This window comes from Saccopteryx leptura, chromosome 5 (assembly GCF_036850995.1).
Source record: "Saccopteryx leptura isolate mSacLep1 chromosome 5, mSacLep1_pri_phased_curated, whole genome shotgun sequence".
Taxonomy (NCBI): domain Eukaryota; kingdom Metazoa; phylum Chordata; class Mammalia; order Chiroptera; family Emballonuridae; genus Saccopteryx; species Saccopteryx leptura.
In genome coordinates this window covers 203,232,343-203,520,700 of record NC_089507.1, presented here as the reverse complement: position 1 = coordinate 203,520,700, position 288,358 = coordinate 203,232,343, and the positions used below count along the sequence as shown (strand labels likewise).

Genomic DNA, 288,358 nt, shown 5'->3' with positions numbered 1-288,358 from the left:
GGAGAGAGATGAGAAGCATCAATTCTTTGTTGTGGCACTTAAGTTGTTCATTGATTGCTTTCTCATATGTGCCTTGACTGGGGGGCTCCAGCCAAGCCAGTGACCCCTTGCTCAAGCCAGTGACCTTGGGCTTCAAGCCAGTGACCATGGGGTCATGTTTATGATCCCATGCTCAAGCTGGTGACCTTGAGGTTTTGAACCTGGGTCCTCAGCATCCCAGGCTGACACTCTATCCACTGCACCACCACTTGGTCAGGCACTATTTTTTTTTTTTATGTTTATTGTTCATTGTCTGTCTTCCCCTCTAGAGGAGTCAGGGACATTTTCCCGAAACCTCATACCCCTCTCTGGCTTACCTTCACTCCTACACCCCTGCTGTCCCCTGTTGCGCCAGGCTTGCACACATGCCAGGGCCTTTTACCCTGTGGTCCTCTCTGTATGCTGAGAACACCCTCCCTCCAGAGCTCCTGTGGCTCCTGTGCTCTCTGACTTGGTGCAGATGGGCATTCTTGTGTTGCAAACGGTGGAGCCACACAGGGGAATTCAGGAACATGGATGAGATGCTCCATTGATCAGGAATTTATGGAAGCAGCATTAAGCTTCTATTGTGCCAAACCACCAAGAGGTGGGGCTTACATATCAAGGACCCTGGTGGTACCCAAACTAATAACTGAGCTTACTCACATTCAGAGGTGAAATGTTTGTAAGGCCTCTTGTCCACACATCAGAAGCCTTGTTCTCCAATCAGCTTTATCAAGGATAACGGTGATGATTTGTTCTCCCTCTGACAGCAGCATTTGTCTTTCAGTTTATTCTAAATTTGGATGAGGCTTCGAAGAGGGAAGAGGTTGCTTTATATAAAATAATTGATTAATTAATTAATTTCAGAGAAAAAGAGAGAGAGGAAGGGAGAGAGATTCTTGCATGTGCCCTGACCGGGGATCAAACCTCCAACCTTGGCGTATCGGGATGATGCTCGAGCTACTGGGCCAGGGCAAGAGGTTGCTTATTAAGAACCCCTAAAATCCCAACAACAATTAAGGCCTGAATAATAGCACTGGTGGTATTGATGAGGAGAAGGGAGGAACAGGTTCCAAACCTATCCAAGGACATTGATGTGATCACGTGCCATTGTTTTCCAGACAAAAGAGCAAATTGAACTATTTTTTAATGTCAAGTGCTAAATAGCCTGAGGAAGAATGTAATAGATTGTAAGCAATAAGCAACAGCCCTGGACATAATGTCAATGCCTCTCAACATAACAGCGCAGAGAGTCCTGGTGTAACATTCCTGTGATATTGTGGTCTATAAGAAATGGTTGGTTATTCAGGTGACCAAACTTTATTTATCATATGTATTTGGTCTTCCTCGATGATTCCTGGCTCACAGCTCCAAGATACTTGGAACTTCTTAAGTGTTAAGAGTGAAAAAAGTATCTCTTGCTATGTTAACGAGGTGACTTGGAAAGCACCTGAGTGTGGTGGGGGCCGGTTGCCAATGAAGATACCATGTGATGAGAGGGATATAGATTTCAGTTCACACCCCACCCCACCTCCCAGGAGGAAGAGGGGCTGGAGGTTGAATCAATCACTGGCCAGCGATTCAGTCAATCATGCCTATGTAATGAAGCTTCCATAAAACCCCAAGACGACAGGGTTTAGTTAGCTTCCGGGTTGATCATTCAGAAATGTGGAGAAAGTATCCCACCTGGAGGCAGCATGAGATCTCTATTCCTTTTCTCACATATCCTTAACTTCGGCGTATAGACCAGGTCGACATTCTAACCAACTGAGCTACCCGACCTGGGCCGAGTTGAATTCTTGGATATGCTGTTGTCTGAGAATAGTTTGTTAGTTGGGGGGCAGGGGAGACCTGCCATCTGAGTGGAATTGGATCTAGGAACCCACTTTAATTTCTCACTTCTAAACTGTGACCTTCATGGAGTTCACATTCTCCTGTCTTCTTAAATAGAGTAATGGCTATGCATTTTTAGGGACTGGAGCTTCTGATTTGAAAGCCTTTCCCTAAACTTATTTTAATCTATCTTTGACTCCGAAATGCTCCAGTTACATTTCCATAGCAGCAGTGTTAATTAATGATGATGCTCAGACTTAATGAAAAGAGGGAATTAGTAAGCCAATCTCTGCCTGGTCCTTTCATCAAAAGGTAAAGTGCTACCAAGCGCTAATGGCTTGACACGGAGATCTCACCTCCTTGGGCGCTTTCAGCCTGCAGTCAAGTCCTGAAACATTGCCCAGAGGCTGCTCTAAGCAACCAGGTGTTTGATCTTTATTCTGAAACTCAGATTTCTTAAATGAATTCCTAGTAAACTGAGTCTTTAAGCTGCATGAAGCTTGGGCTCATGACTAGAAAAACTAAACCACTTTGCCCATAGACATCATAGTTGCGTTATCATGTAATATGTATTGTTGTCTTTTTTTTTTTTTTTTTTCAGAGACAGAGAGTGAGTCAGAGAGAGGGATAGACAGGGACAGACAGACAGGAACGGAGAGAGATGAGAAGCATCAATCATTAGTTTTTCATTGCGTGTTGCAACACCTTAGTTGTTCATTGATTGCTTTCTCTTACGTGCCTTGACTGCGGGCCTTCAGCAGACCGAGTAACCTCTTGCTGGAGCCAGCGACCTTGGATTCAAGCTGGTGGGATTTTGCTCAAACCAGATGAGCCCGCGCTCAAGCTGGTGACCTCGGGGTCTCAAACCTGGGTCCTCTACATCCCAGTCCGACATTCTATCCACTGCGCCACTGCCTGGTCAGGCTGTATTGTTATCTTATTACGTTATGTTACATTCTATTATTTTTATATTGTATTTTATTTATCTAACTTACAAGATAAAAACTCTCTGAGTATGAGAACACAGTAAGTGTTCACAACGTGTGTTTGGAATGAGTAAATGAGTGATCTGTTTATTATCCAAAGCCAAAGAAATTTAAAGAAAAAAATCTGGCCTGAACAGATGGTGGTATAGTGGATAGAGCACGGGCCTAGGACACTGAAGACCCAGGTTAGAAACCCCAAGGTTGCTGGCTTGAGCGTGGGCTCACCAGCTTGAGTGTGGGATCATAGACATGACCCCATGGTCACTAGCTTGAGCCCAAAGGTTACTGGCTTGAAGCCCAAGGTCTCTGGCTTCAACCCAAGGTCTTGGCTTGAGTAAGGGGTCACTGGCTCAGCTGCAGTCCTCAAGTCAAAGCACATATGAGAAAGCAATCATATGTGGCTAAGATGCCACCACTACAAGTTGATGCTTCTCATCTCTCTCCCTTCCTGTCTGTCTGTCCCTCCATCTCTCTCTTTCTCTAAAAAAGAAAGAAAGAAAGAAAGAAAGAAAGAAAGAAAGAAAGAAAGAAAGAAAGAAAGAAAGATTTCTAAATTCAAAAGTACATTGTTAGGTGAAAATTTCCCTGGCCGGTTGGCTCAGTGGTAGAGCGTCAGCCTGGTGTGTGGAAGTCCCAGGTTCAATTCCCAGCCAGGGCACACAGGAGAAGCGCCCATCTGCTTCTCCACCCCTCCCCCTCTCCTTCCTCTCAGTCTCTCTCTTCCCCTCCCGCAGCCAAGGCTCCATTGGAGCAAAGATGGCCTGGGTGCTGGGGATGGCTCTGTGGCCTCTGCCTCAGGCGCTAGAATGGCTCTGGTTGCAACAGAGCAATGCCCCAGATGGGCAGAGCATCACCCCCCTGGTGGGAATGCCAGGTGGATCCCAGTTGGGCGCATGCGGGAGTCTGTCTGACTGCCTCCCCGTTTCCAGCTTCAGAAAAATACAAAAAAAAAAAAAAAAAAAAAAAAGAAAGAAAGGTGAAAATTAACAGGGGAATGGTTATATTAGTTATGATATATCCATTTATTATTTATTTATTTTTATGAGCGAGAGAGATAGACAGAAAGGGAGAGAGATGAGAAGCATTCGGGACACATTAGTCACTGTCCCCAGATATTTTTGGCTGTCACAACTAGGGGGAGGGGACAAGTGCTACCAGCATCTAGTGAGTGAAGGCCAAGGATGCTGGTAAACGTTCCGTAATGCACAGGACAGCCCCGCCTCAGAGTTATCTAGCCTGAAATATCAGTTGTGCTTAGAATGAGGGACCCTGATTTGGAACATTTTAATTTTTGTAAAGGGGTGGAATTCAAAAATTACTTGCATAGTTAAAAATTGATTTTTAAAATCTTTTATTAAAATTTTTTTTTATTGATTGACTTTAGAGAAAGGAAGGGAGAGACAGAGAAATATCAACCTGTTGCTCCAGTTATTCATGTACTCGTGGTATGTACCCTGACCAGGGATCAAACCCACAGCCCCGGCGCATTAGGATGATGCCCCAACCAACTAAGCTACCCAGCCAGGGCAAAAACAAATTGATTTTTTTTTTTTTGTATTTTTCTGAAGCTGGAAACGGGGAGAGACAGTCAGACAGACTCCCACATGCGCCCGACCAGGATCCACCCAGCACACCCACCAGGGGGCGACGCTCTGCCCCTCCGGGACGTCGCTCTGCCGCGACCAGAGCCACTCTAGTGCCTGGGGCAGAGGCCAAGGAGCCATCCCCAGCGCCCAGGCCATCTTTGCTCCAATGGAGCCTTGGCTGCGGGAGGGGAAGAGAGAGACAGAGAGGAAGGAGGGGGGTGGAAAAGCAAATGGGCGCTTCTCCTATGTGCCCTGGCCGGGAATCGAACCCAGGTCCCCCGCACGCCAGGCCGACGCTCAACCGCTGAGCCAACCGGCCAGGGCCCAAATTGATTTTTTAAAAAAGGATGTAGTGGAAGCTGTGATATGTGGTCCACATTCCCCATTCAGGACTTGGTCACTTATTCCCCCGGCTGCTGGCAGTGTTGTCTGCCGACGACTCACACTACTGAGTAGTCCCCCTTTAGAAACTGACCTTCGCTGAGAGAAGCTGCCTTGTCCAAAAGTATGGGTCCTCTCCAAGGGCAGCCTTTATCTCTGAGAAATCTCAGCCCTCTTGACATTGTGGGCCGGTACCTCTTCGTAGTGGGAGGCTGTCCTATGCATCGTAGTACGTTTAGCAGCATCCCTGGCCTCTGTCCCCGCTAGATGCCAGTAGCACACCTCCTCCAGTTGCACCAACCTAGAAATGTCTCGACATTGCCAAGTGTTCCCTGGTGGGAAACTTGGTCGCCCTCCCTGCATTAAGAACCACTGCCTTGGCCCTGGCCGGTTGGCTCAGCGGTAGAGCGTCGGCCTGGCGTGCGGGGGACCCGGGTTCGATTCCCGGCCAGGGCACATAGGAGAAGCGCCCATTTGCTTCTCCACCCCCACCCCCTCCTTCCTCTCTGTCTCTCTCTTCCCCTCCCGCAGCCAAGGCTCCATTGGAGCAAAGATGGCCCGGGCGCTGGGGATGGCTCCTTGGCCTCTGCCCCAGGCGCTAAAGTGGCTCTGGTCGCGGCAGAGCGACCCCGGAGGGGCAGAGCATCGCCCCCTGGTGGGCAGAGCGTCGCCCCTGGTGGGCGTGCCGGGTGGATCCCGGTCGGGCGCATGCGGGAGTCTGTCTAACTGTCTCTCCCCGTTTCCAGCTTCAGAAAAAAAAAAAAAAAAAAAAAGAACCACTGCCTTATCCAGCGCCTGGTGTGCAGAGGCCTGGCCCCAGCCTCGATTTGGATCATCTCAGTGGCCGCCCCAGCTTCAGAGCTCCACATGGCCTTGGCTGAGGCATTCATTGCAATTGCATCATGATTCGATTTCTCTCTCTGCCCAGTCCTGCTACCCTAACCCCCTTTTTTGGTGTTGTTTTCAGGTGCATTCCCCAATAAACATTCTATCTGCAAATCTCCCTCCCAAACTCTGTTTCTTGGGGTGATTGATACAAAACCAAGATTATGCTCAGAGGGATTAAGTGAATTATTGAAGGTCCCACAGCAGACGACATGTAGAGCGAAGACTGTAACCTGTCTCTTTACTTCAAAAATGGTGCTTCTAAGCATTCAACCTCGTGGCCTTCTCAATATTGGGCTCTGCTGACACAACAGCTCAGTGAGCTCTGACTCTCCCACCTCCACACCTACCCCATGTGTTTCTATAATTGAAGTAGAAGAAAAATGCATAAAATGGGAAACCTAATGGCATTCACTCAATTCCTTTCTCTTTGTGGTTCCTAAGCTACATGCCTTACAGACTTGCTTGTCTGCGGACTCTTAACCAGTTGACAGGCCGCAAGTCCAAACATGGAAACATTTCAATTACAAGTACTTAACACAACTGCATAGAGGCCGTTTGTTCAGAAAACTTTTTGTTTTTCCTCCATTTTTCTGAAGCTGGAAACAGGGAGAGACAGTCAGACAGACTCCCGCATGCGCCCGACCGGGATCCACCCAGCACGCCCACCAGGGGCAACGCTCTGCCCACCAGGGGGCGATGCTCTGCCCATCCTGGGCGTCGCCATGTTGCGACCAGAGCCACTCTAGCGCCTGGGGCAGAGGCCACAGAGCCATCCCCAGCACCCGGGCCATCTTTGCTCCAGAGAAGGGGGAGAGAGAGAGAGAGAAGGGAGAGAGAAGGGAGGAGGAGCAGGAAGCATCAACTTCCATATGTGCCTTGACCAGGAAGGCTCAGGCTCAGGGTTTCGAACCGGCGACCTCAGCTTTCCAGGTCAACGCTTTATCCACTGTGTCATCACAGGTCAGGCCCAGAAAATGTTTTTGTTTGGATAAAAATATGGATGTGAGATAAAAGGACCACGTAAAGATCATGGTTGGGATGAAGTCATTCTTCAGTGTGATGGCCCCTTTCTAACAACATAGGACAATTGGGGAGGTTGGAGTGTCATGATCTGGCATGAGAGCTCTTACAATAATAACAACAACTTAAAATATTACAATTACTGTATAACATAATAATAATAAACATTAATAGAGCCATTGCTATATGCCAGGTCCTATGTGTTTTGTTTTGTTTTTTACAGAGACAGCTAGAGTCAGAGAAAGGAATAGATAGGGACAGACAGACAGACAGACAGGAACGGAGAGAGATGAGAAGCATCAATCATTAGTTTTTTGTTGTAACACCTTAGTTGTTCATTGACTTGCTTTCTCATATGTGCCTTGACTGTGGGCCCCCAGCAGACCGAGTAACCCCTCACTCGATTGAGCCAGCAACCTTGGGTCCAAGCTGGTGAGCTTTTGCTCAAACCAGATGAGCCCATGCTCAAGCTGGTGACCTCGGGGTCTCGAACCTGGGTCCTCCACATTCTAGTCCGATGCTCTATCCACTGCGCCACCACCTGGTCAGGCCCTATGTGTTTTATATACATATTTATGTATTATATATTTATATATTATATATTACTAAATATTATACTATATTGCGTTAGCATGTACTTTATATATAATATATAATAGTTATATATAATATAACATTATATATCATCTAGCTCTGAGAAGGCATTATTTTGCCCACTTACTGATGAGGTATCTTAGGCACAGAAAAGCTAAGTAACTTGCTTAAAGTCACACAGCCAATATGGCATTATCACAGCAGCCTGTATGACTGGTCTTAATTTTTAGGGGCTATGGTTCCAACTTGGTGCATATTTATTCAACTGAATCAACTCATTAGAAGAAAATTAAAAAAAAAATCTTTCTCCCTTCCTGTCAGCAGATAGTAGTTCCTCAAAAAATAATTGAATGTACGAAAGAATGAAAGATAGAAAGAAAGAAAGAAGGAAGGAAGGAAGGAAGGAAGGAAGGAAGGAAGGAAGGAAGGAAGGAAGGAAGAAAGAAAGAAAGAAAGAAAGAAAGAAAGAAAGAAAGAAAGAAAGAAAGAAAGAAAGAAAGAAAGGGTGGCTTGACTGGTGGTGACACAGTGGATAGAGTGTTGACCTGGGATGCTGAAGTTCCAGGTTCGAAACTCCGAGGTCGCTGACTTGAGCACAGGCCCACCAGCTTGAGCATTGAGTCGCTGGCTCTAGTGTGGGATCATAGAGATGACCCCATGGTTGCTGGCTTGAGCCCAAAGGTCGCTGACTTAAGCCTAAGGTTGCTAGCTTGAGCCCATAGTCACTGGCTTGAGCAAGGGGTCATTGGGCCAGCTGGAGTCCCCCAGTACATGCACGTATGAGAAGCAATCAGTGAACAATAAAAGTGACGCAATTGTGAGTTGAAGCTTCTCATCTGTCTCCCTCCTTTCCTCTCTCCCTCCTTCTCTCTCTCTCTTGCTTAAAAAAAGGGTGGTGGTGGTCTTTGTTTTAAACTAGTCTCTAAGCTGGTCAACCAGGTTCAATTAAGGAACATGTATAAATGCTGAAAATGTAATGCTGTCTATTGTATCTTAAAAGAAAAATAGAGCATGCTCTCCCTCCCCTCTCCGGAGCACGCCTGTGCCCTTCCCTCCTTCCTCTCCTCCCTTTCAGGCGTGCATCTCCTAAACTCTAAAGGACCCCAACGAGACTTGCAACCAGGGGAGCAAAGGACAACAGCAGCTCTTTCAGGGCTAACTCCCTGCACCTGTCATCAAGGCCACACGAAGAGGAGGCCGTGTGAGCTGACAGCAGCCCTGCCTCAGCTCACTGCTTTCTTTCTTTTTTCCCCCAACACTTCTTTCCCATAACATTCTAGAGGGCCCGAGCAGCCCCGCTTAGTCTCTCTTCTGTTGCTTCTTCTATCCTAGGCCCTTCCTCGTTTCACTGTCCCCAGTTTTAATAAACATACTCTAAAAATACCCCCCCCCACAATTAGCCTGACCTGTGGTGGCGCAGTGGATAAAGCCTTGACCTGGAATGCTGAGGTTGCCGGTTTGAAACCCTGGGCTTGCCTGGTCAAGGCACATATGAGAGTTAATGCTTTCTGCTTCTCCCTACCCTCTCTCTCTCTTTTTTGAAATGAATAAATAAAATTAAAAAAGACCCCACAATTATGAATTTATGATATACATATTCTCAAGCCTTGAAACTGGAAAGTCTCTTGTAACGCATAAGTACATTATTCAATGTCTAATCCCTTACGGGTCCCACTTTTTTCCCCCAGTAGAGCATTATATGCAGAAAGTGGGGGAGTTGATCAATTACTCAGTGGTTGAACCACATTCTGGATAGTCTCTCTCTGTTGAAGGAGTGTTTTGAGAACTGGAATTGACTTTGTCACTCATCTTTGTGCTAAGAAACCCTGCCGGGGTTTTGTATTGGTTTGTTTTTGCTTTACCACTGACGAGCGGGCTCTGATCAGGTTGAACTTCCTGTAGAATAATTCACAGAAAAGTTATTTATGCTTCTTAATCTTCCTGATCTGAAATTAGCAACTTAGGGTAAAGGAAGAGTGTTGAGGAAGTGGAACATAGAAAAAAAAAAAAAGAAGAAGAGAAAAAGATCAGGATGATAACCAGCCTACAAGTCTTTTGTACGAAGAAACTGTTTAAAATCATAGGCTGAAGAGTATTGTATTTGATGCCTTATATTTTAAAATCTAACAAAAAAAAAAAAGAAAGAAAAGAAAGAAAGAAACAACAACAACAGAAAGCAAAACAACATCAAAACACAAACAACTCTTGCTTCTAAGATTGAAAACTTCCTCCCTCCCTTTTAGGTTTATTCAGAAGTTTAACTGAGTGGCCTGGAGTCAGATCGCCTGGGTCCAAATTCTGTTTCTGCCACTTCCTGATTGGATATCTTTGAGCCCATTTAACTGTAAAGAGCTAATGAATGAATTAATACATGTACAGGTTTAGAAAAGTGCCTGGCTCTTAGTAAACATTTATATATGCTATATAATAATAATATTTATATAATAAGAAAAATATAATAATTTTATCTACTATTGTTTTAAAGGCTAACTTCTTTCCTTACACATTAATTTAATTCATTAAGTATTGGTTTCCTTTCTAGGTGCCCAGATTTGCTGTTGGTTGGAGGAAACTCAGTTGTGCATAACATCAGGCTACACGGTATGCTTGGGATCAAATATGCTGGAGCCGCCATTTTTATTTGAGTTGTGTGTTGGGCCAGGAGAGAAAGTAGACATGGGGGAATGGAGACTTCTAATGACCAAATGAGCCTATGATATCTAAATAGGGGTGGGTCATTTGCCATGGAAATATGGTTCCTTTGCAATGGAAAATGTGAGCAGATTCCAAATTCACTACTTTTCTGGGTTGAATAGCGTTCTTCAAAAATCCTTGTCCCCCTAGAACCTGCAAGTATGACCTTCTTTGGAAATAGGGTCTTTACAGATGTAATCAAGTTAAAATGAGGTCATACTGGATTAAGCTGGGCCCTAAATACAAGATGACCGGTGTGTTTACAAGACAGAAAAAGTTTGGGCATAAAGGCACAGACACTCGGGAAGAAAGCTATGTGACGATGGATACAAAGAGTGGAGTGATGCATCTACAAGCCAAGGAACAAGGATTACCTGCACCAACCAGAAACTAGAACTGGCAAGGAAATTTTCTTTTGTAGAGTCTTTGGAGGATGTACAGTTCTGCTGATACCTTGATTTCAGTCTCCTAGCCTTCAGAACGGTATAGGAATGAATTTCTGTTGTTTAAAGCAACTGAGTGTGTGGTAATTTGTCACTGCAGCCCTAGGAAACTCACACTCACAATGAGAGAAGTGAAGATTAAAATTACCTGGATGTATGGATGTGCCTTTTTTAACCTGCCAATTTTGGTAAAGATTAAAAAAGTCTGATAACACACTAACTCAGCAAGCGTGTTGGGCAATTTATTGCTGGTGGGAGCAGATGTCAATTGCTATAATCTCTTTGGAAATGATTAGGCAATTTCTATCAAAATTACAAGTGCACATACCTTTTAACCCAGCAACTCCACTCCTAGACTTTATCTACATATGAGAAGTGAGCATGGAAAATTACACAGGTAGGTCATGCAGCGCAGTATTATTTGTAAACACAAATATTCATCGTCTAGTGGTGGTCCAACCAAGTATAGAACGCCTATACTAGGAGTCAGCAAGCTCTTTCTGTAAAGGGTTAGATAGCAAATATTCTAGGCTTTGTTGGTCAAGAAGCCTCTGGTGAGACTATTCATCTCTACAGCTGTAGTTCAGGAGCAGTCACACACAATCTATAAACAAATGGCAGTGACTGTGTTCCAACAGAACTGTTTACAAAAACAGGCAATGGCTAGATTTGGCCTAGGGGCCCAGTTTGCCAGCCTCTGACCTACACAATGGAATACTAGGAGCTGAAAATTGAGACAGCCTTCTGCATCTTTTTTTTTTTTTTTTTGCATTTTTCTGAAGCTGGAAACAGGGAGAGACAGTCAGACAGACTCCCGCATGCGTCCCACCGGGATCCACCCGGCACGCCCACCAGGGGCGACGCTCTGCCCACCAGGGGGCAATGCTCTGCCCATCCTGGGTGACGCCATGTTGCGACCAGAGCCACTCTAGCGCCTGGGGCAGAGGCCAAGGAGCCATCCCCAGCGCCCAGGCCATCTTTGCTCCAATGGAGCCTTGGCTGCAGGAGGGGAAGAGAGAGACAGAGAAGAAGGCGCGGGGGAGGGGAAGAGAGAGACAGAGAGGAAGGCGCGGCGGAGGGGTGGAGAAGCAAATGGGCGCTTCTCCTGTGTGCCCTGGCCGGGAATTGAACCCGGGTCCTCCGCACGCTAGGCCGACGCTCTACCGCTGAGCCAACCGGCCAGGGCCTGCATCTTTTATAGAATGACTCCCAACATTAGGTGAAGAAAGCAAAGTTCAGAACAATATGGATTTGTAAGAAAAAAAAAAGTACTGTATAAAGAGAATTTCTTTATATATTCATGGACATTCTCTATAAGGTTCCACGAGAAATTGAACCCCATTGCTGGGTTCAGGGACAGGAAACTGTGACTCAAAGATGGGATTGGGGAGCCTGACCTTTGGTGGTCCAGTGGATAGCGCATCAACCTGGAATGCTGAGGTCGCTGGTTCAAAACCCTGGGCTTGCCTGGTCAAGGCACATGTGAGAAGCAATCATTGAACAATTAAAGTGAAGCAGCAATGAGTTGATACTTCTTGCTGCCCCCTCCTCTCTCTGTAACACCAATAAATAAAATCTAAAAAAAGAAAAAGATGCAGCTGGGAAGATAGTTTTCTTTTGAATTCTGAACCATGGTAAATGATCTATTCAAAAACTAAATAAAAATTTAAAAAGTGAACAAATGTCTTTCACTACCACACATATATGTGCTGTATAACCAGTCAGCTAAGGATGGTTTTTATTTTTAAATGTTTGGGGGGAAAAAATCAAAAGAATTTTTTTGACACTCAAGTTTAACACATGAAAATTATAAAAAATTCAAGTTTCTTTTTTTTTTATTGTTTTAGATTTTTATTTATTCCATTTTAGAGAGGAGAGAGGAGAGAGAGAGAGAGAGAGAGAGAGAGAGAAGAGTAGCAGGAAGCATCAACTCCCATATGTGCCTTGACTGGGCAAGCCCGGGGTTTCTAACCAGCAACCTCAGCGTTCCAGGTCGATGCTTTATCCACTGCGCCACCACAGGCCAAGCCAAATTCAAGTTTCAATGTCCAAAAATAAAGTGAATCAAAAGTCAGCCACACTCATTCATTTATGTTTTGTCTATGGCTACATTGGACATACCCTGGCAGAGCTGAGTCATTGAGGCTGAGGGTCCACAAAGCCTAAAATATTTATTCTCGGTCTCTTTACATAAACAATTTGTAGAACACTGTTCTAGATTTTAAAACAAAGCAGTCTTTTGCAAAGTTTGTAGAAATAGAAAGTTCTTATTTAATATTAAATGACCAGCCTGACCAGGCGGTGGCGCAGTGGATAGAGCGTCAGACTGGGATGCAGAGGACCCAAGTTCGAGACCCCGAGGTCGCCAGCTTGAGCGCGGGCTCATCTGGTTTGAGCAAAAGCTCACCTGCTTGGACCCAAGGTCGTTGGCTCGAGCAAGGGGTTACTCTGTCTGCTGAAGGCCCGCGGTCAAGGCACATATGAGAAAGCAATCAATGAACAACTAAGGTGTCGCAACAAAAAACTGATGATTGATGCTTCTCATCTCTCTTCGTTCCTGTCTGTCTGTCCCTGTCTGTCCCTTTCTCTGACTCTCTCTCTGTCCCTGTAAAAAAAAAAAGAAAAAAAAAGTCTTTCTCTAAATCACCATTACTGTGGAACCAGTGGGTGGTTAGAAAATTTTACTACTAACAGAGATACAAAAGTGGCGGTAGGTATAAAAAGGTTGACTACCCCTGCTCTAACCAACTGAGCTACATAGTTAGGGCCCCATGAGGTCGTTTTAAAAATTAAATGTCTAGCCTGACCAGGCAGTGGCGCAGTGGATAGAGCGTCGGACTGGGATGCAGAGGACCCGGGTTCAGGACCCCGAGGTCGCCAGCTTGAGTGCGGGCTCATCTGGTTTGAGGAAAAGCCCACCAGCTTGAACCCAAGGTCGCTGGCTCCGGCAAGGGGTTACTCGGTCTGCTGAAGGCCCGCGGTCAAGGAACATATGAGAAAGCAATCAATGAACAACTAAGGTGTTGCAATACTCAATGAAAAACTAATGATTGATGCTTCTCATCTCTCTCCGTTCCAGTCTGTCTGTCCCTGTCTGTCCCTCTCTCTGACTCACTCTCTGTTTCTGTAAAAAAAAAAAAAAAAAAAAATTAAATGTCTAGTTAGAATTCAAAAGTAAATTAGAAAACGTCTTGCTTCTTATAGAATGTTAGAAATGCCAGGGCCTCTGTAAACCGAAGTAAGACCTTCACCCCCCCAGGCTGGGGCTCCCTGTTCTCTGAGCTGGAGAAGTCACCAGAATGGAATGTATACCAACTCCTATCCTTTATTTTGCTGAAAATTCAAAATACTTGAAGTTGACAACAAAGAAAAACAAGATGACCCAGAATTTCTTTGAACATTTACTAAGACCGAATAAAAGCTTTTTGTTTGCATTGTTTTGATGGTGAGAAGAGCATCTTATCGCCAATAAAATAAGTATAAAAGGCTATCCGACCCTCTGAAAGTTTAGTTCTTGGTTTATGAGAGAAAACGAACCCATATAAAAAGTTCAGTAATGATAAGACAGTCAGTCAATAGCTGTGTTCGTTAATCTTTTGGACAATGCTCCATGGTAAAATAAATTTATACTATGACCCAGTATACACATAAGTATACATACAGAGAAATAAAAGTAATCATTTCAATATGTCATCTAATGCATTCTGATATTTTCTATTTTGTTCTGTTATTTTCTATTCCATTTTGGTATAGACTAGTTCAATTATAAATAAAATATAGGTCATAACCTAGAAAATTAATTTTACAACCTACTAATGGATTGAGATTTTTTTTTTAAAGGTTTTTTGTATTTTTTATTTTATTTATTCATTTTTAGAGAGGAGAGAGACAGAGAGGGAGAGAGAGGAGAGAGAGAGACAGAGAGAGAGAAGGGGGGAGGAGCTGGAAGCATCAACTCCCATATGTGCCTTGACCAGGCAAGCCCAGGGTTTCGAACCGGCGACCTCAGCATTTCCAGGTCGACGCTTTATTCACTGCGCCACCACAGGTCAGGCCTGGATTGAGATTTGAGGTTTGACAAACTGCAGTATACTTGCTAGGATCATGGTCAAGAAGAATGGCACAAGGAAATTGTTTAAAGTATGTACAGTATGGCTATGTAACCATGAAAATAAACGTGATTGTGCCCTGACTGGGTAAATCAGTTGGTTTGAGTGTTGTTCCTATATGCCAAGGTTGAGAGTATGATCCCAGTCAGGGCACATATAAGAATCAACCAATGAATGCACAGATAGGTGGAACAACAAAATTGATGTCTCTCTCTCTCTCTTTCTCCTCCTTCCTTTGTCTCTCTAAAATCAATCAATAAAAAAAGTTTAAAAAGAAATTCTTTAAAAAAATAAAAAGAAAAAAACAGGTAAATAGCACATGGTAGGTAGACTTTTTCGGTTGCAGGTGACCACACATACACACACAACCATTCTACCTTCTACAAAAAGAAGTTGGCTATTCTCACATCACAGGACCTTCACCTGGAGTCACTCTATAAGAATTGAAGTTGCAGCCTGACTAGGCGGTGGTGTAGTGGATAGAGTGTCGGACTGGGATGCAGAGGACCCAGGTTTGAAACCCCATAGTCACTGGCTTGAGCAAGGGGTCACTGACTCAGGCTGGAGCCTCCCAGTCAAGGCACATATGAGAAAGCAATCAATAAACAGCTAAGGTGCCACAATGAAGAATTGATACTTCTCATCTCTCTCCCTTCCTGTCTGTCTGTTTGTCCCTGTCTTTCCCTCTCCCTGTCTCTCTGCTCTCTGTCTGTCTCAATAAATATCAGAAGGGCAGGAATACCAGGAGAAATTTCACCTGTATCATTTGTGCTTTTTTTTTTTTTAACCACAAATGTCTTACTCTTAGAAACAATAAAAACAGCAAAAATATTTCCATCTAAAAAAGAAGAAGTATCTAGAAAATGTAACTCTGTAAAGGCAGAAAGTAGGCTGCCTGGGGCTGGGGGTGGGCATGAGAATTAAGGTAACTAGATGGAGGGTCGTGCGGGGATGATGAAAAAACCGCTTTATATTAAAAAATTACTAAAAATAATTGAATTGTACACTTAGAAGGGGGTGAATTTTATGGCATGTAAGTTATATCGCAATAGAACTGTCTGAAAAAAATAAAAAAGTAAAAGGGAAAGAAGAAAGAAGAGGAAGCAGGAGGGCAGGAGGACAGGAGGAGGAAGATCTAGAGGCCAACCAATCAGTCTGCAGGATTTGGGACTCAGCTTTTAAAACCCATGTACATTTTGCCCAACTCCAATCTTCCAGCCGTTCCCACTCCACGATTTCTCAAAGATTACTGACAGCATTTCCTCAATCACATCTGCAAATTATTTCAGTCCCTTGGAATGTAATTCATCAGGTTTAAAACCGTTTTGACAAGGTGAATATGGTAACCAAGCCCGAAAATTGAACATTTTCCTGGGGCCTCGTGAACCTCTCCTTCTCGTGTTTGATTCTCCTCTGATTACTTCTCCTTTAGTCTGTGTTTACATTTTGTGATTTCTTCAAAGTGAGTTCCTAGGCAACAGAAAGAGCTGGGGTAGTTGTGCACAGTGAACTAAGAATTGGGAAGCTGGGCTCCTGGTGTGGCCCTGCACAAATTCACCATATGACTGTAGTTGATGTTTGTAGTTAAAATCAACCTAGCAACTCTTCCTTCTTCTGGAAACTGCACTCCAAGTATTCTTGGGGGAATTTCCCCTCCCTCATGCTCCGTGATTCTGGTGGGACTGACCCCCACCCCCAGGCTCGGGGAAAAAGCAAGGGACTCAGATCTGCCAGGACACCAGAACAGCTCGTGTATGCCTCAGTGATTGACTCAGAGATGGGCACGTGACCCAAAGCAGTCTGGGATGTTCACTAAAAATACTAGAAAAAAGTGCGCTTTTTCTACCATGATGTCATGGGATGTAGGGTTGTGTCTGCTGTGGGCTTCCATATGGAGGAAGCCTAAATAAGAATAAAGCCAACACAGCCTGGCCTGTGGTGGTGCAGTGGATAGAGTGTCAAACTGGAATGCTGAGGTTGCCGGTTAGAAACCCCGGTCAAGGCACATGCAAGAAGTGACTACTATGAAATGATGCTTCCTGCTCTTCCCCACCTCCTTTCTGTCTCTCTCCTCTCTCTAAAAATCAATAAGTAAAATCTTAAAAAAAAAAAAAGAATAAAGTCAACACAAAAGAAATGGACCCAGCCTGACCAGGTGGTGGCGCAGTGGATAGAGCGTTGGACTGGGATGCGGAAGGACCCAGGTTCGAGACCCCGAGGTCGCCAGCTTGAGCGCGGGCTCATCTGGCTTGAGCAAAGAGCTCACCAGCTTAGACCCAAGGTCGCTGGCTCCAGCAGGGGGTTACTTGGTCTGCTGAAGGCCCGCGGTCAAGGCACATGTGAGAAAGCAATCAATGAACAACTAAGAAGTCGCAACTCGCAAGGAGAAACTGATGATTGATGCTTCTCATCTCTCTCCGTTCCTATCTGTCTGTCCCTGTCTATCCCTCTCTCTGACTCACTCTCTGTCTCTGTAAAAAAAAATAAAAAAATAAAAGAAAAAGAAATGGACCCAGACATGAAGAGGGAAGTCCTGATCTCATTGTCTGAGCCTCTGGATACAGCCATACCTAAAGCCATTACTACCTGTGACCTTTGCAATCAATCAAGTCTGTGAGTCTCTCTCTCTCTCTCTTTTTAAAATTTTTATTTGTTGATTTTTAGACAGGGGAGAGAGGGAGAAAGGTGGTGGATAGGAGAAGAAAGTATCAATTTGTAGTAGTTGCTTTGTCTATGTGCCTTGACTGGGAAAGCCCAGTGTTTCGAACCAGCAACCTCAGCATTCCAGGCTGAAGCTTTATCCACAGCACCACCACAGGTCAGGCTGTGAATTCTCTTTTTATAAGCCAATTTGATTTGGGGTTCTGTTTCTTACTGTCAAGATTCCTGATTAAGATAGTGTTCTTGGGTGAGTTATTACATTTGTTGTTGCCTCATTTTTCTTATTTGTAAAAAGGCTGATCATGAGATATGGCAAGAATGAATCAATTTACTGAAAAGAATTGGAAAGAGTCCTGGTCGGATAGCACGGTTGGTTAGAGCATTGTCCAGATACGCAGAGGTTGTTGGTTCAGTCCCCAGTTAGAACACATATAGGAACAGATTGATGTTCCTGTCTCTCTCTCCCCCTTCCTCTCTCTCTAAAGTCAATAAATAACTTTTTTTTTTTTTAAAAAAAGAAAAGAACTGTCAAGAATATAAATGTTAAGTCTCACCAGGCAGTGGCACAGTGGATAGAGTGTTGGCCTAAGATTCAGAGGACCCAGGTTGAAAACCTGAGGTTGCCAGCTTGAATGTGGGCTCATCTGGCTTGAGCGCGGGCTCACCAGCTTGAGCGCAGGCTCACCAGCTTGAGCACGGAGTCACTGGCTTGAGCCCAAAGGCCTCTGGTTTGAAGCCCAAAGTCACTGGCTTGAGCAAGGGGTCACTGGCTCTACTGGAGCTCCCCTCCCCCATCAAGGCACATATAAGAAAGCAATCAATTAACAGCTAAGGTGTGCAACAAAGAATTGATGCTTCTCATCTCTCTCCCTTCCTGTCTGTTTGTCCCTCTCTCTGTATCTCTGTCTCTGTCTCTCTCACTAAAAAAAAAAAAAAAAAGAATGTAATGGTTAAACAAATTTATACTACTGTCAAAATGTATGAGAATACCTAGTTACTTCCTTTGTTTTTTTTGCTTTCTTCATATTAACAGAATTCCAATTTCTATTCTAGTACTGTATATGCCACTTAGAGTAAAAGTTAAATTTCCCAGCTTCCCTTGCAGTTAGGTATAGTCACATGACTGAGGTCTAGCCAATGAGAGAGGTGAGTGGAAAGTAAGTGGGGCTCTCTGCTTCCTGCTGACTGGAATAGGGGTATGATAAGTGAGGGTCCAGCTATTGCTGTGAGACATGTGACTTTAAGAATAGACTGCTAGCCTGACCTTTGATGGCACAGTGGATGGAGCATTGGCCTGGAATGCTGGGGTTGCTGGTTCGAATCCCCAGGCTTGCTTGGTCAAGGCACAGGTGAGAGGCAGCTGCTGGTTGATGTTTCCTGCTTCCCCCTTTTCTCTCTCTTCTCTCTAAAATCAATAAATAAAATCTTAAAAAAAATTAAAAAAGGAATGGAGTGCTAGTATAGCAGGTTCCCGAGGGAAATGGACCCACCAAACCAGCCATGGACAGCAGACCTACAGACTTCTTATACATCATAGAAGAAATAAACATCTATCTCAAGCCACCAATTGGTCATGTCTCTGTTACTTGTACCCACCTGGGTCCAATAGACAGAGCCATTTTCCCCACACCTTCAGCAACATTTTGTATTATAAATTTTTTTTCATTTTGCCAATATGATAGTTCAAAAAAATAATGCCACTTTTTGGCTTTAAATTCATTTCTCATAAGAGTTGATCTTGGCCTGACCTGTGTTGGCACAGTGGATAAAGCGTTGACCTGGGAACACTGAGGTCGCCGGTTCAAAACCTTGCACTTTCTGGTCAAGGCACATATATGGGAGTTGGTGCTTCCTGCTCCTCCCCCCTTTCTCTCTCTCTCTCTCTCTCTCTCTCTCATTCTCTCTCTCCTCTCTAAAATGAATAAATAACAAAGAAAAAATAAATTAAAAAAAGAGTTGATTTTATTTTTATATGTTTATGAGCCATTTGTCCCTTTTTTGTCTGTGAGTTGTCTTCATTTTTTTCTCGATTCCACATTGGTTGTAAGAAGTTTGTGGTTTCTCTCCCACCTTTCAGTGATCTCAAACCCATTTTCCTGCACGACAAACAGAAGTTTAGGGACTGTCAGGAGAATGAGAAGAAAAGCCCCAGACTGGGAGAAAACATTTGCAAAAGACATGCCTGATGAAAGACTTACCCAAATCATTAAAAAAAAAAACCCAACTCTTAAAACTTAGCAATAAGAAAACTAACAACCCAGTTTCAGAAGCCAGCACAAGATCTGGAAAGATGTCTTACCAAAGAAGATATATCTGTATGATAAGGAAACATGAAAAGATGCTTTACATCATATGTCACCAGTGAAATGCAAACTAAAACCATAAGTAAATACCACTACACACCTATCAGAGTGGCTAAAATGGAAAACACTGACAACACCAAATGCTGACAAGGATGTAGAGCAACTGGAACTCTCCTTCGTTGCTGGTGGGAATGTAAAATGGTGCAGCCGCTTTGGAATAGAGTTCAGCATACTCTTACCAAACTTGGAAACAACCAAGATGTCATGCAGTAGCTGAATGGATAAGTAACTGTGGTATGTTTATACAGTGGAATACTATTCAGTGCTAAAATGAAAAAGTTACCAAAACACAGAAAAGATATGGAGAAAGTTTAAATGCATATTACTAAGTGAAAGCAGCCAAACTGGAAAAGGCTACCTACTGTATGATTCCAACCCCATGGCATACTGGGAAAGGTAAAACTATGGAGACAATAAGAAGATAGTGGTTGCCAGGGACTAGGGTGAAAGGGATGACCAGGTGGAGCCTGGGATTTTTAGGACAGTGAAACGATTCTGTATGATTCTGTAATGAAGGGTACCTGCCATCATGCATGTGTCCAATTCTACAAAATGGATGCCACCAAGAGTGAACCCTAATGTCAACTATAGACTTGGAGAATGATGTGTCAATGCGGGTTCATCAATTATAACAAATATACCATTCTGGTGGGAGATGTTTGTAGGTGAGGAAAGTGTGTGCGCGTGTGTGTGTGTGGTTTGGGAAGGGGGCTTAATATGGGAACTCTGCATTTTCCACTCAATTTTGCTGAGAATACTGCTCTAAAAAAATAGTCAAAAAAAGGGAGGGCTGGGCAGCTCTCTCTCTCTCTCTCTCTCTCTCAAGCATGCCTGGGCCTTTTCCCCTCTCTCGCTTCCAGGCACATATATGTTTATTTTCTCTCTTCTAAGCTCCAAGAGCCCTTCCTTCGCTCCTGTAACTTGTTTTCTGAGCCTGCACTGCTCAGCTTGCTCACACCTTCCACAGCTCACTTCTTCTACCCCTGTAGATAGGGTCCTGACCGGGTCAACTTGGGTCAGTTCTCTCTCTGACCCAATGATTGTAGTTAGGGGGGATTGAGCATGTTGACTGATCAGGCCCAGGGGCAGCCCCATCGCTGGGTGAGTGGAATCAGCCCTCCAAAAGCACATGGAATGGGGTGAAGAAGGAGAGAACTCCAGAAAGAAAACAAGTGCTTGTTAGAGAAGAGGAGAATGGGTATTGGGAGGTCAGATCAATAGACTGACTATTCTGGATGAAGAAGAGAGTCAAGGGCTGAGACCAGGCAGAGCAACAAGTCCAGAGGCCTGGAGGTGATCAAAGAGCTGGAGCTTGGGGACAGACCGACTGACGCATTCTCTCTTAGGTGTCTAATGTACTTTCATTCACGTCAACAGCTTTATTAATTTATTGAGCATCAAATATGGGCTTGGAGTCGAAGAGACTTTTGTGAATAATAACTCAGCGGACAAGTCCATTAATTTTCAAAGACTTCATGTTTATTCAATGAACATTTAGAAGGCCACGCAAGTTTCACCACTCCAAAATTAAATTACATATGGCCTAATTAGGATATCCATAAGTCTTTTAAATCATTGCAATTTCAGGATTCAGGAATTGGAGGATTCAGAGGAAGCCAGAGCGGTCACCTGACTTATCATGACCCCCAGGCTCCTAGGACACGTGGTAGGACTTGACCTTGACTACCCACCTAGAGTGACCACCTAAAGGGAAGAAAGTCAGCAGGAGCCGCTCATGGTTACTCTTGTGTAAGTGGACCCCACACTGTGTGCAGCAATCTGGTGAATTTGTAATTATTCAAAAGAGTGGAACACAAACCATAAACTGTTTTTTACATAACTTTCCAAAAATTATTTTTTTAACACAGCCTTCCAAAGGCAACAAAACCAATTTTTTTTTTTAATACAATGCTCAAAATGAAATACAAAACCCCTTTTCATTCTGAATTTTAGTCTCTGGACACTTTTGAAGTGGTTTTATTTAGTTTTCTAGGTTTTTCTTCAGTAAGCCAGCATGGCTCCATTCCTGTTTGTGCTAAACAGAAGTTAACATCGATTTCTCTGCTCCCTCCACCACACACTGTTCCTGTTTCTATATTAAAGAGGTACATACCTGAATTAGATACAGACATACCACATCATTAACACTTCCTGTCACTGTGCATTTATTAAACACTTAGTATGTCCCTGATATGTGGAAAACATGAAAGATGTGGACACGATAACCTGTCCACTAAGGAACCAAGACTCAGTCGTTAGCTGTGTAATCTTAAACTAGTTGCTTAACATCTCTGAGCTTCAGTTTCCTGACCTATAAAACAAGGATGAAATATTACTCTTGCGGTGGTTTTATTTACTCATTGTTCAACCAATAGAGACTGAACGTCTGCTCTGTGCCCCACACGCCCTCAGAAGGCAGGGACACAGAACTACAGTGCAGGGAGTTGTAGAGAGTTTTTGGTGGGGATAGGCACTGGTCTGCAATGAGGGAGAATTTGTATGTGAGCATTTCTGGTATATGGACTACAGAGAGCTCAGAAGAATGCGAATCTAAGGCCACTGTATTCGTTGTCTATCGCTATGTAATAAATTGCCTCCAAATTTAGCAGCTTAAAGCAATAAACATTTATCTCACAGTTTCTGTGGGTTAGGACTCCAGGAGGGTTGGGCTGGGTGGTCCTGGCTCAGGCTCTCATCAGCTTGCAGCCACGCTATCACTGGGGCTGCAGCCACCTGAAGGCTCAATTAGGGCTGGAGGATCCATTTCTGAGCTTACCCACGTGGTCGTTGGCAGGAAGTCTCTGTCCCTCACCACAGGGCCTCTCCATTGGGCTGCTCATGACAGGGCAGCTAGCTTCCCCTCTAAGCAAGAGATTTAAGAAAGAAAAAGCTAGAGAAACCAAGACAGAAGCTTCAGTCTTTTATGACAAATCTCAAAAGTGCTAATGTATCATCACTTCTGCCAAATTCTCTTGGTCATACAGATCACCCTGGTGCATGGTAGGAGGGTGCTCTGGCCGGGGAGCTCGGCTGGTTAGAACGTCATCCCGATATACCAAGGTTTCAGGTTTGATCCTGGTCAGGGCACACACAAGAATCAACCAATGAATGCATAAATAAGTGGAACAGCAAATCGATGTTTCTCTCTCTCTCTCACTCTCTCTCTCTCTCTCTCCCCTCCTTCCTCTCTGTTTCTTTAACATCAATTAATAAATCAGTATTCCCTTTTATTCTTAATTTTGTACTTATAATTTTGTACTTTTAAAGAGAAGGCTCTTCCAACTTGTATAAACTTCAGGTCCCACTAAACCTGGACTCATGTCTGGTCCTGAAACAAGACTCCTTTTCCCGACACTGATGCACAAGTGGAAGAAGCAGGACCCTGTCTCAGGGAATTCTTTGCTGAGGACCTGCCCGGCCTGGGGGAAAGTGTAGATTTCAGCTCCTCCCTTCCTGCCTTGGCTCGCTCGACATTGCTTTGGAAGTTTAAGCTCCTGGAATTAAACCAGAGGTTTTGATGAATGGCAAAGAGATAAAGTCCTGTTTGCATGTTGTAATGGTGTACTTAAACACTTTGACAATGATCGGGTGAAATCCTTCCCTGGTATTGACTCCACTCTTTCTGTAAGGGATTGTGCCTGGCAGGAGGGCCCCTGGGCCACGTGACTGGGGCGCTCACAGTGAATTGACTTCTTTGGTCTCTTTCTGCTTAAGCCAGCAAGTGAGGAAATGCAATTTTTTCTTCTTTGTTTTCTATCTTTCTTTTATTATTATTATTATTATTTTTAGACTTTTATTTATTCATTTTTTTAGACAGGAGAGAGAGAGAGAGAGAGAGAGAGAGAATGAGAGAGAGAGAGAGAAGGGGGGAGGAGCAGGAAGGATCAACTCCCATATGTGCCTTAACCAGGCAAGCCCAGGGTTTCGAACCGGTGACCTCGGAATTTCAGGTCAACGTTTTTTTTCACTGTGCCACCACAGGTCAGGTCAGGCTGTTTTCTTTCTTAAGGCACCAAGAAAAACAAAGCTGGCTTTATTTATTTATTTATTTATTTTTACAGAGAGAGTCAGAGAGAGGGACAGATAGGGACAGACAGTCAGGAACGAAGAGAGATGAGAAGCATCAATCATCAGTTTTTTGTTGCGACATCTTAGTTGTTCATTGATTGCTTTCTCATATGTGCCTTGACCGTGGGCCTTCAGCAGACCGAGTAACCCCTTGCTCGAGCCAGTGACCTTGGATCCAAGCTGGTGAGCTTTGCTCAAACCAGATAAGCCCATGCTTAATCTGGCGACCTCGGGGTCTCGAACCTGGGTCCTCCACATCCCAGTTTGATGCTCTACCCACTGCGCCATCGCCTGGTCAGGCCAAAGCTGGCTTTTAAACTCTACTGCATCTATTAACTTTTGAGGATCTTGCTATGAATGAACAAAAACAATAGAAAATAAAACCCCCCAAAACTAACTCTTCTGGTCATCGCTTGACTCTCGGTGAAGTGAGATAAATCTAGTCTACTCCCCTCACCCCCAAGGTAGACACTGAATAGTGTGTTGGAACTTGTCTAATAAAAGGAGTGGCCACCTTTTATTGAATGCCTATTTTGTCTCACAGTGTCTGCATATATGATCTCATTTACGACTTATTTAACAGAGTAAACTTGGTGATCCCATTTTGCAGGTGAGGCTCAGAGAGGCTATATGACTTGCCTAAGGTCACACAGCACAAAAACAATGAAATTAGCCTTAAATGGATGTTTGCAGGCTTAGGAACTCAGTTCTTTCTACTAGGTGGTCCTCTTTTATCCCCAGATTAGGTCAGATTCTTGTATTACATGATGTTATAGCATCCAGTAGTTTCTAGTCACATCTAGTAGCTATATACTATTTCCTAAATTTCACTATTATATTATATGGTAACAGTTACTTATTGCTATGTACCAAACTATCTCAAACCATAGTTGCTTAAAACAATCACTATTTCTTATGAGTCTTTGGGTTGGTGAGTGGTCCTTCATTAGTTGTACATACATGGGTTTGCCCAAGCAGCTGAATTCAGCTGGGATAGACAGATAGCTGGTTCTCTCTCACAGTGGTCTTTCTTTTTAAAATTTATTTGTTTGTTTGTTTGTTTATTTATTTTTGTGTGTAAGAGAGAGAGAGGAGGGGATAGAGATGAGAAGCATTGACTCGTAGTTGCATCACTTTAGTTGTTTATTGATTGCTTCTCATATGTGCCTTGATGGGATGGGGGAGCTCAAGCTGAGCCAGTGACCCCTTGCTCAAGCCAATGACCTTGGGCTTCAAGCCAGCGACCTTTAGGCTCAAGCCAGTGACCTTGGGATCATGTTGATGATCCCATGCTCAAGCTGGTGAGCCTGCACTCAAGCTGGTGAGCCCATGCTTAAGCCTGATGAGCTTGCACTCAAGCTGGCAACCTTGAGGTTTCAAACATGGGTCCTTAGCCTTTCAGGCTGACGCTCTATCCACTGTACCATCACCGGTCAGGCTAAATTTTATTTATTGATTTGAGAGAGGTGCTAAATTTTATCTACTGATTTGAGAGAGAGAGAGAGAGAAATCAATTTCTTGTTTCATCTATTTATGTATTCATTGGTTGATTCTTTATATGTGTCCTGATAGGGGATCAAACTTGTGACCTTGGCATATCAGGACAACATTCTAACGAACTGGTACCCAGCCAGTGCCTCACTGTGGTCTTGCATTCAGGGCTTTTCTGCCATGATAGATTCAGGACAGAGTTCCAAGAGAGTGACAATGGAAGCTATAAGGCCTTCTAAGGTCTTGACTCTCAACCTTGTGCTATGTCCCATCTGTCCCATTGTATTGGTCAAAGCAAGTTCCAATAAAGCTTCATATAGGTTTAAACCATGTTGGTCTTTTCATAGCCGTATCCTTACTGCCTAGAACAGAGCCTGGTACATAGAATATTTCTTGACATAAATGAGATTATAACAGTGTATTTTATTTCTAGCACAGTGGTAGTAGAAGTTCCTAAGTGGTGCTTATTTATTTTATAGCTTTGCCCAGGAAAGATGAATATAGATGATCTGTTATTTCTAGGGACACCTTAGATTGCCACAGACCAGTCTACATTGTTCTTCCCAACCTATCCCTTATCCGATACTCAATGAGTTGGCAGAGATAACATCACCAAATTAATAGAATGGCGGTTGAAAACTAGGACGAAAAATGTGGTCATGAAGTCCCAAGCCTAGCCCCACTTCTTACTAGCTGCAAGACCTTGGATGAGTCATTTAAACTCTCTGTGCTCTTTGAGTCCTTTTTTGTAAAACATAACAATAGTACACATTCCTTGAGATCAATGAAAGAATTAAATGGGCTATTAATAATTGTGTACAGTATGAGTGAGAGGAGTTAGCATGCAGTTACTGTTAGATAAGAGTTAATTTACTGTATTATAAGTAACCCACAGGGCCTGACTTTAAGTTTCCAATGAGTCACTTTCTTAAGATACCACATTGATTTTTGAGAGCTGTGTTGTTCTCTATCTCATATAACAACCTTCAGAGACTCAAGAAGCTATCGAGATGGGCTCTGAACAAGAGCAAAAGCAATCTTGCCCAGTTCATGGTTGGAAAACTTTAATTTGCCAATTTCTAATTTTATATATAGTGTTTAGATTTTTAACTGGTTTTCTGTTGGTATGAAAGAGGATCTTTTTTGATAGGGAAGTCAGCTTTGCAGGCTGAAATAGGAAAGTTATATTAACAGCACGGAGCTCTCCTTGATTGTATTATTATTTTAGTATGGAGAATTGCTAACAGTCAGAAGGAGAGAAAATAGTATAACCAGACCCTGTATCCATCATCTGGTGGTTTGTGAAAGACCACGTCAAATATATTGTGGTTTGTCTAGAGAAAGGCTTACTGCAGACTTTAGAAAGAAAAAGGTCTATTGTGATGGAAACGACCCAGAAAGTTAAGTGAAGAAAAAAAAAAAAAAAAAAGAAATTGCTCAACAGTCTACACATTATGTTTCCATTTGGTATAAAAACAATGTATTTTACTGGCACATATTTGTAACATTGTCATTTACTCTCACAGAGCCTGTTAGAACTGGCAGGGACAGCCCCTTCCCAGCAAGCAAGCAAGCAAGCAAGCAAGCTTACTGCCACACAAGCAGACACACACAGGCCGCAAAGGTGGAAAATGGTACATGGGTTTTCTCCCTGATTTGTTTTGCAGTCCCGAGGTCTGTGGTGAGTGGGGTCAGGGAAGTGGGTCCCTCTTCACTACGTTCTCTCCTGATCCCAGCTCAGGCCTGGGAGGGCCTTGCTAACTTGGGGTTCCCCAATTTTGTGGTTTGAACTGGCAACACTCTTGACTGCATTTGGAACTGTCTTAGCAGGAGGCTCCAGACTGCTGAAGTTCTCCCAGTGGAATGTGGATAAGACACATACCTGTTTTCTCTTACTAATGTTGAGTGCCCTCCTGGGCCCCACAGTCAAGGATTCTCATTCTGGACCGAGGTCGGGAGGGAAGGAGGCGTGACAAGGATGGAGAAATCCCTTTCTGCCTCCTATGGACTAGGAGACACTGGAAGTTAATGTCTTTGGAGCATTCACCTTGAACCAGACACTCTGCTTAGTGCTTTTTTAATTATTATTCAATTATTGAAGTCAGAGACTATCAGTCATTCTTTTTTCCCTTAGATTTTATTTATTTTTAGAGAGAGAGAGACAGACAGACAGACAGAGAGAAGAGGGGAGGAGCAGGAAGCACCAATTCTCTTATGTGTCTTGACCAGGCAAGCCCAGGGTTTTGAACTGGTGACCTCAGCATTCCAGGTCAATGCTTTATCCACTGTGCCACCACAGGTCAGGCTTCTGCTTAGTGCTTTATGCTTAAAAATACTTTTGTGCCTAACCTGTGGTAGCACAGTGGATAAAACATCGACCTGGAACACCTGAGGTCGCCAGTTCAAAACCCTACGCTTGCCTGGTCATGGCACATATGGGAGTTGATGTTTCCTGCTCCTCCCCCCTTCTCTCTCTCTCCCTCTCTCTCTCTCTCCCTCTCTCTCTCTCTCTCTCTCTCTCTCCTCTCTAAAATGAATAAATAAAACATTAAAAAAAAACCTCTTTGGTGTTCATAGCCATGCTGGGGGATGGTACTATTGCTATGTCCATCTTAGGGATGAGGAAGATGGAGAAGTTTCAGAGATGAGCCCTAGGTTCATAACAGCTATTTTTTTCATGATAGTCCAAACTGGAAACAAGAGGATAGGTAACTAAATTGTCGTATAATCAGACAATGGAACAGTCAACCCTAAAATGGATGAACTACTAATGCTTCCAATAGCCAGCATGACTGAATCTGAAAAACATAATTTGAGTGGAAGAAATCAGACACAAAAGAGTTCATTCTGTGTGATTCCATTTATATGAAGTCCAAGAACAGGCAAGAAAACTTAGTGGTGATAGAGATCAGAATGGTGGGTTAGCAGGGCTTGGGAAGCAGCGGAGGAAACTTTCTGCGGGATGGAAATGTTTTGTGCCCCAGGGGGACATGTGGTAAAGTCTGGAGACATTTGTGGTTGCCACAACCGGTGGAAAAGGTGAGTACTGTTGGCATCTGGTGGGTAGAGGCCAGAGATGCTGCAAAACATCCTACAGTGCTCAGGACAGCTCCACAACAAAGAATTATTTGGCCCACAGTGTCAATAGTGTCGAGACTGAGAGACTTTGCTAAAGTCTATGGTTTAAGTTGCTTAAACATGGTGTGTACATCATTTCTGCATCCTGTGGATACCTGCCACTATTATAGGCAAAATCTGAGTGGCAGAAATGGCTAGTTACCTTTAGGATAGAATTGTCACTGGAAAGCAGCTGCCCAGCCAGGGACATTTCCAAACCCCCTTTACATCTAGGTATAGCCATGTGATTCATACTTGCAAAGTGAATGTGAGCAAAAGCGATGTATATTAGCTCAGGGCAAGGCAGTTGAGCAACATACATGCTCTTTCCTGCCGCCAAGATGCAGACGATGATGGAGAGCTACCAATCAAATGGCACTGGATAGCAATGTGAGCAGGAGATGAACTTCTGTTTTACAAACCCTGCAATGTTGGGCTTTGTTTGTTACAGTGCTGGAGTCACTCTAATAGAATATTCAACAACAACAAAAAAATATATAGTCTCTGAAAGGCAGATCTTCCAAACTGATCTATTAAGGGGCAGTTCATTTCACTTGTAAATTCTCTAAAAGCAGAGATCATATGCTACACATTTTCTTAATACCCCATCATGCTAAGCACCAGGTGTCTTTTTTGCCCCCCACAAGTCATATGATGCTTGATTGAAAGAGAACTGTGTCCTTTTTGTAATCTTTCCAAGGCACTATTTATTGGACCACAAACACCAACTTGCAGGTTCACACCCCATGCGTTTTGGGGTCGGATTTACCTTAGCAGAATTGGGATCTGATTGGCTTCAATTAATCCGTGTGTTTTCCTTAGCACCAGTGTTTTGATTTGCAGACGGGCACGTAACCAAGCCAGAACCAGCAAGATAGAAGACATTAGCTGGGGCTCAAGGAAACCCATTTCTTCTCTTTTAAGAGAGAGCCCTAGCCTGACCAGGAGGTGGCGCAGTGGATAGAGCGTCAGACTGGGATGCGGAGGACCCAGGTTCGAGACCCCGAGGTCTCCAGCTTGAGCGCAGGCTCATCTGATTTGAGCAAAGCTCACCAGCTTGGACCCAAGGTTGCTGGCTTGAGCCAGGGGCTCTGCTGTAGCCCCACGGTCAAGGCACATATGAGAAAGCAATCAATGAACAACTAAGGTGTCGCAACAAAAAACTGATGATTAATGCTTCTCATCTCTCTCTGTACCTGTCTGTCTGTTCCTATCTATCCCTCTCTCTGACTCTCTCTCTGTCTCTGTAAAAAAAAAAAAAAAAAAAAAAAGAGAGAGAGAGCCCTAAATATACTTTCTCTTCTCCCAGGTGGTGGTGTAGGGTTGGGGGATTTCCAACTACTGCAGTCACTTTGCCACCAAGAGGGCAAGTGTGGAGCTGTCAAGGAGCTAACGGTTGAGATGGTTTTTTTAGGAGCTCAAACAGCATCAGGACGTAAGTTCTTTCTGCATTTCTTCTTGCCACTATCAGCATGTTAGTTTTGTTTAACTCATAGTGGCAAAATAATACCGACAATTACAGCCATTCAGATCACAGCATCATGTATCTTTGTTAATGAGGAAAACCTTGCCCGGAAACACTCGACAGATTTTTCCTCTTGTTTTGTTGCTTGAGAGGACATCACATGACAATGCCCAAACCAGTCACAGGAAAGCGTTCAGATTGCTATGACTGGCTCATATCCGTCATGATGCTTTTCTTCATGCTGAGTCAGGGACTGGGACCCATTTCCCTGGAAGTACATGGCCAACAAGAGGAAGGAAAAAACTTGGGCATGACCAGAATTCTGATTAAAAAGGGAGAGTGTTTTTTGAATAGACCAACCATAGTGTCTGCAATATATCTTGCCATTTATTAGATATATTTTTTAATATGGTAGATCAGTCAATTATAAGTAATAGAAAACAAAAAAAGGTTAGGGATAAATTTATTGGCTTGCATATCTCAAAAGTTCAGGGACAGCAGCTTCAGGAATGGCTGGATCCAGGCAACAACATCATCAATACTCGGTCTCTCTTTTCATCTCTTGCCTGCTTTCCTGATTGCTGGCTTTATTCTTAGACAGAAGCTCACTAAGTGGTAGCCCCAGAAGCTACAGGCTTACTTTCTACTTAGCAGAAATACTTAGAGGGATAAGTATTTCTTTTTCTTTTCTTTTCTTTTGTTAGCAAGAGAGAAACAGAAGAAGAGAGAGAGATGAGAAGCATCAACTCATAGTGCAGCACTTTTAGTTGTTCACTGATTGCTTCTCATATGTGTCTTCACCGGGGGGCCTTCACCAGGGGGCAGGGGCTCAAATTGAGCCAGTGACCCTTTGCTAAAACCAGTGACCTTGGGCTTCAAACCAGCGACCTTTGGCCTCAAGCTGGTAATCCGGTGTTCAAGCAGACGACCTTGGGGTTTCAAATCTGGGGCTTCAACATCCCAAGTCGATGCTCTGTCCTCTTCACCACCTCTGGTCAGGCAGGAATAAGTATTTCTTAGGCAACTGTTTCAACAGGAGTTTAAGAAATGAGTCTCAATGACTCATTGGTTTGGATCACAACTCCATCCTTGAACCAATCACCATACTCTGCAGTAATGGAAAGACCAGAAAATGAGATCATCTCCATATGTAAAAAGATTAAGAATGTGGAAAAGAAACCAGAATGTTACCAGTGAACTTTGAGTGACTGGTGATTCTGAGGGCAACTCCCAGTCCCAGCATGCTTTGCACCAAGGCAGCCTTTGAAAGTCCACCAGACTTTCTTTGGTTCCTTCACTAACTCCTACCTAGGGTTGGGACTTGTTCTCCATACTTAGTCCCTTAGGCCAGTGCTTCTCAAAGCCCATTGTGCCTGTGAGCCATTTGGGGGAAGCGTTTTAAAATGCAGATTCCGATTCAGCAGATCTGAGGTGAGGCCTGAGACCCTGCATTTCCACGGACCACACTTTGAGTAACAAGGGGTCAGAGTGCTTCCTGAATATTATCCCAGCTTTCCAGAGGAAACCACAATTGAGTTAGGAAGAAAACCAGATCAGACAAACAATCCTTTTAAAAGAACTTTAAACAATGAGTCCGGCCTGACCTGTGGTGGCGCAGTGGATAAAGCGTGGACCTGGAATGCCGAGGTGGCTGGTTTGAAACTCTGGGCTTGCCTGGTCAAGGCACATATGGGAGTTGATGCTTCCTGCTTCTCCCCCCTTCTCTCTCTCAGTCTCTTCTCTCTAAAATGAATAAATAAAATCTTAAAAAAAAAAGCTGAGTTTATTTTAAGGAAAAATATTAAATAAATATTCAATAATAACAAGGTGGTTTGTGGTTGTGGCAAGAACCCCAATGGCGTTATGTGAGTGAATGAAATGATAGTGGGCAAATTCTGGTAGAGTCACACTCTTGTGGACTTTGTTTGGCTGAACCAGGCTGGACAAAAAATTCCTTGCTTGAAAATGGGTGCTAGAGAAATCTTTTAAAAGACAGACAGTTGCACCCTGGCCAGATAGCTCATTGGTTGAAGCATCATTCCGAAGCACAGAGGTTGCCGGTTTAATCCCAGGTCAGGGCACATACAGGAAGAGATCTATGTTTCTATCTCTCTCTTGCTCTCTCCCTTCTTCTCTCTCTCAAATCAATCAATAAAAATTAAAAAAAAAAAAAAAAAAAAAGATAAAAAGACAGACAGTTGCTGCTACCTTCCCAATGGCCTGCCTATATTTGTAGCCTCCTTAAACCTGGGGGACTATTTTTTCAAAATTAGGCCTTCATTTCTGAGAGAGGAGGCATTGTATATACTAATTGCCAGTTGCAAATGGCCAGGGTGTCTGGCTTTTGAAGTCTTGCAAAACAGACTTATAAAAGTTGGCAGCTCGGCCACCCAGAATTCAAGGCCTTGAAAGATCTCAGCTTGTTTATTTACAGAAAGCTTGCCTTTGCTGACCGGGCTGCTTGAAAACCTGCTCCGTGGTGAAAAGATTATGTGTGTCTGTTTCCTCTTCTTTTACCTTGTGCAATTATAGACACCTAATGCCAAGGAACTGTGGCTCATGTCACCTTGAACTTACTTTTCATTTACCCTAAGCATTAAGTATTCACGTCAGAGGGGGTTCACAACGCAGAGAGAGTGCTGACTGTCCCCAGAGGGGAAGTTTGAGTATGTTTTTTGCCACCCTATTGGCCCCAAATCATGCCTCATTTGCATTAATTCAGTGAAAAGTGAAAACTAATAAAGAAAAAAGAAGCATGTTTTGATTGGTTAAAATAAAAGCAAACTGGCCCTGGCTGGTTGGCTCAGCGGTAGAACGTCGGCCCGGTGTGCAGGAGTCCAGGGTTCGATTCCTGGCCAGGGCACATAGGAGAAGCGCCCATCTGCTTTCCACCCCTCCCCCTCTCCTTCCTCTCTGTCTCTCTCTTCCTCTCCCGCAGCGAGGCTCCATTGGAGCAAAGATGGCCCGGGCACTGGGGATGGCTCTGTGGCCTCTGCCTCAGGTGCTAGAATGGCTCTGGATGCAACAGAGCGACGCCCCAGAGGGGCAAAGCATCGCCCCCTGGTGGGCATGCCGGGTGGATCCCGGTCGGGCGCATGTGGGAGTCTGTCTGACTGCCTCCCCGTTTCCAGCTTCGGAAAAAATAAAAATAAAAATAAACAAATAAATAAATAAAAATAAAAACAAACTTTATTTCACAACATGGCTACTAAATCTGACTAACAGTGACATATACTACATCTGGACATTGGGTAATTTTTTTTCTAGAAAATGGCCTTGCTCTGTCTTCTGTGTATAGAGAAGAAGGATTAAGAAACCTGTTTTAATCCTTTGGCTGACTGACTAAATAAATCTTTGATAGGCTGGCTTTCTTTCTCTCTTTCTCTCTCTCTCTGCTACTCTCTCTCCCTTCCTTCCTTCCTTCCTTCCTTCCTTCCTTCCTTCCTTCCTTCCTTCCTGACCATTATTGAGTACTTTCTGAGGTACTGCTTTCTCTTTGGGATATACTAAAAACCAAAACAAAAATAATTTCAGCTCAGATGGAGTTCAGTTTCTGGGCAGGAGTGGCAAACTCAAATGCGTAGCAGGAGCCAGGATGCAGTGAATACAGCTGGCTGATGTAAGACAACAGGTAATAACCAGCACTCGGCCACAATGTCTGGGAGACATTAGGGAATGGTGGGGACTCTGGGAAACTGAACAATCCATACCCCTCTGCAGGTCCTTATATAAGTCATGCAGGAAAGTAGACTCTGTTTTTTCCACACTTTCATGCACCCATTTCCAAAGAAACCAGAAATTCAGATCCTTACATGAAATCTCCCAATATTCAAATACTAATTTAGACTTCTTTTTGGGTATTTTTCTGAAGAGGGAAGCAGGGGTGGAGGCAGGCAGACAGACTCCTGCATGTGCCCAACCGGGATCCCCCTGGCGTGCCCACCAGGGGGCATTGCTCGGCTGCAATTGGAGTCATTCTAGTACCTGCGGTGGAGGCCATGGAGCCATCCTCAACGCCCGGGCCAACTTTGCTCCAATGGAGCCTTGGCTGCAAAAGGGGAAGAAAGATACAGCGAGGAAGGACAGGGGGAGGGGTGGAGAAGCAGATGGGCGCTTCTCCTGTGTGACCTGGCTGAGAATCGAACCTGGGACTTCCACATGCCAGGCTGATGCTCTACCGCTGAGTCAACCAGCCAGGGCCTAATTTAGACTTTTAAACATTGTATGGGCCAAATCTGTACTCTAGATTTGACTACGTCTAAAACAGTAGCTTTTGAACAGTTTTGACCTTGATTCACAGTAAGAAAAACATTTTATATCATAACACACACAGATACACAAACACAAACACCTGAAATGTGGGTTTCCAGAATACTATGTGTGGTGCAGTATTTTCCCTATTCTCTTTATGCTGCCCTCACCTACTCTTCAAATGATTAGATTAGAGAGATTTAATTGCGTTCAAGACCCATTAATGGATCACTGCATGAAGAATGGAAAACTGAGTCAGAACAGGAGTAGCAGTGGTTCTCAGCACTGGCTGCACCCAAAACCAATCAACTGGAGAACTTTAGAAAAATACTGCCCTGGCTGGATAGCTCAGTTGGTTAGAGCATTGTCCAGAAGTACAGAGGTTGACAGTTTGATCCCAGGTCAGGGCACATACAGGAACAGATCGATGCTTCTCTCTCTCTCTTTCTCCCTTCCTGTCTAAAACCAATAAATAAAAACAATAAATAATAAATAAATAAATACTGATGCCTGGTCTGTATCCCAATCAATCAAACCAGACTATTTGGGCCTGAGGTAGGGGCATTGGAAAGTTTCCAACATTCCTGGTGATCTAAAATGCTGCCACATTCATGGCCAGTTCTTAGAGACCTGAATTCTAATCAAGGCGTGGCATTTTTCTAGCTGTGTGTCCTTATGCAATTTGCTAGCCAGAGGCTCCCTTTCCCCAGCTGCAAAATGTAGATAATAAATAGTACTTAACTTGTTGAGTTGCTTAATGATTAAATGAGATAAGATATGTAAATAGCTTTGCACTGGAGCCTATGGTACTATCCTATATACAGCGCGGGGCAAAAGTAGGTTTACGGTTGTGCGGACGTGAAACAGTTTATTCCGGTATTATTACTTATTCTTGTATTATTTTTCCTAGGAACAACTGCAAAGCTACTTTTGCTCCCACCTTGTCTATGGTAGGTGTTCAACGAATAGGGACTGTTTTTCTGCGTGGGAAAGACAAACTTAAACAAATTAGCTGTTCAGGGCCCCAGTCGGGCCGTTTATTTAAAGACAACAGCCCCCCGTTTGCTGTTTCTACCCGCTGCCTCTGACTGCATGGGGAAGTGTCAGCTCTTTGGTTACTGCCCTGGTGTTAGTATGCAGGATGTTGGCAGAGTCTTGAGTTCATTTACATGTTGCAGCTGTGTGAGTCTTGTTAAAATAATAACAGTAGTAATTATAGTAACACTTACATGTGGAGTGATCAACTGTCCTGGTTTCCCAGGGACTGAGGGGGTTGAACTGAGTCTTATCTAAGTAAGAGTCCAACTCCTTCTATTTGCCTCCGACTTTCCCTGTTTAACACTGGAACCCATTGGCCAGATCCAGCCCACCACCAGTTGTTGTTGTTTTTTAATTAAATTTTTTTGAATTGAAATTCAACAGAAATTTTTACTGAGTTAATTGTAGATTCACTGCAGTTGAAAGCAATAATACAGAGATCTCTTGTACATTTTGCCCGTTTCTCTCAATGGCACCATTATACAGTGCCATAGTATAATATCACATTCCACTTATTGACATTAATACAATCCACCAATCTTGTTCAGATTTTCCTAGTATTACTTGTACTCCTTTGTGTGTGTGTTGGTTCTAATGCAATGTTATCACCTGTGGTTTGTGTATCTACCACCACAGTCAAGATACTGAATAGTTTTGAAACCACAGGGCTCCCTCAGTTTGTCCTTTTGTAAGCACACCCACCTCTCTCCAGATTCTGCCCCTAATCTTCATCCCTAACCCCTGGTGACCACTAAAATGTCTTCCATTTCCAAAATGTTGTCATTTCAAAAGTGTTATACAATGGGAACCATATTGTATGTAATTTTTGTAGATTTTTCCCCTTGCTCAGCATAATTCCTTGGAGATTCATCCAAATTATTGTATCAATAGTTTGTTCCTTTTTATTGCAAAGTAGTATTCCATGGTCAGGATGTGCCACAGTGTAACTATTTACCTATTGAACCACATCACATCTGGGCTAGTTCCGGTCTTTGACTTCACTTCCTGTTCTTGTATAAAGATTTATTGGAACACAGCCATACCCATTTGTGTACATATTGCCTATAACTGCTTTCCAGCCTTGAATAGTTGCAACACAGACCATATGGCCCACAGCCTAAAATATTTACTATCTGGCTCTTTACAGAAAAAGTTTGCCAACCTCTATCCTAAGCACTTAACATACATGAATCTGCTTAACTTGTGCAACAATTTGCAAAGGAAGAAATTGAGGCGCAGAGAAATTGAGTAATCTGTTTAAGGTCATAGCAGAGCTAGGGTTTAAAACCCAGGCAGTTTGGCTCTTGAGGCTGCCTCTTAACAAATCCTGCTCTCAATCAACTCAAGATAGGGGAACTCAAAACAGGAAAGGCAGGAAAGAGTCGGCAGCTGAGTTGCAAGGGTTCTCTTTGAGGGCTGAAGTGATAATAGAATTCAGCCTGTGGCCATTTTCTTTTCTTCTTCTTTTTTTAAATTTTCCATTGATTTGAGAGAGAAGTATCAATTTGCTGTTCTGCTTAGTTGTGCCATCTAGTTGTGCACTTACTGATCGCCTCTCGTTTGTGCCCAGCCCTAGGATCAAACCCGCGACCTCAATGTGCCAGAACAATGCTTTCTCCACTGAATCACCTGGCCAGGACTGTCATTTGTTTTTTTATGAGACTAATCCTTGAAACAGAGCTAAACCTTCTCACTAATTTGAACTTACTTAATATTAGGGTTTCTTACATTTCTCCAGGATTTCACTAAGGCTCAAGCCCCTGGTCCTGGTCACCTGGTTCACACAGCTACATTGGCAATTGGAAAATTAGCATAGCCATTGTTGTCTTTTGTTCATCTCCCAGGGATTTTAAAGTAAATAGGGACCTAATCCTAGAGAGACATCCTTGGACCAGGGGGTGGCTAAATGGTGGTTTTTGAATGAAATACCTTACTTCCCTCCTTTTAGTTAGGAGGACATATTATGCCAAATTGAGAAGATTTGGGTCTCCTTTAAAGGCAATCAGCTATCCTGATTTTCTCGGGATTGAGTGGGGTTTCTGGGATGCAGGTCTAGGAAAGTCCTGGGCAAATCAGGATGAGTTGGTCATCCTCGTCCCAGCCCAGGTTTGGAGGGGGAGGGTAGACTTCAGAAAACAAAGATGAGGCCCTGGCCGTTTGGCTCAGTGGTGGAGCGTCGGTCTGGCGTGAAGAAGTCCCGGGTTCGATTCCGGCCAGGGCACACAGGGGGGGCGCCCATCTGCTTCTCCACCCCTCCCTCTCTCCTTCCTCTCTGTCTCTCTCTTCTCCTCCCGCAGCGAGGCTCCATTGGAGCAGGGATGGCCCGGGCGCTGGGGATGGCTCTTTGGCCTCTGCCCCAGGCGCTGGGGTGGCTCTGGTCGCGGAAGAGCGACGCCCCGGAGGGGCAGAGCATCGCCCCCTGGTGGGCAGAGCGTCGCCCCCTGGTAGGCGTGCCGGGTGGATCCAAGTCGGGCGCATGCGGGAGTCTGTCTGACTGTCTCTCCCCGTTTCCAGCTTCGGAAAAATACAGAAAAAAAAAAACAACTATTAAAAAAAAAAAGAAAACAAAGATTTCTATTCTTTCATATGCTTTTGGTTAGTTCATTTTTTCTTAACAATCTGAGCACTCCATGCAAACTGGGGGGGAAGGAGGGGGGCGTCACCTGTAATTTACCCAGCATCTATCACCTGAGAACAAGGGCTCCATCCTATCTGATCAAATACAGTCATCATGCTCAGGAAGTCTGTTGTTAACACAAACTGTTTTCTACCATACCCTCTCATGCTCAACTTTTCCTAATTACCCCAATAGAGTTCTTTTTTCTAAAAATTATTTCATTGATTTCAGAGAGAGGAAAAGAGAAAGAGAGAGAGAGAGAGAAATATCAACTTATTGTTTCACTTATTTATGCACATGCCTTGACCGGGATTGAACCCACAACCCTGACCTATCAGGCTGATGCTCTAACCAGCTAAGCTACCTGGCTAGGCCCCAATAAAGTTCTTTATGGCTGTTGTTTTTATTTATTTATTTATTTTTAAGATTTTATTTATTCATTTTAGAGAAGGGGGGAGAAAGAGAGAGAGAGAGAGAGAGAGAGAAGGGGGGAGGAGCAGGAAGCATCAACTCCCATATGTGCCTTGACCGGGCAAGCCCAGGGTTTCGAACCGGCGACCTCAGCATTCCAAGTCGACGCTTTATCCACTGCGCCACCACAGGTCAGGCCTGTTTGTTTTTTTTTTTTTAATCAGGATACAAGAGTCACATAATACATTTGTCGTGTCTCCTTTGTGTCTCTTTTAATCTAGATGTAGAGGAGCTCCCTAGCCTTTGTCTTTCAAGACACTTTTTTTTTTTTTTTAAGAGTCTAGGCCCATTCCATAGATCGTGCCTTAATTTGGAGTAACTTGGAGTTGTCTGATTGTTTCCACTGGTTTAGTTAGATTCAAGGCAAACATTTTTGGCAAAATACTGCGAAGGTGGTGGTATGCGTGTCTTTCTCGGGGATTGACTTTTAAATTTATAGCAGCTGACACTCTAACCCTGTAGACAGTGAAAATATTGACATCACTGAAGGAGAAGTCCTTGCCCAAGGTCATCTCTACTTCTTGGTAGGTGAAGCCAGGCTCTAATCCTGGTCTCTGTGGCCCTTGGCACCAATGTAATTCGTCTGTCTTCTGTGTTCTTAGAAATGGACTTTTTCCTCTGTATAACTTGTTTCTTTTTTTGGTGAGATTTCTGCTGGAAAAAAAAACCCCTTTATTCCTCATTTTCTTTGCACACAACATGTTTCTCTCCAACAAGGCTTCAACTGCTATTGTTTGCTGCAGACTTCTTTGCATCCAGTCCTTCCTCTTTCCAAGATAAGGCCTGTTTTTTTCCCAGGGTTCAGGGGACCCCACCTACAGGAGCTGTTCCAGGCACGTAGGCATTGTTTCACTTTCTCTGATAAGGTTCCTTTGCTGAGAACACTCCCTTTGTCTTACCTGTCTCCACTGCACTCTGAGGTTCACGACTCTTTTTGTTTGATAGTGTGGCGATTTATGTATTTCTGTTAAGATGCGTAGTTCATTATCCTTGTGTTGTGTGCATTCTAGACAGCCAGTTAGCTGACCATTTCCAAAATCAGGGCGTAACCCAAAGGTTCTAAAGCTTGAACATGCATCAGAAAGAATCACCTGCAGGGTTTGTTTAACCACTGACTGCTGGGCCCCACTCTGCAGTTTCTGAGTCGGTAGCTCTGTGGAGGGCTCCAGAGTTGCATTTCTAACCAGCTCAAGGTGCTGCTGATGCTACGGGTCCGTGGGCTACACCTTGAGAATCACTGGCTTCGGCTGGCATTCACATTATATCACACTGATGATATTCAAGTATTTTAAAGTAAATTATGGACATTATAACCTGACAACCTCCTCTTCCTAGGGGGCTCAGACTGCTTCCTTCCCTTGTTTCCCACATCCGAACTGTCCGGTTTTCTCTCTTTTAGCTTCAGTACGTACCCCAAATCTGTCCTTTTCTCCTCTACCATCCTAATCCAAGCTCATGTCCCCTCTCACCTGAAACATTGCAGCCACTTTCTAGCTGTGTTCTCTCCTACACCTGTCTGCCCGCCTCCACCGCTCACCCCCGTGCAATCACCTGGGTGATCTTTGAAAAATGCAAGTCAGATCAAGTCACTCTGCTGAAAACGCATCCAGTGGCTATTGCTATTAGAATAAATTGCAAACTTTTTTTTTTTTACACAACTGACAAGAGCCTGCATGCCCCCGCCTCTGCCTCCCTGGATTATTGCTTACTTCTCCTTCTTGGCTCATCACTCTAGGTGAACGGAGTCCTCCAGGCCCTGCTCACACCAAGCTGTTTGTGTCTGTGATTGGTTGCACTGCCGCCTCTCCCCAACCCTGCGGTTGACGAAAGGCTACCTTCCCTGTCCACCTATAGAAAGAAAGGGGGAAGTGATGTCCAAGATGTGCTGTTAGGTGGGAAAAGTAAGGGGAGGAGGTGTCTATTGCATGTGTTACCATTTCAGTAAAGAACAGAGGATACGTCCCTCTCTGCTTGTGCATGATTAGGATACCTCTGAAAGAATTCACAATAAGCCGGTAACCTGGTGGCCTCTAGGGAGAGAAACTGGGCAGCTGGCGAACAGCTGGGGGAAGATTTTCACCCTAAGCTTTTTGTACCGTTTGAAATTTGAACCTCATTAATGTATTATCTAGTCAAAGTAAATAAACAAGTAAGTACAATTGAACCTCTCTAAGTAAGTAGTTCTGTGGCTAGACCATCATAATATGCTCTTTATTTCTTTCATAGCACTGATTACAATCTGTAATTATCTTGCTTGTGTATTTCTTTTATTTTCTAGATCACTAGATTACAAACTCCTTGAGAGCCTGGAGTGTCACTGTCTGTGGCTCACAGTTGTATTCCCAGGCTGCTGGAGCGTGTCAGAGTAGTACAATGTGCTACAGTCATGTCAGCTGTGTCAGGCCTTAGCTATTCTACCTGAAAAATGGGCAGAGGGAATAAAAATTGGTTTTAGTCATTCCTTTTCTATCTTTATGATTAAAAAAAAATTTATTGATTGATTTTAGAAAGGAAGGGGTAGAGAGAGAGAGAAAGAAAGAGAGAGAGAGACAGGAACACCCATTTGTTTTTGTTGTTGTTTTTTTAAATTAAGTGAGAGGCAGGGAGGCATAGACAAACTCCCGCATGCACCCTGAATGGGTTTCATCTGGCAAGCCCCCTACCAGATGATGCTCTGCCCGTCTGGGTGGCTGCTCTGTTGTTCGACAACTGAGCTATTTTAGAGCCTGAGGTGAGGCCTTGGAGCCATTCTCAGTGCTCAGGGCCAACTTTGCTAGAATCATTTGAGCCATGTCTGTGGGAGGAAAAGAGAGAGAGTGAGATAGAGGAAATGGGAGGGGAAGAAGTGAAGAAGCAGGTGGTTGCTTCTCCTGTGTGCCCTGACTGGGAATTGAACCTGCGACTTCCACACACTGGGCCAATGCTCTACCACTGAGCCAACCAGCCAGGGAGATCTGTTCTTGTATGTGCCCTGACTGGGGATCTGACCTGTAATCTCCACACATCAAGATGATGCTCCAGGCCCTGGCCGGTTGGCTCAGCGGTAGAGCGTCGGCCTGGCGTGCGGGAAACCGGTTTCGATTCCCGGCCAGGGCACATAGGAGAAGCGCCCATTTGCTTCTCCACCCCCCCCCCTCCTTCCTCTCTGTCTTTCTCTTCCCCTCCCACAGCCAAGGCTCCATTGGAGCAAAGATGGCCCGGGCGCTGGGGATGGCTCCTTGGCCTCTGCCCCAGGCGCTAGAGTGGCTCTGGTCGCGGCAGAGCAACGCCCCGGAGGGGCAGAGCATCGCCCCCTGGTGGGCAGAGCGTTGCCCCTGGTGGGTGTGCCCGGTGGATCCCGGTCGGGCGCATGCGGGAGTCTGTCTGACTGTCTCTCCCCGTTTCCAGCTTCAGAAAAATACAAAAAAAAAAAAAAAAAAAAAGATGATGCTCCAACCAACCAAGCTATTTGGCCAGGGCATTTTTGATTTTTGCCATAATCTTATATCATGTATATTATTTAGTTAGTGCTTCTCTTGAAATAAATTCACTTCCTTTTCTTTCTTTCTTTCTTTCTTTCTTTCTTTCTTTCTTTCTTTTTTTTTTTTGACAGAGAGAGAGTTAGAGAGAGGGATAGATAGGGACAGACAGACAGGAATGGAGAGAGATGAGAAGCATCAATCATCACTTTTTCGTTGCAACACCTTAGTTGTTCATTGATTGCTTTCTCATATGTGCCTTGACCATGGGCCTTCAGCAGACCAAGTAACCCCTTGCTCAAGCCAGCGACCTTGGGTCCAAGCTGGTGAGCTTTGCTCAAACCAGATGAGCCCGCGCTCAAGCTGGCGACCTCGGGGTCTTGAACCTGGGTCTTCCGCATCCCAGTCTGATGCTCTATCCACTGCGCCACTGCCTGGTCAGGCTATTTCTTTCTTTATATTTTTATTTATTGATTTTAGAGAGAGAGAGAGAGGAAGAGACAGAGAGAAACATTGATTTGTTGTTCCATTTACTTATGCATTCATTGGTTAATTCCTATGTACCCTGACCAGGGATGGAACCTGCAACCTTGGTGTATGGGGATGGCGCTCTAACCAACTGAGCTATCTGGTTACGGCCAATTCACTTATTTTTAGTTATAGAAATTTTATTTCAAAAGGAAACACTATATTAACAGGTAAGCCGAAATTCTGTATCCTTTGTCATCAGGGGGAGGTAGAGTAAAAATGAAGACGGAAATAACACAGTGTGACTACATTTTGGCTAGATACTATTGTCTCCTAGAAGCTTTAGTATTTGGGATGGCTTGTCCTTTGTTAAAACAAAACACAAAAACTAAGGCTTTCTACTTATGGCAGAAGAATTAAGAGGATGATTGGAAAAGGGGTGATGTTCTCACAGTGCTATTTAAAGTTGTCTGGATATTTTACCAAACACATCTCACTTACCTATGAGGATACAGTGCAATCAAACAGTTCATTTTACAAATGGGGAAACTGAGGCCCAGAATGAGGAATAGAGTTTCTCCAGGACACTCCTTGGCAATTTTAATTAAGTCATTTGGACTGTAAAGCTTTGGTAATAGGAGCTGCATTGGTGTGTGTGCCGGGGACATGGTCTGGCACATAGTGTCACTCAAGAAATGTGACCTAACATGATTACTAACATTTCCCTTGTAACTTATCTCTGTGGGGTAATTGACATTTGATCTTTTGGTCCATAATTGAACTTTTCATTCATTGAGGGCAGAGACTGTATCTCACCCCATGTTTTAAGTAACAGCCCCATATTTTAAGTAACAGCTTTTAGTGAGATATCGGTCACATACCAAACAATGTGCAGTTCAAATAAAAAAATACGTTTACAAAGTTAGAAAGTATACAATTCAATGGTGCAACCAATGTTACAAAATTTTCATGATTCCAAAAAGAAACCCTGTACCTCTGGGCAGTCCCTCTCCATCTCTTCCTCTCCCATTTGTTTCTACTTCCTGTTTCTATAGTTCTGCCTGTGTGGACATTTCATATAAATGGAATCATATAATATGTTGTCTTTTGTGACTGGTTTCTTTCACTTAGGATAGTGTTTCAAAGGTTCCCCCCTGAAGCATGTATCACTACCTCATGCTTTATTGTGCCTGGGTAATGATATTCCATGGGTGGCTATGCCACAGTTTGTTTATCTATTCATGACTTGATGGACATTTGGGTTATTTCCACTTTTTGGCTCTTATGAAGAATACTGCTATGAACATTCACGTACAAGTTTTTGCGTGGACATATTTTCAGTTCTCTTGGGTCTCTCTCTACCGAGAAGTGGAACTGCTGAGTCATGTGGGAAGTCTAGACTGAACCTTTCTAGGAGCTAGATTGTTTTCTTTCTTTTTTTTTTTTTTTCATTTTTCTGAAGCTGGAAACAGGGAGAGACAGTCAGACAGACTCCGCATGCGCCTGACCGGGATCCACCCGGCATGCTCACCATGGGGCGACGCTCTGCCCACCAGGGGGCGATGCTCTGCCCATCCTGGGTGTCGCCATGTTGCGACCAGAGCCACTCTAGCGCCTGAGGCAGAGGCCACAGAGCCATCCCCAGCGCCCAGGCCATCTTTGCTCCAATGGAGCCTTGGCTGCGGGAGGGGAAGAGAGAGACAGAGAGGAGGGCGCGGCGGAGGGGTGGAGAAGCAAATGGGCGCTTCTCCTGTGTGCCCTGGCCGGGAATCGAACCCGGGTCCTCCGCACGCTAGGCCGACGCTCTACCGCTGAGCCAACCGGCCAGGGCTCTGTCTTAGTTTTTTGATGGCACTGATTACTTTCTGACATTATTTCATTTATTTGTGTGTTTACTGTGAGACTGTTCGTGCTCCTTCTCATTCTCTCCGCTCTGCAGAACTTGAGCTTCGTGGGAGCGGGTCTGTATTATTCTACCCTAGAACTAGTGCCTGTGAGCATGTCACCTTCACCTGGTAAAAGGGACTTTGCAGGTGTGATGAAGTTAAAGATTTGGGGATGGAGAGAGATTACCTGGAATTAACTGCGTGGGCCCAATGTAATCGCAAGAGTCCTTGTAAGAGGGAAGTAGTTGGGTCAGAATCAGAGAAGATGTGACAGTGGAAGCAGAGTTGGAGTGATGTGAGTGCCAGCTTTGGGGAGAGAAGGGGCCACGAGCAAAGGAATGTGGGCATTCCTTTAGAAGGTCTTTAGAAGCTGTAAGGGCAAGGAAATGGATTTCCCCTAGAGCCTTCGGAAGGAACGTGGTCTTCGATTTTAGCCCCATAAGACCCCTTCCAAACTTTTGACATCCCAAACTGTAACAGTAAGTCTGTGTTGTTCTAAGTGACTGCATTGGTGGCAACAGGAAACAAATGCCGCATTCAGTATGTACCCGGCAAGAAGATGAATGAACGGAGAAGGCCTCACAGGCACCGCAAGGCCACCAGCGAGTCTGCTGGCTTTGACACGCGGTCGCAGCACCACTGCACTGCTGGCAAGGGCAGAGCTCAGTTACTTTCTCTATTTCTGGGTTTCTGTGGGTCTTGTTTCCCTTCCTGCCACCACCTAGCAGCTTCCCTCACCTGTACGCTGCTTGGTTCTAGGTCGAACTTGCTTCGTCTTTGTATATAGATGAAATATATGTTCTTTTTCCTCGTATTTTGTGTATCTGTACCCCATCCCTCCCGTACTGTTTGTCCTAACACCCTATCTGCTGAAGTTCCCCCCAGTCTCATCCCACCTTTATTTTGTCCACTGATTCCCCAGCTCAAGGAAGATTGTTCCTGTGTGTTGTCATTTCAGATGATATGGGTTCCAGGCCCGATTTCCTGTCCTTGCATTTGCATCGCAGCCCCAGACCCTCGCTTTCTGAGACCCACGGCACCTCCCTCTTCTGACAGTCACAGGATCAGTTCACTGGCTGGTTTGGTTTTTGGTTCCATTTTTCTTTCTTTTTTCTTTTTTCTTTTTGGCTGCAGGGGGTTTCCCTTACTTTCTTGTGAACATTTGAAGGAATATTCATCTTTTACCCAGAAATTTCAGATGTTTTTTTAGTGAAGGGTAGGATGTTTCAGGTTACCTAAATCTGCAATTGCTGAGAATAAACTGCCTTCTCTTTTCTTTTTTTTTTTAGTAGCTTTTCTTTATCTCTTACCTCTGAATAGTCAGTTTCTGTTCTTCATGTCCCATCCCAGGCCTTCCTATCTCATGTGTCCTGTACCCCTGCAGTTTCAAATCCATTTATTAACCAGATGATTCACTCTATAGATTTCAATTTAAATTCACCCCCAAATGGAAATCTATCAAGTCAACCTGCTTCCTGTCTGGCCCAATATGTTTGTGCCCAGCCACCTCAGAAATCACTCCCCAGCCCCTGCATTGGCTGCCCCGGAGCCCATGTCTGATCCAATCAGCTGCGGTGTAAACAAAAGTGGCCAGTGACCTAGTACCGAAGACCTCTGTTCTTTCTTCCTTTAGAAGGGCCTTAGGCTTGACCAGGTGGTGGCGCAGTGAATAGAGTGTCGGACTGGGATGCAGAAGGACCCAGGTTCGAGACCCCGAGGTCGCCAGCTTGAGCACGGGCTCATCTGGCTTGAGCCAAAAAAAGCTCACCAGCTTGGACCCAAGGTCACTGGCCTGAGCAAGGGGTTTCTCAGTCTGCTGAAGGCCTGTGGTCAAGACACATATGGGAAAGCAATCAATGAACAACTAAGGAGTCCCAACGAAAAAAACTGATGATTGATGCTTCTCATCTCTCTCCGTTCCTGTCTGTCTGTCCCTATCTATCCCTCTCTCTGACTCTCTCTCTGTCCCTGTAAAAAAAGTAATAAATAAAAAGAAGGGCCTTGGGTGGGGCAGGCATCATGATTGACGTGTTCAGAATCCTTAACAGATTCTGCAATCCAGTTGATTGATAATAGCCAGAGGGTGTTTGTTTGCATTTCTATTTTTTTTTTTAAACCTAGAATCTTGGCTGACACATTCACCCCTGGCGTAAATATTGTTTTCATGCCTCAACACATCCATTCCTCCAATGTTCCTACTCTATAATTACTAAATAATTAGAAGAGGGTTTATCCTTTTAAATAAGCTCACTGTCATCACTTTAAAAATGAACTTCATTTAAAAAAAGAAAGTATAATTCCAGGGCTGGGGTCAGCCAACTATACAAGCCCTGAGACACCATGTGATGGGATGCCATGCAGCCAGTGACACATAATGAAACTGCCCTACATGTTCTAGTATGAAAAGATCTCCCAGCTACCGGAAGTAACAAAATCAGGGGCAAAGCAGCGCATATATAGTATGTGCCATTATTCGTGTTAAAAAAATTTACGTATATGGATAGATGTGTATTTATTTGTAAATGCATCTCTTAAATAACACCTAAGAAATTGGTAATAGTGGTTGTCTTTGGGAGAGATCTTGGGTGGCCGAGGGACTGTATCTTTGTAGAATTGAAAAAGAAAGACAAAAGGGAAGAAAGAAAAAGAGGAGGAAAGGAAGAAATGTAACAAACATCTCCAAGCCAAGATGGGAAGATTTTGCTCAAGAGGAGCTAGTCTTCACATTTATCCCTCACTAGAGGAGCAGAAGTGATGATTAAATTGGTTTCTCAAAGTTGCCATCTCCTAGACCAGCGACTTCCCAATGACAGCCATGCCCACTTCTCGCTTGAATTTGTACTTGAGGAGGGGGTACTGGGTACTCAGTTCTACATACTAACCCTGCAAAAAGGTTTGAGGTTATGAAACAGAATGTGGAGGACAAACGATTCACCTTCCCTGCTCTGTGCCTTTAAGCATTTGACTATGAATCACTGTGACAAATATATTTCACATTGTGATTCAGTATTCACACCTCTATATATACTTGAGATAAAAAATTTAAGAAACAATACATACTATGTGAAATCCACTGGGCTGTCTGGTAAAATTCCATTACAGGTTTTAAAAAACAGTGGTCAAGTCCCATAACGTTGATTTCTAGACCATAGTTGGGTATTGACCCACCATCTGGAACAACAGCCTTGTCTCATGAAGCCAATGCCAGGAATCCCTTTTGGAGACACTGATTTGGCCACCTCCAAGGATGTGCTTTCACATCTGAACCAAAAAACTGCATCCAGGCTTGGTAATTTTTCCATTTCAAGACTCTGAGCTGCCTTGATCCAAAACACTGTCATTGTTAGACAACTTCTTTGTCTCCCCCATGGCCCCTCTTTTCCCATCCCTCTGCTAGTGCTGGGAAGCTCCTCAGCTTGATGACACACTGAGCTCATTTGAGAGTTCATTAAAGGGATCTCTACTTCCCTCTTTATCTTTTGTGATTACTAGTACCTATTAACACATTGCTTTTAAGAGAGAGGTACAAGGAAACTCATTTGTAACAGTCAAGATATGAACCAACCTGAATGTCTGCTAATAACATCCACAGACTTATTATAACAGTTGCTTAAAAAAGCAGGATAGTTTTCTAGGAAACTTATCATAAGGTCCTTGTGGGATAATTTCCATGATACATATATATATATATTTTTCATTTTTCTGAAGCTGGAAACAGGGAGAGACAGTCAGACAGACTCCCGCATGCGCCCGACCGGGATCCACCCGGCATGCCCACCAGGGGCGATGCTCTGCCCACCAGGGGGTGATGCTCTGCCCATCCTGGGCGTCGCCATGTTGCGACCAGAGCCACTCTAGCGCCTGAGGCAGAGGCCACAGAGCCATCCCCAGCGCCCGGGCCATCTTTGCTCCAATGGAGCCTTGGCTGCGGGAGGGGAAGGGAGAGACAGAGAGGAAAGCGTGGCGGAGGGGTGGAGAAGCAAATGAGCGCTTCTCTTGTGTGCCCTGGCCGGGAATCGAACCCGGGTCCTCTGCACGCTAGGCCGACGCTCTACCGCTGAGCCAACCGGCCAGGGCTCCATGATACATATTAAGTGATAAAACAAGGGGCAAAACATTGTGGACGGTATGCTGTTGTTTGTGTAAGAAGCAACACACATATAAGGTTGTATAGGCATAGAATATTCCTGGGAGACAAGTAAGACACTAATGGCAACGGTGTCCCTGGAAACAAGAAGATTGGAGAACAGGGGTGGGGAGAAACTTACTTTTCACTGTTAACTTTTTTTACATACCTTTTGAATTTCTACCATTGTTTTTAAAAGATTTCCTTTTCATGTCTCTGAACAAGATATGAAAATTATAATTTCACAATTGCATGAACTACAATGGGCTTTTAAAAAAATAACAGCTTTATTGAGATATGATTCACAAGCCATAAAATTCATTGTTTCAAAGTGTACACGTCAGTGTTTTTTTAGCATATCCACAGAGTCACACAGCCATCATCACAATCTAATTTCAGAATGTTTTCATCATCCCCTAGAGAAACCCTGCACACCTCTGTAAAGCCAGTAGCCACAGTCACCATCACAGCCGCCTGGCCCATGCAGGTTCACATTAGATTCAGACAGACGGTAATGAAACAACGGAGCCAAGAACTGATGGGCCATTACCTTTAATCCTAGCTTGCACCGGCGGGCAAGTAAAAACACACACTGGGCTCCAAAACCCACTCATTCAGTGTTCACAAAGCTACTGACTTATCCGAGTTTCCTAGAATCAAAGGTTTCTAGCTCACTAGCCTTATTCACCTCTGTTCCCCATCTCCTTCTCTCTGCACAAACTCTGCACAAACTGGTTTCTCCTCCAGCATTCTGCCATCTTGGCTACTTCTCCTGGCCTCCTCCACATGGCCTTTCTCTGCTCTCCTCTCTAATGCTAATCTCAGGAATTGAGAGAGAGCAAGCTCCTGGTCTGCCCCACTTTATAGTATAGAAATCAAAACCCTTAATCCAATATACAAACAAGGAAGTCTCTGATACAAAGTCACTTATCTGAGGCATAATGGGATTCCTCATGAGGGTGCACCACCCTACATCACAAAAGGTCTTAGTTTTAAGACTAAGCCTTAGGCTATAAGAATCCTACCTGTTTACAGCCTGTCCCCCCACATCCAATGCAAACTATAAGCAAGCAAATATATATATATCATATTTACAAACTTATTTGACCAACAACCCCCATAGCCAAAATTCTCAGCCCCCCATCCTCCCAGCTCTAGGCAACCACTAATCTACTGGACACTTCATATAAATAGAATTATATAATACACGACTGACTTCTTTCGCCTAGCTTTATGTTTTCAGGGTTCACCCATGTTATAGCATATATCAGTACTTTGCTCCTTTTTACTGTGTAATAATATTCCATTGTGTACCTAGACCACATTTCTTTAATCCTTCACAGTTGATCGTCATTTGGGTTGTATATGAATAATGTTGCTATGAACATTTCTGTGCAGGTTTTTAAAATTTTTTGATTGATTTTAGAGAGAGAGGAAGGGAGGGGGAGAGAGAGAGAGAGGGAGAAATATTGATTTGTTGTTCCACTTATTTATGCATTCTTTGGTTGATTCTTGTAGGTGCCCTGACTGGGGATGGAACCCACAGCTGTGGCATGTCAGGATGACACTCTCAACCAACTGAGCTACCCAGCTGGGGTGCAGGTTTTTGTTTTGACAGATATTTTAAATTCTCTTGGGTATATACCTAGGAATGAAACTTCCGGGGTCATATGGTTTAACATTTTTGAAGAGCTACCAGACTGTTTTCCAAAATGGCCACACGAATTCACAGTCTACCAGCAACGTACACGAAAGCTCCACTTTCTCCTCATCTTTGCCAACACTTTAAAAAATCTGCTTAGCCTTCCTACCATGGGTAGTACAATGGTAGTAAATTAATTTTAAGCATTTGGTAGCAAATTATTTTTTTCTTAAGGCAAATACATTTAATAAGTAAACCTCAGAAAAAAAAAAGTGAGTTGAGCTTAAGATTTGCCTAGCTGTGGAGAGTCATTTGCAGGTTGCAGGGACAGGCAAGTCTGTTGCAGCCAGCCCAGGGGCCAATTTCAGCTGGCTTGTGTACCACCTGTGGCACAAAAACCACAGGTCGCCAAAACTTGATCTAAGTTTCGAGTAAGAGGCATGAACATGGTTACTCTGGGTTGAAAGGCTCAGGCTGCTTCTCACTACCCCAACTTTGCCTTACATGTGATTCTTTGCAGAGTTATTTCCCCCTATTAATTGAAGCAACAAATAAAGCATTCAGTGCTCTAAATTTCTTCAGTCTGTCTGTGTGTCTGACACCCCGTCAGCTGTGTGTCCTACCCAGGGAATGGAATGGTTCAGAGTACAGCCTGGGGGTGGAGCCTGGACCAGTGCCAGCTCATTTTCAGATTAGGTGTTTCGAAACCGAGTTTCAGCCATGTGCAGAGTTTAGTATCCACCTGAGCAATCTATTTTCACTTGCAGGGAAATTGCAGACTGTAATAACTATAATGAGGCAAAATGGAGGAAAAAGCAGGAAATTGTAACTAACCTTTGGATATTAATCCCTGCAAACCCCCAGTTTGAAACTGCCATACATAATCATTGTTAACATTTATTGTGGGTGTACTTCGTGCTTGACACCATTCTCAGGGCTTTTAGTATTGTTTTAGTTAATCCTCATTATAGCCCTATGAAATAGTATTATTATTACTGTGGTTTCCATTTTAGGAAATGGAGGCACAGAAATTTTAAGTAACCAGCCATTATCACACAGATTTATAAGTAGCAGAACCAGCTGAGCAAGTCAGGCCGAGTGCCAAAGCCCACAGTTTTAACTACTAGGACATATTGTCACACAATAAAAGAGGGAAGAATGAAGGGGACCGTGAGAGGGACAGGGACAGAAGCAAAGCCTTTGGGCTGGACCAGACAACTGAGAAGCATTCACTCATCCACTAATGGTTGAGAGAGTAAATGCTTGGACTCCTAGATTCTCTTGCAGCTAGGGGTAACTATATAGCCCATATCTCCACTATAATGAGAAGTATGGAGACATTTGCTTTGGGGGTGGAGGATAGTGAGGAGAAAGGGAAATTTTGGGAAACAATTTTATATCTAAAAAAACAGAGAGATACAATGTCTTTCTTGAACCTATTCATTCTTTTGCTTCCTGCATTTGGACTTTTCTTTTTAAAATTGCTTTTAGAGAGAGAAGAAGGGAGAAAGGGAGAGAGAAACATTGACTTGTTGTTCCACTTATCCATGCATTCATTTGTTAATTCCTGAACGTGCCCTGACCAGAGACTGAACCCACAACCATGGTAATGACACTCTAACCAATCGAGCTACCTGGCTAGGGCTGCATTTGGACTTGATTTTAAGTTGATGTGATCATTCAGCTGTGGCAGCCATCTTGAATCCATGAGGCTAAACTAAGGACAGAAAGCCAATATGCTGAAGATGGTGGAGCAGAAGGTCCTTGATGAATAGACTCTGGAACTGCCTACTTCTAGACATGTTATGTACAACAATTAAATATCCTTATTGTTTATGTGTCTGTGCAGAGGCAGTAAAGCATAATAGTTAAGAATATGAGCTTTTGAGCCTGGGTTTATATCCTGATGCTAGCTTGGTAGCTCATACCCTTGGGCAAGTTACTTGTTCAATGCCTCCATTTACTCATCTGTCAAATGGAGGTAATAAAAGACCCACAACAGAAAATTTGCAAGACTAATGCAAGAAACACCTGTGTATCCGGAACCTAGATTTACTAATTGAAAAATGATTGCCACATTTGCTTACATGCATCTGTGTGTATTTTTGTTTTCATCTGCATTATCTGAGAGTAAATTGTAGGCAGGCTGGTTAGCATTATCGTCAGTATGGTAACCTGTTACTTGCATATATAACGTGTGACCCAAACTAGACCATTTGGACAAATTCCTTTTTTTAAATTTGAATCTTGGTATAAGGTGATGAGAAAATAAAATAATGTGATTTATCTTCTCTAGCTTTACTGCTGGTCCCAGATAAAATGTTTAGGATCTTTTTTTCATCTGGTTCCTGACGTTTCTGGGCCTGGTCCTTCAGTTTTCCTTGTGACTCTGTGAGTTCTTACATATCATCCTACTATATTCCAGAGTTTTTTGTTACTTGCAACCCAAGAACCCTAACTGGCACAGTTGCCTTTGAGGAAGTAAGCACCCGTCAGGGGAGCATGAAGCAGAGACTTTCTCAGTCAGAGATGATGTAGATAGAATCGTTTTTGGAGGGCTTTGGTTAGGAGACCTTCTAATTTCATCCTCACATAGTGTCTTCTGGGCCAAGCTCATTTTATTGGGGTAATTTCAAAATTTGACTACTCTCCCTATCAACTGAAAGTTCTCAGCCACAGTTTAACAAAAGTCCATGATTTTGTAGAGTGTTTCAGTTATCAATTGCCGATAACAAACCGCTGAAAAACTTAGTGGCTTAAAGAACAACTATTTTTTTATGTCTCATGATATTGTAGGTTGACTAAGCCCAGTGGGTAGTGGGTGGTTCTTTTGTTGTCGATGTTGGTGGTGGGGGCTGTAGTTACCTAAGGCCTCTAGGGACTGGAATGGAATATGCAAGAAGGTTGACTCACTGGAATGTTCAAGAAGGCTGGTAGTTACTACTGGCCCTTTCCTGGGATTTTCCCTGGGAATGTTGACTAGAATGCCTTAATTTTTCTCTATGTGTCATATCATGGCCGTTATCTTAAGGCATGGGCTTGAAAGTCCCACCACGTAATTCCCACCCTTTCCATTGGTGAAATAGTTACAGAGCAACACCAACTCAAGGAAGAGGCAAGAAAGTTTCCCTCTTGATGGAGGACTGGCTCATGCAAACAGGGAGGAAGGAATGATGGCAGGCAGCTTCCCAGGCTATTGATAGACAGCGGCACTCATCAGGCTTAGATTTTACATCCAGAGTAGTGTTTCCCAGTTGTCATTCAGCCTGGGACCATGTGCAGGTTTCATCAAAACACTGCTCAAGTCAGCACAGAAGTTGCTTCTTCCTGGAAGCCTTCTCTGATACTCCTGGAGTTAGAGGTCTGTCCATGGGTCTCCCACAACGTGTAAATATATATATTATTTAATTATTAATATCAGTAATGCTTTTTGTCAACATATATACAAATTAATATGATAGAATTAATAAATTGATTTTCTTTCTTTCTTCTTCCTTCCTCCCCTCATTTTTTTCTTCCTTCTTTCTTTTCTTCCACATATATTTATTAAGTGCCTACTATAGGCCAGACACTAATCTAGGTGCTGGAGACACTTTGGTGAACTAAACAAGTCTAGTGAGGGAAATAATTAAAAAAAATTCAAATACTGATAATTATTTTGAAGAAAATAAAGCAGGGTAATGTGACTCTGTGTGTGTGTGTGTGTGTGTGTGTGTGTGTGTGTAGTGTTTAGAAGATCTACCTGAGGAGGAGACATTTCAGAAGAAATCTGAATGACAACAACAGGGAGCAAGCCAGGAAGAAAAATTTAGACAGCAAAGGGAACAGCAAAATGAAAGGCCCTGAGGCAGGAGCATGAATGGTATGTTGAGGAAACATCAGGAATGTTGGCATCTGGCATGGGGTAAGAAATGAGAAAAGATATACGTATTACTTGAGATCAGTTTAGACAGCAGAGAACAAATCAGTTAGGGTCCGGGTTTTATCCCAAATGCAATGGGATGCCATTGGAACATGTTCAGGTTGGAAGTGACATAATTTATGATTTTTCTTTTTTAAAAAAATTTTTTTTTATTTTTATTTTATTTATTTATTTATTTTTGCATTTTTCTGAAGCTGGAAACAGGGAGAGACAGTCAGACAGACTCCCGCATGCGCCCGACCGGGATCCACCCGGCATGCCCACCATGGAGCGACGCTCTGCCCACCAGGGGGCGATGCTCTGCCCATCCTGGGTGTCGCCATGTTGCGACCAGAGTCACTCTAGCGCCTGGGGCAGAGGCCACAGAGCCATCCCCAGCGCCCGGGCCATCTTTGCTCCAATGGAGCCTTGGCTGTGGGAGGGGAAGAGAGAGACAGAGAGGAGGGCGCGGCGGAGGGGTGGAGAAGCAAATGTGCGCTTCTCCTGTGTGCCCTGGCCGGGAATCGAACCCGGGTCCTCCGCACGCTAGGCCGACGCTCTACCGCTGAGCCAACCGGCCAGGGCTAATTTATGATTTTTCAAAGATCCCTCTAGCTACTGTGTGGCTAGTGGCTTATACTAACACTAATGGAAGAAGCAAGGTGAGCAGCAAAGGAACAGGTGCAGCTTTTCAGGGGAAAGGTCATACAGGACCTCAGTATTTCAGCTCTGGATTCTTAACATCTAACGTAGTATTATTATCTGTTGTGTGATGGATGCCCATGCAACCTATATTGAGTGAGCTCATAGTATTGCCAACCTCTGTAGTGGGTGCTAAGACCATATCCCAGAACAAAAGAAACAAAAGCCAACCTCATGGAGCTTTCATTCTAGTGAGAAAAAGAGTAATATATACCATAAGTAAACAAAGATATATAATGTTTCCAATGATAAAAAGTGCTATGAAGAGAAATGAAACAGGAAAGAGGGGTAGGAAAAGCTAGGATTGGAATGAGTGGGAACTTAAAATGGAGACATTAGGGAAGGCCTCACTGAAGAAGTGACATTTGGACAATGACCATGGGTAGACAAGAGGGCGAGAGACTTGATTCTTCTGGAAAAAAAGTGAACAAGGCAGAGAAATAGCAAGTGCAAGGTCTCTGAGGCCAGAGTGTGCTAGGCATGCTGGAGGGACCCTAAGGAGTCTAGTGTACCTAAAATACAATAGTGAATGGACAAGAAGTGGGAGATGAGCCTAGAAAAGGGAGAGGAGGGGGAGAAACAGTTTGTGTGGGGCTTTGCTGGTAACTGCAAAGATTTTGGAGGAGAGACATTAAGAGGCTTGGTTTTTACCAGGATCCCTCTAGTTGCTATGTTGAGAACAGACTCCAGGATGCAAGGGAGGAAATGGAAGCAGGGAGCAAGGTACTGCAAAGCCCAGGTGGGAAATGGTAGTGGTGGAGCTAGTAAGTGGTTCTTTATTTCATTGTCTTCACACTCAAGACGTTTAATACGGATTCAGTATTATTATCTAATATAGAGTCCATTTTTAAAATCCCCCCAAAGTTCTTTTTGCATTAAAAAAAAAAAACAACCACCCCAAACTTGGATCCAATCAAGTTCACATAGTGCATTTGGTTTCTAACTCTTTCATATTTTGATATTTTTAAGAGTCCAAGCTAGGTGTTTTGTAGTGTGTGCCACATTCTGGATTTGACTGATTGTTTTTTCATAGTTTTATTCAGTTTAGATTTTTTTCTGTGTGTGTGACAAGAATACTGTGGGGGTGATGCCCTCACCATTGCATCTTATGGGGAGACACATGATTGGTGGTGCTAAGTGGTGGGGATTGATGACCGATCACTTGATTCAAGTGTTGTCTGCAGCTCTCTCTACAGTAAAGTAAGGTATTCATTCCCCTGTTCTAATTGATAAGTACTCTGCTTCATGATACTTTGGTACTGAATAGATAGTGAATATCCTACAGCCCGGCATGCGTTCACCCAGTGACTTTAGCATCTAATGAACAGCCCCGCGGCTCCTGACCTTGTGCCTCAGTTTGCTCCTCGGAACAATGAGGATAATAATAGTCCCTAACGGATGCTCAGGGATGATTGTTTTAAGGATTAGTGCTTGCACACAATAAACACTCAATAAGAATTAGATATTACTGGAAGAAGGCAAGTATGAAAAAAATTAAGAACGGGGTAGGGTTGCATTCCAGTTCTTCTGACCCCGCTGCAGGGCCCAGGTGGTAAGTGAGAAAACTGGCAGAGGGTCTTCGCCGCCACGCCCTCGCGCCGCGGAAGCCCGGCGGGGCAGGAGCAGGGGCAGGGGCAGGGGCACCCAGTGCCCTGGCCGCGCAAGGCCCCCTGGGACGGGTAGTGCTGGGCGTGGCCCCCGGACTACATATCCCGGCGATCCCCGCGGCGCGGCTTCAGCCGCTGGCTCCTCAGCCCCTCCACAGCGACGGCAGCAGCCGCGGCGGCTGAGTCGGTGGTGGCGGCGGCTGCGGCGGCTGCGGGCTGAGCAGCGAGTTTCCGATTTAAAGCTGAGCTGCGAGGAAAATGGCGGCGGGCGGTGAGTGGAGATAAAGGAGGAGCAGCAGCGGGAGAGGGGGTGGAGTGCGAGGCGGAGGGAAGAGGGCGAGTGCCCGGGGCTGCCTGCGAGCCGGCGGCTTGGGCTCCGCGGAGACAGCGAGGGGCGCGCCGAGCGGGGGGCGCGCTGAGCTAGTTTCGGGGTGTTGGGGCCGCGCCGCTTACCCGCAGCCGGGGGGCAGCCGGCGGCCGGAGGAGGGCAGTCAAAGCTGGGCGGCAGCCGGCTTGGGAGTCCGAGGGGTCCCCGCGGGGAGGGGTCACCCCGAGGAGTTGGGGGGGCCACGGGGGCCCACTTTCCCCTCCTGTCCTTAAAGTTTTATCTCCCTTCTGCCTCCCCAGCCCTTGAGGGCGGCTTTTGGAAGCTGCCCGCATCCCCCTCTTCCCGCGGCCGTGGCTCCTTCGAGTTACTGGGAAGAATTAGGGGGCGGGGGCAGCCGCGCAGACCCCTGCCGACCCCCACTCAGCCTCCCAGTCGTACGTACTCGGGATGGGGTCGGATTTTGTTGCCCTGTTTACTGCTGCACTCAGGCATTTTTAATATTTTAACGAGAATTATCTGCGGAATTTCCATTTTGGGCATGGGTAGGTCCTCAGCAGTTTTCTCAGTAGAAAGGCGTTTTGCTACCTCTGGTGTGATGGCTGGGAAATGGCAAGTGGGGAAGTTAGTGGATACATTTCAGATTTCGCTGTTTCTATGTACTATTTCCTCCCTCTTCTTCGTTTCTCATCCTCTTACGGACATACATGCAGTTTGTGTTTTAAATAAACTGTTGGCCTTGCATAGATCTTTATAAAGCAAAAAACAAAAATACAATCGGAGTCGTTGGAAGGCTCAGTTGCTTCCCAGGCAGCTTGAGGGCACGCAGGGTGGAAAGTTAACCGAAAGAGCAGTTGTCACAGGGAGAGATCATCGTCCCCAGATCTCACTTAGCGGCGAGTTCGGGATTCCCAAGTGGAATGACACGAAAGGTCTGCGATTCTATCGAAGTCCAGACTACCCTCTCCCCCCCCCCCCCACACACACACCCCACCGAAAGAGAAGACTTCCTTTTTGCAGTTTTTGAGCAGCGCTTCAAAGCCAAAGCTGTTTTTGTTATTAAGCCTGCTCCGTAAAGAAACAGGAAGGCGAGTACCAGCTGGCTTGCTGCAGTGGTTTTAAATGGGAGTTGAATGAGATGAGTGAGAGAGAGTGGTAGTAGTGTTGAGCGAGATTGCTGCATCTCCTTGATTTAAATGCCTGTCCTCGTAACTGGTCCCTGGCTGCGAGAAAGCTTCAGTGCTTGTTGCAGCAGGTTGTTTAGACTCTAAATAAGGGGGGGGGGGGGGCGCATAAGTCTTCAATGAATGCCGCATAAAGCAGTGTTAAATGGAAATCGGTAAGTTTGTGAACTCCTTGTTCTAATTATTGCTTGTTTTAGAATAGATTGTATAGATATGATACCCATCTGGAAAGGTACAAAAACATTGAAAAATGAGTCTTTTACTCTAAACCTCTCCACCTTTTCTCTCCTAGGGGGCAATGGCTATTACTGGTTTCTAGAGCATGCTTGGTCTTTGGGGTAATTATTTTAAGGTTTTCATTTGAAGCACACCTCTGTTGAATACCAAAAGCAGGGAAGTAAAATGAATAGAAGAAAGGGAAAACGGGTGGGAATACTTTTTTTTTTAACTGTGTTAAAAAAATGTTGACAGCTATTAGAACTTAGTGCTTATGTTGCTTTATCTACTAACACCTTTAAAGAAATAATAATCTGTGGGGCTTGAGGATGAAGAACCCTGCTGGGTTCATTGTTTGTATGTAAGACGAAGCCTCTCTAACATGTAAAATGATATTGAACACTATAGCTCCTGTCACTGGAGGTTGCTTCAGGTTCTGCATTTAAATGAGCAGCAATCTAGATTGCCTGTGATCCTAAATTATAGGAGTATTTTATGTATCGATAGAAATGACTTAATTGTTCAATCAGCATTAAAAAAAAAAAGAAAGCATATGCCAGCTTCTGGCAGATAGAAGTACATTTTGAATGTGAGGATCGTGGACTAAGTGGAAGCTGTGATGTTTCTAGAGCAGTTATAGGAAATGTTTCTACCATAAAATATTTCTTAGCTACAGAGGATTTGAAAATGCAGAATAACCTGAATGTAATTAACAGGGTTTCTATTTTTATGTTTTAGTATGGTAGTTTTGAATTTACCAACACTAACAACTCATTAGAAAATTCAATGATATTAGAGTTTAGGGTACTAAGTATTATATTAAACAATTTCACTGTTTTTGAAAGTGAGTATATTGTACATTTCCCCTCAGTATGAGAATTATTTCTATAAGTCACCTCCCATCATCTGAGCAAATAAGCTAGAATTCACACAATAGGAATAAGTGTACTGTTGAACCCTGGACCCTTTTTCTAGGAGACATAGAAATAAAAAGTAGTTCTTTAAATGGTTACTTACTAATGCTTTCTTGATTGTCTTTTGAAATAAACTTCCTTACTATGTAGGGACATACTACAGATAAGTTTTTTAAATGTAGTTCTTTGTGCATTAGCAGTATGATTTTAGAATAGTTCTTTTTAACTCAAAGACTACTTTGTTTTTGAGAAGTCTTTCAAAGGAATGATTAAAAAAATAAAAAATATTCAGTGAGAGGCAGGGAGGCAGAGACAGACTCCTGCATGTGCCAGGAGGGGGATCCACCCAGCAAGCAAGCACACTAAGGGGTGATGCTTTGCCTATCTGGGTATTGCTCTGTTGCTCAGCAACCAAGCTCTTCTTAGCACCTGAAGTGGAGGCTACAGAGCATCCTCAGTGCCCATGGCCAACTCACTTCAATCGAGCCATGGCTGCAGGAGGTGGGGGAGAGAGAGAAATGGAGAGAAGCAAGAGGGAGGGGGTGGGGTGGAGAAGTACATGGGCGCTTCTCCTGTGTGTCCTGACTGGAAATTGAACCCAAGACATCCACACGCCAGGCTGACCCTCTACCCCTGAACCAATCAGCCAGGGCCTAAAAAATTCTTATTTTAGTTTGGTCAGTAGGGTAAGATAAAAAATTACCCTAGTTTTCATTGGTATTAAGTGGTTTCAGGGTTTTTGTTTGCATTTTTTAAAGCTGTATAATTTCAAACCATGGCCAGAGGATGTAGACTTTTTGGAAGACTTTTGATTTGTTGCGCATTTGGAGTGAATATAGTCTGCAGGTGTTACTCATCTGCTCAGCAAAGGGATCACAGTTTAACACAATTGTTACTCCTTTAATCATGATTGAAGAGGTATTGCAGTTTCTCATAGGTGAAACCAGACAGAACCTGTCCCAGTTTGGTTTGAATTATTTCTTAGTGAAGAATATTTCTTTCATTCTTTCTTTTTTTTTACAGAGTCAGAGAGAGGGATAGACAGGGACAGACAGACAGGGATGGAGAGATGGAAAGCATCAATCATTAGTTTTTTGTTGCGCATTGCGACACCCTAGTTGTTCATTGATTGCTTTCTCATATGTGCCTTGACTGTGGGCCTTCAGCAGACTGTGTGACCCCTTGCTCGAGCCAGCGACCTTGGGTCCAAGCTGGTGAGCTTTGCTCAAACCAGATGAGCCCGTGCTCAACCTGGGTCCTCGGCATCCTAGTCCGATGCTCTATCCACTGTGCCACCGCCTGGTCAGGCAGAATATTTCTTATTTGTATTATTAAGTAGTTAGAGCTCTAGGAACAGAAAATGTAGTGTTGGGAATGTATGTTAATTTTTCTTTTTCCTCATAGTTCAGGTAAAAGCAATGGGTGACTGTTAGATTAGATCCTCAGGGATAGCATTGAGATTGAGTGCTGCAGTAAACTAGGCATTTTCTTCCATTGTGAGTGTTTTTGGGAGTGTGGGAAGGAATTACAAAATGAACATTTCACAATTAAAGTGGAGGAGGTGCTTTATTGTAATGAGGCTTATTTCTGCACTTTGTTAATATTTGCTAGGTAAACTCATTTGGCCCGTTTGGTTTTCTCTCTCTTTTTAAAAAGATTTTATTAATTGATTTTACACAGTATGGGGGGAAAGTAGTTGCTTCACTTGAGTTATTGGTTGCTTGTTGTATGTGCCTTGACAGGACAAACCTAGGGTTTTGAACTGGTGACCTCAGCATTCCAGTTCGACGATCTATCCACTGCACCACCACAGACCAGGCCCATGTGGTTTTCTGACAGGGTTTCTGGGAGATTATTATTCAGACTTATGGATGCAATTTATTCAGAGCCTAACCTTATTTTCAGCTCCCTAACAAATGATCTGGTTGACTTAAATTTAATCGCCTCTCCCTTTCCTACCTTCTGGTGAAGAGTTGTTAAATGAGCAGGAAAATGGCTAGAAGACACACAGCAGGAGTGGAAGGGGAGACATGCAATGGCTAGGAGGCTGGTTTATCCACAAACCGGATCATCTTCTTAGACTTCCTGCTGTCAGTTCCCAACTTTGTCAGCATTAACTCACTTTGGTAGGGTCTGCCGACCTAGGTCAGTTTACAGGGGACAGTAATAAAGGTTTATTTTAACTATCTGTAGTAAACTTTGTGGCTTAGAGGCAAAGGAAAGAAGTCTGACCCAAATGGCACACAGTCTACCTATTTCAAAGACTATTCTAAAATTATTTTTATTTATTTATTCATGTTAGAGAAGAGAGAGAGAGAGAGAGAGGAGGGGGGAGGAGCAGGAAGCATCAACTCCCATATGTGCCTTGACCGGGCAAGCCCAGGGTTTTGAACCGGCGACCTCAGTGTTCCAGGTCGACGCTTGATCCACTGCGCCACCACAGGTCAGGCCTCAAAGACTATTCTAAGAGCAAATAAACTACTACTTTTCTGTTTGCGCTTTTCCCTACTTTTCATTAGGAACATCTGCATCCTATTTTTTCTTTTCTGTTAATATTTTTTTTTTCTTTTTTTCTTTTTTAAAAGCTGGAAACAGGGAGAGACAGTCAGACAGACTCCCACATGCGCCCGACCGGGATCCACCCGGCACGCCCACCAGGGGGCAACGCTCTGCCCCTCCGGGGCGTTGCTCTGCCGCGTGACCAGAGCCACTCTAGCGCCTGGGGCAGAGGCCAAGGAGCCATCCCCAGCGCTCGGGCCATCTTTGCTCTAATGGAGCCTTGGCTGCGGGAGGGGAAGAGAGAGACAGAGAGGAAGGAAGGGGGGGGGGGTGGAGAAGCAAATGGGCGCTTCTCCTATGTGCCCTGGCCGGGAATCGAACCCGGGTCCCCCGCACGCCAGGCCGACGTTCTAACCGCTGAGCCAACCGGCCAGGGCCTCTGTTAATATTTTTTAATTGCTCAATTCTTTTTTTATTTCTTCTTTTATTTTTTAAAGATTTTATTTATTGATTTTAGAGAGAGGAGAGGGGTGGGGGAGAACAGGAAGCTTCACCTTGCAGAAGTTGCTCCTCGTATGTGCCTTGACCAGGCAAGCTTGGGGTTTCAAACCAGCGACCTCAGCGTTCTAGGTCGAAGCTGTATCCACTGAGCCACCACAGGTCAGGCTAAGTCCTTTAATGTTTAATTTCCTTGGTTAGAGGCTGTGAGGATTATGAAGCTGCACTTTTTGGAGACTTGACTGACTGGATTACTGAATTTAACTCTTTGTCATCCACATCATGATGAAAGGAAATATTGGCCTGGGTATCACATAGCAATGGATAATCTGCTCCCTGGGGCTTTGCTTTTGGTAGCTGTGGCAGCTGATTTGGAGTGGTAGATGGATAGATGGGAAGGGACTGCAGAAGTCAGCATAATCCTCAATTAGGATAAGCCTCATGGTTAATTGAATGTTGAGTGTACAGGTTAAATCCCATTATAACAAACTCCAGAGGAGTAGCTAAATTATTTTGTTGTACTGCGATTGAGTTGTATTTAATAACTGTTTAAAATAAGTTAGTCTTTTTGTTTTTGTTAAGGGATGTGGGAAAAGTTTTATTTATTGTAACAATGTGACAAGTTGTTCATGTTTTACCTTAATTTTTAATACTTTTGCCTTTAAAAAGGAAAGAACCCATATTGAGCTGGGTGGATAATTTATGTAGCCCCTCCCTCTAATCCAGGGGTTCTCAACCTGTGGGTTGCAACCCACAGGTTGAGAACCGCTGCTCTAATCGAATAGCTACATAAGGTTTATCTTAATAACCAAATCATTTTGTTAGTAAGTACTACTGCTACCATCAAAGTGTGGTTAGAGGAAATGGGAATTGTCCCAGGTTTCCAGGTGACTACTGCTGGTAATTTTCTGCCTTGACAACTTTTTAAAATAAATGAATGTACTTCATTTTAGTGTGAAGTTCCCTTTGTAAGTAATAATTAATGTAGCCCTTTCTATTCAGTCCAATGTAGTTTGTGACCTTTAGATCTCTATATGGTGTTGTTAAAAAAAATTGATGGCACTATTATAGTCTTTAAGATACTTCCATGTAGCTCTGGCCGAATGGCTCCATTGGTTAGAGCCTCGTCTCAAAACGCAGAGGTTGGCAGTTTGATCCCTGGTCAGGACACATACAGGAATAGATCTGTGTTCCTATCTCACTTTCTATCGTCCCCTTCCTCTCTTAAATCAATTAAAAAAATAGATACTTCCATATAAACGTGAAAATTTTCAGAAAGAGGATTAATATGCATGAGAAAATACTATTTCTGTGCTTGGCCAGAAATACATTCTTTCTGTTCTGTACTTTTAGATCACTTTTGCCAGATTTCCGACCTTTATATCCCACCTTTATAGCTAAGGCTGGTGTTTTTATTTTGTGTCGTGTTTTGATTGGGTGCAGCAAGACATTTTCAAAGTCGTTCTCTGAAATGTATGTTCCATGAAGGAGGGAGAATCTGAAAGAGGGAATTTCGAACAACCCAAGCAGTGTTTTGAAAGTTTTCAAGTCTTGAGAATAATAACTAGTAGGCAGGAAGCCTGCAGTTGTATTGTGGTATTGTTCCTCCATCTTATGCATTTGAGAACTTGAGTACAAAAGAGAAGGCCCTGGGGAGGGGGAGAAAGGGTTTTAACAAAAAAGGTGAGTGTGGGGGACTTTGAGAAAATATTCTTTGCTTTTCTGTTTTAAGTGAAATCTAAAACCAAATTATTTTTGCTTTGAGAGGAAATGTTTATCATAATCTAAATGTCTTAAACTGATATTTTTATAAATGATAGTTAATTGTTATTGTAATGGGTAGAGAGAACACAGTGATCATGTATTCAGTTTTAAAACAGAACTTAATAAAAAATCCACACATGAAAACCATTGAATATTATCCTCCTTTGTTACCTAGTTAACATTATTTGTTAACTTGTTGTTTTGAAAAGAATACTTACCAGTGAAGAGTTGAGAATCATTTGTGAGCTTGTACTATAAGGTTTGTGCATTCAGCCTCTTTTTTTTTAGATTTATAAAACAATGAGATGGAGTATGCTATCTTCTAAAGTTTCTGATATTAATTAGATGAGCAGAATTTTTATTAAAGTTTTTGTTAAACATTAAGTGGATTAAGCTTTTTATACCAAATGTGAAGATGCAGGTGTCTGTGCTGACTCATGAGTTTGGGGACAGGATGACTTTGAGCTTCTGACTTCACTGTAGTATATCCTATGAACTGCAAAAAAAATGTGTATGTGTGTGCGTGTGTGTATGAGAGAAAGACAGAGAGAAAGAGAAAGAATTTTCAACCTCCTCCTCCTGGTTTGAGAAAATGAAGAAATATTTTCTTTACTCTCAGTAAAGCTGTCATCAGTGAATTTATTACTGAATTTAAGTCACTCTGTAGAGAAGCTGTATCAGCTTGATTTTGTTCCCAGATTGAAATTTGGCAACTTTATTTGAAAATGTATTAAGGGTTACCCAATGTTCTCTCCTCCAAATTGTCTTTAGTCTACATGCTCTCTGTTCATCCAGCCTCATCTCTTTCCTTTTGCACCTGCCTGATGGTTGTGTTTTATAACCATACTTCTTTTTTATTTTTTAAATTTTTTTTTTATTTTTTACAGAGACGGAGAGTGAGTCAGAGAGAGGGATAGACAGGGACAGACAGACATGAACGGAGAGAGATGAGAAGTATCAGTCATTAGTTTTTCGTTGCTTGTTGCAACACCTTAGTTGTTCATTGATTGCTTTCTCACATGTGCCTTGACCGTGGGCCGTCAGCAGACTGAGTAACCCCTTGCTGGGGCCAGCGACCTTGGGTTCAAGCTGGTGGGCTTTTGCTCAAACTAGATGAGCCCGCACTCAAGCTGGTGACCACGGGGTCTTGAACCTGGGTCTTTCCGCATGCTAGTCCGACGCTGTATCCACTGCGCCACCGCCTGGTCAGGCTATAACCATACTTTTATCCCAACAAAAGTAGTTGGCTCCCTTGCTGTCAGGGCAAGTGTTTGATTGCATCTAGGAAAGTTTAACTTCACCAGTAAGAAAAATAACTCCACACGCATGCTGCTTTTATTGAAGGGTCGGTGGTATCTTCGTATCATAAGGTAGGACTTCTTACTGTATTGTTTTTTTTTTTTTATTTTTTTTTAAATTTTATTTTATTTTATTTATTCATTTTTAGAGAGGGGAGAGAGAGGAGAGAGAGACAGAGAGAGAGAAGGGGGGAGGAGCTGGAAACATCAACTCCCATATGTGCCTTGACTAGGCAAGCCCAGGGTTTCGAACCGGCGACCTCAGCGTTTTCCAGGTCGACGCTTTATCCACTGCGCCACCACAGGTCAGGCTGTATTAAGTTTTAAAAATCATTTTGAGTATCGATACAATGAATTCAGGGAGCTATTTTCAAAGTGCACAACCATATCTAGAATGGTGGAAGCCTTAGGTGTATCCATCCCAAATTAGGCAAGCCTGAAATCGTGAATTTTCATCAGTAACATTCAGTATCTCTCCCACTCCCCCATTTTCCCCAGAGTACAAAATAGCTCCCATGTGAGATTTTTTTTTTTTGGATTTTTTCTGAAGTAAGAAGCAGGGAAACAGAGAGACTCCTGCATGTGCTCAACCAGGATCCACCCGGCATGCCCACTAGGGGGCGATCCTCTGTCCATCTGGGATGTTGCTCCGTTGCAACTGGAGCCATTCTAGCGCCTGAGGTGGAGGCCATGGAGCCATCCCACTCCTCCTGGGCCAACTCTGCTTCTTGGCTGGAGCCTTGGCTGTGGGAGGGGAAGAGAGAGGGAGAGAGAAGAAAGGAGAGGGGGAGGGGTGGAGAAGCAGATGGGCGCTTCTCCTGTGTGCTCTGACTGGGAATTGAACCCAGGACATCCACACGCCGGGCTGATGCTATACCATTGGTCAGGGCTCTGAGACTTTTTTTTTTTTTTTTGGACAGAGAGAGAGAGAGAGTCAGAGTTAGATAGGGACAGACAGACAGGAAGGGAGAGAGATGAGAAGCATCAATTTTTGGTGTGGCGCTTTAGTTGTTCATTGATTGCTTTCTCATATTTGCCTTGACCGTGGTGGGGGGGCGGCTACAGCAAAGCAAGTGACCGCTTGTTCAAGCCAGCGACCTTGGGTTCAAGTTGGCAACCTCAGGGTCTCAAACTTGGGTCTCTGCATCCCACTCTGATGCTCTATCCACTGTGCCACCGCCTGGTCAGGCATCTGTGAGACTTTTTAAACTGAGTTTTCATACCACCATTCTCTTAGCTTAGTGGGACCTTAAGCTTCAGTGGTCTTTAATTTGCTACTGCTTGGCTGTTGCCCACTTCTGCATACACATGCATACTTAATATTTATTAAGCTTTTACTATAGATAAGGCACTGTGAACGTTAAAAAGGTTTTGACTTTTCAAGTGTACACAATCAAGTGCTCATGTCACTTCAGTACAAGGCAGCCTGTTTTGCTCATTAAAGATTGTGGAGAAGTTCAGAGGAGGAAAGGGACTATCTCTGGCCAGGTGATCAGGATGCAGGACCTTGAAAAGTGAGGAAGACTCTAATATGGAGAGAGCACTGTTTCTATTGGTGAGAAGCCATTAGCAACAGCACAGCTGTAAGACATTTCAAGACTTGATCATTTAAATATTCAATGAATGTTGAGTGAGTGATGGTATTGAATAAAGTGGTTTTTTTTTTGTATTTTTCTAAAGTTGGAAACGGGAGGCAGTCAGACAGACTCCCGCATGCGCCCGACCAGGATCCGCCCGACCAGGATCCACCCGGCATGCCCACCAGGGGGCGATGCTCTGCCCAGCTGGGGCGTTGCTCTGTTGCAACCAGAGCCATTCTAGTGCCTGAGGCAGAGGCCACAGAGCCATCCTTGGCGCCTGGGCCAACTTTGCTCCAGTGGAGCCTCGGCTGCGGGAGGGGAAGAGAGGGACAGAGGGGAAGGAGAGGGGGAGGGGTGGAGAAGCAGATGGGCGCTTCTCCTGTGTGCCCTGTCTGGGAATTGAACCCGGGACTCCTGCACGCCCGGCCGACGCTCTACCACTGAGCCAACCAGCCAGGGCCCAAGTGGTTTTGTTTTTGTAGAATCCTATTGATACATTTTTTCCTTAGTACTCTCTACTTTTGCCAGTTTAATCTTATTAAATATCTGATCACATTTATTTTTTTGCTTAAGAATCTTCAGTGTGCAGCCCAAATTCCTTAATCTAATATTCAGCTCTTACCACAGTGTTTTTAAAAAATCAGTCTTTCCCACTTTTGTTGCCCCTGAGTCATACTAATTTTTTTTTGCTTCTTCCTTGTTATCTAGTCATTAAGGTCCAGCTCAGAGCCTGTTTCATTTAAGTAAATTTCTCAGACCACAACTGAAAATATAATTCTTGTTGCCAGATATGAATTGTAATTATCTGTTCATTTGCATAAGAATCAGTATTTATGATTGGTAGGGCAGACCCAAAATTGTCCATTTTTTGAGGTGGGACCATTTGTTTTATAAGCTTTTTTTTTTTTGGTTTTTTTTTTTTAAATTTTTATTTTTTGTACTTTTCTGAAGTTGGAAACAGGGAGGCAGTCAGACAGACTCCCGCATGCGCCCGACCGGGATCCACCCAGCATGCCCACCAGGGGGCAATGCTCTGCCCACCTGGGGCTTCGCTCTGCTGCAACCAGAGCCATTCCAGTGCCTGAGGAAGAGGCCACAGAGCCATCCTCAGCGCCCGGGCCAACTCTGCTCCAATGGAGCCCTGGCTGCGGGAGGGGAAGCGAGATACAGAGAGGAAGGAGAGGGGGAGGGGTGGAGAAGCAGATGGGCTCTTCTCCTGTGTGCCCTGGCTGGGAATCGAACCTGGGACTTCTGCACGCAGGCCGATGCTCTACCACTGAGCCAACCGGCCAGGGCTAATGTTTTATAAGCTTTTAAAATGCTATATTATTTTTTAAATTATGTTCATATAGGTACCCAAAAATACTTGATGTTTGGTTGTGAAAGTTTTCTAGTATTCAACTCTCAGGTTAATTTTTCTTCCTGAATATTGAGTAAAATTAGAGTCTCGAGGATTTGCTTGGGACCCATGTCTCCGTCATAGAGTTGTCCCAGATAAATCATGTCTGGGCCTTAGAATACATTCATATTTCCTAATTGCCCTAGGACTGGACAGCCCTTCTATAAGTGTGCAAATGCTCTTATTCATTATTTACTGTTCTTCAAAGATTGTGCTGAGCATTGTGGACATTAGAATCCCTTTGTGATGGAGGTGCTTATAATCTAGTTGAGAAATAAGTATAATTGAAAAAACAATTGCACCAACATAAATAAGTGGTTTGGAAGTTCAGGGGAATAGAAGGTCATTTTCAACTGGGATTGTTAAGGAAGACTTAATGGAGGAAATGGGATAGATCTAAACGGAATTGCTGCTTCTGATCTTCTCTTTCCTATATCTTTTATTCTGTAGTATTTAGTTATAGTAAAAAAAGTTATAAGTTCATATTTTTTTAAATTGAAAAGAAGACATAAACTAGTAGAGTCAAAGCAGTACAAAAAGGTGTATTGTGAAAAAGTAAGGCTCCTAGTACTTTAGGTCTTTGATCTTTATAGACATCCTCCCCAAAGGCTACTACTGCTGTTAAAGGATGTCCTTTATATGATTTCTTTTTTCACATATTTCTTTTTTCCCCATTTCCCCCTCCCTCTTTATTTTTAATAAACAAATAGAAGCACAGTGGGCTCCCAGTCTTTTTTTTTTGTTTTTTTTCATTTTTAGAGAGGAGAGAGACAGAGGGAGGAGCTGGAAGCATCAACTCCCATATGTGCCTTAACCAGGCAAGCCCAGGGTTTCGAACCGGCGACCTCAGCATTTCCAGGTCGACGCTTTATCCACTGCGCCACCACAGGTCAGGCGGGCTCCCAGTCTTTTAATTTAACCAAAGAACTTGGAGGGCCTCTACACCTCATTTTAAAAAGCCTATATAATATTCCATTGTACGAATGAATTTGATAAGATTCATATAACCAATTTCTTATTGTGGTTTTCTGGTTTTTTTACTGTCTTTTAAAAATAAAAAATAATTCCCCCCCCCCCCCCAGAGTTGGAAACGGGGAGGCAGTCAGACAGACTCCCGCATGCGCCTGACCAGGATCCACCCGGCATGCCCACCAGGGGGTGATGCTCTGCCCATCTGGGGCGTTGCTCTGTTGCAACCAGAGCCATTCTAGCGCCTGAGGCAGAGGCCACAGAGCCATCCTCAGCGCCTGGGCCAACTTTGCTCCAATGGAGCCTTGGCTGCGGGAGGGGAAGAGAGAGACAGAGAGGAAGGAGAGGGGGAGGGGTAGAGAAGCAGATGGGCGCTTCTCCTGTGTGCCCTGGCCGGGAATCAAACCCGGGACTCCTGCACACCAGGCCGACACTCTACCACTGAGCCAACCAGTCAGGGCCGAAAAATAAAAAATAATTTTAAGAATTGATTTTAGAGATAGAGGAAGGAGAGAGATCAAGTTTTTGTTTTCTTATATGCATTCATCAGTTGGTTCTTTTTTTGAGAGAGAGAGAGAAATGAGATCAACTCATAGTTGCATCACTTTAGTTGTTCATTGATTGCTTTCTCATATGTGCCTCGATCAGGGGGCTACAGTCAAGCCAATGACCCCTTTGCTCAAGCCATAGATCTTTGGATTCAAGCCATCGATCTTTGGGCTCAAGCCAGCAACCTTGGGGTCATGTCTATGATCCCATGCTCAAGCGGCGACCTTGGGATTTCAAACCTGGGTCCTCAGAGTCCCAGGCTGATGCTCTATCCACTGCACCACCACCTGGACAGGCAGGTGGTACATTAATTGTTGATCAGAAAAGTCTGTACTCATGCTCAAGTTCTTGGACATATGTATATTTTGGGCAATAAGTGTTGTAAAGCTTGAAAAGTTGTGCCAACATGTATTATGCACCCCATTCCTTAATTTGTATAAATAGAAAGAAAAACTAAAATTGCTAACCTGGAACATATCAGTTCTTAAACATAGTTAATTATTTTCTGCTTTATTTAACTGTTAAAAGTCGTTTTTCATTTTTAATAGTCTGGAACTTGATTTTTTTCTCTTCAGTAAGGTGAGTCATTAAGTCTTTGTCTATTTTTGCATTTATTATTACAAATTAAGATTGAAGGCCCAATGGATAGATGACGTGCTTAGGTTGTAGGTCCAATCCCTACCCCCCATCAGGGCACATGTGAGAAGCAACCAATGAGTGCACAGCTAACAAGGGAACAACTAAGTGGAACAATGAGTTGATGCTTCTCTTTTCCTCTCCTCCTCCCTCTTTTTCTCTCTCTCCCTCTTTTTCTCTACTTCTCCTTTGTGCCCCCTCCCAAATCGATTGGGGGGAAAAGTTTGTAAACATCAGGGAATGCAGATTGGTGCAGCCACTGTGGAAAATAGTGTGGAATTACCTCAAAAAATTAAAAAATGGAACTGCCTCATGACCCAGCAGTTCCATTTCTGGCAGTATATCCAAAGAAACCCGAACCTCTAATATGAAAGAATACGTACACCCTATGTTAATTGCAGTTATTTACAATAGCCAAGATTTGGAAGAAGCCTAAGTGCCCTTGAGTAGATGACTAGATAAAAAAAGCCGGGGTTTGGTTACACAATGAAATACTACTCACCCATAAAAAAGAAGGAAATTTTAACCTCTGTGACAGCATGGTTGGACTTGGAGATTATTAGGTTCAGTGAATAAGCCAGTCAGAAAAAGACAAGTACCATATTATTTCACTTATATGTGGACTCTAATGAACAAAACTAACAAAAAAATAGAAAATAGAAACAGGCACATAGATACCGAGAACAGACTGACAGCTGTCAGAGGGGATGGAGTTTGAGGAGCTTGGTGACAAAAGTGAAGAGAATAAGCAAAGAAAAAACTTAAAGAAACTTACAGACACAGACAACAGTGTGGCAGTTGCAGGAGGGAAAGGCAGTGAGAGGGAGGCAGAGGAGGGTGGAGGGGGGATGGATGGTGATGAACGGACACTTGGCGTGGTGAGCTGTGTAGTGCAATATACAGATGATGTATTGTGGAATTGTACACCTGAAACCTGTATAATTTTTTTATTTTTTTATTTTTCTGAAGTTGGAAACGGGGAGGCAGGCAGACAGACTCCCGCATGCACCCAACAGGGATCCACCTGGCATGCCCACCAGGGGGCGATGCTCTGCCCATTTGGGGCCTTGCTCTGTTGCAACCATAGCCATTCTAGTGCCTGAGGCAGAGGCCATGGAGCCATCCTCAGCACCCGGGCCAACTTTGCTCCAATGGAGCCTTGGCTGCGGGAGGGGAAGAGAGAGACAGAGGAAGGAGAGGGGGAGGGGTGGAGAAGCAGATGGGCGCCTCTCCTGTGTGCCCTGGCCGGGAATCGAACCCAGGACTCCTGCACGCCAGGCCGGTAGACCAGGGCCCGAAACCTGTATAATTTTACTAACCAGTGTTAACCCAATAAATTCAATAAAAATAAAACGAAACAAAAGATCTAATAAAAAGATTGAAAGCGTCAATTATAGTAATCTGGTATAATCCTAATGAAAAGATGCTGAAGATCTAGCTACACACTATGAATCTTACCTGAGAAGTTTTGACATTGTTCTTCTGTCTTTAACCCTCATTGGAAAACCCAATCTTTATGGTTACTTCTATTAGTATAGAATATATTTCTTTTTTACTTAGCTATATTTTACTGTCTTCTCTTCATGGTTTCTATGCTTAACTGTTCTACTGAGTTGTGTTACCTTTTTAATGCCTCCACATTTGTGCTATTTTGACAAGTATGCTATTTGTCACATTTAGTATTTATATTAAATTATTGTAACCTTAAATTGCCTAAGCATTTCCCTGGGCACTTTTTTTTCTTGCTCAGAGAGTGTGATACCTCAATTTACTTACCAGTCCTCTCACCTAATATGAAGATACATGTTTTGATTCTGTTCTGTCTGAATTATTCTTTCTGTCATGCTGGAATTTTGTAACATTTCACAATTTACATTTAAGAAGACTAGTTTTAAAAAAAAACCAGTGGAAATTTCCAGCTTAAAAAAAAATCCAACTACTGGTCTAATAACTGCTTTGCAGGAAGAAAGAAATATGAAAAAGAACCGCAGACATTCTGGATGTCAGCCTGTGAAATTTTCCACTATTTCCCATAATAACATGCAGGCATGCTTATATTGCCAGATTCAGTGCAACTGCAGTTGCACTCTGAGTGGAATTTGAAGCTATCAATGATAAAATAGCATCTGGCTAGCTTTTAGTGAGCAGTGCATAAATTCGCATATCTAAGGTATTATATGTTTGCTTTATCTCTGCCTGAAGTGTGGCTATAACACTGAACTTGCAAAATTATTTGTCTTCTGATTGCAAAATTCCTGTTTCAAATGAATTTTGATTTTTAAATTTTAGATTATGCATCTGAGAATATAGACATGTAAAATTGTTCTTTTAGTGACAGTGCTGTATAGATACATTTTTAATAGGATTTTATACTGTCTTGAAGAATGCTCAAAAAATTAAAATGAAGTTAAAATTTTTTGATATATGTATTTTAGCAAGAGAGAAGAAAAGAGAAAGAGAGAGGACACATTGATTTGATTTGTTGTTCCACTTATGTATCTATTCATTGGTTGATTCTTGTACATGCCTTGACTGGGGATTGAACCTGCAATCCTGGAGTATGGGATGATGCTCTAATCAACTGAGCTACCGCCAGGGTTAAAATAAGATTTGCATAAGCTCACTATTGTTCGGTGTGATTTAAGAAACATTTTAACTTCTATTTCAGGTTTGTGTTAATCTTTCAAAGAGTTTATATTAAAATTGAGTTATGTTTTTGTTTGGCCATTTCAAATTTAAAGGCGAACAGTATTACACTGTTTTCCTAATAGTGGAAGTCCAGGTTGCCCAGTTCTGTAAACTGGCTAGCAGAGGATCAAAAGTAGATTACAAATACTCTGTAACCACTCACTTCTACCTTGTTTCATCTCTTTCATGGCAAATACCTAACAGTGGTATTAAGGAATGAAATTGAGGAATTCACCGATTTTATGAATTAACCTTTACACTCTTATACATTGCTACAGTGAGGAATTTGAGTGTTCATAGTGATACAACAGATGTACTACATATCTTTGTATGTTTTAACACTCATAAAGTCACTTACATTTTGGAAATAAAGGCTTATTCATGCATAAATATCTTTTCCAGGACCGTTATGTCTTAGATTTGAACAAGAACAGCATTGTGACATAACAATGGCCTCCACCCCTTCCCCTGTGATTGACTCATCCTTCCTCTTCACCTTTCCTGTATCTATAACTCTTCTGTCCTCTTCGTGCACTTCCTATTCTCAGCTCTCATTCTGTCTCCAACTATTTTATCCCTTTCCTCTCAGGCTAAATTTTCTTCGTGCTCATAGCCACCATCCCCCCATCAACTTTCCATCTTTCAAATCTCTCACTTTTTCTAGTTGTCCACTGTTAACCAAATCTCTTCTTTACCTTTGGAAGAAGGTTTCTTTGCTCCAAGTGTTCTCTATTTCTGGCAGATTGATTTTCTTTTAGTCTTTGAACCTTCAAACACATACATCGGCACACTCTCAAATCCTTTAACTTTCATTTCTGCCTCCATGTTTTTATTTATTCCACAGAGATTTATTGAGTCCTAGCCATGGGTCAGGGTATATACCAGTGACCAGAATGACTATGGGAAAAAACAGAAAACAAAAACGACTTCATAAAGGGGGCTAGAAACTGGTGTGTTTATTTGTGTGTTTGTGTGTTGTGCAGTTTACATCTTAGATGGGTAGTCATGGTAACCTTCTCTGAGAAAATAACATTTGAGCAGAGAGTACAGGAAGTAAGGCTTGTGAATTGGAGGGTGGGGAACATTCTGAGCAGAGGGAATAGCCAGTGCAAAGGCCCTTCGGTAGGGGCATTCTTAGTGTGTTTGAAGAACAGCAAGGTGGCCAGTGTGCTGGAGCATAGTGAACAAAGGAGTAAGTAGTAAGAAGAAATCTGAGAGGTAATGGTGGAGGCTTGTAGGGATTTGTAATGTCTTCAGCTTTTATTTTGAACCAAGTGGGGAGTCACTGTAGGTTTTTAAAATTTTTGGTTATTCCAAAAAGATCTTATGAGCATTGATTTTCTGCCCCTCCAACTAAAGCATTTAATTTTATTATAAAAGGAATTAATTATGTTCATTTGGAAAATACAGAAAAGTACAAAGGAGAAAATAAAGAAGTCAAAGAACAAATAAAGATTACCAGTAACCTCATTACCCATTATTGAAGATTTTGTGTGTATCTATCATATATCATCCCACTTGTTTTCCTTTGTGGTTGTATCACACCCACCCACCCACCCCTTCCTTCACTGTAGGGTTTTGGCAAACAACAAATAAACTGACTTGGTCTTTAAAGAGATCCCTCCAACTGCATAGTGAAAAGCAGCCTATAAGAGGGCAAAAAAGCAGGGAGACCTATTAGAAGGCTATTACAGGTATTCAGGTACAAGATAATATTGGCTGCCCTGGCCAGATAGCTCTGCTGGTTAGAGCAGTGATCCCCAACCTATTTTGGGCCACGGGATGGTTTAATGTCAGAAAATATTTTCATGAACCGGCCTTTATGGTGGGACGAATAAATGTATCACATGACCGAGACAAGCATCAAGAGTGAGTCTTAGACGGATGTAACAGAGGGAATTTGATCATTTAAAAAAAATAAAATATTGTTCAGACTTAAATATAAATAAAACGGAAATAATGTAAGTTATTTATTTTTTCTCTGCGGACCGGTACCGGTCCGCGGCCTGGGAATTGGGGACCACTGGTTTAGAGCATCATCCTAAAGCACAGAGGTTGCTGGTTCGATCCCTGGTCAGGGCACATAGAGGAATAGATAGATGTTCCTGTCTCTTTCTCGCTCTCTCCCTCTCTTCTTAAAATCAACAAAATAAACTTTAAAAAGATAATGTTGGCTTAGACCATGGTCCAGCAGAAGTGATAAGAAGTGGTCAGATTCTGTATATAGGTAGAGCCAACAGAATTTTATGATGGATTCAGTGGGGTTGGGTGGTTTGAAGTGGGGTAGGGCAAGAGAGAAGGGAAGAATCAAGGGTGACTCAAAACTTTTGGCTCGAGTAACTAGAAACCTTTGGTTTCATTTTTCTTTCTTGTCAACTATTTATCCAAGATTCAATTCTGGCTCTATCTTTTTTTTTAAAAATATTTTATTTATTGATTTTTAGAGATAGAGGAGAGAGAGAGAGAAGTGGGGGGAACAGGAAGCATCAACTCTCATATGTGCCTTGACCAGGCAAGCCCAAGGTTTCCAACCGGCAACCTCAGTGTTCCAGGTCGACGCTTTATCCCACTGCGCCGCCACAGGTCAGGCTCTGGCTCTATCTTTTATGATGTGTTTTCCTGTTCATTTGAACTCGTGATTATTTCTTTCACTGAGCTCCTAGTTTGTTTTGTCCAGCTTGGCACTTGGTACCCACTACAAGAGGCTTTATATACTATATAATGAATTGTTTAACTAGCATTAGTCTTAACTAAGTAGTGCATATCCTTTTATATATTTGATCATACTGGATTTACTTATCTTCTCAAGGGCTAATAACTTTCTGAGCATATTTTGGGCATTCATTAAATGTTTCATTGTACACTCATCTGGCTTGAGAATAAGGTGTGAGAAAAACTTTAAAAGTAAATGTTTACATTTACTGTGCTCACTGGCATCTTTTGAGGTTGAATTGTGATGAATTTTTTTGCATGAGAACATTTTGAGTCTAAAAATCCATTAAATACTTTTTATTTCTATAAAATGTTATGTATTATCTTGAATTCTACAGCAGTATGAAGACTTATTTTTTTAAAATAATGGATATTTATTGCTTACCTGAGACATATGAAAAGCATTGTGGGAGATACAAAGATGAGTGAGAAAAGGTCCCGTCCAGAAGGGCAGTTAATGCTTTTGTGCAGACAATGTAACATACAAATATGTCTGGTCTGTCTCCTTTGTGAACATAACGTTGTATTATGACTTAATGCAGAAAATTATTATAATGCGTTTGGCATTCTAAAGGTTGTAGAGGTGCTTTGCTTCTTTATTCAATGCTTTTGTGCTTTGGTTTCTTTTTAAAAATGTCTTTTGGGGTTCTTATTTTTTATTATTTTTTTTACAGAGACAGAGAGAGAGAGTCAGAGAGAGGGATAGATAGGGACAGACAGACAGATGGGAATGGAGAGAGATGAGAAGCATCAGTCATCAGTTTTTCGTTGTGACATCTTAGTTGTTCATTGATTGCTTTCTCATATGTTCTTTGACCGTGTGGGCCTTCAGCAGACCGAGTAACCCCTTGCTTAAGCCAGCGACCTTGGGTCCAAGCTGGTGAGCTTTTGCTCAAACCAGATGGTGACCTCGGGGTCTCGAACCTGGGTCCTCCACGTCCCAGTCCAATGCTCTATCCACTGCGCCACCGTCTGGTCAGGTGGGTTCTTATTTTTAAAAAAAGACTTGCAGACTTATCACTAGCTGTTTCTACTTGCTGATGTGAAGTGTGCTTATCCCTACCCCCACCCAACCCCTACCCCTTTGCTTTTATTTACATTATATTTCTTTGGAGCCTTATTTAACAACAGTATTCTTTTTTCTTTATTAAAACCTCCTGTGCTGCTTATACTTTTGATATCTTGTATAGGAGCACTTGCTTTCCTGATCCTTTAGCTTGGCTTTACTTTTTACCTCTTCAGTTCTTAACCTTTCTGCTTTTAAAATAATTTCTATACTACATGTAGGATTCCAGAACACACATAAGATGTTCAAGGAAATTTTCACGTAGAAACATTATTCTGCTCTTTTTTTTTTTTTTTTTTTTACATTGAGAGAGAGTCAGAGAGAGAGATAGGGACAGACAGACAGGAATGATTGATGAGAAACATCAATCATTAGTTTTTCGTTGCGACACCTTAGTTGTTCACTGATTGCTTTCTCATATGTGCCTTGACCGTGCGGCTACAGCAGACTGAGTAACCCCTTGCTCGAGCTAGTGACCTTGGGTCCAAGCTGGTGAGTTTTGCTCAAGCCAGATGAGCCCGCGCTCAAGCTGGCAACCTCAGGGTCTGGAACCTGGGTCCTCCACATCCCAGTCCGACACTCTATCTACTGCACCATTGCCTGGTCAGGCTTCTGTAGGTATTATTATCTTTATTTTAGAGATGAAGAGAATGAAAGTTTGGATTAAGTTCATAGGTTCTCAAGATAGATGGTCAAAATTGAGGTCTCCTAGATTTCAGAGGCCACACCCTTTTTACCCCCTCATTTTGGTTCAGGAGTCAGGGAAACAAAATAGTACATTGGCTTATAAACTCTGGCTTGAAGGCTCTTGGTTGGCATGGCTTTAAACATTTTCTTAATCTAGCTAGTTTTTCTCCCCTTTTTAAAAAATCAATGAAATCTTTGTATTTACTGTGTGCTACTTGGTGTTTTTATGTGTATACAAGACAATGTAAGGCCTTATCTCTTTCTCTCAAGGAATTTACAATCTTATTTGGGGAGATGAGAAGTAAATATGAAATTTATATAACCAGAGAAGATTCAAATAACATTTCAGAGAATAATGAAAGAGGTTTAACAAGGCAATGCAGGATTAATTACGAAGTAAATTGTACAAATAATTGCTTTTGGAGTTCAGAGGAAGGGGAGATTGCTTGAGGCTGGAGTAATCCAGGGAAGGATTTAAATGAATTCCTGGGAGATAGTTTCAGTTAGTGAGATTATTTGCTTACTCTAAAGTCTGATTAATGTTTGTTGCAAATGGAACTTTAAACTGTTGAACATGCAGAACTTTAATACATTTTTTTTTTCTTTCTCTCAGATCAGAGGAACTACTCACCATAGAAAAGTAAAAGAAATGATGTATCAAATAACTGGGGAAAAAGTACTCACTTTTAGAAGAAGAAAGACCTTTGGGTAAAAAACGAGGAACTCCCCCTTCCTAAATGCCTGAGTGCCGCTCATTTTTTATTTTCTATTTTTTTTCTGAAGTGAGAAGCAGGGAGGCAGAGAGAAAGACTCCCATGTGCGCCCAACCAGGATCCACTTGGCATGCCCACCAGGGGGCGATGCTCTGCCCATCTGGGACATTGCTCAGTAGCAACTGGAGCCATTCTAGCGCTTGAGGCAGAGGCTACATAGCCATCCTATGAGCTCGGGCCAACTTTGCCCCAATGGAGCCTTGGCTGCGGGAGGGGAAGAGAGATAGAGAGAAAGGAGAGGGAGAAGGGTGGAGAAACAGATGGGCATTTTTCCTATGTGCCCTGGCTGGGAATTGAACCCGGGACTTCCACACACTGGGCCGACGCTCTACTGCTGAGCCAACTGGCCAGGACTTGAGTGCCACTTTTGCCACATTTACAGTCAGTTGCACTTTTTGACCATTGCCAAGGTTACTTTCTGTGGCTCTTAAACTTTGAATGGTTGGAAGGAAACGTTTACCCCCCTTAATATTATCATTGTTTTCTCTCTTAGTTAAAGATGCGTAGCAAACAAAGATAGTCTACCCTGTTTCAGGAGGATATGACTGACAGTGTTTCAGACTACATTCCTGACTCAGACCCTCAGAACTCAATGCTGGGTTATAAGGTGTGTTACTTGTTTTACAGGCAAATCAAAAGCAAAACAGTAAAGGCTTGGGAAGCAGGAGAACTATATTGTGGACCTTATTGGATAATCTTGGGCATTTTATTTAACCTCTAGAACAGTGATTTTCAACTGTTTTTGAGCTGTGGCACATTTTTTACATTTATAAAATCCTGGGGCACACCACCTACCAAAATGACACAAAATGACACTCTGTTAGAATTTATTTAAAGTTTAAATAAATTACATTTATTAAAAACAAAGTTAAATAAAAAAGGATAACCCCCTCATATATACAGTCCCATGTAATATCCCTCATATATACAGTCCCATGTAACATCCCTCATATATACAGTCCCACGTAACATCCCCTTATAAATACAGTCCCATGTAACCTCATATATATAGTCCCATGTAACCCCTCATATATACAGTCCCATGTATCCCCTCATATATACAGTCGTGCTAATAGATACTGGAGCTTTTATCAAGGTTGTGGGTTCAAATCAATTTGGCAAATACTCTCTCTATACAGAGACTGGACAAAATCAATTTTAGAAAATGTTGGGTACTTGTGTAACACCATAAGTCCTCAGAGCATCTCTACTGTCAGATTGAGAAGTTTGCTTTCTAGGTAAGGATTCTGATAAATACTAGAGTTCTCCCTGAGGTTGTGGGTTCAAATCCCATGATCAGCTGGGTGCAGGGGCCTTGGTTCTGTCTGTTTTGATGGTGTATATAGAGATTTGAGCTCTTTAAGAAGATGACCCTTCAGGAGGCCATATACAATGTAGATAATAACATTGTGATGCGTTGTATATCACCCTCTGCGGGGGCCTCTTTTAAAAAGAAAAAGGTCAAATATCTATATACACCATCAGGATAGACATAACCAGCTGAGGCTGAGGCTTCATCTAGTTGTGGCAACATTTACCTCCAGTCTTGACCAGGATTAGAAATCGGGACCATGGGGAGGAGTAGCAGCTTCAACTACTCGCCTCGGCCACACAATGACAAGTGCACGGCAGCCCAAGTGGGGACCTTCCTGGGTGTGGATGAGAGGCGGCCTACTATTGGTTCATCGCTAGTGGTCGGATGAATCCTAGAAGGTGATTGGTCAGTGAGAGTTTCCTGAGCCTCCACTCTTCCTGTCGCTGATAGCTAGAGGGATTGTGAGGGGAATGTTTATGTTCGGATGGAGGTGGCTGGCGGCAGGCCAGATAAATAGCCTCTGCGGGCCGTAGTTTGGGGACCCATGTTTTATTTCCCCATGGCACACCTGACCATGTCTCACGGCACACTGGTTGAAAAACACTGCTCTAGAAACATCTGAGTTGGATCACACCAAAGGTTCTTTCCCTGATTTTTTTTAAAACATCTTTCTTTCTTATTAAAATAAAAAAAGGCAGTAGATATGCATGGCTAACAAAATTCAAACTTGTAGCCATCTTGGAGGCTAGCTACCACAGCAAGACTTCCTGGGTGGGTGTGGTTTATCAGGAGACTCAATGTTTGCTTCTCTTGCTCATTGTGCTTCTAGCAGCAGTTGATGATCAGTACCCTTTATGTGAGGGGTCCCCAAACTACGGCCCACGGGCCACATGCGGCCCCCTAAGGCTGTTTATCTGGCTCCCACCACACTTCCGGAAGGGGCACCTCTTTCATTGGTGGTCGGTGAGAGGAGCATAGTTCCCATTGAAATACTGGTCAGTTTGTTGATTTAAATTTACTTGTTCTTTATTTTAAATATTGTATTTGTTCCCGTTTTGTTTTTTTACTTTAAAATAAGATATGTGCAGTGTGCATAGGGATTTGTTCATAGTTTTTTTTATAGTCCGGCCCTCCAACGGTCTGAGGGACAGTGAACTGGCCCCCTGTGTAAAAAGTTTGGGGACCCCTGCTTTATGTGTTAATTTGTTAGGGGTAGCAAGTTCTCATTCTAATTCTGTTAATATCCTTTTCATTTAATAGCTGTAGGGAGACTTCTTATCAACTGGTCACCCAAGCTTTTCACATAAGAAGGTTCATCCAGGTTTCCTTAATATTAACAGCTGCATAACCATGGTACAGTGATCAAATCTAAGAAGTTAACTAAATAGATATATGTAGATACTACCATTTTTTCCAGTAATGACTTTTTTTTTTTGTTCCAGAATCTACTCTTACTCTTAAAATTTCTTCCTTTTCCTTTTTTTTTTTTTTGGGGGGGGGTGTTCATTTGTTCTTTTTATATTTTTTTGTATTGGGTATGAGTGTATGTGTGTGTTTATTTTTATTTGCCTTTTTTTGAGAGAGAGGAGAGAGAGAAAAACAAAGACAGGAAGGGAGAAAGAGAGGGAGGGAGAGAGATGAGAAACGTCATCTTATAGTTGCTTCACTTTAGTTGTTCATTGATTGCTTAAAAAATAAGTTTGTGCTTTTGCTTTGGCTGTTGCCTTTATTAAAACTTTTGTGGGCCCTGGCCAGTTGGCTCAGTGGTAGAACATTGGCCTGGGAGTGTGGAAGTCCCTGGTTCGATTCCCAGCCAGGGCACACAGGAGAAGCACCCATCTACTTCTCTCCCCCTCCCCCTCTCCTTTCTGCCTCTCTTCCTCTCCTCAGCCAAGGCTCCATTGGAGCCAAGTTGGCCTTGGCGCTGAGGATGGCTCCATGGCCTCTGCCTCAGGTGCTAGAATCGCTCAGGTTGTAATGGCCTGGATGGGTAGAGCATCACCCTCTAGTGGGCATGCCGGGTGGATTCTGGTCGGGCGCATGCAGGAGTCTGTCTCTCTGCCTTCCTGCTTCTCTCTTCAGCAAAATACAAAAAAATAAAATAAAATAAAATAAAATAAAACTTTTGTGGTCCTGGCTGGATAGCTCGGTTGGTGAGAGCATTGTCCTGAAGTGTAGTTTGCTGGTTCTATCCCTCCCTGGTCAGGACACATACAGGAGCAGATTGATGTTCCTGTCTCTTCCTCTCTTACTGTCTTCTCTTTCTCCAAAATCAATAAAATAAACATTAAAAAAAAAAAATTTGTGTGTGATGTCTGTAGTCCTTTTCATCCCTCCTTTTTTTGGTTATTTTCTGTTGGTTTCTTCAAGTACTATGTTTTTTTTTTTTTTTACAGAGACAGAGAGTCAGAGAGAGGGATAGATAGGGACAGACAGACAGGAATGGAGAGAGATGAGAAGCATCAATCATGAGTTTTTTCGTTGCGACACCTTAGTTGTTCATTGATTGCTTTCTCATATGTGCCTTGCCTGGGGGGCTACAGCAGACCAAATAACCCCTTGCTCGAGCTAGCAACCTTGGGTACAAGCTGGTGAGCTTTGCTCAAACCAGATGAGCCCGTGCTCAAGCTGGTGACCTCGGGGTCTTGAACCTGGGTCCTGTGTGTCCCAGTCCGAAGTTCTGTCCACTGTGCCGCCGCCTGGTCAGGCTCTTCAAAACTATTGAAATTACCTAATAACCTCCTCTTTCTCATCCTCAGCGTTGATTTAGACTACTACTTTTTTACTTTCAATTAATGTCTATAAGGTAGTCAGGAAGTTTATTCTAATTTTTATCTCTCTCCCCTTCCCTCATTTTTTGATAGTTATGTTTTATGCATTGTCAAAGCATTATATATTATAATGTGCCCTTACAACAATTTTTAGTTTTTTATAGATATGTTTTTTTCACTGTTTTTATGTTGATGTGGACTTTCCAGTTATTTGGGTTGTCTGAAATTCATTCTTTAATAAATTCCTCAGGAGGAGCTTATGGGAACAATATTTCTTGAGTTCCACTATGTTTAAATGTTTGCCTGCAGCTTTAACATTTGAAAGGTGGTTTGGCTCATTATAAAATTTCTTTTCTAGAGTGTTTGTCATTCCATTGTCTTCTGGCTTAGAGTATTGCTGTTATAGTCTGATGTCAGTCTGGTTTGCTTTACAAGGGACTTAGCCTTTTTGTCTTTGCCTGAATGTTCAAAGGATTTTTTTCATAGTTGCTTTATGTGTTGGTCATTCTGACTCATTTTTCCTCAGGCATGGGTAGTTAAGTCCTTTCAGTATATAGTTTCAAGTCCTCCACTCGTGCTCTTTTCCAAGTATCTGGAAGGTTTACTTGACAGATAGGGTGTGTTTTTTCTTTTTTTCTTTTAGTGGTGTGAGAGGGAGAGAGATAAGAAACATCAACTTGTAGTTGCGGTACTTTAGTTGTTCATTGATTACTTCTCATGCATGCCCTGCTGGAGAGAGGGGATACTTCAGCTAAGCCAGTGACCCCTTGCTCAAGCTAGCAATCTTTGGGCTCAAACCAGTGACGATAGGATCACATAGGTGATCCCACATTCAAGCCAGTGACCCTGTACTCAAGCTGTTGAGTCTGTGCTCAAGTCGGATGTGCCCATGCTCAAGCTGGCAATCTCAGGTTTTCGAACCTGGGACCTCAGCGTCCCAGGTTGATGCTCTATCCCAGGCGTCCCCCAACTATGGCCCAAGGGCCGCATGTGGTCCCCTGAGGCTGTTTATCCGGCCCTCTGGTGCACTTCCGGAAGGGGCACCTCTTTCATTGGTGGTCAGTGAGAGGAGCACTGTATGTGGTGGTCCTCCAGTGGTCTGAGGGACAGTGAACTGGCCCCCTGTGTAAAAGTTTGGGGACCCCTGCTCTATCCACTGCGCCACCACCAGCCAGGATGACTGGTAGTGTTTTGTCTTTGTTGTTCCATGCGCTTGGTTTTCTTCTTTGGTACATAAGTATAGTATACATATTTTGGATCTTTATATATGTATTACGTTTAGTTGAGAGATAAAACTCTTTCCTGAAAGTTTCCAGACCTGCACACCCACATGTCATCTCAGCCTATTCATTTGGATTTCTAATAGACATCTCAAAGATAACATGTCCAAAACTGAACTGATAAATCTTCCCTGCTAAATCTTCCTCAAGAAACCGTCCCTGTCTCATTTGTTGGTACCTTTCATTTCTCTTCCTCACTCTTTATCCAGTGCTAATCTTCATCTCTGTGGGCACACTCCTGCATTTGGGTCTGCCCTATGTGTGGAATGTTTTTTTTTCATTATATATCTTTTTGAATAGTTAGCTCATCTCTCTTAATGCCTCAAATCTCACCCTCTTGGTGAGGCCCATTCTGATCACTATTTAATACTGGAACCTCTCCCCTCAGCACCAATTCCCTAATACAGTCCCTCGCCATATTGCGGTTCACTTTTGCCGTCTCACTGCATCGTGGATTTTTTTTAAATTGTATATAACTAATTTTGTAGTGCAGATTTTTCGTTATATTGCAGGATTTTGCAGCATATAGGTATTTTTATATATTAATTATTTTTGTGGTAAAATAAGCAAAATAAGTGTGGGAAAGGTTAATAACAGTGTGGGAAAGGTTTATAAGAGTGTGAGGAGGGTTTATAAAGCCTTAAAATATACATAAATAATAAAATAAATATAAGGTTGCTACTTCACAGATTTTTGCCTATCGCGGGGGGTTCTGGAACTTAACCTCTGTGAAAGATGAGGAACACTATACCATATCATTTACTTTTTTGTGTTTAATTATGTTTTCCCTGATAAAATCTAAGCTGCACAAGGACAGGAGTCTTAGTCTGTCTTGCTCACTGATATATCTTAAACACTTAAAGTGTAGATAAGTACCTGGCATATGGTAGACATTCATTATTCATGTGAATGAATATACCTTATATATATTTTCCTTAAAAGGAGGATGTTCTTAAACTGTTCTCCTCCCTTTGTCTGTAAAATTAAGATGTTTTCCTAGGGCATAGCATATCTTTCATCTTAAACTCCATGGAACTGCATTAAGGAAGTTTCTGGTCTCTGTTGGTTTTATTTTGGTTCCTGGTTTATTTAGGCTGGATCTGTTTCTAGAAATGCAGCCAAGATGGAAGCTGACTCTGAAAATAAGGTATTATTAATAGGAAGAAACTGTGAGTAGTAATTAACCATTTATCATATATACGTGGGAATTCCTTTCATATTTTCTTATTCTGCCAGCCTAATAATAAAAGTTTCCTTTTTTTACTGAATTTTCAATGGCAGTTTGAGGTGAGGGGATAGATAGGTATAGGAATTAATTAACTTGCAATTGAAAATTGCTTAAATAAAAGTATATATGCATGTTGTCTTTCGGTGTTTCTGTAAATCTGTTTCAGCAAATTAGGAGAGTTGCAGTAGTCCAGAACAAAATGTGTCATGAGTTTGTGGAGTAGTCTCCCCACAAAAGGCTACTCTGTTCTGCACACTGTTGGCAGGTAGGAGATGAAAGATATAGCAGTGGGACCTGCAAGAACATGATAAAATCAGTTATAAAGGGTCTCAAAAAATACCATTCAGTGAGGTTTTAAAAAATTGTTAGTGAGCTTTTTTTTTCTTTTAAATTTCTTTTATTTTTTAATGCGCGGTGGGGTGGGGTAGACAGACAGGGACAGACAGGAAGAGAGATGAGAAGCATCAGCTCATAGTTGCGGCTCTTTAGTTGTTCATTGATTGCTTTCTCATATTTGCCTTGACCAGGGCTCCAGCCGAGCCAGTGACCCCCTTGCTCAAGGCAGCGACCTTGGGCTCAGGTCACAACCTTGGGGTTTTGAACCTGGGTCCTTAGCGTTGCAGGCTGACGGTCTATCCCTTGTGCCACCACCTGGTCAGGTGTTAGTGAGTTGTTATTATTGAGAACATTTGTTAAATATTATAAGTATTACTTTTCTCTGTTTGAATTGGATGGAATACGTAAAAAACTTCAAAAGTGTTGAGAATTTTTTTTTTTTTTTTACAGGGACAGAGAGAGTGATAGGGACAGACAGACAGGAATGGAGAGAGATGAGAAGCATTAATCATCAGTTTTTTGTTGAGACACCTTAGTTGTTCATTGATTGTGTTCTCATATGTGCCTTGACCGCAGGCCTTCAGCAGACCGAATAACCCCTTGCCCAAGCCAGTGACCTTGGGTCCAAGCTGGTGAGCTTTGCTCAAACCAGATGAGCCCGCGTTCAAGCTGGCGACCTCGGGGTCTCGAACCTGGGTCTTCTGCATCCTAGTCCGATGCTCTATCCACTGTGCCATCGCTTGGTCAGGCCAAAAGTTTTTTTGTTACAAGGTTAATACATGTTCTAAATTGGTGATAGGAAATTGCTATGTTAAAAAAAAAAAAAAAATACCCAGCTAGGAAGGGTCACGTTGGTGTACACTTTTTCAGTCTTAAACTATGTATAAATAAACGGGTGAGCAAAAGTAGGTTTATAGTTGTGAGTATAAGAAACAATTTATTCTTGTATTATTACTTATAATGATTGTACTTGTCATACGAACAACCATAAACGTACTTTTGCCCACCCCTGTATATACATATTATATAAGAAATGCAATAAAAATGATTCCATTTCCAATATGTTGTGGACATTTTTAGAGGCTGTGTAGTATTTTATTATATGGATATATCAATTTAATTTTTCTGATGTGCATTTTAGTTTATCTTTTTTTGCTAGTAAAAAATAACATTGTAAAAAAAAATAAAAATAACATTGCAGCCCTGGCTGATTGCTCTGTTGGTTGGAGCGTCTTCCAGAAGCTCAGAGGTTGCCGGTTTGATCCCTAGTCAGGGTCCATGCAGGAGCTGACCAGTGTTTCTCTCTCGCTCCATTCCTCTCTTGCTAAAAACAATCAATAAAAATAAAAGATTATTTAAAAAAATAACATTGCAGTGAAAGTCAGTACTTGATATCTGTTATTCAGTTGTAGTGAAACTTTTTTTGAATGGATGTTTAATTATCCTTAAGACATGTCTTTCTCAAATTATTTTAAAATTTGTATATAAAATTAAAGTTTTATGGCAATCTTAGTGAAAAGATGATAGGAGAGTCATTTAAATTATTGACACAGTTAAGATAAAATTCTTTGAAGTTTAATCTAGCATTTATGATTTCTTACCTGTAGTTTCTTTTTTGGGTTTTTTTTTTTTTTTTTTTTTTTTTTTTTGCATTTTTCTGAAGCTGGAAACAGGGAGAGACAGTCAGACAGACTCCCGCATGCACCCGACCAGGATCCACCCGGCACGCCCACCAGGGGGCGACGCTCTGCCTACCAGGGGGCGATGCTCTGCCCATCCTGGGCGTCGCCATGTTGCGACCAGAGCCACTCTAGCGCCTGAGGCAGAGGCCACAGAGCCATCCCCAGCGCCCGGGCCATCTTTGCTCCAATGGAGCCTTGGCTGCGGGAGGGGAAGAGAGAGACAGAGAGGAAGGCGCGGCGGAGGGGTGGAGAAGCAAATGTGCGCTTCTCCTGTGTGCCCTGGCCGGGAATCGAACCCGGGTCCTCCGCACGCTAGGCCGATGCTCTACCGCTGAGCCAACCGGCCAGGGCTGTTTTTTTTTTTTTTAATTCATTTTAGAAAGGAGAGAGAGAGGAGATAGAGAAGGGGGGAGGAGCAGGAAGCATCAACTCCCATATGTGCCTTGACCAGGCAAGCCTAGGGTTTCGAACTGGCGACCTCAGCATTTCCAGGTCGACGCTTTATCCACTGCGCCACCACAGGTCAGGCTGTAGTTTCTTTTTTGATAAAACATTGAAATGAATGAAGATTGCTTTAGGTGAATAACCAACATGTTTTCAACTAACTACAAGGATGTTTTTTTAAGTACCAAAGACAGTGATGGAATAACTAATTAATTTAGGAAGTATAGAAGAAGCTGCTTACCATTATTTCTCCCCAGTGCCTTGTTAATTTAGTCAAGAATTAGTAGGACATGTCCCTCCCTGTCTTCTATACATATATATTTTAAAATTCTCATTTGCTACCATAAGGAGATGATTATTTTTGTTTTAAAATAATTTTAATATAGATGTTTAGTTTTTGAAAGGTTCAAAAGCTTCCATCCAGTTTTATTTAAATGTTTATTTTGTATGTACTGTTAAGCACAGTTAAGGAAAAGTGATTTGTTCGTTTCTGATTTTATAAGAAGTAGTGAAGTTACGGATACACATTTGAAAAAGAAATTTCAGCAATACAGAAAAGTATATCTAGTGATAATGCTAAGATATTTATATGCATCTCTTTACATTTCTCTATGTAGACTTTAACATATATTAGAAATGAGGGATTTTTTGCATGGTGTTCTGTAATTTTATGTGATGGTGTCTTTTTAGGTTAATAAGATAAAATCAATATTATTTTTTGGTTTCTAATGTGCATGTGACATTTTATTTTCTTTCTGTGTATATTCTATAATTTAAAATGTTAGGTTGCTTCCAATTAGAAATCTATGCATGTATATTTATTTATTTATTTTGAGGGAGAAGGAGAGAAGTATAATATCTTGCTGTTGATTGTTTCTCACATGTGCCCTGTCCAGGCTTGATCTGGCGACCTCAGGGTCGAGTGGGCAACACCAAGATTGAGCTGGTGACCTCCACTCTCCAGAATGACTCTCTATCCACTGTACCATGGGCTGTGGCAGAAATCTTTGCTTTTAAATGCCTCAGTCACTTAAGTAACCAAGGCTAAGACTTTTGTAGTTGGCTTTGTGTTTAAAGTTCTCCCCTCTCCTCAACTCTTTTATATTATTTACTTATTTTTAAAAAGATTTTATTTATTGATTTTACAGAGAGAAGGGAGAAACTGGAGAGGAAGCAAGAAGTATCAACTCATAGTTGCTTCACTCTAATTGTTCATTGATTGTCATATGTGCTTTGACTGGGTGCAAGCCCAGGGTTTTGAACCAGTGACCTCAGCATTCCAGGTTGACACTTTATCCGCTGCGCCGCCACAGGTCAGGCGCTACTCTTTTATTTTTAATTGGAAAAAGCTGAGGTGGTTTATTTGTAGTAAAACATCCAGGGGAGAAAATTATTTTATAAAAGTGTGTGCTGAAGTGAAAGATAAATTCTTTGGCCATGAATGATTTAAATATTTCTGTAATTTTAGTTAAGCTATTTAACAATACTGTGTATTTAATGTTAATTGATTGCAGATCCTTTAAATTCTTTTTCCACTAGATCCTTTTTTCAATTTTTGTTTCCTTTAAAAGGGTAATGGTGCTTTTAAAATAAAGTTGATTTTAAGTTTTAAACCATTTAGCCTATTAGTTGATTAATATATTTATATGTTAAAACAGACAAACAGGTAAGGGTTTTCTGGTCATTGGATGTAGACTCTGCTATGTGGTGTATATTGAGTAAGGTATTAGTCTTCATCTTGTTTCTTAATTCTTTGGCATTTTTTGTATAGGAGAAACACACACTTCTCCCCCTTTTAAAACTTTTATTAAAGCACTAAGGAGATAAAGTGATGGACAGCCCTGGCCAGATAGCTCAGTTGGTTAGAACGATGTCCTAAAACGCCAAGGTTGCAGGTTTGATCCCGTCAAGGCACGTACAAGAATCAACTAATACATGCATAAATAAGTGAAACATTAAATTGATGTTTCTAGCCCTGGCCGGTTGGCTCAGCGGTAGAGCGTCGGCCTGGCGTGCGGGGGACCCGGGTTCGATTCCTGGCCAGGGCACATAGGAGAAGCGCCCATTTTCTTCTCCACCCCCTCCCCTCCTTCCTCTCTGTCTCTCTCTTCCCCTCCCGCAGCCAAGGCTCCATTGGAGCAAAGATGGTCTGGGCGCTGGGGATGGCTCCTTGGCCTCTGCCCCAGGCGCTAGAGTGGCTCTGGTCGCAGCACAGCGACGCCCCGGAGGGGCAGAGCATCGTCCCCTGGTGGGCAGAGCTTCGCCCCTGGTGGACAGAGCTTCGCCCCTGGTGGGCATCCCGGGTGGATCCCGGCCAGGCGCATGCGGGAGTCTGTCTGACTGTCTCTCCCTGTTTCCAGCTTCAGAAAATTACCAAAAAAAAAAAAAAAAAAAAAAAAAAAAATTGATGTTTCTCTCGCTCCTTCCCTTCTCCCAGTCCTTCCTTCTTTCTCTCTAATATCTCTTAATATTTTTAAGTAAAAATTAAAAAAAGTGATGAGATAGATTTTCTTTATATTGAAATTATAGGTTGAAATATTGTTAAAGTTGTTGCAGTTTTTGGAACTTTCAAATATCACATTTTAATTTTTAATAAATCTGGCTATCTATAAATGTAAAATATTTTTGATTTTGAAATTTGACTTTAAGAGTGCTTTGATGTGAATGAAAGCGCTAATGTATAATATTTTTAGTTCTCCCCCTCCCTTTTACTTCTTAAAGAAAGATGCAATAGGAAGTAGGTTTAAAAACTTAAAAAACAAATGTATTGATTTGAGAGAGAGAGGAAGTGGGTGGGGAGAGAAAGAGAAAGAGAGAGAAACATCAGTCTGTTCTTGTATGTTCCGGGGATCAGATCTGCAACCTTTGCACATCAGGATGATGCTCCACCAACCAAGCTGTCTGGCCAGGGCACAAGAGTAAGTGGAGTTTTGAATGGATATACAGTCAGAGGATTATAGTGTATTGATGTTGTGTTAGCTAACTACAACTGTGGGGTAGAAGTTTGCATGGCAGGGAATAAAGATACTTGGAATGAATGAAAGGCAAAGTCTTGTACACTCTTAGGTATGATTTTTGTGGTGTCTTTACATTTTTTTTTGTCCTGTTGCTAACCTTATGTTGGGAGCATATACTTTAAAAAGTGGATATAAATATATAGGCACTTATTTATATGATTCATACACATATATTTACATAAATATATACAAATATATAATCAAATAAGGTTGTTTACAAGTTTTAAAGCACTTAAATATCTGAGGGCTGCTAAGTGTTTTCATGTTAAAATAGAGATAATTAGGTAGTTTTCTGATGCATATTTTGCAAATATGCAATACACACTAAGTGATAATGTTCTAGAGAAAGTAATTGTTACCTTTTTTGAGGTCTGACCTTCAGAATTAATGCTGAAAATTTTCATGAATGATGAAAGCATCAAGATGCTTCTCTGCACATTGATGTCCTGACTTCTGTTTGCCAGTCGGAGCTGTCCAAGTTCACTTGCACATGGTGTCAGGGAAAGTGTTTCAAGGTTTGGGTCTCCTTTGGTGTCTATGAAGGCTTACCAAGGGGTTTATGACCAGTTTTTGAAAACATTTCATTAAGAAATTTAAACACAAAACTAGAGAGAATACAAAAATGAACTTCATAAAATGATCGCCTAGCTCAACAATTACTAACTCATGGCCAATCTTATTTTTATTTACATTTCCTGTTTCCCATATGATTGTGAGGCAAGTCCCAGATAATATATTATTCTGATCGTGACAGTTTTATCCCCCCTTTTGCAGTTTTTCCTTTTGTGATTTCAGTTACCAGCAGTCACCTATGGTTCAAAAGTATTAAATAGAAAATTCCAGAAATAAGCAATTCATACATTTCAAATTTTCTGCTGTTCTGAATAATGTGAAATTTTGCACTGTTCTTCTGTGTCTCAGCTGGGACATGAATCATTCTGTTGTCTAGTGTATCTGTACCGTGTATGCTTTCTGGCTGTTTATCACTTAGCCGTCTTGGTTATGAGAGAGAGAGAGACCACATTCACATACTTTTTAATGCAGTATAGTGTTATAGTTGTTCTATTTTATTATTAGTTATTGTTGTTAATCTCTTAATGTGCCTAATTTATAGATTAAATTCGATTGTAGGTACCGTATATATGTATAGGACGAAATGTGGGATTCATTACTATCTGCATTTTCAGGCATCCAAGGGGCAGGGGTGGGTGTCTTTGAATTTATCCTTCTCAGATAAGGGGGAAATACGATATCTTTTTTAAAAAAAGCAAACCCACATAATCTCACCTTAAGAAACTCCTTAATATAAAATATCCAGGCATGTTCTATTTTTCAGTTGCTTAAAACATAACTACAATATGTTTATAGTTTGAATTAGATGCATATATTGCAATTTGTTTTATCTTTTATGTCTCTTTTATTTAGGTTCCTATTGCTTCTCTTTTCCTCCCCTTTTATTGGAAAAAATGGGGCTATGTCCTGCAAAATTTTCCATAGTATGGATTTTGCATCTGAGTAGTGTCATTTAGCACATTCTTCTGTCCCCTGTGTTTTCTATAAATTGGTGGTTGGATCTAGAGTCTTTAACACAGATTATTTAAAGAGAATCAGTTTTTCCAGATTCATAAATGTCTGTTCTTTTAAATCCTGAAGTTGGTCTGCCTGAGAAAGCTTTGCAGAGTCTTATTCTCCAGATGTCTCCTTTCACAGTTCTTCTAATTGCCAAAAGAAAGGAATAACAAAAAAAAGTTTTTTTACTGTGTTGTATTCATCCTGAGTATTAAAAGAAAAATCTCAGGTTTGAAACACATGGACAATTACTGTTATTGGTGTCATGGTTTAAAAAGTGAATGAGTAATGGCTGGGTAACGAATGGTCTGTCAGGTGCTTCTAAGTCTGTTTTCATCAAAATCAAAAGTGAAGGGAGAATTAATTAACTTGTTCTCTGAGAGATAATGAAAAAATAATTTTTAATGATAGTTCACTGAGATTTTTGTCCATGTAACAAAGATTGCATTGAAATAATTGAGTGACATTGCTTTCACATAACTCCCTGTACTTAATTATCTACTTTAAGCCAGCAAGTTTTATGTATAGTTTTTTATTTTTTATTTTTTTATTTTTATTTTTGTATTTTTCTGAAGCTGGAAACAAGGAGAGACAGTCAGACAGACTCCCGCATGCGCCCGACCGGGATCCACCCGGCATGCCCACCAGGGGCGACGCTCTCCCCCTCCAGGGTGTCGCTCTGCCGCTACCAGAGCCACTCTAGCGCCTGGGGCAGAGGCCAAGGAGCCATCCCCAGCGCCCCGGCCATCTTTGCTCCAATGGAGCCTCGCTGCGGGAGGGGAAAAGAGAGAGAGGAAGGGAGGGGTGGAGAAGCAAATGGGCGCTTCTCCTATGTGCCCTGGCCGGGAATCGAACCCGGGACTTCCGCACGCCAGGCCAATGCTCTACCGCTGAGCCAACCGGCCAGGGCTATGTATAGTTTTACAAACAAAAAAGTAAAAAATGATGGCCACTGTTGCGATGTAGCAATATTATTTATTGTGGATACCTGGATGCATGGGTTTATGTATCATAACAGATTGACTTACAATGAAAAATGTACTTTTGCCCTGGTGGGTTGGCTGAGTGGTAGAGTGTCGGCCCGGCATGTGGATATTTCAGTTTGATTCCCAGTCAGGGCACACAGGAGAAGTGACCATCTGCTTCTCCACCCCTTCTTCTCCTCCCTCCCCTCCCCTTCCCCCCCAGATGGGCAGAGCATCCTCCCTAGTGGGCTTGCTGGATGGACCCTGGTTCAGGAGCATGCAGGAGTCTGTTTCTCTGCTTCCCCTCCTCTCACTAAAATAAAATAAAAAAGAAAAAGAAAAATGTACCTTTTACATGAATTTTATAAAAATTTGCAATATATTTATATTTTGAATAATTGCATCCTGATAACAAATATATTAATAATTCAGAATAAAATGCATTTTCAACCTTTAAGAGCCTATGCTCAAATAGAATTTAATTATTATTTCAATTTATTGTTGTAGAGATAAGATGGTTATTAAAATACTTTCAAGCATACAATGATACTCCATTATGATCAAATACTGTGGGAGAAGAGGACTAGAAATTTGTCTTCCAAGAAAAAGGAACAGTTATAAAATTTCTGGCTGTTAGGATGATGATAAGTTTCCTTTGAATACATAAGAACGATGTAACTTTATTAAAAATTCTAATACTGATAATATCTTGGAAATTACTGCTTTATAACTAATGTTGTTTTTGTGTGTGTGTGTGTGTGACAGAGATGGAGAGGGACAGAGAGGGACAGATAGGGACAGACAGACAGGAAGGGAGAGAGATGAGAACCATCAGTTCTTCCTTGTGGTTCCTTAGTTGTTCATTGATTGCCTTCTCATATGTGCTTTGACCAGGGGACTACAGCAGACCGAGTGACCCCTTGCTCAAGCCAGTGACCTTGGGCTCAAGCTGGTGAGCCTTGCTCAAACCAGTTGAGTCCGCGCTCCAGCCGCTGACCTTGGGATTTCGAACCTGGGTCCTCTGTGTCCCAATCTGATGCTCTATCCACTGTGCCACCGCCTGGTCAGGCTATAACTAGTATTTTAAAAAAACATTATTTTGTTGACATGATTTCAAGTGTCCCACTCAGTATAACACCCCGCTACACACTGCATCGTGACCCCCTACTAACTAGTTAAGTGTTAATTTAAATGTCAACTTACAAATATTCCAGGGTACATATATTTTCAAGATTCTTTTAGTAGGTATGTGAGCAAAAAGTGTGAAGGAAGTCCTTTGGTACCCACTAATGTTGGGCTCCATACTGTTGTTGATAAAATGACTACAGTGTTACATTCCTGGCTTTCAAGTAGTATATTTCTAGAAAAAAATACTACATAGATGTTTGAAACAAAGACACATAACTTTATAAAAACATGAAATGTAAAGAAACTTGAATACCAATCCTCCCCATTCTTGGCAAACAAACAACTGGCTCGTTAGTTTATATAAGCAAAATGATAAAGCCATATTTTGTATTTGCAATTTTAAGTCAACCCTTCCTGCCCTGTGTTTCTTTATCAAAATATAGGCTGGAAAATAAATGTTCTTGTTAAATGATTAAAAAAAATTAACAGTGATTAAAAGAAAATTAGAATATTGGTAATTCTGGTGAAAAAATTTAAATATGCATTTAAAAAAATTGAAAATTATTTGATCACATCTTAATTTGCTAAAATAAAAAAGGAAAACAAGAACTTTGCAGGCTTAATATTTCATCATAAGATAATGTATGTGTCCTCCCCATGAAGAATAAATAGGGAGGCTAAAACAGAAAGACTAAGGTAAACATTTCTTAAAACTAAATTTAAAATGTTTTTTGCTTGAAGGAAGCACTATTTCCCTGGGTTTTTAATTCCTCATGCACCAGGTTGGTTCTTTTGCTGAGGATGAGGCACTTTTGTAGTAGTAGTGTTGCCATGGTGACTGCCTTCCAAGTGCTGCCTCAAGGTCACTCATCACTCATATCCCTGAATACTTGGATTTTTTAGAGAAAAATATCAGCACTCAGTGGATAACAGTTAAATATTACATTGCGTTACTCAAACAAATCTATCGAAATTATACTTATAAATAGTATTTTGTATTGACAGTGTTGAAAAACTGTTTTCTTTAAATATTGAATTTTAATCAGCCAGATTAGAAGGTAGATGGTATATATAAATTATCTGTAGCCATATATTGTAATAATTTGATTTTATTCCATTTGTAACCCTTTAAAAAGACGTAGTAACTTGACTGCATTTATATTTAAGTATCTCTAAACATACCTACCTCAGTATTTGTTTTTTTGATGAGACAGGGACAAAGATTCTCTAACATTTTTTTCTTTTCGGTAAACTTAGCTTGAAGTTGCCAGTTATATGAGCCTTTGTTCATATTAGAGTGATCATTTTATTTTCCTCAAACTAGATTTCAGAGATCTATTATCTACCTAGCTTCTATTTCATGTATTCTTTCTTTGTCTTCATACTGTTGTTAGTTTTCCTAACTCTTCTTACTTTTTGGATTTTTATCTTTTAGTTAAATTTAAGATGTTATACCACCTCAAATTTTTATGTATTCTTATCAAACTGGGTTTCATTGAAAGAAAATATGAAAAGAAATGCCTCCTTGCATTTTTCTTTATTTTCCTGTGAATCTTGTTCTAAGGAGAGAAGAATCAGAGCTGTGTGCCTCCATTAGGCTGGAAGGTGACTTTGAAATCAGAGATGAGAAACATTATTGTAAAAAGGAAAGTGCCACCGAAACAAACAAAAATTGCTCTTCAAACATATATGGCTACAAAATTTGGTCTTTCAGCTAATTAGACTCTAACTAGTTGTTCTGCATCCAGGGGAATTGGATATGTTGGTTCTCATAAAGCATTTTCATCTCTGCTTCTGCAGAGCAGCCACCTTTGCAGTGTCTGATCAAGATACTACTTTACATGCTTGAAATTTTAATGAATGCAGAGCTCTAGAGACAGTATTGGGAATCTGCCAGGTAGTGTATGCCATCTAATGTTTATTTATGCATATTTTGAAATCAAGTATGTTATCTGATGCTGTTTTTGCTAATTTATTTGGAAGAAGGAATTGATTTAAAACTGTAGGCTATGATGTAAGGCAGTATGATCTAGAAAATGTATTAGACTAGTTGGCCAGGCTCCCATACTGATTCTACATCGTCTTACTGTGTGAACTTGGTCAATTCAGTTTTGTGCTTCATTTTCATCATCTGTAAAACAGGGTGGTTCCATTTCCATCGTGACCTTTCATGACTCCATTTTATTGTTTTGTGTATTAAATTTGGATTATCTTCCAAAATGGAATAGAATTGTAGTTCACACTAATCTAAAATGCTGAATCTTTTCAACTAATTTTTTGGATTTTAGATGGAAATTTATTTTGTTTACTGAGGTAACTTTAAAGTGATTGTGTTCTAGATACATATATGTATATATGTGTGTGTGTGTGTGTATATTTTTGTGACAGACAGAGATAGGGACAGACAGGAAGGGAGAGAGATGAGAAGCATCAGTTCTTTGTTGCTGCTCCTTAGTTGTTCATTGATTGCTTTCCCATATGTGTTTTGACCAGGGGGGCTATAGCAGAGTGAGTGACCCTTTGTTCAAGCCGGCAACCTTGGGCTCAAGCCAGTGATTATGGGGTCGTATCTATGATCCCAATCTGAAGCCAGCGACCCTACACTCAAGCTGGATGAGCCTGTGCTGCTCAAGCCGGTGACCTTGAGGTTTCCAACCTGGGTCCTCTGCATCCCGGTTGGACGCTCAATCCACTGTTCCATTGCCTGGTCAGGCTAGATGCATATTTAATTAGATTATTTTGAAAGGAGGGAAGGAAGAATTTGAGTGGTAGTGGTTATATGGCAAATAATTAGCAGTTTTTAAAATGTTTTGTGACCCTATAGAGTTAGAATTGACTGTAGATGTAGAAACTGAAAAATATCAAATAGAAATTGATTTTGAATCTTTTTTTAAAGATTTTATTTATTCATTTTAGAGAGAAAGAGAGGAGAGAGAGAGAGCGTGAGAGAGAGAAAGAAGGGGGTAGGAGCAGGAAGCATCAACTCCCATATGTGCCTTGACCAGGCAAGCTCAGGGTTTCGAACCGGTGACCTCAGCATTCCAGGTTGATGCTTGATCCACTGTGCCACCACAGGTCAGGCTGATTTTGAATATTCTGAACATGGGCTTAGTGTAGGTTTTAGACTTTTTCAGTGAGGAAGGAGGCTTCATATTCAATATTTTTTTTCTTTGACGTTTTCCTTAATTTATCTCATTCTCTATAACAGGAAGGCTTTAGTCTCAAAAGACGGTGCACATCCATGTTTCTTTTGAATTAGAAAAAAAATTAATGAGTTTTAAAAAAGTTTGCAATATAAAGAATATTTGAACAAAAAGGGAAAGCTGTTTGTGGTTTGGTGTCGTGTCTTCCCATTCTTCCCATGCCCACTTCCGTGCATATGTAAACACACACATAGTTTTTACTCTACTGCGTCATGTAGTGCTTATTCTGCCATTGCCGTCTTTTGTCAGAGCATAGAGATGTAATTCCTTACACATATGGATCTAGTAGAGTCTTAATATTAAACCAGACTTGGTTTATATTGGTTGGTATATCGATTGGCTGGTAAAACTGTGCCACAGATAACATCCTTTTTCTTCTATTTTTACCTAAGGTGCAAATATTCCCATAGAACAGATTTTCTTTCTTTTTTTTTTGTATTTTTCTGAAGCTGGAAACGGGGAGGCAGTCAGACAGACTCCCACATGCGCCCAACTGGGATCCACCTGGCATGCCCAGCAGGGGGTGATGCTCTGCCCATCTGGGGCATTGCTCTGCCACAACCAGAGCCATTCTAGCGCCTGAGGCAGAGGCCATAGAGCCATCCTCAGCGCCCGGGCCAACTTTGCTCCAGTGGAGCCTTGGCTGCGGGAGGGGAAGAGAGAGAGAGGAAGGAGAGGGAGAGGGGTGGAGAAGCAGATGGGCGCTTCTCCTGTGTGCCCTGGCTGGGAATCGAACCCGGGACTCCTGCACGTCAGGCCGACGCTCTACCACTGAGCCAACCGGCCAGGGCAGAACAGATTTTCTTTAAGTTGAATTTCTGGGTCAGAGGGATATCCTTAATGTTTGGATAGATATTTTAAAATTGTCTTCCAGAAAGTTGTAAATGTTTGCAGTCCTGAGTCTGACCTGTGGTGGTGCAGTGGATAAAGCGTCGACCTGGACATGCTGAGGTTGCCGGTTTGAAACCCTGGGCTTGCCTGGTCAAGGCACATATGGGAGTTGATGCTTCCTGCTCCTCCCTCCTTCTCTTTCTCTGTTTCTCTCTCTCTCCTCTCTCTCTCTCTTCTTTCTAAAATGAACAACAAAAAAAGTTTGCAGTCCTGTTTACAGTGACACCTGCTTTTCATGCACATTTTCATTGGATGATCTTCTCATAGCTATCATTCATTGAGTTACCACTTGTGTTAGGAATTGTGTCAGTTGCTTAACAGATAATTTGGTAAGATATTACTGTATTTTTGTCCCCATATACAACTGAGAAATTTAAGGGTCTGAAAGGTGAAATAATTTCCTTAAGGCCACATAACTATTAAATGGCAACACTGGGGTTTTAATCCCTGTGTTTGTGACTCCAAAGTCTGTGTTTCTTCTGTCTAAAAACAGTACCTCTAATATTGCTCAGGTTGAGAGGACTGTCTTTCATAGGTGCACATAGAAGTTCAGAATATGCATATTTTTTTCTAAAACCAGTGTTATTTTCACATAATATGTAACATGTTAATAGTGCTTTTAAATCAGCTATAGCTTAAATTGTATAGGTAATGCACTTTATTTTTTTTTAAAAAGCATGTATAATATATAATTCCTGATTCTGGCTTTGTGTGTTTGATTTTTTTTTACTTTGAAAATATGTCTTATTCAAGTAGTGTTAAGATTATTTTGAGGAACCAATGAGTACAACTGGAAATGTACTGCCAGTTTATTTTTATTTTAAATTTTTTTTAGATTTTTTATTTATTCATTTTTTAGAGAGAGGAAACAGAGAGAGAGAGAGAGAGAGAAGGAGGGAGGAGCAGAAAGCATCAACTCCCATATGTGCCTTGACCAGGCAAGCCTGGGGTTTTGAACCAGCGACCTCAGCATTCTAGGTCAACGCTTTTACGCACTGCACCACCACAGGTTAGGCTTGTACTGCCAGTTTATAACCCTAGCCAAGTTTTAGGAAGAGTGGACTGTATTAGTTTGCTAGGACTGCCATAACTAAGTACCACAGACCAGGTGGCTTAAACAACAAATTTATGTTTTCACAGTTCTGGAGGCTAGAAGTTCAAGATCAGGGTATCCACAGAGTTGATATCTTCTGAGGTCTTTCTGCTTGGCTTGTTGATGGCCATCTTCTCTCTTGTGTCTTGCATGGTCTTCCCTCTGTGTGTGTCTGTGTGCCAATCTTTTCTTATAAAGACACCAGTCATACTGGATTAGGGCCCACCCTAATAACCTCATATTAACTTAATTACCCCATTAAAAACCCTATCTCTAAATACAGTCACATTCTGAGGTTATGGGGGCTAAGACTTAAACATGTGGAATTTTGGGGGAGGGTGGGAGGACATGATTCAGTTTGTAACATAGGCCATGTTATTTTTGTCTTCCCAATTTTAAGGATTTTGTAATTTTTTTCTTGTGGGAGAGACAGAGTCAGAAAGAGGGACAGACAGACAGGAAGGGAGAGAGATGAGAAACATCAGTTTTTCGTTGCGACACCTTAGTTGTTCATTGATTGCTTTCTCATATGTGCCTTGACTGGTGGGCTACAGCAGACTGAGTAACCCCTTGCTTGAGCCAGAGACCTTGGTCTCAAGCCGGTGAGCCTTGGCCAAACCAGTTGAGCTCGCGCTCAAGCTGACGACCTCAGGACCTCGAACCTGGGTCCTCCACATCCCAGTTCGACACTCTCTTCACTGCGCCACTGCCTGGATTTTGTAATCTTTATGTTTGTAATGTCTAAGTATATGATTTTTAAATTCTCTTCATAAATTTGAAATGACTGGTTTAGCATTATGAAAATACTAAATCCTTGCTTTGTTAAATGTTCTGCTCTACTAAATGTAAACATAGTTTATTTAGCTAGTAATTATAATAACATTTTTATAATAAGATAATTGTTAGTTTTTTTAGGGGTAGTTTAGAAGAAAAGAAGGAATATTCATTGTTAGAAAAGATGCTAAGGTAAGTGGTAGGAAAAGCTTGAACTCCCAGAATGTAACTTGTGCCACCTGGATCTTTGTTTTTAGCATTTTATCATAAATAAATACTAAGAGCCATAGTTACCATTTATTGATCTGTTGATATATGTATCAGAATTTGAGTATTTCAAGCTCTTTATGTAATTCTCATATAATTCTCACAGCAAGTCCACATGATATTTTTTATCCATTTTAGGATGAGGCCCTCAACTGGGTGAAGTTAGCCCATTTACATGCAAGGTTTGTAATCTTTACTAGACTGCCTTCTCATTTTCTACTTGAAATTTGTCATTTTATGGCAGATTTCTCTATATTATACATGATTTCATCTTTTTTGGTCAGGAGCCAGAGGTTTTCTTCTCTATGTTGGGCAGAATTCCAGAAATCATTCCTGGAACAGAAAACTGAAGGCATTTGGTATTTTATAGTATGACATTAAGTCATAAGTGTGTGTGTATGTTTTAAATTCCAGAAAATTGTAGTAGCTGGGTTGGCATCTTTTAATTATATTTTAGCTGCTTGAGTCCCGGAGATTTTATATTAATGCCACAGATTACTTTTTTACAAAATTTATTTATTTATTTTAGCAGAGAGGAAGGGAGAGAGAGAGATAGATAGGAACATTGATCTGTTCCTGTATGTGCCCTGACCAGGGACTGAACCAGCAAACTCTGTGCTTTGGGACGATGTTCCAACCAACCAGGCCACCTGGCCAGGGCTGCCACAGATTACTTGAAGGCAGACTTATCCTTTTTCAGTACTGTTTCACTTTATTTTCCTTTGTGCTTGTAACTAGAAAGATTAATAATAGAATATCTTCTTTAGAGAACTTTTCAAATGTTATGGGATTTTATGTAAAACCTTCTTATATTCAGGCATACCTCAGAGATATTGCAGACTTGGTTCTAGACCATCACAATAAAGCAAATTGTTATCTTCTTGCCGGTAGAGGGTCTTGCCTTCCATTTGTAAAAAATTCAACATTTGTGAAGCGCAGTACAGCAAAGTGCAGAGAAGCTATGTCTGTGTCGGTAAGCAACTTTCAGATGTTTTGACCGTTTTTTGGGGAACAATTCACTCCTCTACGATCTTTGAACATCCTATACATATTCACCTGTACAAATTTTTCCTCTTATTTCATCCACCCAAATTTTGTGTGACTGCTGTGTGTTAGGCACTGTGGTCAAATCAATACAGAGCCTTGGACTCGACCTTCAAGAGGGAGAAGGAAGCCAGGCAGTTACCAGGTGATAAGCACAATAGGGGTGTTCAAAAGTGTTAGTGATGGAGTTCGTTGGAGGATTGTATAACTTAAACTAGGATTGGGAAGGTGGGCTCGAAAAGACAAAGTTGAAGCATCTCGGCAAGCTTTCAGGAGGAGGAGAGTTACAAGGTTCAAGCTGGAGGTGAGTGCTGGATCCATAGGATAGCATTCTGAGTGAGAACAGTTTGGGGGAAAGATTTGTAACAGTTGGGGTGTCCTCTGGGAAATGGTAAGTTATTTAGTGTTACTGGGCCCTTAGGTTCAAGGAGAGGTCTTTAGAAATGAGCTGAGAAGGGGATTTCAACTGTATAGGCACAGAAGAGATTAAGTAGAGGCATGGAAAGACTGTCCTGATTCAGTTTAGGATTAAGTGGAGAATAAAGGTAGGCTTTTGGAGTAGTCCAGGGAAGACTACTAAAGGGTAGTTGTAATGAGGTTAGAAAGAAATAGATTTGAGAGATATTACAAACTAATGATACCATCGATGACAGAGGTGCAGGACATAAACTCTTAAGACTATCTTATGCTTCCCTAGTATTGAGTTTACTTATAGTATTATAATGGGCATTTAGTAACCTTTGAATGAATAAATGGACAGAATGGCTAATTTTGCCAATGATGAGTCTGTTAGTCTAACCTACTACTTTTCTCAGTTCTACATGTTTTTATTTTTATTTATTAATTAATTTCATTCAATTCCGAGCTCAGATCAAGGTAGACTGGAAGATATTCTGATGTTCAGATTTAACTATTTCCATCACTGATCCACTTCAGTAAGAGAGGATCTCAGAGACTCTACATATTTTTAGACATCTGGGTATTGCTATTATGGGACTGTAGTGGAATTTTCACATAAGTCTATATACAAAGCTGTTGAAAGACAAATTATAAATTATTTCCCCCTAAGATCACATAAGTGGCTTCGAATAAGTGGCAGACCTCCTGATAGAATTCAGGTCTTCTTAATTCAGGTGTTGTTTGTGGTGGGATACTTATTCTTGTGGCCACATAATGCTTGATTGAACCATGTTAAAATTTCACTCAAACCCCTTTTAAAGGCTTTATTGGTATTATTTTGTTCTAAAGATAATAAATCTTCCTCTCAACCTTATTGGTATATTTTGAGAAATGGGGTTAAATTGACAAAATTTGTCGTGACTTACAAAAATAATCATGGATTAGATTGAGAATCTCAGTGAGAAAGCAGGAAGGATGGAAGTGTTTTTCAGGTTGGGATAAGCGAGATCTTTTAAGAGGCTTTGTTCTAGTCCACTGCTACTCAGAAGTATAGTCTGTGTTCTTGCAGTATTTGTACCATCTGGGTCACATTAAGAGTGCAAATTCATGGGTAGCCAGCCAGGCCTACCGAGTTGTACTCTTGGAGGAGGGCCCAGGAATTTAACAACCATCCATCTTCTGCAGGTGATTCTGCTCCCTAAAGTTTGAGAAGCACTTTTCAAGACTAGACAGTAGATAGGGAGGATTAACTTCATTTCCTCTCTTTAGAAGTACTATTAACTGTTATGTTTAGGAACATGTGTCCTAGAGCAGCTCTAAAAAGTCAGGTTTCCCCTGCAGCAGTGGCTATCAAACTTTGGCCCACACCAGAATCACCTGGATGCCTAAATCACAGACTGCTGGCCCCACCTTCAGAGTTTATGACACTGGCATAAGGGTCAAGAACGTGCATTTCTTTGTGTTGGTGATGCGAATGCTGCTGGTCTTGGGACCACAATTAGATGACCACTGTTGAAGTGGGAGATGGGAATTATGATTCAGGCAGAATCTCTCCGTCTAATGGTTTTCTGGACCCAAGATCCTTATTATGAAAAAAATAGAGGATGAAACCGTACTTCTAATATCCCTTGGTCATAATTGGAAAAAACTTAGTTTTAGGGTTAGTTATGCCCCTCTTTCCCTCCAAATTACAAAATGGTTGCTATTGGGTAATTTTGGAATAAAAATTTATGCAATCACAGTGTTTAGTACAATTAAAATTTAGGAAAAGGTAGTACAAAAAGCATGAACATGGAATTCAGGCTTTTTTTGAGGTCGGATTAATCCCTGTTGTGAGACCTTGAGCATTATTCTAACCTACCAAAATTTTAATGTTCTTATCCATGGACAGTAAAATGCTGTGCACCCTCAGATTCTAGTAAATGTTCCTTCTCTTTATGGTAAGATCTAGTTTGTAACAGTTGGGGTGTCCTCTGGGAAATGGTAAGTTATTTAGTGTTACTGGGCCCTTAGGTTCAAGGAGAGGTCTTTAGAAATGAGCTGAGAAGGGTTCAAATGGTGAATGAAAAATATTTGGAGTGACAGAAAGGGTAAATTATTCCAAAGGTTGTTTGGGATTAAATTGTATATCGAATACAATCTTTCATCTAATAAAGGTCATTTAATATGTGGTGCTACTCAGATTTTCTTAATCTGCCTTCCAGTTAAGATGTTTAGGGAGAATAAATCCTTATTTGGCAAGTAATGTAGCCCCCTCCTTTTTTTGTGAGAAGAGGAAGGGAGGAGAGAGAGACAGGAAGGGAGAAAGATGTAAAGCATCAAACCTGTAATTGTGTCACTTCAGTTGTTCATTGATTGCTTCTCATACATGCCTTGACTGGGGGGGTTCCAGCCAAGACAGTGACCCCTTGCTGAAGCCAGTGGGCTTCAAGTCGGTGACCCCACACTCAAGCTGTGAGCCTGCGCTCAAGGTGGTGACCTCAGGGTTTCGAACTGGGGTCATTAGCATCCTAGGTTGACATTCTATCCACTGTGCCATCATCTGGTCAGGCGCAAGTTGTTTTTTTCAATTGTTTCATGGACATTTTTTGTGTGTGTAGTTTTCTGAAGTGAGAAATGGGGAGGCAGACAGACTCCCCCATGCACCCAACCAGGATCCACCCGGCGTGCCCATGAGGGGGCGATGCTTGGCCCATCTGGAGAGTTGCTGTTCCAACCGGAATCATTCTAGCGCCTGAGGCAGAGGCCATGGAGCCATCCTCAGTGCCCGGGCGAACTTTGCTCCAATGGAGCCTTGGCTGCAGGAGGGAAAGAGAGAGACAGAGAGGAAGGAGAGGGGGAAGGGTGGAGAAGCAGATGGGTGCTTCTCCTATGTGCCCTAGTTGGTAATCGAACTCAGGACTTCCACACGCTGGACCGATGCTTTACAGCTGAGTCAACAAGCCAGGGCCTTGTGGACATCTTTTTAGGTGATTGTGTAGGTTAGGTCTGCATTCTTTTCAATGGCTATATCACATAACATTTTAGGATGTCCTTTCTTTAGCCATTTATCTATTAATTCAGCAAACATTGAGTACCTATCAGGTACCAGTTACTGGGGATAAATATCAACAAACAGAACCTACTAGAGTAGAAACTCTCAGCTTAAGAAACTTGCATGAGGCCCTGGCCAGTAGCTCAGTTGGTTAGAGCATTGTCCCAGCATGTCAAGGTTACAGATTCAGTCCCTGGTAAGGGCACATGCAAAAATCCACCAGTGAATGCATAAATAAGTGGAACAATAAATTGATGTTTCTCTTTCTCTTTCTAAAATCAATCAATAATTTAAAAAAGAAACTTACATGAAGTTAGTGTTTGTGTTTTCCCATTGATGGGAAAACCATATATCTTTTTACCTCTCTAGTTACCATATATCCTTTTCCCTTTTTTATATGATGTTATATTGACTGTTCTTATACGTATCTTTCATATATGATGTACTTGTGCTGTATTCCTAGACATGGGCTTGTTGAGTCTAAAGGATACATGCTTAGAATTGTTATCTTTTTGCCAGCTGGTACCATTTGTTTTCATTTTACATTTCCCTAACCTTTGGAAGAGTTGTGTATGTTTTCATGTGTTTATTGGCCATTTGTACTGTTGTGAACTGCCTGTTCTGATTCTTTGCCCAATTTCCCTCTTATGTTGGCTTTTTCTTAATAATTTTGTAAGTTCCTATCTGTTTTGGGTTTTTATTCCTTGTCTGTTTATGCACTGCAGATGTTTTCTCCCAGTCTATTTATCTTTTAAATTATTTCTCCTTAATTTGAGACTTAGAAAAAGTTGCAAGACTAATATAAAGAATTCTTCACTTTTACTCTTCAACTGTTAACATTTTAATATGTTTGCTTTCTTCTATTATTTAAAAAAATTTTTTTTGAACCATTTAAGACTAAGTTGCAGATGTGAGATCCCTTTACTCCTAAAAAAAAATTTTTTTTTCCCCTGAAGCTGGAAATGGGGAGAGACAGTCAGACAGACTCCCGCATGCGCCCGACCGGGATCCACCCGGCACGCCCACCAGGGGGCGACGCTCTGCCCACCAGGGGGCGATGCTCTGCCCCTCTGGGGCGTCACTCTATTGCGACCAGAGCCACTCCAGCGCCTGGGGCACAGGCCAAGGAGCCATCCCCAGCGCCCGGGCCATCCCTGCTCCAATGGAGCCTCGGCTGCGGGAGGGGAAGAGAGAGACAGAGAAGAAGGAGAGGGGAAGGGGTGGAGAAGCAGATGGGCGCTTCTCCTGTGTGCCCTGGCCGGGAATCGAACCCGGGACTTCTGCATGCCAGGCCGACGCTCTACCACTGAGCCAACCGGCCAGGGCCTACTCCTAAATATTTTAGTATATATTTTCTCAAAACAAGGGATTCTTTTACACTATATAATAATAATAAAAATTATGAAATTAATATTGATATAATGTTCTATGGACCTTATTTAGGTCTCATTAATTATTCTAATAATGCCTCCTACAGGGAAGGAAAATCCAAGAGTGAATGCATTAATTTGTTATCTGTTTAGTCATCTTTTTTTTTTTTTTATGATATGAGCTATCTTTTTTTTTTATTTAAATTTTTTTTATTTATTCATTTTAGAGAGGAGAGAGAGAGACAGAGAGAGAGAGGAGAGAGAGACAGGGGGGAGGAGCTGGAAGCATCAACTCCCATATGTGCCTTGACCAGGCAAGCCCAGGGTTTCGAACCGGCGACCTCAGCATTTCCAGGTCAACGCTTTATCCACTGCGCCACCACAGGTCAGGCTGTTTAGTCATCTTTAATCGGAGACAATTTCTGATCTTTGTGTTTCATGACATTAATACTTTCGTAGACTATAGATCAATTGTTTTAGGAAGTCCCTCAATTTGTGCTTGTGTGGTATTTCCTCATGTTTAGATGAAGTTCTGTGCTTTTGGGGGAGGAATACCATTGCAATGTTGTGTTCTCAGTCCATCCAACCTGGAGGCACATGTCTTTGAATAGTCCCATTATTGACACTCATGTTTAGATTAGGTTCTAACCTGGACCATTTAGTTGAGGTGGTGTCTTCTACTTTCTCCATTGTAAGAATATTTGTGGGAGATACTGTAAAACAGTGATCTCCAACCTTTTTTGGGCCACGGACCGGTTTAATGTCAGAAAATATTTTCACGGACCAGCCTTTAGGGTGGGACAGATAAATGTATCACGTGACCGAGACAAGCATCAAGAGTGAGTCTTAGACGGATGTAACAGAGGGAATCTGGTCATTTTTAAAAAATAAAACATCGTTCAGACTTAAATATAAATAAAACGGAAATAATGTAAGTTATTTATTCTTTCTCTGCGGACCAGTACCGGTCCACGGCCCGGAGGTTGGGGATCACTGCTATAAAGTTTCCTGTGAGGCATAGAGGTTTTGAATCTGCAGTTATGAAAAGATCCTCTTCTTAAACTTATACCTACTAGTTTTAGTTTCCCTTGATGATTCTTGTTTTCTGGATGAATTATGATTTTGTCAAATGGTGACTGACTTTCTGGTTCCATTGTTCCTTCTGTATTTATTAGCTTTCTACTGTAAGGAAGAGCTTTCCTTTGTGTATATATTTTCATATTTATTGTGGATTTGTGAATTTTTACTTTATCCAGTAGGTTATAATCCTTTACCATTATTATGCTCAAATTGTACCGGGTTTGTCCAGTTGATGTTTAATTTTGATTTTTTTAAGCATATGGAATCTATAAAAATATGCTAATTTAAAATGTATTGATCTTTTTAGACCACTGGATTTTGTGTTGTACTTAGGGGAAGCTCTTAAATGACTCCCCATTATTGATCATCTAAACCCCATGGTTTTCTAACCTTTGTTGCTTGCCTCGTGACCATTCTGTTGCTTCTAAGCCCCAGACTGGGGAGTGGCTGGGAGTAGAGAACAAAGGCGCAGAGAAGCCCATAGTGAAGTGGTTGCTGTGCTTAGCCCACAACACAACCATTAAGTCACACTTGTTAAAAAAAAAAATTAACCCTCTGAACTGTAAACAAAAATCATTAAGGGTATTTAAACGTCTCCTTTTTAAGCAGTATGCTAAGTATATTTAATCTTTTCCTAATGATATAGGAAATTAAGGACATTATTATTAATTTTACTTTGGGTGACAACTCTTATATCTCCTGAATTAAACAGGATTATTTCTCTTGAGGCTGAAAGACACTAGAGTCCAGACCACTCTAATTTTAAGAGTTTTTCTGTTTGCTTTTTTTTTTAAACAGGAATTTATTTTTTTTAATTTTTACTTACTCATTTTAGAGAGGTTGGAAGGGGAGAGAGAGTGAGACGGGTTGGGGGAGGAGCAGGAAGCATCAACTCCCATATGTACTTTGACCAGGCAAGCCCAGGGTTTGAACCGGTGACTGCAGCATTGCAGGTTGATGCTTTATCCACTGCGCCACCACCGGTCAGGCTCTGTTTGCTTCTTATTTTTATTTTTCTGTTTTTCTTTGCTATTGTTTGCCAGCCAGTTAGCTGTACTTTCTTGCTGTTGTCAATACTTTGCTTTTATTAGTGTCTCCTTTCTAATTTGCTGTGAGGTTGGGAAGCCAGATACACACAATACACAATTCTAATAAGCTGGGAATAATAAGAACAAATAAACTCAAGTGTGAGGCCCTGAGAGTCTCTCTTAATGAGTAGATGGACTATACATTTTTTTTTTCTTTGTACCAATTGTCAGGCTTTTCCTGACAGTGTTGGTGACAGCAAGGCTGTCAGTCATTTAGTCTTTATAACTGTCATTTGAGATAAGGACAAGGTGTATTATCCTTATTTTATAGAGGAAGAAACGGGTGGTGTTGGTTAGGAGAGCTGGAATTTCAGTCTGTTGTTTCCCTCCAAATCTATTAAATAAGCTTTGTCTTTAGTTATACTTCCCTGCCCCATCCATTACTAATCCTAGAAAGCTCTTTGTATACTGGCTTAAAGTATGGTTCTCCTATTGACTTTATTAAACTTAAGTTTTAAAATGAAGCATATTACTTTTAAAGCAGATTAACACATAATTTTCACGCTCCCATTGGTCTGCAATGCGAGTCCCAGAGTAGAAGTGGGAAGAAGGTTGAAACTATTGGACTTAATGATAATAAAATAGGTAATGAAATTAACTAATGGTAATTAACCAATGATCTGTTAGTGCTATCATATACAGCAGTGGTCCCCAACATTTTTTGGGCCATGGACTGGTTTAATGTCAGAAACTATTTTCACGGACCGGCCTTTAGGGTGGGACGGATAAATGTATCACGTGACTGAGACAAGCGTCAAGAGTGAGTCTTAGACGGATGTAACAGGGAATCTGGTCATTTAAAAAAAATAAAACATCGTTCAGACTTAAAATATAAATAAAACGGAAATAATGTAAGTTATTTATTCTTTCTCTGCGGACCGGTACCAAATGGCCCACGGACCGGTACTGGTCCGCAGCCTGGGGGTTGGGGACCACTGATATACAGTACTGTCTTCCTGGAACCGTCTTTGCATGATTGGTTCCTCTCAGCCCTCAGATTAAATGTGGCATCGTAAGAGAGCCCTTTCCTGAGCTGAAATTGCTTTCCTTTTCCTACCTTCTCCCCTTTTCTATATCATATCACCCTATTTCTTGTTTTTATGGCACCTACAATGTTCTGGAAATTCTTTATCTATTTGTTGTTTGTTACTATCTAATAAAATGTAAGTTCTGCGATTTTCTCTTTTGTCGATCTTTAGGATTTATTGCATCTCAAAGGCATGTGCCTAGGTCTTTTTGAACTTCTCTGAGCACCTTCCTTTGCCTCGTCCAGGTACTGGCTCTCTGAATTTAAGGACCTCTATGAGGGCCTGTATCTTGTTTACCTTTGTTTCCACAGAAGCTGGAATAGCAGTACTGTAGAATGTGGTAGTTTCAGCAAACATTGTGAAATGGATAGATGATTTACACTTATTGTTACTTTGTGCTAGGCACTGTAATGACAACCTATTAGCTTTTTCACTTGAAGGTATGGTTGAGGCTTATAGACTAATGTAGACTAATGTGCTTTTTTTCCCCTGAATTAAGCTTTTTAAAAAATTTATTGATTTTTAGAGAGAAAGGGAGAGAAACATCGATTTGTTGTTGCAGTTATTTATGCATTCATTGGTTAATTCTTATATGTCCCCTGACCAGGGATGGAACTCACAACCTTGGTGTATGGAAATAATACTCTCACCAACTGGGCTATTGGCCAGGGCTTAGACTAATGTGCCTTTAAAAGAGTAAACATATGGCATAGTTACATGATTTGCTGATTAATCCATTTTGTATGGTATAGAACTTGGTATTTTTAAAAAAGAAAATTTCAACTATGGGATAGACATCCTATCCAGTTTGATGCCATAGAAAATATTTGAGTTTTTTTTTTAAAGAGTATTTTTCTTTTTAAGAGAGAGTGATTTTTTAACTTATGTCTGTGAAGTGCTCTCACAGAGCAAGGAGACATGCAGGCCATTGTTGCGATTGCTTTTATTTTATAGTCAGTTTCCTTTCAGGTTGTGTATTGGGCACAGAAGCTGTATTGGTAGAGGAAGAAAGCCAGGCAGCTAGCAGTTGTAGCCCTCATTCAGTTTGTCTTGTTTGTCAAGTGAGGAACACATTGGGTACTGGATAAAACCAGGGAAGAGAGTGAATTAGTTGGAGATGCGAAGAATGGTTGTACCTCCTGTGCCCTGGTCTATGGCAAGAACCTGGCTAGTCACTACTTTATCTCTGCTTTGTTCTAAGTTAGTTTTGGAATAATTCATTGTATCAATTTGTTTGAACTTGAGCATCTAGTACCCAGGTTATTTTTTAATTTTTATTTCTTTGGTTGAAGTTATTGAACCTTCAAACTTCAGTTACAATAAAAGGATGAGAGCATAAGGGAGGGACAAATTATATTCTTAATTTATGTAGAAAATACAAATATAATGGCTTTGAACATGCTGATAATTTAAAAAGAAAGGCTAGGTTTTGTTTTTATTATACAACCATTAGAAACACAAAGGTGCTTTACTGATTCTGTCTCTCTGTAGAATATCATGGTTTAAGGATAACTCTGATCTGGTAGGTAAGAAAAAATGAGGCATACAAAATTAGCCAAGGTTACCTATAGAAAATTATAAGGGACATGCAGATTTTCTGACTCTACCTAATATTTATCCAATTAGTTGAAATATAAACAGAGCCTTAAAGAGGACAGGCCAAGTACTCAGTGTGGTTTTCTAGCTGTAACTGGCAACTACTCTGTTAAATCGTGCTATTATTAATTATTCAGGCAGAAGGTTTGTTTTTGTTACTGATAATGTATATTTTGATTTTTTTTTGATAGAGACATATTTATATTAAGGTTGATGAGAGGAAAATTAAATTGAATTTCAATACAAAACTTTTGCAATATAATTTTTTTGTGTTTTGGATTTCTACTTTTATGACTTTTAAGGCCAGTGTTGGCTTTAGCTGAGAGAAATTTGAATCTGATTCTGTCTTCTTCAAGGGCGTATGTCTTTATTTGAATGCAGTTTGCATAGCAAGTACAGGTTGAATGTGTTGAATGCTAAGTTTACCTTAGTGTCTGGTATTACATATATGATTTGCACTATATTAAGTAAAATGTTTTAATGTGTTGTAGCAATGAGGATATGGGATATGCCTTTTTTTTTTTTTTTTTTTTTTTTTTACAGGGACAAAGAGAGGGACAGACAGGGACAGACAGACAGGAATGGAGAGAGATGAGAGACATCAATCATCAGTTTTTCGTTGCGACATCTTAGTTCATTGATTGCTTTCTCACATGTGCTTTGACCGCGGGCCTTCAGCAGACTGAGTAACCCCTTGCTCAAGCCAGCGACCTTGGGTGCAAGCTTGAGCTTTTTTGCTCAAGCCAGATGAGCCTGCACTCAACCTGGCGACCTTGGGGTCTCGAACCTGGGTCCGCGGCATCCCAGTCCCGATGCTCTATCTACTGCACCACTGCCTGGTCAGGCAAGGAGGATATTCTTGATAAAATTTTGACATGAGTATTATACAGAATTAAATTTCTGTCTTTAAATACTAAGGAGGGGAAATATTTTACTCTTTATATGCCGAGAATTCTGGGATCTTCCTGTTCTCCCCTTCTTATATAGTTGCTGGTGGAGATGGAAGCATATCTCAGTGTTCATAAATGCAATCACCCATTCCCTTCCCCCATCCTTATACTGGAGTCTAGTTTTGCCTGCAGCTGCAATGGTAGGCATCTTTCAGGAAGTGACCTTGGCTTGTATTAATCAAATTCAGAACACACAAAAAAGCTTCTTGCTAACATGCTGACTTGATGTAAAATTTTATTGCATCCATTTTCTTTCAAAATGAGGCCATCTTATAAAAAGAAGATATAGAGAAGACTTCTAATTTAATGTATTATATAAAAAAGGCTTCTGCAAGCCATGTTTAAAAAGTCCTTAGATTTTAAAAGTATAGCCTTTTTATTGACAAATATGCATAGACTTAAATCATGAAGATTTGGGAGGTTTTTTATTTTTTTAAAATCAAAATTATTCATTTTAACACTGAATTAAGAAAAAACATGTCAGCATCAAGTTTTAAAATTTACTGTTTTAACAACTGACATTGAATTGCTATGTAAACTTGGTACACTGTGAATCTATTCTAGAACCCTTTAGCAGTTATATATATTAAATAAGGCACCTTTGTATATTGGTTATCTTTGAGTGTTCAGAAATAACTGTAGTGTCTTACTTTGCTGGTTTGGATAAGAAAATGAATTTCCTACATGAAGTAATTTTCTTAGGCATTGTTAGTGCCTATAGCAGCTTCTAAGTATAACCTTAAATTGAAGTCAATAAACCTACTAAAATTTGACCATCTATTGTATTAATAAGAAATGTTGCTAACTAAAAGTTCACACATCTGCTTATTTGGGATTTAGCTGATTATTTTAATAGAGTAATTAATGCAAGTATTTCACTTTTATCATGTAAAGAAATTTAGTTTTTAAATCTAGGATAGTACATATCTTCATTTTAACCTTGCTCAATGTTAAGTCTAGAATGTGGCATATTTAATGGTTCAATTTACTGATGTTTTCTGCATTTGAAAGAAATTTACATAAAAAAAGAATCGGAGCAGTTGTATCTATTCCCAAAGGGTTGATTCTTGAGTTTAATGTATAGGGGATCACTCCTTAGGTACTGGTGTTTGGAGAGGAAAGATATAGGAAAAGAAATCTTAGAAACTGTATATGCATTTGGTAGATACACAGTATGAAAAGGACAGACATGTTGCATGTTTATATTAATGATTTGGAGAGGAGGTGGGGAATCTATGCAAATAAAAAATTGGGGTGTAGATAAATACTTTAATTAAATGTCTTAATTTTTTGAGTTGTTTTTAAAGCATTTACTGGAAACACAACCAGCCATTATCTTTCATTATATTGTAAATTGTTCTTAGAATTGCAACCTCATGGAGACAAATGCTTTAATGTGCCTAAATTCACTGTCTTGACTAGCATTAGTGATTGGTTTGTTAGATACATACTACAAAATAAATAAATTGATTTCAAGGAGAAAGATGGTAATTACTTATTTTCCCCTCAAATATGGTCACCTAAAACTTACAATGTTCTCCCCATACCTCACCCCCCAAAAAATAAAAAAGAAGAAAAAGGAAAGCCTTACAAGAAAAGGAATATGTACAGTGCTGGTAGCCAATGAGTTAATGTTCATTTGCAGCCTGAGGGGTCAGCGTGCATTCTCTGTTTCCTGATTGGCTGCTAAAAGGTGAAATTGAAACCACTGTAAACTTTTGACCCTGTAGCAATTCTTGTGGAACGCCTTCCACTGGTGGAGCCCAGAGCTTTCCTCACCTCCCCACCCAGGCTTCCCAGCCCCTTTCCTGTATTTATTTTGTGTGATCGTGCAGCACTGCATGCAGTTTTTCCGAGAGAGGGGGGAGAGAAACAGAACAAGCACCGGCAAGCGACTTGCTTGCACGCCTGTTTTAGTAACCCTGTCATTATTAACTACAACTCAGCCAAAGATGTGGGGCCTGTTAATAAACTGGTCTGCCAACCGGATTTTTTAATTTTCTACTTAATCTCAAGGTAATTTTAAAAATGCAGAATGGTTATATTTACTGCCATTGTTCATCAGTGGATAGTGTTGTTGTGTAAACATATTTCCTGAGTATGTTGAGTTAAAAATAGCTTTCATTTTTAGCAGCCATTATATACACCCCATTGATATTTTCTATGTCTCATGTAATTTTTACACAATTGGCTCACATTTTTACAAAGGTTTTTTTTTTTCTTCTTCTTCTTCCTTGTCTTTTATTATAAAGAAATTCAAATGGCATTTTTGTTATGGTAACTATGAAAAATAATTGCAGAAATTATCTGTATATTCAACTATCAATTCTCTTTTTTTGAGGTAAATGGTTGTGCATTCACATTTAAATAGGGCTTACAGTAGAGTTATCACAGCAATCCTATGAAAAAGGCAGGACAGTTCCTCTCCTCTTCTTTAATATTATTGGACTCTGTGTCTTCAACTTTTGGTTCTTCCTTGTATCCCTGGTGTCTGGTAGGGTTTGCATGTAAATGCTGAACAATTGCTTACTGAATGAATATAGTTTTCATTTTGGTAACTATAGTGTCTATTTATACCTGCTTCTTTCCTAATTAATAATGGCAAGAACCATATTTTTTGCTTATAACTTCTGAGTGTCACTGCCGCGCCTGGCATTTAAATAGGTACACTGCAAACAGTTAATTGAATTAAATGCCTCACACAAGGTCACATCAAGAAGCTGGACTTCCAAAACCGAGGTTTCTGAAACCAAGGCTTCTGTTTTTACTCCATCATTTAAAATTTCAGGTTGTCTCCATAAAGGAATAAATGTTTATTATAATTTATTAAAGGACTATCTAGAGTAAATTAATATAAATCAGCTTGGTCCTTTAGTATGTATATACTGTAGGCTGAGTGGCAATATGTTTCAGTTTTTTGACTCTGTTCTTACTTTACTAGACATACATATGCTATAATTTGAAACAGTTCCTGCCCCACTTGTCAAAAAGATTATGACATTTAAGAAAGTTTGTCTTTACTATAGACTAAGTGTTAAATAGTAAAAAAATCCCAATCATTTTACTGAGTTAAGTTTACTCAGTTTCAAGAAAGTGGTAACTTTATAATACTAAATTTTCAAGTGATTATTAACTTACATCTATTTTTCCCTTTCAGCATAGCTACAGATTGGTTGCAGTTGCAAGTGAAATCTGTCGTTACGGTTTTGACAAAGGATATATTTTTCATTTAATAAATAATCTCAACTACAAAATAATGTTAAGTTTAATTTACAGCAATATCAGGTAACCTTTCAGTAACCTGAAATTTAATTGGTGCACAAACTTATTCTTCAGCTTTGAAGATGAGAGGGCAACAGCTGGCTTTTCCCAAAGATGGTGATTCCCCGTCTCTAAGATTTTAGGGAATTGAGGAGAGAGTCCCTAGGAGGATTGCTAATGAGTTTACTGTGATTAATAGTAGAGTCCTTGCCTCCTTCCCCATGTTCAACAGCAAAAGAAAGACATGTTCATAATATACAGTGGCCTCCTTTTGTCCATTTGGTGTTTCCAAGTGTTAGCATTATATAGTTTGGATTTTCCTCTGTCAAGTCCCTTCCCCTAGTTTGAGTCTTTGTTTTGGCCTCGAGGTACATCTTCTCAGGCCAGCTATTAACAAAGCTCAGTTTGATTTTTCCCCCCCATTAGCTTTCTAGTGATGCAGGTTTTGATAATGTGGATCTCAGTAATCTTTTTGTTAATTCTAGTAGAAAAATTAATGTCTCCCTGCCGCCACCTTCTCAGCTATCTACTGTCTGTGTGATTCAGTTTTTATGTCTGTGATTTGATTTTTGTGTGTGTGATTGACTAAAGTCCACATTAGGAAAAGGGGTAAGAGTAAGCTTATTTTTGATAAAAGTAAGAAATACAGTTTTCAGGAAATCTCCTGTACTGTTGCGTTTGCAGAATTGTAGTTTTGGACAAGTTAACTGCTGTTTTCCTAATTGTTCCATACTTTACAGGATCCTAGTATAGGTACTTTTAGACTATTACCTCTTGTAGGTTCCTGGTAGGCAAGCCAGTCATTGATCTATGATTTTGGGGACCTCTCTAGTCCACCTGCACACTTCTGGGAGTAGAGAATTTTGTAGATGGTATTTCTTTGGATCCTGGGGGTTATGGGGTATAAAGTAGGTGGGTCAGCACTCCTTTAAATAGTTCTCGGCCCTGGCCGGTTGGCTCAGCGGTAGAGCGTCGGCCTAACGTGCGGAGGACCCGGGTTCGATTCCTGGCCAGGGCACACAGGAGAAGCACCCATTTGCTTCTCCACCCCTCCGCCGCACCTTCCTCTCTGTCTCTCTCTTCCCCTCCCACAGCCAAGGCTCCATTGGAGCAAAAATGGCCCGGGCGCTGGGGATGGCTCTGTGGCCTCTGCCTCAGGCGCTAGAGTGGCTCTGGTCGCAACATGGCGACGCCCAGGATGGGCAGAGCATCGCCTCCTGGTGGGCAGAGCGGCGCCCCATGGTGGGCGTGCTGGGTGGATCCCGGTCGGGCACATGCGGGAGTCTGTCTGACTGTCTCTCCCTGTTTCCAGCTTCAGAAAAATGCAAAAAAAAAAAAAAAAAGTTCTCACCAGCACTACAAATAATACTTGAGTATTAATGTAGGCTCTGTTTGCCAACATTCCACACTAGGCAGCAGTACTTGTTTCCTGGGTTAGTTGTTATAGTATTAGGTGCATTCTGAATCACATTCCTTTTCCTATCCGCCACTCTTGTTCGGTAGGCACTGTGCCCACTCCCAAACCTTCCCCTTTCCTCCATGTGAAGGAACATCAACAAAAGAACAATTTCTGAAGTGAAACTTGATTTAAAACCAGGGCCAGCAAATCTTGGGTTTTCTTTCCTCTAAGTAAATTGGATATCTGAAAAGTAGTCATAAAACATTGAATTATTTAAAAACTAAAACTAATTATCTTATTTTCCTATTTTTCATTTATGTGCTCAGAAATATTTTACTTAAAATATTTTTCCCCATTGATATGAGAGAGCAAGAGAGAGAGAGAGAGGAGGGGGGGAGAGAAAGGGGAAGAAAGAGAGAAGGAGAAGCATTAACTTGTTCCACTTAGTTCCATTTACGTAGTTGTGCTCCCATTGGTTGCTTCTCATATGTGCCCTGATGGGATCGAGCCCACGACCTAGGCGCATTGTGACGACACTATCCATTGATACACCCAGCCAAGTAATCTTTTTATTTTTTGAGCAGTTATGTATTAGGTACGAATAAGGAATTTAAGCATTTTCACATCATCTTTACAAGAGCCTTCTGAGGTGTGATTCCCATTTAAGATGAGAAAACTCAGCCTCTAAGAAGTCTTAAGTTGACTCAGGGGTACCTAGCTAGTAAGTGAAAGGGTTGAGTTTAGATCTGTTGTACTCCAAAGCTTCTGCTCTGAACCATTGTGCTGAAAACTAGTTAGACTATTGTGGATGAGAAAGATGTATTCCAAGAACCAGTTTATTTTGGGCATATATCTCAAATATAAGCTACAGACTATACTGTGATTACAGATACATGTGTTAGTAGATATATCGGTTATTTATAACTAATGAATGGCACTGATATACTACCTGGGTTCTCTTCTTTCCCCTTTGTATACCACATATGTTGTGCTTCCACCTCCCACCCTCAAATTTACTGACATATCTTTAATTTGGGTTTCAAAAGGATAACAGATCCTTCACATCATACAGTTATATTGTGGTTGTTGTCCCCTATCTACATGGGAATTTGCCATGGCTTAGATATGTTTTTTACTTGGAACTTGTGAATATCTCATTTTTTTCTTCTACCCCTTACCAACAGACCTGCTAAGTCCATCCTGAATGCTGTTAACTTTAGGGCTCAGTTATGGTTGTTGTCTTGATGTAGATAGTACTAGAGTTAGTGATAGATTGTTGCTTTAATGTTACATTTGGAAATTCATAAGGTGAGGTTTTAACTGGCTCACTTTTTTGTTGCTTTAGAGCAGGGGTCCCCAAACTACGGCCCGCGGGCCGCATGCGGCCCCCTGAGGCCATTTATCCGGCCCCCGCCGCACTTCCAGAAGGGGCACCTCTTTCATTGGTGGTCAGTGAGAGGAGCATAGTTCCCATTGAAATACTGGTCAGTTTGTTGATTTAAATTTACTTGTTCTTTATTTTAAATATTGTATTTGTTCCCGTTTTTTTTTCTTTTTTTTACTTTAAAATAAGATATGTGCAGTGTGCATAGGGATTTGTTCATAGTTTTTTTTATAGTCCGGCCCTCCAATGGTCTGAGGGACAGTGAACTGGCCCCCTGTGTAAAAAGTTTGGGGACCCCTGCTTTAGAGCCACCTCCACATTTCCTGAAGTGCAAAAGCCTGCCAGTTAGGTGTTCATATATTTTATTGCAGACTATTTTGAAGAACTGCCCCTCATTTCCCTGTCTTTCAGTTAAAAATATTTCTTGTTTGTGACTCAAATGTAGCCTTTCCTGGGGGGCGGGGAATGCTTTTTTTTCCCCCTCTTGCTTGCTTACTTCTCTCTCCCCTCTCTCCCTCTCTCCCGGATGTTAATATTGTCTTTAATTGTTATTTGTCAAACATTCCTTTTGTAAAGGTGGGGATGTCCCAAGTTCAGATTATCCATCTGGTTTGATGACATTTCAAGACTTGGAGCTGGTCTCCTCCATCCCACTTGGTGTTTTTACAAACTGACAGACATTGTGTATGCCATGCCTCAAGCAGAAATACAGGATGGGCAAAAGTAGGTTACAGTTGTGAGTACACAAAATATGCAGTTTATTCTTGTGTTATTATTTATTACTGTATTACTTTCCATATGAACAGTGGTAAACCTACTTTACCCCACCTGTATGTGACAAATAAAGGCATCAGCTCAAATTCTTAGAAGGACCTCTTGGTAGCTTTTTGTTTGTTTGTTTCATATGTCTAGGGAAGGTAAAATGGGAAAAGTTAGTTTGTGTATGACTAATAATACTAATATTAAGAAAGGGCAATAAAATTCAACACATTTTTTTTTATTAAATCTTTAGGATCCGAATACTTGCTGAACAGTGGACTCAGAGACCAATAAAAATAAAAACTACTTGAACGTCATTTGACTGGTTAGCCAGGTAATTCAGTTTTCTTTTTTGAGTTGATACTTTCTAATTTTCTGACTTCCCCCTCTGAAGATACTCTCTTCTTCTTTAATATATGATTTAATCTTAAATTTGTTTTATATTTCATGTTTTTCTCTTTAATGATAATATTAGTTGAATGAATGCATGGTGTTGGAATGTGTGAATACATATGTATTTATACACAGAAACATAACTTTTTTGGGGAGGGGGAAACTATTTTACAATTTAATATGAGACACTACTCTCCCATCCACTTTGTCTTTATGTGTGAATATTTTAATGGCATTTAGTCAAAACCTGACTCGGTCCCACCTATTTTTTTAATCTTATTTTTATTAATTTTAATGCAGTGACATTGATAAATCAGGGTACATATGTTCAGAGAAAACATCTCCAGATTATTTTGACATTTGATTATGTTGCATACCCCTCACCCAAAGTCAAATTGTCTTCTGTCACCTTCTATCTGGTTTTCTTTGTGCCCCTCCCCTCCCCCACCCCCTCCCTCTCCTTCCTCGCCCCCTCCCCACCCTCCGTTACCATTACATTCTTGTCCATGTCTCTGAGTCTCATTTTTCTGTCCCATCTATGTATGGATTCATATAGTTCTTAGTTTTTTCTGATTTATTTATTTATTTCACTCCATATAATGTTATCAAGGTCCATCCATGTTATTGTAAATGATCCGATGTCACCATTTCTTATGGCTGAGTAGTATTCCATAGTATATATGTACCATAGTTTTGTTTTTTTTTCTTTTTTCATTTTTCTGAAGCTGGAAATGGGGAGGCAGTCAGACAGACTCCCGCATGCACCTGACCGGGATCCACCCGGCATGCCCACCAGGGGGCGATGCTCTGCCTCTCTGGGGTGTCGCTCTGTTGCATCCAGAGCCATTCTAGCACCTGAAGCAGAGGCCACAGAGCCATCCCCAGTGCCTGGGCCATCTTTACTCCAATGGAGCCTCACCTGCGGGAGGGGAAGAGAGAGAGAGAGAGGAAGGAGAGGGGGAGGGGTGGAGAAGCAGATGGGCGCTTCTCCTGTGTGCCCTGGCCAGGAATCGAACCTGGGACCCCTGCATGCCAGGCCGACGCTCTACCGCTGAGCCAACCAGCCAGGGCTGTACCATAGTTTTTAAATCCACTCGTCCACTGACGGACACTTAGGCTGTTTCCAGATCTTCGCTATTGTGAACAATGCTGCCATAAACATGGGGGTGCATTTTTCCTTTTGGAACAGTTCTATGGTGTTCTTAGGGTATATTCCTAAAAGTAGGATAGCTGGGTCAAAAGGTAGTTCAATTTTTAATTTTTTGAGGAATCTCCATACTGTTTTCCACAGTGGCTGCACCAGTCTGCATTCCCACCAGCAGTGCAGGAGGGTTCCCTTTTCTCCACATCCTCGCCAGCACTTATTCTGTGTTGTTTTGTTGATGAGCGCCATTCTGACTGGTATGAGGTGATATCTCATTGTGGTTTTAATTTGCATTTCTCTAATGATTAGTGATGTTGAGCATTTTTTCATATGCCTATTGGCCATCTGTATGTCCTCTTTGGAGAAGTGTCTATTCATTACTTTTGCCCATTTAGCCCCACCTATTTTTATTATTATTACTACCTTGTGAAGACTTGTTTTCCCAGATTGCTTGTTAGAGCATATAACATTTAATTTAATGTCTTTCCTAAGTTTTGTTATTGCATCAGAATAGAAAAATGGTTTAGAAAAAGTTGTCTGACAGCTGAGAAAGTATTTTTGCTTTGCTTATTAGCTGGTTGGATTTCTTTTTGTTAGTACTGTAATACCATCATTTTCTAGACTTGACATCTGAGTCTTTGACTCATACCCCCTTTGATACATTTAGTAAACCCAGGCCTTACCTGGTTTTCTATTTTCATATCTTTTGTATTCCATTTTCTGTTATTAATCTTAGCTTCCTAGGCCAAGACCCTGTAATTGCATGATTATTTTTCTATAAATGTCTCTTTATTGCTTCTTTACTGTTTCTATCCACTTGCAATGTATGTGGGCATGAGGATTGATAATATAAACCAGTAGAACAGAGTAAAGACCAGAAAGAGATCCTGATGTTGAGTTACCAAAGCAATGCAGTGGAAAAACGAGTCTTTTCAACAAATAGCCCTAGAACGAAATATCCATACTTAAAAAATTGATCCTTAATCCTTTCTTCATACCATATACTGGTTTAAATCAAAATGGATCACAGACCTAAATATAAAGCTAAAACTATAAAAATTTTATAAGAAAACAGAGGAGAACACCATATCACTGACTCAAAAAAAGAAATGCACCCTCATGTTTATGGCAGCATTGTTCACAATAGCGAAGATCTGGAAACAGCCCAAGTGTCCATCAGTGGACGAGTGGATTAAAAAACTGTGGTACATATATACAATGGAATACTACGGGGCCCCTTTTGCAACAACATGGATGGACCTGGAAACCATTATGTTAAGTGAAATAAGCCAGGCAGAGAAAGAAAAATATCATATGACCTCACTCATTTGAGGAATCCAAGAAACAGTGTGAACTGAAAATGGAATTGAGACAGAAGAGGGATCAAAGGGACCAGAGGAAAAGAGGACAGAGGGAAAGGGGATGATAGGATGGAATAAACCTGAAGGGAAGGGGGAGAGGGAGATGTTGAGGGGAATATGGGGGAGGGGGGATGCATTTGGGGCAACACTAGAATCTATGTAAACACAATAAATTAAATAAAAAAAGAAGAAAAGAGGAAAACGGGAGGACCTGGTAGTCACTGGTTTGTTTTAAGTTACCACAGTTTTGCTTTTCTTGAATTTCATATAAATGATATTCCCCTTAAGCTTATATTATCCCTTTTGTAATTGTTCCACAGTGTTTGGATATTTTGTTCTTTTTTCTCTTTGTATTTCAGGTTTGGAAGTTTGTATTGGTATATCTTCAAGTTTACCTTTTTCTCCTCTTAGCTGTGTCTAGTCAGCTGATGAGCCCATTCAAAGGCATCCATTTTTGTTAGTGTTATTTGATTTCTGTTATCCCCATTTACTTCTTTCTTAGTTTCCATCTTTCTGCTTATATTACTCATCTGTTCTTGCATGTTGTCCACTTTTTACATTAGAGCTCTTAGCATATTAATCATTGTTAAAATGGCACATTTGGTTTCCAGTTTTTTAAAAAAGCTATTCTTAAGGAACCTGCTTCTTTCCTATTTACTAGAAAACTTTGGAAGCTTCTTTGCATATATCATCAAATCTGTTTTGACATTTTAGTGCTTGTGATTTCTCACTTAAGAATATATATAGGCCTGACCAGGCAGTGGCGCAGTGGATAGAGCGTCAGACTGGGATGCGGAGGACCCAGGTTTGAGACCCCGAGGTCGCCAGCTTGAGTGCGGGCTCATCTGGTTTGAGCAAAAGCTCACCAGCTTAGACCCAAGGTCGCAGGCTCGAGCAAGGGGTTACTCGGTCTGCTGAAGGCCCGCTGTCAAGGCACATATGAGAAAGCAATCAATGGACAACTAAGGTGTTCCAACGAAAAACTGATGATTGATGCTTCTCATCTCTCTCTGTTCTGTCTGTCTGTCCCTGTCTATCCCTCTCTCTGACTCTCTGTTTCTGTAAAAAAAAAAAAAAAATGCACGTGGTCTGTGGTGATGGCGGGGTGGGGTGGCGGGGTGGTAGAGGGGAGGGATTAAATGGTGATGGACGAAGACTTGACTTGAGGGGGTTGTGAATGCACATTGTGGTTATGGAGATGTGTTGTAGAATTGGGCACCTGAAACCTGTGTAATGTTAACCATTGTCACCCCAATAAAATTCAATAAAACAAAAGATTGTTGGCCCTGGCCGGTTAGCTCCGTTGGTTAAGAGCGTTGTTCCGAAATGACAAGGTTGTGGGTTTGATATCTGGTCAAGGCACACACGGAGAGCAATCAATGAATGCACGACTGAATGGAACAACAAATGAATGCTTCCCTTCCCCTCTCCCTCTCCTCCTCTCCTTCTTCTCTTCCTTTCTCTGTTTCAAAAAAAAAAAGCTCTGGCTGGATACTCGGTTGGAACATTGTCCTGGAGCATGGAGGTTGCTGGTTTGATTCCTTGGTCAGGTCACATACAGGAGCAGCTCGATGTTCCTGTCTCTCTCTCCCTGCCTCTCTCTTAAAAAAAAAGATTATGTGTGGTCACGTAAAAATTTATACACAAGTGTTCATAATAACATAAACCACCCCCCCCAAAAAAAAAACCCCTAGTAAAATATGGTATAGCCATACAATGAAGTATTACTCAGAAATATAAAGAAATGAAGTACTGATACTTGCTATAACATGGATGAACTAGAAAGGGTTATGCTTAGTGAAAGAAACCAGTCACAAAGTGTACTTGATACTGTATGATTCCATTTGTATGAACTGTCCAGAATAGGTGAATCCGTAGAGACGGAAGGTAGACTAGTGGTTGCCTAAGGGGTTGGGGTGGAAAAGAGATTGTGGAGGTGGGAGATGGGGAGGATTAGGGGAGAGACAACTAAAGGGTACTGGGGTATTTTTTGGGGGATAATGATAATGTTCTAAGATTGTGATATTTGTACAACTCTGAATATACTAAAAACCATTGAATTTCATACTTTTTAAGTATATGGTAAGTGAAATATTTCTTAGTAAAGCTGTTAAAGAGTATAGCTGATATAGTAAGAGCTTTGTGATGCTATAAAGGAATTTAGGAAAAATATTGTTATCTTTCTCATGTCACTGACCTCAGAAGGTTTGCTGTCTCATTCCTGGGTTTCACAAATAACAGCAGAGTGTTTGTTCTTTTCCCCTTTATTCATTTTAGAGAGGGGAGAGGGAGAGAGGGAGAGAAAGAGAGAGAGAAGGGGAAGAGGAACAGGAAGCATCAGTTGCCATTTGTGTCTTGACTGGGCAAGCCAGGGGTTTTGAACTGGTGACCTCAGCATTCCAGGTTGATGCCATATCCACCACAGGTTGCCACCACAAGTCAGGCAACACCTCAGTTTTTCTAAAACTTCAGTCTTTGTTATAGTAGCCAATCTGTAATTATAGGGTTAATGTTAATTTCAGTGCAGTATCTTTTTCATGTGTCAAAGTTGATATCAGCCCTGGCTGGATATCTCTGTTGGAGTGTCCTCCCAATGTGCCTGGGTTGCGGCTGGATCCCTCGTCAGGGATTGTGCAGGAGTTGGCCAATGAATGCATGAGTGGGTGGAACAACAAGTCTGTGTCTCTCTCTTGCTCTCTTTTTCTCATTTTCTTTCTAAAATCAATAAATAAATTTTAAAAAAGTTATATAAAAGAATTTATTCTTAAAAAAGATCATACCCAGACTTATCTACACTTTTCTATTGTTTATTAAATGTTTGTAAGACACTTATGGGGGTCTTGCAGCAGAATGTTTAGAAACCAATTTTGTTCCTAAGCTTATAATAGTAATTAAAAAATTACCAAGAAAGCCATAGTTTTGGTGGCTTTGCTGTTTGGGGCTAATGAAGTGCTGAGGTTACTAGTGGAAAAGCCAAAGCTATTTTACTTGAGGTGATCAGACCACACTTAGTCCCTGGCCCCCATTTTCTTTTCTTAGGTTTTAAACTTTAAGAGTCCTCTTTTATGGAAAGAAGACTGATGACTAGTGACATTTAAAATGGGAAGTAACTGATTCTGTGACAATATATAGGAGAATATTGATGCATTAATTTTGAAAGCTTAAATATGTTGAATTTAATGTTGATCAAACAGCAGCAGTCTAATTTAAAAGGTTCTTTTTCTTTTCTTTTTTTTGGAACAGAGGTCACATACAGAAAAGATACTTTTAACAGGAAATTCCTATTGATAGTTGTGTTTTATTAAAGTCAAAGACTATAGGTGAAGTGGTTTGCTTTGATGGTGATCTTTCAAAATATGTAGAGAAAACTGTTAAAGTTTTAAGACCCATCTTTGCCATGAACAAATATCTAAATAGCTTTACTATTCCAATCACCACTTTTATGCTCTTGGTGAAAATGGATGGAGATAAGGTTTTAGTAATTGCTCATAGTCGGCGTTCATGAAAAGGACAGTTTTATTGGACTTGGAAAATATAGACATAAAAATGGTCAGATTGGTAATATAGCTCTTGTAGTACTTAATTTTGAAACAATTAAGAAAGAAAATTGGCCTAAATATTAACTTAACGATGTAAAAGTGGTTTGCTGTACAAATAGTCTGGTTTATTATAAATGGCCCTATCTCTTATGGGCCAAACTCTTAATCACTTTCTTATGATTCTCTTTGTTTCCAAAAACTGTTTTACTAAGAATATGTTTTTGAATCTGTGTAGTATTTAACATATAAAGCCGGCATTACTATGAAGCTGATATTGAAAACCTCTCAACTTCTGACCTTGAATAGGATTTGTTATGTATAACCATTACATGCTGTTGGTGGATTCAAAATTGCCTTTTCTGGAACTCTGCTTTGTGAAAAATAGTATGTATTGGACATGAGTGCATGACAGCTGACATTTATCAAGGATAACAGGGCCTTACTCATTTTCACATTTTAAAATAACTTTGAAAGCTTTGCATGTGCACACGTGGTCAACATATGTCCTAAGATTTAAATATATGTATCAATGAAATGAATTATCAATCTTTAATGAGTCTCATATTAAACATACTATGAATACACAAGCATACTGTGAGAGTGTATTTTTTGAGTGCCAAAGATCAGTTTAGGTTATTTAATTTACTTCTGTGGAATTTTATCCTTTGTAGTTTTAAAAATATAACAAGTAAAAATATGTTTAATGTATTCCAGGTAGCACTTCTAATATACAATGTGTGATTTGGCATTTGTTTCATTCCCCTACTATAAAACTTGACCCTAATATAGAAAACTGAAATATAGAAATTATTTTTCTTAGATCAACTACTAGCATATTGCTTTTCTGTTTGAAAAGATTTTTATAGAGCTAGTTATTTGACTGGAGGGTGACATAAAGAGAATTGGAATTGTATGACTTTAGTCTTGGGTCCTTAGCTTTTAAAAAATTGTCTTTAAAATTAGATTGTGATAATTTAAGAATTCTGGAATAAAGCTGCAAAATTATTTGTTTGGCAAATTTGTTAATTAAAATAACACCTTTTTATGGTTGGAATGGATTTCAGATACTACAACCCTTCATTATATTGATATGCAGATCACATTGACTTGCTGCAAGGTAACAGGAGACATGCTTTGACTTCAGAAGATAAATTGGTCATGCACAGCTGTAATCCTCCTGTGTTTTCATTTTTAGACATAATTCAGTCGTATGAGGCCCTGGGAAGTAAGTTAATTTTTTGTGTGTATGAGAATTTTTACTGGAGCTTTGATAAGCCTGTTTTGTGATGTGAAGCTACCATGTGAATTGTGGCTGTTTCTTTACTTAAATACCTCTCTCCCAATTCTATTTGAAATATAAGAAGCCCAAGTTCCATTCTTTCCAATTTTTTTGGCAGTTGAAAAGGAAGCCATTTTATTAAGAATGATGATAGTGAAAAAATTTAAATTTAAGCTATATAAATTGCCAGTGTCTTTATATTTTAAAACATTGCAGAGCTAATAATTATGATTTTAACATAAATTTTCAAAGAAGAAATTTTCCTTAATCACTTGTGATCCTAGTGCTCTTTCTAATAAGAGCTCCTGTTTTGATAAATTCTTTTGACAGAGAAGTGTACAGTATCAGAGGAGTTTAAAGAATATATTTGAAGTGTTTACATAAGAACACCATAAGACCACTACCATAAACTTTATTTGTAGATCTTAGCACTTTAGAGGATTTAATACTTCCCAAAAGATGTCTCTTTAGTCCCTTAGGTACCAAGTAATTTGCATAAGTTATTCAGCCAATATAGAAGTTAGAAGCCACAAATACTACATTGTTTCCTGAATTTATCTGGATGGTAGATGTAGTTATTTTGGAATTATGGAGGCAAATCTGTTATTTAAAAAAAATAATCTTGATTCTTGAGGAAGTAATTTTTAAACCTACTGTTTGCTTTATTTTTTTGGCATATGGTTTTTATTTTTATTTTTGGCATATGGTATTTAATTCTTCAAGCGACTTTGTACAGGTGATGGCATATCCATCTTAGAGAATAGGAAATTAGAGTTCTGAGATTTAAATTGGTTAATATTATCCTGGGATTTATATCAACTCTGAAATCTCTCCCCTACCCCTTTTTCACTGTGTTGCATTCTGGTTGGATTCATCATTTTTCTTGTCCAAGTCATTTGTGTGTTTGTTTTAGTATAGTCCAGGAATTCATCTTGTCTATTAAGTTTGGTTTCAGATATGGGTTTAACTTTCCTGTGCTAACCAAATCTGAATCATTCAGAGTTTAGACATTTGATGCTCAGATAATAGGCAATACTATCTATCTTTAAAAAAAATACTTTATACCATCTAAAGATTTAGAATTTATTTTATTTGTGAGAGAGACAGAAAGGAAGAGAGATAAGAAGCGTCAACTCCTAGTTGCATCACTAGTTGTTCATTGATTGCTTCTCATACATGCCTTGGGTGGGTGGGGGGCTCCTGTTGAGCCAGTGACCTTTGGGCTCAAGCCAGTGACTATAGGATCACTTCAATGATCCCATGCTCAAGCCGGCAACTCCACGCTCTAGCCAGTAAACCCAGGATTTCAAACCTGGGACCTCAGTGGCCCAGGTCAATGCTCTATTCACTGTACCACCACTGATCAGGCTAGAATTCATTCTTTTACAACCACTTATTTATTTTTAAAATATATATATATTTCATAGTTGTCAAAGTTTTTTTTTTTTTAGATTTTATTGATTTTGGGGGAGAGAGGATGAGAAGCATCAGCTCATAGTTGCTTCACTCTAGCTGATCACTGGCTGCTTGTTTTATGTGCCTTGACCAGGCAAGCCCAGGTTTTCGAACTGGTAACCTCAGTGTTCCAGGTGGGCACTCTATCCCCTGTGCCACCATGGGCCAGGCCATAAACATTTATTTTAAACTTATTTCCAGTTTTATTTTATTGGGTTGTGAATTTATCTTCAGATATTGATGAATTTCTTGGCCATCTTTCTTAGCTCTGTTTTCAAATATGCTGGGGAATTTTATTTTTAAAAAATTGACTGATTCTAGAGAGAGAGAAGAAGGGGGAGAGAGAGAGACAGAGACGGTCATTTGTTGTTCCACTTCATTGTGCATTCATTGGTTGCTTCCCTCATGTGCCCTGACTGGGGATTGAACCCAGAACTTTGGCATTTTGAGATATCACTCTAACCAACTGAGCTAATTGGCCAGGGCCTAACACTGGGGAATTTTAGTTTACAATGTGCATCTTGATGATGTGAAAGTGATATGCATTTAAAGTAGAAATGTACCTTGAATTTTGAATTTTGACCTTTTCCTGGGCTAGTGATGTGTGTGGTACAATACTTCCTCGTGATTCTGGACAGCAGCTACAAGGTCCGGCTCCCAGTCCGCCCCTCTGTCACGGGGTAAACAGCCGACACTCTACAGTGTATTCATTCTGAGTTAAAGAAAAACCCAACCCACTTCCCACTTAGGATTGTCCTTGTTAAAGCAGCAATATTTGCTCATTTCATTAAACCTTCCCTTTTAGTATTCTGTTTAGTGAGAATGAAAATCATGGCAGAAAGCACTTCTAACAAAAATATGATGGTTGTCTTGGGGAAAAGCACTTGGGCAGTTGGCTTGTGTGTTGAACTGACCACTTTCTTCAAGGAATACCAATTTTACTTGAAAAAATGACTGAAAAACTGTGATTACTAAAATTTGAATTTTGGCTGACAGTTTCATAAAATTGAGCAAAGTGAGCCTGTCACTTCAAGGAAAACATCTGGTGGTATTTGTTGACTGATAAAATTTGAGCTTTCAGGTGAAAATTGTTGGTAAACTTGAATCTGCCACTGTGAGTATGACAGCTTTTTAGTACTCAAAGACTTTTAGGATGACAGGGGTGGTGGTATTAGTGTGGAGTGTTTGATATTGTGTAATGAAAATTTTAATCAGTGAACCATTGCTACTCAGGTGACAATGTTCGATGTTACAAAATCATGCATGGGTAAAAAAGATTTGTTCAGAATGCAAAGTAGGTCCTTATATTTTAATGTAACATCATGAAAGTTCATTGCTATGGTTTCAGATTTCACTTTGCAACTAATCTTTAAGAAAGTACCACTTGTCAAGTTTTAGCACAGGGATCCCCAAACTACGGCCTGTGCATGCGGTCCCCTGAGGCCATTTATCTGGCCTCCCGCAGCACTTCCAGAAGGGGCACCTCTTTCATTGTTCATTGGTGGTCAGTGAGAGGAGCACTGTATGTAGCAGCCCTCCAACGGTCTGAGGGACAATGAACTGGCCCCCTGGGTAAAAAGTTTGGGGACCCCTGTTTTACCATAATATCAAGGAAAATTATATCTAATTATCTGTAAAAGGCCATTGAACTAGCCCTTCCTTTTACAAATACATGTCTCTTTGAGGCTGGATTACCTTCTTATAGTTTAACCAAAACAAGATATTGCCACCGAGTAAATGGAGAAATACCTTAGAGAACCAGCTGTCTCTTAAGTCAGACATAAGATTTGTCACAATGGAAAAGCAGTGCTACCTTTCTCTTTGAGTTGTTTTATTTCCAAAAAGTTATTTTTCATAAAATTGTTTATGTTAACATATAATGGGGTTAATATAAAATGAATTATGATAAATGTTTCTAAGTTTTCATTTATAATATAGTAAATATTGATGATAGAACCTAAATAACAAGCTTTTTGGGGGTGCTCAGTTTTTTTATAATTTTTTTTTTTTTTAATTTTTTACAGAGACAGAGTGAGTTAGAGAGAGGGATAGACAAAGACAGACAGACAGGAACGGAGAGAGATGAGAAGCATCAATCATTAGTTTTTCACTGCGTGTTGCAACACCTTAGTTGTTCATTGATTGCTTTCTCATATGTGCCTTGACCGCGGGCCTTCAGCAGACTGAGCAACCCCTCGCTGGACCCAGTGACCTTGGGTTCACGATGGTGGGCTTTTTGCTCAAACCAGATGAGCCTGCGTTCAAGCTGGTGACCTCGGGGTCTTGAACCTGGGTCTTCCGCATCCCAGTCCGACGCTCTATCCACTGCGCCACCGCCTGGTCAGGCAGGGGGTGCTCAGTTTTTAAAGAGGTAAAGGAATCTTGATATCAAGACAATTGAGAAGTACTGACCTAGTAAATTTGGTTGGAACTCTAGAAGCATTTGACGTAAACCTTTCACCTTGCTGTACGTGTTTGTTGCCTATAGCGTATCCTGTTCCTGCTTATAAAGCTGTCTCTGTTCTTTCCTGCTTAAACATGAAGGGGGCCTGAGAAAAACCAATAAAGTTTGGCCAATTTCAGGAACATGTAGCTGTTCTTATCCCGACTCTTTCTTTTAGTAGAAAGAACCAAATTGACTGCGGAAGGTTAGGACTTTGAATAACTGTATAATGTTGTGTACTATGTCAGTACTCAATTGTTCCTGCTTTTGAATTACAGATCAGGCATTAATTTTCATTGGAGACCTTTTATATAACAGACACTACATTTTGTGATTCTATACTTACAAGATCAGCAGTTTTCAGCTGGTGTGCCACAGAATTTTTAAAACATGCAATACCTGACTATTTAGTCAGGGGCACTGACCTCTTTCTCCTTAGATCAGTGGTTCTCAACCTGTGGGTCGCAACCCCGGCGGGGGTCAAACGACCAAAACACAGGGGTCACCAAAGCCATCGGAAAATACGTATTTATTATACAATAAATTTTTAAATAAAATATGTATTTCCGATGGCTTTAGGCGACCCTTGTGTTTTGGTCGTTCGACCCCCGTTGGGGTCGCGACAGAACCGCTGCCTTAGATTGTCAAGTAAAAAAATGACAACAGCTGACACAATAGCTGTCCATTGTGAATGCCCTGTCTGGAACCATAAAAGTATAGGTCACAGAGTTGCATCTTGTTGGTAAGGATGCATCTGATTGGTTAATTCTTGGTACCAGAAATCCTTATATATAATAAGTATAGGCACCTGTTATTTTAATGCTGTTTTAAAAAAAATGTTTATTGATTTTAGAGAGAGGAAGGGGGGAGAGACAGACAGACACAGGAACATCGATTTGTTCCCGTGTGCCCTGACTGGGATGCAGCTGGCAACCTTTGCCCTTCAGGACGATGCTCTCACCAACTGAGGTATCTGGCCAGGGCAGGCACCTGATTTTTATAAAAGGCACTTTGGAGCAAAAAAGATAGATAATTACTACTTTATCTTTTTTGTAAATCAATCAAAATTATGTCAGTTTTTTTTGCCAGATCAGCAAAAAATAGATTTTTTGATGTGCCCCAGAATTTATTAATTAGTTTATGTGTACCATGAGATGAGAAAGGTTGAAAATTATACTAGATTATTGATCCTGACACTGGATCATCAGCTCATAGAAGGCAAAAAACCTTGTCTGTCTTGATGAGCAGTTCATCCCAAGCACATGGCATAGAGGATTAGATCTCCTTTGTCTGTGGACAACACTCAGTGTGTTGAATAGTGACCACTCTTTAAAAGAAAACCCACAGGCCCTGGCCGGTTGGCTCAGTGGTAGAGCGTTGGCCTAGCGTGCGGGAGTCCCAGGTTCAATTCCCGGCAAGGGCACACAGGAGAAGTAAGCGCCCATCTGCTTCTCCACCCCTCCCCTTCTCCTTCCTCTCTGTCTCTCTCTTCCCCTCCCGCAGCCAGGGCTCCATTGGAGCAAAGTTGGCCTGGGCGCTAAGGATGGCTCTGTGGCCTCTGCCTCAGGCGCTAGAATGGCTCTGGTTGCAACAGAGCGATGCCCCAGATGGGCAGAGCATCGCCCCCTGGTGGGCGTGCCAGGTGGATCCTGGTCGGGCGCATGCGGGAGTCTGTCTGACTGCCTCCCCGTTTCCAACTTCAGAAAAATACAAAAAGGGAAAAAAGAAACCCCACAAAACTTTATTCCAGTTTTATTGAGAGATAATTGACATGTGTCACTGTGTATGTTTAAGGCGTACAGCATGATGGTTTGATTTACACATATTGTGAAATGATTGCCACAGTAGATTTAGTTAATATCCATCATCTCAAATAGATAAAACAAAAAGGGAAAGAAAAAAAATATTTCTTGTGATGAGAACTCTTAGGATTTACCCTCTTAACTTTTCTAGATATCATTTAGAAATGTTAACTATAGTCATGGGGGAGGGGGATGCATTCGGGGCGGGGACACTAGAATCTATATAAACACAATATATTAAAATAAAAAAAAAATGATAAAAACTATAGTTATGGTAACATTACATTCCAAGTAATCAGTGATCACTCTTAAGATACTTACTGAAGTGGGTTTTGATTTGAACCATTTTTAGTTGGATAAATGATTTTATAAGATGTTCACAGTTAAGTTTTTGCCTCAGATATTCTCTAGTAATAATGAGTTGCCCCTCAGCTTTATTTCCCAGACATGCATAGGGAGGCTTTATGAAGTACAGAAAGGAGCTCGTTAAAGTCATGAATCATGAAACTGACCTTTGAACAGCAACCAAAAAACCAAGCTATGTTTTATTTTAAATTATTTGAGTGATGCTCTTTTCGTCCTATTCCTCAGCATTTTATGTGCTTGTCGAAAATTTCTTCTCCGGCATGATCGGGACCTAGAGAGAGGCACAGGTTTTTAGCTCCACAGGGTATAGTAGTTGTCTTTTAAAGGGGGTTAGGCAAGCAGTTGAGGTAATTGTTCAGTTTAGACATTTTAACATTTCTACCTGTACTACTCCACCTTCCCAATAGGTAAATAATGTCAAGAGTGCTTTTTAAATTTTCTTTTTGGACTTTGCTATATATGTTCTCATTTGTTATTTGTATTGTTGTCATCCTGAAATCAACAGTGACTTTTAGAGATTGATTTGAAGAAAGAAATTATGTTTCCAGGCATATAACTTATATGGATATAGAAACTTTTTAAAAATGATTCTTTTGAATTTATTTAGGCTAAGAATGGAATTAGAGTCCCTGAAGAGTAACAAGCTGTGAGGTCAGAAGAAGAAGAAAAAAATAACATGGTGGAAACAGCAAGGACTGAGCCACATACCAACCTGCAGTAAAGATGATGACCCATTCAGGAAGTCTTATGAGTCAGACTTGCCGTGTCATGTTGCTAGAATTAGAGACCATCTGCTCTACCCCTTTTCTTTTAGAGAAGGAGATCTAGCTATGTTTTTCCTTTTAATACATTTCACGATTTCTCTTCTTCCCTCAGAACCTTTTATTTGAAAAATTAATTCATAGTGCTTTGTCAGCTTTACATTTCCACATTGTTAATTTTTGTAATGTTAGTGTCATGAGTAAAACCCATTGTAGCTTTCATTTTTGATACTGGTGGACAGGGCTAATTTCAGTACTGGGGGGTAATGTCTTGTTATTTTACGATTTTTACTCTGCTGGCCCTCCAGTATAGGAATAGCTGTTCTACAGTTGGCAGGGCCATCATTCCCTGTATCGTTCACTGCTTGCGTAGTGCCACTTTCTGTTGCAGTTCTGCTTGTCTCTGCTATTTGGTTACCACCAGGTGGCTAATGTAGACAGCTCTTAAGTTTTAACATTTCTTCTAATACTGAGGCAGATAGAATGGATTATGTGAATGGGTCACCTGTTGTGATCATCTATCCTTTACATCTTTATAGTTTATTAATTACATTTATATCAGATTTTTTTTTTCTGAGAGAGATACACACACAGACACGAAGAGAGAGAGATGAGAAGCATCAGCTCATAGTTGTGGTACCTTTGTTGTTCGTTGATTGCTTTCTCATGTGTGCCTTGACCAGGAGACTGCAGCTGAGCCAGTGATCCTTTGCTCAAGCCAGCGACCTTGGGCTCATATCTATGACCCCTCTCTCAAGCGGATGACTCTGTTCTCAAGCTGGTGAGCCCACACTCAAACTGGCAGCCTTGGAGTTTTGAACTTGGGTCCTCAGCATCTCAGGTCGATGCTGTATCTAGTCACTGGGCCACGGCCTGCGCAGCCCTCATCGCTTATCTTAGTCTAGTGCTTTACCACTTAACTAACCTCAGCGGGGCTAAACACTTTGTTTTTTCTCTTCTTTGCTTTCTCTGCTGCTTAAATTGACAAGCTTAGGTTCAAATAGTACTTTGGATGTAGAGATATTTATGCCTATGGAAGAAAAATTAAGCCACAAATCTAGATGTAAAAAGAGATCATTAAAAAGAATTAGCGCTGTGTACTTCACTTAGTACCTTTGAATGTGCTTGGATGTCCTCTTTAGAATCTCCTAAAAGATGCTACTTATTCTTTATACCCGTTTATCCTAAGAATGCAGAAATCTTTTTACTCTATTTTCATGGCATTATGTTAGCTACTAGCTACAGCTCACCACACTATTTCAGTGGGAAATTGTTTTGAATTCCAGTCAGCTCTCTGTATGTTGAGGTTAGCCTGCATCATCCGGGCTAATTTATTTGAATCTTTTTAATTTGTTGCCTTATAGCAGGGGTCCCCAAACTTTTTACACAGGGGGCCAGTTCACTGTCCCTCAGACCATTGGAGGGCCAGACTATAAAAAAAACTATGAACAAATCCCTATGCACACTGCACATATCTTATTTTAAAGTAAAAAAACAAAACAGGAACAAATACAATATTTAAAGTAAAGAACAAGTAAATTTAAATCAATAAACTGACCAGTATTTCAATGGGAACTACGGGCCTGCTTTTGGCTAATGAGATGGTCAATGTACGGTTCCATATTTGTCACTGCTAGATGTAACAAGTGATGTATGTGACGTGCTTCCGGAGCCGTGAGGCGTGCATCCCACGTCACTGGAAGTAGTACTGTATGTGAGCGATGCCATGCTTTGCGTCTCTCACTGACCACCAATGAAAGAGGTACCCCTTCCGGAAGTGCGGTGGGGGCTGGATAAATGGCCTCAGGGGGCCGCATGTGGCCCACGGGCTGTAGTTTGGGGACCCCTGCCTTATAGGATAGTTGTAGCTATTTTTCAAATGAGAGCAAAATTAGTGTTACTGAGCATGCATCTTTGTTCTTGGTGTTGTACCTCTGAGGGATTGCCATTATTCCCCGTGCTTGCTTTTCATCCTTACCATAAACATGAATATGTAGGGTGTGGTTATCCCCAGTTTTCACAGGCGACAAGTTTACCTTCTAGTGAAATTGTGATTCAGCTCTGAAGTTTGATTCCAACAAGCTCCCATTGTCTTTTTATTGTATTTATAGTATACTATTCCCAAAAATTAGGGGATATTTCAAAATGAATATGAAGCAGTAAAAAGTATTTGATTTTGATTTTTATTAAACAAGAATATCAGAAAAGCAAATGACAAGTCAAAGAAAGTTGTTCAATTATGCAAATGAATGCAATACCAACTCTTATTTCATTGGTGAAAATGCACTGTACAAAAGACCGAAAGTACTGGAGTATCTATATGTTTCCTGATGCCCTACTTTTTGTGAGCAGTATATAGCTGAAGGATTCAAACCCTTGAGTTTTATTTTGATAGCTTAAAGCCAGTATATTTTTTGGAATGGGAATACCCAAGTGAAAATAACATGTCAGAAAGAAGCAAAAATATTCTGTTCCTTACCCCAACGAATCTCTGTATTTTAGGAAGATTGTAGAGTTGGTCAAAAGTACAGCTAGGAGGATTGGAAGAGAAAGGAGAAGGAGAATGGGAGTTGAAAAAAGGAACAAGGGAGAATGGTGGTAGTAGTAAAAAAGAAAGAAGAAGGAGTTTGTAATAAAAGTTTCCTGCAAGTTTTTATAATGGTTTAGATTTTATATGAGGAAAATGGAGACAGAAAAGTGAATAAGAGTGTGGTGTTGTAACATGTTGTAATGAAAGTATGAAAAGTGATTAGGATAAAAAAGGGTAAGCTTCTTCTAATTGGGAAGATGATATAGCCTGCTCTTGAAGGATGAGTTAGGAGTATGCTAGATAGAAGAGGGATGAAGGGGAGATTTAAAGAGAAATTAATGACTTAAGGTTAAAAACAAAATAGGCAATAATTTCAGTGATCATCCTATGTCAGAAATCTCTCGGCATAGGTTATTTTGGTGGCTCCTGGTAGTAATGGTGGTTAGGAGGAAGTACAACTGATGTTTAGCGTGAAGCCAAAATCAGCTTATGAGGCTTAAGTTTAGATCTGTCCTCATGTATGAGATAGATTCAGTGCTTAAGTTGAAGGAGTCAGTGTAACCTTTAAAACAACTAAAGAATTACCCAGCTAGTTAGTATGCTGTCAGGAGAGGGTAATATGATTTAGATGGAATTGACTTGCTTAATTCCCTCTGCACAATGTATGTTTGTGAACTTCAACTTTGTTGCTTATGTAGAGGTTGAAAAGTCTCTTGGCAACAAGCTTCCAGTTGCAGCCAACACCTGTCTTGGCTAATTGGTATGCCCAGTTCTGATTCTTGAGCCTCTAGGGAATTTGTGTTTGAGTTTAACTTCATCAGGTTTAAACTGGAGCATAAATGTGAAGGGCCTTTGGGATCAGCCTCTTGATTGAAAAGGAAGAGGCAAACATACAGCCTGACCAGGTGGTGGTGCAGTGGATAGAGCATTGGACTGGGATGCGGAGGACCCAGGTTCGAGACCCCGAGGTCACTGGCTTGAGTGGGCTCATCTGGTTTGAGCAAGGCTCACCAGCTTGAGCCCAAGGTTGCTGGCTTGAGCAAGGGGTCACTTAGTCTACTATAGCGCCCCCTCCCATCAAGGCACATAATGAGAAAGCAATCAATGAATAACTAAGGTGCCACAACAAAGAATTGATGCTTCTCCTCTCTCTCCCTTCCTGTCTGTCTGTCCCTATCTGTCCCTCTCTCTGTCTCTGTCACCAAAAATAGAAAAAAAAAGGCAAACATACAAAGAGAGACAAGAGAATGAAACCTTGTGGACAAAATGACTGTTAATTTACATTTTGGATGCTTTTCAGCTCAACTTATATATTAAGAAATGTATTTTACTTTGTTGCTCTCTGATAGCTCTTTTCCAAATTTGCTGGCATTGTAAACTTTATAAAGATAGAGGAAAAGAATGACCAGGATTTGAGATTATTGTGTTTTCTGGTATATGTCTGCACCAAGGTCGTCTATTGTAGACACCATTTATACTCTTTTTTTTTTAAAAAATTGTAGGCTGGTAGGTTTTTCATAAGCTGTGGTCCCATGCACTTGATTACAATATGTTCATTGGAACACTTAGCAAAGTATTTTATAATTTTTATATGTTTCCCTCTTCTGTTAGCATGTGAGTTCTAGCAGTATGTGGTGTCATTCACTTCTGTTTCCTGGAACTAAAATGATTCTGGGCCATGTAAGTGTTTGAACTGAAATGGAGTTAAATTGAAAAATGGATTGCATTAGGTAGTGTATACTTAGCCAACTATACCTAACAGGTGATCAGCAACAAAACAAAGGATATTACGAGTTACTTCTTTCCTCCTTTTTTCCCTCCTTGCCTCCTTTTAGCTCTTACTTTCTTTACCAGCACTGAATGAAAACATGCATGTAGGAGTAGGAGATAGTCACTGGGAGAAGAAGCTTTCGTAATGGTTCCATGTTGGTGGACTTGTCTTTCCCTGCCTGTCCCTGTCCCCTAAAAACACACAGGCTGTATTTTTTTTTTCTTTTTTCACACAGGCTGTATTTTGTTCCAGTCTTCCCTCCGTGACGCTGGTTCTCTTGGAGCTGCATGACAGACTGAAATAAAACCTTTGATAGTTCAGAAAATCTCATCTTGGAGGATTGAGCCTTTAGACTAACTATCGGTGACTATGTGTGTACAGTGTCTTGAGTGAGAGTGTCAGTTTGTAACTTGAGGTCTGGGCAGTGCCTTTATGTACGAATGTCTCATAACTTGTTTCCAAGAGCAGGTTTTTTTTGTTCTAATTGGCTTGAGCAATATCTGCTTTTACATAGTACTTCAAGCAGTTTTCAATAAATCAAATCTACAGTTGTTTGAAAAATTGTCTTAAGTAAATGATTCTCAGGAGACACCCAGAAACACTCCCTAATTAGCGTATTAATAATACCCTGTATAAGTCAGGCAAACAAGCCTGACCAATAAACTAAATTACGGATGGGATACTCAGAGAGTGCTCAGCCCCAGCTTTTTATCTTACAAAATCCAAGAATAAAAATATTTGACAGACTATTTTAGAGTTCGTGTTTTTCTGATCCCAAGTTTTCTTTGCTGTATGAGCCACTGACTGTTCATTTTAAGTGGAAATAAGGGTCATGGTTAATACTATATTAGACTATGTTAGAGGGCAACTTATTTGGTGACTTGTAATGAGTAGTTTTTAGGGGCTTGAGGCAAGTAGTAGCATTTAGTACCTGTTGAGCTTGAGCAGTTCCTTGCTTCGATCCCTGTACTGCATGCTCCTAACTCTGGATGTACAATAATAACTTCTCAGTGTTCTTATTGAGGAGCTGAGACATTTTCTGGCTAACTGATGGAAGATGGTGTGATTCAACAGTTGAAACAGTTTATTTGGGGGTAGGGTTGAGATAAAATGCCCAAGAAACATTTGATACCTATTTTGTTGGTTATAAAGTTTGAAGATGTAGTCTCAGTTCTGCCACCCAGTATCTGTGTGTGATCTAGGGAAAAGTTGTGTAGCTTTTCCCTTATCTGTAAAATGGGAATGATAGTACATACCTTGGAGAGTTGCTGTGAGAAATTACATAGACTATGTGATACCATATTTCCCATGTATAAGATGATCCCATGTATTAAGATGCATCTTAATTTTGAGGACTGAAATTTGAAAAAAAAATGTATTATATAGATAGTTATTGAATGCAGTTTTTATTCATCATAAAATTCATACAGCTCATCACTGTCAAAACTCCCATCCATTAGTTTGTCCTCATCTGTGTCTAATGATGAGTTACTGTCTTCAACAATGAGCGCAAAGACAGGTGTGAAAAACCGGGAAATGCAAGTAAATAAATCTACAACCACTGTATAAGACACCCAGTTGTTAGACCCTAAATTTTTGAAAAAAGTGCGTCTTATACATGGGGACACACGTTCTGTTTAGCATTGTAGCCACAAAAGTTACATACTCTTTCCTCTTATTATTTTAGTTGGTCTCTGTGCCATTTTAGATTTCCTGGGTAATCTGCCTCCTCCCACTTTTGGCATGGCATGGCTTTTCTTAGGTTCCCACCAAGTAACTCTTTGCTTACCTAGTAACATTAGCAGTGTTGATTATCTTTTCCTTATGGACAGGGAGTAAGTATACATACTTCCTGTATCCTTGTCCATCTGGCTAGTTCACTATACACAATCAAGATTTTCACTCCTGTCTTAACCTCAGATACCCAAAGGGAAAGCTAGTTAATGCTGCTAAGCCATTTTCATGGCCTTTGAGCTGACAGGTGTAATTCCTTGCTGCTTTTTTTAGCTAAGTTCAGGAATTAAAGTTTAGGAATGTTCATTTTCTAGCAATTTGTTTTATTCTGTTCATGTCTGAGCTTAAACATGGACTATATCTTGTTTTGTATAGAAATATTTGCAGTATTTATATGAGAAATTCTATTCAGTTACTATAAGATTATTGCTTATTTTAAATCTGATTTACTATGGGTCTACTTCTGACTTTTTCCCAATAATGCACACACATGGATAAAATTAGATTTTGATAGAATTAAAAGTTATTCTAAATTGCTACTATTCTGTACTTGAAGTAATTGCATAGAATATCTTGCTTAACTGTATAGTCAGCTCTCTGTATCTATGGGTTTTGTATCCAACAGTTCTTTTGATCCGTGGTTGGGAATCTGTGGAATAGGACTAACTGTATGCATTGTTCTATGCCATTTTATATAAGGGACTTGAACATTTATTTGGTGTTTGGTGTCCAAGTGGGGGGGGGGGGGTCCTAGAATCAATTTCCTGTGGATAATGAGGGATGACTATAAACTTAAAGTGTGTATTGTCATATTCATATGTTTAAGTAGTATAGCAGTAGAAACATTTCCTACAAGGAAAGTAATTTTAAGAATGGCTTAGAGATCTATATAGTTGAGTTCACATTGAATACATTTTGGGCCTTTGGATTTTGATTCAGTGAAAAGTCCATTATAGTCATTTTTTGTACTGTGGTGTCAGGGGCTTGAAAAGGCTTTTGTGATTGGATTGTATTTTGAGTAGGCTTTAAAATAATAACATTAAGTCACTGTTAACTAAAGTTACTTTAAGTTCTTTTTCTCTCCTTTATTTTAACTTATGGTTGTAAGGGTGAAAAAAAAAGTCTTTGAAACATCTCAGCTTTTTAGCCTTTATTTTACTACCAAAATTATAGCTGAAATGAATATTTTGATATTAATTTTATACCTGGAACATCTGTTAAGACAGTGGTATAATCTAGAACTTTTGATTAGAAATCATGTGATTTTGTTTTTTTTTTAAAAACTGCATAGTTTACGCTTGATCAGCATCTTGTGTGAAATTTTACATTTTTATTTCATCTCCCTTCTTAGTAGTATTGTGCCACCTAGTGGAAAGCTATGTCCCTTAATGCAATGGTTTTTTCATCTACTCACTGGTCCATCAGAAATTTAGTGCCAGTCCATGAAAGAGTTAATCACCCTGATGTTGTATGAAGATTATAAAAACACTGCCTTAATGTATGTCTCAGAATGTAGATGGAATGTAAGATGCATTTTAACATGCTAAGAAAAACAGTTTTCGAATGTTTGAACTTTTTGGTTGACTGGAATTCTTTAGGACGAATAAAATTCTTAGTAAGTGAAGACTTAGTAGATGTCTTAAAATTATGAGCTCCTCAGTGTTAAAATCTGTTTTTTTAAAAATAAGAAATACTCTATGTATCTATTTTCTTTATTAGTGAAACTACCCAAAGCATATTATATTTCCATCAGTTAAAATTAAAAGTGTTATTTTGTGGATCTTGTTAAAATCTCCTCTGCCTCTTGGAGTTTTATTATTGTGGTATATCTAATCAGAATGTAGTGGGGTTTACATGTTATTTACACAGTTTAAGTTTACTTTGAAGTAACAGGAGAAAAACACATTGGATGATAAATATCAATGAAATGATCTAAAGAAAAAAATGCTACATTGAAAATCGCCTGAAATAATTTAGACTTTTATCATTTGAACACTTCTTACCCAATGATAAGCTCTTATTTGTGCTTACTTGGGTATAAATTAAATTTTGGTTTTTATCAATTGAAGAGTTGGCAGTTTCTTTGTCTTGTTATTAAATATGAAGAAGTTGCCTAATTCTTTGTAAGGTATTCAGCGTACACATTTCTGTTTTGGGGTTGGACATTCTACCTAATCAGACTGGAATATGAACTCTGAGGTTGTCTTCAGAATGATCATTTATTATAAAGAATATTGAGAATTATTTAATCAGTTAGGGAAAGTAGTTCTGAATTACATAATATGTATTCAAGCATAGGACATCTTTATAGGATCGCAGATATTTTGTAATGATTTTATCTTACTCTTCTTTCTTAGTTGCTGATGTATATTCACAATGAGCGGATTAGGAGAAAACTCCTTGGATCCACTGGTCCCTGATTCACGAAAACGCAAATTACCATGTGATACCCCAGGACAAGGGTAGGCAGTTTATTGTTTGATTCTTCACCAAGGTCTCTTCCCCCTACCCTTATTTTTTTGGTTTAAAGTTTCTGTTATTTACAGTTTCTGGTTAGGTTTTTTTTGTTTTTGTCTCTGCTGAAGTACTATGATTTTGCTTTGTAGTAAGTAGAGTGGTACAGCGATGAGATGGACATCCTTATGATATGATAGATCACTGATTCTGATAGAAGTGAGAATTTATACTAACAGTGTGATACTGTAAGAAGCGTTTCTCAATAGAAGAGGTAGGAGTTAGCAATAAATAGATAATGAAGGTTATTATAAATAAAAAATTTTAATATTTTAAAGTAACATCATATAAGTTGATATTTTGGCATTTGTGAGGCTTCTTCATTCTTTTCCTGAATGCAGTTAGAAATTTAAAAAATGGAAATAAAATATGGCATTATAATCAGTGATACTCTGTAGTCTTTAAAAAAAATATTTGCCAAGGTCAGCATCATTTGAATTTTTATGTGATGGTTGCAAAATAAAAACAATCTACAATTGTAAAACCTTATTATTAATAATTATTCCCAGTTTCTAGATGATGAAACTTGAGATGAACTCTGCCCCAGGCTAACAAAAAGGTAGACTTGAATTTAGGTTTGCATGAATTTCTGCTACATTATGCTTGCCTCTTCAAGACAATGTTTTGATAGTTTCTGTTGGTTGAATTTAGTTTAAGGTAATGGTGTTTGCAAGGACTGACTCTGCTCAGGGCTCTTTTGTGATTGGTATATTCATGTTTCCCTCCTCCTCTTCTTAGTCTTACCTGCAGTGGTGAAAAGTGGAGACGGGAGCAGGAGAGTAAATATATTGAAGAATTGGCTGAACTGATATCTGCTAATCTTAGTGATATTGACAATTTCAATGTCAAACCAGATAAATGTGCAATTTTAAAGGAAACAGTAAGACAGATACGTCAAATAAAAGAGCAAGGTAATACAAAGTAAGAAAAACACTGAAGTCTTTTAGAAGGAACTTGTGAACTGTGTTTGCATTTGTCTCTTTGCTACCTTGTTGCTTAGGTGGGGTCTACTGCTAATTGAGGCCAGCCTCTGTGGGAATGGACAAATGAGTTGACCAGCTTTACTCTTAAGGAAACCCTTAACAGAGAATTGAAAGAGGACCAGTGTTGCTCACCCTGTCAAATGTTAGTTCTTTTCCAGGAAGCCATGGGATAGTAGTACACTCAACAGTGAAAGAAAATTAGGGTATTTTTTTAATCTTCTGCCCTCCTGGGTAACTCTGAAGTTTAATTTTAATTAAAAAACATTGTAGCATCATTTTCTTATCAGGAAATATTGTGTATGTGCATATGAATGTGCGTGCGTGCGTGTGTGTGTGTCAGGGTGTCCTGAGCACTGTTTGAAGGTGGATTTAATCTATCACTGGTATACGTGCTATTTGTAGTACTGCTTTCTGTCTTTTTAGGAAAAGCTATTTCCAATGATGATGATGTTCAGAAAGCTGATGTATCTTCTACAGGACAGGGGGTTATTGATAAAGACTCTTTAGGACCACTTTTACTTCAGGCAAGTATATGGCTTTAGCTATCCAGTATGTTTTGTTGATTTAAAAAAAATTGTTGAAATTTTGGTTAGGTAATGAAAACAAAAAGGCATGTTTCTTTTTATGAGACAGAACTCAGGATTTTGAATATGATGCTAGAATACGCTTGTATTTCTAATATATATCATTCAGGGGGCCTTTGGGGGGAAAGGGTTGTTCCCTTATAAAAATGGAGTTGCAAACTGGGAAAGCAAGCAAACAGACAAAAGAAGCAGGAGAGGAAAGGTAACCCATAATTTCAAAATAAATTTGGGCATATGTTAGCTCAGACTTTTTGGTGCATTTTTGTTTGATTAGTCATATGGCATACTATAGTTTTATATTCTTGAAGAAATTATTTTAGATTTTTTTTCTTTTTTAAAAATTTCAATTACAGTTTACATTCAATATTATTTTGTATTAGTTTCAGGTATACAGCATAGTAGATAAACAATATATTTTACAAAATGTTCCCCTAATAGTTCTAGTACCCATCTGGCACCATACATAGTTATTACAATATTATTGACTACATTCCTATGCTGTACTTACATCCCTATGACTATTTTGTAGCTACCAATCTGTACATGTCAATACCTTCACCTTTTTCACCTAGTCGCCCAAACTCTCTCCCCTCTGGCAAGAATTTTAAGAATTAATGTGAATTGTTTTCTAAGTAGTTGTCTTAAATAGATATTATTAACTTAAAGCACTCATATGATGCTTTTCTTACTTGAAGTTGGGACCTGAAGCCCTCCATAAAGTTCACTTGTTAACTTCTTTGTATTGTCTAGTTTGCTTCAACTACTTTTTAATTGATCAGTTCATTTCTCTTTTTAAATTCTCTTCAGAGTTGTATAGTCCCTGTTGCTTGGCTTGGTATCAAATGGACAAATAGGGTCCTAGCCGGGTAGCTCAGTTGGTTAGACTGTTGTCCTGACACGCCAGGGTTGTGGGTTTGATGCAGTCAGGGCACATACAAGAACCACCAGTGAATGCATGCATAAATGGAAATTGACATTTCTCCTTCTCTCTTTCTCTCTCTTTCTCTCCCTGTCTCTATCTTTTTCTCTCTCCTCCCCCCCTTAAAATCAATAATTAAAAAAATGGACAAATGGAAAGCACTGAGGATGATATTCTTATTTTTTAAAACTTTGAATATATAATTCTTTAAAAATTACTAGGTCAGGCATTCAGGTTTTTAAAAATTATTATTTATTTAAATTAAAGTGAGAGGAGAGGAGATAGAGAGACTCTTGCATGTGCCCCAACTAGGATCCACCCAGCAACCCCTGTCTGGGGCCTGTGCTTGAATCATGCGAGCTCTCCTCAGCACCGGAGGCCAGTGCTTTAACCAGTCGAGCCACTGGCTGTGAGAGGGGAAGAGAGAGAAGGGGAGAGGGAGGGGCAGGGAAGCAGATAGTCGCTTCTCATGTGTGCCCTGACCCGGGATCAAACCCGGGACATCTGCACGCTGGGCTGATGCTCTTCAGTCCATTATCTCCAATATTAACATTTTCCATTTTAGGCATTGGATGGTTTCCTGTTTGTGGTGAATCGTGATGGAAACATTGTGTTTGTGTCAGAAAATGTCACACAGTACCTGCAATATAAGCAAGAGGACCTGGTTAACACAAGTGTCTATAATATCTTGCATGAGGAAGACAGAAAGGATTTCCTTAAAAACCTACCAAAATCTATAGGTAGGCCTTTAATGTATATTTTCTAAATAAATTGAAAAAAATTTTTTCTTGACCAGTTCTTAGAAAATTGAAGGTACCTTTTAGGAAGGCAAGTGATTACATTTGTGTAGAAAGGCAAGTGGGCACATTTAGTAACACCATTTTCAAATGTGACCTCGGTGAATTTAGAATGCGGTATATATTCCATACGGCCAAAATATACAGTGAAATTTCTGTGTTAATAGAAATTATTCCAATATAGTAGTCTCTCCTTATCCTCTGGGATATGTTCCAAGTCCCCAAGTGGATGCCTGAAACCATGGATAGTACCAAACTGTACGTTATATACCATGCTTTTTCTATACATATACTTGTATCTTTTAACTTAAAGAAGCATTTTGTATCTTCTCTTACCACAAAGCACGGTAAGGGTTACTTGAATACAAGGACTGCTGCTGAGACACTTGATCTGATTGATAGCAGAGATAGCTGTGAAGTGACTAAGGGGTGGGAATGCGGGACAAAGGGGTGATTCACGTCCTGGCTGGGTGGGGCGGGACAGCATGCAATTGAAAACTTATGAATTGTTTATTTCTGTAATTTTTCATCTAATAATTTTGGACTATGATTGACCACCAGTAACTGAAACTGTGGATAAGGGGGAACTTGACTGCATTGCCACCTTGAAATGTTAGTGTAGACATTACTGTGGAAAATGTGTGTAATGGGAAAATAGAACTTGAGTTCTTGATGATGGTCATAGACTGAATTGCCAGCTTTTAAAATTTATTTTCCTAAGTTAATGGAGTTGCCTGGACAAATGAGACCCAGAGACAAAAAAGCCATACATTTAACTGCCGTATGTTGATGAAAGCACCACATGATATTCTGGAAGACATAAACACTAGTTCTGAAATGCGCCAGAGATATGAAACCATGCAGTGCTTTGCCCTGTCTCAGCCACGGGCTATGATGGAGGAAGGAGAAGGTAAGAGCGATTGCATATGTATGATGTTGATCAAACAAATAGCAGTCAAACTTGTAGTTTTGCAGTTTCCATTGTTATCATTCTTATTGAATTTCATGTCCTTACTCGCCTGTTGAGCAGATGTCTTTAATGGTTATACAGATTTCTTACCTGGTGAAATTTTTATTGCAGATTTGCAGTCCTGTATGATCTGTGTGGCACGCCGCATTACTACAGGAGAAAGAGCATTTCCATCAAACCCTGAGAGCTTTATTACTAGACATGATCTTTCAGGTAAAAACTTTGTGTATTGCTTATGTACATGCTCATATAGAAAATTTTTAGGAAGGTTAACGATTTCTCCAGCTTGCACTGTCCGGGGATACGCAGTGTAATGAATGCTTTGCGCGGATTATTGACTGTATTCTTATATAATCCTGAGAGAGAGTTTCATGAAAAACCGTAACGTTTGAGTTGGGTATATTTGACAAGAGGGCACCTGACTCTTTCTCCAAACAGCATTTCAAATCAGAGATTAGTATTTCTCTTCTCTAACTTTAAACCCATTTTTCATAAAGAAATAAAATTTCAAAGATATAGACAATTTCAATGAGAATTACTGGAGTAATTCTTGACATCAACATGAACTTCAGTTTCAGACTGTCCTTTTTGACCACAGGAGTAAAGAATTAAAGCCAGTGTAGTTGGTAAGGCACCATGAAGAAATTCAACGTAGTGGCAGTGGAGTCTGTCTGTATTCACCCTCAGGGTCGTCATTTAACCATCTAAACCTGAAAGGCGATGCCAAGGGTTTATCACATATGCTGCATCTCAGACGTGAGGGAATAGGCCTGGTGACAGAGAGGTTGTATTACTTGTCAAGATTATGGCTAATACGAGAAGAATTTGCATCAGGGTCTGCTTGATGTCAGAGCCTGAACTATTTGCTTAGTGTCCACCATCTGGGCCTTTGATAAGTAATTTGATAAAATGGAGTAGGTTTAAATAAACATGACAAAACTAAAGCTGTTTTATACTCTCTTACTGTAAAAGAGCCATTTTTTTCAGTCATCAACCATTTTATGCCAGGCTTAGTTACTTGTCTAGAGGCTGCTTGAGATTAATTTTCACAGATATTAATAAAAAAGCAAAAGAGTTATTTGTTTTCTCAATTCTCAGTCTGTTTACACTGATGAATGTGACTTTATATTGGAAAATTTTCTCTTACCTTGAGATAATTGAACCTTATGATAAGAATTATATTCTTCTTTTAGAGTGGTTTGTTTTCTGTATCTGTTATGATTTCGCAGTCTAAATTTTCTCCCAAAATAACAATACTTTACATTTTACTGAAAATACAAATAAAACATCTTTACCAAGTCAGTTTAGGGAGTGGAACCTTTAATGATTTTCACCAGATATGTGGACTCTAATGAACAAAGTGAACTGAGGAATGGAATAGAGGCAGAGCTGAGGTCACAGGGAGCAGAGGGACAGCTGTCAGAGGGAAGGGGGATGAGGGGACGGGATCAGAGAAGGTGAAGGGATTAGTGAAATTATATATACATAACACAGAGATATATAGATAACAGGACAGCAAATCCTAGAGGGAAGGGGCAAGGGAGTTGGGGGAGGGGACAAAGAGGGTTTAAAAAGGGACACTGGTGGGGGGGTGAGGGAGTTATATTCAGTAGGACACTTGAATCCATGTAAACACAATAAATTAAAAAAAAACCCCACTAGGAAATAAACATGTAAAAAAAAATTCTCATCAGGATTTCCCCTTAGTACAAAAGCAATACATTTATTACAAAAGTTAGAAATTACCAAATAAGGAAAATCAAATACTTTTAGTCTGGTTAACATCTGAGAGCCATTTTACTATAGGAATAGTGGGTATTTTCCAGTTGCTGATCGTTCTTCCTGGGAGGTTTGCACTCAAAACAATACTGTTTTTGGCTTATGGAGAGATTTTATCTTCTGTCCCTTATGTGCCTGTTTCATTTAATACACTTTCCTGAGCCTCTATTTTGTGATTGTCAGGTGGCTTTCAGAGCTCAGCGCAGAGTAGGTGGTTGAGGACAGATCGTTCTGACTTTTGGCGTAACACAAAGGTGTTTTACTCTTTGTGAAATGCATTTGTCTCTTCTCCCTAGTCATCTTTTTCCCCTGGTAAGGTCTTTATTTGTGACCATTAAAGATCTGAATTTTAAACAGATTCTTGGACTAGTGGCTCATATCCATCAACTTATCCAACATCAGTGCCTTTTTAGCTTTTCTAGAGTGTTTTTCACCCTGAAGCTCCATGAGTTTTCCCAATGTAAACTTAATTTTCTTCGTTTTTACTTTTCTCACAAATACTTCATGGGGCGGCTAGATTGGCAAACCTTTGCTATGCCTTTTCCAGTCTGTCTGGGATCAAGTTTTTGATTACTTCTTTCAAGTCATTTGTCTACACATCTTGTGTCGGGCTTTCCACCATCATCTGGATTTGGTGGACCTTTTGGTGCTGAGCATAAGAGGTTGCCTGGACTTGAGTATTGAATTTTTTAGTAAAATTTGTGCAGAATAGGCAAAAACTACCATAGGTGGTTTTCACATCGACATGAGCTTTAGTTGTAGCCTGACACTTTTTGACCATGTTACATATTTTGTTACAGAAATCCACATCATGGATGTTGATTGTACAGTTTTTGCTCTGGACATTGTCAGCAATTATTTTGAATTTTCTAAATGCAGCTTAAACATTCTTTAGATCAGCAAGGCTCACTTCAGTAGCACAGCTGTTGAGACCATCAGAGGCAGTTTTGTTTCCTTGAGTCCTTGTGATCAGTGTTTTCCCAGTATTTCTATATGGAACACGGTGGTGCTTTCATGTCATACCAGTCTCTTTTCAGAGTGGATCAACCATGTTCTTCTTGGCTCTTTTTTGCCATTTTTTGTAAGGTGTTTGTTCTGGCAGCCTACCTGATACTGCTTAGAACTTGAAAAGTCAATATTTAAGGACTATCTTTATGAAACCCACTTTAATTTTATAGTGTATTGGAGTTGTATATATTTTGTCTCTTTAGTGTATTTGATGTTAAGCAGAAGTTGTCAAACTTCCAGATTTGTGGACCATCAGTATTTGGTTAACTCTCTTAGTTTAGATTTTAAGTGTCCAAAATGCAGTCACATCTCAGATGGAAAGAACTGTCCCTGCTAGCTGTTAGGCAGGTGTTTTCTCTTTTTAATGCAGGGACAGTATCTTCAGATGCAAATAATTTTATTGATAGGTGCTGTTTATTTATTTATTTATTGCTTCAAATGAAAATGAAGCTGAGGTGATCTGGACACGTTACTTTCTGGACATTCAGAAAGTGAAAGTTTTGTGATTCACTTTTATATCTGTATAGCAAAACATTTAATGTACAAGTTTCTTGTAGGACTGTGCCCTCAAAGACAAAAGCTCTAGAGAGAGCAGACATTTGGAACAGAGGAGGTCAAGATTCAGTGTCTTTATTTTTTTAGTGCTAAGTCATGCAGTATGCAGCCAGTAAATACTTGTGGGTTGAGTTTAAATTCTTATTTTCTATTTAATAGGAAAACTTGTCAATATAGATACAAATTCACTGAGATCCTCTATGAGGCCGGGCTTTGAAGATATAATCCGGCGGTGTATCCAGAGATTTTTTAGTCTTAATGATGGGCAGTCATGGTCCCAGAAGCGTCATTATCAAGAAGGTATAAAGAATTTAAGGTTGATTCTTGATGTTGTTTGTCATTGTGTTTGGCATGCTATAAAGCAGGAAGTAATACACATGACCGCAGTTATGTGTTTGGGGTAGGAACATGATTATTGAGCATTCTTAGTTTAGCCTCTTCTTAATTTTGGGGCAGGTCCAGTCTTTCACTGGATTTTGAAAACATTATACTTGAAGTATATTTCTTTTCTCTTCTATATATATCTGCTTGCAGTTGTAGTGATTAGTTATGGGCTGTTTTCCCCAACAGCTTATATTCACGGCCATGCAGAAACTCCAGTGTACAGGTTCTCTTTGGCCGATGGAACTATAGTGACTGCACAAACAAAAAGCAAACTCTTCCGAAATCCTGTAACAAATGATCGTCATGGCTTCGTCTCAACCCACTTTCTTCAGAGGTAACAGTAGATTGTGTGTTTACATGTGAGACGCAGCGTGTTCTCAACGTGCTGTATTAGTAATGTAAAAAGAGAGAATTTAACAGGAGTTAAAAGCAAAAAGGATGTTAGCTTTGCTGAAGTGAGTTTAGATTCCTGGATTATATGTTTTCTTTAAGGTTATATTTGTATGTGAAAATGAGTATTTTTGTTCATTGAATAATTACTTCCTGGGAGATTGGAAAATGGGAAGGCTAGAGGAGAAAAGCCTATAAAATCTGACTACCTCTGTTACCTTTCATTTCTAATGATACATTACATTGCCTTCAGGATTGAATTTAAAATGTGAAGGTAGACTTCAAGAATAGTTGCTATTGCTGTTGCTGATGGCAAATGAACACCACCTGAAGGAGTGTCCGCTCATTAATTATCTGGGGTAGTTTGCTAGCACCTCCAGGTTCATTCCCAGATAGACGGCAGTTCTAGTAAAGCTGCACCGAGGTTCCAGTTAACACAACTGTTGACCTTTCACATGCTGTTTTTGGTAGTGGCTTAGTAAAAAGTATGTTATCAGGTAAAGATTGATCAATATCTAGATGGGAATTGTCATTATGTATCAGAATAATGCTAAGAAGTTAAGTTCTTGGGCACTTGATTCTTTTTAAAAAGTCTGGTTCAGGGCTTTAATGCATGCCTGTGAATTTTTTCTTTGCAGGGAACAGAATGGGTATCGACCAAACCCAAATCCTGTTGGACAAGGCATTAGGCCTCCAGCAGCTGGATGTAATAATCCGGTAGGTGGCATGAACATGTCACCAAACCAAGGCTTACAGATGCTGAACAGCAGGACCTATGGCTTGGCTGACCCCAGCACCACAGGGCAAATGAGTGGAGCTAGATATGGGACTTCCAGTAACGTAGTTTCTATGAACCCTGGGCCAGCCATGCAGTCACCTTCTTCCTACCAGAACAGCAACTATGGTCTCAACATGAGTAGCCCCCCACATGGGAGTCCTGGTCTTGGCTCCAGCCAGCAGAATATCATGATTTCTCCTCGTAATCGCGGGAGTCCAAAGATGGCCTCACATCAGTTTTCTCCTGTTGCAGGTATTCCTGTTGGCATTGCCTTTTCTTTTTTCTTTTTGGTAATTTCTTTCCATAGCACTGTAATTCTTATGAAGTTAATTCATTTTATAATAGCAACTGAAGAGTTAATTGGTGTTTTGCTATAGAGTTGGTCAGTCTAATCATTTTTTTCCCTCCAAATCCAGGTGTGCACTCTCCCATGGGGTCTTCCGGCAACACTGGGGGCCACAGCTTTTCCAGCAGCTCTCTCAGTGCCCTTCAGGCGATCAGTGAGGGCGTGGGGACGTCTCTTCTATCTAGTTTGTCTTCACCAGGCCCCAAGTTGGACAACTCTCCCAATATGAATATAACTCAACCAACTAAAGTGAGCAGTCAGGATTCAAAGAGTCCCTTAGGCTTGTATTGTGACCAGAATCCAGTGGAGAGTTCAACGTGTCAGTCAAATAGCAGGGATCACCTTAGTGACAAAGACAGTAAGGAGAGCAGTGTGGAAGGGTCAGAGAATCAGCGAGGTCCTCTGGAAAGCAAAGGCCATAAAAAATTACTGCAGTTACTTACCTGTTCTTCTGATGACCGGGGTCATTCCTCTTTGACTAACTCCCCCCTGGATTCAAGTGCTAAAGAGTCTTCCATTAGTGTCACCAGCCCCTCTGGGGTCTCCTCTTCAACCTCTGGAGGAGTGTCCTCCACGTCCAATGTGCACGGGTCACTCCTGCAGGAGAAGCACCGGATTTTGCACAAGCTGCTGCAGAATGGGAACTCACCAGCGGAAGTGGCCAAGATTACCGCAGAGGCCACTGGGAAAGACACCAGTAGTACAGCATTTTGTGTTGAAGGAAATGTCAAGCAGGAGCAACTAAGTCCTAAGAAGAAGGAAAACAATGCTCTGCTCAGATACCTGCTGGACAGGGATGATCCTAGTGACACACTCTCTAAAGAACTACAGCCCAAGGTGGAGGGAGTGGACAGCAAAATGAGTCAGTGCAGCAGCTCCACGGTCCCTAGCTCGAGCCAGGAGAAAGATGCTAAAGTTAAGACAGAGGCAAACGAAGAGGTAATTTGTTTTCTCTGTATTCCAGCCTAGTCATTGTTTCATCATTGTATTTCTGTGTGGGAAGGATAATGTTTTATACACAAATTCTTATCTTCTCTTTCAGGTTTGTTTAATGGAAGTTAATCTTGAGCTGTTATTTCTTTGTAATTCTTTTGGGCATCAGTAAAGTTTATTATGATGCAATTTAGAAATACCAGATGTATATATATTCTTTAAAACTTGTTGGTAGCCAATTTGAAATTTTTTATGGAGGTGTCTGTTGGAATGTGCAGACTGGGTCATTAAGGGTATGATAGAAAGAAATGGCAGGGGGACTTTTGTATTAAGCAACAGCATTTTGATTTTTACGTAAAAGCACATTTATGTACACAATCACATTCTATATAAACATAAGCACTTCCCAAGCTCTGCTTGAGGAATACTATTCTAGGAGACGTTAATATTTACCCAAGAAAATTAAAGTCTTGGAGATGTCCTACTGTTAGAATTTCTTTCTTCTTTTTTCTTTTTTTTTGGAGAGAGAGATAGACAGGAAGAGGGAGAGATGAGAACCCACCAACTCACAGTTGCAGCACTTTTTAGTTCTTTGATTGTTTCTTATACATGCCTTGACTGGGGGCCTCCAGCTGAGCCAGTGACCTTGGGCTCAAGCCAGTGACCATGGGATCATGTCATTGATCCCACGCTCATGCAGGTAACCCCACGCTCAAGCCAGATGAGCCTGTGTTCAAGTCAGCATCTTGCTTGGGGTTTCGAACCTTGGACCTCAATGTTCCAGGCCAATGCTCTATCCACTGTGCTTCCATCGGCCAGGCAGCCTGTCTCTTTTAACTTTGCTTAAGCTAGTATTTTTCAAATTTATTGACCAAAAGTCAATAAATTAAAGCATGCCTTTGAATATTGTATTAAACATCAACTTGTTGCTTTTGATATTAATCATGCTTGCTTTCAGAAGGTATGTGTAGATACAGACATCTCTGTCTACTGATACTGGCAGAATTTAGCTGGAAAATATCCTACAGATTGAGAATGAAACATTTACTGTAAATTAAGGAAGTGTCCCTTTGAAAGCACTGCCAAACCCAGGGATTTGTCTTAGTACTTTAGACTGTTCTTTCAGGGAAGACGACAGGGTGGGTGAGAGGGGAGTCATAATCAGCCAACTTTTAAGTTGGGAATTCTCATTTCGGGTATCATTGTATTTCATTGTCCGCATTTCACCTATGTTCTTCCAGTGAATATGTTTATACCTGTGTGCCTAGTAATGTACACAGCTTAAATTCTAAAATTTTATTTTCAGGGTTCTGGAGATCTGGATAATCTAGATGCTATTCTTGGGGATCTGACCAGTTCCGACTTTTACCATAATTCCATATCCACAAATGGTAGTAATCTGGGAACCAAGCAACAAATGTTTCAAGGAACTAATTCTCTGGGTAAGAGAGAACGGGGTGTTATTCTTGCTGCCTTTTAAACTTTTCTGCACACTTGTGTGTTCCCTTGCATTAAGACTGGGGTCCAGCTGGCATGTATAACCAAAATGCATACTGTGCCTCTCAGTTTCTTTTACTAATTTATAATTATGTTTTTAAAAACTTTTGGGACATTTTCCTATTTTTAAAACATCCCCTATTTCTAATTAATATGATACCAGTAATCATGACACTTATAGGAAAATGTTCATCTTAGGTTGGTCTAGATGAGTAGTAGGTACAAGGGCATATATTTTTCTAGGTGGAGAGAATTGGATAAAAAAGCAACCAAAATTGTAGCTCAAAACCTGTCCTTTGATACTTAGGGAATCTTGTCATTTAATTATGAGACTTCTCTTCCTCAGTGTTTGCTGGTTTCAGCCTGTCTTCTATAGGCATGTCTTTCCTGGCTCATCAATTTAATTAGGATATATGTATCAATTGAAAAAAGTAGTATTTGTTTTTTTTTGTTTTCAGTGTCACTGTTTTCTAAACCGAAATGGATAATCAGGTTAATGAAATAGATTGGAAAAAATAAAAAGATTAGGAGGAAATTTTATGTTTCATTGCTTGTTTGATTAGAAGGCAGCTTATCGGGTCATATTTAAGTGTAAAATTTTAAACAGAGAAGCCAAAATAAGACAGATGGGAAGAACCGTCAGGACTTTGAAACATGGGTAACATTTTCAGTGTTAAGTGCAGCAGAGTAGGAATTACCATGTGAGACTACAGAGCAGAGCCCATTACTTCAGCCAGTGCTGAGACTCTACTTCGACTTTGTTTGGAGTACAAGGTGGGGTTTTTTATTTTTTTATTTTTTTTTTAGTGTTTATATTGTAAAGGAAGACAGTGTTTGTTTTAGTAAGAAAGACATTCTTGGGTGGGTGGTATTTGTATTTATGGCTTGTGCTTGTTTATATATTGAATCGTCAGAGGATATTTATATGTATTATGCTCTGTGTTTTCAATAGGTTTGAGGAGTCCACAGTCTGTGCAGTCCGTTCGCCCCCTGTATAACCGAGCAGTGTCTCTGGATAGCCCCGTTTCTGTTGGTTCCAGTCCTCCAGTAAAGAATATCAGTGCTTTCCCCATGTTACCAAAACAACCCATGCTGGGTGGGAATCCAGGAATGATGGATAGTCAGGAAAATTATGGTTCAAATATGGGTATGTTATTTCTGATTAGTATTTGTGATTAAAATTTTCTTTTGGGAAAAGCAAATTTAATACTTAAAGCCATTTAAATAGCTGGAATTAAGTAATAGGTTTTTGAATAAGAGTAGCATAATGATACTTTCATGAGTATTCCATTTATTCTATGTTTTGGTTAAACTTATCTTTTTTATTACTCAGTGAGAGGAGGGGAGGCAGAGAGAGAGAGAGAGAGAGACTCCCACTTGTGCCTCAACCGTTATCTACCCAGCAAGTCCACCAAGGGGCGATGCTCTGCCCATCTGGGGCGTAGCTCCGTTGCTTAGCAAGTGAGCTCTTCGTAGCACCCAAGGCAGAGGCCATGGAGCCATACTCAGCGCCTGGGGCCAACTTGCTCCAATTGAGCCATGGCTGCCGGAGGGGGAGAAAGGGGGAGAGGTAGAGAAGCAGATGGGCACTTTTCCTGCGTGCCCTGACCAGGAATCGAACTTGGGACATCCACAGTTATTTAAACTCTTAGAGAATTTTGGTCTAAGACATTTTTCTAACCTGTGTGAATGCATAGTGGCCCATGAAAAATGTCATAATAGTTAGCTAGACCTATTTTTAGGATGACAAAACACTGTTTCTTATGGCTGATATTGTATATAGAATGACTGTACCTACATGACATAAGAAGGATTTCATTATAATATGGAAAAGACCTAATCATTTCTACCTGTTGTAGGTGGGCCAAACAGAAATGTGGCTGTGAATCAGACTCCTCCCTCGGGAGACTGGGGCTTACCAAACTCAAAGGCCAGCAGAATGGAACTTATGAGTTCAAACTCCATGGGAAGGCCAGGGGTGGATTATAGTGCTTCTCTACCCAGACCTACAATGGGTGGCTCCATGCCTGCCTTGCCTCTTCGGTCCAGTAGCATTCCAGGTGTGAGACCAATGTTACAGCAGCAGCCGCAGCCGCAACAACAGCAGCAGCAGCAGCAGATGCTTCAAATGCGTAAGCATCCCCTTCGTAAAGAAAATTAGGTGTCTTAGGATAATTTTTGCGATTGACTTATTTGAAATGTATTTCTTTTTGGTTTCCCAGGGCCTGGTGAAATTCCCCTGGGAATGGTGGTCAGTCCATATGGTCCAGCAGCACCATCTAACCAACCAGGTTCCTGGCCAGATGGCATGTTAGCCATGGACCAAGGCCCTCACGGGACTCAAAATAGGTGGGGCTTTATTATGTGACTCTATAGAAAATGTTAACATCGGCTTATCTAGGAAAAAGTTGGAGCACAGGAACAAACCTGAAAGAGAATGAGAACAGCTCTGTGATTGGGTACTCAGGGATGATCTGGGTGTTTTTGGGATAACACATGTAAAACAAGGCTGAGGCAGCAAGCAGGGGCTTTCCTGGGGCGGGCAGGCTCTGTTGTTCAGTCACCAGGACTCTGGGGTGGTCACATCTCAGAGCCTCTTCTGTGAGGTAGTTGTCTCTCATATATAATCCTCCTCCACGAGGGGGAGGTACATTAGCACCAACTTCACAAGATAAATGGGGGATAAGCCTAGTTGTTTTTTTTTTTTTTTTTTTTTTTTAATGAAATGAAGATATGTTTTTTTTTTAATTTATTTATTTTTTACAGAGACAGAGAATGAGTCAGAGAGAGGGACAGACAGGGACAGGAATGGAGAGAGATGAGAAGCATCAATTATTAGTTTTTCATTGCGTGTTGCAACACCTTAGTTGTTCATTGATTGCTTTCTCGTATGTGCCTTGACCGTGGGCCTTCAGCAGACCGAGTAACCCCCTGCTGGAGCCAGTGACCTTGGGCTCAAGCTGGTGGGATCTTTTTTGCTCAAACCAGATGAGCCCGCACTCAAGCTGGTGACATCAGGGTCTCGAACCTGGGTCCTCTGCATCCCAGTCCGACGCTCTATCCACTGCACCACCGCCTGGTCAGGCAAAGCCTAGTTTTTATGGAAAATTAATATATCAATATAAAGATTGGATAATTCTTTTGAAATTTACTTAAAACAGTTCAGGGATGATGGTGACAGTGAACTGTAGCACTCTTTTTTGGTAAAAGATTGTGGGTTATGATTATATTTCATTTTTGTTTAGCTTGGTAACTCATTTGCATAAAAGAGGCTACCTGTCAATGTCAGTTTGAACTTGACTTTTATAATAAATTAAGCTAAGAAAAAATGAATTGATCTTTTGAGTAGTCAGTGATGAAACGACATGAATTTATTACCTTGAGTGCTGCTCCACCCAGTAAAGAATAAATAGTTTCATCACAGAAATTTCCTGAGTCAGGAGAAATGTCTCGCTCTGTGTCCTTTTAATATGCTGGAGGACTGTGGCACCTTGCTGTGGGTGTGTGGAGTTTGTATTATACTTGTCACTACGTGTGGCTCTGTGGGCCAAGTATAACAAAACATTGTTTTGGCAGGTTCCCAGCCTCAGTTCATTGGTAGTGTAACATTTCTATCCTTTTTCCTGTTCCTTTGTTGATTTCTCAACTTAAGTGACTATTACCACCTCTATTCTTGTAGAATTTTGAAAACTGCGCCTTCCTCCCTGAACCTAACTTCTGCTATCCCCCAAATGCTTAGGGGTCTAGCAGTTACATTTTAGTGGTGGGAGGGAGGAGGTTTAATAAGCCAGATATTGTGATTGAAGAAGTCTTGGTGAATTTAAAATTGTGGGCCTTAAATTTATTTTAAAAATTATTTTTTAATTTATTGGTATTACAGAGAGAGGAAGGGAGGAGAAAGTGAGAGAGAAACATTGATTTGTTGTACCACTTATTTATGCATTCTTTGGTTGATTCTTGTATGTACCCTGACCAGGGATCGAACCCACAACCTTGGCATAACAGGACAGTGCTCTAACCCAGTGGTTGGCAAACCGCGGCTCACGAGCCACATGTGGCTCTTTGGCCCCTTGAGTGTGGCTCTTCCACAAAATACCATGTGCGGGCACAAAGGCCAGCTTAGGAGTTTCCTGATTAAGTTAATAACAATGTACCTACCTATATAGTTTAAGTTTAAAAAATTTGGCTTTCAAAAGAAATTTCAATCATTGTACTGTTGATATTTGGCTCTGTTGACTAGTGAGTTTGCCGACTACTGCTCTAACCTACTGAACTACCCAGCCAGGGCTTGGACCCTAAGTTTAAATTGATACCATTTGCTAGTTTCTGCTACTCAATTGTTTATTATTTATCTTTAACAGTGTTTGAGTTATTGTCACATATTAAAAATATTGTGTGTAGTTATCGTTTTTAATTGTGAAGAGGAAAGCACCACTGAAATTGATTGTGCCCTGGCCATTTGGCCCAGTGCTAGAGTATTGGCCTGGTCTGTGAAAGTCCTGAGTTCGATTGCCGGTCAGGGCCCCCCATGCAGCCATGACTTGAATGGTTTGAACAAATTTGGTCCTGGGCACTGAGTATGTATGGTTCCATGGCCTCACCTCAGGCACTAAAATAGCTCAGTTGCTGAGCAACAGAGCAATAGCCCCAGATGGGCAGAGCATCACAGGATTGTGGGCTTGCAGGGTAGATCCCGGTCAGGGTGTATGCAGGAGTCTGTCTCTCTGCCCTTTGCCTCTCATTTAATAAAAGAAAAAGAAATTGATTTTAAGTCTCTTTGTAGGCCACTTCTTAGGAATTCCCTGGATGATCTCCTTGGGCCACCTTCTAACCTAGAAGGACAGAATGATGAAAGAGCACTGTTGGACCAACTGCACACTCTCTTGAGCAACACTGATGCCACAGGCTTAGAAGAAATTGACAGAGCCCTGGGCATCCCTGAACTTGTGAATCAAGTAGGTAGCAGTAACATAGAAATAGTACGTGTGTGCACATCCCTGAGCCACGCACAAAACTGCCTGTGTGTCTTTCCTGTTACTTGTGTTACATCGCTACATTCATGTATACTAGCGTTAATTTGAGAAACTATACTTTATAAATGTGATATTATGTCCAGTAACCTATTTTATAAAGATGTCGAAATTTAAGTAACTATAGAAATGATCCAATAAAACTACTATGTAGTTTTTAAAATGTTGCTTTTTACTTACGTTCATTAAAAGTCCTCATTTTAATTTTTTTTAATGTTTTCAATTACAGTTTACATAAGAGTTCCCATTTTTATAAATACCTCTCTCTACTACCTACCCAACCAACCTGTACATACTCTGAGGAGGCAAGTTACTTGTTTGTTTATTTTTGTGTTAAAGCCCATCTAGAATGGTAAATATGTGATCATCCCACCACTCTTCACAATTATCTATTGTAGCCTTACAAAAATATGCCCTTCATAAATCTGTAGTTTTGAAACAGATCTATTTTGTGGGGGGGGTGGGGCTGGTTCATCTATGCATTCAGTTTTAAGCAGGAAAGACCTGTCAGGAATCTCCGTCCTTGTTGATGAGACATACTTGTACATGGAGTACATGGTGTGAATGAGTGAGTCACAGACAGGTACTGAATATGATTATTCTTTTAAATCTTTGCCAGTCTGATGGGCAACAAAGATTCTTGTTTGTTTGTTTGTTTTTTTTGGTGACAGAGAGAGGGACAGACAGGAAGGGAGAGAGATGAGAAGCATCAATTCTTTGTTGTGGCACCTTAGTTGTTGACTGCTTTCTTATATGTGCCTTGACCGGGTGCCTCCAGCCGGGCCAGTGACCCCTTGCTCAAGCCAGCGACCTTTGGGCTCAAGCCAGTGACCATGGGGTCATGTTTATGGTTCCATACTCAAGCTGGATAAGCCTGTGCTCAAGCCAGTGACCTCGGGGTTTCAAATCTGGTCCTCTGTGTTCCAGTCCAATGCTCTATCCACTGTGCCATCGCCTGGTCAGGCTAAATGTGTTTTTTAATAGTTTTCTGGTGGGGTTTTTATTTTATCTACAACAGTAATTGATTTGTTGATTCTTTCACTTAACAAATATTTGACTTCTGTGTGCCAGTTAGTTTTTTACTAGAGGCTGAGGATTAGTTCTTGCTCCCAAGCCTTCCATCTCACTAGACAAGGCAGACATTAGGGTGTGAACCACACAGAGTGGACATGGTGTTACAGAGGTTGTGAGAAAAGGCTTGTGATGCTATGAAACTGTGTCATAAAGGGACATTTTCTTAGGGTGGGGTGTGAGATGTCACATTTTTCTCTAAAAAATCCTGTTTGATTCGAAGTTGTGATTTGAAGGGTGACTACTGACTAATATAGTTCAAATAGGTTTTCTAGTTTCTTTTTAGTGAGGGTTTGTTTGTAGTTTTGTTCTTTAGTTTTAAGATGTTTGTGTTTTTAGATTTAGGATGATGAGATAAAGAGTAACTGGGGCCCTGGCCGGTTGGCTCAGTGGTAGAGTGTCGGCCTGGCGTGCAGAAGTTCCGGATTCGATTCCGGCCAGAGCACACAGGAGAAGCGCCCATCTGCTTCTCCACCCATCCCCTCTTCTTCCTCTCTATCTTTCTCTTCCCCTCCTGCAGGCAAGGCTCCATTGGAGCAAAGATGGCCCGGGCGCTGGGGATGGCTCTGTGGCCTCTGCCTCAGGCGCTATAATGGCTCTGGTCACGACAGAGCGATGCCCCGGATGGGCAGAGCATCGCCCCCTGGTGGGCGTGCTGGGTGGATCTTGGTCGGGCGCATGTGGGAGTCTGTCTGACTGTCTCCCCGTTTCCAGCTTCGGAAAAGTACAAATTATAATTAATTTTTATTTTTAGCAAAGTAATCTTTGTTTATAACTTAGAAGTAACATGATACAAAATATACTTTTGAGGAAGCACAGTCATTTGCCTCACTTGGGTGGTGCAACTAAACTGTTTGTTTTGATGATCTAAGGAATGTGCTTATGCAGCAGTTTTTTTTTCTTTTGTATTTTTTTGAAGTGAGAATCAGGGAGGCAGAAAGACAGACTCTTGCATGCCCCCTGACCGGGATCCACCTGGCATGCCTACTAGGGGGTGTTGCTCTGTTGCAACCAGAGCCATTCTAGCGCCTGAGGCCAACTTTACTCCCGTGGAGCCTTGGCTGCAGGAGAGGAAGAGAGAGATAGAGAGAAAGGAGAGAGAGAGAAGGGTGGAGAAGCAGATGGACACTTCTCCTGTGTGCCCTGACCAGGAATCGAACCTAGGACATCCACATGCCAGGCCGATGCTCTACTACTGAACCAACCAGCCAGGGCCTGTGCAGCTATTTCTTTATCAGCTTCAGTCTGTATCTATTGTATTTCTGATATGATAGCTGACAACGCATTCATAGTCCCTCATCGGAGAACTTTGTGGTCAGATATGCTTTGGAATCCAGGAGTTCTGGATTTTAGAACGGTGAATGGTACATGCGTACCACATGTTACACGATGTCCCTGGTAGAGTCTTGAGCAATACTCTAGTTTGGTCAGTAGCCTGTGATCAAAATGTTAATACTTCTATAGCAAGATACATAGTCGCACTAAATGGGATAGAGGTTATGTATGCTACATACAAATTCAGGTCAGGTTTTGCTGCTAAATACATTTGGAGCTAATGAAAAAAAATATTTTTAAGAGCTTTACTGGATATTTGGAATTTCTGATAAGAAATTGTGGATTGGATTTTACTCCCCTTCTCCCAGTGTGTACTTGCACACCTGTGGCCACGACTCTCTGTCCCCCCAGTATCATTGTCATCTGTTGTTAAATAGTCAATATTTACATTATTTTGCCTCATTACTGACCCAGGTATAGTTTGTATAGGGTTTTGTTTTGGTTTGTTTCGAGTTGATTGCCTTCTTTTTGTTTTGTTTCCTACACACTTACTGCAATTTTTCCCCAGGTGCTCCAACAGAGATACAAAATTTCTCTGACTTTTTTCTTCACATGTTCAGACCCCTCAGTTTCTTCTCTCCCGCCGGTACTCCTCTTCTCCGGTGTTTGTTCTGCCCTTGAGAAGCAGGTCTGGTGACAGGAATAGTCATCCTTCTCCCATCCTGAATCTCAGGCCTTTTCTTTTTTTGATTTATTCTTTTGTTTTCCTGAAACACAGTTTCTGTTGACTTCATCTCTGCTGCGTGCGATACAATACACACCAGGGCTGAGAGCTTTTGTTGATTACCTGTCTCTACCCAAATCAGCTCTTGCAAACTACAAAAGGATCTTCTACATGTTACATTAGAATTTCATTGAGTATAGTGATTTTAATTGATTTATTTTATACATGGCAGGTGAGGTCCATGTTGGTACAGATCTAGTCTGGAACAAATAGTTTTTCCCCAGATACTTAAGACATTGTAGACATTTGGCTCAGAACATACCTGAGTGTCCGTCTGTGTGAAACCTTGTGCTGGGCACCAGGACGCAGCGGGAGAGGATGAGGCGTGGTCGGTGTGCTCGTGGGACTTAAGACAGCAGGCTTGATTGTCCTTTTGGGATCGCAGCATGATTGTTCACAGATATTAACTTCGTTTTTCACCTTTAGAGCATTTGATTTCAATTGCTTTGCCAGATGTACTTCACTGTTCATTTGTGTGTTTGATGTTTAAGGGACAAGCTTTGGAGCCCAAACAGGATGTTTTCCAAGGCCAAGAAGCAGCAGTACTGATGGATCAGAAGGCAGCGTTATATGGGCAGACCTATCCAGCACAGGGGCCTCCAGTGCAAGGAGGCTTTAATCTTCAGGGACAGTCACCGTCTTTTAACTCGATGATGAGTCAGATGAACCAGCAAGGCAGTTTTCCTCTCCAGGGAATGCACCCTCGGGCCAACATCATGCGACCTCGGACTAACACCCCAAAGCAACTTAGAATGCAGCTTCAGCAGAGACTGCAGGGCCAGCAGGTAACCGGTCCCAGACTCGGCCTTGGCTACAAAGGGCCTTAACCTTTGGCCCCTTCTTCTTTGTTTTCAGACTGTGTTCTTCTGGGCTCTCCATTCTTGTCAGCTAAAGGAATTTCTTTTGTTTTTCACCTCTGTGTAACATTTTATTTGTATAGATCAGCGGTTCTCAATCTGTGGGTCGCGACCCCGGCAGGGGTCGAACGACCAAAACACAGGGGTCGCCTAAAGCCATCGGAAATACCCACAGGTTGAGAACTGCTGGTATAGATGGTTCTTGTTAGGGGGAGGTGTGCTAGAATTGGATACCTTTTTCTTAAAATGTTCTGTCCTATGGGTTAAAAAGTCAGTGTCAGCTCTTGGGGAAGAAAACTATTTCTCAATGACTTTGTAGTCCTAGAGGTCGATAACTTCTATTTTAAAAAAATTCCTTAATAGTAATAACCAAACATTAAAACATTATTGATTTCAGCATTCTTTTTATGGAATCTCTGCTTTCTAATGTTTTATGAAGCTTGAGCTCTCTTTTAATATGCCAAGTAAAGACAGATTTTTCTTATTGTTTCCTTAATCACCAACAAATATATATATATTTAAAGATTTAATTTATTGATTTTACGAGGGTAGTGAGAACAAAAAGTATCAACTCATAGTTGCCTCACTTTAGTCATTCATTAGTTGCTTGTCGTGTGTGCCTTGGTGGGGCAAGCCCAGGGTTTCGAACCGGTGACCTCAGTGGTCCTGGTCAATGCTCTTATGCACTGTGCCACGACAGGCTTTCCCCAAGAAATATTTTAAAACTTAATTATTTATATTGTTTGCATCTTGCAAATGTGGCAGACTGAACCATAGAAGCAGCTGAGTGAGTTTAGAATCCAGTCAGCCAGAGATGCTTCTAGTGTATGATACTCATAAAAGTCAGTTCAGTACTCAGGAAAGCTGTGTTAATGTGCTCATGGTATCATTTTACTTTTTACCATTTCCTCGCAATAAAATGTATCAAGGAAAAGGTAACAGAAGAAGTAGTTTATTAAGTGTTACTCTGAACAAGTTAAAGCTATTTCCCCAGTGGCCTAAATAATCCGTGAGAACATCTGATTTACAAATCCTGAGTTCCTGTTCTACATATTCTTTAAGCTGCACAATTGCACTTTTTCTCCTGATGCTGGAAAGCTTCATTCGTATGCTCGCAGGCCAAGAACTGTTCAGCATGAAGCTTTTGAAGCATGAAAGGGTGCCGGTTCAGCTTAGATGCCACTTACCCAGGTTAATGGATTTGGAAAGGGCATCGTGACCTCACTGGGTGATGCTGAGGATTTGGAAAGCTATTTTGGGCTCATTAACATGTTCTGTTTGCATCCTAACCAGCTTTCTCTCTCTCTCTCTCTCTCTCTCTCTCTGTCGCTTGCTCTCTCTCCAGTTTTTGAATCAGAGTCGTCAGGCACTTGAAATGAAAATGGAAAATCCCACTGCTGGAGGAGGCGCAGTGATGAGGCCCATGATGCAGCCCCCGGTGAACTCCCAGGTGAGCAGCGCAGACCAGGCTCTCGGTGTTGGCTCCCTGCCCTGTGCCTAGCGCAGGGTAAGAACCGTCCGTGCTCCCAACACTTTTTCTCTCCTTCTCTCTCGCTGGTGACTGGGAAGAATCGGAAGAGAAGGGGCCCCTTACTGACACCGCTATTCATGTTTTTAAAATTAATTTCCATTTGTGATCAATTGCTGTGTTGTGAAAACAGCTATCACTCACTTTTTCGGAATTTAAGATAATCTGTAAGCTTTTCTCTGTTCCTGGATTATGAAACCATATGCTCACTGGGTAACACTTGAAACAGTAAGAACTATAAAGAATAAGAAAAATCAAACATAAGCTTACTCTCAGTACTAACCTCTGAGATGACCTGTTTCCGGTAGTGGGCAGGATGAGATTCAAGTTCTTTCTACCTCCAGTCCAAGGTGGAGACTGTATTAAGATATTTTCTTAATGTACATTAAGCAGATGATAACACAAAAATTTTTTACTGTGGTTTGAAATATTGTTTATAATTGTTAAAAAGGACAACTGAGAAATGCCCCGTTTTCACTGCCTTAGGGCCACTTGGAAGTAATGGTATCTATTTTCTTTTTAAAAAATTTTTATTTTTAAATTTATTTTAAAGAAAAAAGGAGAAACCTTGAATTGTTGTTCCACTTATTTATGCCTTCATTGGTTGATTTTTACATGTGCCCTGACTGGGGATTGAATCTGCAACCTTGGTATATTGGGACAATGCTCTAGACAGCTGAGCTACCTGGCCAGGGCCTATATTTTCTTGATAATCAGACATCCTGTATAAGCTAATCTGGGGTACCCCCCAGAAAACGAATCAAAGTTTGCTTTTGGAGATAACCTCCACCTGCTGGGGAGCACAAACCACAGCCCCCTTGTTCAGTGCTTTGTTCCTGCCACCTCTTCTTCTTTTTTAAATAATTTTATTTTTTTAATGGGGCGACATCAATAAATCAGGATACATATATTCAAAGATAACAAGTCCAGGTTATCTTGTCGTTCAATTATGTTGCATACCCATCACCCAAAGTCCGATTGTCCTCTGTCACCTTCTATCTAGTTTTCTTTGTGCCCCTCCCCCTCCCCTTTCCCTCTCCCTCTCCCCCCTCCCCCCGTAACCACCACACTCTTATCAATGTCTCTTAGTCTCACTTTTATGTCCCACCTACGTATGGAATAATGCAGTTCCTGTTTTTTTCTGATTTACTTATTTCAATTCGTATCATGTTATCAAGATCCCACCATTTTGCTGTAAATGATCCGATGTCATCATTTCTTATGGCTGAGTAGTATTCCATAGTGTATATGTGCCACATCTTCTTTATCCAGTCATCTATTGACGGGCTTTTTGGTTGTTTCCATGTCCTGCCTGCCACCTTCTTAACCTCCAGCCAGCTCCTCTTCACCCTCTGCCCCTCTGCCAAGGTGTAGAGAGAGTGTGAGGCCTCCTGGACGGCTTCCTGCTTTCTGCGTATAATCCCATCTATTCTTTTTTGCTCCCCTTCATATTTCAAATCCCCCTCTTCCCAATACACTCTCAATTGTGCCTTTTTTCATCTTGTAGTTTTATTTCATAGTTCCTGAAATGTCCTCAAAATCTACTCTACTCTCACTTTGAGGAATGTTTTCTGATCATTTAAGGCTTTCGTTTCCTGACCCCAGATAATTTCTAGATCCCTATTCTGCCCAATCTTTATCTCTTTACCCCCCTCCAATAGCCAGAAAGCCTTTACCATCATGAGACTGGTACATTTTCCCATGTTTGTAATTAGAAAGGCATTGGGTGTTTTTTCTGATACCTAATGTGTTATGACGCTACTATATGCATGAAGTAGGCTGGTTCTTGCTACACATGCGTACTTGCATTCTTTTTTTGGCTATTAGCAGGGTTTTCTTAATGCCCAGATGGTTGCGCAGCGCAGCAGGGAGCTGCTAAGCCATCACTTACGACAGCAGAAGATGGCGGCGATGATGATGCAGCAGCAGCAGCAGCAGCAGCAGCAGCAGCAGCAACAGCAGCAGCAGCAGCAGCAGCAGACCCAGGCCTTCAGCCCGCCCCCTAACGTGACAGCTTCCCCCAGCATGGAGGGCGTTTTGGCAGGGCCTGCCATGCCACAGGCTCCACCCCAGATGTTTCCATATCCGCCAACTTATGGTAAATTGAAAGGACATAGATTCACTAGCTGTTGCATATTAAAAATAAATAGTAATATTCACTCCCTCTTTTTTTTTCACAAGAAAAAGGAAATTAATGAAAATAATAGAACAAAAATCTCTGTGCAGGGGACTGTAAATTGTAATTGAGGTAGATGACCTATCACAGTGGAGTATTCTTGTTCTAGGTCCTTTTTATTTTTTTTTGTATTTTTCTGACGTGAGAAGCGGGGAGGCAGAGAGCCTCCTGCACGCGCCCTACCGGGATCCACCCGGCATGCCCCCCGGGACATTGCTCCATTGGGGCCGGAGCCATTCTAGCACCTGAGGTGGAGGCTGTGGAGCCATCTTCAGAGTCCGGGCCAACTTTGCTCCAATGGAGCCTTGGCTGCGGGAGGGAAAGAGAGAGAGACAGAGAGGAAGGAGAGGGGGAGGGGTGGAGAAGCAGATGGGCGCTTCTCCTGTGTGCCCCGGCCAGGAATCAAACCCGGGACTTCTACATGCTGGGCCAATGCTCTACCACTGCCAACTGCCACAGCCCTGGGTCTTTTTTTATTCAACTCTCCGCATCTTAATTTGACAGAAAGACTACCAGGTGTCCCTCCGACTCCCTGTCTCTATTGTCTGGAGTGCTTGGTCAAGTCTGAGAGTGGTGTGTTGTGTGGGCTTCTGAGCTGCTTTTCGTGGTGACAGACATATTGATTACAATAATGCATGTACCCCCTGGGGGTAGCCATATCTACTGGGAGAGTACACTTTTTTTGGGGGGTGACAGAGACAGAGAGAGGGACAAATAGGGACAGACTGAAAGGGAGAGAGATGAGAAGCATCAATTATTAGTTTTTCGTTGTGACACCTTAGTTGTTTATTGATTGCTTTCTCTTGTGTGCCTTGACCAGCAGAGCAAGGGACCCCTTGCTCAAGCCAGTGACCTTGGGCTTCAAGCCAGCGACCATGGGGTCGGGTCATGTCTATGATCCCACACTCAACCTTGCAGTTTTGGACCTGGTTCCTCTGTGTCCTAGCCTGATGCTCTATTTACTGCACCATTGCCTGATCAGGCTGGAGTCCCTTTTATACAGAAAGATCATTGATGTGATTACCTTTCAAGTGGACTTGGTGAGAAGCAACAATGACTGTCTGGCAGCATCCTTCTCACCTTCCCCTGCCTTTAAAAAACCCCCATAAAATTATTATAAAGAGCTGATATTCTAAGGAAGTAGCATTTGTGAATTGTAATTTCTTTTTTAAAGGGATGGGACAACAGCCAGATCCAGCCTTTGGCCGAGTGTCCAGTCCTCCCAATGCAATGATGTCATCAAGAATGGGTCCCTCCCAGAACCCTATGATGCAGCACCCTCAGACCGCACCCATGTACCCGTCCTCAGAAATGAAGGGCTGGCCCTCAGGAAGCCTGGCCAGGAGCAGGTGAGGAGTGAGGGCTTTAAGTCACTCATACTCTAGTGCCAAACGTTACGGAGATCTCTGAATTTTTGAGTGAAGCCTGTTTGGATGGAAAGCTTGGAAAGGCTAAACCCTGGGCCTTATTAGAAAATTTTATTTGTTTTATCCATTTTGTGAGTCCTACCACGCACACGTCCATGAGAGCACTGTGTACAGCTTTGGAAAGTAAGAGCGCAGGCTGTCGGGAGTTTCTTCCCTTGTGGTATTCTCTGCTTAAGGAGAGTGCTGTTTGGCAAAATTGTGACGGTGTCTGTGCGCATGCCCTGTGTTACTGAAGTGCCCAGGGGTCACGTCTCACTTCCTTTGCAGCTCTTTTCCCCAGCAGCAGTTTGCCCACCAGGGGAACCCAGCATACAGCATGGTGCACATGAACGGCAGTGGCCCCATGGCGCAGATCAACATGAACTCCATGCCCATGTCTGGCATGCCCATGGGCCCTGATCAGGTATGGGGATCTTTTCCTTACTTTCTCAAAAAGGTTTTCTTGTTCTCTGGAGGGAACCAAAGCCTCAACTTGAAACTAAAATTCTAGGTAAATTTTTAATTTGGATGTAGGAAACTTAAAAATACAGTCGTTGAAAAAATTTTTGGTTTGAAGGCATTCTGCCATTAGATACTTTTGGTAATTTGAGATCTGAGTCTGAGTCAGTCAATCAGCCGGAGCCGTGTTACAAGCCATCAGTATAGACATACGGGTTCTTTTCTCTTGTGGAAAGTGTGACACTCATGTTTTTCTTCTGGTTGCTAACAGAAATACCGCTGACATCACCAGGACCTCCAAAGAGATCAGTGTACCAGTGACTGCACTAGGAATATCGGGAGTAAGGAATCATTGTTCTAGGCACCCAGCTCTGAAGAAAGGACCAGCTTTGGTCTCCGTCAAGGGTATTCCAAGAGATGTTATTTGCGTAGAACTGGATGTTAAGCTGAAGTGCGAGACCTGCCCCCCCCCCCCCCCCTTTATGTGTCATGGTATTCAAAACAAATCATTCTGACATTCTGCCTCTTAGAGATATGATTCTGGAAGTAACGGAGTGTTACTCATCACAAAACTCTCCTGTGTCCCCTCTGTCTGTCTGGCTATCCAGTCTTTCAAATAAATGTGGGTGGGCCAGAGAACAGTGGAGAAATCAGCAGAGATTAGAACATCTGGTTTCTCTAGTTGCAGTATTGGAGCGGGACATAGTTCCAGCCTTTGTTTTTGTCACTGCCAGGTGGTTCTGTCCTGTAGGGCTGGCATCCCTGAGTTCTCATCCTGTAATGATAGTGCTGAGTTGCGCCCACCCTGTTCTTGGTTGTCCTAGACTTTTGCTAGGATTTTCATTTGCCCCTTAATGTTTTGTCATAATTCACCTCCAGGAATTCTCCTTGATGTCAAATGGCCTTGTGGAAGGGAAAATGACAGTATTTAATTGCAGCAGTAGCAATTTCTCACATGCTAATGTGCCGCTGAGTGCACTTTATTTAAAAAGTAGTGGATAAATGCAATATTGTTGAGGTCTTGAGGAATGGTGAACCACTTCCTTGTTTTTGTCTAATCTGTTGGATAGAGAACTATGATTTTTTTTGTTGTTGAAAGTACTGGTGTCACCCTTTGCCTATATGGTAGAGCAATAATGCTTTTTGAAAATAAACTGCAGAAAACCCAAGGCTAGGTACTGCATTCTGAATCAGAATTTCGCAGTGTTTCTGTGAATAGATTTTTTTGTAAATATGACCTTTAAGATATTATATTATGTAAAATATGTATATACCTTTTCTGTAGGTCATAAAAACTCATTTTTACAGAGTTTGTGAAGCTAAATATTTAACATCGTTGATTTCAGTAAGCTCAGCGTGGGGAGGCTGCGAACAGGAGAGAGGGCCCCGAGTCTTGTGCTGGGGGGGGACAGCCTCCTGAGCTCGCCTGCCCTCGGGCTTCCCATGCCTCTGAATCGAAAAGCTTTTTAAAGAGATCATTTGTTTAGATGTAGGCATTAAAAATTTTTTTTTTTAATTCTTCTACCAGAACTAAGCACTTTGTTAATTTTGGGGGAAAGAATAGACATGGGGAAATACACTTTTAAAAAAGGTATCAAGAATTTAAAAAGATTAAGCAGTTTGATTTAAAAAAGAGTCTTGGCTTTTAAACGGTCCATAACAGGAATTCATGTTTTATTTTGAATTGAATATGGCATCTTTTCGTCCATTGGAAGATTGCTCTATGGTTATTATTACCTGAATCTCACACTGAGCTCTCAGGAGTAGAATCCTTGATGTGTGGTTTCTGGTGTCTGCTCAGCTGTCTTGTCCACTAACATGATGTTTTCACTGTCCCTGAGAATAAGAAGGTGTCCTGGTTATTTCTTCAGGACTTGGCCTCATGAAGTTCCCTGTGCGTGAGTGAGGGCTGCAGTCCGAGCGCCTTTCACGCCCTCCCTCTGCCACCCTGCCCTGTCTGCTGTCGCCTCTCCGACACTTGGTCTGGTCAGCTGGGAATAGGGGGGGGGAGAATCAAGTTTAATTCCCTGTATCTGGTTTACTTTATTAGGCTCAAACAGTTGAATGAAATTGGATTTTTGGAGTATGTGAATTTCAGATGTCTTTGCTGGCTTTGTTATCATTTCCTAGCAATAACAGAGCCAGTTAGTTTTATTTTACACACATTTAGCTAATCTTTCTAGGTGCCTCTGAAGGTAAGACCATTCAATTTTTGACTTATTAATAAGTGAAACCTGTATTTCTAGAACTAGCACTCGAGTGGGTTTGAGTCTGACGCCCCCTCCCCGTTAAAAATAGATCGAAGATTGTAAATCCATCAGCTTCCAGGACAGTGGCCTGTGCTTTTCGGTAACCGCCCCCCATCTGGAGACAGAGACACAGCTGAGTAAGGGTCCCTGTCGTTTTGACACAGTTGTTAGGTGTTTCTAAACCTTCCTTAAGGTGCGTGTGTGGGGAGAAACAGAATGGTGCTCTTCTTACCTTTCTTGACTTTTAAAAATTAAGAACAAAATAAAGTTTTGTGAGTCTTTTCCTTAGTCCTGGCTCCAGCCTAAATGGAAGACAGCGCCCCTTTTTATATGAAAACCATGTCTAGTGTAAGTTTTTATATTTTCTACTTGTTCATTTTATTGGTGCAGACTGAAGATTTTGATTTTAATAGATGCAGTCTTCGAGATAATTTGTTTTTAACTTTTACTGCCCTTTTATCTTGGAGAATTCTTTGTACTCCCGCTGCCTGCCTCTCCTCACTTCCCTCCCCCCCTTTTTACAACTTTGGTATCTGTTGGGTGAACAGGAGAAGTAGTCTTTTCATCTGCTTTTAGAATGTGAAATATTTCCAGTATACCTACTTTTTTGCTGAATCCAAAGACAAAATATATATATTTTTAAAGATCAAAATGATATAAAGGAGATCCGTTTCTTCCTTTAAAAAAGCAAATAGAAATTTTATGATAATATGATGATGCCGCTTGTCTAAACTGTGCATCTTGATGGAAAGGTGTAAATATCAACAGGTCTGCTTAATCGGTATCTGCCACCTGAGGTGAGTCGGGGTGTCGGGGTGAGGTTCTGTGCCCTAGTCCTCTGCTGCAGAGCGCTGCAGCGGGAAGGCCGTGCACTGTCAGGCACCCACACGCCTGTCCAGTCCTTTTTATTTGCAGAAGCCATGCGTTTTGTCACAAGTGGGAAATTCATAGGAGCAAAGCCTCTAGGATAGAAGAACCTCCTCCCGCTGCGGAGGAGCGGGAGCCCCTCAGCCCGGGGCAGACTGACGTGAGCAGGGTGTCCTTGTTTTCCTTCCTCCCTTCTTTCTCCCCGATGTACGGAATTTTGAAGATGGAAATGTCATTCTGAGAGCAATATTTAAATTCTCAGGAAGTGACTTATAGTATTGAGAATGAATTCAGTTTCAATCAAGTTTACATTAAGTGTTGCTTTTAAAAAAATTTAATCATTCTTTACACTGCAAAGAATCCAAACCACATTGGATTACTTACGAGATGGTTGTGTGGTAAGCTACGACTGTTTTGCTGATCATTTTGGGTGTTGTTGTAAATAAAGGTTTCTATTTAAAATGGAAGCTCAAGAGCTTGCTTTATTTAAAGAAGAAATCCCTATTGGATTAAAGGTAGAAAAGAAGGTTAAGGACTCTTATTTCAAATAACAATAATAATCGTTTCTATGATGTTAATTTCCCCCCCTAAATGCCTTTTATCACCTGTAGCAATAGAATCAGCAGAACTGGAAAGTATGCTCTGCAAACACGCGCTCAGATGAAATCCTGAAAAGCCCGGAACTGTTAGAAAGGTGAGTGCTCGGGCGCTGCCTCGATGAGCATGCGCTGAGGTCCCTCCTCTGTCCCCCGGTCCAGCCTGTGACAGTTGCCGCTACCCCCGTTAGACTGCCTGGGATGTAGAGAAGGGTCAGGGACTGGCTTTACATTTGATTGATGTATTTTAAAAGCAAGGTTCTAAAGCTGGTGTACTGTGACACTTACCTCAGTCCCTGAAATACATAGTAAATTTTAGTCATTAATTCTCCCTTTAAAAAGACCCCATCTAAGTCTAAGGTGTTTTCTTGGAAAAAGGTGCTGACTGGTAGTGATTTTTTTAAAAACAAAAACGAAAACACAGCAAAAATTCCCAAGAATGGCCTTTTACAAAATGTCAAAGGTTACCTCATACCAACTGCTGGTCATTTGGTGGGGGTTTGAACATTGTATGACAATAGGCTACAAAATTTCTTTACAAATACAGTTTCATTAAAACTCAGGCTGTACATCAACTTCATTTCTGTACTTTAAAAAACATGAGTTGTTGGACAGGTAAGGACTGGTCAGGAACACACGTCCACACTGGCACGGGCTTTGCTCTCACACTGGCCACAGCGTTTATTGACCCCACCACGCTTGAGAATTGGGTTTTCTCATCAGATTCCCCTACAAGTCCCCATGCTGGTTACATGGAAATAGTCACATATGTACAGTGAAGCAGGTTCTTCAGAGGGGCCGGAGTTAGAGTGCTAGACAAGTGTCACTTCTTTTGTGCTTCCGACTCATTGTCAAACCGTGCACCATGCCAGTGTCTGCTAGAGGTCTCTGTCCTCGCGACAAACCAGAAGAGGAGAGGATTCAAAACAGGGTTGTTCTTCCCCTATGGTTTAAAGACAATTCCAGTGACTTTTCAGCCTTGGGGGAAATTTCCAAAAAAAAAAAAAGATCCTGTTCTTTTTCCCTTGTGAACTCGGAGAGGGGGTTAGTGGTGACCTTTTGATATGAAAATGCATTTTGTGCAGCTGGTGAGGTATAATCCAAAGCAAAAGCAGGGCGGAAACGGGCTTCCTGAAGCATCACTCCTCCCGCGGTCTCTCTGCCTCACTGACTGACAGCACGTTCTGTGTCCTGGCCCTCCTGGGGACAGCGCAGGTCGGCTTGAAATCGTCCAGGGGCCGCACCGGCTGTGCAGTCAGGGGCCTCTGTTCTGGGAGGTCCGTCTCGGGCGCTTACCCTTCCCAGCCTTCCCACAGCTGGCCCCTGCAGGACAAAGCAGACTCGTGTCAGGGTCGGGCTGTCGTGCTGCGCGGGGACTGCTTCAGCAGCCCGGCAGCCCGCTAAGCTCGGCTTCAAGGAGTGGCTGCCGAGAAGGAACAGTTCTAGGTCCTTCAGGATGGGCTGGCTACCACCTAATCATCTAGCTCTTCAGGTGGCATTTAAAGATGGGGGAGAGTAGTGGCCAGGGAGAATGTGACAGGTAAAAATCACACGCCTGAACTCGGGAGCACCAGGCACATGCTCAGTTGGCCCAGTATTATGGTCCAGTTAAAGCTGCACAGGTCTCTGTGCTCTACAGGAAGAAATGGCTTAGGCTAGAGGCTGCAGTGGCCGCTCCCCAAGGGGTTTGTCTGTCTGCAAGGTGACAATGTCACATTAGTTGTCAGTGTTAGAAAAAAATTATCACACGTGAATTTTTGGATTTTTCTGATTGAATTAGAGGATTCACAATGCATTTGTGCCCTTCTCTTTAGACTAGAGGTGACCTTTCTAGGTTGCCACAGTCTCTTAGCCCCCTGCCAGCTCTGGATTTTGCAGCACGGACATTGAATGAGGCTGCCCCACTGATGTCATGGACCAGGCAACACTTCTGCAGCCGCAGCCTTCAAGGCGTCTGGCAGTTAGAATGTTGAAGTGCTTCTAACCTCTGTGGAGTGCCTTGAGTTTACCAGGCACAGGTGGTTCCGTACAGAGACAGGGTACTAAACAGGGAATGTACTCGAGTCTGTTACTTTACAGGAAAGACCTGCATTACTGTTTCCCCTCGCGTACAGGACAGCTGAGAGTACACACAGGACATGCACACAGAACAGCCTTGGCACAGCGACGCGAGCCGGGGCCAGGCCTCTGTAAACTGGTTCCTCAACTCACAGTGATTTGGAAGAAGGTCTCTTCATTTCTGGCCACTTTCGACGCTGAAACTGCCTAAGTTTTCAGGTGTGAAAAGGAGAATGAGTGTTAACCATCACCAAGAAAGAAAAAGTTACCCCCAAAGAACAACGCAGAGACGGTTTCTTAAGTGACAACTAAAACCGGTGGGTAATCCAGGCCCGGCAGACCAGAGAAAGGGCAGGGTCTCAGGCAGACCCGTGCAGCCTCACAGAGGGCAGACTAAAGGGTGGGCCTACGTACGGGACCGCGCTCGGGCTCTACAGACAAAACCGAGTACCTGTACTGCTCATAGCTCCCTCCATCTTTAAGTCCTAGACAAGAGAGATGAACAAAATAGAAACTTAGAATCAACACGGAACAAGCAGTGACAAAACTTTGTGAACTGCCTTGCCTTTTTTTTTTTGAACACCTGAGGCACTGTGTCCCAAGCCCATGATGTTGGCAGTGTTCCCGAGGCAGACCGAGTGGCCTGAATTAGAAGGTGAGCTTTCCTTAAAGCAGCCTTGTAGACGGTCTACATGCTGGTGTCACCTCACCAGTTTTAGGACCCTGATGCATTCCTTCAACACTGACCTTGGTCATGGTGGGAGGCAGATATGGGCATGAACACTTGTGCTACAGAAGACAGAGCCAGGGGCCCTGAGAAAGCTGGTGGCGGGGAGAGCCTGTCTTGCTCTTGGCAAGTTTCCTAGAGGATAGGGCAGTGTGATCACAAGTGTGGGCTCTGGAGTCGGCCAGCCCGGTCACTGCTCTCCCTAGGAGGAGGACAAGCAGGTGCGCCTCGGGGTTGTCACAGTGATTAATAAGTGACGGCGCTTTGCGTCGTAAAAGCAGCACCTGGTAGATGTTAGGAACGTGATATTTTAGCCACCAGTGAGAATCAGCTCCTTGTGATTCTGGGTTCGCTTTTCGAACCAGACGCGACCTAAATTCCTTCCTGTGGTAGCCCTGCCGGGTGACTGGCCCCATGCCGGGGCGCCCACTCACCCAGGTCCATGTTTCGTGTCCGGGGGTTACACTGCTTGTAACCCTTGCAGCTCCTCAGCTCCATGAGCTGCACGTGGAGCTGGTTGAGGACATCCCTGTCCAGTGTGTTCACTGCATTCATTAGCTGGTTGGGAAAATGGTGGGTTATCAACAAGGTGAGTGCAGGAGACACCCCCGCCCCCCAGTCCTCTACCACCACCCAGGAGACTGCCGTCAGGCCGGTCGGGAGGAGCATGTGCTGTGGCAATGTGCCCTCTGCCCCTAGCGTCTGGAATAGTTAGCACCACCTCTAGGCTCTAGCCCTGCCAGTCTCCCTCTTCATGAGGGCCAAAACTCCCGAGAATGAAAACCACCTGTGTACATAACACTGCACGCCCGGGGCCCCTGGTCAGGGGGCTAGCCGTGCCGGGAGGGAAGCCCTGGTCTCCAGCAGCCTTCAGAGTCCCCCAGTTCCTCCTGCCTGCAAAGCAGCCGCTTGGTGGTGGTGGTGGTGGGGGGGGGGCAGTGACCCGGGCCCCTGCCTCATCTGGAATGACTAGTGACTGAGTCACCTATGTGCTCTGCCATGCCCTTGTGTGAAATACAGGCACGACCTACCTAAGGAGAAAGGCTGCAGCCCCTAGAGGTGCTGGTATTTAAAAATTAGATTTCAGGTAAAAAACTGTTCCTGAAACACTGCATAGTGCCACGGCCACACTGCTGAGAAGCTGTTCAAGACAGGATAGGCTCGTTTGTCTCACCAGACTCCAGGGCTCCTTGTCTTACAGGTCCTGGGCCCCTTTAATCACCATGCATGTGTGCAGATGACTTAATATGTGGGAGCACTTAGGAAGGCCTGGCATGCAGCGAGTGCCACGTGAGGGTTAGCTACCGTCCCTGCAGGGACCTACGTGCTCAGGGTTTGGCCTGGCCCTAAGGGCCCCTACAGTCTGTGTCCTCACAGGTTCCCACATGGCTGGCTTTAACCTGGCCAGGGACGAGACTGGACAAGGGCTGGGCCAGCGGTTTTCAACTGCCGGTCCGTCAGAAGGCCGTGCTGGTCTGCAGACTGGTGGTTGAGAAACACTGGTCTAGACTGCAGGCGCAGGAAGAGGGAGCCCCAAGTTCCCAAAGGCTTCACAACTTCTGCCCTAGGGATGTAGTGGGACTTGGGAAACGTATCACTTTATCAGGGGCCCTAACTGGCAGTACCTGTGGACCCATGTGTGGGTTGTTTGTACCTGGTAGGGGTCTGTGTTGAGATCAAAGTACTCCAGAAAGCCGGTTGCAAATTCACAGAAGAGGAAGTTGTGGGTCTCATTGATAGTCCTCATGCACCAGTACGTGTTGTTGTTGGCGCTGGTGCAGGCACAGAAGGGCCCCACTGCCAAGGGAAGAGAGCACGCCCTGAGAACCTGCAGGAGGAGCCCCCGTGCCGGCAGGAATTCCTGTCGGGAAGGTCCCGTGTCTCTGTTGGGAGCACTTGCTGACCCCTTGAGGTCGTCAGGAAAGCTGCTCCCGAAAGACCCGCAGGCTCTGGCAAGGAAGCACTCACAGGCGGGGGCAAGGTGAGGCCCTGGAGAAGCCCTGCCTGCCCAGCCTGCCCAGCCTGCCCTGGGCTCGCTCACGTGTCCAGAGAGGCGCAGTCTGCCAGTGCTGGTTGTCGTGGGTGAAGCACGTGAGGCCGGGCATGCTGCACGTGTCATTGTTCTGCAGCCGTTTGAGTAGCTTGCGGAGCTTCTTCTTGTGCTTCTGCTCCCGCAACAGCCACACCTTGTCCTTCTCCTGCAGCCCCTTCCTATGGGCACACAGGACCACTCTCAGCCCCAACCTCGGAGCCTCCTAGGGATCAGCGTCCCAGAACCTCTGCTCTTCCTGTCGGAGAGCTGTGGGCAGAGCACTAGAGGGATCCCCAAGGGAAGAGCCTTGGTCCGATTCCCACCGCAGGTCCAGGGCCACAAGTGGGGAGAACCAGGAGGCAGCTAGGACTCCTGTTCACACCGTGTGGCGGGGGCTGCAGTAATGCCTGCAGCCACAGGGGGGCGCCTAGAGACCGGCTCAGTGTTGATCTGGGAGCCAGACCCCCCCTGGAAAAGGCCAGGACTCTTCCTTGTTTGTTTTAGCTTAAGGGCAGCCTCCGCATCTCGCCCCTGGACCTTGAGCCACTCTTACCTGAAAGAATGCAGACCGGAGCCTTTGTGCTTGAGGCGGCCTTTGTGCTGGGTGTGGTAACTGGAACAGACCCCCCAAACCCCAGGTGTTAAGAGACTTACAGGGCAGCCCTCCTGGGACCCCTCCCTGCCTGTCTCCTTCCTGCACATGTGAGCTGGGAGCCCCTACCGAAGGCTCGGGCCAGCCTGAAGGGCGTGGGGTAGGTGTGCGTTAGCCAGGGCCGAAGGCTGGGCCTCAGCATCACACTGGGGGGGCTCATGTTTGCAGTCTCTTTCTGGGAAGGCAGCAGTGGGGCTATTTGGTATAGCAGCCGCACGTAGCTATTAAAATGAAATAAAACCATAAATTCAGTTCCTTGTTACACTGCCACATTTTACTTACTCATGTGGGGTTGGCGGTCACCATACTGGACAGTGCTGCTCTCATGTTCGGACCTTGGGTTGGGCGCTCCCTGAGCTGGTAACGTGACCTGGGGCCACATGGGCTGTTCCCGAAAGGGCACTCAGCAGGTCCCTCTCCCTTCTGGGAGCCAGAGCCCCTATCAACAGCCTGCCGGCCAGCAGTGCAATCTGGGCATCCTGCTGGCTCCCTGGGGGTGGTGACTGTCCAGTGGCTGACAGTGGGCTGTGAATTACTGATTTTTTTTCTTGGCAGGGCCACCAGCCATGTGGGAGGGAAGTGAGGCCAGGCCCAGGAATTACTGATTTTTTAAAAAAATTTATATTTTGCCCTGAGGGGACAGACAAGGGTGTAAAAATAATGAAGAGTCATGGAGGGAAGGCTGTGTCCCCAGGAGTGGTCCTGCTCCACCAGGGGCCTTCCTGGGGTCCCCGTGCTTCCCCCTCACCTGATTTTGTGGCAGTCACATTCCTCTGGCCGCTTTTTCTTCAGGTGACCGCGGACTTCCCTCAAGTTCTTAATTTTGTTCTGCAGAGTTTCTATCTGAGTGGGAGAGGAGAGCAGGCAGTGAGACTGGGGGCTGGGTGAGGGAGGTGGCCTGGTGGGGCCACTGCCCACATTTGGGGCTGTTGGGGGTTCCTTGGCTCTATCTGAAGCAGCCAAACTCCAGCAAAGAAAGTACAAGTCACGTCCTCTGTCCTGTCCTGCCCAGGAGCCAGCTGTACTCACTGAGGACTAAGTCCCCCCGTCCCTGGGCTTGTTGAAAGGACTAAATGGGGTCTGGGGTGACTTGTAAATCAGAGAGGGGTGTGATGTGACTGCAGCGTCCTGCAGCTGGCTGCAGGGAAGCTGTCTAATGCTAGGATGATGCTCCCGTCCCTGGGCTGAGGGTCTGTGGGGGCTCGCTCCTGGGCCTGGCCTCACTTCCCTCCCACATGGCTGGTGGCCCTGCCAAGCTTGTGGTGGTGAGAAATGCTCCGTGCCCAGACTGCCGTCACCTCATGGTCGATGTGCAGCTTGTGGTCTTTCCAGGCCTGCAGGGACTTGTATAGGTCCAGGTCACACTGGACCGTGTCATTCTCTAGGATGTAGCACCTGTTCAAGAGAAGGGATCACATGGGGCCCGGAGCAGGTGAGGAGGGCCCAGCCACTGCCTTTTACCCCCAACGTCTGCCTGGACTCTCACCGATGCGTGACTTTAATGGGGTTGGGGGCTGAAGAGTCCGGAAGGCCTCCCGTGCCACTGAAGTCCCCACCGTCCTTGTCATCTTGGTCCTCAGGGGCCCCTGGCCAGTGCCGCTTGGTAAGGTTGTGGGGCTGGGTTGCCTCATCCAGACTTATGTGGTGCACCTCGCCGTCCACCTCAATGGCCACTGAGCGGATAGAGCGGTTACGGGCATAGCTGGCCTTGTACTCTGTGGGCATCAGGGGGGTGGCAAGGTCAGGAGGGCCTGGAAAGCTGACCGGGCTCCCTGGGCAGCAGACTCTTGATCTAGGTAGAGCCACACTCCCAGTCAAGAGGTGCAGTGTTACCTGAGACGTGTGGGCTCGTGGAACCTACCCCTCAGAAGCCGGCCCTGGACCCCAGTGGAAAGGCCCTCGAGGTGACTTAACCGGGGAAACTGAAGTTGGAGAGTTAAGAAAGAATTGGCTTAAGCTGCTTTCAAGAAAGAGCTATGACTGGATGAACAAACTGGTACGTTTATACAATGGAATATTTGGCCATAGAGGGATGAAGCAATAATACATGCTACCATGCAGGCAATGTCAGAAAGGCCACATGGTGTGAAAGGACCCAGGTACAAAAGATCACACACTGTACGATCTACATGAACTGTCAAGATCAGGTAAAGACATCAAAACAGAAAGCAATTTCTTAGCTGCCATGGGGCGGGGTAGAAGGTGATGGGGTTTCCTTCAGGGGCAACGGGGATGTTGTAGAACTAGAGGCGGTGGTAGCATTACATTCTGAACGTATTACGTGTTTCTGAATATACTTCAGCATTGTAAAAATGGCCCGTTTTATGTTCTGTAAACTTCACCACAATTTCAAAGAGTAGAGTAGGCATAAAAACACGAAGGAGACTGAATCAGTATTGAGAAACCTCCCAACAAACCAAAGAACTAATAAGAACAAACTTGTCCATAAAGTAGATGAGGAGGGAACACTACAGACACATTTCATGAGGCCAACACTGCTCGAATGCCACAGCCCAAGGACAGCACAAGAACAAGGTACAGGCCGGTTACCCTAGTGAACCAAGCAAGCAAGAATCCTCAGCAGAACCTTAGCAAACTGAATTCGACAATACATTTAAAAGAATCACGTACCATGATTAAGTGGGATTTATTCCAGTGAAGCATGGATAGTTTGCTATCAGCAAACCAAATGTGATACATCACATTAACAAAATGGGGAAGAAAAATCATATGATTGCAGTAGAGGCAGAAAAAGCATTTGACAAAATTTAACAACCATTTATGGTAAAAATGACTGGATAAGGGGTTAATATCCAAAAATATATAAAGACTTCTAATCAACAGCAAAAACACAACCTTATTAAAAAATGGGCAGAGGATCTGAACAGACATTTTCCCAAAGACATACAGATGGCCAAACAGGTATGTGAAAATGTGCTCACCATCACTGATGAGCAGGGAGATGCCAATCAAAACCACAAGGAGATCCCACCTTAACACCTGTCAGAACGGCTGTTACCAAATAGGCAAATAAAGTGTTTGGGGTGTGTGTGAAAAGGGAGCCCTCCTGCACTATTGGTGGGAATGTAAACTGTTACAGCCACTATGGAAAACAGTATGGGGGTTCCTCAAAATATTAAAAATAGAACGACCATGTGATCCAGCAGTTCCATACTCACTACTCAATATTTATTTGAAGAAAATGAAACCGCTGACCTGAATAGGTATATGCACCCGTTACCGTGGTGATCGTTTTGCAATATATACAAATATAAAATTGTTACATACCTAAAACTAATATCTGTCAGTTATACTACAGTAAAACACAAAACTCACTAGTTTGAATTGGGGTGGGGGAAAGCCAGGCAGCACATTCTTCTGGAGAGAAAAGGGACAACTTGGGGAAGACACTGCTTCTCTGTCTTAGTCCCCAGCTGAGATCTGGAAGCTGCTCTCTGCCAGGTGGGCAGGGAGAGGGGGCTGAGCTCTAAGCTGCTGAAAGCTGAGGGCATGCAGGCTCAGGCCAGAGCTCAGATTTCTTGCGTTGTCCAGATGTTAAAAGACAAATTTGACCAAATTGCTAATAAGAAAAAAGGGCGTGGGTGGTCACACGAGTGCAAATTTCCAGCTTCTGAAGAGAAAACAGATGTGCCTGCTCACAGCCCCAACCACTCCTCTCTTTTAAAACTCTGAGCACTTCACTCCAGGCCTGGCCCCTGCATATATAACCCTGCTTCCCCAAATGGTCATCTTTTTAAAAGAAGGGCCTGGAGCCAGTTTCGGCCACGTTTCTGTTTGGTTCTGTGAAACCACCAGGTGGCGCCCAAAGCTCGAGGACTGGCTGGAGGCTGGCAGTGGTGGTGCCCAGGGAAGGAAGGAAGGAAGGAAGGGAGGAAGGGAGGGGAGAGAGGGAGGGAGGGAGGGACTCCCACTCCCTGGTGGCCCAGGGCTCCAGGACCTGGCCTTGGCTGCCCCCTCTTTTGGACAGATGTTGCCATCTTCCATTTCTCAGACTCCCTGAGAGAGGGCCTTCATAACCTGGTGGCCAGGAGCTTACTCAGGCTCTGGAACCTGGCGGCCCAGAGCCAGGGTGTGACCACCACCGGCCACGGGCTGTGACCTCACGCTGGATCTACTTTCCAAGGCTCTCTGGAGGGTGACATGCAACAGAACTGGTACATTTTTCAGCACCTGGTACCGGCATGGAGCCGCTGGTCTACGGTTACTCCGCAGCTGTGACACCGTTGCCCAAGGTCACCACTGTCCAGGGTGGAAAAGCCCCGTGTGGTGTGGCCTGCTCTCTGGGGCTGGGACCCACAGGGCCTTTGCACTTCTCTTCCCCCCGACGTGGAACTCTCACTCTCTGGCTGGTCACGTGGCCCATTCCTTTTCCACGTTTGGCTCTTAAATGTCAACTGAACACACATTTGAGAGCTGCCACCCTCTCCGCCTGGTCACACCATCAGTTTACTTCCTCCACGCATTTCGCACCGAGGGAAGTGACGTTCCCATCTTATCAACGAGGTTAGGCCTCGTCTCGTCCACGAGGCCCGGTCAGTGTCTCTCTCGTGGGATTCTGTCACCTCAGTGTCTGGCACATGCAGAGCTCGCAGACTTGTTAGAATAATGAATAAACGCCAGCTCCCCGCACCCATCCCCAGAGTCCTGGTCGCGTCCTTCTAATTCGGCTGGCTCTGCCTGGCCTGCCAGGCTCGGCTGCTCCCAACCAGGGCTGCTCAACCTCGAAACCAGTGACATTTAGGGGCTGGATACACCTCTGTTGTGGGAGACTGACCTGTGCACTGCAGGACATTTAGCAGCGCCCACAGCTTCTATCCACCAGATGGGGGGAGCACCCCCATTCCCACCCAATCACGACAGCCAGGAATGTCTCCACATGGCCAAGTGTCCCTTAAGGGGCAAGATCGCCCCCAGTTTAGAACGCCTGCTCTAGGCTGACTGCTCAGAAAGGAAGGGCAGAGAGCATCTTGCTGGCCGGCACCTGCACGAGGAAGCACGTTGGGCCGGGGGACGGGGCTGAAGTCCTCACATTGGCTGTGTGACCCTGTCTTTCCCGTCTGTCATGACTGAGCTGCTTTGCTCCTAGGTGGTTGTGAGGAGCGCATAAGTAAGGCAGGGCTTTGATGTGACACCGTCCTCGGATGAGGGCCTGGGGTTGAGCTGAGTCTCGGCTACTTAGGTTAATTTTTTCTTTCTTCTAAGCATTAATAGGAAAAGAAAAAAAGCTTGAGTCACAAGTTCTTATATTAGTTAAAGATTGTCCTCTGTGCCGTGTGTTGAAGCAAGGAGATGTTAGCTGTGTAATTCAATCTAAAAACCAATCATTTTCTTTGCTAAAAAGAGGTGAGCTTAGTAGTTACTACTCAGCTTGTGAGGAAACGGAATGGGCCCGATCCACTGGGAGGTGCTGGTGGAGGCAGGAACCTGGTCATTAGAGAGAGACGCATGTGCTCTGTAAGCGATGTGGTCTCTCCCAGAGCACCACGGACCAGGGGGTCAGTCACAGACAGAAAGCAGGATGGTGGCTTCCAGGGGCTGCGGGACGGATGGGGAGTTAGTGTTCAGTGGGCATAGAGTTTCAGTTTTGCAAGATGCAAGTTCTGGAGATGGATGGTGATGACTGCACAACAGTGTGGATGTACCTAAGGCCACTGAACACTACACTTAAAAATGTTTAAGATGCTAAATATTCTGCTCACAAAAATTAGGTGATAATTTATTGCTTCATATTCATTTCGAAATATCCCCTAATTATTTGTGAGCAGTATACTATGTTATGTATATTTTACTACGATTTAAAACAACCAGAACTAAAATCGCTGGGCTTTGGCTGTCCTTGGGTTGGGGGCCAGAACAATGGGCAGCATGGGACAGCTTTGGCCTGAACACTTCCGGCCAGCTGACCCAGTCTCACCGAGACCGCGTTCTTGCACCCAGCAGCGTGCTGGGCACGCTCCAAGCACAGGCACCGTCTTGTCTGAGCCCTTAGGCAGAGATCATTCTCCCCCTGGGAAGCTGAACTCGGAAGAGGGCTGTGACTCGCCCAGGGTGCCGGCTGAGTCTTCCAGCCACATCTAGAGAACATATGCCCTCTGCTCTGCTCGCTGGCCTTCTGCCTGTCCCTTGTGTGAAGGCCCAGGCAGCTCCTTCAGCTGGGTTGGGGAGCCTTTCCCCACTCCAAAATATAGTCTGTTGTTATTTGCATAACTATGTTCTATGAAGTCACCGGGAACACGGCGTTGGCGAGTAGTTAAAGCACTGCTTCCAGGGGAAATGTGGGTTAGGTTTCTGTGAGCCTGGGTCAGTCACATAACCTTGTTTTCTGGGTGTTTCTGTTTAAGGACACCTTATGGAATATATAGTGTTGAGTCATGAACATTGAAGTCATGGCCACAGAGCTATAGCGCACGCCTGCACAAGCTTCCCCGGAGACCACGCACTCTCTCCGCAAGGCGTGTCACGGCCGCCCTGTGCCCAGGGACGTGACCCAGCACTTCAGCACTGTGCTGGGGGCTGTTTCGAACAGTGGGTCACCGGGAAAAGCATGACCCCCAACAGACACGAAGAGGACACCTGCGTAGAGCAGGAGGCTGAAACAAGGGAAGGCGTCTCCTTGTTCAGCCTCAGCTGGGAACGTGCAAGAGGGCGGCGACCCTGCATGTGCCCGTGAATGACCGTGGAAGCATCTCCAGGGGTGACTGGGGCCTTACAAGTAAATTGTAGGGAGCCAGCGACCTGGCACACACGGGTTCCACGAACAACGAGGAGGGACCATATCAGCCTGTCCTGATGGCCCAACCCCTTCTCCCTATGACGTAACTGTCTCGAGTCCCAGTCACCGTGGGCCCTCCCAGGGCTCGCGGCCAGTCTCTTACGGGCCTTCTAGCCCACTGACATACCCCTGGGCGGGGGGGGGGGTCACTTGAAAACACAAATCTGACCTTGGCTCCTCTGCTCGAACCCTCTGGTGGCTTCTCATCTCAGAGTGAGGGCCGGCAACGCGACGTGATGGCCCTAGTGGGTCCCCACCGCCCCCTCCCTCTGTTTACACTGCGATCCCCACTCTGCTATTGCATTAGCTCCCCTCTATGCCTGTCCTGCCCCACTGGACCGGGAGGGTCCCTGGGGGCTTCGCTGTGTCCCCAGCTCCTGGCCCTTGCAAGTGCCCGTGGAATTATTTGACTGAACAAATGGAGCTACCCAGGCGCAGTCCCTCCCGCCCTGTCCAGAACCGTGCAGGTCACCACACTCACTTTTCTTAAAGAACTTTTTCCGGCGTCCGGAGAGGCCGAGCTGGTCATCCCCGCCGCTGTCACAGGTGCAGGCCTCGCTGCCCTGCCCGTAGTACTTGGGCACCAGGTTGGACAGGGCTCTGCCGCTGGGCCGCACCGGCCCCTTACACTTGTGCAGCTTCAGCGCCCCCGTGGCGTCCTCCACACACTGCCACTTCTGCAAGACACAGCGGGGGCCTCAGGCGCTGGCTCGACCAGCGGCCCAGGCACTTCCCCCGCTGCCCCCAGCTGCTCCGAGACTTCCCACTCCCTGCCCTCACAGGGACACGGGCTCACAGCAGTTAGGTTCCTGATGCTATTGGCTCAGTGACGCACAGACTCGTTGGACTGTGGGAGCAGCACAGGAATGGTACCGAGGGGGACACTGCATGACTCTGGCTGAGCGTGAGCTGTGGGAAGCACCGGGTGGAGAGGACGACTCATACGGAGGGAGGGCGCTCCTGGAAAGCCCAGCATGAGCTGGCCGAGGTGACAGCACTTAGGGGGCGGCTGGGCCAGCCCAGCCAGGATGTTCCCCCAGTGGGTGGACAGCTGATATTCTGAATATGTAGATCCCACCCCCCCAAGGCCTGACCCTTAACCTGGGGCACAGGATTTGACAATCCCAGGAGAACAAAGGCCCCTTGGCCTTATCCCTGGCCTTATTGGCTATTTGTTGTAGCTCAGAACCGAAATCAGAGCTCTTGGCATAAACCCGAGGCTGAGCTCTTTCCAGAACGTCAGCGGCAGGAGGGCAGCACTTCCTGTGGACGGCACTCAAGGCTGTCACCGGACCGGTGTCCGGCCACACAGGTGCGCTGACTGGCTGCTTCCCTGACAAGGCGTCCTCCCCGACGTGGGGAGGGGCGGGGTTACAGACAAACGCTGGGAAGGGTGCGCAGCCTGGAGGGGGTCCTGCTCCTTCGTCATCCAGCCGTGAGCCCCAGCCGCCGGAAGGCAGCCTGTGAGACTCGCACCTTGGCCTCGGCAGGGTTTATTAACGAGAAATGAAACAAAAAAAGGGGAAAGCTCTTGTTTTGCTTCTTTTAGACGGGCAGGCATCTCCACGCCCGAGCCACTGCGCATGAGCACGGAGCCCCGGCCCACAGGCATCGCGGAGCTGTGCCTCCCGCCTCCCGCCGCCTTTGGGCCAGGCCAGCCTCCCCTGTACCCCCCACCCCACCCCCCAGCCTCCTGCCTGGGTCCTCCTCACAAGGCCCTGCCTACCCTCCACCCTCTCCAGAGCCCACCTGGCCTCCCAGACCTCAGAAAAGCCTAGGTCAGACTCTCCCAAACAGCAGTCGGGTTTTGCTGTCTCTAAATATATACTATTCGGATTACTGTTTCCTTAATACTCCTTTGGAAATCGATCCCTTTTTCTAAAACCTAAATGTGTTTATTTCAAAAGGCAGTCTCCTGTTTCTCGCGCCCATGGAGGGTCTGCCACGAAAAGGAAACTATGGAGGCGGCTACAGAGCAAGTGCGGCCGTTTCCCTTCATAACCGCTGTGCGGAGGGGTGCGGAACCGCAGACACATCCCCACGGGAGACCTTTCCTCCCACGTGACCAGGACTGAACGCGAGCTGAGGAGGAGCGGGCTTTCTGGGCATCACCGGTGTCACCCAGCACCATCCTGGGTGTCACACATCAGCAGGCCTCGTGGGCTCTGCCGGCTGAGCGGCCCCTGGGCCACCGCTGGGAGAGGCACGTGTGCCCAGCCCCAGGGCTGCGGCCACGCCCCTCACCTGGCCCAGCTGCTCACACGCCGTCTGGTATTCGGCTCTCTGGCACAGGTCTTTCACGCGCTGGTACTTGGGCAGGAAGTTCTCCCGGGCATCCATCTTGTCACTGTCCCTCTTGTGGAGCAGTTTGCTGTGGGGCAGAGAGCGGGACACAGGGCTGGCCTCCCAGCTCAGAGGGGAGCGTGTGGCCTGCCTGCAGGGCGGCTCCCGCTCAGCCTAGCATGGTGCCACCGATGCAGGTCCAGCCTGGCCATGTCTTCTGATTTCGTTAAGAGACTAAAGAAATGGGGATTTTTATAGGAAGCCTCCCAAATTGCATGAGTTGGCAATAAATGAAAAAGCACTTAAGACACTCTACAGGCAGCAGGAAACATGTGGCCTCCAGATGTAGATTCTGCGCCAACCACAGGAACAGTGAGTGAGCAGGCCTCCGTGTCTAGGGGCCATGGCCACGAGTGCCCAGTCACTGCTGGGACGGACTATGATGACAATATTCTCCCTCCTTCCCCCGAGAGTAAGGCCTTCCATCCCACGGGCTGCCAGGAGCTTCCTGGGGTGGGGCGGTTGTGGGGGCACCTGGGTACTCTCGGCTCAATGGCCCTGGTGGCTCCTGGGGCCCCAGCACTCACCCTCTCTCCACCAGGAAGGAATCCCGCCACACCCTCATCTTCTTTTTCAAGTGAAACCTGGGGAAAAAGCACACCTCCGCCTTCTCATCAATGTGGGGGTGTCACCCGCACCCCCCATTTTCCCAGAAGCAGGGACGATGCCCAGAGCCAGCCTAGGTTCACGACTGGTTCAGACCCTGGGGTCCCAGGGGAAGACAGGGCGAGCTGGGCACGGGAGAGGTTTCGATGCCCACACCCTCCAACCTGGCGGAGCTGCTCCTTGCCAGAGACTCGGTCCGGAGGCACGTGGGTGGAGGGGACCCGGGTCAGAGGCACACGCAGTCACGTGTGTGTGCCTGTGCCTCCCAGGAGTGCCAGACGGAGAGGCCGCCCTGACTTCGGGTGAAGTACAGTGTGTTTTGGGAGGATTTCCTTGTTTGACCCTTTACAGTTGGATTGTGTATTTTAAGTTTGCATTTCACGATGACATGGCCCAGACATGGGCTCAAGCCGAGAGAGGCAGCTTCCACCTGGCTCCTGGCTCCCAAACCAGTGCCCCGCTCCCCAAACCTGCCCAGTTTACACCCTTACAGCTTATAAAGCCTCATAGTCAGAGGGAGGCAGCTCGACAGAGGTGGCCCCCCTGTAGGACAGTCAGATGTGGACGGACACTGCCCATCAGGGCTGGACCTTTGGAGCTTGCGGGAGGTGTGAGCCCAGGTTGCAATCCTCAGCTCTCTGGGGCTGTGAACCCAGCAGGCAGTTACAGTGTTGGCCACTAGATGTCGCTACTGCCGCACCAGCGGCTACATCGCTCCGCTTTCCTGTCTCAGCCAAACTCAACTCACCTTCCTGCCTGCCTCTGTTTTGCTCACCATCCCTGTTCCCTTTCCTGCCTCCAGGATATCTAGGAATATGTTCCCATCACGCCATCTGGCATTAACTGCACAGAGCAAGGCAATGGGGAGTGCAGCCTCTAGTCTGGAGTCTGAACCCTGGAGTCGAAGCCAGGCTTGCCTGAGTCAACTTGACCTCTCTGGGATTGTTTCCAAATTGGCACAGGGGATCATAATAACGGCCACCTCGCTAGGTTATCACGAGGATCAAAATGATAAAGTCCCCTGCAAAGAACTCGGGACACGGCCTGGCAACAGGAAGTGCATCATGAATGTGAATTCCTGTTGCCATTATTTCGAGTTTTACTCAGATTAGGACCGGCAGCTGGTCACCCTGGCCATAGTCCAGTTGGGAGGCTGGAATCTTAGAGGGGACACCCTTCTCTCCCACAGCGAGAGGTGGTCGGGATGAGGGACCACTCCTGACTTTCGGAGCCGCCATCCCTCAGACCCACCCAGTTTGGTCCCAAGGTCCTGCAGGGCGGGGGGTGGAGCCCTGCGCTCTTCCCATCCTCACCGATTCATGGGCCGGTCCGTGTCCAGCAGCTTCAGGATGGACTTCCCATCCATGTCCGAGGGGATGTCCAGACCCGCAATGTCCAGGATGGTGGGGGCCAGGTCAATATTGAGGACGATGTGGGGGTTCCTGGGGGAGGCAAGGAGACCAGACTCGGCCACCTGCGCAGCGGTACCCAGCCCCCCTCGCTCAGGCGAGGTGCGGCTGGACGGATGGAGGTGGCCGGGGACTGAGGCCCTGAAGTAGGAAGCTGGGACCATGTCACTCCCTATACCTCAGCCCTCAGGGCTCCTCTGTGTCCCAATGCTCCTGAACCCTGTCCCTCCCTCTTACCTCGGTCCCCACACCACGGGGCTGTGGGGCTGTGACTCAGAGGCCACACCTGGCCTCTACATGGCCGTTTCTTCAGCCAGGAACGCCCTCCTTGCTCCCCACTCTCTGGACAAAGGACGCCCACCTGTAAGAGCTCCCCCAAGCCCCAGGACTCCCCCTGGGCCCCTCCCTGAGTGTCTGGGCTCACTGCTGTCCCTCCCGGGCCAGGCGCGCTCTGGCCTCAGGGTCTCCGCCCTGGTTGCTGCATGTTCCTCCTCCGGACACAGCACACACTGTCTCCCTCACTCCCCCCAGTTCTTTGCATGGCCCTGTGATCCTCCCCCCCACCCCCTGCCCCCCGTGTTCATGCCTTTGTGTGACCCAGCCCCCTTGAGGGTGGGCCAAACCAATAGACTAATGTAAAGGCGGCGGGATGTCACTCCATAGTGACATCCATAGTGACATTACAGGACATCTGACTGTGTTGCTAGCCATGTCTCCCTCATCTCTTACTGAAGGAGCAAGCGGCCACGAATCCGCAAGGACACTTGGTGGGGGCAGGCTGCGTGAGTTCAAGTCCTCTGCTTGTACTTGCACAACCCCGTGAGCGAGGGAGTGGGGCACACAAGCCAAGACAGGCCAGTGACAGCCAGCCCCAGGCGTCTGTTTAAACCGCTGTTTGGTTTCCTAAGCCAGATGGCTGAAAGGGACTCTCTCTGCCACCACAAGAGAAAAGCCTGGCTGAGGCTGAAGCCAGTTTCAGAGGAGGCAGGGCTGAGAGATGGGAAACAAGAGCTTCCTGGGGTCACTGTGTGACTGCTGGATCCAGCTGTGCCTGAAGCCCGACTAGCCTTGGACTTTCCAGTTACTTTAACTACTGCCTTCATTTTATCTTTTTTTTTTTTTTTTTTCAGGGACAGAGAGAGAGTCAGAGAGAGGGATAGACAGGGACAGACAGGAACAGAGAGAGATGAGAAGCATCAATCATCAGCTTTTCGTAGCGAGACCTTAGTTGTTCACTGATTGCTTTCTCACATGCGCCCTAACCGCGGGCCCTCAGCAGACCGAGCAACCCCTTGCTCGAGCCAGCGACCTTGGGTCCAAGCTGGTGAGCTTTGTTATTCAAACCAGATGAGCCCGCACTCAAGCTGGCGACCTCGGGGTCTCGAACCTGTGACCTCTGCATCCCAGTTTGACGCTCTACCCACTGCGCCACCACCTGGTCAGGCCATTTTATCTTTTTAAGTCTTGTCCAGTATGATGGTCATTTCTGCTTGCAGCCTAAGGAGTCCTGGCTGACAGATATTCTGTGATTCTGTGTGCCATCAGCCCCAAGTCTGAAATGAGCATTCTCGTTGTTTTGTCCGTATGAGGTTGTGATTTGGGGTCCTGTGCACCAGCTCACAGACTCTGAGGCTGACCAAACCCATAATGCCAGTGCTTCCAGAGTCCTTAATGGGTCACACTCTTTCTATTCATAGGAGTGGATCAAGGCTGCTGAGAGGCGGTATGGGCGGCTGCCAGGCTGGCAGGAGCAGAGAATCCTGGCTTCAAAGCCCAGCTCCTCCCTGACATGTGACCTCAGGCAACTTCCCTCTCTGGGCCTCCGTTTCCTTCCGTATGGAAGGGATAACAACAGCATCGACTCCACAGGGTTGTTGTGATGCTTAAATGAGTACCTGCACGGATGGAAGGTACTTAGAGCTGGGCCTGAAAAATGACCGCTACATAACCATAGCTACGATCACAGGGAGCGATTTGATGAGGTCGGCGGAGGAAGGGGATGGAGCTGTGCCTGCCTCTGGAGACTGTCCCCAGGTGTCCAAGGTGGCAGGACCATTCTAGACCCCCCTGGGGCATGGCCTGCACCCTTTCGGGGAGGAATTCTGCGGCCTCGACAGTGCCTGTGGGTATCCAGCCTGGGCTCGGGGCTCGGATGGAAGTCAGACCAAATAAGCGGCTTAATAGCGACGTATCTACATTTTAAAAAACCAGTCAAGCTGGTGTCCCTCGTGTCCCAGCAGATCCAGGGAAGCTGCTGCCACGATGACCGGCCTCCTGCCTCTCTCTCCCTGCCCAAGACACGACACTTACTGCTGCTAGCCGTGCCACCTGACAGGTTAACCACGGAGGAGCCTGGCTGAGGGCCACGTGGTCCTCGAGGAAAGGGTGGCAGGGGAGCTGGCTCAGCAGATCTCACCCGCCAGCCACCAGCCCCCAGGGGCGCCCAGCCAGACAGAAACCAAGGCGGCCCTCCCACACCCGCTGGTGGTGACACCAGGCCGGCTCCCCGGTTCCCTGGCACACTGCCCACCACGAACATTGTTTTCACAGGTGTTAACGGCTCCTGGCCTCTCCGTCCCCCACAGAGGTGCGTGCGACGCGTCAGAATCCGAGCGACACGGGCACTGTTTCCCTTGGCACCGAGGTTCCCCTGCCAGGACAGGAGCCACCCCGGGAGTGGCTCGGGCCTGCACGACTGAACTACCTGCTTCTTGCCCGTCTGGGGGCCAGCAGGGCCCCGAGGCCCCCCCTGGGAATTTGGAGCAGCGTGGGATAGGGGGACACTCACAGCGAGCCAGCCTCCACGTTGGGGCCCCGCACGTAGAACGGGACCCTGATGTCGAACTCGTACGGCATGGACTTCCCCTTCACCAGGCCGAACTGGCCGATGTGGTAGCCGTGGTCGGCGGTGTACACGAGGTAGGTGTTGTCCAGCTCGCCCGTCTCCACCAGCATGTTGTAAATCTGGGGCGCGGGCGAGACATGAGGGCTCTGTGCGCCCCGCCCGCTCTCCGAGGCTGGTGGGACCCGAGGTTGCAGACCTGTGCCTCCCCCTCACCCCCCTCAGGACCTCACTTAGCCGGCGGTCGCCTCTCAGCGGGGCCCCGGGGGCTGTGTCATATATAGCAGTCGCCTCCCCACGGCCTGCCACTGTCTGTCCCCTTTTCCTCACCGCACCCCTCACCTTCTGTCTCTCCTACTTATTTGTGGGATGTCTGCGCCCCTGCATTAGAGTGTCAGCCCCCTCGGAGCACGGACTTTTGTCACTCAATAGATGAACAAACAAACGAATGAATGATGTTGGACTGCAGCCTGTGGCAGGTGTCTGTGACCTACCACAGTGCTGTCCCACAGAGCTTTCTGTGCTGCCGGCAACGTTAATTTCTGTCCTGTCCGATACGGCAGCCACCAGCCACGTGTGGCTACTTAGTGTGAATGAGGAACTGGACTTTAAACTGTCCTATATTCCAATTAATTTTAATAGCCATCGGTCAAGTATACAATATACAATCCCCACAGTGGAATATTACTCAGCAGTCTAAACGAATGATGTTCCCATGTGCGCCACCGTGTGGGGGGACCTTGAAAACACTGGGCTGAGTGAAAGGAGCCAGTCACAGAAGACCGCGTATTGGCGGGATTCCCCTCCTGTGGCACGTCCGGAAGCGGCAAGTCCACAGAGACACAGAGGAGACTGGTGGCTCCTAAGGGTGAAGGGTACGGGGGTCCCAGGGGGGGGGGGGCAGCTAAGGGCTGCGGGGTTTCTTTCTGGGGAAATGAGAATGTCCTAAAGCTGACTGTGGTGCTGACCGGACAAGTCTGCAAATATATTAAAAGCACTGAACCGCACACTTTAACTGGGTGAATTGTAGGGTGTATCTCAAGAAAGCTGTTAAAAAAAAAAGTGCAACTCGCGACACGCGGCTACCACACTGAACAGAGCAGGGCCAGCACCTAAGTTTCACGGAGGCAGGGGTTGCTCAAAGCCTTTCATCCTGCTCCGGTCCCGTTCTTCTCGGGCTGATGACACCCGGGAAGGGGTGAAGGGAGGGGGATGTCAGCAGAGGGCAGGCGTGCGGGGGTGGGGGGGAGGCAGGCGGGGCCGGCGGCCTACCGTCTCCATGGAGTCGTCCACGGACATGAGGGTCTGCAGGCGCTTCCGCTGGAGCATGTTGGTAAACTCCATGTGGATGGGCTTCATGGGCCCCGTGTAGCGCATGATCCAGTGCTTGTCGGGGTTGGGCGCGTAGTTGTAGCTCGGGGTGCTGGCGGGCAAACACAGCAGGGGTCAGGCCGGAGGGTGCTGGGCTGGTCCCCCGGCCCGCCCTGGCCAGGAGTGAGCGCCCCTGGCCCCGTGCCGGAGGGCGCTGGGCTGGAGGGCACTGGGCCGGTCCCCCGGCCCGCCCTGGCCAGGAGTGAGCGCCCCTGGCCCCGTGCCGGAGGGCGCTGGGCTGGAGGGCACTGGGCCGGCCCCCCGGCCCGCCCTGGCCAGGAGTGAGCGCCCCTGGCCCCGTGCTCCGTCTGCAGCCCGGCATGAAACACTCCATGGGGCGGGAGTGGGCACAGGTGTCAGGGTCTCTGCTGAACGTGAGGCCAGCATTTCTCCACGTGTGGAGTGGCCACATGGGGAGACCTCAGGAGGCACAGCATTAAATGACCCCGAGCCACAAACTCCGAGAGTCCCCCTCCCGTTCTGGCTCTGAGCACGTCCACCTCAAGGCCAAAGCCTCGGTCCGATGTCAATCCTCCTTTGACACCTGACTGGGCTTTGCTCACTCTCCCTTTAAAAGAAGGAGCGAGGCTCAAGTTCCGAGCCTCCCGCAGGCGCAGTGCCCAGCTCTAATTCACTGGGCCTGCACTTCCTCTCCGGTTACCTTGGGTAGGTGGCAGGTGACACTTATCACGGTTAAGGCGCGACTACCGAACGCTCTTTTGCAATAGACTTTGGTTCAAAGAAAGGAAACTGATGAAGAACTAGATAAGGAACAGTCACGTAGGTACGGCCAGTTGGCCGGGGGCTGCCTGAACGTGTGCGCCTGGGACGTGTCCCTGTTCTATCACTCAGTCGCCACCATTCTTCTTCCTGTGTATATTCATCTCCCGTTTACGAAAGGGGACACAGAGGGTCAGAGAAGTTGGGGGTCCTGTCTCGGTGGACTGAGTGGGTGGTGAAGCCACTAAACCTGCTGGCGGGTCGGCTGTGGAGGCCAACGATGGACGAACCCCTAAACGATCGCCTCTGCCTTCTCCTGAGCGCTTCTGCGTGCTGCGCACAGCTTGAAGGGTTCACCTTCCGTCACCCACCGCAAGTTAATGCTCATCACCGTCCTTGGAGCTGGCGCTTCCTAGGAGCTGGTGCGAGAAACGAGGAAACTGAGGCCCCGTGAGGGGACTGATCTGCCCAAGGCAGGGCTGGGTTCTGAACCCCACGGGCGGGTGTGGCGGGCCAGCACCATGTGCCTGGAAACGCTCTCCGACACGTGGACTTGACCAGAGACTCTCACGGCCACAGTGTTTGAGTAAAACTTTGGCCAAGAAATTCCTGCTGGGGGATTAAGCAGCCCAGACACTCAGGTTAATTCAGTTTGTGACCACGGAAGTTTGCAGATTCCAGTAACGTATGACTCTGTCCCAAACCAAGGGCACCGCCTGTCCCCTCGCCCAGGATCTCAGCTGCTGCCAACCCCTCCAAAAGATGGGTATTCTGGGTCGGGATGCCACTGATAAGCATGCTCTATGTAAAACCCCACCCGCGGTGGCCGTCCCTTGCACTGGTGACCCTCCAGGTTCCCCCAGATTTTAACTCCTCCCCAGGCCGAGCAGCATAGAAAGGTTGCGTTTCCAGGGCCTTGAAGACAAAAGGCTTTTCACAGTGAGGATTAAGAGGCAAAGGGAGGCAGAGGTGAGGGGAGGGCAAAACAGGGCCGAAGTCCCTTCCCTCCCGCAGGCCACGCGGGACCTTCCCAGCGCCTCGCACGCACGCACGGCAGGTTCTCAGGGTGGAAGCAGGGACACCGTGGCTTTGGACAGTTTTGGAGACGGTTGCTATGCAGAGCGGGCTGAGTCACGGCCTCCAGGTTCCCCCTGGACTTCCCTTTCAGTCCCCGCTGGTCTCCGGCTGCTAAATCCGAGCTGGCCCAAGGCGTGCTTTGATTATGAGAACCCTTGCGCGCTCCTGCGGGCCAGCTGGGGCCTGACCCCCGTGTAAAACATTCCTGGGAACAGCCCCCCACCACCCCGCGGCCGGGCTGCACAAAGACCTCTCGGAGCCATCGGGCAGTGCGGGAACATTGTTCCTGCAGGCCCGAGGGGCCGCCTTCCAGGAGGCAGTTTTGAGCAGTCATCCCTGAATCCATTAGAGGCGGTCAGGCTGGAGTCTGTCCTGAGACTGGCGAGTAGTGAGTCTGTCCGGAGCCTGCGGAGGGTGAGTTCTGAAGCCTTTGCTCCAAGAGGCAGAGGCCACAGAGCCCAGGGTCTCCGCGTGGGCCCAGTGCCGCAGGCTTGCTGGTCGCCTGCAAGCGGCCAGGCTTCCTCAGAGACGCCTCGCATTTTCCTAAGAACGCGGCAGCCTGCAGACCAGACCCACTTCCTCAGGAATCCCAGGAATGTGTGGTGTGTTCTCGGCAGGGCCTGGAGGAGGGCCTCCCCGCTTCTGCTGGGGGCGCAGGGAGGAGACTCTTCCCTGGCAGCCCCCCTCCTCGCACCCAAGGCTGCAACCAGCGAGGCTCCCTGGCTCCCGTGGGTTAGAGATGAAGAGGCCTGTGCACCCCTGGTCAGATGCTGCACTTAGAACACAGCTCCGGGGGCTGGTGTCTCTGTGTATATCTGGCTGTGTGTACACACCTGTGTGCTGGTGTGCCTGTGTCTGTGCCTGTTTGTGTGTATGTGTCCGTTTGCATAGCTGTTTGTGTGTGTCTGTATGTTTATATCTGCGTCTTTGTGTGTATCTGTGTTTAAGTATGTGTGTCTGTGTTTATCTGCTTTGTATCTGAATGTATTTCTATCTTTGTGTGTGTGTCAGTGTATGTGTGTATAGATCTGTGTGTGCCCTTGTGTAACTGTGTGTCTGTACCTTTGTCTGTTTGTGTCTGATTTATATGCACATATGTCTGTGTTTGTGTACGGACTGTGCACGCATTTGTGTGTGTGTATCTTTACGTTTGCGTGTGTCTGTATCTCTTTGTATATTTGTGTTTGTGTCTGTATCTGTGTGTGTCTGTGTTTAATGGTGCATGTGGAGTGAGTGTTTGAGTGTATGTGTATGAGTGTGAGTGTCAGAGTAAGTGTGTGTGTGAGTGAGGGAAGGGGGACAACAGGGCCTCCAGCAGCATTGCTCTGAACCCACAAGGCCCCGCCCAGGAACAGGACACAGTCCTGATGGGTGAGAGTCTGACAGCAGCCTGACAGAAAGATCTGGAACTCTGACCCAACAGGCAGGGCTCTATCCCCTCCTCTACCCCGCCCCCCTTGACTGTCATAACTAAACATCCCAGCTGCAGAACTTTCTGGTTTTGTTTTGGAAATGATTATACCCCAGAGATAAGCGAGCCTTCCAAATACACCCCTAATAAGGCGTGGGGGTTCTCTGGGTAAGTCATCGCAGGCGCTGCTCATGTTCGATTTCTGTAATTTTCATTTCAAAGGGATAATAAATGAGCAGGCAATGTCAAACAACCTCATCATGAAACACCAGGGCTGCCAGGGAGTGGGGGGGGAAGAGAGGCTGCCCACACCTCTTTTAAAGGAGAAGCCGCAGAAATGTACCCCTGCACCCCACGGCTTCTCTGTTCGGTGGGACTGAGCTGGCCACATGCCCCTCTTGCCAAGGTGAGCCATTAGTGGTGGGGGGCAGGGCTGGGGAAGACTTGCAATCTGGTGGGGGAATGGGACGGGGCCTGGCAAGCCAGATGCGCAGAGAGGTGGTGCTGCCCTCTGGTGGGCGAGGGCAGCACTGCAGCCCCTGCAGCCTAGTATCACCTGTCAAATCTTCCTCCCCAGAGACCAGGGGCTCAGCGGTTCACACCTCTTACCCTCTCCGAACCACTTTGGGTGCTGTCAGAAAGTAAATACAGCGAGGGGCCTGAGGAGGGCAACGTATTCAGAGTACAATGAAAACTAAAAGCCTGGAATATTCAGTAGGATTCCAATTACCTGTCCCAATGTCACAGCAAGAGCTGCTGAGTGTCACCACTAAGAGGGAGGTGGTCTGAGACAAAGAAAAGCAGAACTTTCCAGAAAGATTTACTAGCCAGCTGGAGGGAGGAAGACTGGAGGGGCAGGGGGTTGGATTCGAGTTTTGGCTCTTCCCCTTACCAGCTGGGTGACCCTAGGGAAGTTACCTCACCTCTCTGTGCCTCTGTTTCCTGACCTGTAAAATGGGACAACTATGCATGATTGACAGCCTCCGAGAGAGCCCTGCATCTCCTGGTGGTCACACACTCGTGCAGCCCCTCCCACACGCAGGGACACTGTCTGTGTGACCAGAAGAATAAGGCAGCGATGGCATGTCACCTGAGGTTAGGTGATAAAAGACGCAGCTTCTGCCCCGGCCTCCTCGCCACCTCCCCACCCTTCTCTCTACCTCGGATCTTCTGCTCGGGAGGGAGCCAGCCACGGGGCCGTGAGAGGTGGGCCAAGGAGCAGCCAGGCGGGCAAGCCCAGGCAAGCTGCAGGTGGCTGCAGCTCCTTCCTTACCACCCCAGGGGACCCTGGGCCATGCTCAGACACCTGGCTCACACACACACTGCCAGATAACACACCCTGTCGGTTTCCGCGGCTAGACTTCTGGGTAATTTTGTTAACTCATACATCAAGGGTCACTGCGAACATTTCAGCGATCTGGTGCCTTGTCAGGGGCTCAGCGCAGAGCCTGCCACACGGCCGAAGCTTGATAAAGGTGGGCGGATATATTATATTAGTCTGAGGCAGCCGGGGGCCCCTTCCCCAAAGAACATTTTAAAACAGGGGTCTCAAACTCGCGGCCCACCGAATAATTTTGTGCAGCCCGCAGACTAATCCACGAAGTTCAAAATATTTTGGATAAAATTAAGTAAGCCTAGGGGCCTACTTGTATTTTTCACTTCTCTAGCATCCTAGCTAGATATTAGCTTAGTTAACAGCAGTTGTGATGCGAACTACAGTTTCTGGTCATTTTGTGACACTGAGTAAACTGCATGTACGATTGTGCTTGTTGTACTGATTTTTTTTTTGTTTTCAACTGCAGTGAGAAAAGTGTTGCGTAACAGTTGCCTTTTGTAGACCTAGTGCGGCCCGCCGAACGGCTGTGATCTTGCTCTGCGGCCCACATGCTGAGTTGAGTTTGAGACCCCTGTTTTAAAATGTATAAAATAATAGGATTACAAAGGAAACCTATTATGCTGAAATGCAGTTCTAGCCACAGACCCCGTGGTGGAAGGCGGGTCCCAAGATAAAATCTTGCTGCCTGCCTTGGTGCGTTGGCCGTTGGCCGGTCTGGCTGGATTGGCACCCTGCTTCCCCCACAGGCGAGCTGAGTGCCGCCGCTGTGTCCTGACGGCGACCGAAGCCTGGCCCACCCGCCTCCATACCAGCCCCGGGCTCGGCAGGCTACAGGTGCGGAAGCTTACATGTGCTGCGAGGCGTTGGGGAAGAGGCGCGAGTACTGGGGGGCCGAGTCCTCGGGGCCGTGGGGGGCTGCGTGGCTGATGACCATGAGGACGGGCCTGTGCGGGTACATCTTCTTGGATGTGCGGAAGAAGCTCACGCTGTCATTGGTGATGAGGTCTGTCAGGTAATCCTGGGGGGCACGGGACAGACAAGAACTCGTGAGGAGCCGAGCATGCATACGGAGCGCCCGCCCTGTGCCAGGCACCGACCGTGCTGGGCATCAGGACCCAGCAGAGACCAAAACAGTCGATCCCTGCCCTCGTGGAGTTGATGGTCTAGGGGGCAGACAGGTAAGAAGTCAGAAGTGGAAAAAAAAAAAAGAATGTCAAATAGTGCCGTGCGTAATGGAGAAAAAAACAACCACCACCCAAAGGACAGGCTAGGAAGGACACACAAGAACTGCAATTTGTCATTCATTCACGATAGAGATGACAATAATAACAGCTTCTAGTGAGTGCTGATGGGGTGCCAGGAATTGGTCTGTGTTTTCTTGTGTTGGCTTGTTTAGTTCTTACATAACCGTAGAAAGCCAGTGTGATGGGAAGCCCTGTTTTCCAGAACAGGAAACTGAAGCACAGAGAAGTTATAGGACTCAACGTCACACAGCTGGGAAATATTGCCATCAGGCTCCTGCGTCTTGGTGCCGAGGCCTTCAGAAGCCTTTTCGAGGCTTCCAGGGGTGACCCTCTGTCGGGGTGGGTTCAGCCCCGCGTTCCTGGGCAGGCGGGGACGAACATGTAAAGAAAAGGCCAAGATCGTGGCAGGGCGTGCTGGATGACGGAAGACAGGACAGGCCAAAGCGTGACTGGGAGCCGGGGTGGGGGCGCCCTGCAGCTAGGGCTGTCGGAGGTGGCCTCTCTGAAGGGGTGACATCTGGCTGAGCCCGGAGTGAGGAGGGGGAGCCAGGAGTGCGAAGCGCTCCATCACTGGCACGCATCTCAGCATCTCAGTGGCTGGGATCCTCGGGGCAGCTTTCCTGATGCCCGGGCCCACTCCCAGGGCTCTGCTTTAATTGTTCAGTCTGGAGGTAGGACTTTTTAAAAGGTCCCTGGGGGATTCCAGTTGTGCAGCCAGGACTGAGAACCCCTGGTCTAGGGAAGGGTCCCAGGCACAGGAACAGCCAGTGGCGGGGCTCAGAGGCAGGGATGAGCCTGTCGCGTGTTGGAGGAGCAGCAAGGGGGGGGTGGAGCAGCAGGTGCGGTGCAGGGACGCACTGAGGAGCTGCACGAGGCGTGTGCCGTGAGACCCGCGTGGACACCGGGTAGGCGGCAGGGGCGGACAGCACCGAGCAGAGACTGAGGGCCCCCCAGGGTCGGCCGGGCAGCTGAGACGGGCCTACACTCTCCTTGAACTTGCCAAATCCTTAGCCACAGATTTCTCTGGAAGGCAATGAGTTCTTGAAATGGACCCACTGCTTCCTCAGAAGCAGCTCTGTCTGAAATGACCACTTTTAAAAAAGGTTCCTATTTTGGAGGAGAAAAGGGGAAGAAGTGGCTATGGCTTCTACCCTGAGTTATGCTGGATGATATACACACACACCACCCATGTCCGTGTGCCTCCAGGGACACGCACACGCCACGCCTACGCACAGGGCCGGTCGCCGCAGCGGGGTTGACAAAGCCGTGACCAGCCACAGGGAGAGGACCGGGGGGCTCCCGCTGCTTTCATACCACGCAGGGCTGTGCGGACACAAGGGTGGCGGACCTGCAGTCAGGGAGGCGGGGGGTTGCTGAGGATTCGCAGTCAGGAGAGCAAGCTGCAGAGTGAAACCCTGGGAGACTCCATCTTTTCAGGAAGAGGGGAGGAAGGTTGAGTGGCAAGGAGAAGCCACACCGTGACCTTCATATACTTCTGAGCACCAAGGAAGACCCCCGGAGGACAGCCATCCAAGTGCACACGGGAAACAGCGAGAAAGGCAGGGAAGGGGCGAGAGCCACTTGCTACCTGATGCACTTTTCCATGAATACGTTTTATGATGAATTCCAGGAGCGAAGAAGGGTTTTATAAGGGGGCTTGCAGAACCTATTACGTAAGAATGTTAACATCAATCGCAGAGATCTGGTGTAGTTGTAGAACCAGCTCTAAAGATGTTAGAAAAGCTCTTAAAGTGACAATGGTAACTAATAGTGGTTCTAAAAAGGGTGCAAAGCTCTTGGGTGGAAAGGAGGGGCTGGACCCCAACAGGAAAACAACAGTCGGTCTCTCTCGGGGACGGCGATGGGACCCACCAGCTGAACTGTGCTGCCATTGGCGGGTGGGGTGGGATGAGGGCTGCAGCTCTTACTAATAAATCCATCTCACTATTCGATGCTAGGACTCTAAGCCGGAGCCATTGGGATGCCCGAAGACTCTCCGGGAATCGTGGGAGATGCCTGCGCTCGCAGCTGGGCAGGAAGCTCAGAGGAGGGGAGGATGGCCGTGTGGCTGCTAGGAGGGGAGAGAGGGAGCCTGTCCACTGTAAATGGGCCCGAAGAGAAGAAACCACTGCCTGAAGGCTGTGTTTGAGCCCCTGGCCTCACATGTCTGATGCTATTACTGTGCAGTCACTTAACTAGGCGAATAGGTTTCCTCTTCACCTGAGCCACTTTGAGTTAACAACGGAAAAAGAACAGTCTGATACAAAAAAAGGATAAATCCTACAGCTTGGGGCAATCTAGGAAGGCTTCCTGGAAGAGAGGTAGATAAGACTTGGATAAATTCAGGACAGGAGAGCACTAGTAAAGATTTTTTTTTTTTTGTATTTTTCTGAAGCTGGAAACGGGGAGAGACAGTCAAACAGACTCCTGCATGCGCCCGACCAGGATCCACCCGGCACGCCCACCAGGGGGCGATGCTCTGCCCCTCCGGGGCGTTGCTCTGCTGCAACCAGAGCCACTCCAGCGCCTGGGGCAGAGGCCAAGGAGCCATCCCCAGCGCCCGGGCCATCTTTGCTCCAATGGAGCCTTGGCTGCGGGAGGGGAAGAGAGAGACAGAGAGGAAGGAAGGGGGGGGGGTGGAGAAGCAAATGGGCGCTTCTTCTATGTGCCCTGGCCGGGAATCGAACCCGGGTCCCCCGCACACCAGGCCGACGCTCTACCGCTGAGCCAACCGGCCAGGGCCTAGTAAAGATTTTGAGATGGTTGTACTAACCAACAAGTCAGGTATGGTTAAAATGGCTCATACTGGAGAATACAAAATAGGAGACAGGCTGGTGTGTGTGCACATATATGAACACACATGTGTTTCTATACTGTGGTGTGGCTCGCCCTTAGATACCCAGCACCTGGCACAGAGCAGGTTCTCAATAAATACTTGAGGGAACAAATGAATAATGAATCAAATTCAACTAGTCCACTCACCCTCACGTGATGGTTGTGAAGATCAGTACACACATCAAACACCCAGCACGGTGCCTGGACCATGGCAGGTATACATTATTAAGGACACAAGGGTGTGCCCATTTCCCAGATTTGGGAATCGAGGCTCTTAGGAGTAAGTAGAGTAACCAAGGGCACATAACATATGTCAAGACTGGGCTCTGAACCCAAGCCCACCGACCCTGAGTGTGACACTCACTGCATGGCCCCCAGAGCGCGGGAGCAGGGGAGTGATGCAACAGGCTGCAAAGGCTGCAGAACTTACCTTGGAGTAGTCGGAGCCATGTTTCTCCTTCACCCCGTTCCGACAGAGCGTGTAGTTATAGAAGCGGGAGTTTTTAAGGAGGCCAACCCACTCCTTCCAGCCCGGTGGCACGTAGGAGCCGTTGTATTCATTCAGGTACTTCCCGAAGAAAGCTGGAGGGGAGGAGGGACCGGGAGGCCACGTGAGACAGCGGGGAACAGCAGCCTTTCCAGGGCGCCACCCCACCGGCTGGAGAACAGCCCCGCCCTCCGAGCAAGGAGCCCTTCGCAAGCAAGCGACCTCTGTGAACCCCTTCTAAATGTTCTTACGCGCATTCAAACAAAATATACAAGATTACGGAGAATATCAATTCTTTTGAAATATGCTTACCAACATATTAACATCTTTTGCCAAATAATCATAGGCGTCTTTAAAAGTTATTTTAAATGAGGGCAGTAAAAGCAAGACATTGTTGAGGGTGATGACTTCAGAGTACTGGTGCGTGGAAATGTTTTATTTTGTGGTAACTGCAGTCACTGCCGCGGAACATTAAAATATGGTCAGTTTCTACAGATGACAGAGTTATAGATTCTGTCCCGCTTGCTATGGTTTGTGGCCTACGTTCATAATTGAAATGAATGCCAAGTTTCAGTTGTAGGATCGTGGAAGTTAAGAGTCAAATTTTGCATTCGAGCTTACGGGCCCCTTGAATTCTATCTGTGAAACAGTGACCAGAATGGCTAACATTAAGAAATGGATAATACCAAGTGTTGGCGGGGAAGTAAAGCAGCTGGAATTCGCATGTACTGCTGGTGCATGTGCAAACTGGCCCAGCCACTGTGTTGAAGACTGAAAGTACTGGCTCACCTTGAACTGATTTATACCTTCTGACCCAGTGATTCAAAACCTGGGTAATTACTCAAAAGAACTGTATACATTCATGTGATCTCCCAAATTTTCGAGCTGGACACACCGCAGTAGTAGTCATGGCCCCCAGAAAGACGCCCATGCCCTTAAGCTCAGCTTTTGCAAGATTCATCAAAGGGCTATTTTGGCTTCCACTTGCTGACTTCTTAAATTTTATTTCTCAATTGGTTCAGAACCTCAATGAGGAAGGGGGTGGAAGTTAATAAGACCCCTCACAGAGACCTGATACTGCCTATTCATGGCGAGTCATACTGGTGCTGATGTACAAGTTTCCCTTTGAAACAAATGACATAAAAAGATGAAAACACTTGAGAGCAAAATATTAAGTAAAAAACAGAATCTGTGTGCCTGGACTTGGTAAAAATCAATATTATTCACTCAATAACTACTTATCAAATACCCGTGGTAGGCCAGGGGCTGTACTAGACACCAGAAACACAGCAGTGAATGGGACTAACAGGATCCCTGCCCTCCTGGGCTAACGTTTGAGTTGGGGGCTGTGACAAGGAAAGATGGTGTTGGTAACAACAGTGCTGAAGAAAATAAAGGATGAGGATGTGACAAAGTGGCCAGAGATGGACCGCCAGAGGCACCATTGGGCCAAGTGGTCAGGGGAGGCCTCCTTGAGGAATGATGAGAGTGAGTCAGAGGGAATATGACAGTACAAAGACAACTGCTTCAGGCAGAGGGAATAGCAAGTGCAAAGGTCCTGAGGCAGGAACAAGCCTGGGGGCATCCGAGGAACCCAAGGAGGCCAGTGAGGAAAGGAGGAGATGACATTACAGGACAGATCACGCAGGCTTCTGGAGGCTGCAATGAGGAGGAGCAACAGAAAGCATGGCGGGACAATTAAAATGGTCCACGTGTCCCCTGAAATGCTACATGCCAGACTTTGAATTTTGTGTGAGTTTTCCTGGAAACAGGGCCACAGCTTTTGACATAATCCAAAAGGAACCCAGGACCACAAGTAATTTAAGCAGCACGGAATTTGTTCTGAATGAAATCCTGGAGAGAGAGGCTTAGTGAATTCCTCACTGGGGGAACTGAGTGCTCCCCCAGGTTCCCCAAATCCCTGGCTTGTGATCCACTGGTTTGTCCCTGAAGATCTGGGCCAAGGTCTTTCTGATAACTGTGCAGTGTGGAATGCTAATACGCTTAAATTCTTGGCTTGGCTGGTGAGATAGCTATTTCTCGGGGGTGGGAAGCGGGGTACCTTTGGAAACCCACCGTGCCTATTATTGTCCAATGGCATAAGTGTCAAAGTGTCAGGAGCTGTTTTCCTCTGCTAGAATCTCCTCTTTCACATCCCTCCCTTCTCTCCAACCCCCAGCCCTGAACAAATCCAGAAAGAGTTTATTATTCAAGCTCCACAAGGCCCTAGAAAACAGGGCTTCAGTCAGAGGCTTTTAGTGCCAAATTAGATTTTGTTCTCATTTGATTAGATTTCCCCAAGGCAGTTTTTAAAATGGTTATTCCGGCACCAGATGAGGTGGGACAAGCAAATTAGCATGGGCCCCAGGGCTCTGGGTTGGAAGATGGAGCCAGGAGAATGAGTTGGAATTAACATCAACATGAGAAATACAGCCCGTGTCATGGCTGATGTCACTGAGCTTTCCCAGCTAGGATGTTGCCAAAGGAAGAGCACACGGGGGGCTGGTGTGTGTGGGTCTGGGGGTGGGGGTGGGACAGCTTGGCAGTAGATTAGGAGGAATTCAATGCCAGGCCGGGAAAGGCCATTGACAATGTGCTGGCTGAAGGCTGCTCCTGGGAAGCAGGGCTGGCATCCAATGAAAAGACGGAGCACTTCCCGCCTCCTGTGTGCCAGGCACTGGGTGGAAATTTACACCTGGCAGTGGAGACTTTTGTTTGGCCTGCCTGGTCCTGACTGTGATCCTCTGGGTACCTTCACTTCTTGATTTAAGTACACACATGGGTGGATCTGAATTCAGCCTGACCAATCAGAGCACCCCATTCCTCTGGGCATTGCCATTGGTTCATGGATTGGCTCTCATGGCCCAAGTGGGGCCAATGAGAGTCAGCTCTGGGATTTTTAAAAGAACTACTGGCAAAGAGAACTTATTTTTCTGTAGGGCTTGAAGCTGCTTGCAGTCATGTTGCCACCAAGAGGGGAGAATGTATTTGAGCTTCAAGCAACCTGAAAGAAAGCAGCAGAGGTGGGGGGGTAGGAGGAAGGTAGGGAATGGAGGGGGGAGGGGGGCGAATAGGGGAGGGAGAGGGAGGGAGGGAGAGGGAGGGAGGGAGAGGGAGAGGGAGGGAGGGAGAGGGAGGGAGGGAGAGGGAGAGGGAGGGAGAGGCAGGGAGGGAAGGAGAGGGAGAGGGAGGGAGAGAGAGGGAGGGAGAGGGAGGGAGAGGGAGGGAGGGAGAGGGAGGGAGAGGGAGGGAGGGAGAGGGAGGGAGAGGGAGGGGGAGGGAGGGAGGGAGAGGGAGGGAGGGAGAGGGAGAGAGAGGGAGGGAGAGGGAGTTAGAGGGAGGGAGAGGGAGAGGGAAGGAGGGAGGGAGAGGGAGGGGGAGTGAGGGAGGGAGGGAGGAGGGAGAGGGAGGGAGGAGGGAGAGGGAGGGAGGGAGGAGGGAGAGGGAGGGAGGAGGGAGAGGGAGGGAGGAGGGAGAAGGAGGGAGAGGGAGGGAGGGAGGGGGAGGGAGGGGGATGGAGGGGGATGGAGGGAGGGAGGAGGGAGAAGGAGGGAGAGGGAGGGAGAAGGAACGAGAGGGAGGGAGGAAGGAAGAGAGGAAGCAGACTCTGAACTGGGCCAGGGCAGCGAGGAGGCTCACAGTGCAAAGGAGTGACACACAGCAACACAACAAAGCAGATAGCAATGACGACAAGAAAAGGAACAGCCAATTCCAGGCAGTCCTCACTTTGCGTGGCCCTGATGGACACACATGCCCATTTCCACAGTTCACTTAAACACCAGTTTCCCACAACACGGTTCGCATTTGGTCACCACACTAATATTCACTGTAGTTACATAAAGTCCAAATTTCACAACCGGCTCTCCAGTCCACAGAGTGATGTGTAAATAACACGTGCACTGTGATCAGCGGCCAGTCACGTCACTTCTCGTGCGGTGAACCAGTGACCCGTCACGGCGCACCCATCCCTCGGTTCACGCACAGACAGCAAGGCCTCCTTGTCTCCCAGGGATACATTTACAAGACATTTTACAGGAGCGGATCATCAGAGGACAGCGCCGGCCGACGGGGATCACAGTGCAGCACAGAAACCAGAAGGCAGGAGGCTGAAACTGAACCCTGCGTGGAATGTAACGCGGTTCCAGAAGAAACGGAGCCGCCCAGGGGAATGTGGACACTCACTCCGTGGGAAACTCGAGATAGGCAGCCAGGAAGGGATTAGTTGAAGGCAAACATAATCATGGACATAAAGGAGGGAAAGTGGCTGTGATGAAAAGCATGGAGACATCCCAGAGGAAGTGACAGCGGACAAACACTTCCCCGTGACAGGGACCCTCAGAGACATTTCACAACGTTGTAAGCTGTGCGTTCTTGGGAAAATCGTTTCATCTCTTGAGACCTCGGTTCACCCCTTTATAAAATGGGGGATAATAACAGTATCTATCTCCTGGGATTATTACAAGAACAATATTTGTATATTACTTAGATCCAGCCCGTAACGTGCTGTTACAGTTTCATTGTCACCAAGGGGTCCTCTTTATAGCCTCCTTCTTGCTCCCTTATACCTTGTTTAATGGAGTCACTGCAGGGAGAGATGTCAGAATCCCCCCTCTCGGCCTCCTCCCCCTCTTGAGAGGGATCATTAACCCCTAAGTCCTTTCGTCGGCTCTTCCCCTGGTCCTGCGGGCTGTGCAGGCAGTCCTTGGTTGGAAAGCTTTGCGCCTGCTTTCCCTCCTGGCTGCCGCTCTGCCCATCTGTCTGAGTTAAGTGCTGCTGGGGACCCATTCAGAGTCTGAGGGGAGAGCCAGGCCCTTCTGTTATCTCCCCCAGCCCGGAGTCTAGCTGGAATGGCCTCGTCATAATTGCGTTTGTGGTCTGTAGAAGCTGTCCTAATGCGCCCAGGGACTGAGATTAGCTGGTGGTGATCCTGGCACAGGAGGGCAGACGGAGGCGTCATTTTGGATACGGAGGAAGAGGAGGACTTTGGCAACTGGACACGAATGGGAATGTGACAGTAAGCCACTGCGTGCTGTCATGTAAAGTGGAGGTGCCGATGTGACGCAGTGCCTGGCACCTCCCGATTCAGCCACTGTCAACCTTTTCCATCTCACGGCACACCTGAACTAATTACTAAATTCCGTGGCACACCAAAAAATATATTCTTGGCTGATCTGACAGAAAAAAAAAAAAAAAAAGGAAGGTACAATTTTGATTCATTCGCATGTGTTAGCTGTTGTCATTTTTTTCTATTTGACAATCTAAGGGGAAAGAGGACAGTGCCCCTGACTAGTGAGGTACTGCATGTCTTAAAAATTCTTGCGGCACGCCCATTGGAAATCTGAAAATCACTGTCCTAAGAGCCTAGCATGTGGCAGCTAATGGGACTGATGGCACCCACCCACCGCCTTAGAGGAACGTTCTCTCCCACATGGGCCATCTGGGTGGAACTATGAATCAGGACATTGGCCTCCCTTAGCACGCTCTCATCCCACACCCTCTCTGCCCACATCCTGCATTAGAGCTAATCGATAAATAACAAAGAGTTGAAATATTCCAGAGCTGACTGGTTGAATCATGGTATATTTCATTATTTCTATTTAAATATAAATATTAAATACTTATTCATTTTGACTTGGCAGTTTCCCCCATATCTTGAAGCCAGTACACCAATACACACACATGCATACACGGGCGCGTGCACACACACGCACACACACTCTCTCTCTCTCTCTCTCTCTCAGGTAAACCCCCAAAAGCCAGTCACTGCATTACTGGTTCCTCCCCAAAACAAAGGTCCTGACTGTCAATCAAGGTGCTCTACCCCACCCACAGGGCAGGTGTGTGACTGAGCTCAGCCAATCAGACACTACCCTGGGACTTTAACGTCCTGAACTAGGAAACTCAAAGGTAGGAAAAAGGGTTGAAGTTCTGTAAGAGCCCCTGATTGGCAGCTGCTCAAAAGCTGCAGCCTGAATCCTCAGATCCAGTGTTTGAACGTCTAAATGAAAGAGGCAAGGCCATCAATGCGATGAAATCTGAAAAGAGAGAGAAAGGAATCTTGTTTCTTTCTCATTTCCTTGCTTAAAACAGAAGTGGCCTCCACCTGGACTTTGCCTTCCACCTGCCTTCCCATTACCCAGTCACCCCCAAAAATGGCCAGAGGGTCCTTTCTGGACCAAAGACCCCACTGCCATTCCCATTCAGTGATACATTTCTCAGTCCTGCTACCTCTGCCCACATCTCCCACCTTCAGCCCTCTGCCCACTCTGCTCTGACTCTGCTCACTCCACTCGGACCTCTCCAGGCCTCCTGTTCCTTAAAGGAACCTTGCTCATGGCCACCTCAGGACGTTTGTACCTGCTCTTCCCTCTGTCTTAAACATGCGCCTCCTCCTTTCTCACGGTGATGTCTTAGATCAGTGCCACCACCTCTGAGTTGTCCCCAATCCCCGTCTAATGTCACCCACCACTCGCTACTCATTAGCCTACTGATCTTCTCCATAGCTCTCAGTGTTCTCTGAAATCATCCTATAGATTGTTTATTTTATTGTTGATCAGCATCTCCCCGCCCAAGATGCTGGGTCTGTGAGGTGGGGCCTTTCCTGGGCACTGCAGCCCCGGCCCGGTACTTGGCCAAGGGTGGGTACTCAGGTAATCACCACGGACAGGATGACTGCAGGTCAACGAACGTAGTGAGCCACACAGTGCAGAGCCATCCCTCTTGAATGTCTTAAGGGGGACAGGAGGGCTGCAGAAGTGGCAACTAAATAGTTTATTAAAAGCGATTTCTAGCCCTGGCCGGTTGGCTCAGTGGTAGAGTGTTGGCCTGGCGTGCAGAAGTCCCGGGTTCGATTCCCAGCCAGGGCACACAGGAGAAGCACCCATCTGCTTCTCCACCCCTCCCCCTCTCCTTACTCTCTGTCTCTCTCTTCCCCTCCCACAGCAGAGGCTCCATTGGAGCAAAGATGGCCCGGGCACTGGGGATGGCTCCTCGGCCTCTGCCCCAGGCGCTGGAGTGGCTCTGGTCGCAACAGAGCGACGCCCCGGAGGGGCAGAGCATCGCCCCCTGGTGGGCAGAGCGTCGCCCCTGGTGGGCGTGCCAGGTGGATCCCAGTCAGGCGCATGCGGAAAAAAAAAAAAAAGCAATTTCTATCACAGTACCTGCAGGCGACAATGCTGCATGCCGGGAAAGGTGGTGGAGATGTCAACCCACAGCCTGTCTGTACACAGAGTTCACTGCACAGGTCCCAGGCCAATCGGGGCCAATCTGCCCTCCAGGGGCCATTGGGCAATGTCTAGAGACAAATACTTTTGACTGTCACAACTGGGGGATGAGGGTGTTACTGGCATCTAGTGGGAAGGGCCAGAGATGCTGCTAACCACCCTGCAGTGCACAGAATAGCCCCCCGCCACGGAGAATGATCTGATTCCAGAGCGCCAGGGGTGCTGGGGTTGAGGAACTCTGTGCCGGGTGCACAGTTTCGAAAGCTGTGCAGGTCTTCAGTGAGGGCGAGGGAGTGCAGTGTGGCTCGGAAGAGCTGGGTTTCCAGCCTGATCGGTGGTGGCGCAGTGGATACAGCATCGGCCTGGGACACTGAGGACCCAGGTTCAAAACTCCAAGGTCACCACCAGCTTGAGTGTGGGCTCGTCTGACTTGAGTACAGGTTCACCAGTGTGAGTGCAGGGTCGCTGGCTTGAGCGTGGGATCATTGACATGATCCCGGGGCCTCTGGTTTGAGCCCAAAGGTCACTGGCTTGAAGCCTAAGGTCACTGGCTTGAGCAAGGGGTCATTAGCTTGGAGTGAGCCCTCCCCTCACCCCTCCCCCAGTCAAGGCATATATGAGAAGCAATCAATTAACAACTAAAATGATGCAACTACAAGTTGATGCTTCTCATCTCTCTCCCTTTCTCTCTTTAAAAAAAAAAAGAGCTGGGTTTCCATAGAGAGCCAGGGTTCTAACCTTGCCTCTCTGGGCAAGTGAATGCTCCTCACTAAGCCTCAGTGACTTCATCTGTAAAATAGGAGCAGTGACAAATGAGATCAAGTCTGGCACAAAGAGAGAATGCCAAAAAAAAAAAAAAAAAGGAACTGCGAGTTCCTCAAATATAGCCTGCCTTTCTTTTTCAGGGAGGGGATGAAACTCAGGTCTCTGGAGAAAGAACGGCTGTTAGAAACCAGATGTGACATCGTCCTGGAGAATGACAAGGGCCCTCCAAGACTCCGGTAATGAGCTTGGGAGGGATGTTTACGCTGCGCAAAGAAGTCGGCTGAGCATGACACACAGCTCTTAGCAAAGAGGGGCCGGAGCGCAGAGTGAGCCAACGACAATAAACAGCCTTTCCCAGAGCGGTTCGGAAAGGTCAGTGAGACACACCGCGGAGCACATTGGGAAGTCTGTCTCTCCCGGATTGACAGCTCCGTATCACAGGCAAGGAGTCTGAGAAAACAAGAAGAGGTCTTGCCCTTCGCGACACGAACTCCCAGCTCTCCGGGCGCCTCTTTCACATGTTTGGCTATTTTGATGTATCACTTGGACAGTTACAAACTTAATCTGTTTCTTCAGATCAATTCAATTTGGGGCCAAATAGGCATTTCAAACTGGACTCTTGCTGGGTCCCAGTAAACCTGCTTCTCTCTCATCCTTCCAGGAGATGCTAGTTGCTCCAGCCACATACCCTGGAGGGGACTTGAGCCCCTCTCTCTCCCCTCACATCCACTGATGACATCTCAGAGTAGCTCCATCTTCAGAACAACATAGGGAATATAGTCAATAATATAATAACTATGCATGGCATCAAATGGGTGCTAGATTTATTGGGGGTGATTACTAAGTTAGTTATATAATGTCAAATCACTGAGTTATACACCTGAAACTAATTTAATACTTTATGTCGACTGTAACTGAAAAATAAAATATTTAAAGTAAAAAAAAAATTAAAGTTAAAAAAAAAAAAAAAGTCGAGCTATCTCTACCTTCCTGCTCAGTTTTCCCAACTGTAAAATGGAAATAATACCCCTACCTAAAAAAGGTGTTGGGTAGGATCCAATGAGAAAACATAGGGAAACTGCTCCCAAAATGTTGATTACTGTTTTTATTATAATATTATTTATCGTGATAGTGTATGTTCATTCATTCATGAATTCATTCATTTAATAAACAGTAGAAGCACACTGCTAGGCACCAGGCACAGTTCTAGGTATTGAGGATCCCATTGAACAAAACAGACTAAATTGGCCCTGGCCGGTTGGCTCAGTGGTAGAGCGTCGGCCTGGCGTGCGGAAGTCCCAGGTTCGATTCCCGGCCAGGGCACACAGGAGAGGCGCCCATCTGCTTCTCCACCCCTTCCCCTCTCCTTCCTCTCTGTCTCTCTCTTCCCCTCCTGCAGCCGAGGCTCCATTGGAGCAAAAGATGGCCTGGGCGCTGCGGATGGCTCCTTGGCCTCTGCCTCAGGCACTAGAATGGCTCTGGTTGCAACAGAGCGACGCCCCAGATGGGCAGAGCATCACCCCCTGGTGGGCGTGCCAGGTGGATCCCAGTCGGGCGCATGCGGGAATCTGTCTGACTGCCTCCCCGTTTCCAGCTTCAGAAAAATACAAAAAACCCCCCAAAAAACCCAGGCTAAATTAGTAAATGGACAAACACCGCACCCTCATGGAGCTGACAGTCTACGGGTGAGAACAGTACGAACCAGGGACGTGCACCCTTGCCGCCTCTCACACTAAGGCAGGAGGGAGAGAGGCTGGGGCAGGTCCAGCCAGCTGGGGGCAGAGGGCATGGTTGGTCTCAGGCTATTTTTGAAGGTGGAATCAACAGGATTGGCTCATGCATGAGATGTGGTGTGGGAAAGAAGTGACGTCAAGGGTAACTTCCAGGTTTTCAGCCTGAGCATCCAGGACAGGTCCACCACCGTCTTGGAAGGGGTGGTGGGGGGGTGCAGGTTGGGTGGGGGGATGACAAAGAACTCAGGGAAAGACTGGGAGGGACCACGCAGACAGCCAGGTGAAGACGGGGCGGGCAGGAGGAATGTGCGTCCAGGTTCCGGGGAGAGGTCTGGGCTGAGGGGAGAAACTTGGGAGCTGTTAGCTCTTGGCTGGCATTTCACGGCATGGAACTGAACGATGCCACCCAAGGAGGCGGTTCTCAATCTGTGGTCCATACACTGGAATGGGAAAACTACATCTTTATTTCCGTTATCCTCTAACTAGCGACTCCTTCAATAACGGATGAAGGCAACAAACCACAGAAACAGTAGGATCTATGCCTTTGTCACCAGTAGAAGTCACAGATATTTTCATATCACATTACAGTTAACACAGACACCTCAACGTATCCTTTAAACCAGCACACCTTCAAAGTCACGGAAGTTATCAGACTTATCAGTCCTCAGCCAAATAACCAGGACATCACGTTAATTAACGTGGACAGAAGCATACACATCCCAGTTTATAAAGTATTTTGATGAATGTAGTATTTGGATATAACTGGCTTCCTTTGTAATTCTGTGTATTTTCTTCTATGCATTTAAATGTGAAAATATTCTGAAAAAGACCCACAGGCTTCACCAGGTGCCAAGGGGGTTTCCTGGGTAGAGAATGAGGATAGCCAGAGAAGAGGGCCAGGCTCTGGGCTCCGGAGTAAGGGGGCAGGGCGATGGGATAACCAGCCTAGGAGACTGGACAGGAAGGAGGTGCCGGGGACGGCGGGGCAGGAGAGCCAAGCGAGAAGTCAGATGTGGGAATCGTTCCCAGGAGCACGGCCGGCCGGCTCAGTGCCGTGCGGCTCAGGACCCGGGTGATTCCTTCCCCAGGATGAGCAAGCTCACTGACCACAATCCCCACGGGGCATTAGAGCTTCCAAAGCGCGTTCCACCGCCTGCCTACTGATGCCAATGTTTTGAGCACTAGATCTGGGAGCCCACTCAGGCCACTGATTTCCCAATCACTAGTTCATGTAAACAAGGGGACATATTTGGGAGGATTCCGTGCCGGCAATGTTTCCTCTGCCCCTGGAGTTCATCAGTTCCCTTTCTCCCCCACCCAGTGGGGGCGAGAACATACGTAATTCACCACGGGGCACAGAAGCTCAGATAAGATTTAGGTGATTCTGTAAATGAAGAAATGGACCAAGGATAAGAGAAGGCAAGGTGTGTGAGATTCGGGCCCTGCCTGTCAGGTGCCCGGGTGCCGTCTGCTCCTTCTCCCCGGAAAACAGAACTGCCAGCTGGCACGAGGCTGCCCGGAGGGAGGTTACATTCTCAGTCTCCCCGGAAGCCGGCTGTGGGCACGACCAACTTTTGGCAGAGCCGTGGGTGGGAGTGCTGTGTCCTGGTCAGGCCCCTACAGGCAGTGAATGTGTCTTCTTTATCTTCTTCTTCCTGCCGGCTAGATGTGGACGGGCTCCATCATCCTGGATGAGGGCAGGTCCCCCAGACGGTGGAGCACCACAGAAGGAGCCCGGATGCGAACACCATGGGTGTCATACTGTCCCTGCGCAGTTAATACCCAAGCTGTCAAATGAGAGAGAAATAAGCATCTATCACCTCCCCTGAAACCACTATTACTGGGGGATTGAAGAGTCCTCAGTTGTACCTACTGATAGTCTAACAAATACTGCGGGTAGCTGCGACCCAAAGCCAGCTGGCGACGGCCAGCGGGTAGGGTCAGCAAACTTTTTCTGCAAAGGGTCAGACTGGAAGTGTCTCCAGCTTTGCAGCCGTAAGGTCTGTTACAGGTATTCAGCTCGGCCACTGAGGAGCGACAGGAGCCCCAGACATGATGTGAAGGAATGGGCATGGGTACATTCCAGCAAAACTTGATGAAAACAGGAGACAGGTCCCTGTGGGCTGTGGACTGCTGACCCTACCACTTCAGGAATGTGGCTAATATCGGCAAGGTCAACACTATCATCATCAGCTTTTTAATTTTTCTAAAGAAAAGCTTGGAATCTGGATTTTTTTTTGGGGGGGGGGGTAGGTGGGTGAAAAAATGTCCTAAGTAAAAAACAAAACAAAACACCTTGTAACCAAAACAGAACATAATTGGGGCTGAGGTGTGGACTCGGGCTGTTGGCTGCCATTTTGCAAGTCACCAAATTTGGTCCCAAGAGGTACAGACAGAGGCTGAGCTGGTCCAGGCTCTCTATTTCAACCCCGTTCTGCCGCCATCCAAAGCGTCCTGCACAGCGAGACCGTTCCCATCTGTCATTTGGCTTTTGGGGCCCCTGGCTTGGGCAGAAGAGGACAACCCACTAACTTGGTGGGGGCGGAACTGGGGTCTCCCGAGGAACAAGTGATAAATGAGAAGGAAGTGCTTATGCAAACTCTAGAACACTATAAATATTAGATGCGAAATGCCACAGGACTGAAGTCTTTGTTTTTTTTGGCAGACAAATTGGCTGAGGAAGCAAGGCCGGGAAGAAATGCATTAAACAAACCCAGAGCCCCAGAGCTCTTAGGGCTGGGGCATTTCTGATGTTCTGTAACTGGATCCTTTTAACTTTGGGCTGCTCGCAAGGTTACAACATGAATCTCTTTCTTCTGAAAAGACAGTGAATGCAAATTGCTGCACAGAGTGATAAATCACTGCTGTGGAAAGTTCTGGATGCCAGAGAGGGGCGCTTGCTGAACAGAGACCTGTGGAAAAGCAGAGGAGGAAGGTGGGGCGGGGCGGGGAGAAATGCCCTCCTTGCCCTCCTCGCCCTGTGAGGGGGGGCTACATTTGGGTTTCTGTAGTAGACATCTGTTTTGTTTTGTAGCTCAGCGTCGATCAGCCCGTCTTTTAGAAACTGCGCCTTCTGAGGGAACCAACTTTTCCTCTCTCAGTCTTACCTATTCAGGTGAGGTTGTTTTTATCTCCCAGATACTGGGGGAGGCATAGGATCTGGGCCTGACCAATCAGGGTGTCCCATCTTCCCTGGCTTGTGCGATTGGTTAATGGAGGGACACAGGACCCTAGCTGAACCAATGAAAGCCTCCCCTGAGACTTTTGCTGGAGCACGGGCAAGAGGCCCTCTCTTTCAGCCAGGGTCACAGAAACTGGTGAGATGGGACCCTTGGGGACTATCTTAACATCACAAAGGAGAACCTTTCTAAGGATAAAGCCAACCTGAATGAAAAGGAACATTCAACAAGCAGAAAGGTGGGGTTCTGATGACCATGTTTGAGCACTGCGACTCAGCTAAATTTGCCTGAACTAATTTCAATAATATTTTTGAATGCTGGAACAGTGAGATAGTAATCCAAATTCCATTTTGTTCTCATCTTCTGCTATTCCAAGGCTAAGGGCTAAGAGTCATCCATTTGGTCAAATCTTTACTGAGCACCCAGTACCAGCACCTGCCAGTCACTGTTCTTGGATCTGGGGATGTAGCAGCGAACAGAATAGGCAAAAAAATAAGTTCAGAACACCTGAGAGAATTTCGGGGGCGGGAGGGGATGAGTCCTTTGAGGGATATAACACACAGAATCGTGGTAGAGAGTGACAGCCGGTGGGGAGGGCTGACTGATGCAGAAGGGATGTCAGAGATGGAAGGAGAAGAGTGACAAGAAACGAAGCCGTGTGGGCAGTGCTCTAGGCAGAGGCAATGCAAGTGCAGAGGCCCTGGGGCCGCTGTGACCTTGGAATGTTGGAGGAACAGCAGAGAGCTCAGGTGTTGTTACAAAGGAATGGAGCGCGGTAGGAGACACGAACAGAGAGGTGCCAGGCTGAGCCCGTGCACGGTCTTGGCAGCCGTGGCAGGAACCTGAGTTTATTCTCAGAGCAGTGGGAGGCAGTGAAGGGTTGTAAGCAGGGTGCGGCATGATTAGATTTCCAGTTTTCAAAGCTTCTTCCGGCTGGCTGCTGGGTAGAGGGGAGGAATAGCTAATTGCCTGGGGGAGATGCAGCGACCAGCAAACAACCAGAGGGAAGGCTGAGGGCTGCCGCTGCCCTGTCCCTTCACCAGCTGCTGCTCCTAGGAAGGTCCTGGTCCTCCCTAGTAGGGAAAGCTGGGTTGCAGATGACCCTGAGGCCCCCGCCTCACAGTCTGTTGGAGGCATGAAGGGCGGGCTGCTTGGGCCTCACATTAAATGTTGGCCTTAGCCACCTCCTCCTTGGGAGGGTCATGCAGCTCCAGCAAACGAGGACCAGGGCCCATCTATTTTCTGGAAATGATTAGTGTGTGTGTGTGTGTGTGTGTGTATGTGTGTGTGTGTGAGAGAGAGAGAGAGAGAGAGAGAGCCTGGAGGGTTCTCCCAGCACCAGCGACAGGTTTTCTCGCCTGCTGAGCCAACATCAAGATGAGCTGTATTTGAAAATCTTTAAAGTGTGGTTTTTGTCCAGAAAGATGGGACAGAGGAGGGGAGAGAACCCACAACAGACCCTTAGAACACGGCCCGGGGAGACCTTCAATCAATAGATATTTAATTATCGCCTCAGAGGAATCAGACACTAAGCCGATCCTTCAAAGAGCTGTTCTCAACGCCGGGAGACTGATGCCCCATTTCTATGACAAATATTTTGTAACACTCCCTTATTTTCCTGAAAGGAAATTTATAGGTGACAAATGCTACCTATGCACATCATTTCCAAAAGATCAATACGATGCCCTAACTGCCGTCTGTAACAAAAACAAAGGAAAGGCCATTTATAATGAAGAAAAATTTCAACGTGCCGTCTCGAGCGCATCCATCAAGGACGCGGGATGGAGCCGTCAGATGCCACCACCTCGACACAGACTCACGGGGACGTGACAGCTACGAGCAGCCCGGGTGGGCCTGCGGCATTTGCAATTCAAATGCTTCTGGTGGCACTGCAGTCAGCACAGGGGTTTTCAGCAATAGGGAGCAACTCCTGGAAAGGTTTTGTACTCCAATACAGTATTTACTCCATTTACTAATCACTAACATTCCTGGAAAAGTCAGGCCCTATTAAAACTGCAGAAAACCTTCAATATGTCTACAGAAAATGGGCAAATTTCAGACAACATTACTTAATCCACTCTCATGATGATCTGGTAGGAAACTCCGAAGCCCTGTGGGGGCTGTGAGGGGCTGTCAGTGCAGAGTAGGACGTGAAAGGTCCCTGGTCCTCGCCAGCACGCAGGAATCCAGCAGCATCCTTCAACCTTTATAACCACCAGAAATGCCTTCATAGACTTTAACCTCTAGGGGGCAGTGTGCTCCCTCGAGAACTGCTAGGTTAGAAAAAAGTTTGCAAATGGGTGTGGTGGCCCGTGGGCTGAATCCATCCCACAGGTGTGTTGCTTTGGGCCTGCCTGGTGGTCTTATTTGTTTTTATAAAGTAGAGCAAATTAGTCCACATTTGAAAACCGGGCAATTTCACATAAAAAGCTGAACAGCGCACTTTTGACAAATTAGAAGATCTGGCAACTCTGGGCCCATTCATCATCCAACGGGCATATCTGGCTGGCTGCTCAGGTCTGCCCCCTGCCCCGCCTGAACTCTATGCATCGGCTTTTCTGAATAGACAGGGTCCCCACAGGCATAATAAACAGCCAACCCCTCCTTGGCCTTGGGAAGGCCTGGGGCACAGGGGGTGCCCAGTCCCCGCCTCCTTGGTGAAAGCCCTCTCACCTTCTACTCTGATCTCTCCCAGGACAGCACAGAAGGGTCTGAAAGGGCTCACATTATGTGCTGGAAACGCCCTCCAGGCCACGAAGGTGATGTGCCGGAGCACACAGAACAAGACCCTCCCTGTCTGTGCACAGGTGGGACCTGCAGACCCCAGAATGGAGCGCTTCTGTGTAACAACCGTGATCCCGAGGCCCTGGCCCACGACAGCCACAGGGTGGACTGCAACAGCCAGGACAGGCAGGGTGATAGAACCAGATCCCCAAGCCTGGGCCTGAGGGGGAAGCACAGGAATAAGGGGGGATAACACAGGGATAAGGGGGGACACGGGGATAAGGGGGGGCATGGGGATAAGGGGGGATACAGGCATGAGGGGGGACACAGGGATAAGGGGGGACACAGGGATAGGGGGGACACAGGGATAAGGGGGGACACATGGATAAGGGGGGACACATGGATAAGGGGGGACACAGGGATAAGGGGGGCACAGGGATAAGGGGGGACACAGGGATAAGGGGGGGACACAGGGATAAGGGGGGAAGACAGGGATAAGGGGGGACACGGGGATAAGGGGGACACGGGGATAAGGGGGACACGGGGATAAGGGGGGACACAGGGATAAGGGGGACACAGGGATAAGGGGGGGACACAGGGATAAGGGGGGGACACAGGGATAAGGGGGGACACAGGGATAAGGGGGGACACAGGGATAAGGGGGGCACAGGGATAAGGGGGGCACAGGGATAAGGGGGGCCACAGGGATAAGGGGGGCCACAGGGATAAGGGGGGCACAGGGATAAGGGGGGCACAGGGATAAGGGGGGACACAGGGATAAGGGGGGGACACAGGGATAAGGGGGGAAGACAGGGATAAGGGGGGACACGGGGATAAGGGGGACACGGGGATAAGGGGGGACACGGGGATAAGGGGGACACGGGGATAAGGGGGACACGGGGATAAGGGGGGGACACGGGGATAAGGGGGACACACGGGGATAAGGGGGACACACGGGGATAAGGGGGGGACACACGGGGATAAGGGGGACACACGGGGATAGGGGGGACACACGGGGATAAGGGGGGGACACACGGGGATAAGGGGGACACAGGGATAAGGGGGGACACAGAGATAAGGGGGGGCACAGGGATAAGGGGGACACAGGGATAAGGGGGGACACAGGGATAAGGGGGACACAGGGATAAGGGACACACAGGGATAAGGGACACACAGGGATAAGGGGGACACACAGAGATAAGGGGGGACACAGAGATAGGGGGGACACAGGGATAAGGGGGGGAAGACAGGGATAAGGGGGGGAAGACAGGGATAAGGGGGACACAGGGATAAGGGGGGAAGATGGGGATAAGGGGGGACACGGGGATAAGGGGGACACGGGGATAAGGGGGGGGACATGGGGATAAGGGGGACACGGGGATAAGGGGGGGACACGGGGATAAGGGGGACACACGGGGATAAGGGGGGGACACGGGGATAAGGGGGGACACGGGGATAAGGGGGGGGACACGGGGATAAGGGGGGGGACACGGGGATAAGAGGGGGGACACGGGGATAAGGGGGAGACACGGGGATAAGGGGGACACGGGGATAAGGGGGACACGGGGATAAGGGGGGGACACGGGGATAAGGGGGGGACACGGGGATAAGGGGGGACACGGGGATAAGGGGGGGACACGGGGATAAGGGGGGGACACGGGGATAAGGGGGGACACGGGGATAAGGGGGGGACACGGGGATAAGGGGGGATACACGGGGATAAGGGGGACACAGGGATAAGGGGGGCACAGGGATAAGGGGACACAGGGATAAGGGGGGCACAGGGATAAGGGGGACACAGGGATAAGGGGGGCACAGGGATAAGGGGGGCACAGGGATAAGGGGGGACACAGGGATAAGGGGGGACACAGGGATAAGGGGGGCACAGGGATAAGGGGGGACACGGGGATAAGGGGGGACACAGAGATAAGGGGGACACAGGGATAAGGGGGGGACACAGGGATAAGGGGGGACACAGGGATAAGGGGGGGACACAGAGATAAGGGGGACACAGGGATAAGGGGGGGACACAGAGATAAGGGGGGAACACAGGGACAGGAGGGGTGGCACCCCCACCTAAGGTTGTGTGAGTACCTGGCACAAGGTCTGGTAAATGCTCAGTAATAACTTCATTTTAATTGTTTACAATATTATTATATTCTCAAAGGTTAGTGGGAATATACTAACCCCCTCGAAAAAGATTTGTTTGAATTATACTCCGTTCCAAGGTTGTCCAATAGAATTTCGTGATGATGGAAATGTTCTCTGTACCGTTCAACCTGGCATCCATGTGTGCCTAGGGGCGCTTGAAATATGGCTAGTGTGACCGAGACATGAGATTTTAAATTTGATATATTTCAAATTAAAGTTAAAAAGCTCCCGGTGGCTCCTGTGTGGGTCCCAGAAGCTCTTGTCTAAGTTCTACCAGAATGTTCAGCGGAGTCACAGCTAACACCAGGGAAGGGACTACAGACAGACCCACCCTAAAAACACCCTCAAAGCCTTTTGCAGCTTGGCAGATAGGATTTCTACCTCACCCGACAGAGATGTCTTGCCTCTCACTTATTTTGACTTCCAGGGTCATTTTAATGCCCCCTGAAGCACATACGGGGTTGATGGGCTGGGTACCCGCACTGCCCCGCACTCCGGGCCACACACAGCGGGGGTGAAGGGTGGGCAGCTGGTGCTCAGAGTCCCCGCCTGCCTGCAGGGCTTCCTCCAGTGCAGCCCCAGCCTCCGCAGCTTTAACGGAGGTGAACACGCCGTTGTGAGGACTGTGTGAAGGTGGTGTGTGTGAAAGAATCCAGCTGGTGTGGGTTGAACTGTGTCCCTGAAAAAAAAAAAAATGTACGTTCAAGTTCGAACCCCGGGTACTTGTGACTGTGACTTTATTTGGGAATAGAATCTTTGCAGATGTAATCAAGCTAAGATGAGGTCCTACTGGATCAGGGTGGGCTTTCATCCAGTGACTGGTGTTCTTACAAGAAGAGGGAAGTTAGGGCACAAACATGCAGAAAGAAGAGGACCATGTGAAGGGAGGGACACGGGTAGAGCCACAGGAAGGTGGAGGCAGAGAGGGGAGTAATGCAGCCGTAAGCCAAGGAAGAGCAGGACTGCCAGTAACCACCAGAAGCTGGAAGGGGCAAGGAAGGGGAGCCTTCAGGGGGCGTGTGTCCCCAGGGGCACTTGACACCGGGCTTCCAGCCTGCAGAACAGCGAGAGAATACATTGCTGCTGGGTTAGAGCCACCAGGCTGTGGTGCTTTGCTAAAGCAGCCACGGGAAGCGAGCACCCCAGCTGACGGGCTGGGCAGAGAGCGTGCTGGAAAGTGTTGTCCGGGTACAAACAGAAATCTTGCCCTATCAGCCTCACACCCAGTTTTTGAAAAGCTGTGACTCAAAACCACCTTCTTCCTCTTCCCAAGTGGCCCTTCCTCTCACAGCTGCCGGGAACCTCTCCTCTCCACCCATGTTTGTGGGCACTGGCCACGTGATCTTCAGGGTGACGTCATATCAAAGGCCCTGGGTAACTGAAGCCCAGAGGGGGCCAGATTCAGCTAAGGTCACAAAGGAGTTAGAAGCATTCTTGCACTCATGTTGTTTTGAAATCTGAAGGTCTTGGGGAAAGGCAGTGACTATCAAATTGGAGTTTAAAGAAACTCAGCTTGAAGACGTGCACGGCAGTGACTAACGCACGCCTCTTACGGACGCCTCCTATCTATGCCCTGGGCCGGCCTGGGCCCTGTGAGGGGCTGTGCGGCTCCTGCTGATGCCCAGACTTTCATGTTGGGGAATCTGGGGTCCTGGGTGCCAGGAGAGGAACAGGGAAGGTCTCTTGATGCTTGAGGTGGGTCCCCTTCATGGGGAGAATGAGACACTCTGCTATGACACCCACAGGCTGGGGAGAGGGCAGGCAGAGGGGCAGCTGGATGAGAGAAGAAGGCAGCTAGCTGTGTGTGCGCGTGTGCGCACGTGCACGCGCCCTTGCGTCTGTGCACACTCGCGGGGAGAGGAAGGGAGCGGAGGGCAGAAACAGGAGGAAGGCCAAGCGGAGAGAAGGCTGCCATTGTGAAGTCAGGACAGCTGCACCGGGGTCCCAGAGGAGGCGTCCCAGGAGGAAGCTAAGGCCTTTCTTCTCTGTGCGTGCAGAAGGGCCAAGAAGAAAAAGGAGAGGCCGAGGTGGCAGGGGGTGGGGTGGGGAGAGGAGAACCGGGAGAGGAGAAAGGCGTCTGGGAAAGAGGAGGGAGGGCAGGGGCCGCGATTAAAGACACGATTCATCCACACACATGCAAAGGTTCACTGAGCACCTACTAGAGGCGGGCCCTCTTCCGGACATGGGGATACTGGGGGACAGACGAGCAGCCCCGCTGCCCTGGAGCGGACACTTCAGAAGCAAGACCATCAGGAAATAAATGGCAGAATGCCTCAGTGGTGCGAAGGGCCGGGGAGACAGACGGATAACGCAGGAGCCAGGGCAGCAGACAGGGAAGGCAGGCCAGGGACCTGGTTTAACTGGGGAGGCCGGACAACAAATATATGTTAAATGGTGACCAAAGCTCTGAAGGAACGTAAAGCAGTGGGGAGGGGACAGAAAGGAGAAGGGAACCGCTTTTGAGTGGGAGAGTCAAGGAAGGCTTCTCTGAGGAGGTGATATCTGAACAAAGATCTGAGGGGAGTGAGTGAGCAGGGACCGCAGATGTGTAGGGGAAGAAGTTTCCAGAAAAGGCAAGGATAAGTGCCAAATCCCCTAGGGGGGAACGTTCCAGGTGTCACTGGTGTGTTGGAGAAGCAGAAAGGAGTGGAGTGATGGAGGCAGGGGACAGGACGCGAGGCAGTCGAGAGGCGAGGGACAGAGGGGCAGATACTTAGGACCCTAGGGTGACTGTGGGGGTGGCCAGGGGGCGGTGGCTGCAGGCAGAAAGAAGCAGGAGGAGAATGGGCGGTGGTCCAGGCGAGAGATGGTGGCAGAGTGGACGGATGGGTTTTGCAGATGGATCGAATGTGGAATGTGAAAGGAAGGAAAAAGAAAATCAAGAGTGACAGCAAGGTTTCAGCCTGAACGACTGGAACACTGGAGCTGCCAAGGGGCAGACAGTGAGAGGCACCTGGGGATGGCAGGACAAGATCAAAAAGTCTCTCTGGACACGACGACAGGCTTACAGGCGTGAGACGCTGGGGAGACCTCCGCGGGGAGACGTGAAGGAGGCAGCTGGATGCTGGTGGGTAGAGGGCAGGGCGAGGCCACCAGCTCCAGCCCTCATGTCTCTGCAGTACTGAAACCACTTCAGGGGAAAAACACGCCACCCCCGCCCCCTACACACACACACCTGCCTTCGCACACCAGCAGCGATCTTTCGTTGGGAATGCCCAAATGCCCAGAAGTCTTTCCACCCTCCTAAGTGAAGGGGCAGCAGGATGCCCCCCTAGCCTCCACCAGCACCCGATGTGTCCTGCCCCCAAGGCATCACAGCACAGAGCCCCCTCCCCTGCCCCTAGAGGTCAGGGTGGCTGCCCAGGTTGAGAGCTAAGCAGTACAGGCGCTCAGTGGATCTCCGTCCCCAGCTTTGTACGAGAAGAGTGAGAACAACTGGCGTTCTGGGGCCAAATCTGGAAACAACTCCCATTGGGGCCCTCGCACGGTCTGGGTTTGTGATGGGGGTGGGGGAGCATGCATTCTAGAATGGGATGAGGGGTGAGTAGAAGGCTCCCAACCAGTGCTCACATCTCTACAGAAGTCTGCACCAGACGGCGGGGAAACAAACTCAGAATCACCAGACTCAGGCGGCAATGTGGAGGAGAAAGCATTACCTTAAGGAGAAGAAAATGAGCTCTCCTGTCTAACTCACCAGAAAAGACTGGAACATCCCCCGCCCTCCAACAGCCCTCTAGTGCAAATTCATGATGCCACTGCAGTAGGTTTTTCCTCCTTATCCTTCCTGACAGCCCTCCATTTCTATTTGGGGATCCAGCTGTCGGGGGGGACCCTGATTCCACCTGCTGCTCCAGGAACAGGTGCGTAGGCTAAGCTAATTGGCTCATCCCATCTACTCTCCACAATGATTGGTTCATGGGTTGGGCTGTGGTCCAGTCAGAAAACATCTCACCACTCTGGCCATCTGGGAAGAGGCACCAAGCCCCGGCAAGTGCCAGCCAGATTTTGAGACCTCAGGCTTTATGATAAAATCGTGATACTGTACTGTTAAACCACGGAATCTGCCTCTACCTAAAGGCCACCTGTTACCCTTTCAGTTTAGGGAGCAAAAACATTCAGCATCTTGTTGAAATCACTTAGAGCTGGGGTTTCTGTGGCTTGGATCGAAGGCCATCTACCAGCCACGCCACCCCCTGGAAGTGCCCTGTCTTTGCTTAAGCAGAACTCACATAGCACCTCCTCAGAACTGAGGCATAAGAGCCAGAGAAGAGCTGCTGAACGGAAGGATACTCACGTTTTCAGCTTTGCCAGATACCGCCAAATTGCTCTTCAAAGTGGAGGTGCCAATAGTGTTTCCCTACCTCTTGTGTATGCGACTTCCTTTTTTCTCACATCCTTGCAACAGTCTGGTGTGTCCGGACCTCTGCATACATGCTATGGCAGTGGGGGCAATGTGATAGTTCATTGTTGGCTTCATTTGCATTTCACTGATTACCAGAGAGGTTGAGCACATGCAGTCACCTTCTGATGCGTGTGTACAACTTACTTCTACCATCTGAGTAACATATTGTGACAGCCATCAGAATACTGGTCTGGGGGGCGGGGGTGGTGTGATGCTGTGCTATTTGTGCAAACCCTCATCATCACCTTGCTAACATTTCTTAAGTGTTTACTATGTATCACTGCTTCAACATATGTAATCCTCACAAAACTCGATGAGCTAAGTACCACTATTATCCTTAGTTGTGGTAACCAAGACAAAGAAGTTAAATTACTGGTCCAAATTCATTTGGCTAGAAAGTGGTCGAGCCAGTACTAAAACCCAGGCAGAACCCTTGCTCTCAACGACTCTGCAAAGAGCTGGGAGGCATTTCATTCCAAGCACACTATATAAGTTTGATTCGTGGGTGTATGAGTGAGCACAGTCAGGGTAGTGTAAGTATGCTAAAAGATGACAACATACATTTTGTAAAATATAAGGATACAATTTATCCTTTCAAGGGTATTTATACATCTGATCCAAGTCCCCAGAGTTAGAGGAAGCCAACACACAGAAATATCCATGAACAAATTGATATTTATCCTGCTTAAACTTAGCCTCTCTCACTTCATTCTTTGCCAATTTCTATTGCAAACATGGGGTAGTATAGCACAAAGCAAGATCACTGCAAGATAAAATTGCAAGTCTTATAAAAGATGCAAGGTTTGGGAGATTAATTAAAGTGATGCTGAAAGACAGCTCAAAGCATCAGCAAATCTACTGACAAACAATAATCTGGGCTATGAGATAATTAAAGAAGAAACCACTGAAAATGATGGTAAGGTAATAAACACTTCACAGGGAAAGATTCAGATGTCAAAGAATGAAGAGAGGCCCTTGGGAAAACTGATAGAATCCGCAAAATTTCTGCAAAATGACTCGTTATGATTCTGCTGTGAAAAATGAAGATGAAGTAAAGAATATCATTTAAATTTGTTGGACAAATTATACCCCACCAACAACTGACACTTCATCAATTTGTTGAAATAATCAACCCATTAATCATGATTACAACCTAAATTTTGTTAAGTGCTGTTTGATGTAACATAAAATACAGTTATTTTCAAAATTTTGTAATTTCATTTTTTTCAAGATAAAATACCTAACTAAATATATTAAAAACCTATTTATATGAACTATTGGTCAACACTTGGTCTACCTAAGGAACATTTTTCCAGTTCCAGTCTTCCACAGTCCAGGCTGACTTCCTGTCTTCAAAAGGGTATCACACACACAAATGGTTGAGAACTGTTACTGTGTCTGTGACTTTAATCCTTCCTCAGTAGTCATTTTCTTCTTTTCCCATAGTAAAAAATTTTTAACTGGGCAGTTGGCAACCCGTAATAAAGATTAAGCTTCCTAGGCTCCTTTGTAATCATCTGTGCTCATGTGATTTCATTTTTCATCAACGGGAAATAAGGAGAAATAGAAAGTAGTCAAGTCTCTGATTAATTTAGGAGCACCTAAATATATAAAGCAAATATTAATAGACTAATGGGAGAAATAGACAGCAATACAATAGTAGGGGACTTTAACACCCCATCTTCATCAATGGATAGACCCCAGACAGAAAATCAATAAGGAAACATTAGCCTTAAACAACACATAATAGCAGATGGGACTTAATAGATATCCACTGAACATTCCATTCAAAAGCAATTGAATACTCATTCTTCTTGAGGGCACATGGAATATTCTCCAGGATTTATCTTATGTTAGGTCACAAATTAAGTCTTAATAAATTTAAGAAAACCAAAATCATACTAAGCATGTTTTCTTACCACAATGATAGGAAACTAGAAATCAATTACAAAAAGAAAACTAGAAAACTCACAAATATGTGCAGACTAAAAATCACACTAATGAACAAACAAAGAAAAAAAAAAAAAACAAAAGAGGAAAAAAATGCCCTGAGACAAATGAAAATGAAACTGCAACACACCAAAACTTATGAGATGCAGCAAAAGCAGTTCTAAGAAGAAAGTTCATAGCATAATGTGTCTGTATCAAGAAAAATCTCAAATAAACAATCTAACTTTACACTTCAAGGAACTAAAAAAAAGAATAAATGAAGCCTACAGTTAGTAGAAGAAAGAAAATAACAAAGATATGAACAGAAATAAATAGAGACTACAAGGACAATAGAAAAGATCAATGAAACTTAAGAGCTGATTCTCTGAATAAAAAACTAAATAGACAAACCTTTAGCTAGAGTCTCCAAGAAAACAACAGAGAGGACTCAAATAAATTCAGAAATGAAAAAGGAGACATTACAACTAGTAATACCACAGAAATACAAAGGAACATAAGAGAGTATCATGAAAAATTATAGGCCAACAAATTTGACAACTATCAGAAATGGGTAAACCCATAGAAACATACAACCTACTAAGACTAAATAATGAAGAAATAGAAAATCTGAACACAATGACTATTAGCAAAGAAGACTGACTCAATAATCAAAAACCTCCCAATAAACAAAAGTCTAGGGCCACAAGGCTTCACTGATGAAGTCCATCAAACATTCAAATCAGAATAATCTTTCTCAAGCTTTTCCAAAAAGTGAAAGAAGAGGGAACATGTTAAAACTTGTTTTACGAGGCCAGCATTACCTTGATATCAAAACTAGAGCCTGACCTGTGGTGGCGCAGTGGATAAAGCGTCGACCTGGAAATGCTGAGGTCATCGGTTTGAAACCCTGGGCTTGCCTGGTCAAGGCACATATGGGAGTTGATGCTTCCAGCTCCTCCCTCCTTCTCTCTCTCTGTCTCTACTCTCTCTCTCTCTGTCTCACCCTCTTCTCTCTAAAAAAAATGAATAATAATAAAAAAAAAACATTATTTAAAAAAAAAAAAAAAAAAAAAAAAAGGCCCTGGCCGGTTGGCTCAACGGTAGAGCGTCGGCCTAGCGTGCGGAGGACCCGGGTTCGATTCCCGGCCAGGGCACACAGGAGAAGCGCCCATTTGCTTCTCCACCCCTCCGCGGCGCCTTCCTCTCTGTCTCTCTCTTCCCCTCCCGCAGCCAAGGCTCCATTGGAGCAAAGATGGCCCGGGCACTGGGGATGGCTCTGTGGCCTCTGCCCCAGGCGCTAGAGTGGCTCTGGTCGCAACATGGCGACGCCCAGGATGGGCAGAACATCGCCCCCTGGTGGGCAGAGCGTCGCCCCTGGTGGGTGTGCCGGGTGGATCTCGGTCGGGCATATGCGGGAGTCTGTCTGACTGTCTCTCCCTGTTTCCAGCTTCAGAAAAAAAAAAAAAAAAAAAGAAAAGGTCAATATCCTTGATGAGCTTTGAATGAAAAAATCCTCCATAAAATAGTCCAAATTCAACAATACATTAAAAGGATCATACACCATGATCAAATGGGATGTATCACAGGAATGCAAGGATGGTTTATCATCTGTAAATCAATCAATGTGATATACCACATTAATAAAATGAAAACTAAAAATCATAATCTCATTAGAAGCACAAAAACCATTTGACAAAATTCAACATCCATTAACGATAAAAACTCACAACAAAGTGAGTATGGATGAAACATATCTTGACATAATAAAGGCCATATATTTATGACAATCCCATAGCTAACATCATACCCAATGGTGAAAGCTTTTACACTAAGATCAGGAACAAGACAAGGATGCCAGGTATACCACTTTTATTCAACATAGTACTGAAAGTCCTAGTCAGAGTTATTAGGCAAGAAAAATAAGAGGCATCCAAATAAAAGAGAAGTAAAACTCTCACTATTTGCAGATATGGTATTATATACAATATATAGAAAACCCTAAAGAATGGCTATTCAAGGTCTACAAAAACAAACAAACAAACAAACCCAAAACAACTATTAGAACAAATAAATTCAGTAACGATGCAGGATACAAAATCAATATGCAAACATTCATTGTGTTTCTATACACTAATAGCAAACTATAATATTAGGAAGTGAAATGAACAATGACAAAAATCCCATTTACTGCCTGACCTGTGGTGGCGCAGTGGGATAGAGCGTTGACCTGGAACACTGAGGTCACAGGTTCGAAACCTTGGGCTTGCCCGGTCAAGGCACATATGGGAGTTGATGCTTCCTGCTCCTCCCCGCTTCTCTCTCTCTCTCTCTCTCTCTCTCTCTCACTCCTCTCTCTCTAAAAAAAAAATCAATAAAAAAAAAAAAAAAAAAAAAAAAAAATCCCATTTACTAATGCATCAGAAAGAATAAAATACCTAGGAATGAATCCAACCAAGGAGGTGAAAGACCTCTACACTAAAAACTGTTAGGACATTGATGAAAGAAACCAAAGAAGCCACAAATTAATGGAAAGGTGTTATGTGCTTATGGATTAGAAGATATAGTTCAAATGTTCATACTACCCAAAGTGATCTACAGATTCAGTGCAATCCCTATCAAAACTCCAATGGCATTTTTCACAGAAATAGAACAAACAATCCTAAAATTTCTATGCAACCACAAAAGACCTTGAATGGCCAAACCGATCTTGAGAAAGAACAAAGCTGGAAGCATTTTGCCTCCTGATTTCAAACTAGGTATATATTACAAAGTTACATTAATCAAAACAGTATGGTGTTGGCATAAAAACAGACACATAGATCAATGAAACACAATAGACAGCCCAGAAATAAACCCATGCATATATCATCAATTAATTTATACAAAGGAGTCAGGAATACACAATGGGGAAAGGACAGTCTCTTTAATAAATGATGCTAAGAAAACTGGACAGCCACATGCAAAATAATGAAAGTGGACCAGTTGCTTATGCCGTATAAAACTCAAAATGGACTAAAGACTTGAACAGCTTGACCAGGCTGTGGTGCAGTGGATAGAATGTTGGACTGGGAAGCAGAGGACCCAGGTTTGAAACCCCAAGGTTGCTGGCTTGAGTATGGGCTCTTCCAACTTGAGCATGGGCTAACCAGTTTGAGTGCAGGGTTGCTGGCTTGAGCATGGGATCATAAACATGACCCCGTAGTCGCTGGCTTGAGCCCAAAGGTTGCTGGCTTGAAGCCCAAGGTCGCTGGCTTGAGCAAGGGGTCACTTGCTCTGCTGGAGCCCCCAGCCAAGGCACATATGAGAAAGCAATCAATGAACAACAAAGGTGTTGCAATGAAGAATTTATACTTCTCATCTCTTTCCCTTCCTGTCTATCTGTCTCTCTGTTCCTCTCTCTGTCTCTGTCTCTCTTGCTTAAAAAAAAAAAAGACTTGAATGTAAGACCTGAAACTATAACTTGACATCAGTCTTGGCAAATTTTTTTTTTTAATTCACACCAAAAGCAAGGGCAATACAAGTAAAAGAAAAAAATGAGACTGCATCAAACTAAAAACTTTCTGCATGGCAAAGGAAACCATCAATAAAATGAAAATGCAACCTACTGAATGTGAGAAAAAATTTGCAAATCATATATATGATAAGGGGTTAAATCCAAAATATTTAAAGAACTCACACAACTCAATAGTAACCCCCCCCCTAAACATTCTGATTAAAAAATGGGCAGGGAATCTGAACAGACATTTTTCTGGAGAAGACCTACAGATGGCTAATAGGTACTTGAAAAGATGCTCAATATCACTAACTGTCAGGAAAGTGCAAAACCACAGAAAGATATCACTTCATACCTGCCAGAATGGTTATTATAACAAAGACAGGAAATAAGTGTTGGTGAGAATGTGGAGTCAATGGAACCCTTGTGCACTGTTTATGGGAATGCAAATTGGTGCAGCCATTACAGAAAAACAGAATCCTATGGAAGTTCCTCTAAAAATTTAAAATAGAACTACTGTATGATCCAGCAATTCCAATTTTGGGTAGTTATCCAAAGAAAATGAAAACACAGCCTCAAAAAGATGTATGCGCCCCTGTGTTCATTGCATTATTTACTCAAGATATAGAAATGACCCGTGTCCACCAGAGATGAATGGATAGACACATACACACACACAAACACACAATTCAGCCATAAAGAGAAAATCTTGCCATTTGACACAACTTGGATGGAACTTGAGGGCATTATGCTAAGTGAAAGAGGTCAGACAGAGAAAGACAATTACCGTATGATATCACTTATATGTGTAATCTAAAAAAGAAAAATTGAGCTCATATATACAGAGAACAGATTGATAGTTGCCAAAGGGAGGGCGTTAGGGGCTTGGCAAATGGATGAAGGCGGTCAAAAGGTACAAACCATGGGGATGTAACGCATCACGTGGGTTAATAACTGACTACCGTTAATAACACTGTACTACATATTAGAAAACTAAGAATAGATCTTGAAAGTCCTTACCACACACACAAAATTTTGTACCCACTTATGGTGAGAGACACTAACTAGACTTGCTGTGGTTATCATTTTGCAATATATACAAATAATGAACCATTAGGTTGTACAGTTAAAACTAGTATACTGTTATGTCAATTATGTATATCTCAATAAAAAAAGAGGTGATTTGAATCTGATCAGGCCTACTAAAGCAGCATGGACTTTTAACTGAGACAGTAATAAAGAGATGCTATCTTGGGTCTCTCGTACAAAAACTTAAATACAACTCACAACTGCCCTAGACACCCACAGAATGCAGGATTTAATGTGTCTAAAGACTCAGCAAGACTAGTTAACCACTGGTTTTGGGGGGAAATAAAACGTATTTTTCTAATGAGAGTCAATATATGCCAAATTAATTTAAGAGAGATTTTGAGTTCATTACATGTATAGCTTTTTTTTTCATTTTCCCCAATAAAATAACAGTGACTAACATAACTAATATTAGGTAGTGATAGCTTTAAAATATTCTCACTTTAAACAGCAACTTAATAGAAAACTCAAATCTGAGCTTCCTAGCTGCCAGGGCAAAAAGGGGAAGTCTACAGGGTACACAGTCCTGTTCTTCAATGCTTAGGAACACACCAGTTCAAGGAGGGATCGCTTCTTGGCGGGTTTAACCGTGAGAAGCGGGGAAGGTCTACGTGCATGCACACGCGGCACTTTCTGCCAAAGGTCCGGGGACTTTCCCCTAGGCGTATATGAGGAACAAGTCCTTCGTCTGTAGCCTAGGAAACAGGCCTTCAGCACGGACTCACACCAGTTCAAAGTAAAAACGTTTGCAGGCTCCTCAGTTCTGAAAGTCAGGTGGAAGTGGGGTTCCTTGTATATAGGGGCATTCTAAATACAACAAATAAAATTTCCAGTGACAGTTTTACAAAAAAACATAAATGTCCTGTGTACAGAAATTTACACTTGACATGCTCCCAGTCTTCACTGAGGGTAGGAGAATTAAGCATGGCCCGATGAAAGCAGTTAGTTCTTTGGGGAAACAGCTTTTTGATGATTTCTGTAAATTCAAGGATAAGTTTGGGAAATCAGCTTTAGTCACTGCCCCTGAGAGATAGTTCCTTTCTTTGTGCCAGCTGTGAGGTTCTGAAACACTAGGCTTTGGCCCAACCATGAGCCGCACCCCCCCCCCCCCCAAGATATTGCAGGATATGTGTTTCCTTTCAATGTGATAGATGCAATTTCCATACCTCTTTTGAATTCCCATAGTTTTGTTTCCATTTTGATGAAGCCACAAACATCTCATTTTAGGACTCTTGGCAAATCGCTTTCCTGGGTTGCCATTGTTGTGGCTGTCATATGAGGGGGGTTGCTGAGAACACTTTTAGGATCCAAAGCTAAAGGTTTCTAGCCAGGCTGTTCAGCCAGAGGTTGTAAAAAGGGGTCTGTGAGCTACAACTCGGCCCTCAGACATGTTTTGTTTGGCCCACAGTTAACATTGAGTTTTGCCAACATTTTAAAAATCAGATTTCAGGAAAAAAAAAAAAAATTCGGAGTAGAAATATCTGAAGGTTGGCAACCCTTAGCACAAACAGCTATAATTACAGTAAGTCCTCACTTAATGTCATTGATAGGTTCTGCAATTTTCAGAGAAATAATGTACAATGAATCTGATTTCACCATGGCTAATTGATATAAACAAAAGTTCCTATGGCGTGTTCATCAACAATAAAATGAAATGGCAGTGAATGACCTGCTGCATCTGGACTTGAGGGGCAGACGCCCCTTCGGTTGGTGCCCCCGGTTTGCTGTAGCCACCCCTGTCCTGCTTCTCTTCATCTATATCCACGTGGTCCTTGGTAAACTCGGACACATGGCTTTCTGCTGAGACCCAGGATCAATATGGTTATATGTTTCCAATCGCAGCCTTCCTAGTACTCTTGGCAGGACCCGCCTTCTGGGTGATTCTGAGACACACCTCACCAGCTGGCTCCCCACTCCCACGCATCCTTGCTGCCACACCCTGTCACTGAGGGCAGCAGCCCGGCCACCAGCTGTGAGCAGAGCTGAGAAAGGCATCAATCCTTCCCTCGTGACACTTCCACCCAAACAAGCACCTGGTCACTGGGACTCCACTTCCTGGAGTTGCAACACCCACGCCACAATATCTGATTTCACAACTTGGCTCCTTAGCCAAGGTGGAGACTATTTATTTTTAATTAAAGCAAACCAAATTAATCGAGTCTGGAGGATTGTGCAATGGTGTCGGAGGTGAGTGATTGTAACTGTGCCTCTGCCTCAGGCAGCCAGCCAGGGAGGTGAGTCTTCAGAAGCCACCGAAGTACCTCCTCCAAGGTAAACAGACAGGCAGCCCTGCTCGCTCTCAGCCGGGATGCAACACTGGGCAGGGGAGACAGTCAAGTGGGACAAACAGTCCATCGCCATGCCAACTTCTGGGCCATTCTCGAGTGGCCACACAATCCCTGCACATGCTCTCCATTCTCCACACCAGTTTCATGCCCGTCCCCCAGCCCATGTTCTGGAACCTTCTTCCATATTAATGGACTAAAGTCAATACATCAGTCCCGGATGGCTTTCACATCATCATTCGAGGAGAACACAAACTCATGCATGGGCACTTCTGGCCCCTCTCTGTCCTATTATTTCATATTTTAAGTTGAACTCCCTTTTTTAAAAAAAAATCAAATTCCTTTGAAAAGGTCACTTTCTATCACTACTATAGGCAAACCAATCTGCATTTATTTAATATTTATTTAATATATACAGAAATAAGTGCAGAACTTTTAAATGAAAAGGTGTCCATGCACTGCCCAAAGTCATCTAGGGTGGTCCTCGCGATACAGGGGCAACACGGGGAGAGACACCCCGTTGGCGGCTTCCCTTACCTGTCCGGTAGCCCGTGCTGTTGAGGTACACGGCGAAGGTGCGGCTCTCGTGCTGCGCCTGCCAGGAGGGCGAGGAGCAGTTCTCGTTGTTGGTGTAGGTGTTGTGGTTGTGGACGTACTTGCCCGTGAGGATGGAGGACCGCGAGGGGCAGCACATGGGCGTGGTCACGAAGGCGTTGATGAAGTGCGCCCCGCCCTGCTCCATGATGCGCCGGGTCTTGTTCATCACCTGCATGGACCCTGCAACCAGAGCCCGAGGTGAGACGCTGGCCAGCGGGTTCTAACCCGTGCGCCCCGACAGGGCACAAAACAATCTGGGAGGGCGCTGAGTGGCTCTCAACAGGGTGTCCTCCCCACCCCCGTTCCTGGGGAGGGGGATACATTTTGGAAATCTCCTGGGACAGATGAGGTGTCACTATTGGCATTAGTGGGCAGTGGCCAGCAGGACACTGTGGGATGGACCTTCACCATGAGGAAGCGTCCTGGGCCCCCAGACTCGCTGTGTGTTTATGAGGTGTAAGTAAAAACCTGTTTATAAGTTATCTGAACCTGGGACAGAGCTTTTTACATTAAACAGAGGATCTTTTTTGCAGGATATTAATATACACTGATTTTTTTTTTTTTTTTTTATAGAAGCAATCACTAGTTAAACTGAGGGAAGATTATACTTTGTTTTGTTTGGAACCTTCCCAAGAATTGTTTGCTCTTATTGAAATCTGGTCATGCCAAGCCCCTGGCCCACGGGCTCTCAGAGCACATCTCAGCCAAAATGCTGTGCATCAGCCATGGACCACGCTTGCCTCCTCTGTGCCCACGGTCCTTCTGGCTTGGAACTCCCCTCCCACTCCCCTCCCCCCCCAGATCCAACCCAGTGGTAGAGCCATGCCTCTTCTACTTGCCCTCTGGGACCACTCTGGCTTCTAATTTCCTTGAGCTCTTATCATACATGTAGCATGTGTTATTAGGGCTTAATTATACCCCACCAGGTACTGTGGTTTCCTTCATGCCTACTCTTGTTTCCCAACGAAGCCGTCAGCAGAGTAAGGCATGCAGGAAGGAGAGGAAACTAACGTGTGCAGAATCCCCACTGTGGGCAGGGGCTTTCCCACTCACTGCTGTGCCCCACGAGGGCAAAGAAGGAGCTTTGCTCCATGCTCAGTCCCCCATAGTGTGTGATACACAGCAGGTGCTCAATAACTGTGTGAAGAGTGGATGCGTAACTGTATCCTACGGCTGGTACCCAAACACTCAGTAGCTTTAATGGAAATAGTAATTTTTTCTTTCCCTTTTGTGGCCACCTGCAGGTCTTTCCCTTTTCCCTGCAGTTCTTAGGGTCTGTAGGGGGTTGACTGATAGCCCACTCCCTAAAGATATGTTCAGGTCCTAAGCCTTGAAATCTGACCTAATTTGGAAAAAAGAGTCTTTGAGGACACACTTAAGGACCTTGAGGTGAGATCATTCTGGATGGGTGGGTCTTAAATCCAATGACAGATATCCTTATGAGGGACAGAAGGAAGAAGACACACAGACACAGAGGGAATGGCCACATGAAGACAGAGGCAGAGATCAGAGGGACATTTGGAGCCCCTAAAAGCTGAAAGATAAGGGAATCATTCTCCCCTAGAGCCTTCAGAGGAACCATAAACCTGCCTAGACCCTCCTTTTGAACTTCTGTCTCCAGAACTGTGAGAGTAAATTTCTGTTGTTTTAAAGCACCCAGTTTGGGAAAATTTGTCAGGACAGCAATAGGAAAGCACTAGAGCATCCACCAGGCACTTGAGGTTCTTGCTGGGAAGCTGAGATCCCAATCACCAAGAATCCCCTATAGACCTGAAAACAACCAATCAGGCCCCTCAGCACTCTGTCCCCAAAGGCTAAGAATGAAAAGGAGATTTATATAGCTCTTTATTCCATTTTTCTACCAAATACAGAAGGAAACAACTAGAGCTTCCCTGAGGCAAACACAGATTGTATCTCTTCACACATAAAACTATCCAATAGCTTCCCACCACACTTACAAGAAAAACCGAATTTCTTCCTGTGGTCTCTAAAAGACTCTTCAAGACCTGCCCTCTCCCCCATTGACCCACTTCCAGTGTTTCTTTGACCTCATCTCTCTCCTCACCCCCGGCTCAGTTGGCTACACTGGCCTCTTCATTGTTTCTCAAATGCTCCAAGCTCATCCCTGCCCCAGGACCTTTGCATTTGCTATTGCCTCTGCCTGCAACTCTCGCTTTGGCTGGTTTGTTCCATTATTCAGATCTCAACTTAGAGGTCACCTCCTCACCTCTTCTCTACCCGAAGGAACCTCCACTCTGCTTGCTTCCTATCACACTAGTGTATGTTTTTTCTTAGCATGAAACTCCTACTGAAATGCATATTTTTAACACTTGTTTACCTGTTTATAATCTACCTCTCCTCCTGGACTGAGAGTTCCAGGTAATCCAGGTGCTGTCTGTCCCTGCCTCCCAACATCAGGAATATATAACCGGCGCTCTGAAAAACTCACTGAATGACTGAAGTAAGTAGAGCAAAGCCGGCCCTTTCAAGCTTGGCAGAGGTGGCTTTATAAGGGGTGCCCTCCTGGAGCCAGGTGTTTCCTGAGCCTCCTGGCCAACCCTGCACCCCGTGGGTAGAGGAAAGAACTGGGCTTTGTGTTTGAACAGGACTCGTCAGGCTCCAGCACTGCTTACAGATCTGTATCAAGGCCACATGCCCTGGTGAGAAGTCCCCAGGGGTCCCAGCTGTAGCTGGCGGTAATAAACAGTTTCCTACCACATGTGACATCTCCCACTGGAGGGAATGGAGGAAGTGGGGATTTTGAGGCTTCCCTCAGCCAGTTGGTGCTAACTCGCTGGACCCTAATGGAGTGTGGCATGATCTAGGGTCCCTGTCTCAGGGTCTAGCAGAATCCGGGGGCCTCATCAGTCTCAGGCTGCTCCTGGGGACCTGGCCCCTGGGCATCCCAGGCAGTCTTCTGCGGGCCAATCCATTCCTTCTACCTGGAATTTTTTACCATAAACCAAGCTATCAAGGTCATGCCCTTGAGACCCCCAGCTTGAATACCGGCCACATTTCCGCCTCGTGGCTTTGACCTGAGTGGTGCCCTCCATGGGGGGGGGGGGGCTCTCTCCTGGCCTCCTTCAGGTTACTGACCAAACATCAAACATTTCAGAGAGACCTCCCCCAGCCCTCCCCATTCCCTTTGCTGCCTCACTTCTCCCCACAGCAGTTACTGCCCTTGGGCCCCTAAGTCACTTCTAGTTCCCTACTTGCCTGCTGCCTGTGGATCCACTGGACCTGCTGCCTGTGCTCCACAGGAGCAGAGACGTAGGCCTACTTTGTTCACTGGAATATTCACGAGCCCAGAACAGTGCCTGGCTACAGTAATCAAAAAATTACCTTACTCTTTGGGTTTTCAAATAACTCAGGAGCCCAGGCTGGTTTGTGTTCATGGACATATGTGTATATATATTTTGTGCAGTGAATTTTAAAGTTCTGACTTTAAATACCATTAAACAGATCATGTGCTTTCTAGTTGGCCATACTCCCCAGCACTCCCTATAGTCTCACACCAGCTCTGCCTATCTACATTACCTGCCTGGTCCCTGAAGGCCTTGGTTTTGCAACTTCTAATGTAACTTAGTTGTTGAGACAGGTAAAACCTTGTCTGTGGGGCACTATATATCAACACTCATCATCATCATTATTAATGTGGCGACTGTCATTGGCTGAATGTTGGCTGTGTATACTGTGCTGGGCACATGACATGCATAGTTTTACTTAATCCTCTCCAACAGCTCATTTACCAGAAGAAGACACTGAATGTGGGGAGTTAAGTGACTGGTCAAGGCCACAGAGCTGGGGAAGTGGGATGTAGGACTCAAACCCAGGCTCGTCTGATGGGAGAGATGGGTGCTGGGGGTCATGCTAGGAGACATTCAGTTTATGTCACATGGGAGGTATGACACTGTACTGAGGAAGTTCACAAAGGTCCCTATGTACTTAATCAACTCTTGGCTACAACAGTGTTCAGAATAGTCCTCGGGCTGACTTTAGCTGGCACACCAGCAGTGAGAGTGGCAAAGTGTCCCATCACCAACACCAGGGGCACTGGTGGTAGGAAAGTGACTCCTGTTCACTCCTTCTAGTGAACTCCAGGAGAAAGGATTCTTAACACCTCCACACTTTCCATTTTGACAGGGAGGGCACTGGCCACCCGCTTGGATTCTAGGTGGGTGACCAGATTAGCTTATACAATGCTCACAGAGATTACGGGATACTTCAAAATGAATATGAAGCGATAAAAATCCCCTAATTTTTGTGAGCAGTATATTTGATCATGTAGTTTTACTTTTCTTCCATTTAGGGCAAGTGATACAAGCTTCTCTCACTTAGGTAGTGGGATCCTGTTCTATATATATATTATATATATATATATATTTAATTACAGCTATTTAAAAATAAGTAAATAGCAGCACAGGTGGCACATACATAAGTGAAATAGATGAGGGATGGCTGGCGTTTGGCATGCACTGGCATGGTGCACCCCACAGCTGTCTACCCAGAGATGTTACTTAGAAGAAGTGTTAGACCTCTTGGGTGCCACACAACCAAAGCCGAGCTCCTGATGTCACCATCCCCTCATGGCCCTCTCATAGCTCTTCCCCTTCCCTCCTGTTACTTAGGCAATATATTTGGCTATTACTTGGTCCTATCTTTCCGTTCCCACATCTAATCCATCAGTAAAGCCTGCTACTCTTCAAAGGACCTCCACAACCAGAGCCCATGGCCGCCTCCCCAGGAAGGCACTCCCTTCTCTTCCTCTGACTCAGGTCACAGCTTCTGATGGGATTCAGGCCGTTTATTCCCCATGGAGCAGCCAGGATGTCTCCTCTCCTCAGCACCCTCCGTGCCCCCCACTCACTTGAGAACAAAGCCCCTGTGGTCACCCACAGGCCCTGCAAAATCTGGCCACCTTCCCCACCTTAATCCCACCTCAGAGCCTTAGCCGATGCTGTTCCTCCAGCCTGGAACTCCTTTCCCTCAGCACCTCCGTGGCCTGTGTCCTCACCTCCTTCTTGTCTCCACTCAAAAGTGCTCTTCTTAGTGAGGCCTTCGCTGCCCACTATATCCACAATTTTAACCCCCCCCCCCCGACACTTCACATCCTCTTCCTCATTTTACCTTTTCAGCTCTGACATTTATCTAACACATAATCTACTTTTATGCATTTATCTTGCGTGCCATTTCATTCCCCTGCAGCTCAGAGTATCAGGATCGCCCAGCCCCGGCCTCCAACAGTGCTTGGCATACCGTAGGTGCTCAATAAATACTTCCTGAAGAAACGAAGCCAGGGCAATCCAGGCAGAATCAACCCTTTGCCAGCTCTCTGCAAACAATGAGACAAAGGAGGAAGCAGCTAGGAATGAGATTGCAGCCTCTCTCTCAGTCTCCAGAGGCTGCAGTGAGGACAAAGCTGGCTGCCCACCCAACCTGTCAGACCCCTCTGGAAAGCAAGGAGGCCACCACCTGGTGAATAAATTCACCTGTAGTCAGCAGCCCCGAATGCTGTGTTGGCAAAAAGCAAACAGCCTGTTAGAACTTTCTTACTTTCAGTGGGCTCAAAACCAAGGGCTCCGAGTGCGTGTATCTCCATCCCACTAGTTTCAGAGGACGTGAGTGGTTGGCTGCCACTGACCAGTAAGTAGTTCCCTGTGCGTGCGTGCTCGGCGCGCTCACTCCGCCCCAATAAGCCCGCTGAAGGAGAACTGTGTTGATCCGCTATCAAAGCACACGGTAACAATGTGATGAAATGACTGTGGCATCTGTACATAAGCGGCACTACATGCTGAGCTTCCCCTTGGGGACAGTAACAGTAATCTGCTTTATTAAAACAGCCGTGGCGAGGAGGCACCGTAAAGCCACATCTGGAACACGAAAACATATGATCTAACCTCCCTGCCCAGTGCAGCCCTACTGCAGGCGAACAGCTGTGGGGGGGAGGGAGCAACCTGGAGGATGGGGCCACACAGAAATCAAAAGGCCAGTTTTCAATATTTTAAACAAAGCCCAGCCAGCCAACTCAAACTTGTTGTGTCCAACATAAACCTGGCGACACGGACACAAAAACAGACTGGGTTTCTTTCCGTGATCAAACCTTCCTACCTTGCTGGGCCAGGGGTGAAGTCACCCTGACACCTCACGGTGACGGTGACGGTGAGGTGACGGTGACGCTGACGCTGATGGGGCCTGGGAAGCCCCACCCCTACCCTGGTGATGGTGCTTAAATTTCGGTTTCCAAACCACTCGCTGGCCAGGAACGTGGTGCTTCCCCCACGACCCAGCTACCCACCCACTCTGTAACTGCTTTATGACTGCGCTATTATTTACTTGCTGTTTTGCTTTATAGTGACTTTAAAAAATAAGCTTGAATCTCAACCCACGCCACTGCAGTATGTGAAATTCTGGGTTTGATGGGCTAATCATCTATTTTTTTTTTTAATGAATATCAAAAGGAGTTCATAAGTTGTAAAATCAATGTTTGTTGACCTGTCACCTGAGATGGTCTTGTGAATTACCTGGGCATTTTAGGAAACCATGAGTTAATTTGTTCTTTTAAAGGTCTGGGTTAGAGCCATCGCTACCCACGGGGACTCAGCAGGTACTAGGGGCTTTCAAGATTCAAAACACGACCCAGTTTTTGCCCCTCCTGGGGTTAAGGTGACTCATATCCACCCTCTGCCCTAGAGGCCTCTGTCAGCTGGGAGCTGGACCCTGCACCCAAACTCCTATGACCCCCCAGCCTTGACAGCGCAGGGACACTGGCTTTGATGGGTAACTAAGGAGTGATGCCTTCTGATGTTTGTTTTCTTAAAATTATATGCAAATAATTAAAGTCTGGGATGTCTGGCCCTTCTTGGGGAAGCAGTGAGGGAGGGACGTGGAGAAAAATATAAAACTTAGGGTCTTAACCTAAATCTATGTCTAAATGCAATCGTCTCTCACCTGGACGGGTGCAGAACCCTAACTGATAAAAATAAAGGTAGCTTTTAGTTCACTGCTTGGCATATGGAAACACTTAATGCATGCTTGCTTTTAAAAATTAAAATTTTTGTAGCTCCTAATTACAGTGTAACACGCGATTCACGAACCGCGTGCTCCTGGACAGAATCTTGTCTGCACGAGTGTTTGATTTTTAGGTCTGCTCAAAAGTGTTTAAAAACTTGAAATAATTGCTAACTTTGTATTGTTAATTTGGAGAGTTCACATCAATCTAGCTTTCACGCTTTGCTTGAAGAATACAAAGATCTGGCCTTGATGGGCCAACAGCTGGGTTTAAGCCAACGGGGGCTTTAGAAGGGCCCCCTCTAGTTCTTGTCGGTCCCTTCCTGCCCACTTCCTTCATCTGCAGCACCTGCCTGGCCCTGTAGGCACTGAGTTTGCAACCCTTAGCTGATTCTATTCCAGCTGAAGGGACTAGCTAAGTAAACCTGCAAAGTACCACTTAACTTTGTTCAGAGATCCATAACGTGCAGGCTTTATTTCAGGAGGAGGAGAGAGGCTATAAGTCTGGTAAAGGCTGGAAAAAGCCTTGAGCTGGACAGTCCGGGGCAGGGGGTGGAGGTCCCTGAGCACAGGCCACAGGTAGGAAAGCACCTGTGTCCTGCACTGCCCTCCAGCCACTGGTGTCCACTTGTCAGGCTGCAATGCACGTGGAAGTCCTCAGCTGGTCCTTGAGTGCCCCTGGAATGCCCACAATGTCACTGGATCAGATTGTGAGCTGCCTGCCCATGGGATAGCTCTTTAACAGCCATCAGACCTCAACAAGATAGCTCTGTCCCTAGCAGGAGGGTGAGAGAAAGTCTTGGGGGACAAACAGCAGCACCCTGAGGCCACGTGTGGGCAGAAGGACTCTACTGTGTCCCTAGCTTGGGCTGGAATGTGCTCACTGCTGTCTGCTGGCAACTGTTCAGAGCAATGACCCCGGATTCCTGGGACCCACGTCTCTCAATGGTGGCAAAAGGAAAGCCATTTCTGATTCTTGGATATTGCAAAATCAAATCAAATGTAATTTCTGTTTTTAGCTATGAAAAGCTAAGGCTCAAAATTGGTTCCTAAACCCAGATGAATTAAGCAGATGTTGAAGAGGCAGCATTGGAATTCCATTAATGAACATTGGGCTGTCGGATCATGCAGTGATTTTTTTTTTCTCCTCTGCCTTCTGCTGGCTCTGGTGGCAGAAGCTTCAGAAAGGAAATTCTGATGAGGTCGTGCTCCGTGAAAGGGTGGCAGCAGAGAGACCCTGGGAAAGGGCGGGCCACCCTTATAATCAACGGCACACTCAGAGAGGCCATTTCCTCTCCGAGGAGCTCCACCCAGAAATGTTCTTTCACTTGTAATCCCAATGCACCTCCCTTGGCAGAGGCTACTTATTCAGCCATGAGGGGGTCTCCATCATGTTTTGCCCATTTTTCAGGGTGGGCTACATCAAGTCAAGTCACCTAGCCCCTAGCCTGGTGGGTGCTGTTGGCAAAGCAGCTTGATGTCTGTGGTAAGCTTGAGAAGAAAGTTCCTCCTCCCCCAGTCTCCCATCTCTGTAAATGGCACCACCATCTGCCCAACAGCTCAGCCAAAAACCTAGGAGTCATCCTTGATTCTCCTTCAGCCCCCTCCCACTCGCAACCCAACAAGCTCTGCCTGGCAGACCTTCAGAACAGAACCTGCTGCATCTACCCCCCTCTCTCGGCAGCCCCCCCATCATCTCCCACTGGGACAACTGGTCTCCCTGATTCCACTCTCGTCCCCAGGCCACCCTCTTTCCACCTGCAGCCAGATGAGCCCCTAAAAACATGAATCGCATGCACTAGACATTTCAGTGACTTGCCGTTGGCCTCCCACCTTCTCCCCTCTGCCGTCATCCCCGGCAGTCTCTGCTCACTCCCCAGGCCCTGCTGGCTGCCCCTCTGGCCACAGCTCTTGCACTTTTCCTTCTGCCTGAGATGCTCCTCCCCCAGTTTCCATAGGAACGACTCCTTCTCACTGTGCAGCACCCGTCATACTACCACGCTGTCCCTGCTAGAGGTGCTGCCCCTCACTGAGCTCCTGATCGTTGCTGTGACCAAGACCCTGGCTCGCCCACCAATATTTGTTTTCCTTTCTCAACAGGTCCTGATTTTAATCTTCAATGCACTTAGCTAGGAAACCACATTTCCCAGACTCTCTTGCAGCTACATGTGGGAGTGGTCTGCCCTGGCCTTCCAGATCCTCCCTCTGCTCAACTCTCCAGTGCAGGCAGCTGACCTGGATGGGCTGCACCCACAAGGAACTTCCCTCTCTGGCTTTGGGCTGGGATTGGCCAATGGGGGGGCCTGGCAGGAGATTGGTAAAAGATGAACTGAGGTTGGGAGGCCCTTTATATTGTCAGTGTCCAGTAACCATCCACTCCCCTCATCTCTTTGGTCTTGGGTCGGGATTTCCCCACTGTTACTAACCTTGGGTGCTGCAGTATCCCTAGTGGTTTTGCTACACTTGCTTGCACCTTAGCAAAAAATAGCTAAACCCTCCTTTAATAACCCAAATTTGAGTGTGCCCCATATTTCTTGCTGAGATGGTGTGGCTGAGTAAATAATCCTTGTCCATGTTGTATGTGATGTCTGGGACGAGGTCCTTAACAAGTGCTGACTTAACTTGAAAGACCAGCCTTTTTCGCTTTTGCCTCTTCCTTCTTACAGCCTGGAAGATGGCGGTGATAGATGGAGCTCAAGCAGCCATTCTGAAACCACGAGGAGACCTTGAAAATGGAAGTCATGAAATAAGCATGGTGGAACAGAAACGCAGAGAAAGAGCTTCGGTCCTTGGTAACCTTGAAGCCATCATGCCAGCCCTGGACTGCCAAGTTCCATATATTTTTGTGAATGAGAAGCAAAATTCGATCTTGGTTAAGCTACTGCTATTTTATATTTTCTTTTACGTGGAACCAAACTTAATCCGGATATACTTAGCTTCTAGGATTGAAGTGATTTCCCAAGTGTTGCTGAATTGAGGGAAAAAAAAGTCTTGCAGGAATGCGCTTGGCAAGTTGAACACCAGGGTGGGTCCGAATGAGCCTCTCTTCTTCCTGAGATAACCTGCATCTGCATGTTTGTCTAACTCCAGTGAGCAGCGGCAGGAATGTCAGGGGTTGATATCTCACTGAGGCTCCGCTGGAGATGATCACCGGTCTGGTGTCCGGAATCTGGGCACACTGTCCTGGGCTTCCAGCCACTTGGCCCCTCCAAAGCGCCCAAGCTTGCAGTTTAGAATTGATTTCTGGATATCAGTCTGCAGCTCAGGGTGTGGGTTCCTCATGTTCACAGATGGAAAACAGAAAACAAGTGCCTAGCCAGAAACCCTTCCAGGCCTGTCTCTCAAAAGCCTGTCTCTCCTTACGCAGCGCTTCCAGCTGGGCGCCTCGGGTTTTTAGGATCACAGACCTCTCTGAGAATCTAGTGAGGGTCTTGGGCTTGGTAAAGCCCGAACAGGCAAACAGTCTGCACTCCATTTCCACCCTCTCCCACTGCAGGCCCATCCAGGCCGGGGCCTCTCCCCCGAGCATCTGACTCTGAGGCTGGCTGCCCTGGACAGCTCCTCTGGGCCGTTCCCAGGCATCTGCAATTCACCAGGTCCCAACCACAGCCTTCCCCGTCTCTGGAAACAGAAAAGCCCTCCCTGCAGAGGTTTAGGTCACAATCTTGGAGTTATTTTTGACTCTTCTCTCCCAACTCCACATCGGACTCATCAGCACATCTTATCAGCTCCACCTTCTAACTACGTACAGCACCTGACTCCTTTTCCCGACTCCGGCCTGGGCCTCCATCATCTCCTGCTGGGACCATTGCAGTAGACTCTTCACTGGGCTCCCTGCTCTTACTACATCCCTTTAGTCTAGTCCTCATATGATAGCCAGAGGGATCACATTAAGACATAAGTCAGATGATGTTCTTCTGCTGCTCAACATTCTCTACTGGTGTCCAACTCAGTCAGAAAGCCAAAGTCCTCTCCTTAGTTCCAAGGCCCTGCATGACCCATGCACCCACCACCCCATTCCCTCTCAGAGGCCACCTCCCCCTGTTCCCTTGCTCACACCGCTCTGCCACTCGGGCCTCTTGGCTGCTCTGTGAGCCTGCTGGGATTGCTTCTGCCTCAGGGTCTTCGCAGCTACTGTTCCCTCTGCCTGGAATGCTCTTCCCAAGGGGAATTTCCTTGACTAGTTCCCTTCCCTCTTTGCCTTCTCAGTGAGGCTACACTCTATCAAATCACAGCTCTCCCTTTCCCCACCCTTCCCCTTGCTGAGGTTCCTCTTGCTTTATTCTGATCACCATTTTTCACTATCATTTGCACTATAGAGTATGTATATATATATATATATATATATTTAAATATATATTTATTATGATTAGCTCTTGCACTAGAATATAAGCTCCATAAGAGCAGAGATTTTGTCTATTTTGTTTGCTGCAGGATTATAGGTGTTTAATAAATACCTGTAGATGGATGGATGAATGAATGAATGAATGAACATGGTCCACCCTTGTAGCCCTGGGCTTCAGAGAGAGCCTGTCAGCGTGCCATGGGCATCTCCTGGACTTGACTGCGCACCAGCCACTCTGCCCTCTTCTGGTACCAGCTCTTGACTTTTCCTTTAGGGAATCGCCACTCCTCCCCTCTCCTGGCCCTCGTGCCAGCCTTGTGGGAGGTGGCATCTGGCTGAAATGTCAAAACACTGCTGTTCTCATTGTGCTGGGTTTGGCAGTGACCTTTCCCCGAAGGCAATGGATACTGGTTTTTCGTTTATAGTCATAATTTAGAGCTTCCTTTTAAAAGAATAGTTAAGTCTCGTTAAAGAAAATTTCAAATAATAGAACAGACCACACTGGGATGCTGCAAATTTCCCTTGCTCTTAGGCACGGACCGCATGGACTCACCTTGGTGGCTCAAGAGCCTGTCCGAGCCCCTGAGGCTCATTGAAGGTTTGTCTCGATTGAATTATACCAGTCTCGATTGAATTAAACCAGTAAACCCTGGTTTGTGGGCTCTCTGACTAAAGGACTCTCCTACCTACCAGTGAAGAAGGCCAGGCAAGACCCTGCTGGTCTCCAAGGGTCACTCAAACCAGGGATTTTCCCAGTGGCTTTGAGAATGCACTGAGATCATTGAGGCCACTACTTGATTCATATGCCCAGGGACCAGTTCCCTCGGGCATTTGATACTTCTGAGTGACATCTCAGGGAGGTGCGTCAAATGCTTGTGGGGAAAAGAAAAATGAACAAACAGCCCTTCCCCCACCGCCTTGCAATTAGGAAACAGGACGAGGGCGCCTCTTCTGTGCTGTGTCCCTCTTCTGTGCTGCGTCCCTCTTCTGTGCTGTGTCCCTCTTCTGTGCTGTGTCCCGCACCAGCTCCCTCAATCAGACCCTAATTAGGATGGACGGCTGTTTTCCACCCTGGGACTGGAAGAAAGCCTGGAGTCATCTTAGTGACGAAGTCTCCAGCCCCAAGAACCGTTGGAACTGCCGCGTGGATGAGCAGAAAATAGCAGGTGATAAATTTTTTAGGACCGCCCTCTGCGTGCCAGTTGTCGCAGACTGTGAGATAATGTGCTGGCCTTTTTGGGAACATGCATTATTGATCTGGGTCTGTCTAGTGGTTTATAAAAAGCCCATCCTTCCCCACCCCCCACTGCCACCTTCCCATCTCTCACCTCCTGCAAGAAGGGCAGCCTCCCTCAAAAGCCAGTGTTGCCATTCGAGGGGAAGACATGCAGGCTCGGATCAGTGCAAGTTAGTGCCCCCACATCCTGCAGAACACGAGGGCTCTAACTCTACCTCCCAGCATATGCACTTCCTGGAGTTTATCTTTCAGAAACACTTTTTACCTTTGGATGTGCAAAGATGTGTGTATACAGACATTTCTGGCAACGGTATTTGCACCAGTGAAAACAAACACACACACTAACAACCTAGAAACAACAGCCACTCTGGGAGACTGGGTAAGCAGGGCGGCGGTGAAGACCATGGACTCAGGGTTCCAATTCTGCTGAGCCATGTTTCCGCTGTGTGACCTTGGACAAGTAACTTCATTTCTCTGTGCCTCAGTCTCTCTATAAAACAAACACAGACTGAGTGGATGTATTTTAAGCAAGCCGTGGTTTTCTTTGCTCTCCTCTCTCCCGTGTTCTCATCATACCCACAGCTCCTTTTCCTATATTTGCATATCCTGTTGGTTTTAACTTGAGAGTCACAGATGCAAGCTTACAATCAGACTCTGACATGAGGCTTAGTGAGATCATGTTGCTGTTTCTCCGAATGGGGAGTTAATCACTCCCCCTGGTCAGGCCAAGAATTTAGGAGTCACTGTGAGGTCCTCTTTCCCTTCACCCCCCCCCATTGTCTCACTCCTTCTATTGCCTCTGCCCTGGTCCCAGCTTCCATCACCTGCCCAGTTACTGCACTGGCCTCTGAGTGGGCGTCCCTGTGTCCACTCTTGCTCTCTGTGATCTCTTCTCAACGTTACAGTCAGAAGGATCCCACTGGAACCTGAGGGAGGTCATGGCTCTCTTCTGCCTAATGCTCCCCCATCCATGCGTTTCACTAAGAATAAAACTCAAAGCCCTCACCGTGCCCACAAGGCCACCCACGACCTGGTCTCAGTCGGCTGCTGACTTCATGTCTCTCTACTTAAAAACGCCAGCTCCCTCCACTCCCGCTCACAGGTGTTCTTTCTGCCCCAATCCACCAAGCTCATTTCTAACTCAGTATCTCTGCCTTTTCGGTTCTCTCTATCTGAAATGATCCTTCCCCAGTCCTGAAGCTCCCAGGACAGTGCACTGCACAGAGCAGATACTTAATAAGGATCTGCTGAGCGCAAGGATGACCTTGAATTCCCAGGCATAACTATGATCAAAATAGCTTGAGGATCCCCGCGAGGCAAGACTAAGGTGCTCTGAGGTCCAGGTGCTACCTGCATGTACTTTCTGCAAAATCCTGCCAGATACAACACTCACTTCTCTATGGCCACAGTCTGTATGTAGACACCCCATGGTTATCAAATGCAACTCATTGCTAAATGGGGAGATAGGGATCACGGGTGTCAAACTGTCAACACAAGCTCTGGGCTCTGATTACTACCTGGCTGCGTATTCCTTTTGCACTGATAAGCTCCCTGAGAAAAATCTATGTTTGTGATCATTAATACAAATCATTACAAGGAGTGACTTGGATTTATATAAATCACCTTTTCTTGGCAGCTAAAAGACTGACTCATGTTTTTAATAATGGATCTAAAAAGGGGTGTAGATTTACAGCTGGATCTTCATCCCAAGCTTACATTTGGTTGCAAAGGCTATCCAATAACCCTTCCATTTGATTGCCACACATGATAATCGGTTATCCTTTGAGAGTGGGCAGAGGCTAAAGGCTAACCCCTTACCTGGTCAACTACTGGCACTCTTTACCACAACCCAGGACAGCCTCTGAGATTTGGCTCCATCCTCTCTCTCCAGTCTCATTTCCTACACCCCCTTCCCAGGCTCCAGCCATATCTGTCTCCTCGGTCCTGCCTCAGGGCCTTTGCACATGCCATTCCCCCTATGCTTAGAAGGCTTCTTTCCAGATATGTACATTATATAGTAGTATGGATGAGAAGGGAAATCTAATTTATAGGAGAAGAAAATGCACAAGGCTTATGTGCTGTCCAGAACAGCTGCCACAAGCCACAAATGGCCACTGGGCTCCTGAAAAGTGACTAGTCCTAACTGAGATGTATTCTAAGCATAAAATACATGCCAGATTTTAAAAAACAATATAAAAATCATAAACTATCTCATTAATGACTTTTTGATATTGATTACATGTTGAGATGACAACTTGGATAAAGTGGGTGAAACAAAATATGTTATTAAAATTAATTTCACCAGTTTCTTTATACTTTTTAAACATGTAGCAGTTTGAAAATTTTAAATTATGTCATTTGCATTTGCAGCTGGCAATATAATTCTACAGGGCAGCACTGGTACAGGGCTTAATGTGGAGAAATGGAACCCATACAATCAGTAAGTTCAACAGGGAGGAGAGACATAAGATAAGGAGAAAGGTTTCTACCTAGGGCCTCAAAGGGGAACTGGAAATATAAGTGGAATTTGAGCCAAGGAAGCAGAGATCCAAGTGAGACTTCCTGGAGGCCTCACTCTTGGGGGACACTCATTATGGGGTCCCTGCTTATGCAAATGAAGCCACCCACAGCTGGGGTGGAGGAGCCCCTGGTCTTGCTTAGGAAGGCAGGGAGGAGTCAGGATAGTCTATGCCAGTGGTAGTCAACCTGGTCCCTACCGCCCCCTAGTGGTAGTCAACCTGGTCCCTACCGCCCCCTAGTGGCAGTCAACCTGGTCCCTACCGCCCCTTAGTGGTAGTCAACCTGGTCCCTACCGCCCCCTAGTGGCAGTCAACCTGGTCCCTACCGCCCCTTAGTGGCAGTCAACCTGGTCCCTACCGCCCCTTAGTGGTAGTCAACCTGGTCCCTACTGCCCCCTAGTGGGCGTTCCAGCTTTCATGGTGGGCGGTAGCAGAGCAACCAAAGTATAAATAAAAAGATAGATTTAACTACAGTAAGTTGTTTTATAAAGGTTTATTCTGCCAAACAGTGAAAATATGACATAAAGTACTTGGTAAGTAATTATTATTATATACTTTAAGTTGCTGTAACTCTGCTTTATAAATTTTATAAAGTAAAGTTACTTCCTTACTTTATAAATCACCATGCCTGTGGAACCGGTGGGTGGTTAGAAAATTTTACTACTAACAGAGATACAAAAGTGGGCGGTAGTTATAAAAAGGTTGACTCCTCCTGGTCTATACAGCGAACCAAGGCGGTGGCCCAGGGTGGCTCCTGTGGGGAATAAGGGGAAGGTACAGAGGCCTTGAGCTGGAAAAGCCCTTGGGCACAGCAGCCAGGAGCCCTTGCCACACCTGCCATCAGGGTGAATGGACTAAAGCAGGGCAAGAGCCCCCGTCCTCACCCACTCTGTCTGGAGCCCACAGTGCTGCCCGGGGAGAATGCTCAGGACCAGAGACAGCCGAGTTCATCCACCTGAGGCACCATCTTTGTCAACTGGGTCAGGTGTTTGCCGACAGGGACGGCTTCCTGCCCCTGGATGCCACCAAGGAAAGCTGAGCCCACGCACAGTGGCTGATGTGAATGGAGCAGGGGTTCATGTATGTATGTGTGTGTTCACACGCGTGGGAGGGCTGGTTCCTTCCTTTGTTCAGTGTCAGCTCAAACATGACCTCCTCTGAGAGCCCCTCCCTGATGACCAATCCAAACCAGGGCCAACCACCACCCTGCCCAGCACGGAGCCCTCTTCAATTTCACAGGAGCATCTCTGCCTCTTGAGGTTACTTTACACATGAACTTGCGATCACACCATCGCTCTCCCCCACCCTATGCGAACGGGCACTGGATCTTCCCTACTCATTACTAAAGTCCCAAGCCCTAGCGTATCACCTGCCACATGGCAGGTACTCAACAGAAATTAGATAAACATATGAACTGGTCTTAACACGTTTTCTTCATAAGACTTGGGAGAAACCCAGGAAGGGTTTCGCATTAGGAAAAGGCTGGAGACCCCCTAACCTTGAGGACCCAACCGCAAATCCACAGGTGTGGGGCAACCGCTGTGACTTGGTGAAATCCACCAGAAGTGAATTCTATAGGTTGACATGAGCATCTTGCGTTGGGGGACTTAGCCCCAGCAGATGGCCCTGGTGAACCCAGGTAGGTGTCACCCGCTGGCTGGGGCACTTACCGAGCTCGACGTCCTGGTCGTCCGTGAGCACCAGGATGATGTTGGGGCGGATGTTTCTGCGGTCCCTCTGGAACCTGCCTTTCAGGCGGTGGTGTGACAGGAAGGCGGAGCTCCCGCCCAGCAGAGGGAGAACAGCTGCGGAGAGCAGGCACAGCAGGAGGCCGGGACGGGCCATTTTACCACGTTTCTGCTGATCTGTCGCTTCTTGCAGGAGACAGGAGTCCAGGGCTGCGTCTGGTGGCCTTGTTTCTCTGCCCTTGCCCCTCTCTGCTCACAGATCTAAAGTAGCAGGAAAAGAATCAGGTCAATCTTTACACACAGGCTGCCTGACTGCTCAGACTTGCGTAAGGACACGTACGATGGCCTCTGGCCTGGACAATGACAGTTTCTCTGATCAGGGATGGCGGCTCAAGCAGAGCAAACATCTAACTCAGCTCAAGTGACAAGGAAAGTATCTGCAATTCGCTGGGGGCGGTAGGCTGGTAGGGAAGCTTTCTTGTGGCCATTTCTGTAGCCAGGACTGTCCCCCGGACAAGTGAGCCTCTGGATGTGCTGGTGGCAGTACAAGTCCTAAATCAGGTGATCAGCCTGTCACTGAACCATCCAGCCACTCTGAAGGACAAGTCACCCCCCAGAGAAAGGAAAGGAAGAAGACTACTTTGGGGGAGCAGATATTTCTGGTCATTTCTGCAGGCACCGTGGGGGCTGCAGGGTGGGGTGGGGGGGGGCTGCAGGGTGGGGTGGGGGGGGGCTGCAGTCAGCTCCCAGGCAGCGTGGGACTCGGGGAGGGGTCTGGACAGCAGGGTGGGAATGGTGGCTGCTTTGGGCTGACGACTCCTCCCGTGTTCCAGTCCCAACTCCATCACTCATCAGCTCTGTTTCCCCATCAGTGAGTTGGTGGGGAACGCGAAGAGACACGGCTATTACAAGAACCCAGTCCCGTAGGGATGTGTGAAGGCTCCCTGCCAACAGAGCCCAGAGCTGGACAAGTTATTCATATCACTTTTAAGTTGTAGAATAAACAAAATGACAGAGGAGACACTTGAGGGCTAAACACCTGAGGGAGGACTGTCACATTCCACTGTGGCTTTCAGTCCCCCCCCCCCCCCAGATCAGGTCACAAGCAAAGGCCGGGGGAGAGAGAGGCGGGTGTGTGTGTGTGTGAAGCTGAGTGCAGGCAAGTTTCTGTTCTCCCTCTGCTCTTGGGTTTCTGTGGTCATTTTTCTACTTCTTGAGGAAATGAGCCTTCAAGTCCTTCCAGATATAGACTCTTGGTCTCATTTATTTAAGGAGAGAGAGAGAAAGAAAGAGAACGAGCGAGTAGTCATGTTGAGAGGAAACCAAACTCGTTGGGAGTCAGGCTGAGTCATCGCCCTTGTGACCTTGAAGGACCACGGGGAACCCCACCCCAAATCAAGGCTTAAGGAATTTGGCCAGGGCCTGTTTCCGCAGAGGGGAATGTGTTGCCTTCATCGATCACTCCTAGGGACTACAAAAGCCTCTTAAGGGGTCTGCCCTGTGTCCCCTTTCCATTATCCCCAGGGCAGCCAGTGTGAATTTCCTCAAGTTCAAATCAAGATTATACCTCTCCGTGAGGGGCGTAGGGCACAACAGTGAAGGGGCACTCACTCCAGGTTGTCCAAGTGCGAGGCGCTCACCCCACCTTGCTCACCTGCTCAGACCCTCCCCTGGCTTCTCATGCCTCAGGCAATAAAATGCCAAATCCCTACCAGGGTCACCAGGGCCCATGGGATCCAGCCCCTGCCCACCTCTCCCGCTTCCTCTTAATTGCTTGCCAGTGCCATCAGCTTCTTTCTGTTGCTTGGATAAGTCAAGCTTGTTTCAGCCCCAGGGCCTTTGTACTTGCTCTTTCTTACACCCTGGAGACTCTTTCACCAGATTTTGTAATATGGGTTCATTCACATTTGATGAGTCTTAGCACACATGTCGTCTTCACAGAGAGGCTGCACCGACCACCCATCCAATGTGGTGCCTCCTGCCCGAGGCACTCTCTGCTTTGTGTAACCTGTTTTGTCTCTCTCACAATCCATACTAGAACCTGCAATGGTCTTATCTGTCTCCCAGTTTTCCCCACTGAAGGGTCAGCTCTATGAGGTTAGGATGTGGGCTTTTGTTAATCACGGCTTGGTCCCCAGCACCTGGGACCATGCTTGGCACATAGCAGGTGCCAAGGTGCATATTCAGATAAATAAAGGAGTGGAGGTTTTGGTAAGGTCCTCTGAGTTCTGCCGAGTGAGGGGTGCTAGGCGCAGCAGGATGGCACCACACCTGGGTCCTGAGGCTCAGAGACCTCCATCAGAGACGCCCTCCCACCACCTCCACTGAGTCACCACTGAGCTGGCCACTCTGAGTTCTCTGGGCATACTGTGGTTGAAAAGACCCCAGGAAGGGCCCGGGGCTGGGTTGCTCTGTGTCCCCTGATCCGTTCTCCATCCAGCCTGGTGCCCCACGAAGCGGAACTCTGCGGACTGGCGCTCTGGCTTCCTGCTGGTCCCGCCAGCGGCAGTGGTGCTGGGAGGCTGCAGGGCAGGAGGCGGCAGTCTGTACACCGACTCCCCGCTGCTCCCTCGCCAGCACGCAGTGGACCCTCTCCGCTGCCCCCTTGCCAGTATGCAGTGGCCCCTCTCCGCCGCCCCCTCGCCAGCACGCGGTGGCCCCTCTCCGCTGCCCCCTTGCCAGTATGCAGTGGCCCCTCTCCGCTGCCCCCTCGCCAGCACGCGGTGGCTCCTCTCCGCTGCCCCCTCGCCAGCGTGCGGTGGCTCCTCTCCGCCGCCCCCTCGCCAGCGTGCGGTGGCCCCTCTCCGCCGCCCCCTCGCCAGCACGCGGTGGCCCCTCTCCGCCGCCCCCTCGCCAGCACGCGGTGGCCCCTCTCCGCCGCCCCCTCGCCAGCGTGCAGTGGCTCCTCTCCGCTGCTCCCTCGCCAGCATGCAGTGGCTCCTGGCCCCGTGGTTTCTCTGGCAGGCTCTAGCTATGCCTCAGTTCTGGGCGCCTGTCCCCCTCTCGCCTTCGAGCCTCTCCCTTGCTAGTTCCAGGAGCTGCATGATTCCATGTCTGCTCTTTACCCCATCCTGCCTCTGAAAACAGCGCCTTCAATCCCCTCTCCCTAGGGGAGGCTGGGAGCAGGGGCGGGACCTCAGGACCACACAGCCTCCCCGCCCCCGGGGGACTCCGACAGGACCGTGCAGAGAAGAGATGAGAATCACATCGTTGGGGAGCTGAGGACTGTGAGTTTCGTGGGACTGGAGGGCAAGCACTGACTTCCATCCTCAACCCGGAGCCTGCTCAAACACACATCCCTCGGCAGCCAGAGCCCCTGCGTCTGCTGTGGACTGTGCACCTGCTCCGTGCCATGTCGTGTGATGGCTAAGACATGGACTGCGAAGTGACCCCGTGCAAGTAACTTAACGCCTCTGTGCCTCAGTTTCCTCATCTACAAAATGGGTGTAAGGAATTAAAAAGTTAATACAGTGCTGAGACTAGCAGTGCCTGGCACGTGACATTCACCAGGCCGACGCATCACTGACTCCAAACCATGGTTGGATTATTACTATCCCGGTGGCTGGGCCTGGCCTCAGGCATTCTGCTCGCAGCTTCTCGGTCGATCCCCATACCCACCGTCTCACACAGGTACTAGAGTCACCCCCAGTTTACAGTTGAGAACAACTGAGTCTAATCACTGTCCTAAGATCACCCAGAAAGAAAAGGGCAGAGACAGGGTTTGGCCTCTGTGTCCCTTGCTCAGTGTGGGCCGCTCACCACTGAATCTCACGTTTCCCAGCTTCTCCCACTCAAGGGCCACAGTCCCGGTTTCTGTCCTTTCTACACAACCCTTCCATTATTTGCTTCACAGGCTTCTATTAATGATCTCATTTGAAAATAAAAACACAAACACATGTTTCGGAAAAAGGAGACTTTGTATCCAAGGATAAGTAGAAAACCAGCAAACCTTCCCTGTAGAACTAACCACACAAATAATGTCAAGAGAACAGACACAGTGTGACTGGGTCTAACCGCATCTAGTTCATGTTGAAGGCACTAAGTCCAGCCCTGTACTCGCCTGTTCTTGACCACCTTGCCCCCTCTCTTTCTTTAAGGGAGATGAGCAGGTGTTAAAGGGGTCAAAGCACATCAGCTTCATCTCTGCTGGAGGTAGTGGGAGGCTTCAGAGGGGTGAAAAGGAGATGAACCCTAGCCATCTGATGGGTCCCTGAAGTATCCCAGATCACAGGGTCCTTGAGTCACGTTGTTTATTGGTCCATGTCCACCCCCCTCCCGGAAACACACCAGGATGCTTTGTTCTTTGCACACCCACAAAGATACACATTCACATTCCTTCAGGTAGACAGCGAAGGATAAAATATCGAGTTACCAAGTGCTGCCCTACCGACAGCAACTCTCTCTTATACCAGGAAGAGCAGTAAATGCTTCCTGAGCGCCTGCAAGGCCCCAGCTCCTGCTCTGAGCATTGTACACACATCCGCTGGTTTCAGCCACACATTCATCCATTGATATTATACCCATTTTATGAATAAGGAAGCTGAGGCCTAGAGAGTGAAAAACACTTACCCACGATCACATGGCTCATTAAGAGGCAGAGACCGAGTCTCGCTCGAGTCAGCCGGCTCAACCATGACCTCCTAGAAACAGATCTCTGGGCAAGTTCCTAAGAATCTCCTAGCCTCAGTTTTCTTTTTTGCCAAATGAAGTGGCGGGTGGCCACCAGGTGCCCTCCGGGGGCCTTAATGGCTCTGGGCCTGTGATGTGCGGCCCAGGGAGACTGGGAGCTGCAGCCTGTATTAGGAGCCCTGGGCCAGATGGCGGATGGAGCTGGGAATCCGTTCCAGGCACCTGTGCTGGTGTTTTTCACAAACCCCTGCCCCCCCTTCCCGGGGGGCTATAACCCACCAGCCAGGATGCTCCTCCTCTGGATGGAAGTCAAAGCTCTGTGACCAGAGGCTGGAGAACAGGGGCTAATTATTTCATCAGCTCGAGTCATCAATAGGTCGATTTTTGATGAATTCCCCAGCGCCAGCTTCCCCTGGCCCTGTGCCAGCCTCTTACCAGATGCCGAAAAAAAATCAATTAAAAATGACACAAGGGATTCTGCCTCCATTTTTCTCCTTCTTGGCAAAAGATTCAAAGTGGCAGAACCGAGAGAGGATCTGGTGAATACGTACAGCTGACTGATGTTCTGCCGGCCCCATGGACACCTCCTCTCGGTCCACCAGCTCATGGCGCGGTCCACCTGGACCCTGTGTTTTCCCTCCCTTCACCCTGTGTTTTCTCACAGACAGACCTTCTTCCCAGACCATGATGACATACATCTCCGGAAATGCCCAATGTCCCGAGCATTCAGAAACATCGCCCCTGCTTCTGGATCTATCTGCCCAGCTGCAGAGAGGAGCAGCTTTCTGCGTGACTGACAAACCCCAGCCTTGCAGACCATGGCTCCGGGGAATACCTGGGACCTGTCGGGAAGACACAGATAGCTGTTTTCCTCTGAGGACCCCCAAATCCAACCAGACCAGCCAAAAGGAGTTTGGGAATGATCAGGCAGATGAGGGGGGTGGGAGAGGAAGTGGCCAGAGGCAGAATAAAACTTTGACCAAACAGGAGAACTCACATGGGAGGTGGGAAGAAAGGAAATTGTGGGGCATCCAGAGATGCACTGTATGCTGGGGTCAGACCCTCTGCAACAGACTGGGGGGGGGCCCTGCTAGGTGGTCCAGAGAGCCTCACCACTTATGTCTTTCTTTATTTACACTTTACAAATATTTCTTTAGGGCCAAGTATGTGTGAGGCACAGTGTTAGGTGGCGGGATAATCCTGCCTGGATTATAACAGCCTCCTCACTGGCTTCCCTACTTCCAGCCTCATCTCCTTCAATCACACAGCCAGAAGGATGCTGTTAAATAAGAGGCTGGCTTCCACCCCCACAACACCTTCAAGGGTTCCCATCTCATGATGAACAAAATCCCCAAACCCTCCAGAAGCCTTAGGACATCCCACATAGTCTGCATCATCATCTCTCTGACTTCATCAACTTCTACTTCCCCCCTTGCCCACTCCGCACCAGCCACATGGCCTCTGGGCTATTCCTCAAACATGCCACCCCAGGGCCTTTGCACGTGCTGTTCCCACTGCCTGAAGCCTTCACCCAGATATTCTTCAAGGCCTCTTCCTCATCTCCTTGAGGTTAAAATAGAAATCTCTTCCCTTCCCACTGGCACTTACCATGTGTGACTAGATATTTCACTTCTTTGTGGGTTTCTTGAACTATATCAGCTCCCTAAGGGAATGACTTTTTTGTCAGCTTTGTCCACATCTGTATCCCCAACACCTAAGACAGTGCTTGGGGCTAGAGACACTCAAGATATTTAGTGACTTCACATAGAATTTTCTCCCTCCTGGTCAGAGTACTCCAGTTGTGGTTGGGGGCACTGCCACTCCTTTGTTCTGATTATGTGCAGTTTGAGTGTAAGACAGAACATGTGACCCAGGTGGAGCCAATCAGCACACTCCATCTCTCTAACTTCAGAGATTGGCCCAGAGATAGACATGTGACCCAGGCCTGGCCAACAAGAGGGTGGGAAAAAATTGCAGGGTGGGTTGCTGGGTACCTGGAATGGGTGAGCCCAGCCTGGGCACCAACTGGAGCCGGAGAGGGGATGCAGGTGACATTAGGCTGAACCAAGTTACACCTTGTGGCCAGTCACAGGCTCAAACAAGTGCCCCTTGTTGCTTAAGCTTCTCTGAGTTGGGGCTGTCCTCTGCACCAGGCAGCACCCAGACCAACAATAAACTCCCAAAAACAATAGTGGAGAAAAACTAAAATTTATGGTGTGCTCATCTTGAACCCTGCCCAATTTTCAGCACTTTTCCTGTGGTAACTCACATCATCCTTATAACATTACGAGTTGCAGATGAGCAAGCTAAGGCGTGGAGAGGTTCAAGAACTTGTCCAAGGTCACACCATTTGAGTGCTGAATACTGTCCCTTGACCCACCCCTCACCATCCTCTCTCCGCACCTCCTTGGGCCCTGGGAGGTTCGCTCGGATGGATCACATTAATGGGCTCTGTACTCTCTGGCCCCTGGTAGGATTTGGCCAAGCGGAACACCACCAGGGGAAGGGAGGGTGGGAAGGAGAGGGGCCTGGGCACTTCCCAGACTCCCTCCTTGCCCTGTTCCTAGGAAATGACCACATCCCAACATTGCTTTACTGAGGGCCACAGTGCCTGTGGGCAGCCCTCCCCAGGTTCCAGGACATGCTGGTCCCTGCCGTCCCCAGCCCCAAGGACCTGACTTACTCATTTTCTCACACTCTGATCACACCTTTGTTGGAGGGCACCACCCATTTCCTACAGAGCAGACACACCAAGCATGTAGCACAGCTGAGACCTGTACCCAGACATTCTGACTGCTGAGCCCTCTCTTGACTCCTACGCTCACTTGAGAAGTGACAAGTGATACAAGAGGCTGAGGTTAAGTGTGTTGTACAACCAGGAAGAAGGAAGAAGAAACTGCTGGTCTGGGGGAAGTCAGGGAGGGCTGCCTGGAGGAGTCCTTACAGAATAAAGTTTGAGAAGTCTAAGGAGAACAAAGGTCTGAAGAACCCACAGGACCTGGGTAGACCCTGATGAAGGGGGTGGAAAACAGGGTGCTTCAGGGAGGGGAACCAGCGTGAGTAAATAGCAGGCAGAGTGGGAGGGGTGGAAATGTGTGGTCCCAAACCTCACGAGCCCAGAAGCTGTCTAGACAGGGGATGACACATGCACATCTGTTAAACCTTACACTTCTCTGGCATCTCCCCTTTCTCCTGGCCACAGGCTCCCCGCCCCCCAGCCTTCTCTCCTTCTCTCCAGGGCTGTCAGAGAAACGAGGAGAGCTCTGTAACCTAAGGGCCACTAAAGCTCCCTGTCTCCCCTCCCCAGGTCCAGGGTGTCTGGTGGCTGTCTCTCTGTGCCTGTTCCTGAACCTCCAGGTGGAGGTAGAGAACCATGCCAGCTCTCAAGAGCAAGAGCGGGGACAAGAAAAGGGTCCTTCAGAGGGAGGAGGAGAAGATCAGGTTTCAAGACAAGGACTCAGGATCTGGAAAGGAAATTAGGACATAAAAAGACAAGGGCTTAAGAACCCAGTAGCCCGCATAACAGTTCACGCAACAAGAAATTCTCAAAGGCCTACTGTGTGCCAGGCACAGTTCCTGGCACTGCACACCAAACAGTTAAAAAAAAAAAATCCCTGCGCTCATGGAGTTGAGATTCTAAGGAGTCCACGTACGTATCAAAAACCTAGGGTCGAAAGACTCCAACTAAAGGTGAGAAGGATCAGAAAACAGGACTAAAGAAACGGCAAACCACAGGTGAACTATTAAACCGGGGCCGTGAATTATATATGTGGCTAGAACTCAAAGAAGGTTTAGAAACAAGATGTTCGAAGTCTTGGGAAGTTGAGCAGCGCAAGGTCTTGCATGTCAAGTGCCTGGGTGTTTGAGAGGCCAGATAATTCACATGCTCAAATGTCTGAGCATCTGCTACGCGCCATGTCCTGTTTCACGACCCGCGAAAAGAACCAGACCCAAATCTTTGTTCTGATGGAGCTGACAAAGGGAGCAGAGAAAGGCAAGGAGACAGATGGATAGGTGTTAGGGGGAAAATACAGCCGGTACCAGGCCCCAGGAGGGTCAAGATGGCAACTGCAGCCAGACTGCCTGGGTTTGAATCCTGGCTCCAGCGCTTACTAGCTGCTGAGCAAGTAACTTCACTTCTTGTGACCTCAGTATCTCCACCTCTATAGTGGCACCAATTAATAGCACCTATAGAATTGTGAGAATGAAATGGCTTAATACCTGTGAAGCCTTTACAACAGAGCTGTATACAGTAAGCATCCAATACCTGTTCGTTTGGGGTGACTCAGCATTTTCTCACTATTTTCTATAACAGTGCCCAGTTTTCATTTGGGATCCTCTTCTTCCTGATCTACTGTCCCTAAGGTTCAAATTAGGTCCCCGCTACAAACCTCGAAGGCTAGACCATGTGACCCCAACCTGAGCCAAGCAGGGTCTTCCAATTTCCCTGCCCCGGTGATCGACCAATCACAGTAATCCAGGCACTCTGGCCTAATTAGAAAGATGCACCTACTCGTTCTAACTGGCTAACTCGTTCTACATCTTTCCAACACAAGGAAGAAGAAAAACTCGGACACCATCTTGCCTCTCGTGGAGTCGGAGTGAAGCCTATACACAGGAGGGAACAGAGCTGAGAAATGGAACATACTTGGGTCTTGACAACAGTGGACATCTGGATCCAGCTCTGGGTTAATTTGCCTCTGGGTTCTTTGTTCATTTCTTTGCATCAATAGATTCTTCTATGTCATTCAACTAGTTTTCTTTTATTTAAGGTCAGCTTTATCAATACTTTCACTCTTTAGCGACATGAATCCAATATTTTTTTTCCTTAGGTCACTCCAAGTAGCTTTCTCTGTCACTTGCAACAGTATGAGCCCAAACGGTAGAGCAAGCTGAAGGCAGAGTGTTGACTCGGGTGGCATCCCAGCCACCTCTGCCTCGGTATGTATGGAGACACCTGACCACACACAGCCTTCTCGTCCTGGGCCGGTGCCCAGCTCTTGGCCTTATTGAAGGCAAACTTCCCTCCTTCTGATAAGAGGAAGGCGTTGGATGCAAGAAATGGAAGGAACGTGGGTGTGGGCGTCATGAATTGTCTCGATTTGGCCTCAGTTTCCTCACTAGCCAAGGAAAACAGACTGTTCCCTGGGCATGGCCTTCAAGTTGGGGCTGGGCGGAGAATGACAGGTGGAGAGCCCTCCCTGGCCCCCCCGACCCCGCCCTGAAGCAGGCCTCCCTCTGTTATTTCTGGCCTCTATCCCTGGTCTACTTTCTCAAGCACTCGCCACAGCTCACACTTCCTTCATGCACACTTCTGCTCGGGTTTGTGTTCTGTGGGGCGTTGTAATTCCCACAGGAAGCTCCGCATACACAGGGGCTGGTTCTTGCTAGGTCCACAGCGCCAGTCCCTGACTGGATCGGGGTCCTAATTCTCCCAGTCAACACGTATTTACTGAGCAGCTACTATGCTCAAGCCTTATGCTACGTGCTGAGGATTCAGAAACGACAGTCTTTGATGAATTAGACACCCAAATAAATTATAGGCATATGAGGTGTTGAGACCTAAGGAAATAATGCTGGAGGGGGGGGGGATGAAGTTCTAGTGTGGGGGGGAAGGCTATGATTTTAAATGGGAGGAGGTCCAGGAAAGGCTTCTTTCAGGGATGACATTGGGTGGGTCCTGAAGGAGAGAAAGAAATGTACCTTGCAAATAATTAGGGGAACAGTGTTCCAGGCATAGGGAAAAGCAGGTGCAAATGTCCTGAGGTAGGACCATGCCTGGGTGTTAGAGGAACATAAAGTGGGCAAGAACAGCTGGAATGGAGCTAAGAAGAAGGCTAATATTTAAAGTGAGAGGGGGACCTGGAGTGTTCCGTCCCAGGAGTGCTGAGGTTGGATGTAGAGTTAAACAGGATCCTCCTGGTTGCATGTGGAGAACAGACTGTAAGGTGTGAGGGTGGACGTAGGGAGGCCAGCGAGGTGACTGCCATGGACGGTGCTTGGACCAGTGTGGAGGCAGTGAAAGGGGAGAAGTGCGATTCTGGATGTTGTTGAATGAACAAACGAATGACTGGAGGAAAGACTGCCACATGCCCAGGGCTCCACATACCATTTCTTTTCTTTCTTTCTTTTTTTTTTTTTTTGTACTTTTCTGAAGCCGGAAACGGGGAGAGACAGTCAGACAGACTCCCGCATGTGCCCGACCAGGATCCACTCGGCATGCCCACCAGGGGGCGATGCTCTACCCCTCCGGGCGTCGCTCTTTCCCGACCAGAGCCACTCCAGCGCCTGGGGCAGAGGCCAAGGAGCCATCCCTAGCGCCCGGGCCATCTTTGCTCCAATGGAGCCTCGCTGCAGGAGGGGAAGAGAGAGACAGAGAGGAAGGAGAGGCGGAGGGGTGGAGAAGCAGATGGGCGCTTCTCCTGTGTGCCCTGGCCGGGAATCGAACCTGGGACTTCTGCATGCCAGGCCGACGCTCTACCACTGAGCCTCCACGTACCATTTCTATATAACTTATCCCCAAACTTGGAATGAAATCTTTAATTGTTTTATGCCCGGGGATTCGTGCTCAGGAATTTGAACAGGCCACAGAAGGAATGGGCTGGTCTCTGCTTTATAAGATCTGAGCCACAGCTGAAAATACTGAACAGCCGTGGCCTCGATCCTCTGGTGGCTGGTCTGGGACCTCAGAGGGGCCTCTCCAGTGTGGCGTCTGATATCTTACACGGCAGCTATGACTCCAAAATCATGTGTCCCGATGGTCCAGGCGGTGCCGCCCCTCCTTCCCCACCTGTCCCCAGACATCGCTTCTACCACACTCTATTGGTTTCAAGCATTCAGAAGCTGGGCCAGACTCAGTGAGGGGTCCCAGTCCCTACCTCTCAGTGGCGGAGCACCTAGGTCACATTGGAGGTGAGGAAGTGGGGGGTACTTGGAAAACACAGTGGGCCCTGCCAAGTCATGGCAGCCTGGGCACAGCAGGGATGAGGGTCTGTTGGGGACCGAAAAGCCACCAGAGTTTTCGCAGTTTAGATTTTTGGGGGACAGAAGTGTGGGGAACTGGCTGTAAGCTGACAGTCTGCCCAACCTCCCACCTCTCTTGTTCTGTGTAGTGACGAAAGGCTGTTAAGCTGTGGTGCTGGATTGTTTATACTCATCCTACCCCCCCCCCCCCCATATCCCCTGGAAAGACGGGAGGCAAGTTTCTTCTATCCTTTGTTTTGTGTGAAGTTAAGATGTTATGTATGGTGGGGGTTTTCTGCACTTGGTAAAATTCTTGGGTTGCCTTGGAGATATGATCCGAGATCTCATTAATTTGCTAATGGCCTACTTTGCCCTATAAATAAATGAGGATGTAGTTTTTGGGCGCGCTCCGTTCTTGCCAGCAGCAATTGCAGAGCCCTCCTGCCCTCGTCCTTTATTTCTTTAAGCCTATTTTCTTAATTCTGCACTGTTCCCACTCAGGACCTGGAATTACTAGCTGCGCTGGTTCGTGACAAGGGTCCACGGGCCCCTCCCCTGCACGTCACCATGCGAGGAAGTGAAACTCCATGTGCGTCCGAGTTGGTCTGTCTGAGTCCGCCAAGCTTCGAGTTTGTGCCCATGTCCATTTTGCCAGTCCCTGCCGGGGTGACCCAAAGACTTCCCTGACCCCACTCCTCCTCATATGACCCAAAGGGGTTAAATCAATGGGCCACTCGCAGAGAGTTCTGAGGGCGCAGAGGGGCAAACAGAAAGGCTCGCCCTGGATGTGGGAGCTACAGCCACAACATCCGCTCTTCAGAGAACAGTTTCCTCATATCTGCATGGAGAGCAAATCTTTATTTTCACTTAGAAAACAACAACAACAACAACAACAAACCACCAAACTTCCCTCTTTCCTGTTAAGTAGAAAGAAAGCCACCTGATAAAACCAAACTAAAGTGCTAGATCTGATTTTGGGGAAGTGGCCCCAACTTCCCCTAGGCCTTCTTCACAGATACAAGAAATGACACCCTCAGGCTCTGCCCTTCGGCCCAGTGAGCTCAGAACCACTGAGGACATGGAAGCCATCCAGGAGGGGAAGCTGCCACCCCAGGCTCATCAGGTGGCCGCTGGCTGGTCTGTGGTAGGACACTTCCCCTGGGGGAGGGGTGTGCCAGGTCAGGGCGCCAGGGCCGGGTTTGGGAGGGACAGCCACAATGCCTGGCTGGGCGGGACAGGTGCAAACAGCTCCTGACCTGCCAGAACTCGGCCTGAGACAATGAGCTTGTCCGCCTGACCCGGAGTTGACCGACCGGGGGCACCTTCCAGGCAGCTCTCAGCAAGTTCCCAGTGGCGGGAGGCCGCTGGCGTGAAGCACATGGTCAGCTCTGAGAGGGGCGACACGACTGACCCTTGTCCTGGGCCCTCCATCTCCATGTTGGGGTCTCAGGAGTTCTGCTTGTCACCTGCGTTCTCATTTGTGACGGGTTTAGCTTTCACTCACTCCCTTTCTTATTTTGGGACATGCAGGAACAAAGGAAGGCTTCTCCCTCCATGGGGAACAAACGCCACTTGCCCGAAACCAGGGTCTCTCTCAACTTGGCACTACTGCCATTTGGGCCAGGTCACTCTCTGCTGTGTGCGTCGGTCGTCCTGTGCATTGTCGGATGTTTAGCAGTGTCCCTGGCCTCTGCTTGCTACATGCAGGTAGCAGCTATGCCCAACAGTGACCATCCTAACTGTGCTCAGACCTTGCCAAATAGCCCCATGTGAGACCCACCGCCATCAACGGACAGCAGCACTAAGAAACAAACGTGCCATGACCCATTCTTGGTTGCCAAGGGCACCGAACTTTTTCTCACAAGGGGAGCAGGCCTCCATGAAGACTAGGAAGGAGGGGTTAATGGAACTCCCTCCCTGATGTCAGAGGGCTCCAAAGAGAGCAGAGAAAGGTATGACCTGTTCATTGAGATTCGAAGTCATTTACAACCCACACACGGACCCCTAGAAAGAGGACCACCCCTTGACCCAGACAATGGACTGGAGCCCCGGAGCCCAGAGGACTGGCCCCACACCTGGGCTTGTCTGGTCACCTTTGGAGAGGAACATCTATCTGTAGTGGCCTTTGTCTAAAGTAAAGACACAAACTCCAATGCCTGCAGGCCCAGGCAGGAGAATTAAATGAGCGATGTGGCCGGGGTTGGCGAACAGGGAAGGGTGGGGACTGGACCACACTGGAGACACGGTTTCCAAAGTGAAAACATTCAACACATTTTAAACACTGAGCAGGCCAAATAGAACTCCTCTGGAGTTGGGCTGGGGGACGATTTGTAACCCTTCAAAAGCTTTGTGATCTTTCCTGACTCCCTACTCTGTGCCAGGTGCTGTGTACAATGCTGGTTCACAGCAGTGGGCATGAGGCAGAGCAGGCCTCTGTCTTCAAGAAGCTGACATTCTGGTGGGGAAAGACAGATAATTAACAAATAAAGAGGAATTTCAGATTTTCTTAAGAGCTATAATGGAAAGGATTAAGTGACAGGATAGAGATTAAATTGGGGGAGGCCTCTAGGAGGAGGTGATATTTGAGCCAAGAACAGAAGGTGGGTAAGAAGCCAATTGTGAGTGAAATGCTTTCTAAGCAAAGGGAGAAGCAGTGCAAAGGCCCTGTGGTAGAAATGAGCTTGGTCCCTTTGAAGTACAGAATAAAGATCAGTATGGCAGGAGTGGCAGCCTGGCATAGGTGAGGCTGAACATTACCTTACCCCTGCCCATGCCTCCACCCAGCCCATGCCTGCCAGGCCGGCCACACCTGCTGTCCTTCCTGCGTGTTTAGGGGAAACGGGAATCAGATACAGAAATTCCCACTTCTGTTCTTTGTTCCTTTGTCTTAGCTGTGGACAAAAGCTTCCCTGGCAGCAAGTTACAAAGTTATTTCTGCAAAAGGCCTTTGGCCAAAAGCAATAAAGTCGGACCTGAACAGAGTCATTATTCACGCCTAACTGTGGGCTGGTTCCCAGTGCAGATGGCCTGTGCCAGGACTGACAATTCCAGGCTCACCCCCTCCTCCCCATTTTTAACCCCACTCTCACTCAGTTCTGTTTCTCCCCACAGAACACGTATTTATGTTTCCAGGGATGGCAGTTTCCTTCAAGAAGAACATAAAAGGGATAAAAGTCTATTTTGACTGGCTGGTATGAGTAATCCAATTATTTCTTCCTTTCTACCCAATCCAGAGCCGTGCGCTCCATCCTCACCCTTCGTGCCCCTGCTATTAGCAGATAGCTTCTCATTAGCTCACCTTGGAAACGGTTCGACGCTTACAATTATTTGAGAAGCTTGTGCTCATAGGCGGGGAGGGAGTCTGAAGCTACCTTTACCAAAGAACCCGCTAAATTTAGAGATGTGTGAGTCGAGAGAATTTGGAATGACAGGTCCATTTCCAACACGCTGTGCAGTTTAATTAGCAGCTGGACATAGACCAGCAAATGGGAGCAAAGCCGTGGGTCAGAGGTGCTTCTGCAGCTTGGATCAGTGTCTCCAACTGGCAGTCTCACCGCTGCTGGGGGCCTCCCTGGGAGTCTCCAGGTGTGCTGTGTGTACAGTGGCTGGAAGACAGGGACTGAGCTGGGTTGCCAGTGTCCATGGTGGGGCGAGGTCTGGGGAGGCGGGAATACACCCATTGTGCCAGCTTCTCCCTCATTACCATGTCTGCTCGCCCCTCCAGGTGACAGCTCAAATCATCCCCATCCTTGGGGTGGTGATGCTGAGGTGTGGCAGGGATTCCGGGGGCTGGTTTTGCCCCCTGACGTGAAAAGGGTTCCCAGGCCTCCAGCAGGGCCTGAGCTATGTGCCCTTGTCCTTGAAGAGCTGCCATACAGATTTGGTCATTCCACTTATATTAGACTTTTAAAAATTCATTCATTTTTTTCAGCCATCCACCTTCATTCATTCATTTAAAAATGTTCACTGCTCATCCTGAGGCAAAGTTGATTTTTCAGGGGCCACGTAGAGCTTTCAAACTTTCTGTCTGTCCAGCCTCTGCTCCCCCTTTTTTGACAACAGCACCCCAAATTCCTTTTGAGGACTCCTTCCCCTGCCAAAACATCCTCTCCTCTCTTGCCATGTGACCAAGAGGTGGCCATGTGACCACAGCGGGCTAATCAGACTCTCACTGGGGTACTCTCTCAAATAGAGTGTCAAGGACAAAAGGAAAAAGCAGGGGTGCCTCTGTTTCATTAGAACCCCTCCTGCAGGAGGCTGCCAGCCAACTCCTGCCCTGCGGTCCCTGGAACTTCCTAAGCTAAAGCCTTGAGAAGGCCTGGCAGCTTTCATTTTTGCAGGCTCAGAAGTCAGGCTACCCCGAGATCCCCATACTGTGAGGAAGCCCAAGCAGCCACGAGGAAAGGCCCCGCGGAGGAGAGTAGAGCCATATAGCCGATGGCCCCAACTGAGCTCCCATCCTGTGACTAGCACTAGCGGCCAGCCACTTGAGTGGAACCAGTTTGGACCTTCCAGCTGATGTCATGTGAAGCAGAAGAACCCCCTGGCAACCCACAGAATCATTAGAAATAAACTGTGGCTTTAAACCAGGAGTTGGGGGTGCTCTGTTACACAGCAGAAACACAACCAAAGAACCCCGGAAAACACTGACAAGAGCCCATTCCTCCAGCTGGAATGTCACCAATGACCTGTGATGATGAGTTGACATTTTCGGTGGACTGGGGCTGATGGCTTTAACCAGAGGAACACTTAGAAGGGCACATCATTCATTCATTCATTCATTCATTCAGTCACTGGTTCCAATCACTCCCAAGTCCAGCACTGATGGGACAGTGCTGAACAAGCTTAAGGAGCTCCTGTTCTAGCAGCACCATTACACACTGTGCCTCAGTTTCCGCAACTATGAAAATAATAGGCCTGGCTTAAAAGAGGTCCTATTACTGTGATGATTAAACTAAATGCTTGGCAACAATAAAGTCAATGACATTAGACTCTATTACTATTATAAGAAGAGTTGCAATGCATTGTCCCTAGAAGTGTAGCTGTTTGGTGTGAACAAAGTGTTGGAGGCATGCGTGGGAGGTGATTAGGCCATGTGGGCAGAGCCCTCATGAGTGGATTGGTGCCTGTATGGCCAGTAACCATGGCCACCAACACAACCACCTGACCTGTGCAGGTTCACACTTGATTCGGACAGATGGTAATGAAACAACGGAGCCAAGAACTGGTGGGCCATCATCTTTATCCTAGCTTGCACCTGGAGGGCAAGAAATACACACAGTGGGAAAACACTTCCCTTTCCATTCAGGGCTCCCAAAGCCACTGACTTATCCGAGTTTCCTAGAATCAAAGGTTTCTAGTTCACCAGCCTTATTCACCTCTGTTCCCCATCTCCTTCTCTCTGCATAAACTGGCTTCTCCTTCAACACTCCGCCATCTTGGCTGCTTCTTCTCTCCTCCATGTGGCCTTACTTTGCTCTCCTCTTAGAAAGTAATCCCTCTTCCCCCGGGACAATGTGATCTCTCCTTTTAAAACCTTTTGGCGTGAAAGCCCTCCCCCAACACACATTAATATAATCATGCCCATCCCAAGCAAGAAGGGCAACTAATATTATCACCTGGGTGACCGGCTTCCATGTGGGCAGCGCCATCTTTAACAAAGTGAGCATAATATATTTTATCTGCCCAACAATGCCCTTATACCAGAGACTCCAGAGAGCTCACTCACCCCTCTGCCGTGGGAGGACACATCTAGCAAGAAGGTGGCATCTATGAACCAGGAAGCAGTCTCTAGCCAGACACTGAATCTGCTGTCACCTTCATCTTGGACTTACCAGCCTCCAGAAGTCTGAGAAATCAGCTTCTGTTGTTTGTAAGACCACCACCCAGTGCCTGGTATTCTGTTACAGCAGCTTGGACAGTCCAAGACACACTGCACCACTGAAAGTCACTACGTGCTTCCTGTGCCGGCACTCAAAACACTGCCCGGCGTGCAGAAGGTGCTGAGTAACGGTGAGTGTTAGGAGTGCGGGTCAAGGAGAGGGGAGGAGAGAAGCGGTCTCCTGCACTGTGACAGCTGCCTTTCTGAGGGCTACGCAGAAATCTTTGCCCCAAGAGCCCTCATTAGAATGTCACCATGTCACTACACTGATCTCGCAGATTAACTCTTCATCCCAAGCCGCCCGAGACTGGTCAGAACTGGAGTGTCTGCCAGCACTCCGCAGGGCGTAGTATTCCTGCTGTGGCCTGAAGGGGCTAGTGTGAACACAAAACCCAGCTTGGCACTGGGCTGGGTGCCTTGAGGGCACAGGGACTGGTGAGTGAGTCTCCATTCCCACCTTTACTTCCTAGGAATGACAAACAGGTTTGACTCCTTTGTCTCGAGTGGTCACCTTTGAGCAAGGATCCCCAAATACTAGATTCAGATCCACCAGTAATCTCCAAGCCTCCTTCTTTGATTCCTTCATTCAAAAAAATACTTCCCGAGCATTCAGAGTGCCAGGCCTTATTCTAGGTGCTGGGATACAGGGATGAATGAGGCAGATAGGTCCCTGCAGCCACAGGGCTTACCTTTTAGTGAAAGAAGACAAAGGACAAATGAGTAAATTGAGATTATTCCAGAGGGTGATAAGTGCTATAAACATAAAACAGGTGTCATTCCAGGCATTCTAAGGATGTGACTTTTGAGCTGAGACCTGATGAGACCTGAAGGGCCAGAAGGAGCCAGGCTTACGACACTATGAAGGAAGAGCAGCCCAGGCAGGGGGAACAGCCAGTGCAAAGGCCCTGAGGTAGGAACAAGCTTTGATGTAGCCAATGGGAGCGAGGAGGCCAGTGTGAAGGGGTGCAATAAGCTTAGAGGAATGTTGAGACAGAGACAGAGGCAGAGACCAGGTGGTGCAGGGTGAGACAGCATACAGCTGGGCTTTAATATGTATGGATGCAATGGGCCCCTGGAGGCGTGGCATTTATTCAAGGCGCTGCCACCACCTATGAGCCCTTATGGGACTTTGCAGAAATGCCCGGCAGCAGGCACCACAGCCAGCACGCACCTCTCCCCTGCTTCAGTAGTCCCCAATTTCCGTGCGCACTGGAATCACTTGGGAGCTAGAGAATACCCTGATGCCCCGGCCCCCACCCCGGGGTGGCCGATTTAATGGGTCTGGTGAGGCCCGGGACTCGGGTTTTCCAGAGTTCCCCTGGAGATTGTGAGGAACCTCCGTTCTGTTCACAGGCACCTCCCTGTGCACATGGCGACTCACCTCACCCTCACCTTGGGCTCCTCACCTGTCGGTCAGCCCAAGGTGTGCTCTTTTCTGGAGCTGGCCTCACCGAGGCCTAAGAGGTGGTGGGGAAGGGTGAGGAGTGGGACATGGTGTAGCTTGTCGCAGCAAATGGGTTATGGGTTCCTGGGGTGATGTAGGTATCAGCAGCTTCCATCTAGGCAGAAGATGGAGCTGAGGCTCAGAGAGGTTAAGTGACTTGCCCAGCTTTACCCAGCTACTAAGTGGCCAGGCTCGGATTTGAACCAGGAAGTATGGTTCTAGAGCCTAAGCTCTTAACCATTATGGCACTCTGGTTCTCAGATGTCTCCTCTGTCCAGTCTTCTATACTCACCTCCTTTCTGGATGGAATCTGCTGATACCTAGATCAACCCAGGAACCCATAACCCCATTTGTTGCAAAGGTGGGCTCATGCTAGTCACGTGAGTTGGTTTCACTGGCTGGACCAGGACATTTTAAGATCATGTCAATGAGGAAGGTGATGAGCAGAAAGAGGAGCTTGGGGACAACTCTGAGGAGAGACTGTGGGTGGCCCATCTGACCATCATTCCTTGGTTGACAGACAGGACCCCAATTTGTTCAGGAGGTGGTCCTTCCCCTGCTCTGGCAACAAAGCAGTTTTAGTGTAAGCCCGTGGTTCCCAGAGGGTGTCATCACTCCTTCAAAGGGGTGTTCCTAGGAATCTGGGAGGAGTTTTTGGTTGTCACAATGACCGAGGGATGCTGCTGGCATCTAATGGGGGTGCAGGGATATTGGATAATTTGCAATTATCTAATATCTCCACATGGTAAAGAATGCCATTTCTAGCACTCAAGTCAAAGAAGCTTTTGGAAATTTTGGTAAATTGCTCACTATTTTGGAAAATCACATTGTTGGTGGCCATACCACTTGTGGTATTTGAACAGCCAAAACCACACACCCACATCCCACTGCATGCGGAGCAATAGATTTATGTGATTCTGCACTAATGTGAGCATCTGACTGCTTCATTATGTCTTCTAATGTGGTTGTTTCTAAGCACTTATATACTGCAATATATATGTTTAATTATAAATGACTTTTTTTTTTAGTTTTCCTTTAAATTACAGTCAGGGTATTTTACTGATTTAAAAAAAATGTGTAGATCAGTTATATTATCTATTAATTTATTACAGGTAGACCTGGCAAAAACATTTGCTATAAGAAAAGGGTGTCTAACCTGCTAATTTGGGGAACCACTGACCTAAGTCAAATATGCAAAGCCCATTTCCCTTTGTGTTTGGTGTGGAATTAACTACATAAACCAACGCTGGGTCAATGAGGTATAAGGCAAAGTCTGCTGGGGGGTGGGGACTGGTCCTGGAAGGATTTTGCTCTCTGATTAAAAAGAGAGACAGCAGGGAATCCTGCTCTTTATTCCTACTTTGTATGGGAGGTGATGTCTGGAGCTGCAGCAGCCATTTTGAGAGCATGAAGCAACAAGGCCAAAGGCATGCTGAGGACAGAGGAACTAAGGATAGGAAGATCCTGGGTCACTGATGACATTATTGTACTGACAAGCTGGCCCCTGCACTTTCCTGCTTTGGACTCTTGTTACGGAAGAATTAAATGTTTCTACCACATAAGCCACTCTCAGCCAGGAATTCTAACTTGCAGTGAATAATTCATCTTGGGCCAAATGATCAGAACTCTAAGGTGCTAAGAAGACTAGTCGGCTTTCCTTGTTCTCTAGAATGTCCAGACAAGTGGCCTGCATTCAGAAGTCTGTGGAGAGTGGCTGTCTCCAGAGCAGGCCAGAAGCAGTTCCGGATGATCTGATTTTCATCAGAGCACGTACATCTCCTGAACTTCTGTGGATTAATAGTCTTTTAATCTCTTTTGAAAAAGTTCTCCTTTTCTGGCCACTGAGATGGGTCAAATGACCCACTCATGGGGAGCCAGTGAGAAAGGCTGCCGGCAACATTCTTCCCCTAACACATCTGGAAACCACCTGGTCACATACATCTTGGGTCACATACATCACGGTCTCGAGGGATGGCCCTGCCCATCAACTCACACATACACAGAATTTGCTCACAATGACTCTGAGTTTGGGAGAGAATTAATGTAAGTGTTAAGCAGGGCCCAAGTGTGCAAAGCAGTGGGCCAGACTTTTCATAAGATGAAACTACATGTCAGAGGGTAGGGCCACTGGGCAATGTGTGCTTTGCAATCATATTAAGAGATCACGGAGAATTGAAAACAGCAGTGGTCTCTGGTTACAAAGAATTCCCCTGTAAACTGGTACAGTCACTATGGAAGAAAGTATGGTGGTTCCTCAAAAAAATTTAAGAATAGAGCTACCATATGACTTAACAATATCTCTACTGGGTATCTATCTACTCAAAAAAACCCAAAATCACTGGTAAAAGACACAAGCATTCCCCCCCCCCCCCCCCCCCCCGTGTTCATCGCAGCATTATTCACAATAGCCAAGACATGGAAACAACCAATGTGTCCCTTGACAGAGGACTGGATAAAGAAGATATGGTACATAAATATAACGGAATACTACTTAACCATAAGAAATGATGACACGCCTGACCAAGTGGTGGCGCAGTGGATAGAGCGTCGGACTGGGATGCAGAGGACCCAGGTTCGAGACCCTGCGGTTGCCAGCTTAAGTGCGGCTTCATCTGGTTTGAGCAAAGCTCACCAGCTTGGACCCAAGGTCACTGGCTCGAGCAAGGGGTTACTCAGTCTGCTGAAGGCCCATGGTCAAGGCACATATGAGAAAGCAATCAATGAAAGCAATCAATGAATAACTAAGGTGTCGCAACGAAAAACTGGTGATTGATGCTTCTCATCTCTCTCCGTTTCTGTCTGTCTGTCCCTATCTATCCCTCTCTCTGACTCTCTCTGTGTCTCTGTAAAAAGAAAAAGTATTAAAAAAAGAAAATAAAAGAAATGATGACACATTGCCATTTCTGACAACATGGATGGACCCTGGAGAACATTATACTAAGTGAAATAAGGAAATAAAAAAAGCTAAAAACTATAGGATTTCACACATAGGAGAGCTATAAAAATGAGACTCACAGACATAGATAAAAGTGAAGTGGTTACCAGGTGGAAGGGTGTGGGGGCGAGGGAATAAAAAGGGACAAATATAGGATGACAGAAAATGATTTGACTTTGAGTGATGGGCACACAACACAAAATCAACAGTTCAAATGCTATAGAGATGTTCACCTGCAACCTATGTATGTACTCTTATTGATCAATGTCACCCCATTAATTTAAATTTAATTAAAAAAGAAAAAGAAAAAGAAAAAGAAAGAACTCCACAAAGCCTGGATCTGGGCTGGAGGAGAAGCTCTGAAGACTTTGCCCTCAAAAGGTATCTTGGGCCTGCGAAGCCCAGGATGCTGCATGACCTCAGGCAATTTCCCAAGGGCATCTGCTCAGAGTTGTGCCCATTTAGTGTGTCTGCTAATCACTAAGCAATGAGGCGACAGACAAGGGGAGGCTTAGCCTGAGCCTTTGGGAATTTCTCAGGAGCGTTATAAAGAGGTGAGCATGTGGGATGTGCTAAAAATATTCATCAAATAGATGTATGACAGGTCTGGGGTGTGTGTGTGGGGTGTGGGGAGAAAACCACACCAGAGAACAAAATACATTCTCCCTGGATGAGTATCCAGTCCCATAGCTTAAAATAACATGGCTGCACTGATGACTCCCAAAGTCATCCCAACCAGCTCCAGACTTGTGTATCCAGCACCCACTGAGCTATCGGACACCCAGGTCGAGTGTCATCTCAGACCCAACATTTCCACGACTAAGTTCTGGATCCCCCTTCCCCAAACCTTTCTTCCCATCTTCCCTATTTAGGAATCACCACACACCAGCCTGCCCAGACATTTTTTACTCCTTGGGACTGAGAATATTTACTGGGGGCGGGGCCTGGCTGTCCCACACTGTTAGGATGCTTAGCGGTGTTCAAGGCTTCTACTCACTAGATGCCAGTAGCACCTTCTTCCCCAATGTGACAACCAAAAACGCCTCCAGACATTGTCAAATATCCCCTGGGGACAAAGTCACCTTGGCTGAGAACCACAGCTCTTCCCTCATTCTGAGCATTCAACCCACCAGAAAGTTCCCCCGGCTCTGCCTTCAACCCACCCATTTCACTTCAATCTCCTCTGATACCACCACCATCATCCGGGCCGATATCAGCTCCCCCACCCTCAGGTTGCAGCTTCCACTCGCAGAGCACACCGCTCAGGGTAGGCACAGATCTTTTTACAGCGCACAGCATGTCATCCTGGACTTAAAACTCTCCAATGGTTTTCCGTTCCACTTCCAATAAAATCTAAGTTTCTCAGCATGGCTGGTATTTCTCATCACAGACCTCACCTCCTCTCCTTCCCATTAATTCACTACCCTCACTGGCCTTCTGTGTTCTGAACAGGACAGTTACTCCTCTCCACCTCCAGCCCTTTGCACTGGCTGTTCCCTCTACCTGGAATGCTCTTCCCCCAGATCTTCCCAAGGCCAGCCCATTCTCAAAATTTAGGTCGTAGTCCGAGCTCACCTCCTCAGAAAGGCCTCCCTGACCACCTGCTAAAATTTGCCCCCACCGCCACACCATCATTTCCCATCATATTTTGTTTCCACTGAAGAGCTTGTCACTTTTCAAAACAGCCTCCTCTGTGGCCTTGTTTGCTTGTGCATTAACTGCTTCTCCACTTTGGAATGTCAGTTCCATAAAAGCGGGGTCCCCCTCTGTTCAATCCGGTGCCTAACACAGGACCTAGCACACAGTAGATGCTCGATAAACATGTGCTCACTGACAAATAAGAGAAGTGCCGTCTTATTCCCTACCACAGTTTCTCCAACACCTTCCTATCTCTGACCTCATTGGGAGCCTTTCCTCTGCCTTGTGCTAGCCCCAGCATCAGACACAGGAAGACAAAATCTGCACTTTCCGGGCCCCCTTCCCAGACCTCCGTGCTGGTGTGGAACGCACCACGGCACCATGGCTCGCTCCCCAGCGTCCAGGGCCCTCCCTGGGAGTTTGACTCAGCAGGGTCAGGACTTGGCAGTTTTTAGACAAAATACCTCCAGATGATTCTCACAGAGGAAGGTTGGGCAAACACTGTCCCTGGCTACCAGAAAGCACAGAATCTAGGCCAGGCTGCATATTTCAGACACTAAGGCGGAAAAGTCAGGCATCCCCTGCCTGTTGACCGCAGTGGAGAGGGAGGGGAAGCTGCCCACCTCACAGCTGTTTCCATGATCCCCACGTCGACCAAAATGGAGACAGGACCATCTAAGCATCATCTCTCACATTAGTGTCCCCCCTTCATTGTAGGCATAGGCATTGGCTGCCTTCTCGCAATCGGGCTCCCTTTCACTGGGACCCCCCACATGTGTTCTCCAGGGCACTAGGGTCCAGGTGGTCTGCTCCCAGATCCAGAGAGCAGCTTTGGGAGCCTGGCTGAGGCCCATTGTTAGGCATGTTCTTGCTCACTGATTGGTTTGGAGTGAACACATGACATGAGACAGTCCAATCAGAGATGCCCAGGGCTTGGGTGCGCAGAACCGACAAAGAGGCCAGTTCTTTCTTCTTTGGCTTAAACTGGGGAGTTCAGCGCTTCAACAGTCAGCTCGACACTTCAATTATAACAACAACGTTTACCGAGGGCTTGCCTGTGTCAGATGCAGTGCTAAGCACTTGACACTGATGAGCTCATTTCATCCCTTACCACAAACCAGGAGACAGGTGCTACGATCATCATCATTTGCTGATGAGAACACTGGGGCACAGAAAGGTTAAGTAACACTCTCCAGATCACACTGCTGGGCAGGGAGCCAGGCAGTCTGGTTCTCCTAACCACAGTGCCGGAGCCTGGCCACCTGTTGGAGCTGGAGAGAGAAGCCGCCCCGTGGAAGAAAGAGCAGAGATGGAGAGGGGGCAGTTCTCTGAGACCTGATTCCAGCTGAGCCTGAAGCTGTCCCTCAGCATTTTTTACTTATGAAAGCCGACAAGTCCCCCTGCTTTACTCCTTAAGCTCGTTCAGTCGTCTTCTTTCTGTCGCTTCAGGAGAAAGGATTACTTTACAGTCCTCCGAGGAAAATGCCCCTGATAGTCCATTTGCAGCTTGCATACAGCAGCTGCTCAGTAAACACCAGCAGACATGGGTGAGAGCTGTCTCCCTTCCCACGAATGGATCTGAACCCTACTGCCCAAATGCGACCAGCCCAATGCCTCTTCCGTTTTTGGTTCCAAGTCAGGCCTAGTTCCCTAGCAACCACCCCAATTAGGCCATCATGCCATTTATCAGGATGCCAATTAATTATAATGATCTTAATGATCTTCCAATTAGACAGCGCCTTGAATTCCCATCAGGGGCGTGGCAGATTTCCTACCAGGTCTCATCACAAGGGTGAGGCCTTTCTTGCCTGCAGGTCAGCATGGAGAGAGGCTCCACCTTCCACATCCACTAGGCACACCAGCCCAGGCCTGACACAAAGCGCCCTAGACAGCCCTACCCCACCGTCCAGGGACAGGACAATGCAACTCCACCACCCACCACAAGAGGGCTGCACCTCTAGGAGAATTTTAAGCCTCTTGCCATTGTGATTTCAGGGGGCACAAACCTTGATCTCAGACCTCAGCTTTTTCCTGGCAGCCACATTTGCTATTTCCCTTTGCATCTTGATTGGGGGGCTGTGTGTGTGTACTCATCAGACAATTGCATATTTTCTTCTGGGCACCTTTCCCACAACAAAATACAAACCTGTGATGCTCCCAAACAGTGGAGGTTTGGGAGAGAAGTAGGATTCCTGAAGGGCCTCAGCCTTCCAAAGTTTTGTCTAAATGTGTTTTCTTCTGCTGCTCATATGTTTCTTCCACATGTGGGAAAAAAGCCAAGGTCATGGAGGGAGGAGAATGCGGCGGGTCAGAGTGAACTCGGGAGCCCCAGAGCCTCTTGAATTCTGATTCTACCACCGAGCAGCTGTCTGTGCCTCAGTTTCCTAATTTTTGACAACAAAGGACCTACCTCTCTCAGGGTTTTGACTTAAGGATTAAATGAGTTAATATGCACAAGGGTTTAGAATACACTACATCACAACACACTGCGTCTGTGTTATCTACCACCGTAAGTCTAGACTAAGCCCTTTCCTGTAACTACAGGCTGCTGTTCTTCTGCAGGACAAGGCTTTTGGGCTCTTTCTAACGGGGCCAACTCTAAGGACAGAGTTGACAGAGTTGGGTGATATTCCCAGTCTGGCTAACTCAGACCAGAAGCTGCCCCCTTGAGGCAGATCCAAATAGATAAACTGAGCACATCCAGGGAAAGGAAAGGAAAATGTTATCCCCAAATCAAAAGGTGCACTTCAAGCATCAGGGTGTGCAACCGCACATCAGCTGGGTCCTCAGGATGGCAGCTGAATGGGGCTGTTGGGTGGGGGACACACACGCATGCAGTTTCATATGCACAGCCACCGTCTTCCTTCCAGCCCAGATTTTTTTTTATAATCACCTCATCGTTCAATCCTTAAGTTTGAAAACCTAACCTAATTCAAATAAAAAACCCCAATAAATATAAACCAAGCCCAAAGCCCAAACCCACAATGCCCCTCAGCCCTGCAGTTAGATCAACGTCGTGCATTTATGTTGATAAACTTGGTCCAAGAAAGAAAGATCCTTTATGTGCAGTGTCCAACATGCCGTGAGCCAAGCTTGCCACTATCGCCCCTCGAGCTGCTCACTAGACACTAAATTACACACCCGGACAGGCTTTTCTGATGAGCTTTATCTTCTCCATGAAGTGGGACAATCAAGCTGGAGAACTTCTCTAACAAGGTGAGTGGTCTGCAGCCTGCCCGCCCCACCCCCTTTCTAAATGTAATGAATGGCTTTGATTTAATTAAAACCCTCCAGTGGTTCTGTAATGGGGAGCGGAGATGCAGTAAGAAATCTCTTCACTATTAACTACAAGATGAAAGTAAGTTCCTGCTCCAGGGAGAGATGCTGGGAGTCCTCCAAGGAAAGCCCATCCTACCTGCTTCTCTGTCGTCCCCCCCCCCCCCCCCAGAATATGTTCAAGAGCAGCCTCCTGCTCTGCCCCAAAGGAGGGGGCCCACACTGTGGGACAGAGGCAGGGGACAGATGGAGGGGCAGGAGAGCGGGTGTCCTGACATGCACAGTTGTGCAAATACCCAGATTCGAACGTAAGCTGAATGTAATTACTTGGTTAATTAAATATTGACTTTTAACTCAAAAAGTGATTAAAACAAGCTGCAGAAAAGACTGGCCAGAGAGGAGAGGGGGCAGGGAATGAGTCAGAACTTTCACAAAGGGGGACGAAGAGGAGGAAGATTGTTAAAATGAAGGTCTGCACTGTCCCACTGTGTGCAAGCCCCTACTGTGTGCAAGGGGGGGAGTGGCCTTCAGTCTCCGGGCAGGTGGGAAATTTCTGACATGTCACTGTGCCAGACTGAGATTTGTAGGTGTCTCCATACTATTTTCCACCTAAGACTGCATCGTTTTTTCCAGGGTGCCCTCAGAGTGGACCCAGAGCTTCTGGTGCTCAGGAACTAGGCATTGTTCTTTGCGTTTCCCTCCGTGCCTGGCACCAGGAGGTGCTCCATTAATGCTTACAGAATGAATGAATAAACTACTTACTACAAAGAATGTTTGTTTGGTTATTAAAATGCACTCCTAGAAATCGCAGCCAAACTTCTGAAACCCGCAGGAAGGGAGCATCCCTCTATGAGGCTTTGAGAATTGGTTTGACCCAGCCTGGGAGGAAGTTTGCCTTCTCAATCTTAGTTGCCCTTTCAGTATCTGCGAGTTCCCAGTCACTCCAAAGCTCCGGTCCACCGCTTTCCCGTGTCCTGCCTGGACAAGCCCCACGTGGTCTGGCTTCTAGCCGGTCTGTCGGGTCTAAACTCATAGGGGTCAAGGAGGCCATCCCCCTGCGGCCGGAGGGCTCAATCGCACTTCACCCGGGGCCTCGAGGGCTCTGCGGGCCGCGTTCCGCAGGTCAGGGGCGCGGTGGGAAGTGCCCAGCCCGCCAGCGGGGTCAAACGGGTCATCCTCCCGAGGCCCGCTGGCGCCGGAGCCTCCCTCCCGCCCGCTGGGTCCCACCTCCGCGCGCTGCTCTGGGGCCGGAGCCCGGCGGTCGGGACCGGCCCTAGCTCACCTGGGCGGCGCTCGCGGCCGCGCTCATCCCGGGGCAGGCTCCGGCCGCGGGAGCCCCCGCCCCGCCCACCTGGCCCCGGCACCCCACTCACCAGCGCGCGCCGCCTCGGTGGCCTCACCCCGTGTGGGGCGCCGCCGCCTCTGCCGCAGCCCGGCCGGGCCGCGGGGAGCAGGGGACTCCGCACCGCTGGTGGTGGTGGTGGTGGTGGTGCTGCTGCTGCCGCCGCCGCTGCTGCTGCTGCAGCTGCTGCATCCTCAGCGAGTGCGGCTGCTGCTCCTCCTCCCCTCCCTCCGCCTTCTCTAGTCCCTCCGCCCCGCGGCTCTGCCGCCGCCACCGCCCCCGGCCCCCGCCCCGGCGCGCCGTCCTCGCCAAAGTCCGGGTCCGCGCCCCGCCCGAGCCAGTCTTAAATCGCCCCAGCCGGCCGGCCGCGCTGCCCGATCCAAGCCCTTGGCACCGCGCGGCCCGGCCCCCTGCCTGCCTGCTCCCGCGCGGGGGTAGGCGAGCGCGCGCCGGGGCGGGGAGTGCCAGACTGGGAGCCGCTGGCGGCGGGAGCCGGCGACCTGGGACCCCGCCGCGGCGCCCTTCCCGCGTCCCCTGAGCGCGAGCCCTTTACCTCCGGCAGGTGGGACGCGCGACCCGGCTGGTCCGGCCCAGCTGGCCCCGCGCCGGCCCTGTCCCCGAAGTCTGGCCCCGGACGGGGCAGCGACGGAGAGCTGAGGTCCGGGCAGCTCTCGGCCTCCCGAAGCCGCGGGACCCGGCTGGCCGCGCTCCCGGCGCCGAGCGCGCACCCTCGCCGGGACACAGACGCACACTCACCCGACACACTCGCTCCCGCTTGCCTTCGGCGGAGAGTTGAAACAGCTGTGAGCTTCGCCCAGGAGCTGGAGATGAGGGAGGGACGCGAGCCAGAGCCGTGCGTGCGAGTGTGTGTGTATGCAACACACAAACGAGTGGGGGGGTGGAGGGCATCGCTAATAAATCAATTATCGCAATAAAGTCAAGAGGCCCATCGATCAGGTCCACTTGGCTGCAAACGAAGAGAATCTTTGCCTCTTTTCGCTTTCTTTTTCTTTTCCCTCTGAACTGGAGGGAGCCAAGTTGTTCCGCGGGGCGTGAAACAGCCCCGCCGGGGGTTCCCCTCGTAGTGACACGTTAATAAATGTTTTCTTTTATCTGTTTTCACAAGGGCTTGCCTGGGTCTGAAAACACCGACCGTCTGCTGAAAGCCCCGCGCTTGCCTCTAACTACACACTTTTGCTTTTGGAGACGCGGGCTCGAGCCGGGCCCGTAGCTAGATTGCAGAGTGAACTGCCCACGCGCCAGGGACCTCCCCACGTGCCCGGGAAGCTCCCTGAGACATTAACTTGAGCTCAAGTGAAAATAGCTTGCGTTGCCCAGAAATGGTCCGGGAATAGGAAAGAATGGAGAAACGGTCTTCCTTCGAAAGGGAGGAATTCCGACTCAAGGTGGTGCTGTCTACCGCGGTTTCCAGTGTACCCAGCACACAGAAGAGGCCCGAGAGGGGCGAGGCTGACGGGTGGGCAGAGAACCAGTGAGCAGCTGTGAGACCACAGCTGAGGAGCTAAGGGGAAACAGACCTTGTGGTAGCTAAGTATACTGGTAAGCAGCAGTAACTTATTTAAACCTAATGCTAATTCTACAGGTAAATTGTAGGACTTATACCCATGTTGAGATATGGAGACCAAGTCACAGACAGGTTAAGTAACTGACTCAAAATCATACAGTTGTAAATGGCAGACCTAGGATTTGAACCCACGAAACTTGGCTCCAGAGTTAGATTCTTAAATCCCAGGCCCCTGCTACTTTTTCAGTCCAGCGTCTCCTTTCTCTCTCTGGTGTAGGCTTTTCTTCATGCTAGTTAGGGTTGTCATATTTAGTAAATACAAATGGAGGATATACTTTACCTCAAACGGACTTTGTTCTTTATCTGGAATTCAAACTGGCTGTCCCGACCTGGTGAGGGCCTCCACATTCCCCCAGCCGTAATCTCCCTTCACCACCCGGGATCAATTTACAGTCTAAATAAATCAGAAAAACCTGGAACTTGCTTTTCCAAATGAGATTCTGGCGCTCACGTTTGGCACCGTGGAGGTTTCTGATTTACCTTTAGCCTTGGAACAAAATGTCAGGCTTACTTCTACGTATACCACCACCCACTAAAAAATAACGGGGTCTCTTCCCTTTGCCTCATCTCTGTAGAAGGAAGGACACATTTGCGGCAAAGCTTCTAGTACAGAGCTGTTTGCTAGATGTATAAGATAAGCCATGTAGGTAATGTAAAATTATCTAGTAGCTGTAGTGTAGGCAAAGGTAAAAAGCAGGTGAAATTAATATTGTCCATTAACCTAGTTTATCTAAAATATCATGTCAACATGTAATCAATATAAAAATGATAAATGAGACAGTCTTCTTTCTAAGTCTTTGGAATCTGGTATGTATTTTATACTTAGAACACCTCTCAGTTTGAGCCAGCTGCACAGTGCCAGGGGTTCCCATCAGGGCAGCTCTCCCAGGTTCTGTGGCCCACTACTGAGTGTCTCCCCAGGATTTCTCAGGGAATCCTACTAAGAAAACTGAGAAAGTAAAGGGATTGGTCAAGGTCACAAAGTTGGCAAGTGGGTTTTGAACCCCTGTGAGACTGTGGTTGACCTTGGGACTTGTATCCCCTGTGGTCACAGTTTTTCAGCCCGGGGGCCTCAGAGCCCCATATGGGTGCCTCAGGGTCTGGGGTACAGGAGGGAGGTGAGATCTGCCTTTTGCTTGTTTTTTATGTTGGATTCTGGAGCATATTTCAGAAGAGGGAGAATTTCCACCACAAAATATGTTTAAAAACACACTGCCTTCTTTCAGGGTTCAAGTACATGAATATGGTTCTCCCTACTGTAAATGGGCCCTGCTTGCCTGACCAGGCAGTGTTGCAGTGAATAGAGTGTCGGACTGGGATGTGGAGGACCCAGGTTCAAGACCCCGAGGTCGCCAGCTTGAGCGAGAGCTCATCTGATTTGAGCAAAGCTCACCAACTTGGACCCAAGGTTACTGGCTCGAGCAAGGGCTTACTTGGTCTGCTGAAGGCCCACAGTCAAGGCACATATGAGAAAGCAATCAATGAACAACTAAGGTGTCACAATGCACAACGAAAAACTAATGATTGATACTTCTCATCTCTTCGTTCCTGTCTGTCTGTCCCTATCTATCCCTCTCTCTGACTCTCTCTCTCTCTGTCTCTGAAAAAAAAAAAAGGGCCCTGCTCACAGTTTCCTTGTCCATCCTTCTCATCAGGGAACCCCAGTCACGGAGGAGCTTCTCACAATCCCCTACTTGGGGCTGTAGACAGGGCTGAGATGATGTCATCTGATTATCTCTTTGGATATTTATTCTTCCCACTGTTGCTGTTCAAAGACCAAACATGGTGATGTCTATGTTCTGCCCCTGACCCTTTGTTAGTGGGGAGGTGACAGATCTTGGTGTGTTTCTTTGTGTGTATATACCTGTATGAGTGTGTAAGCACATGTGTGTGCTCGCTGTGGACAGGGGCAATGAATCGGGTTTTGGGTTAGGATTCAATTCACCAGCTCAGACACTCATTGAGTTGGAGGGTCTGCAAAGCACTGTCTGTTTCTCATAATTCACAGCCAACTCTATGGTCCTCTGGGTCTGAGTCTCGGCCTAAGTTTCCCAGGTTCCTTCCAGGCAGGTGGGAACGTTTGACCCCATTCGGGAGCTCAGTGACTGCCTGGGACAGTGGTCGGCAAACTCATCAGTCAACAGAGCCAAATCCAAATATCAACAGTACAACAATTGACATTTCTTTTGAAAGCCAAAATTTTAAAACTTAAACTATATAGGTAGGTGGTACATTTCATATCGAGGTAGCGCCCACACGTAGCATTTTGTGGAAGAGCCACACTCAAGGGGCCAAAGAGCCGCATGTGGCTCGCGAACCACAGTTTGCTGACCAGGGGCCTGGGAGATGAGTGGGCCTCAGGGGCTCAGCCTGGGAAGTCTCTGAACCACGCCTGAGCTGGGCCTGGGTGGGGCTCCAGCAGCATTGCCAGGAACCTCCCGGCCTCCTATTTCTCCAGCCCCTGTCCATCTCCAACCACACCGTCTGGGACAGCCTTTCTCCTCTCGTGTCACCCTGATAGCATCTCTCACTGGGATCATCCTGCCTGGGTAACCAGGTCTTTTAGGCGCCTCACACCATTCCCAAATCCTCACCCCCTTGTTGGTTTAACCTTGAGGTGACCCTTCCCATTGACACCTGTGCGCCTTGTTTTCTCCTTCTGCGAGTTTCTTGGCGGCCCTCTGTGCAGAATGCCCGTCTGGTCCTGTCTGCCTTGCAATGCCAGATGCTGTTCTAGTTCCTGAACTCCTATGCAACCATTAAACAAACAAATAAGCAAGAAATCATTTTTGTTCCGTGCTTCTTTCTCTCTACCAAGAGGCTGAAACTCAGCCTGACGGTCCTGGCACTTCTGGCTACATTTAAATGGGAGAAGGTGGGATTTAATGAGGGTTGTAAGAGGCAAGTTTTTAACATGGCTCAAACAAATTGGCGTGCGAAGGAGAAACATTATAGTGGAATCATGGCTGCAGACAGGAGGCTTGGGAATGTGATCCCCAGAACTGGGGCACAGGTGGCTTTAATAACCCGCACGAGCTTGGCTGTAACTTTCTTCTTTCTATAAATGCAGAAGAGGCTGCCGAGTCAGCCCCAGGGGGTTTGGGATCAAACTTCTCCATTCCTGAGTGGGGACAGTTTTGCACGGGTTTTAAAATACAAATCCCAGAATCATCTATAACATTATACATTTGCGATTAATTCTGCTGAGTTTTCACTTAGGCCCAGCTGTCTTGTCAGTAGAAATGCAATTGCATTAGGGGAAAACTGTTTATACTTCTAGAGATATTGTGATAATGAAAAATAGCACCATAAACCCCCATTAAGTCAAAAGAACATTAATTGTGTTTCATGCTGCCTCCCCAGCCGCCATGCTGACACTGACATGCTTTACTTCTCTGCAAAACAGGGTGGCTCATCTTTGCAGCATGGTACCCCCCCCCCCCCGCCCCTTAATTACATGTAATTGTAGAGTCTAATTTATTTTAACGCCCAACGCCTAAAAAGTGCACATTCATGAATCAAGGGTTAGATTGGGAGGTAGGAGAATTATAAATGAGTATAATTGCAGTCTCCTGGGGGCTGCTTAGGAGTGATCTCAAAGAGCCATGATATTTATTCTGAGATCTTACAAATGAAAGACAGTTGGGCTAACCTTCAGTTAAGAAAATAGTAACAGTGACAGTTTGTCTAGTTGCTTAACCATCCACTAATAGTTCTCTTTTGGAGAAGTGGACAAGAAAGATTAAACATGTAGATTTCACTTTGTGATGAAACACACAAGCAGAAAATTGGTGCATGTATGAATTATTAAAACAAGTAAGGTGGCCCCCCACCAGCACGCTGTTGTTCTCTGGCTCTTTGGTGGATGATAGTTTTCTAAAGGGGAAAAGCAGGGACCATTTGATCTTATGCGCAATTCAATTTAGTCTCTCTCTGTAACAACACACCTATTTTACAATTGTCTTCCAGAGAAATCGCGTTTGAGCTTTGATTATAATTAATCAATTATGGTTGACGTCGGTGGTGATTTAGTAAAAGTGAAATGATGACTTAGTGTTGCCCCAGGGCCGAAGTTCTAACTAACCTGGACTCTGCCCCCGCTGGCTGCCGACTCCTTAGCTGATCCGTGGGTCTCAGTTGCCTCATCTTAAGAATGGGGATCGTGTTGAGGACAACGCAGGCTGACATGCAGATTAAGTGAGATCAATGAAGGTCAAATGCAGGCATGGTGCCTGGCTGGAAGGTGCACAGTGAATGTTTTTTGAATCTGAAATGGAAATGTGCTCTCATGGGCCTCTAGAGAGTGTCCTCCATCGTCTGCAAAACCTGACTGCGAAAACCCAGGGCAGCTGCTGCCATGATGGCAAAGCAAACCACTTCCGGGCTTAAAACCCCTCGTCTCGGATGGAAGTCCACATTCCTGGGCAGGACCACTAGATCGACACTAGGTTCTGGCCCTGCCCACCTCTCCAACATCTTTCTCTGCTCTCTTCTCTTTTTATTATGAAAATTTCGCAAGAAAAAATTTTAAAATAGTACAGATATGCTATACCCTCCACGTGGAATCAACAGTTGTTACTATTTTGCCACGTGTGCTTTACATGTTGCTGAACCATTGGAAAGGAAGTTGCGAACATCATGGCACATCCCCCTTAAGGCCTTCAGTGAGCATCACCTAAGAAGAAGCTGTTCTTTCAGGTGGCCTCCCAATTGTTACCACCCTAAGGAAATGAACACTAATTCTGTAACCACTCCCCAGCTTGCTCACATTAATAGAGCCACAATAAAAAAAGAAAAAAGATCCCCCCATCTCTCTCTTTCTCTCTCTCTTTCTTTCTCTTTCTCTCTCTTTCTTTCTCTTTCTCTCTCTTTCTTCCCTTCCCGCAGCCACGGCTCAAATGGTTCGAGCAACAGTGGCCCCAGGCACAGAGGCTGGCTCCATGGCTTTGTCTCAGGCGCTAAAATAGCTTGGTTGCTGAGCAATGAAGCAGTGGCCCAGACAGGCAGAGCATCGCCTGGTAGAGGGCTTGCCAAGTGGATCCTGGTCAGGGCACAGGCAGGAGTCTCTCTCTGCTTCTCTGCCTCTCACTTAATAATGAAGTAAGCAACAACAACAACAAAAAGAGCCACAAGGGTGTCTTTCTTCCCATCCAGGTACTAACCAGGCCTGACCCTGCTTAGCTTCCGAGATCAGACGAGATCAGGCGTGTTCAGGGTAGTATGGCCGTAGACCACAAGGGTGTCTTTCTTGTTGTCCCTTAAGCCCTTTCCTGCCTCAGGGCCTTTACATGTGCTGTTCTCACTTCCTGGAATACTCTTTCCCTAGATTTTGTTCTACCAGCTCTTTATAGATCTCAGTTTAAATGTTACTTCCCTGAGAGTTCCTCTCTATTTTACCTAAAGGTGTTCCCTTATCTCCCTCATTCTCTAACCTCCTATTTTATTGTCTTCCTATAACATGCCATTATATGACATTACATTTGTATTCTGTGTCTGTGACCATGGTCTATTTCCCCTTCCTCACTCCTACCCCACTAGCTGCAGGAGAGAGAGCAGGGGCTGGGTTTGGTTTTAGCCCCAGTGCCTGCAACAGTGTCTAGCAGCCAGTTGGTATTCAATGGGTACTTGTTAAATGAATAAATGAATATCCGTGTGTGCAATGTTTTCACACAGAAGATGTGGTAAGATGATGTGATTAGGACCCCAGTGTTTGAAGACAAACTGGCAGGAATTAATCCCAGCACTACTGTTCACTAGCTATGTATGACTACGGGCCACTGTCATTTAAACTTCTCTGCCAAATGGGGACAATGACACTCGTATCCACTTCCTAGGGTTGTTGGGAGTTATTAATGAGGTTAGGACAGTGCCTGGCACATAACCATCAACCTTCCCTGTGCACTTATGATTAGTGCAAGCCAGCTGGCCAGAGGTCAGTGATTTAAAGCATCATCGGCCGCTCACAGGCTCACACAGAAATGGTCTCCAAACATAACGCCCTGTGGAAAACTTCTTGGAAGCACTGATGTGGCCACAGCGCTGGCCACATGCTGCCCTGGGAGAGCCTGGCCAGGTCAACATTGGCCTGGAAAGGGCTCTGGTTGTTTACAACGGGCACCTGGGCTAAGGTGTCAGGGCACAAGGTTAAACATTTTGACTCTCACTCCTGAAATCAGCTCTTAGAGGCTCACACAGAGTAGAGGCAAGGGGACCTAGAGAGGAGGGGACAAAATCAGACCCCGCCCCTGGGGAGAGAGTGAACCCAGTGGCGTGGACTTGGACTCAGCAGGTCCCTTCCCACTGAGTTGGTTGACTGTTATGAAATTTTTACCTTATTATTGGCCTGTGGGGGCATGTAGGGAAATACATGTTTTTCAGCTAAAGTTGCAATAAAAATGAAATAGGAAATCAAGAAAATTGTTGGAAATTTGGGTAATAAAAATTGCATCTAACTGGAGATAAAGTAAGGTAGTCTGTCCAGGACAGTGTGTATGGAATACAGAGATTTGCTTTTTCAGGGAGGAGAGAGGGTCTTTCTGTTCATGCAGTTTCTATAACAGGAATGCTACTTTCCTATGATGAAACCATCTCTACCCTATTTTTGATCCCTGAGCCTCTGTTAGAATGGCTTTGACCTCCTGCTCCAGATTTGGCCATGTGACTCAGACCTGACCAATTAGTGCATTCCATGCTCTAATCCATGATTGGTTAAAACATGGGCATATGATCCATTTTGAGCCAATGGGAATCAGGTCTGGGATTTCGTTTGCTCTTTTGTGTATTCCATACACACTGTCCTGGACAGACTACCTTACTTTATCTCCAGTTAGATGCAATTTTTATTACCCAAATTTCCAACAATTTTCTTGATTTCCTATTTCATTTTTATTGCAACTTTAGCTGAAAAACATGTATTTCAGCCTTCTTTTTTTCTGGATTTGAACTGGGTAGTCATTGAAACGCCGCTGGAGCTCACACATCGCTGGAAATGCGGCGGAAGCAGAGCCATGAGGTAGTTAGAGTGTATTGTCATTCTAAAATGGCCTCAAGGACACCATCCCTTCTGGTACTTAGGCCCTGTAGCATTTCCTCCCCTTGAAGGTGAGAAGGACTGTGGATATGATGGCATTCACTCTCATGATTAGGTTAAGGGGAAGGGACTTTGCAGAATTCAGGTGAGTTTGAATGAGTCAAAAGGGATACTTATCCTGGATAGGCCTGACTCAATCAGGTGAAAGTCCTCAAAGGGGACTGGACCATTCCAGGAGTCAGAGATGTTTCGGCTGGCCTTGTAAGGGCAAACTGCCATCTTGTGGAGAAGGCCACTTGGCAGAAAGTGCCCTCTGCCGGACAGACAGCAAAAAAGCAGGGGTCATTTTCCTAAAACCAGAAGAGACTGAATTCGTCCACAGACAGGGACTATGACATAAGATCACAGCCTCAGCCACCTGCAGTCAGGGACACTGAGTCATCCTACATTTTGTCTGCCGTGACACTGAGCAGAGAGGACCCAGCTCACCCACATCCAGATTTTTGACCCATGGTAACTGTTAGATAATAAATTTGTATTGGTTTCGGCTGCCATGTTTGTGCTACTTTGTTATGCAATAGAAAACAAATATAGGTGTGAACACCTAGGTCAAGTTGGACCTGAAGCCACCAAATAACACTGGAATTTTCAATTCTGTGAGCCAAAAGATCCATCCCTCCCTCCTTTTTACTCTTAAGCCTATTTTCTAGCAGAAGTCCCAGGATTGCATCTCACGGACCTGGCTTACTTCACTTACTCCTCCGTGAACCAGTCACTAAGCCTGGGGACATGACCGGAGAGGGGTGAAACACCACCCCTGAGGACACAGAGAAAGGCAAAAATAGAGGAGAGTGAAGGACTCGCGGGTCCTGCTCTTTCTATGCTGATACAGTCCCTGAGCCTGTCCTGTCCTGCTCAGGGTCCAGGGCTGGTCCTTGCCTGGACCCTGGAAGCATTCTCCTGCCTTCCTTCTAGCAGGAGTGTGCCGTGCCCTGTAGCTCGGCCTCCCACCAGACACAGCATGGTCCCCTGTGTGGCTTGGTGTAATCTCCACCACTTGGCACCCAGGCTTATCGTCATCCTGTGGTTGCTCCCGGTGACTCACCCGTTTGTGCTCATATCCAGCTGTCTGTGGCTCTGGCAGGCACTGGTGCTCACAAGGGTTGGGCAGCCGTCCAAGACTGCAGCAGAGGCCTCTGCGATGTGCCCAGTTATCCTGGTCTGTCCCCCTTCACCTTGGAGAGAGTGACTTAGGAGTCAAACACCTACTGGTTAGTGACACTTGCTGCATGTGTCTGGGAACTTGGTTGCAAACAACAGAGCCACCTTGGCCAGTTAAAGCAAGAAAGGGATTTGTTAAAAGATATTGTTTTGACCCTGGCCAGTTGGCTCCGTGGTAGAGCATCGGCCTGGTGTGCGGAAGTCCCGGGTTCGATTCCTGGCCAGGGCACACAGGAGAGGCGCTCATCTGCTTCTCCACCCCTCCCCCTCTCCTTCCTTTCTGTCTCTCTCTTCCCCTCCCGCAGCCAAGGCTCCATTGGAGCAAAAGATGACCCGGTCGCTGGGGATGGCTCCTTGGCCTCTGCCCCAGGCGCTAGAGTGGCTCTGGTCGCAACACAGCGACGCCCCAGATGGGCAGAGCATTGCCCCCTGGTGGGCATGCCGGGTGGATCCCGGTCGGGTGCATGCGGGAGTCTGTCTGACTGCCTCCCCGTTTCCAGCTTCAGAAAAATACACACACAAAAAAGATATTGTTTCCTCAGAATGCAGGCTCCAGAGCGATGCAGCAGGAAAAGACTGCCACCGCACCACAGCGGCTGCTTCGGTAACACACCATGGCTGCCGTGTCTGTTCGGATGAAGTTGTGCTTGGACACTGAACAGCCTGGCCACCGTCTTTTCTAGAAGCTCAGATCCCAAGGGCACAGCCACCATGCACAAACTCCATTACTAATCCCTCTCTCACACAGGCATGTCTGATTGGTGGAACCTAGGCCACGTGACTGTATCCCAG

The 288,358-nt window shown here is 45.3% G+C and overlaps 2 protein-coding genes and 2 non-coding genes across 11 annotated transcripts; 2 read left to right on the top strand and 2 right to left on the bottom strand.

Annotated features, from left to right (window-relative positions):
* The first annotated feature begins 56,024 nt into the window (after positions 1-56,024).
* NCOA3 (nuclear receptor coactivator 3) lies at positions 56,025-171,183 on the top strand. Of its 4 annotated transcripts, none has more exons than XM_066387575.1 (23): positions 56,030-56,158; positions 118,253-118,333; positions 140,935-141,039; positions 141,830-142,002; positions 142,498-142,598; positions 144,143-144,317; positions 145,096-145,284; positions 145,456-145,557; positions 148,846-148,986; positions 149,257-149,404; positions 150,099-150,490; positions 150,655-151,523; positions 152,824-152,959; positions 153,967-154,161; positions 154,874-155,146; positions 155,237-155,363; positions 157,798-157,969; positions 161,666-161,959; positions 163,377-163,481; positions 165,390-165,657; positions 166,910-167,084; positions 167,430-167,565; positions 167,872-171,183. In XM_066387575.1, exons 3-23 carry the CDS (start codon positions 140,954-140,956, stop codon positions 167,881-167,883), a joined length of 4,269 nt encoding a protein of 1,422 aa, XP_066243672.1. In that variant the 5' UTR covers positions 56,030-56,158; positions 118,253-118,333; positions 140,935-140,953; the 3' UTR covers positions 167,884-171,183. The 4 variants fall into 4 exon arrangements, with proteins under 4 accessions (XP_066243671.1, XP_066243672.1, XP_066243669.1 ...); XM_066387572.1 differs by having other exon boundaries at positions 165,387-165,657; XM_066387573.1 differs by lacking the exon at positions 56,030-56,158 and adding an exon at positions 113,084-113,212 and having other exon boundaries at positions 165,387-165,657.
* On the bottom strand, positions 101,500-101,579 carry LOC136407410 (small nucleolar RNA U2-19). The gene has a single exon (XR_010751949.1). It is a non-coding gene; the product is annotated as a small nucleolar RNA U2-19 (small nucleolar RNA).
* TRNAV-AAC (transfer RNA valine (anticodon AAC)) lies at positions 115,400-115,475 on the top strand. Its single transcript has one exon. It is a non-coding gene; the product is annotated as a tRNA-Val (tRNA).
* Positions 171,184-171,737: 554 nt separating the features above from the next.
* On the bottom strand, positions 171,738-278,581 carry SULF2 (sulfatase 2). 5 transcript variants are annotated; one of them, XR_010751761.1, is made up of 22 exons: positions 277,762-277,959; positions 249,605-249,883; positions 232,766-233,005; positions 201,199-201,350; positions 197,538-197,707; positions 192,047-192,197; positions 190,721-190,896; positions 187,837-187,965; positions 186,445-186,501; positions 185,819-185,945; positions 184,056-184,251; positions 178,268-178,496; positions 178,080-178,176; positions 177,530-177,624; positions 176,683-176,742; positions 176,139-176,308; positions 175,752-175,894; positions 174,532-174,655; positions 173,822-173,855; positions 173,524-173,577; positions 172,369-172,635; positions 171,738-172,255 (listed from the first exon to the last, which is right to left on the bottom strand). XR_010751761.1 is itself a non-coding variant. In XM_066387603.1 (21 exons), exons 2-21 carry the CDS (start codon positions 249,777-249,779, stop codon positions 172,605-172,607), a joined length of 2,610 nt encoding a protein of 869 aa, XP_066243700.1. In that variant the 5' UTR covers positions 249,780-249,883; positions 278,487-278,581; the 3' UTR covers positions 171,738-172,604. The 5 variants fall into 5 exon arrangements, 4 of the variants coding, with proteins under 4 accessions (XP_066243700.1, XP_066243699.1, XP_066243698.1 ...); XM_066387603.1 differs by lacking the exon at positions 277,762-277,959 and adding an exon at positions 278,487-278,581 and having other exon boundaries at positions 171,738-172,635; XM_066387602.1 differs by lacking the exon at positions 277,762-277,959 and adding an exon at positions 278,284-278,447 and having other exon boundaries at positions 171,738-172,635.
* Positions 278,582-288,358: the final 9,777 nt, after the last annotated feature.

Coding starts and splice junctions, on each gene's coding strand:
- SULF2 (XM_066387603.1), bottom strand. CDS start 249,779: ATGGCCCGTCCCGGCCTCCTGCTGTGCCTGCTCTCCGCAGCTGTTCTC. Junction 233,006..249,604: donor CGACCAGGACGTCGAGCTCG/GTAAGTGCCCCA, acceptor CTCTGGTTGCAG/GGTCCATGCAGGTGATGAAC. Junction 174,656..175,751: donor TCAACACAGACCCCTACCAG/GTACAAACAACC, acceptor TTTCCCAACCAG/CTAATGAATGCAGTGAACAC.
- NCOA3 (XM_066387574.1), top strand. CDS start 140,954: ATGAGCGGATTAGGAGAAAACTCCTTGGATCCACTGGTCCCTGATTCA. Junction 144,318..145,095: donor AAACCTACCAAAATCTATAG/GTAGGCCTTTAA, acceptor TATTTTCCTAAG/TTAATGGAGTTGCCTGGACA. Junction 155,147..155,236: donor GCAGCAGATGCTTCAAATGC/GTAAGCATCCCC, acceptor TTGGTTTCCCAG/GGCCTGGTGAAATTCCCCTG.